Source organism: Pezoporus flaviventris, unplaced genomic scaffold (assembly GCF_033815535.1).
Source record: "Pezoporus flaviventris isolate CSIRO_AGI_PZ_B2104156 unplaced genomic scaffold, CSIRO_AGI_Pfla_v1 ptg000013l, whole genome shotgun sequence".
NCBI lineage: Eukaryota > Metazoa > Chordata > Aves > Psittaciformes > Psittacidae > Pezoporus > Pezoporus flaviventris.
The window spans coordinates 33,389,764-33,675,372 of record NW_026892561.1 but is presented as its reverse complement, the minus strand read 5'-3'; the positions used below and the strand labels follow the sequence as shown (position 1 = coordinate 33,675,372).

The window sequence follows — 285,609 nt, the reverse complement described above, 5'->3', positions numbered from 1 at the left end:
CTTCAGTAATTTAAGCAGACCTTCTGGAACTTACGGTCTTAAGGGGTTTTTTAAAGATACTTTTCAGTGAAGATTTCTTTCATGCTCCTGAAAAACCAAGATCATCTTCCTGAAGGAATAAGGCAGGACTATGTTTGTTAATAGTTCTGTATTTTGAAGAACAATCTATGAAAAATCTATCTGAATTATGCTGAACTTGCTGCTGAAGGGGGGTAGTACACTGACCTGTGATAATTCTTATTGGTGCTTTCTGTGCTCCCTGTGAGAACTGAATGCTATCAGCTCTGAGACTGGTTGATACAAGTCAGTTTATGTTTCCTTGTAGACTTGTGACTGCTGGATCTTTTTTAATAAAAGTCTTAAATGGACCCTGGCACCAGTGTTTTTCTTACCAGACTGGTTAGTGATGTTTTGTTGCCCTTGGTGATTGTTGAGACTTATACATGCCTTTTAATTTTTTTTAAACAAAGGATGATTTCTGATTTACCCTGAGAAATATGTAGAGTTTCTGGGGAAGTGTATATTTGAGGATCCAAAGGCAAAGTTTCCCTCAGTCCCCCCTGCTGATGGGTTGATGCATTTCCCTTACTTGGGAAGGGAGGGAATTAGATTATTATTCATTTCCTTTAGCTTTCCCCCATTAGCTTCATCTCCTGCTTCCCCCTAATTCTGACATGTCATGGTTGTAGATAACTCCTTCGCTATTACCTGTAGATCAGCATTTTGTGTGTGGCATGACAGACAGCAACTGTGAACTTGTGTTTTTGAAACTTTATTTTAACTTGCTAAATTCTCTGTATCCTTAAGCATCTTGCTAAAGTATTGTGGTGGACTTCTGCAAATGGTGTAACTTTCTGCATCAGCTCAACTCCAAATGCCTTTGCTTTTGAGGGGTTTCAGCCCATTGATTCCCTTTTACCTTGCTTTTTTCAGTTGTGGATATGGGGCATGGGAGCTATCTGGCTTTTGTTCCCTTGTAAAGCCTTCCTCTTTCTATCAACAGTCCTTTTGCTTCTAGCCCTACATTAGAAAGTCATGACACTATTTGTCCTTCAGACATCCAATGTGTACTTCATAGTTTCAGGTTGATTATCGAAAGGAAAATGGGGTTTTAAATTCTGAAATGCAGTTTCTTTTTTGATAGAGAAAATTGGATTGTGATTGTTGCAGGAGGGGTAAGGCCAGCAGCTCCAGCAAGTGAGTGGGCTGCTTGTCTTGGCTAGGGCAGGGACTGTCTGAGCATGTGCTGCTGCAGTGTTACTTGACAATGTCTGTGCAAGTCCTGCTGCAGTGAATTTGGAATGGCTCGAGCTGAAAGCTGTTTATCTTTGTAAGACTGCCAGGTATTTTTTGCCCCTGCAAAGCTTCCCTTAATGGCTTCTACCCCCACCAGCCTGAGAAGCTGTTGGTAGAGTACAGAGAATGACTTTCCTGACTTTGATGGGCTTTTTTTGAATACCGACTTTATGGGTTGGGCTCTACTGGTCTGTAATGGTCTGACTAAAATCTGCTGGTGGATATGCACACTCGTCTGGAGATATTTATAGAAGAGTTAGTAAACATGGTAATAAACAGTAGTTCAACGTGGTATTTTGTTAAATTTATCTGAGCACATTTCCAAGGGAGGTGTAACTTATGAAGACTATAAATGGTGTTACCCATCTCTGCTATTACTTCTGCTCTCATGTGAGGTAACCCTGGGCATAGGGGGCTCCCAGAGCTGCTGTGGCTTTTGGGTGATTCTGTTCTTTTCCAGTGGGTGTGGTGTTTGGTTCTGATTTTATTTTTGTTATCTTTTAATGTCTTTTCTCCTTTTGACATGTCTTTTCTTCAGGGGTTATTGTTGGATGTTTCAGTAGGCTTTCTCAGTTAAAAAACTGGTTAATATTTCATTGTGTATCTTACCACTGTAGGTGCTCTTTTGTTGCTTTTCCTGTTGTGCAGATGGTCAAGCAAAGAGGCAAAGCACAGCTATTCAAATGAGCTGAAAGGTCCTGAAAGTTGAATGTTATGAAGAAGTTATGAACAAACAGGACCCAATTTCTTGGGTTTTCTTAAACTTGCTTTCTCCTACCTCTGCTACCTTGTCTCTGCTCCTCAGGTGTAGAAGGGGACTGCTTTTCTGCCTTTTTTTTTTGTTCTGATGCTTGTGGGGGATGTGGTCAGGCAGCGTCCCAGTTGGATCATTTGTTCTCAGCCTCAAGGACAATTCCTCTTATGCTTTTAGTGTGTTTTCTAGGTCTCATGTGGCTGGCAGCTCCTGTTGTCTCACCTTGCTTCCTCTCTGAATAATTGCTGCCCCCAGCTGGCTTGAGCAAAGAAGTGTGACTCAGCCGCTGTGGGCAGAGGTGGGTCTGCAGTTGCCTGTATCCTAAGCAATTGGCACTTCCTGGGAACAACAAATTAGGTTTTTGTTATGGTACCTGCCAAGGTCCTTATCAGGTTTTTGCACATTAAGTTTTGTACATATAGCTTGTTTCTATCCCATAACTGACATTCTAGGAGGGAAGAAATTAGAAGCTCCATGCTCCTCTGAGCACTGGGTTAGCTATTTTATTGAGCTGCATTTGTGGAGAGAACAGAACAGCTTGATCCAGACTGTTACTGCAGTGGCAGTGACTGTGCTGTAGGTGTGGCATTAAAATGTGACCATATGGTCATAGAATCATTTGGGTTCAAAAAGAGTGTTCACATTTCTAATTGCCTTATGTTAGGCAAACCCCTGCTTCTTGGCTACTGAACTCCCTGAAACCTTTGGCACCTGCTGTTGTTATGAACTGCAGGGCAGCCAAGCTGCGTTTGAAGGTACTGTGGAGGTGCTGTTACCTTTTCTGAAATGCACTACGTATAAGGTAAAAAACCACCCCTTTCCACAGTGCATTTAGTGTGAATAGTCCTGGCTAGCATCTGGAGGGGTTGCTACCCTTTAACAAAGGTGCTGATGTGATGGACCCTATCAAGGAGATAGCAGCTAGGTGGTAATCATCCTTGAAGTAGCTTTTTGAAATATGCTCATAGCATTTAAAAAATTCATTATCTAGCTAATGGCTGGAGACAACTGCTTGCCTCTGTTCCGGTGTCTTCCTAAGTTATTCACTATCTTTTTCTTTACAGCCCTCTTAACAACTGGAAGCAGTGTCTGTGCCTTTTGGAAAGGGTGCTTTTCAGCTTTATTTGGTTACAGCTGGCCAAGGAAATGATGACAACTTGCCTTTCAGTCCTTCATAAAAATACGACGTCTTCTCGCAAACTTCTCTTTGCTAGCTTGCCCTCATTCTGGGGGATTTGAAATTACGCTTTTTGGGTGTCTTTTAGTTGTTGTGCAGGTAAGTTTTATGGCTTTTCTCCAAGTATCACATATGGTGAAGTGGAACAGATCTGCATCACTATTAGAGGGCAGCAGGATGTGCTTCCTCAGCAAGGGGTGAGTCTTGCTGGGCATCTGTCCCCTCTGTGTTCACGGGAGGCCTGGCTAGAGGACCTGCTTTGGGCAGTCTCGGCTCCAAAGTGAGCCTGGCTCCATTAGTTTGACTGGAAAGAAAGTAGAGGAGTGGGTCAATGTAGCTGTTGAGGCCCACCAGTGGCCTCCAGATCTTGTAGAGCAAACTCTATGGCTTTAAGAGCTGGCAGTCAGCTACACAATACATGTCAATGAAGAGGTAAATTCTGTGGTTAATGTGAAATGGCAGTAAACAGACAGCAAAAAGCCCACAGGCCAGGAGAATGGTTTGGATCAACTGGGCTCAGGCGGCAGTAAGGTGGGGTTAGTGTCTCCAGAGTGCCATGTGAGACTTCTGATCATCAGACCATAGCAGACTAAAATGATGAGAAAAGGAGAGAGGAAAACAGATGTGATGAGAGCCATGCCATAGGGGAAATAGTTGTGAGGGTCTCAAGGCTCATCATGTAGCAGACAGCATGGTTATTGATAATGCCACTGCGAGCATAGATCAAGATGGGCAGGAGCTGCAGGAACACAAATATGCAGGATGTATCCGTGCCAGTAGCAGCCAAGTGCCAGCTCTGGTAGGGTAGGAAGCAGATGGGATAGGAGATGCCTAGAAAGCAGTGGACACTGATGCAAGTAAGCAGCAGGATGCTGCTGTACAAGTTGTCATAAACCAAGAAATGTTCCTTGTTTGCAGAGCAGCTCTCCAAAAGGCCGCATGTTCTGCAGGATGTAGTTGATGATGAGCAAGGGCAAAGAGAAGAGATAGGGCCAGGTCTGTCACAGCCAGGTTCGCTAGGTGGATGGTGGTGCAGGTCCAGTCCTTGGCATGGCAACAGCTGAGCCACAGTATGGCCCCAGCATGAAGATCTAGCTATAAGGTGCAATAAGATGTATTTATAGCTTTCCACAAGAGGGCACAGAGCCTTTCCTGAGGCACTGTTCTCCATTTCTTTCGGCCCCTTCATTGCTGGGTGCAGCTTTAGGCACCATGTGCTGCTTTTCTGTTGCTTTTTAAAGCTTTCGCTCTACCCGCCAGAAATAGAAACACGAACGCCCGACAAGTCATTTGCCGCTCTTGCCCCTTGCTACCTCAAAGAAATCAGTAAAATCCTAATTAAAGTACACAACAACCTTCTGAAGAGATGAAACTGCAATGGAAATGGTGTGTCACTGTTACTGTTTGAATTAAACCAAAGCGGTGAGTGCTGCAAACACTTGGTGATATGCCCTTGGGCACCAACCAACACTGTATTGCAAGGGCGCTTCAATGAAGTTTATTGCAAATGCAGGCTCTGCCACATACTGAAATTCCTCTGAGTTTCGATTACTTGAGGAGGGCATTTGAGGAAAGGTCTCAAGTGAGCACCCGTTTTGCAAGAGGCAGTGCGTGAGTCTGCTGCTGGTTTGGCATTTCATGCAGGTTGGCTAAAAAGAGGTGAGTTTGCAACTTGCCCATAGCAGCACAAGAAAACAAACTCCATGGCTAGGCACAGGTGGCCTCGCTTGAAGACCCAGGCTGGGCAGGGGTTTGCTCAAAATGTGTGTGTGTTGTTTTTGAAGTTTGTACCCAATATACCCCCTGAATCTCCCAGGAGAGTGAGGAAACCATGAGGGGTTCATTAGCAGGGATCTTGTTCTAAAGAGGGCAGTGATCAAACCAAACCAAGAAATAACTGAATTTCTTTTTGTTCTTCATTCAGGGGAAAGTGTGGTAACTTCTGTGTTGTGGTCACATGAGCCAGACCTGTGGAAAAGCTTTTTCTCCTGGTGGAATGAGGACATGCCTGTTCTGGTGAGCCCCTGTGATCTCACCTACCTGGGTTGCTTGGTTTACATTTTCATGTCTGTCCCTACTTGGGCTTGTCTTCTGCTGTAAATCAATAACATGGCCCCCTCAGAGAATCTCTGACTGAGCTGCAGGCTCCTGGGTCATCACATCACTTCTGAGATCCTTCCTTGCCATGTATCCTGCAGTGGGTCCAGCTGTGGGAGGGTCCTGGCCAGCTCCTCTCTTCACGCTTCTGGCTGGTCCTCATCCTTAGATCAAAACCCTCCAGGCACTGACCCTGGAAAAGGGTTTTAGCCCTCACTAGCTTGTGATGTGAATAATTAAATATCTCAAAAGCAGTAATTTACTGCTTGGCTTTTGAATTATTGCACTAATTTGTTCCTAATCTGCTTTATGTGATTTGAGCTGCAAACTTTCACTTAAGTGAACTTAATATTTTGAACTCTGAAAACTCTGAAAACTGTGCAATAAGGATACTATGTCCGTTGTATTAACTGGGAGCCAGTGCCCAGGGTTGCTGGGGCCAGCTCACTCTCTGAAGGTAGGGGACATACATCTGGATCAAGAGAGAAGAGGTGAGGAGTGAGGTTTACCCTAAGAAATGCTTCTGTTTCCTGGGTTATCTGTCACTAGAGGTCAGCACTGCAACGTTAATGTACAAGAAATGTTTCATGTATTAGGACAAAAAGTCATATTTTAAGTGTGCAACTGTTATCATTAATTTCTATCACTTATTTTTGTTACTTTGGAGGTTCATGTCCAAAGACAAATATTAATACTATCAGTCTTCATCCAGAAGAGGTCACTTTTATTTTTACTCATGCAAATAAAGCAGTGTAGGGTAATGAAGTGACCAAACTTGTGGGGTTTTAAAGCTGAGTTGCAGAATGGCTGTGGTTGGAAGGGACCTCTGGAGTCACCTAGTTCTGCTTGAGCAGTCATAAATGTGTTCTGCTACCCTTGCCTTCGGATCAATTTTTGAAAGAAGTACCTGCTCCTCACTGCTTTGTGGGATAAGCTGGTGGAGATGCTGGTTAACTCCGACCCAGCCCAGGGCGGAACTAACTCCAGTTTCTACCATCCCATCTGGTATGAATGCAGCAAGGCCTGCGGCCACTGTGTCTTCTCTTTGGTGCACATGCAGCAAACTGGCCCTGGCTTACAGGATGGGTGGCACTGCAGTCCCCTCCCCAAACTGGAGCTGTTGACTGACAGCATTGGCATCCTCAGCAAAAAATCCTTTTGATCCCAATTGGATGTGTTTTGTGAAGGCTGAAGTTGCATGAGATAATGTAGGTTTAAATTGTTGCTGGAGTGATCCCTGCTGTCATCCATTGTACAAAAAACCCCAATTTTTTGTATCCATTGTATCAAAAAAATCCAGCCCTCTGGACTGGATGGAAAAGGAAGGTGCGGTCAAAAAAGTCTTTAAATTTTGCAGTTTAAGACCTAAAACATATTCTCCATAAAAAAGCATTACATGTGCTTAGTGGCTTCTTATACAGTGTGTTCAAGGCACAAGGAGCACTGATGACCCTTTTCATAATCAGACCTCTTGTTTTCTGTAATTTCACTTCTGTGAAGAGCTCATTCTGTTGGTACAGTCTTGGCGGGTTGCAGCATGATAGAGAAGTTTCTGCTTCAAGGAGCTTTGGTCCAACCAGGTAGTTACATCCCCACCAAACCCTCACATCTCTTAAATTGAATGTTTCCAAGCTGAGTAAATTCTTTGTCCTCTCCATTTCACTGGGACTGATTTGGTACATGTCATTTGGGCTGCTGGCCTGGGAATAGTTCATGTTGGACATAGCGTGTTGTTCAGCGTGCAATTGAACGGTTTTGGGGTGCATGTTGTGGGGCAGCTTTGAGCGATCTGGCCGGAAAAGTACCACTGGAGAAGTTTCAGCTGGATCCTGTAGCTGGAGCTGACCTTTGGAGAAAAATATATGTATCCATTTTAGGGTATCTTTGGATTTTGGGGGTGACACCTCTTTGTTCTGCAAGGAAAAGGAGGGACCTTCCAGCAAACAGAAGGAAGAAATATTTTCTGTTCTGTTTCCTCTGAACATCCAAATTCTACTCTTTCTGGTATTTTTACATAGCACCTGTGGATCTGTAATTATAAGGCTGTTCCTCAAATTGTTAAAATCTATGTTGTTATATTATCTTAATTAATGAACTTGTTTGCATATTTACAAAGCTCTGTCTGTAGATATAAAACAGCTGTTAATGTCAGTAATTCAGAAAGAGTGGAGTTGGCATCCTGCATTTCTCTTGTCAGGTGAAATGATGATTGAATATAACTGGCCACTTCAAATTAAGGTAAGTGAAGTAACTGCCTTAGAGCAGCTGGGGTGAAATGGCTCACTTACGGCTGCTGCAAATCGACGAAAAAAGTCTCAGATGTCACTTAAATGCTTATGGGAAATTGGTTAACCTACTTCATACTAAAGACTTAACGACTTTTTAAAATTCTACGTTATTCATTACATGTTATTTTATATTTTCATTACTATTATTCTTATTATTTTATGTTTTTAGATGGATACATTTTGGGGTATACTTTATAGCATTGCAGTGGGAATAAGTCAACTTAAATCTGATGGTCAAGGTGAAGTCTATTGGGGAATTGTCTTTTAAAATGTTTTCACAGTGTTCCCCACTGGCCTCGTCCATTCTGGATGGCTTTGTGTGGCTGTTGGGTGATCTGTTACAGTCAGTATTTCTGGGTAAATCAACCCACTAACCCAAGCTGAAAACCATCTTGCTTGGCTTTGCTACTGCTTCAGTGTGAGCAGGCTGACTCGGGGTGACCCCCGTTTACTGTCCTGCATTTCAGACCTACATTGAATAGGTAGCTGAGAGTAAAACTTCGCTTGGTGATGCTTAGGCTATCAGAAACTATATTGTTTATAAGAAGAGCTCCCCAAAGCAGATTTTTCCAGTTTTTTTATGTAAAATTCACTTAAAATAGTTTTTAGTGAGACTAGGGGTGATATCTCAGTGTATGAAAGCTGTCAGAAATGATTGATACACATATGAGAAGCTGAGTGAAAATGGAAGGGAAGATATGGCATTGCCAGGCTTCATTTAAATACAAAAACTATGCATTTAGATTGATTTATTTTTATGCCAATAGTTTCTGACATAAATATAGTGATATATAATGTATTGACTATAATGTCAACATTATTTTAAAGCTGACTCAAGGAAAAATATCTCATTGTTAGTGCTGAAATATAATGCTTTGTTCTGCAGAAGAGGAAAGCCTAAGATCAAATAACCTCTTTAAGACCCTTTGTAATGGCTCTTAAAATGAGTGAGTCACAGCAGAGATGACCTGTCCTGGGGCAGTCTGTTTCCTGAAATTGTTTTGGGACTTTCAGGGCAATAGGAGACTGAACAGGAGAAGCATATCCTGTGGCGCTCTGTGTGTGAATATATGTGAAGCATATCCAGCGCTGGATAGCCCAGCACTGCGGCTCATATCTTTGCTCTCTGTTTAGAGATATCCTAAACTTGCATCCACACTGCCCAGCAGGTTGGTCCTTAGTTTTTAATGCTAATCACACTTTTATACCATGCATTATGTATGTTGCACTATGTTAAACTAATGGCTTTCAAGTCTGTTGGCAATGTGCTGTTGCCTTCAGCCTATGCCAAGATGTCAAATGACCTCATTTGAATTTTGCTTTGAGGTATTTAATTTTTTATTTTGTGTTTTGGAGCTAACCTTGCTAGAGGTGGTGGAACTACTAGGTATTTTGGGATGAAAGGATAGCTGTTCATTGCCTGAACAGTCTAGTGCAAATGGGATTCACCCTTTTTCTTTACTGCCTCTGTTCTTTACCTTCTGTTCTGAATTTTCCAGGTCAAATCTCCAGATGTTCAAGTGAACCAACATGACCTTCAGGACGAGCTTAGCTGCTGTTGGCTGTAAACACCTGAAGTCAGTGGAAACCACAGGTTCATAATAGGTCTACCTCTCTCAATCCACACTCCTGTTGTTCTCCTGGAAGAATCTTCTGGTCTACTTCTGATGTAGATTCACATCTTCCAAATTCTTCTGCATTTGCTTTATTTATTTTGTTTTAAAAATCAAACAACCAATACAAAGCAAAACAAACAAAAAGGTCAGAAAAAACCCTGAAAAGTTTCTTTTCCACTAAAACCACTTTGCAGCATTCAGCTGACTGGTGCCTTTGCATTCACTCAAGGTTAAGTATGAAAGCTTGGCTGTGCAAACAGTGGTGATACTGCACAAGGGTGGCTGCTGCACACTGGTGTGTGGTGTGGTCCTGCTGTAACCTGTGAACCATAATGACAGAGAGAGATTGGGTTAAATGAAGGCTTTTCTACTATTGTGTATATTGTTTCTTAGCTTATGCTTAGTCTGCTTATATTATGGCAAAGTTTAGCTTAGGTCTCCTTTTGCACCCTTTTTACCCTTAACATCTTTCTAGTAACTTATTCTGCACCTGTTTAACATTTGAAGTGGTTGTGGCTCATTGCTTGGTGTTACGGCTAAGAGAGAAGGCACTGCCTGTAGTTTTGCTTGCAGCCTTCTACTGGTGTACTGCTGGCAATGCTGAATATCTCAACTTGCTTGGGTGCAGATGTGCTGAGCACCTGCAGCTTCAGGAGCAGTCAGTAAAAGCTCCACCCGATTATCATCTCTGCAAATCACTGCTAGGTAACTCCATCTCACGCCCCACAACTGATGTCTGTGTTGGCTTTAGGTTGGGTTCAGCCCATTGCACAAAAGGGTGGGTGTCAAGAGTAAGACTAAGCAGACGACTTGTAAGTCCCTGCCTGCATAGGAAGCCCTAGTAGCAGGGCTGGGGTATTGCTGGATGCCTGGGGGAGTGGGGATGCTCAGGAGCAATGCTTCCATCTGGAGCTGGAACTGCCTTAACCACTGAATGACGCATTAATAATTGGACATATATGTTATGGTATATGATCATAATGGCATTATGGTCACTTCTGTAACACTACACCTATAGGTTTTGGCACATCAGGTACTATGACATTTCTATTCACAGATGAATTGTTTGGGAAGTGTCAGATGGAGAGCACTAGGCATAGATGTGAGTCTTTTCCTTTGCATGAATTTATTTTGTTCTTCCTCATTTTGTCCTGCATTATTTTACTTTCACTTTGTACAGGCTGCTGATATAAAGGGTTTATTCATGAGGTTAACCTAATTACTGTCTTCAGAAACAAAGCCTGTTTCTACAGTGAATATCCTTTTGATATCCATCATCTGAAGATTGCCTAATAAAGTTAGCAAATGGCCTCCAAATGAACCAAAATGATTCAGTATCTCATCTAGCAAAGAATGTATTATGGCTTTACCGGTACTGACAGAAATGTTTAAAATTCTCAATGCATTGCCGTGCTGGTGGATTAATATGCATTTTTCTGTCTTGGGATGAAAAACACCGTCTGGATTTAATGCAACACTTACAAAATTGCTGATGTGTGTCTCTGTTAAAGTTATTTTATATACACACTGGAGAGTTTACCAGAGACAACTGGAAAGTTCACTTTGAGTAGCTCCGGTACTTGTAATCAGTAACTAAAATGTATTCATGGAGATGCAAGACTAAAAGTGCCTTCGTATATTTCCCTTGCTTGGAACAAAGGTGATACATTTTTTCACGTAAGCAAAGCTCCTTGTAGTTGAGTATGCTCTGGGGAGATAATTAGGAAAGATCAATATATACTGACTGAGTTTTGCCCTGAGCATGAGTTTTCTGTCCACATATTGTGATAGCCAAGCTTTAGTGTGTGGCTGGTGGCTGGATCCCTGGGTTGGCTCAGCTGCTGCTGGATCTTGTGAGATCTCAATGTTGGGTTGAAATGGGGAATAGTTTACATTTGGTCAGCTATTGTGTGAATGTTGGTTTAAAAACCTGACATAAAAGCCTGTTTCAGCCCTTCCTGGTACTTTTCTCAAGACAAGTATTCATTGCTCTATTCTTGTTTCTGCCTTTTCTTTTTGGGGAGAAAAGACAAAAATGACCCTTTTTTTCCCCTAATGATCATTAGTCTATTAAGTGAATTCTTGAACAGAAAATTTTAGATTTAGCTTGTCTTCTCTGAAGCAGAAACCCAGGTAATCCTGTTAAAAAAAGTGTAACCAGGAGATCACAATGTTCTTGCTGCTGCCTACCAGCTTGATTCTTGCAGGTATTTGTGAAGACAACTGGGACTGTCTTTATATTCTTAATCTTCCATTTTTACTTGCACTGGAACTTTCATAAATAATTTAATGATAATGTATCTTTAGTGGAAAATATTAGTTTACAGGAGAACATTTCAGAAAGCATACTGATGGGCTGCCTTGTTCCACAGAGTGCTAAAATCCAGCATTAAGCGATGATGATGTTCAAAGTGTCCAAAGGGAAATCATTATTTCAGTTCCTACTTAAATAGCTCTCTGGATTGGAAGGAGTATCTGAATTAATGGTAGTTTAGAGTCATTATATATTAATGGGCTCTGTCTGATTTATTTTTCTCTAGCAGTTGTCTACTTTCATGATGACACGTGACCATTCCATTTCCCCTGCTATGGAGTGGTAGGAGGTGGATTAGAACCTTGAACCAACAAGAAGAGTCTGCATGGGAACATGATGGGATCTTGCATAATTTTTAATGGGGAGTTACAGACTCTCACACAGGATATCTGTACACACTTAGCTTTCTGATGACAACTGTAACAGACCTCAAGGTACGTGTCACTGAGCTGCTGGAGAAGCAGGCTCCAGCTTGCCAGATGCTGTTGCACTGCACTGAGTTGCCTTTGTAGATATTTTTGTAATTGCAAACTTTTTCCTAGCTCCAGTAGCGCTTAAATAAAAAAATTGATCCCCTGGAATTATATTGCTGAATATTAGAGTCAGTATTTATTTGCAAGAGTCACTTTGGGGTGCCTAATTTGTCCACAGGAGCAAGGTTTTCTGCTCAGGCTGCAAAATGGTGCAATAAAAATCAGTGATTGATGTTTATTATCAGATTAAATGGTTTAGCTGTGGGGATCAAAGTTATAAATTACAGCACTCCCCAAGCTGTGATTGGCCACCAGAGATCCTTCTAAGTGCCAGCGTTTTTTAATGAGAACATATATTTTCAAGCTTCTAACAGTATCAACTTTTGTAGTTTATTGAAACTCTGTTTAAAATAACAACTTACTGAGTGTCAAAAATATTGGCTATGTTTGTTATTTGCTTGGTCAAACATCCCAGAGGGAAAAAGCAAGAGTTAAAAGCAGAGATTTTCATTCCCAAGCAAAGTTTGAGGGCTGAAGAAGTGAGAAGGATGCCATCCTCTGGCTCTGCACTGGCGTAATTTTTGCTTCTTCTGATTGTTGGTCATTTCAAGGGGCCTCAACGTGCAGCAAATGCAGATGCTCCCTCAGGTTGCTTACCCTCCGTACTGCAAAGGGGAACCATAACCTAGTTAATTCATGGAAATCAAGTATCATGGAGAGACTACACCGTTAGTGTTATATTGGCTGGATTAAAGTCTAATGGTCAGATTTTTCCCTGTTGGGCATGGGTGAATCCAGCATTTTCCCTTCACTGTTCATAAAACTAGAGGAAATGAGGATTTCTTAAAAAGCAGTAAATGTAAACACCCTAATATTTCCTTATAACTGATAGGGCATGCCCTAATTATCAAAAGCATAATATTATAATAATAGAAGTTTGATGAAAGGAATACCGAAATAATTTTGTTAGATAGCTCTTAAGCTCTGTATCTGAAAACTGGCATTCAAATAATAGCTAATTTAGAGAGGACTAAACGATATTTTGTTACTTGCTATGGGAGATTCATAATTGGGGTAAAATCTTAACTGTGAAAGCATTAGTCTCAAGCACAGGACTGTATCATCAAAAGCATGACATTGTCTTCCTGTCCCCAGGACATTCTTTGTTAGAAAATCATTTATTTTACTCAAAAGAGGTCCCTTTTGTTTCTGTATTAAAAAGTTGGTCTTTTTTTTTTTTTTAACCTGCATTTACGCTGAAGAGATTCTGTTTAATCAGTTCAGTTCAAAAGAGTTTGCACCATACAGTCATTTTCTGGGGGAGAAATCATTAGGTGTGCTGTGGGTATTGCAGCCGCTCAGCTGGGGGCAGTTTCAAAGCAGGCTCTCTTCTTCAATTCCTTCTGCATCAGCATATCGGATGCTCTTCCCTGGATATCAGGGTAAATGAGGGGCTTTTTCAAAGGTGAGAAAATATAATTTTGAGTGATATACAAGAATCAACTGATTTGCAGCCAGTCATGGAGGTGTTATTTCCTTCATTACACTGATGTGGAAGGACTTGCCCAAAGCCCAACTTGGGCCTGGGGGAGTGCTAATTCTGCACCTTGCTTGATGTGTGCTCACTTTAGCATCGCAGGAAGGATGTAACTGAATGAAATACTGCTTGCTGTAATTACAGCTGGTTCATACACAGAGTGACTTTGTCCGTTGTTGAGTCAAATTGTTTCATTTTAAATTATTTTTAAAGGCTAAAATGAGCAAAGACAATCTGTGACTACTGCAGCAGAGGCAAGGCCTCTTAATAAGGCAGAGATCTGTGCTCAGTGAGTGGGCACTGGCATGGGGCTGTCAGGGAGGCTGGCCCTCCCTTGGTGCAAGTAGCAGCCCTTGCTGCTGTAATTGCACCTTTACCTCGCAAGCCCTTGTGGAAAATAATTAATTTTCATAGAAGCCTGTCTCATTTTAGGCCCCTGAGGGTATCAATTAAATGCAATAATGGTAACTGCAGCTTTTAAGCAAATATGTAGGTTTTTTTAAAAAATGAGGTGAAATCTTTACACAGCATGGAGCTGAAGACTTTGTTTCACTGTAAGCACCGCTGCTGAAAAGTCACAGAAGCAGCCATTTACACCCAAGAAACAGAGGCAGGAAGGTGTTCCTTTTGCACTGTTTAGCTGGGATATTAACATTAAGGTCTCTGAGCCAGCTATTGGAATTCCCCATCTAACGTTTTAGGAGGAAGTCACCGTAGATTTTTCCAGTGTCTTGCCACAAAGCAGTGCATCCTTCCACATCAAATACCATGCAAGGATTTCTATACCTGCTTAAAAAATGAATTAGTGTGGACTACGCACTTAATCTGGAGTTTGGTCCCTTTGGAGAAGGGGACGCTTGTCACTGCAGTGCTTTATAGGAGCATTTGAAAAGCAGCATACACCTTCTGCAAGGTTTCATCAGGGGGAAATAAACCACCAAAATTATCCTAATAAATTATAGTAATTGTGCCTGGCAGCTTGTGGTAATTTAAAATAGATTAATCTAACAAGCCTTAAATATGAATAAATAATAAACATCTTCATGCATTGGGAATCTGACTTTGCTTAATTCTGAATGAATATTAATTACTCCTCATAAACTCAATGCAAAAATCAATCCATGTGGAGAAGGTACAAGGTATTAAGTATACCAAATTGGGCAGAGCCCAGATGAATATTCTCATCATCAATAAAGTTGGATTACACTGCTGCTCAACTCTGTCTGGTGATGGGAAGCAGGCTCTAAAATGGGGTCGGTGCTGTTGTGGTTTAGATTTGATTTTGTATCCCTTATTTCCCGGCAGGGTTGGATGGCTAGCTTACTGCTGGGTGGTTCAGGAATTATCTGTTGTCCCTGTGAGGAAGAAGGAAACCACAGGTGATGCTTGGCCATCAGAGCGGTGGCTGATGCTGGCAGCCAGTATACCTCCATGCCACAGCACATCCTCCATCCTGCCTGCAGGCAAATCTGTGGAGCTGAGAACTGGGAGTCTCGCCTCCCAACTTCCAAAGGGATAAATACTGGAGAAAAACTTTCTCTCCTGGCAAAATGACCCCTTGGGCCATGGTGACATATTGGGTAGGGCAAGACACCATACTAGGAGGCAGTGCGATGCTCTGGTGCCTTTTGCGCTGTGCCTTATGTTTGCAGGGAGTGGGGATTTCAACCAAAGCAAAACTGAAGACCTGCTTGCTTTTGAGTGGGAGCGTACGGAAGATGGATGAGAGGGAACATCTGCACCATCTGCTGTAGGGGAGCTCTATCCTTCATCTTCTCACCTCTCCACATTGTTGTGTTTGGATGATATCCTTCATTCCCTCCCATTGCCATTCTCCTAAGGCCAAGTCTTTCCTCAGCAGAATGCTTTGCTTAGCAGCAGACTGTTCTGGGAGCTATTAAATGGAAATATCCTTTGCTGCCTTTTTCTGTGGATGGCTTGGGGAAATACATGTTGCCCGTACGCACTGCCTGTGCAAGTGGGCACGGGGATCTTGTTTTCCATGAACATAGGCTGTGTGACAGAATGTGAAATGAGCTGGGAAGGGTAATTGGGGTGTTTGGAGTTGCACTGTCACACTGGGGCCAAGGCAGGGAGCTAGGGGGGATGCTGGCTGTGTCATGGGTCTTGGTATGGCAGACGTAATGCTTCTGCAGGAAGTTGCTGGGAGAAAATAGGTTTGCATATCAGCTTGCTCCCAGGGTTGCAGGGATGGTGTTTTGCATTTTGGTTTAAATCGTAAAACCTGGCAGAAGTAAATGAAGGTCACCAGCTGTAAAACATGACAGGGACATTGTAAGACATATCATAAATAAACTGTAGCCTAGAAAAAGCTTACGATGGTATCTACTGCAGGCTTTGGCCTCCGTTTTAAAGCTGCCTTGATCTTTTAACATGGAAGAGATATGTGAGATCTGCAGATACTGTGCTTTAAAGTGTTTGGAGGCTGCTGGTATCCTTGGGTTTTAAAGATAAGGGGGAAGGCAAGGAGGAAAGGAGAAATGCATCCTTGTGTCTTCCTGAGCTGGCCCCAGGGGCTTGTTTCAGGTGTATATTGAGCAGCTGCCCACAGACTTAAGTGTGTAAGTAAAGGGCAACCAGGAGGGTGTGTGGGAAGGGAATGAAAGAAGAGCACCAGGGGGATATGTGATTTGTCTCCTTGGGGTTTGTTCCCCTGCAGATTTTTCTGTGACCCATGAGTCCAGAATGCTGCTGATTTAGTCCGATACCAAAAATTAAGTGGCTGTCCTGTGCTGCAGGGAGATGCAGTGACACTGTGTATGTGTGCAAGAGGCATGTATGTTCTTGTACAAGATAAAAAATAAGTTGGCTGGGAACTGCACAGAAATCTTTATGCTTTTCCTCTGCCTGTATCGTCACTCTTTTTAGTATGTAGAAAGATCTTCATCATCTACTGCATGTAAGAAGTGTTATGAGCTAATTAAAAAGCCCATCAGCCCCCAAACATAAGCGGTTCCTATTTCCCCAGAAACCAGCAGTTAGCAGATGTCTGTCTTGCTTTCACCTACACCTTGAATACCAAAGGAATATCTTCCCTACTTGCAGCAAAATTTGAGAAGCATTAACAATCAGCTTTCCATGCTGCCTTGAACGCCAGAGGTGAATGGACAAATAGAGCAATATTTGCTCGAGTTTATGAACTGGATCCATGCATACATCTTTTTTGAATACTTAACAAAAGTTTTCAGAGACCCTTTACATGAGGAAAAATATCTTTAAACCCTAACTTCAGCGTGAAGTGAGAACCACCCTGGTGTTAGCAGACCATGAATTAGACTTAATATAAGACTAGCAGGTATTTTTATGAATTTGCAAATATAGTGATTGCTTTAATATTTGTGTGATTTTGAAGGGTATGTATGTTTCTACTTACACATGTTTTCTGTATTTCCTGGCAGGTCTTACTGAGATTACAGATTCTTTGAGCTAGTGCCTATTGTGAGATTTGTGAAGACCGTAGGAAATGCCCTTATGGTAACACAAATGGGCTTGCTAAGTAAAAGTATTGCATGAAAAGATGACAAAGGGAGCAGATGATATATGGACCAGCTTTCCTTCTGCTTAGAGCATGCAATGGTGTCATTTACCATTCGTCACCCTAGGGACAAATTGTAGCAGTGGCAGGTACACATTTTTTGCTCAACCTGAGTATTTTCCATTTCGTTTAATGTGTTTCCCCAGCCAGCAGATATTGCATTTGTGGGGATGGAGGGAAACAGTATTAGCATCTGTGGAATCCAGGCACAGACAAAGGTTCGCTAAGCTCTGGACCTAGACCAGTGGATGCTGTCTTTGCAGATCTCCTCCCCAGGGGAAGGTTTCCCAGCCCTTGCCCTGTGAAGTGGAGGAATAGGGATCCAGGAGAGGAGCAGGCGACAGCTTACAGAACATCCCCCTGGGATAGCTAATTGATATCCGACATCACTGTGGTGTTTCCTTGGCAAACCCAGGTATGCTTTCCAATCCAGAACACCCATGGCAGTGGAATTGCCAGATGGTTGCTGGTTTCCAGCTGGTTCATTTCCATTGCTCCGATTGCAATGTTTTGTGCATATTTTTAAGCACCTGTGGCACAAAAGGCAGTAATGGTGGTAGCCCTCATGCCTCTGTGGCATCTCCACTGCAACTGTGTGTTCTCCAAAGCCACCATTGGTGATTGCCAGTGATACAAAACCAAGGAAGTGTGTGGAATACACCAAAAGGGGTTTTGTAAGACTGGAAGCTTGGAGGTTTACCAGTGGTTTTAGAGGATACTTAATTGTATCTTAAATCATTAAAGGTATGGCATCAAGGCTTTTTTAAGATGGGGAGTGCTGGAGCAAGGGCTGAGCTACAGCAGCTCATGTGGATGTCATAACTTCTGCACTGCTTGGGGACATGAGGCAAACCAACTAAAGCACGTACAGAACACACTGAATTTAAAACATAATCATGATGTAGCTTGATTTCACCCAGGAATTTTTTTTGGAAATACCTTAAATCTGACAGTTCTCATAAAAAAAAAATACATATATGTGTGTGTGTATATATATATATATATATATATATTATTGTCCTCCAAGATAACATCGAGAACACCAGCCATTTTTTACAATATAAGGATATGGCTCGATGTCATGGGGAAAGAAATCCCTCCTGGGCATGTTTTCACCCTGATGTGTGGTGGTGTGAGCAATCACTGCCCACCGGCTTTGACCTCTGCTTGAGTCAGCCTGCTGCGACTGAGGTATGCTTGCAGCAGTGCATTTGGGCTGAGCTTATGGGCTATTTCCCAGGAGAAAGCTGTTGAGCATAGCCAGCAGCGGTTCACCATGGCATCATCGTGAAAGATGTGTGTAACCTCTGTGGTACGGAACTGGGTAGAATTTAAGTAGCAGCCATATAGTCTAGCTGGGAACTTCTTTTAAAAGCATTTTTATACAGATCCATTACCAATGACTTTGAAGAGACTGTGCTTTGGTCTTTGCTGCAAAGGGAACAAAGTGTTATGAGTTTGACCTCTAAGGAGAACCTGTTCCTTTGCCTGCTCCCATGTTGCGTTGATCCCGAATAATTGCCTTAATAGCAGTCCTGGTGTAAACAATGAGTAGTTTTCTGTCACTCGAGTAATGAAGTTACATGTATTTTTGCTGTGAAAGAATTTATCCCACAGCTCAGTGTTGTCTCCCCAGGATGAGGAAGCTCCTTGCTCTGAGCCTGGGCAGTATCAGCTGGCACCTCCCAGGAAAAAATAATTAGGTGAGAAGACGGGAGAGAGCAGAGGTTTGGGGAAATAAATTCCTTATGGTATCAGAGCAGTTACTTCTGTTAGACAAGAAAATAACAGCTTATTGCTTGCATTGCAGGCTGCAATTCCAACAAAATGTCATGTGGTTTCTCTTTGTCTAGGCTCCTTTAGTAACACCCAGTGTGATTTCCCCTTTTACCGACGAGTGGTTCTCTAGCTTAGGATGATTCTCTTCAGTTGATCATATATAAATTGTATGGGTCTTGCTTAGAAAAAGTCAGCAGCATCTTTCTCTTCTCTCCCCATCCCAGGCTATTTTGTGACCAAATACAGACCACTTCTTGCTTCCCCCATGACAATTTTCTATTAATTTACAACGGTTTACATTTCTCAATTTCCAGTGGTACATGAGAAGCTAACAGAATTTGTAAGGTCAGAAAAGAGTAGTTTATGAACCAGAGGTGCAGGTTCAAGAATAAGAAGCACATCATCCCAGCTCAGCAAAATGAGCATTCATGCTACCAGATCCTTAGGAGCCTTTTTTTCCCTTTCTTTGTATTTTTAAATACACATGAAGGGCTTTGAATGACCTGGCATGCAAGCCTGGGCTTCAGCCCTGTCTTTGTGCAAGTGCATTGCTGATGGTGAGAAATGAATTTGTGACACCTGCAAGCTTGTCTGAGAGTTTTATGTAGGTATTTACCCTTTGGCAAAAAGCAAGTAAGAAGATTCTAGTGCAAAAATAAACAGCCCAAACAGGAAACCATTACAAAACTTTTTAGTTGAATGAGTGATTTGAAAGATAGCAGTAAGTGGCAAAATGTGTACATTTGGGTCATAAATTCTCAGTAATGTGGAGCTCTAAACAGTTAGCAAAATTCACCACATCTTTATAAATTGTGGAAAGTATACTTAAAGTATATATATGTATTTTCTACCGTGCAGTAGTTTCATATGGTTCTATCTACTGCATACAGGCAATTTGCATGTGATTTAGTGCGATATTTATGCCAAGAATTTCATCATTTCATGTTGGTCTAAGTAAATGAAGTAGTGCTGGAAATCCTTTTCATTATTAATACCACTAGAAGTAATGATTTTTGCATACTAAGTTGCAGGTTTTCAGCAAGCAGATCCCTAGATAATGTAATACGTTTGACCTTCATGCTTAGCAGGGTGAATTCTGACAGTCTATCTGTTGTGTAATTGCCTTTTGATTATTATTCACAAACCCTGGTATTGTTTAATGGGCAGGTTAGTATCTTGCTTGTGAGCTTTGGTTCATAACCGCAGCTCCGCTAAACATTGCACTATTTTGTCCTTAGTGAAATCACCATAGTAACATTGCAGGGAAAATAGCGTGCCTTGTATTTTTATCCTATGCTGAAATATCAGGGCGGGCTAATATTTTTCTTACTTTTGTCCACCTCTCATCTTTAACACTTGCAGTGGCTGGAGGAGGTTGTGCCTTTGGCTTCAAGATGATTGCATTTTCTCCTGGAGATATGTATACGGCTCGTCTGTGCAAGACCCCGTGATGCTCATGGAGTGTGGGAGCATGTCATGTAACTGTTCTTTACACCACTCTGCTTGTGATCCCTTGTGCTGACAGCTATGAGCAAGATGAAAGATAGTCCTTGCTTCAAACAACTGGTAATCAAATGATACAAACCCAAACCCTGTTTTCTGCAGGTTTTTCAGTAAAGTTATTTCAGTATGAAGTTATTATTTCAGTGTATTGTGTAGAGTATTGGGATGGTGTTGTGCCACCCTGGGTGCTTGCTTCCTGCAGAAGGTCTTTGTTCTTTGAGTCCTGTGTCATCCTTATTAATTAATCTCTGTTAAAGAAGCATTTGTCTGTTTAGATGAGTGTTTTTGAAGGTAAACTTGGTTTACCCCTTTCTTTCAAGAAAACTAAGGCATTTAGTTCCTCAGCAGATCTGTGCGTTTTGGGGGAATATGACCACAATTTTGTTGGCAGTGATGGCTGATCTCTGTCACCTTCAGGTTCAAACGCGTAAACAGCACAAACTATGTTCTTGCACCCAGTGCTGCATATGGTGACCAAGAGTATCCTTGTTCTGGGAAGAGCAAGGTCTGGGATCAGTCAGCCAATCCCAGTAATGTGGTAACTGGTGCACACAGGTGCTGAGTGACTTTCCCCATTTCCCATCTGTGTGGCTTTGACATGGGTTTCCCTGCTTGCTAAAGCATGCTCTGCTGTTATGTGAAATGAGAGCGAGCTCTTGTTCAATAATGCATTGATAAGTTAAACTCTGTGATTCTGAAAATAGTAATTGGGTTGCCAGTATGTGTTTAAACAAGGGATAAATTATACATGGGTTTTGGCATGCAATTTCACCCCTACTGGTCCAGAAAATCCTTACAAAGGTAGGAGTGATTGCTAGCCAAGATTTCCAGCTTCCATTCTTTTTCCAATGAGACTTTATACTATTGCTTTATAATCTTCAGCTGATATCAGCATGTATCATGCCCTAACTGTCATGGGTGATAAAACGTTTGACAGTTTTCCACATCCCTGTTAAATAAAACCCAGTAATGGTAAATCGTCCAGAGCAGCATCCCTTGGCTGGGTACAGAGTGCATTGTTTTTCAGTCTGAACCTCTCTGAGATGCAATAATGTGTGTTTCCCAGCCCCATGCAGTATTGCTGCCTTCCTCAGAAATACTGAGGATGGTTTTGGAAGCCCTTATGGTTGCAGTTATGTCTCCTAAGGGAGGGGGGATACTTCTGCAGTAGTTTTTCCAGGGAAGTCCTCCTGTGTGGGCAATCAGCCCAGCATGTCCGAGCCTCAGTGGGAGGCTCCTCGGACAACCTTAATTGCTTCCCTAGCCCCCAGCAAATAGAAATCATCTGCTTGACTTGAGTTATTTTGCTTTGATATGGAGAATGCATTAAATATGTTCCTTGAAGTATGGCAGAATAGTGGGTCAAAAATGTGATGGCATTTTGGTTTCTGATCTGAAAAAAAATTACTGTCTGGGGTGTATGCTGAGAGGTATTGCACATACAGCTCCAGAAACAAAGCAGAGCTTTGGCAGGGCTTAGAAATCCCTCTTTGTGTGATGATTTGCAACCATTTTGCTGTGTTATTGGGTTGTCAACTTAGAAGAAAAAAATACCCCTCTGTTTTCATTTACTATGCCTAGAAAAAGGGCCCCCGTTTCTCTCCTTGCTCTTGTCTTGATTCATCATGATGTGTAACCCCGAAGCACACAGGGAGGGCTGGTTGCATGCTGAGATCTCTGCTCTCCTCCTAACTGTAAGTTATGGTTTCACTTATAGCAAAATAGAAGGCAAAACCTGGCCTCTTCCAGCTGCTTGCCTGCCATTTTTGAGATACTTATGGGAGCAAACAGAATTCAGATGTTTGAGGAAGGAGGCTAGGATATCAGCTGGGATATTCCTCGCACAAATTCAGAGGGGGAAAGAAAATGGGCCACTCTGGGCCACCTTTGATTTGAATTTTTCCTATTCTGTGCATAAAAAATACTATTGGAAGACATGGGCCCAAAATCATTAACAAAACCATCTGCAGACCGTAAGTTGGCACAGATGGGTGTTTTGCTTCAGTTCTTGATTAATTGAAGACAAAAGCTTGTGTTTCCTTGCTCCTTATGAAGGAAAAACTGTTTCGTGGAGACCAGTAAGGCTTGTTTTGGTGTTTGAAGCAAAATCTCTTCTTCTCCTGGAGCAGCTTTCTTGGTGGTGTGATCAAAGTCAAGAGTGCAAGCATGGGATGGGCTAGAGTAGGGCTGGATGCCACAATGAGGGGAGACAGAGGAGATGCAGTGCCTGTCAAAGAATATCTGTGTGAGGAGTTTGCATTTTGGATTGAAATAGTTTTACATGAATAGTGGAAAAACAGTCAATTCACAAGTGCTTAGCATTGGGAAATTTATGTATCTATGCCATTACAAAAATAGTATTACATATTACTCCCCCTTATTGCCTTTATTTTACTTATTATTCTTTTTATTGCCCTTATGTTCTGGTTTTGGGGAAATGCATGTTTAATAGACCACTTCAGCAAACAGCTGTCAATTTACAAAAGCTCCACTATATACCTATAATATACAGTATAGTAAAGTATATATTTAGTAAAGTGTACCTACTTTTTGTTAGTTCCTTTTGGTTTTTTTTTTGGGTTGCTTGCACAACTCGGTATTAGTGAAATCTGTCCACGGAACACACTGAAAGAGTTTCCCTTAGCATAATTTATTCAAAATGGGGTTTAAACATCCTGCAGAAATAAAAAGCCCTACTGCATGTGATTTCGTTCCCAGGTCACGTTAAGTGCAATTACATTTATGTGGCTCTGAATCAGCTTCCTTAAATATCTGGGCTATATATTTAACTTCCCAATGAAATGGCTTATGCTGTAAATATTGAGGCCATCCAGGGTGATTAAATATTAAAAATGACATTTGAAGAAAGCCCCAGTTGCTCTGTGAGCTGAGCTTTCCCAGGTTTTGGCAAAGTTCAAGCTGATAGCCAAGCTTTGCATCTGGCCACTGGTGCTTGTTTCTGCAGAGAAAAACACCAAGAAATCCCCCAGAAAATCCCAGCTGGGGGTTATGGGTGGGTGTCAGAGCCCTCTGTATCCCCAGGACAAGAGCACTGGGGTCCTGAGCCTTAATGTCTTCTTAGTTCTCCCTTGCTCAGTGAGCATGTGGCCAAAAACTTCCAGCATCACAGAGAAGGAATAAAAAAATCCCAGGTCTTGAGGGCAGTCCTAGTGATGGGAATGGCTTTGGTTTGCTCCAAGAGCCTAATTTTACTGTCAGCTTTCAAAGAGTTTCTCCTGCCTCTGCACCTTGATGTGGGCATGGCATCAGTAGATTTACTACATGAGTTTCCAAAGAGCAAACCAGAACCCCAAACTCATAGCAGAAAATCTTTCCCCTGACACCATGTACTAGCTCCTTGGGCAGTAAGGTGTCTGGCTGTCCATATCTCCTCTCTCACAGGGCTGTAGCATCATTGAGGGCAGTGATAGAGGCAGTCCTCTCACATGAGAGTTGTTATAACAAGTCAGGCAGATGGATCACTATGTTATAAAGCACTTGGTAAATTCAATCTTATTTTGCATAGCATGTCTCCAACAGCTGATGTGAAACTCCTGAAAAAAATAGAACAGTTACAATGGTCTGTTCTAACACTGCGGAAAATGAAGCAGATTTAAGGAGAAACCTTAAAACAGCCTACTTGCTTCAGGTATCACAAGGTAATTCATTCCCCTACAAGGAGCACAGTAATAAAGACTAAAGCTCTCCTGCCCAGGGTTTGACTTCTAGAGGTCAAGACTTTCATGAGGAAAGAAGTTGCAGAGTAATAATTCATGGAGAAGGCACCTTACCTGAATACAAAGTCTTTCTATATGTAATAAAAATCCAGTGCATGTGCAGCCCTTGGCTCTGTTGTAATCAGAATTGAATAGCCTAACAGATACTGTTGATTTTTCAAAATTACATTTGTATGGTACTATTAAGTTCCACATCTGACCTAATTGCAAGGGGGAAGAGAGAGAGAGTGGGGAGGAAGGAGGGGTCTGTGCATAGTGCACACAGGCTGGTACGCAAATGAGGGGGTGTCATGCAGTGGCAGCTGCAGGCAATAGGAAAGGAGGGGTTATGCTCCATCTCAGCTTCATCTCTGACATGGCCATAGAAGTACACCCCAAACGCAGCCAGAGCTTCCTTGGAGACCTGTGCCTTGCAGGGACATGGGCTGAGGCACCAGGGAAGCACTTTTCTGCACTATCCAGTGACACCAAGCATAACTTTCTTAATTACCCTCCCTGACAAGGCTTTATGTTTGCCAGTCTTGAAATAAAGTAGAGTTAAAAGTCAGAAATTTACAGGATCTGCACGCCTGTGGGGAGGCTGTAATTTCAGGCCATTGATTTAAAGGGATATAAATCAGGAGGGAGAAATAAATAGAGTAGCTGTCAACTTAAATATTGCAGAAGACATGTTTTTATTTGGTTGGGATTTTTTTGGAAATGCATATTGCCATAATTTGCTTTAAGTGGAAATGACTGTAATGGGTTGGACACTGATCTCTGTCCAAGTGGGAATGAGCTCCTGACCACATCTCATTTGTTATCCTACAAAATCCCAATGGAAGCTCATCAGTTTGAAGGTAAGTTGCTGCCTCTGCTGTCTCTCATGACCCCAAGGTACTTGTAGTTCACTTTGTTCAGCAAGATATAAACCTGTTGTTAGTGAAATGAGGAAGGCAGTACATAAAAAGACCTGGGATGTCTTTGCACATTGGTCCTGTAACTGTTGCGTTTACCAAAGCAGAGTGTGGAGAAGACAGAAAAATCTGTGACTTCAAGAAAAACCCCAAAGCAACCCCAACTAAAAAAAAACCCAAATGTACAAATGACAGCTGTCACGCTATCACAGAAGTCATGTACCAAATCTGAAAATATCCCAAACAGCGAAGATTCTGAAATAAATTTTACAAATGTTAGGAGAGAATAAAAAAGTTGTTTTCCTTCCATGTGGGTGGTGAAATTCAATACAACTGTGTTCATATTAGTGGCTTAAGTGACATAGAGTGAATACATACTAATATTACTTTCCATCTGGAAACATCATTAGTTAATGGTGAAGTGCCTTCATCATACTTTATTTCAATAGGAAGGTACTTGAGGATTTTGAAAACTTCAGATTTGAAAAGATACTTGTAGAGTGGCTGAAAACCATTTATTAAACTGGTATTTATCATGTATGTGTTAGACTTTTAGGTCCTGTGGACCTATGGAGTTGGAGGTCTGCAAAGCCAGGTGCAAAGGAATGCTCCTCTTCATGTCTGTTAAATCACTTAAGTTATCAGTGACAACCTGGTATGTCTCCAGAGGTCAAGAAACACAAATGCATGTTCCCTTCAATGGAGTCCCATCAAGGACAATAATGAAGAAGGACTTTTCTTGACTGAGCAATTTTTTTTTTCCAGAACTCCTGGTATGTTTTGACTCGGCAGGTGAGTTGCAAGTTAAGTTTGTACAGCAATGGTCCTGAGAGAGACTTTTGTAATAGAAGTCAGTATCTGAGATTAGCGAGAGGTTTTGTTGAGGTTCCTGTTGCGTGCCAGATTGCTTTCCAGCTGAGCTGAACTCAATTTTGGCCCGGATCTTGCACTAGAATATAGGGCTGCCTACAGTTCCTGGTGTTTTCTTTTATTTATCCTCCCCTCTTCCCCCAGTATTTAATTCATTTAACCACTCATGAATATTGTGAACAAAATTTTTCATACATTTTTGTGCCAAACAATCTTTAGATCTGCAAGAGAACTGTGGGCTTGTTATGTTATTGCCGAGGCTGCAATGAACCCTACTCAGTCTGCATCTCCAGTAATGCTTCCCAAAGCTGGAGAAAATATTTCAAAAGCCTGCTCCAAAATTAACCCTTTCTTTTTGTTGCTCTTGCAGATCAACCAGGTCTGCATACAACCCGAAGTTGGGAGTCATTGTAACGTAAGATAAATTAAAGATGATTAAACACTTCCCTGCTTCCCAGGGTGAAGGGCAAGTTGGGACACCACAGCTAACTAATTGGTCATGGGTTATACAGGAAATTTGCAGCATAGTAGGTACTTGAACCCATGCATGAGGCAAGCGTCCTATAATTGCATCTTCAGTAGGCTGTGGATAAATCTGTTGCTCAGCTGTCAATGGGCTAATGGACTTGCTTGTTCCCTACCTTTCTCAGAGAGTGGGATTCAATGTTATGTGTTGTTATGACCACAAAAGCAGTGGAAAATAGTCATTCTTCTTTCCTTTCCCTGTTGCAGCTATGGTGGTTTGAAGGTGGATGTAATCTACTGCACATCCTCCAAACTGTTAATAACATGCAGTAGAGCTGATGTACTGACTGTGGGTTTGGGAAGCCCTAGGGCATAACCTGCTTTTAATGAGAAAGCATCAGTTGAAGAGCCATTAATTTGTTCATATCAAGAGGCTCTGCCACATCTGTTAGCAGCAGCACCATTGTGCATGTGGTTCCCCTGTGCAAGGACTGGAAGTTGATGTAGGCTTGTCATGGCTGTGCTTTCAGAAAGACTGTAATGGAAAAGGGAACAGATGTTGTGACTAATTGTCTTTTTTTGCTCATTTAAGCTTCACATCTCAAATGTCAAAGTATCAAAATCTCAGTCCTGAAAGTTAGAGTAAGAGAATTGAGTTTGTAAGCAAAATTTTTGCCTTGGCTACTGCTGCATGTATTCATGTATTTCTCTGCAAATGATTTTTTTTTTTTTTAATGGGACTTGAATTCTTCTTTTTATCTGTGTGAAAAGAATATCCAAATACAATGTGCCTTTGAATTAACAGGCAACATCGTATTCCCCCAAAGCACATAAGTGGATTGTGATGTACTGAAATCTTGCACTTGTATGAAAATCTCTTTCCCTAAAGACTCCCTCTGCACTCTATCCATGCAGCTCATCAAAAAATATCATAGACTGTTTACTGAGTTGCTGGGTCCTTTCTGCAGTTGGCTGTAGAGATCTTTTTGCAGTTTGTCCCTGAGACGTGGGAGAGATGGTACTAACTCAATTCCGTACCCACCGCCCCATTTTCTCCATCACTGTTAGCAAAGGAGGCATGCTAACAATGGGCAGCTGAGTGATACCTTTTTGGGGACGACTTTCTTCTGTTTGCATGTGTTGTAAAAAGTTATGCTAATAAGTTTGAAATTTCTAGGATTGTAATACAAGACAAACCTGTTGGTTATGGATACGTGGGGAGGTTACATGAAATATGCAAGGTGAATTCTGTAAGAAGCCACTGAAACTTTGGAGTTGGGGATCACTGTGGAGCCCACGAGTTCAAGACAGCACTTGAAAAATGTTTATTTACTTGCTCTTTATTTCTGAGGTTATGTGTTTTTCTGCTCTCTTTAGCCCCTCACTCCCTTCTGAAGCTGCTCATAAGGTTGCCACATGTGAGTTATCCTTGTGCTCAGCATTGCTAGCTGCAAAGGGCACTGACATGTTTCGCTGCAAACTACTGGTGTGGCCTAATTAGCCACAACATAATAAAGTGACATTTTGACACACTGGGAAGCAAGCGCTTGTAGTAAGAAATGTTTATGATAGAAAAAACCTCTTTCTGCTTGGTCTGCATGCTCAGCAGAAGTAAATCTGATCATCAGTTTTAATGGGGGCTTACTTAATGGCAGACTTTCTTCTGCCATTCACTCCTCTTCCACTCCTCGGTACTATAAAGAAAGAGGCTACATAACATTCACTTTTCCCCAGATCTGCTGACATTGTCTGTGCCTCAATGCCACCTCCCGTCAGGCCTGGTGGTGCTACGTCCCTGTCTCCTGCCTGCAGCCAAGAGCTGTCAATTAACTTAACTAAAGCATGCACAAGATGGAAAATGTTAGCATTTATTTTAATAAATGCATTTGAATAAGTGCTTTTGGTAGCACTGGTGTATATATATATATATATATATGTGTGTGTGTATTTTTTTCTTATAAGGGTCTGTGATACTGCAGAATCCCCTGGGGTTGTTAATACAGTTTAAAACCAAAACTGAGCTGGGTAATAATATTTAAAATAATCCAAACACTGCTATTTCACATGTGAAGTTGCCTCTGGCTTTTTTCCAGTATAAATCTACCTGGCTATTAAATCTGCTGTAACTGATGTGGTCCTTATTTCTCAAGGATGCATTAAGGGGACTGTGATTGAAAGATGACATAAAAATTATGTGGTGTTACCGCTGAGATATCTCTGATTATAGTTGCCTTTTACATCTTCTGTAAATTCCTGTTTGCTGTGTTATTTCCCTGCAAGGGTTTGTGAGTATTGAATTAATTTGGCAGCAGGAGGTTCTAAAAAACAGAACATATTTGCATGCCAAGGAAAATTGTAAACACAACCTTATCTGAACTTCATCTCCCGCTCAGAAGCCTTGCTCCTGAGATAGGTGAGTAGCTCAAGGAAAGGACCTAATTCAGGAGGAAGTTATGGTACTGTTTACTGATTATGAGAGGAGGCACTGCAGCAGAAATAATTTTGCTTTAGTTCATTTTTCTTTCTGCGGTTTCCCTGAAAATCTAGGGTTTATCCATAGGGTATTGCATTTTATCCATCTATGTGTTTGTAAGCACACAAGCACCTTGTTTATTAGCTACTTCTGTGGGGTCTGTCTTTCCTCTGGTGGTTAGGACATGGAGCAGCAGCAGCAGGATTTCAGTTTGTTTAAGATGCAAACTGTGGAGGTCGCTCAGGTGTTTATAAATGGTTTTCTGAGTACCTCCAGGACTGTTGCAGACTGTTTCAGAAGGGCAACAACAGGTAACAGTTGAAGGTTGGAAATGTGTAATTGAAAAATAAGGCAAACACAGCATCTGATTTGCCTTGTATCAGCTGACTGCTCAGTTCGTAGCTTTAAAGAAAGAAAGAAAATAAAAAGGAAACCTATAGGTAAAAAAGTAGAAAAAAACAAAACAAAAAACCCCGCCATTTTCAGCACAAAGCTGGAATGATGAAGATCACTGCAGCAATTCCTCCTTTAATGAGTGACCAAGAGGGAGCAGTGGCTGCATCGCCAGTGCTGCCCCCTGCCATGGCTCTGGTTCAACCTCACACCCCTGGGACCCAGCGCAGGAATTGCAGAACTAATTCTTTCTTTCGCGCTGCTGGTATATGTAGGAATATACCCTGCCACAGAAAGCCCTTCCTAGAGCTGGATGCCATGAAAAGGGGCTCTGGCTGGAGCAGGAAGACAGAGCTCCAAGAACTGACAAATGAGTACAGCAAACAGAATACTTTTAATGAGATATAGGACATAGAAACAGAATTATTAACTAGTCTATATTTGAATAACATGCATTTTATTGCCTCTGCAAATTTTATTTAGCCAAATTCTTCTTGCAATTTGGAAACTGATGTATAGACAGTGACTATAAATTTTAACATTGCTGGATCCAGCATCCATACTTAAAACAAGTTAATGAATTATTTTTTTGAATGAGGAGTTATTGTTTGATGAAGAATATGTTTTTTTTTTTCCTGTTCACAATGCCAGAACTTGGGTATTTGGGGTCAGCAATGTTTGCTTTTAAATGTCAAACCTGCTAGCTTTTGAATTTTGTGCCTACAGGAACAAGAATGTTCTTGGTGTGAAAGGCTTTGTAGAGCAATGCTTAGAATGGTTGTGCCTTGTAGGGTTAGACACCAAAGTCACACCTCAGGGTTCTTCTGGCCTGTTGTAGCTAATCGACAAGTGCGAATGGAAAAGTGACTGCTCGCAGACTTATCCATTATAATCCTTGCAGTGATCTCTTGCTGGGGTCTATCCTGTGTCATTGCCTTTCTCCTATTGTTCATGCTCAGTGCTAAAACAGAGGGGGGAAAAAAAAAGGCAGTAAATAGCTGAACAGAACACAGTGGAATACAGTTTTTCTGTATACACATTCACTAAATATTTAAATTAAAAAAATCATCTTTTTAGATACTGCAGATTCTTCCTGTAAGTAATATTTGTTCCAGTCATCTCAATTGAAGAGTATTAAATACTTTCCAATTAGTTACTGTTCTGCATAATAACAGTCTGAAGAAGCTAACGTGTCTGCAACTATTTTTTCTAGCAGAAATAAACCTGAATTTTGTGGATATTGAAAGTTATGAACTTGAAGCGTGCAATGAGGCAGAATGCTATTTCTTTAGGTACTTAGTGGTTTAGGAGATGGAAACAAGAAGTAATGGATGAACAGCACTGCGTTTGAATAAATATTATTCCATTTCTCTCACTAAGTTTTGACCTACTGCAAAATTTCTTATTACAAAGATTGGGTCATTAATTATATTAAAAAAGAAAAAAATAATCCCATTGCATGTCATGTCTTAAAAATAGAAATTTGTGGAAATGTAGAAGCTTGGAAATAATGGCTTTAATTTTCACCCTGGCTTTAATGATTCACAAAAGACTTGCTTTTTGTCACCGTAAGGCAGATCGTGCCCTTTGCTTTAGAGTAGGGCAGCCAACTGTGGCCTCTATTTAAAGTTAGGAGTTGCTGCCATGAAACAGCTCTTTCAAGGTGGTGCCTGCTTTGCACAGATGTGTTACTGGTTTCCGCTTTATCCTGTTTAGTGAGGGAAGGCGCAGCTGCCTGTGTTGGTGAGAGGCATGATCATGGGTTCTGCAGGTTGTGCTGGGGTTTTTGGATCCTGAGAAGTCACTTGAAAAGATGGTGGTTCATCCAAAGCATTGGCTTTAGGAGCGCATGTGAGAAAGGCTTGTCGGTGTGCAAGGAATGATACAGTATGTGGCTCAAGTGTGCCAATCAGGCAATGATTCTCTGTGCACTCAGCCCCATCAATGAACCCAGTACTCATTGAGATGAGAGGTAGACCACAGTTTGCCTGCCATCAACAGTGAAAGACATATTTGAAGACGTGTCTCAGTGCAATGAAGCCATAAATGTCACACAGGCTATAATGCTGGTCAACAGGATGCTCTCATGAAGAACGCTATATGTATTTTGGAATTGATTTCAGGAAGTGTGTCCCTGTGCAGACATGGTCTCCTTCATTTTCTCTTTCACTGTTAAGGACACATATATTCTTTTGAGGCTCCCTAGGACTCCAAAAGCTTTAACATGCATTAAAAATGCACACTTTTTAGCTTCCTGCTTCATCACCTTGTCAGCTGCTATTGAGCTGCCATGGGGAAGGGGAGGGATAGTTTTTCTGCATGTCAAGCAGTCAGTTAAAAATGCCTCAGCTCTACAGGGGGTGCTCTGAATGAAGGCTTTGCAGCACAGTGATAATCTCTTTAGAAGAAAGATTGAATGCTTTTCAGCTGGGAGGGAAAATTATAAATACAGATATCGGAGCAAACACATTTTTGATGACAGAGGCTTTAAGACCCCTGAGAGGCAAGAGATCCAAGTCATGATAGGTGCACCTCATCTCTAAAATTAATTGAAGGGCAAATAAGAGGGAAAGCTAATGTCTGTGGAGTTGTTGGTGTGACATGTTGTTGCTGAACTCCTGGGAGATGCTTCCAAAAAGCCAAAAGGATTAGATCTGGGGAGAAAGAAGAGATAAGAATGATCAGATGGCTGAGAAGCCTGGTGGAGGGGGTAATTGCTCACTATAATTGAGGAGGAAGATAGAAAGAACTTGACACAAATGCTTGACTTAAAACAGTGGGAGGAATTATAAAGAGTCTTCAGGAAAAGTAATTAAAAAGGGAAAATTTCTGTCTCTTTTATAGCTAGAAAAAGTCATTTAGATGTTTAGCTGGTCCTAAGACCACCATCTCTCCAGTCATATGTGAGAATTTGGTATGGGTTGCTATGGCTGCTTGATCTTTGGCTGAGGAGCAAGGTGGGATTCATGGTGCATCAGCTTATGGAAGACTGTATGAAATACATACATGTAAACTACTAAATTATTCTTTATACCCTAATTCTTAATGGACCAAAACTGTAGATTTGGGTAGTTCTGAAGGTTTAAAAACTTACAAGATAAGGGAGAGAAGGTTCTGGAAGAGATGTGCAGGGGAATAAAACCTGTTGTTGACATTTTCAAGCTATGGAACTGCCCCATAAAAGTAGCATATGCTAAATCAAAGACTAGACCCTGACATACTTGCTTATGTTGAGTTAGCACTTTGGTCCTGTTGATTTCACTGTACTGATGCATGCTTATGGCATTTTACTCCTTCAGGTACTTAAAATCCCTGGTTTTGGTGAATCATTGGGAAATAATCCTGCTTAATGTGAGGGGAGATATCAGATAACAGCATTACGTAAATTCAGGTGGTCTTGAAGTATTGGATTTCTGTCCTTTACCAGTGACTTCAGTGTTGCTTATAATGAGGTTTAAGCATTCATTTTCAGTTAGACAGAATTTATCATTGACTCCTTGATGAGAAAATGGATGTTAGTTCCGAAGCTTGCAAAGTAACAGTTTCATGCTACCTGTCCAAATGTTGTAAAAGCCCTCTGACTGGTACGGACTGTGTGACAGGCAGGAAGATCTAATGATTTTCCTTATGACCAGAGGGACACAGACCTGATCTGAAATAAGGGCTGTGAGTAAAAGGCTTTTAGAAAAGCATACAAGGTAATTGAAAAACAAAGATGAGTGATGATTTGTGCGACTTCTCTTGTGCAGGTATGATTTAGTTTCATTCAGAGATGCACCAAGGCGGGAAATGGTGTTGTCCTTTCCTTTCAAGTCAGAAGCTGAGCTAGCAAGAGACTCCTGTGAGCCCCCTGCAGCGTGTCACAGGGCAAGCGTGATGCTCCATGGGGATGGGAAGGTTTTTCCTGAAATTAAAAACATGTCATCAGAAAAACTAAGAAAAATGTCCATTCAGCATCATATAAGTTAGCCCAGGCACTTTCTTCAGCATGCCTGTGGCTTTTGAAGTCTAATTTATGTTACAAGTCCCAAACAGCAAAGATCAGCTAACAGGAAAGAATGAAAAGATGTTTCCATTAGCAGCATCATTTAACAACCTCATTTACAAGGTACGTTGGGATGATCCAGTGGGATAGTCCATGTGTATGTACCTAAGGACAGGCAGCCTGAGCTGCCCCCCAAAACTCAGCAAGACTCTTACACAACTGTGCCCTGCCCAAAACATACACAGTCCCTCCCAATAACTGTGTTTTATTCACATGTTGTCAAGAAATTGGAAACAAATCCAATTGTTGAGAGACTCTGATAATTGTAGATGACTAAATATTTTAAAAGTGCTATGCTCTGTGTCAGAGCTATTCCTTTTCTTTTAGCTGGTGTTGCACTGTAACTCTAGAGGACTCTGATCATGTCATGGCTTGTGTGTGAAGAGTTTCTAGTCTCAGGGGGACTCTTTGAAGGAAATACTTCTTATACAGGGGGAGATTGAAAGTCTTTTTTGGATACTACACATCGAACACTCAGAGTGTAATGCACGTTACACTCACCAGTGTAAGACTACATAATTTTCTAAAACCAAAATGGTAGTTTCTTTGCTGCTTGTGTACCTGGGTATTTCCTAATTTTATTCACTTTCTGGATTTTCAGTTCAGCATTTGAGAGTTTTACAACCTCTAGAAGTCTTCTACAGAACAGGGACACAGCGTTTAATCATTGTAACATTCAGATTCCCATTTTCCCACTTAAAAGTGACAGATCCTGTCACTGAGGCATTACTTGGGAGGATAGATGCTTTCCTTGGTACCAGCAGCTTTTCCCCTAAATGAAGCCAATATGAAGATCTTCCAGTGCTTATTCTCTGTTTCTGGGAAAGTCTAGCTTGAAGGTAGATCAGTAGATATTTTTCCTTTGCAATGTAATAACTTGCTGCTTCTGAACTCTGTCTTGGCCATCTCCTCATGACGGATGGCGCATCTTCCCCTCTGTAGGTTTGGACCACAATGGGCTGCACTCATATTTCTGTGTGCTGAGGAGTGGAGATGGCACCAGAGCACCCAGACTTCTGCTGCTGTCTCCTTCAGTTCTGAACAGAGGGTTTCCTAAACAGTTTTTCAGCAGCGATAGATGAGAATGTCAGAGAGATATGCCCTGCATCCAGCATATGTTTATGTATATATGTATATACATGCATCTATATGCAGAAATGAAGACAAGGTCCTTGTACGTATGTATATGTGTGTTTATATATGTCTATATATACACAGATGAAACAGAATTTATCCTAGAAAATAACTTGTGTTTCCTCTTGGCAGAGATTCTGTTCCCTCTTTTTCTCTGTTCAGTCTTTTTTCCACAGTAGCCACCACTCCGTAAGTGCTTTCAAAGATGAGTGTTGCATTTTGGGCTGGATGGGAGGGTAATGAGGGACTTGTGTAGGACTCCTTCTGGAGGTGAAATCAAAGGAATATGCAGCTTTTTATTTCCCTGGGAAAGAATTTATTCTTTGTGTTGTTTGGAAGAAAAAGCTGGATCAACTGATTGGATATGACGGTGGCATTTGAGACCATAGCTTGAGTTTAGGTGCTTATTTTCTATTTCTTTTTTTTTTAATGTTACAACAGAAGCACTGCCTGTCTTCAGTGCTGGTGCAGAGAGGGGGTTGTGGCTGCATCTGCACCTGCTCACTTCTCCTGAGGATAAAGCACAAGACTAATGGGAAGCTGTGCCACCCACTTTTTGGAGTTCCAACACCCACTTCTCAGAAAGTCTGTACAGCTTAATTACTTATTGCGTGTTTTTACAGATCTCACCTGCATTTCCTCTGCTGCAGCAGAATGGACAATCTGGTGCTCAACCCTCTAGCAATCATGGCTTTGGGCACCTAACATTAGCCACTTCCCAAACTGCCTCCCCAAGACCACCTATCCTGGAGGCGAGGCAACACTTGGAGTAAGGAGCTGCTGCAGCTGTCCTGGCACACCTCAGTGCACACGGGGCACATGTGCCTTCTGTTGGACCTTTGGATTTAATTCCTGTATGGCAGCAAGACCAGGGCTGCATCACAAGCATTTAAAATTATGAAATAGTTTGTCACATGCGTATGTATTTTTAAATGGGCATTGAGTTCTCTTTTCAGGGTGAAAACGTTTCAGTGCTGTGCTTGACACAAGCTGGCCTGGGAACCCCAACCGGCATTTGCAGTTAAAGCATCCTCAGCTGACAGCAGGAGACCATTTGCATGTTTTGCTCTCATTCCTTGCATCTTCGTGTCTGGAAAGTAGATGACTTTCTGGGAATTGGTAAGTGGCACTAAGAGCAGAACAAAAAGACTGGGGGCAGGTCGTTCCCGTCAGGAGAATGTTAATAAATGATGTGACAGGATGGAGTAGTATAAGCATAACTCTCTTTTGATCTTCACTGCTGACTTACAAATCGTGTGAATTTAAACAAATTTGATTATACCTCAGTCTATTAGTGATACATGCTGTCGTTACAAGTCTTTTGCATTTCTGTTTATAAAGCCGTATTTAACATACAACAGTCAACCTGTCATCAGTCAGCCAGAGATTTATTGTTCAAACCACAGTTCATCACATATCTTATTTCTTACTAGACAGTTCTAGGTTTGTATATGAATCTTCACTGCTCACTAATGAGAGTTGTGGGGATTTACAGAAAGTAAGATCTAGTTCACCTTGGCATTGATGAAATGTCAGTAGCAATAAATGCAGCACTTGCTTTGTAGTACAACAGAGGTAGTTTTCTTAATGAGTTAAGATAAAAAGATAATAAACAAGCTATCACAATTTTCCTATCACAATTTTCTTTGATACATGAATTAACTTGTTATTTAAGATTGCTTCTGTACATCATTATCGATGGGGATTTCTGTTCTGAAGCACCCACAAGAATTTTAATGCAACCCAAGCCCCAGCTATCTCTTCCTACACAGTGAAGCATCTGTTTTTTTAAATGTAGTTTTCCATTTGAAATCTATCAATATCTAGTGTAACTACAGGTAGCCCCTTATTTGGTATATAATCTCCAGTCTGTTGTCTATGGTACTTGAATAATGTAGTAAATTTTGAAAACAATTAAGTATTGCCATAGCTGTTAGACTATGTTGATCTTTTGAGCTTGACTTTGGAGAGACTTTGTCGCATTGCGTATGTCTCTCATCCAAACCCTTACAACAGATGATTTCATATGTAATTTTGTGAGGGATTATTCAACAATACAGGCACAGCAGGCTAATCTGATGGTGAAATGATAAGAGTCCTCAGAATGAAAATAATAATAAAAAGAAACAAACAAAAAAAAAATATCCAGTACTCTAAAGAAATTATTGTAAAGAGAAAGGCCAGATTCTTCACTGTAAATATAGGAGCTGGTAGAAAATTAAGAATACAGTGGACAATATGCCAGTTGTTAACGTTAAACAAGACTTTAACTGCCTGGCACTCCATGCTGGCTGCTGCTCAGTGCCTGGGGGTGGTGGATGCTGAAGAAGATGCTGAGGAGCATGACTGGGAGCAGGTCCCTGCCAGGCCAGGGACCTGGGGCAAAGATTATCAGAAGATTACCGTCTGCTCAGAAATTAACTTTCGGGGTAGTCACAGGGGAGTGTAAATTCAAAAGTTAGGTGTGCGCCTTATTCTTTTGACAAAGGGAGAAAAGGAGTGGTTTCAGTCAGGGTGGACAGGAAAGACAATTCGACTGCATCTGAACTCACGTTAGTTTGTGGGTGTGTATTAATTTCTACGGTTCGTGCTGCAGCTTATCTTACTTCATTTCCCCCATTACATCAAGGAGCAAGTGTTGAGTGTGATTCTCTGCCTGCCAGATGCTGGGCAGCGATGTGGGAAGCAAATGCTCCATGTCTCAGTCCAGGCGGGTGCAAGGGCAGCAGTGAGCCTTGTCTGGGGATTTGCCTGCTGAGAGATCCTTGTCATGGTCACTGGTCATGCTGTGTTCAGGGCTTGTTCCTGGCTGATGTCTGTGGAGGTGATATGTCTTCATAAAACACCGTGGGTTTCAGCAACACAGCATTAGACTGTCTGGGAGCACATGCATTTTGCAGCTCACTGCTCTGCTTGGTGGGATCTGCTTAGCAGCAGGTTATAACTTGGGATCTGAATTTTACTTCAAGAAATCAAAAGAGGCGCAGGGGGGATGTTCTAATGTGAGATTATTACATGTTGTTGAACATCGAGCAAGACTTGAATTACAAAAAATGTTACCACAGCTCAAAAACCAGCTCATCAGTATTTTTCTCAGTCAGAGCAGAAATTGCAAATTTTTCCCAGGTGACATTTAATTTGCATAAAAAATAAGAAATTCAAAGTTTACTCATCTATTCCATAAAACAAGGTGCAATGCATTGCTGATGTGTTGTTTTTTTTTTTTGCTCTGATTGTATCAACCCACTTGTTGCCAGTGTAATGTAAATTCATTCATGAGTAGTCAGAAATCTTTCTGCCCCATGTGGAGCTGCAGCTCTGGGGCAGGAGACTTTGCTTGGAATGTTTGTGGCTAAAAGGCTGAATCCCTATATAGAGGTGCCATGTTTTGTATAGGTTTATATGCAAATCAAAATACCCTAGTTTCCCCCAGCTGAAATGATGGTTAATTTTTTTTTTAGCCCGTCACATAGTATGTAGTAACAGATTGCCTCTAGGAAAAACTCGGTGTTGTGATGTGAAAGCGGTCTCTCATGTTAATCCAAACTGATCTATATGGATTGATGTATTGATTTCAGCCTTAGATAACAGGAGAGTTTCTTGCATGGGTGATGGGTATAAAGAGGCATACAGAAGCTGGTGATGCAAAGGTCTTTGTTCAGTTTGCTAAAACTCATTATGGTCTTTCTTGCATAATCTGGTATTATGCAATTTCATTAAAAAGAAAAGTTGAGTATATCTAAGGGTGGTTCCTATAATTACCGAATTTCTTTGAAAACTCAATTAAGAAGCCATCTGGCCCAGGGATTTTATTGACCTGTCACTGGCTAATTATGTTGAAAATTTAATCTTTTATGATTATCATTAGTAACTGCCCAGTGCTTTGAATAAACCTTTTTGTCTCCAAGTGTTGCCATCTTTAAATTTCAGAAGGTAATGAGGGGCATATTTTTATAGCATTAGAGGAAATGTTCTCTTAAGAGTGAAATCCAATATATTAGATTTATAATTGAAATGCAAAGCAGACAGGAAACGTGAAAGCTTGTTTTTAGAGCCCTAATTCAGAAAACATATGAAAAGCCTTGAATATGCATATCTTTCCCCATAAAAATATCCTGAGACTGCTGGATTCAGTGTGGGTACTTTCTATGCTTGGACAGATGGGGAAATCCTGTCTCCTTCTATGTGCTTCGCCTCTTGGTGTCCCTTCTTCACACAGAGGGTATCCAAGGTCATGCAGGTGTCTGCAGGCTAGAAATAAAGCCAAATCTGCAGACCAGTGTTTTGGGGAAGAATACTGTTAGACTGTGGTTGTCATCTTGGTTTTGTTTTGCATCTGTATGCAGTCAGTTTTTCCCCATGGCTGCCAAGCCCCTGGCCCACTGAGCAGCTCTCTGTATGTGAGATCAGATCAGCTTGAAGAAGCCTTGCTTAGGAATAATGAAAATGCATGTGAAGTATGAATGGAAATTCACCGTATTCTGAATTTTAGGTGATGCCTAGGAGATGCCCAGTCTGCCTGGTCTGCTGGAGTAGCAGCCAGGGATCCTGGAGGCATGCACCACCACCCTTTTCCTGCTACCTGGTCTGCATTATGTCCTTGTGAGCTTCAAACACCCCTTGGAGTTGTAGCCTAAGCATGCCTATCAAATCCTGCCCAAGGCAGGGTGAAACCCCACTCCTGTGCTACAGCTGGAAAGCCTGGCATGAATTTTTGCACCCATCTCACCCATACCATCTAGACAGTGTTGCTGAGTCAGTACAGAGGATTACATCTTCAGGCTAGCCGAGTCCAACATGTCCCCATCAGTCATGGGGAAATTTCCTTGCTGGAACACCCCCTGGAAAGCTTCATCCCCCCTTTTGCTCCTTTGGCTCTGATGATTTTCCAGCCTGCTCTCGGATCCCGTGAAGAGTTCCTCCATCATCTTGCTATTAATTATGAATAGTTTGCCAATGTTCTTGTGCTTGAACCAATTAAAATAAATTACATTCAGTGGGCATTCGGGCATATCACTTTTGTTTCCCTGCAGCATCTCACAGCACTTGCCAACAGGCAACAGCTCCCCTTCCTTCCAAGGGATTTTTTCTGCCAGTCTTGCACAGAAAACTTTCCATGGCATCACTTTAAATGGGATATTTACATTATAGTTATTTCTTAGCATATGCGTTCTCACTGCTGCCACCATTTTGGAGGCATATCGATATGAGGCAGGTGATAACCATTGCTGCAGACCCTGGAACCAGTGGGACAGTAGAGGAGGCTTTTATGTTGGGTCCTCCACAAAGAGGTGGGTTGTGGCAAGTTATCAAATATTGTAAGGAAAAAAAGCTTTCCATCCCACTTGCCTTTACCAATACAGATGCTTCTTCTGTATGTAAGCAGTAATTTATCAAAGGTAAGTACTGTGCTAATCTAATATCATTTGGTAAACACGCGTTGCATTTTATCCCATTTTTCCAGGTATTCTTGCCTTTTAAATCTCTTTTGAAGTATCACATATGTTTGAGGTCAGATAAATCAGGTCCCAATCTCTTTCCCTTCATGGCTTAGATATAAATAATGCATTTGGAATTCTTCAATGAAATATGTAAAACCTCTGCTTACCTGGTAACAGAATGAGGTGTTGAGTTTGGGGCTTGTTTCAGGATATATTGTATTAAAACTATGTTTACCTATTAATGATGGCTTATCCACTGGAGTCCTTTAATATGAATTGCTATTACCATTAAGAAGTACTATTTCATCTGGGTTTACACTTGGCCTTCCTCCATTGGCTCCTTAGTGCAGCTAATTTACAAAATTGCATTTAGATGAGTCCCTCATGAGAGACCCAGAGTTCACATTTTTCTTTTAATAGACATGTTAGTCTTCCTGCATGATAAAATCCCATAAATGGCTCTTTACTCTTCACATGCAAGACAGTTATTATATATCAACCAGTGCATTATATTCCCAGCCTCACCTTGGGGAATTACCAAGTAGTCATGGTGCTTCTTTGAGCTGAAAGACAGGCTTTTAAATTGGATAATTTATATTTATATAGTGGTTGGTGTCTTTTATCAGAGAAGCCTTGTAAAAAAGCTTCTTTCAACAAAGTTAACTTCAAAAAATAAATTAATTCAATACAAATAAGATTATGTTTTTTCTTCAGGGTGAAGCCTTTGAAAGTTAAATTGTTTTAATTTTGAACTAGCTGTTGGCAGCTTAGTACATAGTCCTGTGAAATCCCACAGTTGATGTGTGAAATACTTTAGCTGGTGAAAATGTTGGGATGATGTAGGGATTCTCTCCTCCTCAACCTCAGTTTGACTTCTGCGAAAGTGCCTCTCTGTGTAGGGATGGAGAGAACAAGTGAGCATAGTGGGTAAATGTGTCCTTTCTCTTTAGGCAAGGTAGCTGTGGGTAGAAAAGCCAGTTAGAATAAAAGGAATAAAGCCACAAAGTCCTCTGTAGAGTTTTGCATGATTTCATGTGTAAGAGAAGTATCTGCTCTGCAGGCACATTGGCCCATGGCAGCTCTTGTTCTGTTTGAGTAGGAAAAGCTGTAAGTCCAATTAAAATACTCCTATTAGTCCTTCCTGGCAGTGGAACTCTGCAGCTGCTCTTTGGTGCTGGGAAGAAAAAGCCTTGCTGTTCTGTCATGGTTTAAACCCAGTCAGGTAACTCGTTCACTCACTCCGCCCCTTCTTTCCCTCCCCCTACTCCCAGAGGGACGGAGAGGAGAATCGAAAAGAATGCAACTCCCACGGGTTGAGATAAGAACAGTTTAGTAACTAAGGTATAACACAAATCACTACTGCTACCACCAATGATAATAATGATAAAGGGAATAACAAGGGAAGAGAATACAACACCTCACCACCAGCCAACCGATAACTCACCGCCCCCCCCAGCCTGACCAAGCTCCGACCGATACCTCCACCAACCCTGCAGTCTCCCAGCCCTTCCGGCTAACTCCCAGTTCCATCCTGGGCATGACGTGCTGTGGTATGGAATACCTCTTTGGTCAGTTTGGGTCAGGTGTCCTGTCTCTGCTTCCTCCTGGCTTCCCCTCCCCCCTGGCAGTTCTCTAGTAGGTTTCTTCCTATGACAGTTTAATTCTGTGCTTTGCATGGTGCAGTACTTCCTGTGAGTTTTCGTGGACTGATCACAGTATGAACCCAAAGTCAGTCCAGAAATCAGACCTATGTGTGCTGCAAGAACCAGCCTTTACTGAAATATTCTTAATTCTCTGTTCTTTGTATGAACAAGAAGAACATGTTTTGGTATTAACTACTCAGGTGCAGGCTCTGTTACTTGCACCTGGGTGTAGAAATGTGCTGAGGAATTCATCTTTTACATACGAAGAAAAAAATCAGCATGGCAGTTGCCACTCTTTGCAAGAGAAGCAGGGCTTTGCATCCTCACAGGACTTACTTTTTTCAGATGCTCCTTGGCAGACACAAAATGATCTGAAAGTGGCACTTTTTTTTTTTTTTAATTTTCTGTCTGAAGTAGCTTGCATTGAATTCAGTTACAAAGAAAACAAAAATCATGTTAACGAAATATCATTTTCTTACCTGTGACTACATCTGTGCTATTGAGTTTGCAAACCTGTTTGCAAAGTTCTCGTTTAATGCAAGACTCTCTCTAATTTGTAATGCAACTTTAGTTGTTTGTTTGTTCTTTGTTTTCCCTGGAAGCTGTGTGTATCTTTCACATGAGAAGGGTTGGCAGGGAGGATGGCCAAGAGATGCTGATAAGTAACAGTGATGCTTGGGGCTGGGCAGGAGGCAAGCCTGCATCCTTTCCTCACAGCATGGACATGCTTCCCTCAAAATCCAGGCCTTGAAATGGGCTTCTCATGTCAGTGTATCAGTCGTGGGAAGTGGTGCCCAGCTCCTTCCTTACTTGAAAAATGCACGTGAAGGCAAAGCGTGGGTACGAATGGTACATTTCTGTTGAAATTAATTTTATTCACAACATGAATGCTGTATTTCATAGAGGTCAGCATTTTCTAGCCCCCCTCTACCTCAATGTCACCTAGCAGTCTCCTGAGGAGAAAATGCTTAAATTGTCCCTGTAACGTCAAAAACCAAACATTTTGCTATGATTCCTTGCCAAGAGAAAAGGTAGGTGTAGATCAAGGGAAAGGTTTTATGAATTCCTGTGAATTTTGGTTAAATGCTTCTGTTTAGGAAAAATTCTCCATTAAAAGTTTCATTTTGACATTTCAAAGGAAAACATTGATTTATTTTATTTTTCCTTTTCCAAATAGTTTTATTTTTAGTGTAGCCATCCTATATATTAAGTGTGGGTATTGATCACAGTTCTTGTGAACCATGTTAAATTAGATTTGGCAGATGCTAATGTCTATATAAAAAAAAAAAAGAAAAACCGGCAACATTCTGCTGCAAAGGGGACTGGTACTGCTGGCATTGTCTTTCCTGTCTAGTGGATTTCCGTGACAGCCTCTGGTGGCCCTTTATGGTTCAGTTACACATTACCACCAGGAAAATCTATTTACAAATCTGGTGCCTGCTGCTGTGCTGATTTTGAGGTCTTTGCAGCACTGCAAAACAGTGATTCCTGCAGTGCACCCTGTCTCGTTTGCAGGGTACAAGCTCTGCCACTTGGCATGTGCTCCAGGGAATGCAGATAAATCTCCCCTGCTCCTTATTTTGGAGTTTTCCCATATGTCTTGAATACCATGCTGGCAGTGGAGTTCCTTGTAGTGATTCCTTCCGTGCCTTTTGAAGGAGGCCCCCATTGATGCCATCCAGGCTGCAGCAGCAGTGCATTAGCCAGGTCCAGGTGCAATTAGTGATAATCCAAGGTTTTACTTTGTTTAGACTGATGCAATCTTTTAAATTTTATAAGTCAGAAGAGACCATTTATCTTATTCCCCAGGCACCCCTAATGACTAATTAAAAACCATAAATAACTGGAGCAAAACCAGGAGAAATTGCAAGGCAGAAGAAATGCAACTCCCCACCACCTGGAATTGCATCTCCCCATACACTTGCACCCTGAGGGCTGGCCTGAGAAGGGAGCTGACATAGGCAAGGTAATGACTTTTCTTGTAGTCTGATCACCAACATTAAGGTTTAGTTTATAAATAAGATTATTTTTTTCTAGATTAATTTTGGCTAAAAAAATCAGAAAGGATGGTGGACTTCAGTTGGTATTACTAAAGCAGGAGAAGTAATGAGCAGACCTACCTTAAAAAACAATGGATACCTGCACATGTATACAATGATGTATACACTCAGTTATTTAAGGGTTTTGTCGCTCAACAGCAGCCAAACCTCCAAACCATTTTATTAATGCGACACCAGCATTTATCCACACATAAGACTTCATGTTCCCTTGCAAAGCTTTGGTGTTTCAGCTGGCTGTAATTCCCATATTCCTGAAAGTACAGGCTGGAAAGGGCATTATAAAGAACTTGAGTCAGTATGAAACAGGATGTATTTTTGAGGTTTTTCCATTCATTCCTACTTCAGACTGACAGATGAGATGTCTGAATTTGATCTGAGCTCTATAGGATCCAGTTGGGATTGTGCTTTCAACAAGCAAGGGCATCTTGCTGAGTAGCCTATGGGAAGATGAACATCATACTTTTCAAGGGCTTCCACTTGTCTTGCATAGTGCAAGGACATTCAAAAGAAACATTTTTGAGATAAACGAGTTTCTAAAATATATCACTCCAAGTACAGTTGATCATTGCTCTGGGAAGCTTCTTGAATGAAGAAAATAAGCACTGTAAAGCTTTAAATAGAACAGTATTCACAATAAAATCAGAAAGCGGAAGTATAGCTGGAATAGGTCTTGGGCAGGCTAGTTAATTACAAATGACAACAAGTAAAAGGGGTAGGAATGACAGCACCAAAATTAAAGAGAAATTAATTTGAATCTGCATTATTTCTGCCACTTTTTTTTGGGCAGGGTGGGCTTTGCACCATACAGATCTGCTCTGTGGCTTAAAAGGGTTTTTGTGCTACGAATCCGCTGGTTTTAGAGAGGAGATGTCAAAAATATATCATTATTTAAAAAAAAAGTGGAGACTATCGTTGAACTAATAAATATATAGCAGACTGAACCAGGAACAGTATCGGGGGAAATTACTTCTAAATTAGCCATGGTATTAGAATAATAATTAAGCAGTATTTACTTACAATTATATCCAATAACTTTTTTATGCCGTGATTAATTAAATTCTAAAATTTCCTCATAGTCTCCACATATATTAAACATGGAAATTGATTTCCTCCAACAACTCATTAAGGTCCTGAAATGCTGTGGATTAATCAGTTATTCTTTACTTTGCATTGTAATTCTTTACATGCACATCAATCAATCAGAGCTCCCAAACAGCCAGGAGGGAGCTGCAAATCATGGCCAAAGCCACTTGCCTCTGCTTTTATATACTAAATCCTACCTCTTTGTCTATGGAGAAAATAAAACCAGTTTCCACTTAAGCCATTACACATTTTTTAACATTGGGTTTTAGTAATCTTTCTCTCTCTCAAGAGGGGAATTTCACACCACCAAAATGCAGGCACTAAGTGCTGATGTAGATGGGAGCGTCCAAAGTCATCTCCAGTTGCTTTCATGTCTAAATCCAGTATTTGTCAGATGTTTCTATGTGGAATTATTTTATTTTAAGATAATTGTTGAATTATAAAATCTTATTCAAATACACAGTTGCTTCTATCTCATGCACAAAATAGGTGAATGTTTTCATCCAGACAAGGAAATCTGAAGCAAAATCTGAAGTCTAAAACTGGTAAATTCTGGGGGAGCTGGGACTGGGGCTCTGCAGCATAGGAATATTGCATTCGATTAGAAAAGCTCTCTTTTTGTATGTAGTGCTTGGCCCCCTCAAATCCCTTTCTCTGCAAAATGGAAGAAGATACCAGCATCTTCAGAGATGCTAGGAAACTGCATTTTTCAGGCTTAAAATGAAAACAGATGTTTTGAAAGGAGAGTATCATACAGATACCACTGTGTGATAACACATCAGCGAGCCTCATCCAGGATTCATTTTCTGTTGGATAGATGTATTTGGAAGTGACTAAGTGCAGGTGGGATGAGACAACTTTTTCTTAATACAATATTTGAATTAGTTTAATAATTGCATTCTTATATATGTTAAAGTCTGATTCTTGAAATTTGGTGAAGGCTGTTAGAGCTGTCCAGTAGCTTTTGTTTGCCTGTAGTATCTAAGAGCTAAAATTCCAAACAAATACATTGCGAAGAGATTGCTGAAAATTTCCAGCAAGTGTTTCCACACTAATTAGCTCCCAAGAGGGATGAGATCTGAGCAGAGGGAGCTAGCTTTGCTCTTCTTTTCCATTGGCATTCAAGGAGTGTACAGCTTAAAATCTCCAGCCATAGCTGATTGCCATAAATGATTAATATGCTATTTATAGGATACAATGCCTTCAGTATGCAATAGGTGCATTTTAGTCAGCTTTTCAAGGCTCTTAAAACCAGATTACAGTGAAACACTGCTTGTTAAGTCTGGCACTGGTCAAAAGCCTAAAACAATTTATCACGTAGCCTTACAGTCTTGTGAAGATGTATTGCCACAGCATGTATGACACACATCCTGCCTGATGATGTCAAGGACAGACCTTAAAAACCTCTTTTCTGTGGTAGGTGCCAGATTGCCCTGGCTATGGCTCAGGAGGAGTTGCCTGCACCACAGATATGCCCTGATGAAGAGGTGTGAGATGTTCCTGGGAATGCCAAGGAGCTAATCCTGCTTTAGCAGGATCACCCTGCTCCAGCTCTGCCTGGGCAGTGAGGGCCAAAGCACCATGGCTTGTAAAATGTAGCAGAGATATAGTTAACTTCAGCAGATGGGAACTGCTTCCTCATAAAAAGCTGGTTAAACCATACCGTTCCTAGTTAAATTATATGTATATATATGTACGGATAGATACATATTTAGTAGTAGCTCTGCAGACCACATTGCGTATCTCTTAGCTGACTAATTAGTTGGGTGAGGAAAATATGCCTTTAGCTTTGTTAATTCAACTCCTGGTTTAAAGGCTATTTACAAGAGGGTTTACAAGCACAAGAATGCAGGAGCTCCTGGCTTTTGGCTGACTGGCTGTCTTAAAAGCTGCTTGTTGGGCAGAAATCCCTCGTTATTTAAAGAAGCAAACAGGAATTAAGCAGATTGTATACAAGCAACTTGCACAGACCCTCGTTTTCACAGCTATAGTTGTTTGCATCCTTCCTGCTCTACCAGGCACCAAGCAGGAAACAGCTCTTCTTCATTTCCATCTGCTGTCCCAAGTCCATCCATCAAGCTCTCTCACCGTGGTCATGCTGCTGACCTGCCAGGTCTTGGGAATGTGGGGAAGGGCAGCCACGGCTCCTGGGGAGACCAGTGAGTGTTTTCCTGCATGGAGAGGTGAGTAAGAGAGACTGAAGCACAGGAGACCAAACTTCAGGAAAACTGGATTTTTGGAGGCGTGAAGAAGCACTGATGGTTGGTTTTCTCCTCTTGGCATCCGACTTGAGAATGAACTAAGGAACGTACTGCCCAATGTGGGAACTGTCAATCTTTCCAGCTTTATTTTGTGCTCAAAAATCAGGGTTTGTGGCTGAGAACAGAGGCACATGTACCTTTTGTGTGGCATAGTGGGAGGCGACTGCGCAGCCTGCTGGGGAGTATTTCATGGTGTGGCTTGCAAACTTTCTTGAGAAAGGCTTAAAGATGTAATACTAGAGATGGATTTTCGCTCTCTCTCTCTCTTTTTTTTAAATCAGGTTATAATGTGGCAAACTTAACTCTTGCAGGGCATTATCTGTGGCATCTGTACAATGTCTAACTCCTGTGGCGACTGCAAGGTAGAGAAAGGCAGCATGCAGCCATAGGAAAATCCAAATTGCTCAGTAATTCTGTTCATTCCTCCTTTAAACAAACTGGATATTAAAAAAAATTTGCACCTTTGCAGCGGCTGTCAAACAGCAGTGCTCAGGCTTCATTTGCAGGAATAGGTAGATATTTATTTCCTAATTCACACAGTTTATTATGAAATCAAAAAGACTCTTAAAAACTAGGTTTGCTGTAGATAGAAAAGAGAACTTAATTGCACTGCACGGACAGTGGTCACCTTTACATGCAAGGGGCTTAGTGTATGGAAGTCTCCAGGTAGGGCTGGAGGGAGGGCATGGCAAGGGGAAGCAGTTCATTGTGTCTGATGGAGCTGGTATATTCACAGAAAATAGTTCCTCCTTGCCTGAGCTATAATTAGCTGACTTTGAATTATACTAAACCACAGTCAATTTTAATTTCTGATAAAAATTGGATCTTTTTCTAATAGTGCATTATTATCTTACAGATAGAGTAATTTGCTTATTAATTATTCCAAGATACCCAGGTCTTCCTTTCTTTAAGAGGAAAATCCACATTTCTTTTCTTCGATAGACTTGTCTAGGACAGATTGGTACATTTTACCACCATAGGTCTTGTGTAACTATAATTTCGCTGATCCTTCTCTCGAAGGGGGCTGCAGCCTGTGGCCATGGGGTGTGCAAGGTCTGCCAGGAGGGTATGGATGCTGCAATTGGCTCTCCACAGACAGCCCATTGTGGGGACAGGGAGAACCCAGCAGCTCCACTGGTTCCAGCCTTAGGCAGGTGGCAATGCGTGCAGTTCAGGTCCTATGTCTGGAGGAAGAAGCAACAAGCATTATCAGTTGCATAAAAAAATTTAGGGCTGATGTCCAAGCAAAAACTCGCTTCGATGAGGACGCACCTAGTTTTATCACAGCGAGGCCAGAGGAAAGTCTTTTTCCTTCTCTGCACATGGATTTGTGCACAAGATGGCTCATCCGTGGAGGGCAGATGGTTGCAAGATTGCTGTTTACTTTGCTATTTCTTCTTCTAAATTGTTTTTATTTTAGCATGTGAAAAAGTAATTACGAACAAAACCTAGTTAAACCCAAATCCTTCTAACAGAGTGTTTGAAACTCAGCTGACCGTAGTGCGGCAGGCGTGGGGGGTAAGCATACGTGGGTCAGGGCAGCTGCAGCTCTGCCAAAGATCTTGTTTCCTCCCTTTTTTGCATAAGCAAATGACAGAAATGAGATTTGGGATCTTAATAAAGCACTTGGCTCAAAGAGCAGCTTTCTAGCTATCTTGTTATTTGAGGGAAAGAATTGAATTTTTCTCTAACCAGTATTATCCAGATTAGACACACATTTTTTTTTGCGGACAGAACGTTTGTGTTCTTATAAAAAATGAGTGAGCCTGGAAATCAAAGTGTAAACCAAAGTTTGAATTTGGAAATGCTGTCGCTGGTGCTAAGGAAGCTGTGAGGGGTGGGGAGAGGGAGTGGGCAGTGTCCCCAGGCTTCCCAGAGAAAGGGTCTGGTGCTCCCTCATGGTTGTCCAAGCCCCTGGCACTGTAACTTTTTGGCACTGGAACTGGGTTTTGGCATCATGCGAAGAGTGCAAACAACTCATTTTCATTTGCTGTTATGTTATATGTACCTGTATCCGTTGTATCGCTCTCTGCAAAGCTGCTCAAAGAAGGGAGATTTTCCAGTCTATCATCTGCTGTTATAAATTGAAGGGAAATTTGTGAAGTGTCTAAAGGCAGAAATTCAATGCTCCGAGAAAAACACAAACTTGGGTGCACAGAAAGGATGTGTAACAGAGACCTTAAAGCTGTACCAGGACAGGGTGTTTTGAATTCTGCCTTGCTGTGAGTAAAACGACAGCATGGATAAATGAAGAGGTGCTGGAGCTGGGGTTATGGCTGCGCAGTCATGGTTGTTGGGACACACTGAGAGAAGTGATGTGCAGTGGGCTGTCAGACAGCAGATAGAAAATCAACAAAAAACCCCCAACCTCAAATGACATTAGCTCCGAGCAAAATATGCTTCATCAGCTTGGCAACTTTCATTACCTGTTGGGGTGATCTCTCTTCAGTCACAGGGAGACAGAGGACAAATTAAATAATCTACTGAGCATGTTACATGTTTCAGACTTTCAGAGCAATAATTTAGACAGAATCCAGCTTAGGAAAATCCCTTGTCTAGCTAATATTCACACACTGGCTCTCTGCTACTGCTCCTTTCTCTGCCCAGCCCTTTGGACCCTGTAACTCTAACACGTTAAGACAGCTTCAGCATATTCCCAGTCAAAAAAGTGCCTTTCTTTCCACATGCCAAGATATTTGACAGAAATGGGTATTCTAAATGTGCAAATGTAGCAACAAGGAATGCAGCTGAGGGCAAGATACTTTCTAGTATTTACTCACGTTCCTCGTGAGGCCATGTTGGGTCTGCATGGCTGGATCTCAGATGTCAGGGGCTCTGCATGGAAAAGTCTTGTGGTGCAAAGAAGTAAATCTGTGATTCAGTTTTGCAAAATCCGGAGTGGTTTTCCTGGGACACATTTTGTTCCTGGCTCTCCCCTGGGTATGGAGCTGTCATTTTTGAGGGATGCTTTAAAATTGATGGACGCTTTAAACTTGATGGACTCTTACACAAAGCCCAGGAATTACTGCCACACAATTACTCCTCAGGTTAAATCCTGCGTTAGGATATCCTTTTCAGTCTCAGTCCTTAGAAAGGAACATTGATCACCTGGTCTGACCTTTTCTTCATCACAGGCCATTAAGCCTCACCCCAGTGCCTCTGTATTAAGCGCACAGATATTAGTTACAGTGTTACAGTCCTTGAAAAACTAACTGTGTCACAGGAGTGTGAGGCATCTGTACAGTCAGGCAGCTGCTGAAATTAAGATTTATGCTCCTACCTTTCCTGGGTCTCCCAGATTTCACTTCCTCCAAGCAATCAGAGATTCTCTCCATTTTTATAGCCCAGACATGTTTTCTTAATTTTTGGCAGAGTTGCTTGCTAGATGGTGAAACTGGCTACTTCTGTCCTTAGGTCCTTTCCTACCATGGCAACAAGAAGGGCTGGGGGGAGCTGACAGTGCTATGCGAGGAAAATCGGGAGTGCAGCTATCGTATAAGGTTAGGGTGGGAAAATTAAATAGGGTGGCTGGAAGTGTGATGCAAATAAAGACTGCCAATGAAAATATTTCTCAGGTGGTCGGTGGAGGTGAATGAAGATGTGTGGAAAATCAAACTTGAGACAAAAAGTATTCCCGTGAAAGGTTAAATTCAGGGAATTCTAAAAAAAAAAAAAATAACAAAATATTTTGGGAGAAACTTAGGGAAATGTGGAGAAAGAAGTGGGTGTAAATGACAGCATGAGGAATTGTTTGAAAGTCAGCATGGACTCACATTAAAACCACAAAATCAAGTGGGTGTGAGAAGCCACATGCTGTCCCCCACCTGCCTGGCCTCCCTCTGCTGTCCCTGACTCAGGTGTGCTCTCCTGGGGCAGCTCCTGCCAGTTCCTTTACCTTCTTTATTGATTTACTAATAAATAAGGGAGTGCGGTTTTGCTACTGCTTTGTGTGCCAGCCAGAGCAGGCTTGCTCTAAATTCAAGCACTGCAAGCTCAGTCTGGCCTTGGGAACTCAAACTTGGTTCTGCTTCCAACTTGCTGCCAGCAATAACATACCCACTGAGAAGCCAGTGGGTGACTGTACTGTAGGCAAGGCAGGTGAAGAGACAACTAGCTCTGCTGCAGCACCCTGGGCTCTGACCCCAATGCACCCAACCTGGGATTCTGCCAGGAAACGAAGCACAGTTTTTAACCAGATTTCCAGGTTTCAGCCATCCCACTGATGCTCTGTCTGCCTCTGCACCAATCGTCAGTTTCCTACATTTGTGTTGCTAGCCTATGGTTTGCTCAGTAATTTCAGTCCAGCTTGGAGGCAGAAAATGGCATCAGCCCTATAATCAAAGTAGAGTTTGCTGACAGGCTTAGACAAAGTGTCCAGTACCAGCCCGAGTGTGACGGTACAGGCAGTGTTCAAATCATCACCTTTGCCTTCAACAGTAATTGGCTTGGGTCAATTTCTTCATGTCCTGAAATGCCTGATCTTCCCTACTTTGTTAGAGACACCCCCTTTAGCTTGTACTAATGATGCTATTAAAAACCATGTTATCTACCAATATAAATGCCCATCTTCCCTGTTAAGAAATGCAGATTCGCAATGCAAACCAGAGATGAAGTCTTGGAGAGCATTTTTATCTTACATTTTAGGAGATGTTCTGTAGTGGGTTGATTGCTCAGCCACCATCAGGAAACCTCCTTGTCTCAGCCCACCCATGGCATCAGCTTGGCTTCAATGTGCGTGTCTGCGGTGAAAATATAATCTGAGATCCTGAGCAGGACACCCAGCCAGCCTCAGGATCTGCATCCTGCAGCCTAGACCTCACCAATGCTCCCATCCAGCTGCAGCGTGCCACTGCCTTTTGATGTGAGGGGAGATATGTAGAGGAGAGGAGAAATAGGATTATTTGAAAAATGCCTTTGTGTTTATTCAGATGGCAGATGGACTTGGCTGGTGATTACCAGACGCAGCCATGTTCCCAGCACTGGGTCAGTGGGGACAGCCTGGGCTCCAACAGCCATACGGTGCCTTGCTGAACTTGACAACCACACAGCTGGGCACAGCTGGCACCTCTTAGCCGCTCCATCTGCAGGGCTGGAACTGAACACTGGAGATGAACCAAATGTCGTAGCGTCTCTGACATTAAGGATGCTTCTGCTTCTATATATACAAAAATGGGCGGCAAATATTTTGCTCTTTGTCATGGAGCTCTGCTGCCTTCCATGGCATCGCCTTCTGTGTCACTAATGAATTCTTGTTTGTTTGTTACTGTTTGATTTTCTTCCCACAGAGGACTGATTTATTAATAGGAAGAAAACAAGCAATAAAGAATCCCTCCAGTTATTTAGCTTAGCTTGACTTCTTACTCTTCTTTGTTAGCTAAATTAGAAACAATCTAATCTACAGGAACCTTACTTCTAATTTGGAGAGCTGTAATTATTAGGAGCTATATTTACCAAGACACTGTCTGAACTTGTAACCAGATTTTAAATGAGTGCATTATTAAGGTAGGGAATAAAAGAAGATTAATTCAGTTGCACAGTTTAAACCACACTGTATGGAGCCTGTTTTCCCTTTTCATGCCAAGAAAGCGTTTATTTACAATTTTTTTCATGAGTCAACATTCACTTTGAGTACACTACTACAAAATGTCTAAACACAGCAGATAGCACATCCCTGAGATGTGCTGGAGCTGGGGTTCAGTGCACAACACCAAAATTAGCTGTATTTATTACCACCAATTTTTGTGTTTTCTACAAATTCAGATTTAAACACTTTCTTATTGATCATGGTTGCTTATACCTGATGGAGTCTTTTAACCAATAAAAAGTTTGCAGCTAGCAATATTTTTTGTTTATTATTTCAGCTGTGAGTTGTTCATTTTCCTTCTGTTGGCTGAAAATACATAAATGTTTGGACAAGTTTAGTCTCAGTGTGCTGACACTTTTGCCACATGCTTGAGAACATCTGAATTATCTCTGTAAAATGTATTTTAGCTTCCTGGCAATAGTAAAAAAAAACTAAACAAATTTGTTCATGTGACTAAAGAGCATTCTAAAATCCTGTGAATCCACCTTGATACATAACAGGAATTTGAGTACCTCTGTGCTGGGTTTAATAAAATTCACATCAAATAGCTGATGGTATGAGCCATTTGAAGTTTGTGCTGGCACTTTGGCTTATATGTGTGTGTGTATACATACCTACCATGCTATTTAATTCCTGATCCAGCATTGTTCCTAGATGAGCCTTGTGAAATGAGCTGAGCTGCAACCTGCACATCTTTGCAAAACGATTAGAGCAGGATCCGAATCCGCCTGTAAATTCAAGTTTCCCTTCATTTCCATCGCTATACGTCTCTGAATGACAGCAAATTCATTCCTGCGCTGGAGACTTGCCAGAAGTTTCTCATCTCGCTGTCTGTGGGCTGCTCACTCCCTCTCTGGCTCTTTCTTTTTTTTTTTTCTTTGAGGTTTTTCTGATGCCTATAGAGTGAGCTCAACTCAAAGGTTTGCAGCTTTGCTCTCGTCTGCTATTCTGTAAGAGCCAGCCTGGGCGCCGGTACAGTCAGGAGTAGTGTGTGAACATCGGATTTCTGCCTTGTTTCCCTGCAGGTGACTCAGAAACTTCACAATGCGGCTGGTAATGTATTTAATTTTCTAAATAAATACTTAAGCATTCCGCTCGTGCAGCTTTGTCAGCTTTTGGATAGACCGGCATTTCTACAACTAATTAAATGAGGAGATGTCAGGAGGTGGCGGATGCCTACTGGGACATGGATGCTGTTTGTTTTACTCTCCAGCCAGAGATGTAGAGGCAGATTTCCTCAAGGAATCTTAGATCAAGCAGCACTTTTTCCTTTAGATAAAGAAGCTTGAACAAATACAGATTAGCAGATGAAATTTCTAATGTGCACAGAGCTGCAGTAAGTTTATTAGTGAAACTGAAATTTAAGGATGTGTTATGCTGTAGGCTCAGAAAGGAAAGAATCGTCTTCATGTGCTAACAATTTAAAACAGTGTTTGAAAAAGATGCCTGAGGATTCAGAAGGCTCTGCTGAGCAGTGGTCATGCTGCTGTGGCAGAATTTCCCTATGTTTAACTGCCCTTTTCTTTTGCTCTGCAATTATTAGAAAATAACATGGCTATGGGTTCATGGGGTGACCCTACAGGGCTTTTCAGCTTCGGTATTCAGCAGGCATTTCAGCTCCTCTAAATAGAAGCCTCTGAATAGTAAGCAGATCAATGTAGGGCTCCTGTAGCCAGGAGTTCAGCTGTTTGTCAATATGTAAAATTTCACAGCTCTCATCGGGTGCAGTACAGGCAGCTTCCTAGATTCTTATGAAGTCATCCAGGAAATGCTGTGGGGACCAATGCTGGCTCTGACAGTGGTCAAAGGACTGAAGTAATTAATCTCAGATTTATTTTTTAATTATTTTTTTCCATTCTGAGAACAGTAATTTTAATAAGCAGAGATTTAGTTTGGAGGGGCTATTTGTCTGTATTTAGCATCAGAGCTCTTTTAAGAACAAATTCTGCCTGGTTTCCTTCAGCAAGACTTCCCTCAAGACTGGCTTACACAATGTGTTATCTTTACACCTGATGATAAACTGTACATCACCTCAGTACAGTGCTGAAATAGCCCATGAGGCTTTTTCATTTCCTTCTGCTTACAAACAGCTTAAATGTTTTATGCCTCATTACAGAGTTATCCATCAGAAGGCAATGTATGGAAATGACTATATGTAAACACCACAGGGTAAAAAATAAAACTAGGTGCTATTAACTCTGAAGAGATAGAACAGACTAACCTGCTTCTGAGACAACATTTGAAGGTAAAGCTAACTGTGAGTGGTAGCTCATGCATCTCATGGTGAGGGTTCTGATGCAGCAGGTGAGGATACATCCTGCACAGGCAATTCTTCACCACGTAGCATCCGCTGTTTTTCTTAATTCAGTGGGAAAGGAGGAGGAGGTTTAACATGTTGATATTGATATATCTGACATGACATAGAAGATATGGCTCTTAGTTCTAGTGTGGGTGGATGTAAATAAGCAAATATTGAATTATCATTTCTACAAAGCTAAAATTAATCTGAGCTTCTCTGTTTTCCAGGACAACTTGTCAGACAATGTAAACTAATCTGCTATATTGCACAGGAAAAAAGAATGCATTTGAAACATCTAATTTACCTAGAGCTGGATGTATTTTGATCCCTTGCCTGTTTCAAGTTTTTTCAGCTTTCCAATAGGCTAGAGAAACTGTATAGGTAGTCTTACAAACAAAAGAAATACATAAAGGATTTACTTTAGTAGTAGGATGCTAGGATTCACTAAATGTTCACAGTGTAGCACTGTAAAGCCTTGTGCCTTATGGCAAATTATTTTCTCACCTGCTTGCACTATACATTCAAAGTACAGATACTGTATGAGACCTTCACTTGCTTTAAATCTCTGGCCTCTTAAAACTCTGATTTTATTTTACTTGAGGGTCCTTACTTTTGCAGGTTCTTACTTTTGCAGTTTGTGGACTTGTGTAATCTCAATAAAACCAAGAAGGCTATTTATGTGCCTAAGGGCTAGATCATCTGTTTTGTTTAAAAGCTTGAAATATGAAAATTAGATCAAATGCAAGGAAAATGTTTGCATTTACAGTAATTTCCCTGGATTTTCATAAAGAAAGTACAGTAATAAAAGACAGTTTGTTAGTATGCTTTGTGAAGGTGAAATCTTATTATTTCAGAATGCCTGTAACTATTATACAGCCTTGTAGCTGTATGTAAGCTTTACAGTAAAACCAATATTTAACTATTTTTATATCTGAAAAGCTTGCATTGTCACATCTCAGAGCATTAGAAAGGCAGTAATTCAGGTGGATTGAAGTGTAGACTCCAGATTTTGTCCCACGTCACTATGCTGTCCACTGAGCAACAGGGGCAACTGAGTTCAGATACACTCCTCTACAACAGGTTGGATGAGTAAATACAATGTGCAAAACCACCTGCAGCAACACCAGAGATAACATAAAAATTTCTAATGAAACGAAGATGGAGTTTGATCACAAGATAGATGAAGTCACAGCTCTGCTCTCCCTGGATTTGACAGAAGCTAGACGTGGAAACATTTTCATTTAGCAAGGTCATATCCATCCAATAGTATATAATGTGGTTTTTGAGGAAAAACAATGCTGGGAAAATATCTACGAGGCAAGATTAATAATCAAGTCTCCAGTATCTCTATAGGAACAGGAGAGTCAATTGAACTTAGACAATACTTCATTTAAAGGTATGTCAAAGAAGTGAAGATAAACGTGGACTAAAATTGTCCCTAGGAAAACTGTGATGGTGGGTGTTGGTAGAACCAGGCTAACATGGTTTGTAGACACTGAAATTGGCCATTAAAATGAACTAGGCAATCCAGACTGAGCTCTTGGGAGGCAGGTGGAGAGAAACTCCCAGCCGATAAGACTGGGTGCATTCCCCATGCAGTTTGCATGATGGATGAAAAAATACCTTGAAGCAAGAGTCTTCAAAGTGGAGGCAGCCACTTTTGGAGATGACGTTTGACCCCTAGCATTGACTGTAACAATGCACCTCAGTTGTGGTCGGCCCTCCTGCTGGCCATGACATCTCAGAGGAGCTGTTTCCTGGGAAGATGCTAAAAATGAAGTACGTGTCATTTGGCTAAACAGGAAAGGATTTGGAACATAAACCACTCATCAGTCTGAAACTTTGTTGTTCTCAAGGAAGAGGATTGAAAGGAATGATTTATTGTGGTAGGAAGAGACGTAATGAATAAGACGATGAAGGCATAGTTATGCTGAATATAGGAAAATTTTCCTGTTGTATGGTCTTTTTTTATAGTATGCAAAATAACCTCCACAGGGAGCCAAATGAAATTTTACTACTTAAGCACTGAAAAAGAGCTGTGACAAGCTCTGTGCCCAAATGAATAGGGCACATACTGGATCAGGCAACTGGATTCATTTTAAAAAAAATCTCTATTACCATTTTGTGGCAAAAGAAATTTGTAGTAAAACTTGAAGTTATTTTCAGAATTCAATGAGGTGTTTAAATGGGACTATTAAATTGTAAGTGTTTAAAACACCTATAAAATATAGGTGTTCAACAGGACTATTAAATGCAAAGTGTAGCTGAGGTGCATTTCCACATCAGCAGCACTGTTCAACTTTTCTGGCAAGAAATTAGAACAATAAAACTAGAAGAACTTTTCCAATAATTCTTGCACAGGACTGAGCATATTGTATCTGATGCTCTGTGCTAGCCAGCTGGATGTGGAGATTGGTGTAATCAACCCACCATGCCCAATTTTAACTGACATATCTGAAAACAGCTAAGCTACTTCAATGCAAAGGCATTTGCAGGAAAGTGCTCCCAAGCCTTTTGCTTCTCTGAGGGGTGGCAGCACGGTTGCCAGTCACTTTACAGAATTACCCGAAAGTACTTGTAAAACCACTTTGCAATATTCATGGCAGCATGAATCCACTGCTCCCACCACCAGGAGATTTTGCTGAACTTTCTGTGCCCAAAGCTCCCCTTCCTGGGCAAAGAGCACAGGAAAAGGAAGAAATTAAATGTGTCAGTGGTCTCTGAGCACTCCCCTGCTGGGAGGTTTAGTCTGTGCAGTGATTCTGAGGTTTTATGAAATGCTCTCATCTTAATGCATTGAGTACTATCTTAGTGCATCAAGCTGAAACCAAGAGAGGCTTCTGCTACAGTGTTTTGGTTGTAATTACTCTTATTGCTGCACCTGAAATACCTGAGAGTGCAGGAAGCCAATTACCCAGGTGCCAGCATCTCCACATTAGTGGGGTGGGAGTCAGTGCTATTTCTTTTCCTGCTTGGCCTCTTGGGTAAGAGCCAGTATCTTCTGGAACTGGGAGTGGGCAGGTTTGCCTTTCCATTGTCAGATGTTAGAGCTGTCATCTACCTTCTGTTTTACTGTTGTACTTGTGTAGTGGTAGGGAGTAACAGGTAAGAGAGTGTTATTCCTCTTCTTGGTAAGGCTGGAATGTGAGTGCTATGCCTGCTTGCAGGAGAGAGTTCTCCTGTGGTTATTTATCTTTCTTTCACATTTGGACCCTAAAAAACAGAACATTAAAGCATGTCACAGGAGGGAAAATGTGTAACTTGCTATATAGCAATAACCTGTTGTCATGGTTTAAACCACGACACCTGTAGACTCTGGAGAGAGATGGCTGCTTTTTTTTACAGTATTTGTGCAGGTCCCAGCTGGGTCTGGTGTGCTGCTGCATTCATCCTATGTCCCTCTGGAAAGCGGCCTTTCTCCCTAGGCGGTGGTGAGGTGGGAATGGGAAAATCTGTTGCGATACTCTTGGGCAGAGCCTGCTTTTCTGAGCAAGTAGCTTACAACCATGTTGTTTATGCAAAGCTTCTGTGTCTCCAGGCACTGGACTCTGTGACTGTGACCTAAAGCTGAATTACCTCCACAGGCCCTATAGCGAAGCGCCTTTTTTTATTAGATGTCAGTAGGATGTTCCTGACCTGGTCTCAGCTGTGTTACTGCTTCTAAATGTTATGGTTTGTGTTTGATCAAATTTTTACACAAGGGAGTGGACAGTACTTTGTGGTGTTCACATGGTATGTTTGTCTCCATGAAGAACACAATGTAATATTTTCTTTGGAGATAAATATTTGATAAGATCCAAATTTGAGAGGAAGCAGTTTCCCTGATCACAAACAGAATGAGAGGTGGGACATGTGTATGCTGACTATAAAATGCCCTTTGCTATTAATGGTACCAAATGCAAGGAAGTTATTCTGTTGATGTGTGCTGATGTTGGAAATGAAGCTCTGGTCCATGCTCTCTATCCCCTATGTTCTCACAAAGGGGTGCAGCCAGGGATTCTGGGCATAGATGGGATCAAGGAAGACCACTCTTTCAGTCCTTCCCTGTGGAGCAAGACCTGCAAGGAATGGGCTGTGACCAGATCTGGAAGAGACCAGTGGTTTAGTGAAGGAAGTGGCAAAAAACTTCTGTCTCTTTGTCCGGAAGCTATGCGGCATTTTGATACCTGAGAGATCGCAATAACTCTTTGGTACTGTTATAGTGGAACATCTGTGGTACTACTGTTTCCAAACCATGGATGAAGTTAGAAATGTTCTGCTATTTTGACAGAATGCAGTGTTACAGATGGGTGAGATAGCTTGCAGATATGAACCATCACCTATAATCCATAATCCTGACAAATCTTTAATGCGGGATGGGCTCCGGATAGAAAGCTCATGGTAGTTAAAGGTGGCTTCACACATGCATGGGTTGTTGTTGGCCATGACAGACCCTCCAATTGGAGGGAAGGGAATTGGGTGGTGCCAGCATTATGGTGTTCTGCATGTCCTTGTTATACCATCTAGCAGTGTCATGCTCTAAACTGTGGTCATCTTGCTTTGTGTATCTACAGCATGAACTTTATCTCTCATCTTGTGTCTTTCATTGTTGTCTGGTGTTTGCTCTCTTGGCACTGAAAATGGCTCCTGAGTCTGGGAGCTTGGCTAGTGTTTCCAGCAGCATCAGCTGGTGTTAGTGAAAGATTAGATCTGCCCACAAACCTGCTCTCTTCCACAAGAGAGAAAACAACGTTTGGAAGTTGGAACAGGTGATTTTGTTCCATCTGCAGTTTCAGGGCACAATATTTTTAATGTGCTGTACTCAGGACTGGTTGGGCAATGCAATGCCTTGTGGGAGAGTTGGGGTGGTTACCTGCAGCCAGTTTAATTGCAGATAAACTAATATGGTTTGCAAGCTGCCCCACAGTAGCATTTGAGTGAGATGTGATATGGTATAGCATTGTAAACCTTGATATTAATTTTTAATAGTCTTTGGATACCCTTTGGAAGGATGCCCTCCATAGAATATTAGTCCCCGACCTTCAAAGCTCCAGCTTTCCTGGTGGATAAATTGTACAGTAGCAAATATCTATTTCCAAGGGCTTGCAATCAACTTCTACTTGTTTGAAAGTAAGTGGCCATGTGTCTCCTTTGCAAAGGCATGTCTGGTTGCAACTGCTCAGGATAACGGAAGCTTTTGTTTATAGAAAATATAAGCTGTTCCTCGACTGATAGGAGTGTTTTGAGAACCTCCTAGGGAAAAGGTAAATCAATTTGCTAGAAACTAAAAGATACCCTTTCTTTAATCCTTTCTTTTTTTTTTTTTTTTTTTTCAGACCTAACAGACTGCTTTTCTGTAGGCTTTTCTGTACTAGCTTTGTTTAAGGAGCAGAAATATCTTAATACAATGTTAGAAAACATAAAAAAAATGCTGTTCCCTACCCTTTACAACTCTGCTCACTCTGAGAATGATCAGAAATGAGGAAAAACCTTTTGGAGTGACTTTCCCTTCTTCCCCTCCTCCGCCTCCTTGCACAATTCGTATCATACATTCATTCCTGTTAGTGAGTTCTAACTCTGGTGTGTTAATGTAGAGCATCTTGTTTATTTGTGATAAGCATGAAACAAATTAGGGCATGTTAACGTCTTCTGCAGTCCTACCTCAGATTGCCTCTTGGCAGATATCCTCTCATCAATTTCTGCAGTGCCGTAGGTAGCTGAGCTTGATCTTTCTTTTGCCATCCTGGGCATAATCCCAGAAACATTAGGTTTGGAAATCTTTCAGCAAAAATGGCTGGTGATTATGCTTGCTGCCTGCCAACATGTCCCTTGCCAGGAAGCGGTAGGAATAATGGCCACACCTCGACAAATGGCCTAACAAGCTGAATTCACATCCATTTGGAAGCAGGTTATACATGAGTGCAAAGCAAAACCATCAGCTCTTATTTCCTTTTGGACCCTTCTTAATATTCTGTTTTCTTGCTTTTAGTAGACTAGTTTTGAATAAGCAGCTACTTCTGTGTTGATACGTGGGTATCAGTCAGACACTGGTGTTGCAGGAGGAGCTCAAGGGCTGGTGGTGGATGGCATTTGCTAGTTCCCCATCTCTGCTGGTATGATGTGATGTGGCCAACAGCCCATCTTGTGAAATGTAAGATATTGCAGGCTTTCATACTTAATTCAGGAAAGCGCATAGAAAAAAAATACCTTGAATGCAAGCTCAAGGAATATGGAGGTTAACAGGGTATTACAGCCTGTAAAACAGTGGAGGACAGCCAGTGATGTTCTCGGTGTGCTATTCCCATCGCTGACCTATCGGTACCCACTGCTGACAGGAGTGAGTCATGGTGGATGTGCCTTTGTCACCAGCTGTAGAATTCCTCTTCTTTTTGTTTTCATATCCTTCTCCGGAATGAAGCTGCAGCTGCAAAGGTCACCAGACATCAAATGCTTCAAGTCACTGTTGTTATCCTTGGAAGAAAATTGCATCACTTAAGCTAATTACCAAATGGCATTTTTCTTCTGAAAAATTACATACCTGTGCTCTCTAGGAACACAGAGTGCACAGCTTTGAAAGCAAAGTCGTTCCTAAGTCTTTTTGAGTGATGCAATTTAGTTAACCTACTTCCTAAAGCACAATTAAGCGTAGCTAAATAATGGCTATACAGGAATGACCTTTCCTCAAAAAAACTCTAGTGCTTGTGCAAATGGTATTTCACTAAGAAGGTTTGCAGAGCAGCTAGCATCCAGTTGGTGCTTGAAGAGTTACCAGTCCTTCCCTGGGAGGGTGTGCTTGTCTCTGCTCTTGACTTCATCTTGTCTCCAGAAGAGTTAGCAGGTGTGAGCCGCTTGCCAAAGCGTCCTCCCTCTAATTTATCAGCTTCATGGAAAGCAATGGAATTAAAGCCTTTGGGACAGAGTTTGAAGGTGTGGGGAAGCAGAGGTGCTTGGGGGTGTTGCCTGGTCTGTAGCTACGCTGTTGGAAGTGGTGACAAGCAGAGCAGCTTCTAGGTTTTGTGGGTTGTGGTTTTTTTGTTGCTTTTTTCCTCCTTCCCATAAGAGCTGTATTGCTCCCCCTTTGTATGTTCCCAGCAGTTCATATCTTGCTCTGGATAAATTCTTGCTTAAGCCTGGATGTTAACAGCAGTGGTACAACCCAGCAAAGGTTTTGTCTTGTTCCTGAGTACTTTCAAGGTATTTTAAAGCCAGATGCAAATTTTCTTTCCTATGATCCTGCCTGTTAGGACATCCTTTAGTAATAAAATTCATCAGTAGAAATGAACAGGTTTGGAAATGCTGTAGTCAAAAATGTGACCTCAGCTCTTATTTTTCAAGCCAGTAGATGTCTCTGAGTCTGTAGTGTGAATCCCAAAGGCAGGCTTTAGTGTAGCATTATACCACCAAAAAGGTACTGAATGAGTAAAACCTAAAGAGGCAAGATTGGCTAAAATCACACTTTGCAGGTTTGAGGAGCTTTTTGCATCAGATCTGCTGGCAGGTTTGGATAAGATATTGATGCATCAGTGTTAAGAAGAGCTTGCTGTTTGTTTTCCAGCTCCATGTTTCACAGAAATATTCTCACTTCGCTTTTTTAATGAAAAAAAAATGTATTTCTGGTTGTCTGTGTTTGCAGAGGATAGTTTACAAATGTGAAGCCCAAAGGCTCAACAAGCCAGAGGCAAATAAAACACCAGTATTTACAGTTTTTTAGAGTAACTCTTTTTTAATTGAGTTTCATGACATTTGGTGCTTTGGTTTATGGATTTTGAATGATAAAATAGTGGTTTTGAAGTATCTTGCAAATTGCTAACACTATCAGATTCTGTAAGTTAATCATAAACGTTATAAATTGCCATGTGAAAAACATTATTTAAAAAAGAAATAGAACTGTTTTATGAATCCTGTTTTGAGAGGTTTCCTCACATCTCATAAATTACTTGGAAATTATTTAAGCAAAGAAGAAATAAAGTAAAATTGAAATCTTTACTGTTTTATCTTTCTCCTTCCTTTTTATCTCCTTCCCATTCCAAGTCCTTCATATAGTGACCGAGTATAGCATTGTCCTTTTTTATAAAATGTAATAGATGGTAGGCTTATTTTTAACTATATTGTTATAGTCAATACTGGTCAAATGGTCAGACTATATTGTCTGACCATCTAGATCTACCAGCCATTATGTGTATTGTACTGGCAATGTGCAGCCTTGAGGGGGAGGGGGAATCTGCTCTGTTCTTATTTTCCTTTCATTATTTTTAAAAAGAGCCATCTTTTATTGAGGGTATGGGCTCAGGGCACTGCTCTGGCCATCACGCAGAAGTGCTCCAACTGCAGCAGTAGTCTGGATCCCAAGCAGTGGTGACTGGGGCAGTTGACATCCTCTTTGGTGTAATAATCCAGCTCATAGTTCAGAAGTTTAGATGGGCATACATCCTTCTGTGGTAACCTATACGTTGTGTTATCCTTTCTCCCTATACATCTAGACCTGTCTTGCCCTTAGCATACTGCTGAGCTCTATCTTCTCCTGACAAGGAGCTTCTAAACTCAGAGCCTGTTGTGTGAGAACATTTCTTCTTCTCATTTTTTATTTGCTGCTTATTTTCAAAGGAATGTTAATACCCAGTACTGAAAACTGCTGAGCTAAATTCCCAGCAATGAGCTGGAGGGTTTATGGGCGACTGTTTCTGTCCACCCTTTTTCTGATGGGAGAAGCTCCAACATGTTCTCTGGGGATGAACTTTCTTCATAGCCTGGCCAGTCTGGTAACTTGTCTACAGGCTCTTGTTTCTCAGTGAAGGAACATAGGTCTAATACCTTAGTGCCTTTAGGTTTGCACGTAAATCTAGTTATAGACTCCAGTATCTGTTGCATTTCACTCATTAATAGTAAGTTTAATCTACCGTCAATTTTACCAAACTTCAGCATTATTTATGGTCTTTGTTAGGTTTGACTGAATGCTACTGAGTCAATCCTGCGAATCTTTCACCCTTGCTGCTCATCTGGTTTTCTATATCAATAATAAAAGTAATTCTATGAAGCTCTGTTAAGCTCTTTTCAAGCTGTGAAAGTTTTGCTTGCTTATTCCTGAATTCTGCACATATAAATCTTTATACTCAATCAAGGAATTCATTTACATGCTATGTATATCTTGGCTATACCTCAACTACTGCCATTTTGTCCCTGTTTCAGAATATTATGCACATTAATTAAAAAACAGTTAAATAATATTTGTCAAAGTTTGTTTAAAAAACCCAGTGTAAACCAGCTGCTTTCAGAAATACACAGACACTTCAGCTGAGTCTCCTATCAATGCTTTAAACAGCTTTAATTAACCTTTTTAAAGTATTGAAAATGTTTTACATGCTCATAACTGAATAAATAAGCAGTTCTTTAAGAAAGATTTTGTTTAAGACAGCCGTGTGTATCTCCCATAGAAACACACGGTTGAGGTCTAAGAGTCATTTTAGGTGATTCTGCATTTGTGCTTTGTGGCAAATAGTCTTAATTCTGGTAAAAGGTTACTGGATTTTAGGCATATCTGAAAGAATTTATTTTCCTTGAGCAAAGGCTCATTGTAAAAAGGTAATTTGGTACCAGCAGTTCTCCTAGGTGGACAATTTCTGATTTATATGGAAGTGGCAAAGAAATACTATTTTCTATCTTAGGAAGCATTCCCCCTGCTGTTCTCTTGTCATTCTGAATGAGGCTGCTCTTGCTGGTTCTTGCTGCATAAACCGAAATGCTCAAAACCCTTAATATTGTTGACCTTATGGTGTCTGCATCTGTACTGAGCTTAACTGCTTTACTTGCTAGAGTTTAAATACTTTACTTGCTAGGGTTGATGCAGGGCTTTGCTTCACATGGGAAATATGTGTTCTTGCTGTCCAGTCCATACATTGCTCATCTGAATTTCCTGTATGTGCATGTGATGCATAAGATGGTGAACTCACCATCTCTTCACCATGCAAGAGGGAGCATGAAAAAAAAATCCCCAATACTCAGTTGAGCAACAGGAACCCAAAAGTTTGTTCTCTCTGTTCTCACTGAAAGTAATGTTCTCATTACCAGTAGTGCTGATTATTTTTTCTTGTTGACCTTACCAGGAACAGGCTGAGACAAATACTGAGAGCATTTAAAATTCCCTTCTGTATAGTTAAAAAAAAAACACAAAAAACAAAACTAAGAAAAATCTTGACATCATAAAGGAAGTGTATGCTTTTTGGTCTTAGGATTTCAGTTTTACTATGAAAATTATTATAAATCAAACAGCTAAGTTACCTTTTTACATTCTGAGACACATATACGAACATAGGACCAGTCTGGCATGTCCTAACTGTTTTCATACCACCAAGAATTAGAATTAAACTTAGCTAGAGGTATTAAAGATAACAGGAAGGGATTCTACAGGTACATAGCAAATAAAAAACAGGCTAGGGAGAATGTAGGCCCCCTCAGGAAGCTCTCGGGAGAACTGGCTACACAGGATTTGGAGAAGGCTGAGGTTCTGAATGACTTCTTTGCCTTGTTCTTCACTGGCAAAGGCTCTGACCAAACCACCCAAGTCTTGGAAGGCAGATGCAGGGACTGTGAGAATGAGGACCTTAGACCCACTGTAGGAGAGGAACTGGTTCGAGACCATCTTAAAAACCTGAACGTGCACAAGTCCATGGGTCCTGATGAGATCCATCTGCGGGTCCTGAAGGAGCTGGGAAATGAAGTTGCGAAGCCGCTGGCCATCATATTTGAAAAATCATGGCAGTCAGGTGAAGTTCCCGATGACTGGAAAAAGGGAAATATAACCCCCATTTTCAAGAAGGGGAAAATGGATGACCTGGGGAATGACAGACCAGTCAGTCTCACCTCCGTGCCTGGCAAAATCTTGGAGCAGATTCTCCTGGAAGGCATGCTAAAGCACATGAAAATCAACAAGGTGCTTGGTGACAGCCAGCATGGCTTCACTAAGGGGAAATCCTGCCTGACCAATTTGGTGGCCTTCTATGATGGGGCTACAGAACTGATGGACAGGGGTAGAGCAGTTGATGTCATCTACCTGCACTCGTGTAAAGCGTTCGACACTGTCCCACATGACATCCTTGTCTCTAAATTGGAGAGACATCAATTTGATGGATGGACCACTCGGTGGATAAAGACCTGGCTGGATGGCCGCACACAAAGAGTTGTGGTCAATGGCTCCATGTCTGGCTGGAGACCAGTAACGAGTGGTGTCCTTCAGGGATAGGTGTTGGGACCGGTCTTGTTCAACATCTTTGTCGCTGACATGGACAGCGGGATTGAGTGCGCCCTCAGCAGGTTTACTGATGACACCAAGCTGTGTGGTTCGGTTGATTCCCTGCAGGGAAGGAATGCCATCCAGACGGACCTTGACACACTTGTGAGGTGGGCTGATGCTCAACCTCATGAGGTTTAACCATGCCAAGTGCAAGGTCCTACACCTGGGTCGGAGCAATCCCAGGCACAGCTACAGGTTGGGCAAAGAAGAGATTCAGAACAGCCCTGTGGAGAAGGACTTGGGGGTGCTGGTTGATGAGAAAATGAACATGAGCCGGCAGTGTGCACTTGCAGCCCAGAAAGCCAACCGTATCCTGGGCTGCATCAAAAGGAGTGTGACCAGCAGGTCGAAGGAGGTGATCCTGCCCCTCTACTCTGCTCTCGTGAGACCTCACCTGGAGTATTGTGTGCAGTTCTGGTGACCTCAACATAAAAAGGACATGGAACTGTTGGAAAAAGTCCAGAGGAGGGCCACGAGGATGATCAGGGGACTGGAGCACTTCCTGTATGAAGATAGGCTGAGAAGGTTGAGGCTGTTCAGCCTGGAGAAGAGAAGGCTGCATGGAGACCTCATAGCAGCCTTCCAGTATCTGAAGGGGGCCTATAGGGATGCTGGAGAAGGACTCTTCATTAGGGACTGTAGTGATAGGACAAGGGGTAACGGGTTAAAATTTAAACAGGGGAAGTTTAGATTGGATATAAGAAGGAAATTCTTTCCTGTTAGGGTGGTGAGGCACTGGAATGGGTTGCCCAGGGAGGTTGTGAATGCTCCATCCCTGGCAGTGTTAAAGACCAGGCTGGACAAGGCCTTGGGTGATATGATTTAGTGTAAGGTGTCCCTGCTTATGGCAGGGGGGTTGGAACTAGATGATCTTAAGGTCCTTTCCAACCCTAACGATTCTTTGATTCTAAGAAGAGGTAGAAAGTGCTTTGTGAATCTGGGCTTATCTCTCAAATATGAAGCCTTCCTGGTTTTGTAGACTGAGTGGGATTTTGCCCTCTAACTTCTGCAACTGATTTTTGAAATGTAATCTAAATACGTAGTTAAAAATATTCCTTTTCTGTTTTACCCTTTTGGGTGTGGTTTTGCATCTTCGCTTTGTGTGATGGACAAGAAAGCCTGGCTGGGTGACGAATGGACCTTTCTTGCGCTTATGTCTGGAGTTAGTGGGCACCTTTTGGAGCCCTTGAAAGGGGAAAGGCTTTCAGACAGCCCATTTGTGCATCTGTATTTTCTGTGGTCTCCCCACCTTGTTCACCACTTTTGCCTGGGAGAGAGCAGTATGACTCTAATCATTTTGTCAGTTTATTTTTGTTCTCTTGCCTTGGATGAAAATTGCTGGTGAGAGCAAATGCCATCTTCAAGACTCTGTTTCAACTACACAGTGAGGGTGGATGCGCTTTGGCCACTACTGAAACAACTACTTTTTTGTTATCTTTTGCCTTTTTTAATGTTCTATTTTAAATCCACAACAGAAGATCCTTGAGACTGTAACTTCCTACTGTATAGGAACCTAGAAAATGCAGCATTCAGTTTTTCCAAGTTAGTCCTTAGCTAGGTGTCTAAATTTTATGGTAATATTTAGTCTACTTTCTCATTTTTCCTCTCCCCAAAGCAGCCTGAGCTCTAGCCCCTCTTTCCTTCTTTCTACGGGGAATGCAGGACACAACCCAACGAATCCAGCAGTGACTGACAGGGCATTTTCCATCGAACAGCAATAATCACCACAGCTGTTGTAGTGGTTATTGATCTGAAATCTGGGCAGCTGCATGATTGCTTTGAAATTGTGATGGAAAAAGTCCCCTCGCAAAGGAAGAGATGCAAAAGCTGGTTGGAGATGCTGGTGAGTTTAGGCTCAGCAGAGACCCAAGGGGTGTACATGTGTCTGTAAGCCACTTTCAGGTCAATTGTTTGGGAAGCTTTTCAGCGACATACTAAACCTGTATCGATCTCCTCATCACAATGGTCTCACAGAAATGAGATCTACTTATATATAAAGACCTGAACTGGGTAAAATTAATCAGCAATGTTGAAACTGAAATGTGTCTTAAGCAAAATGATAAATCTTATATTATTTTAAAACACTGCTGCTAATTGAAAAAGATTCTCAGTGGAGGTCTTAGTTAAGTGCAGTATCACAGGAAGCATGTGGACTTAAAATGCAACTAATTTTAGAGTGATCATGACTTCGGACAAACCTGTCTTTTTATGCAGTCTGAAAGCAAGGTAACATCATCTCTTCCTTAGTACAAAAACCACCAGCAAATGAATGTCACTGAAGCAAAGAATTTAATGTCTGTTCTGCAAATTAAAAGCTACTTTCTCTTTAGTTTTATGATTTGAAGTAACATTCCTGAATGAAGTGTTGTAATTAAAAGTAAAACTGAGGCCTGGGGATGATAGATGTGACTTGTGGGGCTTGCATGCTGGGAAGTCTCTGTCATTTTTCCCCAGCAGAATGTAGATGGGAGATTCATATCAGGACAGCAAACATATTCAAGCAGGGGTGGGAGAAGCAATTACATAGAGACCTGTCACTATGAGAAGCCTCTGAATATTCTTACGCAAATTTTAATTTAAAATATTGGTTTAATTGTCTGTTGGGGAACTTCATGTTCACTTTATAAGCAAAGCAATGATTTTGGTGATGGATGTGCCCCATCAGACTGGGAGGAGTTCTTCTCAGTGTGAAGATGAAGTGGCCTAAGACACTGAGTACTAGTGGTGCCTGTCACAACCCTAAAAATAAGAGGATTAAGTAATCTAGCATCTTACATTTATAATTGAGTATGACTTATCCAGTGATCTCTGACGGTGTAAATTGTATTGCACTAGGGGAGCTCAAACCAGTGGGCAAGATTAATGATCATATAATGAGAAGCTTGAAAACATTTTCTTCATACAGAAATTGAGGCATTAATTTAGACATAAAAGGCATAAATATTTGAAGACATTGGCTTGCTACAAGTGATAATATATAATAACAGCACTTTTCAAGTTTATCGCTGTTTTCAGTATCACAGATGGCTGTAAATTGTAGGGCTCTCTTCTATTGTGTCTTTCCCCTCTGCCAAATTAACAAAAGAATGTTAAATCTTGGCTAGCCTTAATACGGTGCATATGTTAACGATAGAAATTGCTTCATTGTGCTGCTAAATTGATGGAAGCAAGACAAGATGTGGGGAAATGTGTGTGTTTTAGTTGGTACTGGGTATTATTTTGGGATTCAGACTTATGTTCTGCACATAGTGGGGCTCTCTGGAAGATGAAATTTGCATTTCATGTTTGTTTTGAGTGCTTTCATGTTTCGGTTGCTACTGGGTGTATTTCAGGACAGAAATGTTCAGTATAAACTGGAGCTCTCTAGAAGGTAAGTAATTTCATATTTGGCAGTAGGTTTCTATTTTGAGTGATTGTATCCCAACTGGCCATGCAGATGCGCATTTCTGATCAATGTGTTGCTTTGAATTACAAAGAGGCAATTGCCCTGAACTCAGCCTGGTTTCTGGTGACTAAAAGGCAGACTATGAACAAGTTCTGAAGATAAAGTAAGTCTATAGCATGCAAGAGGTTATAGCTGCCCAAGCCCTATGTCACTTGTTGAATAGTTTGGAAAGTGTGTAGGTGAGAGAAGGGACTGCAGACAGATGAAGAGCATTATCCTAGCTAATGGATTTGAATGTTGGGGAGGGGGAGAGAGGGGGAAGGAGGAGGAGGGAAAGGGGAGTGGAATCTTGTCCTCTGAGCTTTTCTCAATGACAGCATTTGGGGGGGGGGGGGGGGGCATTCAGGTCATGTTTTGGAGATCCTGCTGTGATCTTTGCTCTTCTGTATGCTCAGCTGGTGACCTTAGGGCCTGAGAAGTCACAGGTGCAGCTAAAATCTAGAAGCACATCCAAATATTTGCCAGTTCTCCCTTCCTGCTCCCCACTCCAGACTGTGTACACAAAATGAACGAAAAGCTTTGCTCTTGGTCTCTCTGTGCTCTGATTCACTCTACAAAATGAAAATTGCTTCCATTTCTTTCCCAGACTGGATAATGAAATATCCTGCTGAAACTGTGTTGAGTACACATATAAGACAGGCCAGAAAGAAAAATAGCAATGTAGGCCATGGTTTAAAATGTATGTGCAAAGATGTTGGTTACCTTACCAAACAGGAGAAAGCAAGCTGTATAGAATAGAATACTATTTATAGAATAAAACAGCTTTCTGTGGGATAATTTTAACTTTGATGGACCCATCCTATGGAATAGTTCTGTTGTGTAGTTAGAAAAAGTATCAGGAATGCATGAGGGGGCTGAGTGTTTGGGTTAGTCTACTTTAATTCTGGCATTTAATTTGGCACTTAATTCTGGCAACACAAATGCTGACATTTAGTATGACATCAATTTTTTTGCTGTACATGTAAAATACAAGACTTTTCTGCTCATTCCAGCTTTCCAGGCAGGCATGACAGTGGTATCTTTCAAAGTCCTAATCTACTTTATTGACAAGGTCAAGAAAGCATTGATCTGACAGATTTTTGTGGTTAGCATAACTTTCAGTTTTTGCTCTTAGTAGTATCTCCATCAATTTGCAAAGAAGTTGAGAAATTATTATACATCCATATACAGAATAAATTTTTGTAGGGACCACTGTATGACTTGGAAGTCTTCCCTTGCTAAAACAGTAGAAAAATGGATATTCACATTTTCATATGAATAGACCTGTCTCTGCTATTTTAAAATGTTTCCTACTCTTACCTACCCATGGTTTAATGAAAGCAGACTGATGTGAAAGCAGAGCCGCTTTGCTCTGCACTGGTTTAATATCACTTTGGTGAGACTTAAGTTGCTCTTACTGAAAGTCTTAAATCATGTGTTTAGTGCTTCCTTTCTTCTCATTTTAGGCTCAGTGGGAATAATTGCCTTGCCTTTGTCTGCAATCTCTTGGAGAGTCAGCAACTGGGTTTTCTTGGAGCCAGTTGTCTTTATTGTTCAACAAAGCATAGCTCTGTTTTTATTCTGCTTTTAAGCCATTCCGTATTGCTGTAAGCATTGTGTCACAGGGAAGCATGGGGAGAGATGGAAAGACTCCAGGATCTTCTTGTATTGACCTGCTGATCATATGGACATTTTCATATCCATGACCGTATGTGTAGGTACAGGTACATTGTGCAAGCCTGAATAAATATATTGGTCTTGGTATAAATTCCCCTTCCAACCCCATTTGGAGTGTAAATGTGATGATAACCTGAAGATCCTAGTGTCTCTCTGAGATTTTCCTTAGTGTTTATTTTGAGCTGTAATGATACGGTTTGCCAAATAAAGACCAATGGACTAATCAAAACTTGATATAAATAGGCTTAAATGATAAAATATTTGCAGGGAAGTATGTTACATTTTCTCAGAAGTTAATATTAAATAAATGTTAAAACTAAAAATATTGAAACTCTTTTCATTAAAGAATTGAACACATGCTTTGTGTAGGAATGGTAAGGAAAAAGATATTCTCTGACAGTGTATTGATTTCGGCCTATTTGGAACACAGCCTCCTTTACGTTTTTCTTTGTGAGAAAATCCAAACATGTAACCAGAAGCTCACCTTGACCTTCTCGCTCCAGAGTTGCCGTCCGGCTAAGTATACTAATGGAGTTCACTTTAATACAGTGATGTTGCTGTTTGGAGCTCACTCAGATATGAATTATAGCCATGAAGAAATCTTTTTCTGACTCAGCTTTTCCACCTGCAGAGCTGCCCTGTGCAATCGCTGAGCTCGCAGCCCAGCATGGCCCTCCAGGGCCACCTGCAATCCATCACCATGCACAGGCCCTACTGAGACCTCAGTGCGAGCATCACAGGGAGCTGTAAGAAAAACCCACAGTGTGTTGTGATATAATTTATGCTAGTAAGCAGATTTAAATTATGTAAATTACTGTCTGCACTGAATCTGCCATCTGGAAAAAAGTTATGCATACAAAAATCTGTTCGGGCAATGTGAGGGACAGAGTATCATTGAAAAGGGAGGGGAGTTGATAGAATAAAACCAACCTGCTCTAGGAAAATTTATTCACCTGCTACAGTCCAGTGGTAAAGCTATTCTTCTGTAATAGCCAGTTTAATTTAGTAGGACTGAAACAATTGTTTAAAGCTACTTGGGAGTTTGAAGGCTTCCTTGTTATCTGGACCAAATAAAATGTGGGTTAGGATGCAAAGAAGGAGCAGGAAGGAAAGCTGGTATATCTAGAGCTGCAGGAGTGCAGGGGCCAGTCAGCAGTGTGATGGTAGGAGCAGAAGTGATGAGATCTAGCTGGAAAATTGTTGGGCCGAGGACAGGTTCTGCAGCCATCCTGTATGTAACATTTCTTGCAGTAAATGTGAACTTCCTGTATGTAACATTTCTTGCAGTGAATGTAAAAGGTTACAGCAATTAGTGCCTCCCTAGCATGTTAGCCGTCCCCATGTCTCTTTTGTCAGAGCAGACTTGTCTGGTTTCTTCTTCCCAAAGGAAGAGCTCCCATAAGCTGGAGGAACATATATCTCGGAGTTGTATCACCCAATGGCGAGTGTTTTCTGGGCAATATGTCCCGTTATGAGCAGGTATTGTCTTGCCTTTTGCTCCCAAGAGGTCCCAAGGCAAGACCTCTGCAGAGCATGTTACAGAAATTGATGCTGACAGGGAATAAGGACTCGTAAGACTACCTAGAAAGGCAGAGTTTTGTTCTTCACACGCTCACAAATAGTAAAGCCTCTTGGCTTACAAACACACTTGCATGTTTCAACTCAGCTACTTTTGTGTGCCTCCAGTTTAAGGAAGCAGCAGGCTCTCAGTGATGTGTCATTCATTACAGGAGCAGCACAGTATGCATATTAGTAATATTCTGTAAAGCAGAGCAGTAATTACAGAATGCTTTGTCAAATTTTATTATCTGTTACTACGAAGTATTGTGTGCACTATTACAGGATCTTATAGAGAAACCTTACTGACTTCATGCCTATTAACTCAGAAGGCACCGTATTTAATTTAAAAAAAACCCAAACAGTTGGAGATTGTCAATGATGCTCCCATAAAAAGTACACAAGCTTCTGCTGCAATGTAGAAGGGAAACAAATGGTTTTTGCCATACTGTAACCCTACAGAGCTGGCTTACCATGATAAACTACTGTCACTGGATTGTATTCCCACAAGCCATTACTATAGCCTATTTAAAAAGCGTAACACAATCTCATGTATTTATAATTATTTGTGAGATGAGCAGGTAAACACTTCACAGTGCCTTTTTTTTTTTTGTTGTTCTCTATTCTCCTAACTTGCAAAGCAACAGAGTGCCTTGCCTGTTTCTACTGCTATTTATTAAACTGCTCTTCAATGAAATGGGTCAACAATATTGTAAGACACAGCTTTTACCTTAGACTGAAAAGTCTGTGTTAATAGCTTTATAGAGTGGGTTGCTGGACAGAGGAGGAGCGGCAACATTTTCAGAGACAATGCTGGTTAAATTGAAGATTACAGAGCTCTGAAGAGGAGAGACTCTGCAGCTTGGTGGTTTTGTAGGTTTGTGTTTCACTGTATACTCTCACCTCTTTGAGGATTCAGTTATGCACTACTGAGCTAATGGACTGGCAAAGTTGGTCTTTCTTTTGAGACAAGCTAAGTATGCCAAGCTTTGAAGAGATTATCAGTAAAGCCTGTTGTGGCAGGGATAATGAGTGAAGAAACACATCAGCCCCATACTGCATGCTGCGAGTCACTCCCACCTCCTCAAAGAGCTAGGGCAAAGCATAGCTGGTCAGTGGGAGTTGCGCATGAAAGGACCAAAGGGATAAATCAGTGCTTGCAGTGGAGTCCAAAGTCTGTGCAGAAATTCAGGTTTAGATTCCCTGGTTCATCTTTTGATCCTTTAAAGAGACCAGCAGCAGTCCACACCACTAGTAATTAGTTGCCACTGTAGGTCATGTTCTTACAGAGTAGCGCTTTCTACTGGATCATGTCTTTGGGCTGCCCTTCTGAACCAGGGCTGTTGCGTGCAGCACAAAGGCATGCATTCTGTTTGCCGCTTCCTGGCACTTTGGCATTACTGGGCTTTACAAAAAAAAACAAAATGCCACCACCACAAAAAAAAAAACAACAACAAAAACCCAAAAACAAACAAAAAAAAACCCCACCCCAAAACCAAACACAGAACCCAAAGAAAAAAACAACACACACACACAAAAACAAAACAAAAACACAACAACAAAAAAAGCAACCAACCAAAACCACCCCAAACCCACAAAACCCCAACAACCAAAGCAAAACAAAATCTGTAGTCCTTCTGGACAGTCCTAGAAGAAGGACGACTGTGCCTGTACTTGAAGCCATTAGGCTCCTTTAGGTAGCTTCAGCTGGGGGGAATTGCTGCAGAGCATCCCCTTTCCAGGGTGCATGAGCCTAGCTGACCACTCTGCTTTCAGCACTGCATCTCCATAGGACATAGGTCAGGCTCACCTTGAAAGCCCTTATATCTCAGCTGCCAGAAAGGATGATGCAGGTAGAAAATGAGGTCAAAATAATGACAGCTATAAGGATAAGTAACCAGAGCCACCTGTGGGTGTGGGGAGTCCTCTTTTTCTTGAAGACCCTCCATTAAGGTTCAGGCATCTAGTTTCTATCAGAGGTATCTTTGGTCAGCCAGGGGTTATGGTCTTCAGTGCTGGAATGGATAGGGGAAGTTATGTGTTGTGTCAAATAGCAAATGAGACTGACCAATTAAAACTCCTTTGTCCTTAGATATTCATTATATGAAACTGCTACGCATGAACATCTTGGTGCTTTGGTGTAGGAAAGACCAGCCTGTTCTTCTGTCTGGGTCTGTGTCCAGGTTTTAGCCAGGTGATGGTCTTAAATATGCTTTAAATATATTTTTCAAACCTTATAATATTTAATTAGAAGGATCTGATTTTATAAGAGTAGAAAAGCTTGATCTACCTGTGAGAAGAATTAGGCCCAGAATTCATCCTCCGTCTGCACTGTAGATGAGGCCATCACTCCAGGGTGTTTCGCAAAGCCCATGCTACCTATATTCAGGTTTTGAAAATGTGCAACAACCTAATGTGCAATGGCAAGGCGAATAATTACTGTACTGTAGATACAAAAAGTATTGATTAAATGTATTGTGCTGCTGCTTTGTTTGGTGAAATTAGAAAGAGGAAACATAAGATTTAAATAGAAAACCATTTTCTTTCTCAATAGCTTTTACTGCCTCTGTACTAAATTTAGTGATAAAGTTCTCTGTGCTGCAAGAATGTGCTTCCTTCTAGTACCTCTATCTCCAGTGGTCAGTCCTTCTGCAGAAGCACAAGTATTTCCTGGTATCAAGTAGCCTCGAAACACACAATAGCTCATATTACCCCCACAGTGTGGTGACAAGTCTGAAACAAGTTATCTGAGTAAAACCTGTTTATTAGAGGGTTTGGGTTTCTTGAGTAGACAAGAAAGCCTCCTTGAAAAATATTTTCTTCTGCACACAACAGGAAAAACAGCTGGGCATATTGTTTGCAATAGATATTTAAATGTTTGTGTAGCTCCTTCTATTCTGTTAAGAAAGCAATTTTGAAGAATCCACACCTGCCTGGACAGGATTCTTGACTGATGAGAGCCAGGCTTCTTTTTGGTATTTTGCTCTTAAAATGGTATTTCAACACTAAGCAAATTTCAGAAAAATACTTTATAGAATCATAAAATGGTTAGGGTTAGAAAGGACATTAAGATCCAAACCCCCTGCCATGGGCAGGGACACGTCACACTAGACCATGTCACCCAAGGCTCTGTCCAACCTGGCCTGGAAACTTTCAGGGATTAAGCATTCACATCTTCTTTGGGCAGCCTGCTTCAGTGCCTTGCCACTCTCACAGTAAAGAACTTCTTCCTTATATATAACCTTAATCTGCCCTGTTTAAGTTTAAACCCACCACCCCTTGTCCTATCACTACAGTCCCTGACAAAGAGGCCCTCTCCAGCACCTTCATAGGCACCCTTCAGATACTGGAAGGCTGCTATGAGGTCTCCATGCACCCTTCTCTTCTCCAGGCTGAACAGCCCCAACTTTCTCTGCCTGTCTTCATACGGGAGGTGCTCCAGTCCCCTGATCATCCTCATGGCCCTTCTCTGGACTTGTTCCAACAGTCCATGTCCTTTTTATGTTGAGGTCACCAGAACTGCACACAATACTCCAGGTGAGGTCTCATGAGAGCAGAGTAGAGGGGCAGGATCACCTCCTTCGACCTGCTGGTCACGCTCCTTTTGATGCAGCCCAGGATACGGTTGGCTTTCTGGGCTGCGAGCACACACTGAAGCCGGCTCATGTTCATTTTCTCATCAACCAGCACCCCCAGGTCCTTCTCCACAGGGCTGCTCTGAATCTCTTCTCTGCCCAGCCTGTAGCTGTGCCTGGGATTGCTCAGACCCAGCTGTTCAACGAAGTTCATCACAGTTGTGGTTGGCTTTCTTTTGTATAGTGATGAGCTCGGCTGTGCTCTTAGAGGAGCACAGCAATTTTTACTCACCTCTGAAACTCTAAGTCCCCTTGTAAGGGTACAGCGTAAGATCACTTTGGCCTTGAAGCTATTCCTGACTTCTCAGGAGATGCTGCTGGGCTGCAGGCACATATGCCAATCCCTTTTTCAGCAGGAAAAGGTGTCAGTGAGGCTGGGGCCTCACCAGAAGTTCCTTGGGTTGTGATGGCAGTGCTTTGGGGTCATAATGATTTTGCATTTTGTGTTGGCTGCCTCTGCCTATGAAAATGGACTGCTCAGCAAGGGAGTGCTCAATGAGGCAGAGCAAACTCTTGCATAACCACTTGATACTTCCAGGTTTAAGCTTAGGTTTTATGTTTTGTGGCAATTTGTATTGCTTTACAAAAGAGTCTGATGGAATACTATGTGCTTAAAATTAATCCAGTCAATCCTTCCCTTTCACACTGGAGAGCTCAGCATGGGAGGTGGAAGAGATTGTTTTCCTTTGCATGGCTGGTACCTGCTGATACATCCAGAACCGCCCCAGCAATGAAAGAATCTTTACAATCTTTCAAATGATAAGCGTTTGCTGGCTCTGAGAGATTACATAGCATTATTGATCTGACCTTTCTTTCCCATGGCCAAACTTTATCCACTTGTAAAGAGTTTTCTGTAGAAGCAGTGATTTGACCTTTACAGCAAACCATGATAAATGGAGCAAGTGAACACCCAGTGCCAACATTTGCTTTTTTTAAACCTGAATCTCTAGATTTTGACAGGTATATCCTGTTAATACTGCAGTTTCCAGAGATATAACGATAGCATTAAGGCAGCATCTTCAACTTAACATTTATATAACATTTCACTACAGCTTCCACCCTCACCCCACCATGCGCACACACACAAACTGAATCCGTGGGGATGTGACTCTTTGTGACCATTCGACCTTTTCTTCAGCTTTTCAGTCAATAAAGCTCACTCCTGTGACCTTATTGTAGCTTGGCAGTAGTTCTGTGTTATGATAGTGGTATTTCTTACATTCTTGTACTATTAAACTTAGCAGAAATGGGATGTTTCACTTGTAGGCTCAGCTGTGGAAGATTTTTGGTGTAATGGGCTAACTTTAAATATTGAAGGCACTATAAAAGCACCTTGCAAAGAAGAGAGATAATCAGGCACATCCTTTCATGCACAAAACTAAAGGCTCTATCTTGCTTTTTGATGACAGAACATTTCAAACTTCTCATGAATTGAGGTTTTGTCCTTCCTGCCACTCAGATGGAGGAAAGATGCAGGCATTTAAAAGGAAGGCTTCTTGCTGTGCTGTTTCTGTCATTTCATGCTTGTCATTTCAGTCATATTTGGTTTTGCACTTGGGAGCCCAATGCAGAGGCTAATGCACCTGCCTTCTCGGCAGAGATCTGTGTGGTGACACTGGACAGTGAGGATAGGGGTTTGCTTGTCACTAAGTATTTGGTTTTTTCCTTTACTAGGAGTAATTATTCAGCATTTTTGTTTACTTTGGAGAAAAGGTGGATATGGAGCTCCAGATTATGTCAGTGTTTTCTAATATAGCTAAATAAGAACCAGCACAAGCGATACTGCCAGTGGGAGTTTTCAGGGAGTGAAGAGTGCTGTGGGTTTGCTTTTATTTTGTTGTTGCTTTGTTGTTGGTTGCTGTTGGGTTGGTTTTGTTTGTTTGTGGTTTTGTTTGTTTGTGATTTTGTTTCTGTTTTTTGTTGGGTTTTTATTGGTTTTTTGTTGTGGTTTTTTTTTTTTTCCCCTGAAGCCATCCAAAACCTTAATTACCATTATCACAGTGTGCAAGCCACAGACACATTGCATCTTGCAGAGTGAATGAAATGATGGTTCCAGCTGTGTAGGCTACCTCAAAGCAAGCCCACATAAATGTCCCCTAGACTATCTGGATTTGCACACTATATCAAAAACTTCAGTCTTCCTGCTCGTTGACCAGCCAGGCTTCTCTTAGAGCACAAATTAATAGGCTCATTAGTGGAAATGAGGACTACGTGTTCTGCCTGCCTGATTTACTAATGATCCTCAGATGTCATTCTGCTGATCCCTATTATGCAGTGAAAGAGATGGAAAGTATTTACTAGAATATATTGAACTGGGGGCATGCTTTTTGTCTTTGCCCTGGGCGCTGCTCAGAAAGTACATCCACCATGGTCTTCTGCTTGCCGTAAGGGAAAACATTGCTCATAGTGAAGGTGTAGCTTGGGAAAGGAGGAGGAAAGCCTTGATGTCCAGCAGCAGCTCCAGCAAGTGCATCAAGGCCAGTTTTATTACCATAATGGCTCCCACGCTATGGCTTAGGATCTTAATGGGACCTATGGGTTAGGTCCAAACCCCATCCTTGAAACACTGACAAACATAAATGTTAAAATAAATGGGCTGGTTTTACCTTTCCCAACTGACACAATCTTTCGCTGCATAATATGTGCAGTTCTTTTGTTTGGGAGCACTGTGATTTGATTCTTTTTTTTTTTCTTTCTTTATCTGATCTTATGATGTTTGGGAGATGGGGCCTTAATTTCCTGTCCTATTGGATCTGTCTTTGAAAGGTTCCTAACAATGTGTGTTTTCAGGAAACTGGGAGTATGAAAAGGCTCCTTCTGCACATTTAATCTGCAACAATACAGTTGCACATTTAAAATGAGGAGGGCAGAATTAACAAACCAAATCAAGCCAATATTGTATAATGTGGTCGTTATAGACTGACTGCATCTGACTGAATTAGCTGAAGATACTGCAGTTCATGAAGCTGCCTTCAGATTTTGCAGCAAGAAAATTCAGTGGACCAAGGATGCTACACAAAGGCTGCGCAAATGCAGCAAGTCCGAAGGACAGATGTTTTGCTCTGATTGCAGAGTTAAACTTCCCCTGTTATTTCTCAGCTGGGATTATTTGTTCTTGGTTCTTGGCTGAGTGTCAGCAAGTGCAGTTTTGTCTCTTAGGGCAATCTGTAACTAGTTTAAAAACTTCAAATAGTTACAGTCTTGTCAGACTGGGGACTCCCATAAAGTCAGGGTTTGGGTTTTTTTGGTGTCTTTTTTTTTAATTACTTTATACTGGCATCTCATATACATATGTATATGAGTATGTATACATATATATATGTATACGAGTGGCCCCATAGCAGGCTTTGCTTATGCAGTGCCGTAGAAGTATTGAGGTTGGGAGCTGTGTGTCTGCTTTGAGGAGGAAGAGCTTTTCAAGCTCCAAGGATAGAGCAGCCACAGACATTACAAGCAACAACAATTTTATGAGATGTCAAACAAACATCCCTGTCAACTCTGGGTCAGCTCAGTGAAGTTACACAAAACTGTTCTAAGTGAGGAGCAGGGCTAGGGAGACCTAGACACTTCTGAAGAAAAGATCAATTCTAGTCTGCCTTCGGTGTTTGTGATTAACTTATCCTGACTTTCGCTCTACAGAGCAGTAAGTCTATAAAATCAAAACAAAATTGCTCTGGAGAGGATCCTATTTCCACTGTCCATTAAACATCAGTACATGTATATTTTCTTATTACTTGAAAGCATGTTAACAATTACAGGTTGATGCTAACACTGAATTGCATATGGCTAAGGCTTAGGGATCTACACACTGAGAGGAATCTGTTTTGCACTAATGCCATGACTTGGGGCTTCTTTGAACCCTGTTGATCCACACTACATCTAGTCCCATCACTTCAAACTTTCTGTAAATCCTGCCCAAACAAACAAACAAATGCATCAATGGGAAAGTCTGCAAGAAGGGAGGTGGAGGGAGGAAGCCCTGCAGCAGACTGGGGTACATGGTTAATGGGAGGGGTGTGAGTGGCTGAAAGTGCTGGAGTCCCATGCTGGGTCAGGGCTTCCAAGAAAGTATTCAGTGTCTTAACAGCTCTAGTAAGTCTCCCTTCTTTTCTCTTTGTTTAGACTTGCTCTAAAGGGAAATGCAAAACACTCTGTGTGCAATGTGTGAAACCAAAGTGATTTTTTTCTTTCTTTTGTTTTTTTTTTTTCCCCCCACATAACCCCTCTGTGGGTCTATCTGATTGACATTATTTAAATGTCAATCACAAATATCTACAGGTCCACAACCTGCAGCTTTTTGTTAGGTGCTTTTCAGGCCCCTAGCTGCATTTCAGCACTGCTGAAGTCCTAAGGAATAAGCCAAATGGGGGCTTATGGATTTACTTTGTCCTCAAGGGTTTTTTTCTCTCCCTCCCTCCCTCCCTCCCTCCCTCTCTCCCATTGCTCTCACCTTGAATGAGGTCTTCATGGGTAGATTTACTGTAAGATCACAAAAAAAAAATTTTTTTTCTTTTTTTCTGATACTACTGTATTACAGCATTTCACAATTTGATATGGCATAAACACATGCATAAGCATAAGTAGCATACCATGACTTAGCAGTGCAGGACCTTAGATTATTTAAACCTTGATATCCTCGTCCATGGTGACATGTGGGAATGCACAAAAGATATCTATAGGAACAGGAAAAACCATGTCTGAGTATTTCTATGTGGCCTGTGAACTTGTTCCTCTGAGCCCAGAGGATGACTACATCTGTAGTCCCTTTTGCTCATGATTTATCTTCCAACATGATCATGAAATTAAGCCTTGAGCTCATGCCTAACCTCAGCCTGTTCCCTCCATGTCCAAGGTCTGTCTGTCTGTACCTTCCTCTGCCCCAAGCCTCCCACAGAGCCACGGTGCCTCTTGCCAGTCCCTCTCCAGCTGAGACATAACGAGACCTCCACAGTCATGTGGTCACAGGAAAGTTTGCCTCAGTTTCTCTGGGGGATATTCAGAATATTACAATATTATTACTACACTTTTCTCAGTAAGCACTGTAGTAAACCAGGGTATTAGATTGTGACACAAAAAAAATCATTGTTGATCCAATAAACCAGGATAAAAGATCAAAACCAAAATGAAGATTCACACTGCAAGATACAAAAAATTCCTGATGACGCTTCAGCTGCTGCCTCAAGCAAGCTGCAAGATTGAGCTCTGCATTTGTTTTCAAATATTTGTTTTTATTTTCTTTCTTTGAAGGCTAATCTGTTGGTGCAAATCTGTTTCCTGATGGTAAAACTATAGGAAGAATGCAAATCCTCAGACAGCCTTTTAAGTTTCTGGAACAGTTTATTGCAACATGAGAAAGAATACTTTATTGGGGGCGGGGGGGGGGGGGAAGAAAAGAAAAAAGCCTCAGACCTGAAGAAATATTTTTGTGAGTTTTTTGGTTTGTATGTATAGGTGTGTGGATGGATATATCCATAGTATGTAAACATGCACAGATAAAGTAGATATGAACAAGAGATGGCAGTGTGTGTTTGCAGCCCAGAAACCAACCGTATCCTGGGCTGCATCAAAAGAAGTGTAACCAGCAGGTTGAAGGAGGTGATCCTGCTCCTCTGCTCTGGTCTTGCAAGACCCCACTTGGAGCAATGTGTACAGTTCTGGTGTCCTCAGTATAAGAAGGGCATGGAGCTATTGGAGCAAGTCCAGAGTAGGGCCAGGAGGAAGGTATATGGAAGATGCACAAGCCTCCTTGAAGCTGAGCAGAGAAAGCTGGGGCTATTCAGTCTAGAGAAGGTTGCGTGGAGACCTCATAGCAGCCTTCCAGTACCTGAAGGGGGCCTATGAAGGTTCTGGAGAGGGACTCTTCATCAGGGACTGTAGCAATAAGACAAGGGGCAATGTGTTTAAATTTAAACAGGACAGATTTACGTTAGATATAAGGAAGAAATTCTTTACTGTTCTGGTGTCCTCAACATAAAAAGGACACGGAACTGTTGGAACAAGTCCAGAGGAGGGCCACAAGGATGATCAGGGGACTGGAGCACCTCCTGTATGAAGACAGACTAAGAAAGCTGGACCTGTTCAGCCTGGAGAAGAGAAGGCTGCGTGGAGACCTCATAGCAGCCTTCCAGTATCTGAAGGGTGCCTATGAAGGTGCTGGAGAGGGCCTCTTCGTCAGGGACTGTAGTGATAGGACAAGGGGTGGTGGGTTTAAACTTAAACAGGGCAGATTAAGGTTATATATAAGGAAGAAGTTCTTTACTGTGAGAGTGGCAAGGCACTGAAGCAGGCTGCCCAAGGAAGTTGTGAATGCTTAATCCATGAAAGTTTCCAGGCCAGGCTGGACAGAGCCTTAGGCAACCAGGTCTAGTGTGACGTGTCCCTGCCCATGGCAGGGGTGGAACTAAGTCACCTTAAGGTACTTTCCAACCCTAACCATTTTATGATTCTTAATATAAGTATGTGTTGTGCTTGGACTTCAAACTCCAAGGGGAGAAAAACAGCCTCACACTACTATATGATAATATCAGTAGTTTTGTTGTGACAGTAGATCAACCAGAGAGATACAGATTTAGTGCTAAATAAAAGGCTGCATTTTCCCATTATGCTTAATCTGATCTTGAATCTTGACTTATGACTCTGGGATCTAAGCTCCCTTGTTCTGACTGTACAGAATTTCCATTTTCATAAGCAAAATCAAATTCACTTCACTTTTAAACTGTGAAGGTTGGAATTGTTCTTTTTGTTTGTGTGTTTGTTTGGGTTTTTTTTTGTTCTTTTTATACCAGACTTGATGTGGAATAGAGAAAATTGGAATATGTTTATGATTTGAGGTCTTGATGATTAAGAAATTCTTTTTGCCAGGTGTTTGAAGACTATATTTCTGTAAATATTAAAATCTTTATCTTAAATGCTGAATGTAACAGATAACTCTGCTCAGGTCGATGAATAATGAAGCAAGATGTCCTTTCTCCCTTTGGAGTTCTGAATTAGAACAAATATGACTATCACTATCTAGTTGTAAACTTTCCATTAGAAAATATCAATGTATGAAATGGCAGTAGATGACAAACTAGATAATCTGCTCTCCACGATCATAAAAATGTAGATATCTTACTAGAATGTAATTTCTCTGCAATCCTGTCCTGAAAAATGGACTTTTATGTCCAGATCAGTTCAATAAATACAGTTAATTACCACTGTATCATCCAAGGTGAAATTTCATGGCAGCAGTAAGCTTTGAAAACTAAGTTGCTGTGTGAATACTTATTTACTGGCAAATCACTGGTCAATGTGCTACCTATTTTGTCTGAAATTTTTGTCCCTCCATGTCTTTCTGAAAAAAGGGGTGGCTAGGGCAGTGAAAACATTTCCTGAGGGTGCTGCATTATTCAGGTTAGTGAGGGTAGGTTGGTTTTAAAGAGTGGCTAAATGAGCGTGTGACCAGGCATTACATTTGCAGAAGTAGTTCACTATGGAGAATGTAAATTGCTGTGTATGTGTGGGAAAATCTCTACTTCACATATAAAATGATGAGCTCTGAGCTGATCGTTACCACAGGGGAATGAGACATTAGCACTGTAATAGATATTTTGATGAAAATGTCAACCCTATGCTTGGGAGAAGTAAAGAAAGGAAATAACAATCCTAGTCATTATTAGGAAAATAACAGAGAAGATGACTGTATTGACAGGACAAGGGGTAATGGGTTCAAACTTAAACAGGGGAAATTTAGATTGGATATAAGGAAGAAGTTCTTTACTGTAAGGGTGGTGAGGCACTGGAATGGGTTGCCCAGGGAGGTTGTGAATGCTCCATCCCTGGCAGTGTTCAAGGCCAGGTTGGACGAAGCCTTGGGTGAGATGGTTTAGTGTGAGGTGTCCTTGCCCTAGGCAGGGTGGCTGGAACTGGATGATCTTAAGGTCCTTTCCAACCCTAACTATTCTATGATTCTATGTTATCCTGATGTTACTGATTGCAGTGGTGACCCTGCATCTCAACAAGACACAGGAAAGCAGAGCTGGAAGCACTTTAAAGGAAAGCAGCAAAGTCAGTTGTAGAGGGGTTGTACATGGATGAATAAGCAAGGGCTCTTCAGTCTGCAAAAGAAAGAACAGAGCCTGAACATTGTAGATGGTTTCTAACCATGATTGCAGTGAAAAGGATGAGCAGGATCAAGCCTTTTCCACTAACAAACCCAAGGCACACCCAGTGGAGTTGGCAGGTACTAAGTTGAGAATGAGTACTGAGTGATAGTTCTTCCTTGACTGCATGGGCTAACTGACTGTCTCCTACTCTGTTATAACTGGGCTTGAGCAGCTTCTGGCAGTGTTTCACAACCATTTGATCAGGCCAGCCTCACAGCCCCTTAACTGGGACAGTTTTTTTAACTGTGTATTTTCTGTTCTGAAATCTGTTTGCTACTCAACCATCTCATTCAGGGGAAAGAAAACAGTATGAGTCAAAGTAAATACAAGACACAACATATGCAGCTAGAATTATGTTTAAATTATGAAAGCAAGTACATTAACCTTCCAAATTAAAAAAAAACCCAACAGTTTCAGACCAAAGGTATTGCATGCATGCCAATCACTTCTTTTAAAAGGACAGAAATTTCAAAGATATTAGGAAGTTGAGGCAGTCAGTTCCATAACCAGGGCATGGAGCATCTCTAGGTGTGGAGTCAGGTTCAGATTTTTAAAGATAAGACACTTTGGGTCTGTGTGAAAGTGTTAATTTAAGCAAGTGAAATCCCTCAACAGAGCATCCTAAGAACAAAAACGAGTTTTTCCTGTTGGCAATTATAACTGTAAATATAAAGAATGGAATTGTTTAGATGAGTTGTTCAGTGTCAGTTTGCTCAGCATTAAGACTTAACAGGGAAAGCGATAAGGCAGTTCTGGTAATCCAAATTATTAATTATTAAAATTTCTGTTAAATACATAGAGTTAATATTTGGAGTTATACTTGAGCATGCTGGGAAAACCCCATTAGTAAAATCTCTTTCATTGCAGTGATGCTGTCTAAGGCATATGTTAAGTGAAGTCAACCAAGCTCTAGAAACCGAGGTTCTGCAAGTTCACAAGCCATGGTACAAGCATCTGTCACCTCTGAAGGTGCTTATCCCAGTTAGTGAATTTAACTGCTGGGAGGTATGCAGGTACTTGTGAATATTTTTATTTAATTCTCCTTGTAGTGCAGACATGCCTCCAACAAAAGCTGAAAGGAAGAAGTTGGGTGAGTAGCTGGGCTGAATTCTGGAAAGGACAGCAATGCTTTGAAGAGCTGAAACTATGGAGTGGACATGTTGAGGGTATGGAGCTGTGCAGGAACTGCTGCTCCTATAGAAACTTTTTTTATTGTTGTGGGTTTTGTTGGTTTTTTTGTTTGTTTGTTTTGTTTTTAACAGACCAATTTGTATAAAAACGCAGAAATTCCTATTATGCATCGTGTATGTGTCTGAACGAGAACAGTATCCATAAGATTGTTTTGTCAGCCTCATAAATATTCACCATGACAACCCAGTTTCTAGAGTTACAAGAAACTGTGAATTCATTTTGGGAATCAGTGTTGATTATAATAATTTGAGTATGGGACCCAAATATGTAAATAATTTCTACAGAATTATGATAACTAGAGCTATTTTTTTTCTTGTTCTTACAAAGTACCAATTATGCCACCTAACAGAAATGAAGCATTGCCCAAGTGTCATCTCTAGCAGGGTAAATTGCTATTGCAATTAATAGAAATTTTGCTTGCAAAGGTCTGATCCAACAACCACAAAGCAATTAATTTGGTGACTCTTCCTTTTTCTGTAGCATTAAAGAGAACAAAGCTTGATAACTAATTTCTCTAAAGGTGAAGTTCTATTAAAAAGTTACTTGCGTTTGGGACTCTAGTCCATGAAACAGTCTTTCCCCATTAATTTTCATTAAGATATTGTATTCACACAGGTCCATAATGAAAGCTAGCCTTGTGCAGCCAAACTTATGCTTGAAACTATTTAAATACATTTTTTTTTCCCACTTTGTAATGATGGCTGCCAGATTTTATAAATTACATCTGTCTCCTGAATGTATCTGCTTCCTGGTGAAGAAATCTAAATTAACACAAAACTTAATTTGTATAAAGATATTTCGAGTTAGATGGAAATTCACCTTCCTCATTATCGTGCAAAAAAATAGAAGTGGAGGAAAAACTGTTTTCAGGTCTGCTCTGAAAACCTTTGCAGCCTTAAATGCTCTTTGGATTGTTTTTTTGTGAGAAATCTTTTTTATTTCCATTAAAAGTGTTTTGGAGCTTGATTAGTTTCAAAGATGGGCTATGTTGCAAAGTGCTGCTGGTTTCCAGCTGCAAAGATGTTTCTGGACTTTCTGGCCCACGGCCAAATTGCCCTGACTTTCCTGGATATACAAGCCTGTCAGTGTTTGGCCAAGTGGTTCAGGAGCTGTGGGGCTGTGTGGTGGCTATGTGTAGGTGCACAAACATTCCCAATGGGGTATTTATTTTAGGGAATATCACTGATATAATGAAAATTACTTCCTTCCTCCAAGAACTTGTATGTCAATTATCCTGGCACCAAACCTGTGACAAGTTCGAAAACCTCAAACCTGTGCACAAAAGCACTCGTGTGGAAGTCCTGGTGTATACCTACAGTGGGAGAGGGGTGGAGGTTTGTGGTATTTGGCAGCATCTGCACAGTTCATTGCTCCAGGAGGACAGCACAGTGCTGCAGAGAAGGACCCCATTACTGTGTGGTTGATGTAAATCCCAGTTACTCCACAACAACTTCTTTTCTCATCCCACCAGGATTAAGGACCTGGAGGCAGTACTAGTGTTTCACCTAAATGAGTGATTGTTCAGCAGTTGCTTTTCATACATTACTTCAAATGCTTGGAGTTTCTACATATATACACACTAGCTAACAATTAGGCTTGAAAAAAAAGTGGATATATTTTTTTTAATTCCTCTCTCTTTTCAGTTTATTTAGGATTCAGAGGAGAATTTGCATTTTGTCCTAAAATGCTCTATGTGAAATTCGGGATTTACTTCTGGGCAGAGCCCTCCCAGACTTTGGGGAGAGCATGCCTGAGCAACCCCAGTTTTTAACCCAACAAGGAAGGCTCTGAAGTCCCATGGACAGACATAACTTAAACACTGTGACTCTCTATGTAAAGTGAAGCATAAATCATAGGTTTAAAATCACTCTTGGGTGTTGTTTCTGATGATAATTTAAATCTGCTGTATTTTTGCAAGATGTAGGTCAAAGGAAGAAACTTGTTTTTTAATGACTCACTTCATAAAAATGGCTTTCTGCTTTTCACCATGAAAATTTTAAGAGTTGCAATGTGCTTTGCACTCTTTATATTTATACTTGCTATCCGGCAAAACTAACTCAGATGGACAAAATTTTCTCATAAATAGCCTTAATGTGAGGGACCATGCTTTCACCTTGAAGGAGGGAGTGAATTTTGGCTCCAATGAAGCTCCAAAGATGCACGGAGCCATCTCCTCCCAGGTAACTGTGCCTTCAGGCAGCAGAGGCTATTGAAGCACCTTAGATAATCTTCACTGCTCTTAATTCCTCTAAATCTGGCCTAGCAAATGCAGCCAGAGGAAGGAACATGCTGTATTTCTTCTTTTGAAAAGCAGCAGCAATATTGTTTACCTTGAGGATCCACCCACAGTAATTGGATTAAGATGGATCTTGCACAGACATCAGGTTCAATTCCTAGAAATAATGGAATTAAAGGCTCAGGAAAATGTTTTTAATCAATATTGTTATATGTCACATTCTAATGAAATGCTAGAAATGCTTCTGACATGCATTTCACTTTGTGGTTTGGGCTTTGGCATTTTCTCTTCTTACTTTGTTCTCATCCTAATTCCTTAGGAGAAGCTATCTTGCAAAAGCTATGAGGTTTTGGGTAGAGAAAGACTAACGATATATATGCATTAGGGCTTTCATTTTGTATTTTTTTCTTTTTAATTTGCTGATACCATTAATTGATCTGTAGCCCTCTGTAGCAGTTATAGAGCCTACAGCACTGATTTCTTACACCCAAAGTAATTAGGAATGTGCGTGGGAATGTTTTGGGTTTCTTCTGTAACATAAGGTGACCTTTCAGCTACCAGAATTGCACCATGTTCATGGTTATTCACTTTCCTTGTCAGGCCATATGTGTGAGCATTTTCTGTGCTTGACATTATGTTAAAAACTCACTATGTAGAAAGTAGCAAAGCTGAAGACTGACCATGAAGAATGTGCTCCTTAGTATCCAAAAGTGTCTGGGAACAGGAAGACACAATGTGCTTCGTGCTTCTTCTCTACTGAATGGAAAAGTTGTGTTGCCAACTGCCAGTGGTTTCAATGGAAGAAAGCTCTGTGAGTTGGGTAGGAAGTGTCTGAGCAACAAAGGAGATGGTGAATGAACATGATGAACCTCAGCACACACAAAATGGGCTGTCTTTATCATGAAATCATAGAAAGGTTTGGGTTGTAAGGGGCCTTAAGGACCATGCAGTTCCAAGACCACTGCCATAGAATCATAGAATGGTGAGGGTTGGAAAGGACCTTAAGATCATCTAGTTCCACCCCCCCTGCCATGGGCAGGGACACCTCACACTAAACCATCTCACCCAAAGCCTCATCCAACCTGGCCTTGAACACTGCCGGGGATGGAGCATTCACAGCCTCCCTGGGCAACCTATTCCAGTGCCTCACCACCCTAACAGGAAAGAGTTTCCTCCTTATATCCAATCTAAACTTCCCCTGTTTAAGTTTGAACCCATTAGCCCTTGTCCTATCACTACAGTCTCTAATGAAGAGTCCCTCCCCAGCATCCCTCTAGGCCCCCTTCAGATACTGGAAGGCTGCTATGAGGTCTCCATGCACCCTTCTCTTCTCCAGGCTGAACAGCCCCAACTTTCTCAGCCTATCTTCATACGGGAGGTGCTCCAGTCCCCGATCATCCTCATGGCCCTCCTCTGGACTTGTTCCAACAGTTCCATGTCCTTTTTATGTTGAGGACACCAGAACTGCACACAATACTCCAAGTGAGGTCTCATGAGAGCAGAGTAGAGGGGCAGGATCACCTCCTTCGACCTGCTGGTCATGCTCCTTTTGATGCAGAGCACCTTCCACCATCCAGGTCACTCAAAGCCCTGTCTAACCTGACCTCTAGTTGACGTCTAGGCAAATAACCTGGGCAGGATGAATACACTCTGAGTATATAACATATCATGGAAAAAATTCTTGTGGAGTGTGCATTTAGCTCTCCTCTTGGGATCTGCGGTTGATGGCAAACGCAGCTCAATGGGCTGAATAAACCTGGTTTGTAAGCCAAGTGACTGTGGAATAGGGATGAGTGGAAGAGGGTGAGCAACCTAACTAAGCCCCTTGTCACAATCATACCTGAACCTGAGCAGGGCCAGACCCACAGCTAGCTGCAAAACATCTGCCCTACTGCTCTTGAGTAGAGAGTACACACAGTCCTTGCCTTCTAACAAGAGAGATCTTAAAGAAAACAAAACAAAACCACTCAAACATTAAAAAACCCATAATGGGTGGGTGTTTCTGAATACACAGATGCTGTTGATGTGCACTGCCCAGGAAACACAGAGTAGTTTACCCAGCAGGTTCCCACTATGTGTGCTGTGGTGGCCCCTGGCTTGGATTTTTCTTTATGTAGTTAAATCCATCAACAGACATTAACCTGGAGATGACCCCCTATCTTTGAAACCTTGTATCAAAGTCGAATTGACTGTGTCTTAAATTGGAGGTAAAACTCCCACTGCCTGGAGTTTCCCGGGGGCAGTGGAGGAGATTACCAGTGCTGGCAAGGACTGGAGAGCCCAGCTGAATTCGTGGAGGGTCATGGAAACAATTGTTGACTTCATCTGTAAATAAAGACCCAAAAGCCTATTTTTCAAACTGATGTTGAAAAACATCCAAAGGCAGATTTGCAATTTAGAAATCCAGCATATGCCACAACCTCTCGGCAACAGATCTGGGCAGTGGAGTCATATTTCTATAGACCTTGCATAAAAGTAGCCATAGCAATGCTAATTTGTGTGTTGTCTAGGGAGCAAACGCAGATCGTCAGAACAAGACTAATCTCCCTCCCTGTTTTTTTCTAATAAAAAGGAAGAACACTAAATAATTAACATAAACAAATGAAAACTAATTTGCCAATTTTTAATTTTTACCCGATTGCAGGATCCACGTCAATGAATAATTTACAAGTCAGAAATGAATATAAAATACAAATATTTCTCTGGGGTCTGCTGTACATGTTATTTTAACTGTACATGTTATCTGAGCCACCTATCTGACTGTTCATTTACATATATATATTTATATATATATATAAAGAGTAAAAAATAACCCCAGAGAAAACAGCATTCAGCATGAAGCAGGCTGTAATAAAAAGAGCTGCAGACTCCAGAGGCTTTACTGTTTCCTTATAGACCTGGGATCATTTGTCTGAGGCTGTTTTTGAATTATTCATATAAACTGTAGCTCTTTGCTTTCAGAGATTGAATGTGACCAGCTTCTATCTTATGGTTTCACATGCTCCTTTTTTGTTTGCATTTAAGTTTTTTTACAGGGTGCCCTTTATTCAAAGGCTCTGCTGGATGCTGCAGGATTCTATCAACCACACATTAAACATTAAGAACCTTTATTGTGGTTAATACTGAGGGTTTCACACAGCAAATAAGGCAGCTAGTAGGAGGGTGAGCTAAGGAAACAAGGGAATGTAATAACTGAAGAGCTAAGAAACCTTGGAAATAATGCTGTGGTTCTGCTTTGACTTTGGAGTGCTACCTCCAAGGTAAAAGTATTTATTACTTTAGCTCCAAATAAACGTGTTGATTTTTAAGAATATTCTGCATCCCAGTGCCCCAGACATTGCCATGGGTCCAACCAGGGCATCCACCACCCCTTCAACCTCCCCACAGGAAACCTGGGATGCTACAGGACCGTATTGTGGTTTAACTTTCCTATCCCTGCCCCCAGCTAATCCAGTCTGAAGATGGCAAAGAAGGAAAGGAATGTCTTTCTGGCCCTATTGGAGTTCCTTGGATGCTGCAACACAGGTCTTGATTGCTCTCTTAATAATTAGAAGGACATACTTAGAGTGTACTTGTCTGAGATGAATGACTACACAGAACTTTAAGTTTTGCTTCTGGGCCGCATCTTAGTTGGATGGCTTCCTTCTAGTTTTCTAAATAGAACTCAAAATGTCAGTGTCTGAATATGTTGATAGCAATATTCTGGTCAAAAAAGAAAAAAAAAAACAACCCCCAAAACCCCCAACAAATCAGATCCATAGTATCTTATTTTTGAGAAGAGAAAGAATTTTCTTTCTTTTTATTTTTTCCTGAGTAGCTCAAGAAAAGAGCTTACAAATATTAATTTAACTTTTTTTTTAAACCCCCAAATAGCAACATTCTTATGTGAAGCATTAAAAACTTATTGTCATGACCTGAGCAGCATTCAAAACTGGGAACAAGCTTAAGCTACTCCTCTGTGTTACACTTGCCTAGTGTCATGACCTCTTTCCCAGTAGTTCTGCCATTTGCTGAGATTAGAATGAAGATTTAAATCAAGAAATAATAACAAAGAATGGAGAGTTACCTGAGAGATTACAGAAGATTAAATGGAAAACAAAACAAAATTCTTGCCTATAGCTTAATTGATTTGTGTGGTTTACAGCCAACGATTCAACATGAATCATCCCACAGATAAAGAATACATATGGGACAAATTCTCTATGGTCCAGGCTAATTACTACATTGTCTATATTACAGTAACAGCCCTCCAGAATATGGACTTCAGCAAATAGCTCAGTAACTGTAGCCAAGCTCCGATAAGGATGTTCTTGGCTCAGTACTTCAGTGTGATAATAGAAGACATGACGGATTCCTGCTGTATATGCTTATAGTTGTACTGTGACATGGAGATGCTATGTCAAAGGATACTTCTTATGGTGAAGGCTGAAGCTTGGTGCATGTAATCCTGACAAAGATTTCTAGGGCTGAAGTTCATTTTAGTCCTGTACAGCAAATTAATGTTTTCCCAAGTCCTATTTAAGATGAAAAATCTAAGCAGATGCTCAAGTGCCAACTAGAGTGGAAGGGATTTTTTTGAACTGGCACCTCTGTGGTTGTTAGGTGCTCAAAACCCAGCTGGTTAAGTTAAACTTGCCTTGAAAACCCTCCCAGCATATCCTCTTCTGGTGCTTGCCCAGGGCATAGCTCTGTATCTTTCCAGAAACTATGTACTTTCCTGGGAACCCTTTGGTTTTGTATTTGACATGTTAAGGCTAATTCAGAATGTCTCCTCATCCTCAATCCAGCAAGCTTGCGCTCCCTCCAGCCCCTTTTGCCACCTCTTGGCCCCATTGTCCTAAGCCCGGCTGCTCCCCACCCTGTAAACTGGAATGCTGCTGGTGAACAATTCCTTGGAGGCATCTGAAGCACTGAGAAGTGAGTCTCATGCTCATGTGTCTGAGCACTTGAACACTCAGTTCTCTGGGTACTTGTAGCCTGTTATTCTGCATTTGGTATTAGGGATTTTTGGAACATAAGGCTATTCTTCTTGCCTTTATTTCCTTGGCAGATCCCAATCTGATCATGCAGGGACATGTAGCTTACTTGCAATGAATGGAAAAATGCATAAAATCTTTTCTAAATCATAAATGCTTAATTGGTCACCTTGTATCAGACCCCCACATAGCAGATCATTGCCATGATATAAGTAAGGTATAAATGTTCATGTTTATATTAACCTTATAATTCAAAGATGTTGAAAGTGACCTATTCAAGCACTTAATATTCCTTGTTAGAAATACACCAATAACAAGCTCTTAAACAGCTTGTAAAGGCTAGTATTGTAGCAGTCTTTAAGCAGCAATGCCCAGTTTACAGACGGTATGAATAAATCTTTTTCTCTATGGTCTGGTAATGTGCTTTTTCTGATGCTTTTCAAAGAATCGTAGGCCTGTTCAGAAAAACATCTCTGCATGGCTGCAAGTGCTTTAGTATTTTATCATTATGTGTTCAACTGCAGTGAAATCTTTTGAATAAGAAAAATCCTTTCAATGCTATCTCCCTCCTGATAAGCTCTGGTTGTGAGAATCAGACTGAAATGTTTGCTGGGCAAGAGGAGAAGAGACTCTTCTAACCTGCAAATGAGTTTCACTGGGTTTTCCTTGCTGATGGGTATCAGGTTAGAAGCATAACTTCTGGAAAAGCACTTGCAGCTCGTTGTAGCCAGCTATTTCACTGCTGCTAATCAGATTTGTAAAGTACCATCCTGATGTTTATCTGTTCCAGGTGAAAAGCATTGCTGTGGCACATGGGAGGTAGTTGCTAAGCAACTGCCTTCAATTAAAACATCTTAGATATCTGCAGCGTATGAGAAATTAGGTTTAACTCCTCAGGAGCTCAAACAAGAGCAACCTCTGAACCTAGCAGATAGCACCAGAGATCTCTCCTCCTTTACATCAGTGGTTGCTGTCACTTCACCTATAATATAAAGCTTGAGAATGCCATTTTATTTCTCTCCAAGATAGTGCTGTGACTCCTGCACATGCTTGTCATTAGATGTTTTCAGTTGCAGGCATCTTGTTAACATCAGACAACTCTGAGGTGGAAGAGAATCTTGAACAAACCTCTGACCTCAGGATTTTTTGACTTCTGGCCTGGGAAGCACAGAAATGCAAAAGACTCAATCTTATCCTCCAAACAGATTTCAGATCTAAGTGCTGGAAGAGTCCTCATTTATAGTTCTCATGAATTGATGAACTTCCAAAATTGAATTAAGTCTAGATTTTGAAAGGATTTTGCCACCTCTGTCCATCACCACTGCCTGCCTCTGCAACATCTTCCCTGGTCTGTGATGGTCATAGCTTGTCCCTTCTTTCTACTCCAAAGGACTCCAGCATGGACAGAAGATTGTTATGCTCTGACTATGTGATGCACACCTTCACATAAAAGATTGAAAACACAGCCTTTGCTTCCTACACGCCACAGAGTCCTCAAGTTTCCTTCAAAGAGCAACAGGAAGATGTTTATTAGGAAGCGCTATAACTTTTAGCGTGCTTTTTTTTTAAGTCTCCCTACAGCTGATGTAGAAATATGAAGGGGTTTCTTTTACAAAATAGAAATACGTGCGACCCAATTTTGTAATTTCCTAAATGCCTCTGCTGATTTATTGCTTATGAAAATAAAAAAATCCAGTGCAAACAAACAAATGGAGAGCACTTAGGAAGGTAAAGTGCTGCTGAAGGTTGAGAAGGGACTAGAAACACAAGAATGAGAAGCCTTTTACGTTGGAAAGTTCAGTAATGTTAAACCCTGAAAATCCTATTTTCTGATCTCCAAGGTGCTCAAATGCTTTTGCTGAAAACTAATAGGATCTGAGTGCTTTTTCTTGTATCCTGTGAAAAATCATACCTGAGCTATTTCCAGGCAGGGCCATGGCTCTGATGTAGATGTTTTACAGTATATGTACCTTTGGAATCTATCTCAAATGTTTTGTTTAGGACCTCTGTAGTTTTTGGAGAAGCCCAGACAAAGAGTATTCTACTGCTGTTTTGAAACAATCTCCTGATGACTTCCCTGGATGAAAGGGAGCTTCTTGAAGGTGAGTTTGGAAGCTTGGAAGTATTGGAAGAAGTAGATAGCATTGGGAGCTTCCATATGCTGGATTTTAGAAGTCAATACTAAGAAGCATAAATACAGAAAAGCAGCAAACATCTGTTTCATTATATGTTCACAAGGTTGAGTGCCTTCACTCTTTCCGCTCTGTTGGAACTCCTAATGCTTGGCATCCTCCAGCACCTCAGATTACATAACAGAAATAACTTGAATACTGAATAGCAGCAGAAATTTAGCATAAACTGTGAAGTAACTAAATCCTAGCTTTTTAAATGAAAGATATTTGTATACCTTTTGTGCTCTTGTATTAATTCTTTTTTCCTTGCTATTCACAAAAGAAAAAGGTCTGCATGGTTGCTCAGCTGCTGCACAGTATATCCCACAATTTGCAATTATATTTAACTTTTATGCAGAAAATTAGATAGGTGGGGTTTGATGGGTATGCTTGCTCTGAAATCTGCAATGTTCTGTGATTATTTTTTTCCTTCAGGATTCATATAGCTACAGCTAATGTGCTAAAACCACAACTGAAGGGTTTTGTAATTCGAGACTAATCTGTGGCCATCTTTTTAATGGGATTGTAAATGATATGCACTTTACAAAGTGACTACAGTAGACTGAAAAATTGTGTTAATGGCTTTTATCAAGAGATTAAATAGGAAGGCAGGGTGCAGAAGATTAGATTGTTTCACCTGTGAGATTGCCAGGGGAACATCTTTATGACTTGTCTAATTAGCTTGGTACCATTTTATAGTGATCCCCAGCAGTGCTACAAAAGTTAGAGGAATTTCTGCTGTGATCCCCCTCTTAAGTGATACTGTGGCAGTTTCCAACTGTGTTGGGCTGAAATGCTGGGGTATAAACAACCTCTTTTTGAAGGAATTTAAAAAAATCTCAAGTCAAGGTGCTCTGTGTATATGAAGCCTCATACAAATGGTGACTGTTCTGCCAGCATGGGGTCCCTGCCTTGATATATCTGCTATTCAGTTTGCATACAGTCAGATGGATACTGAAGACAATTAAAAAGAGAAAAAAAAAAGTTTCTGGAAAGTTGAACAGGTGAGTTTTGTGAAAGGTTGCTAGTTGGAGCTGCTGGCTCATGGAAGAACAGTAGCTGATGGGAAGCGCATGTTGGCTCCCTGGCTTACAGCTCAGCTCTGCAAGGTGATGATGAAACATGGACTTTAAAGGTGCTCCTATCTCAACCTGTCCTGGGTTCAGCAGTAGCAGTCATTTTTCCCCTTCTTGGTAGCTGGTGCAGTGCAGTGTTTTGACTTTCGGCCTGGGAACAGAGCTGATAACAATGATGTTTTGGTTTGGCCAAGGACTTTGTGAGTCTCATGCTCTGCCAGGGAGGAGGGGAAGCCGGGAGGAAGCAGAGACAGGACACCTGACCCAAACTGACCAAAGAGCTATTCCATACCACAGCACGTCATGCCCAGGATGTAACTGGGAGTTAGCCAGAAGGGCTGGGAGTCTGCAGGGTTGGAGGAGGTATCGGTTGGAGCTTGGTCAGGCTTGGGGGGCGAGTTATCGGGCAGCTGGTGCTGAGGTGTTGTATTCTCTTCCCTTGTTATTTCCTTTATCATTATTATCATTGGTGGTAGCAGTAGTGATCTGTGTTATACCTTAGTTACTAAACTGTTCTTATCTCAACCCGTGGGAGTTGCATTCTTTTCGATTCTCCTCTCCGTCCCTCCGGGAGCAGGGGGAGGGCAAGAAAGGGGGGAGGAGTGAGTGAACGAATTACCTGACTGGATTTAAACCACGACACAACCCTAAAATGTTTTTGGTGTTGGAATCCAAGTGAGGACCATGGTGTTAGCTTTACCCTAGGAAGCTCTTGTGCTAATATCCCTACTGATTTTATTGGACCGTGAGTGTCTTAATGTAATTATGCCCATCCTTAAAACAGATATGATGCAGATTTACTTCTTGGGAGTGCTCAGAAAGCTTTACAGAAGTTAGGTCTACACAGAAAAATGCAAAACTTTTGTAACTGCCTAACTTCTGGGATATCATGTCTGGGATGGATGACGAGGGACGTTGGCTAGGCTGGATGCAGAGTTCACTCCTGCTGGACGGCTTTGCCTTTGGAGGACTATTTCTCTGTTTCTTCAGCTGTAATGATCTTCATGGATGAGTAGCTGCTGGATGCTAAATATGAAATATTTTCCACTTGTATTAGAAAATACGGCATTGTATGATCAAGAGATGGTGGGGATGGAAAGAAAGGTAGTGCAGGAATGGAGGCTGGCATAATTTGTGTTCAGTGTCTCTAGCAAGCAGAGCTCAGCTGGCACATTAATAAGCAGGTTGCTGGTTTCTTGGTGTGCTTGCCTACTTATAAGCATGAGAATGAGCGAGTAGATTCATTATCATCAGCATAGAAAAGCTATTTGTCATGTTGGAGACAAACACAATAACATTTGGTGGAAATTACAATATACGTAAAGATTAACACCCCAATCAAACTGCTTGGTATGTAGTTCATCATAACAGAGAAAACAGTTTCTGTGAATGCACGTATTCTTCCATGAACCTAAAATCAGTAGATGTGGTGGGACTTCTCTAGGGTCCTCAACCAGAGATTTCCTGTGGCTCCCAGCTGTGCTGGCACCTCTCACTTGTATGCCTTGCAAGAGATGTGACCATGTTGGTGATAGTATCTCAAACCACTGAGAATGGGAGCAAAGCATGGTGGCCTGTGCATTCAGGCTGGCTGAGAACTGGTGGCACGTTTTGAGAGCCAGCTCTGTTCCTTGATGCTGTGGCCAAGGACAAAGCTGCTGTATAAAATTCAGCTACATGGCATTGAAAGGCTTAATAAACCAGGCCATGCTGGGTCTACTTTCCTTGGAAGCCTCCTCCATGCAGTCCCATCTACACTTTATCGTGGCTTGTAGCTGCTTACTGTTTCTGCCTCAACCTCTGTTCTCAGCCCCCTGGTACCTGCCCAGGGATGGGTATTCTCATGTGTGTACTGTTGAAGTCCAACACTGGCATTAAACCCTGTAGGTGCATTGTCCAAGCAAAGGCAGTCCCTGTGAAGTTAATGGCTTGGGAACCATTTTATAAGTACTGTTGCAGTGCAATATAATAGGTAATTTTTCATGCTTTCCAAAAAGCAGCTCCTTTGGTTTGAGACCAGAGACATACTGCTGGCCTAAATGGGCCTTTCAGAAATGCAAGAAGTGTAGAAAAACATTTCTGTAATAGGGGTGTGGTTATTTTTGTTTTTTTTTTTACGGTAAATTTCTGATTCTTAAAATAGCTCATCAGTCTTCTTTTGTAAAAATTAGTAGACAATACCTCATGTTGAAAAGCTGAAAATTAGATTAATATATTTCTTTTCAGTTTTAAAAGAGTCCTCCGTTGTTGTCATTAGAAGTAATAGGCTCATGAGCTATAAAAAGAGCTGCCTACTTTTTTTCTGGGGGTGAAAAATCTCCACTGGGAGTTCAGAAGATGGATCTGTCATGTCAGATTTTCACCCTGTCTGCCCCTTCCTGGCATGTTGAAATTCACACTGGCTTGGTTGCAATCTCATCATATTTTTCTCAAAATTAAACTGGATTCAACTGTAATTTGCAATGAAAACCTTAGAGGGAGATGGAAGATGTGGGTTTCTTCCAGCAGAGTCGGCTGGGTGCAGATTTGTGCTCTTGTGAAAGTAACCATTAGACCAAAACAGGGGTGTCTTTTAGCAGACATAATTCTACAGCCCTTCAGTGGAAGGGTAAAGAAACAGTAAAGATGAAGAAACTTGGACTGTTGGTAACACTGAAGGATGGACTGGTGTCTTCTTCATAAAAACATTCTCCTACCATTCCCCATGAAATTTGACCAATGCTGTTCTCTCTGAAATGCAGCTTTTGTGCCATAAAGTAAAATACTGCAGTAGGGTGGCCTTTTCCTTTCATTTTTTTGAAGATTAAAATACCATTTCACATAACTCAGTACTGAGTTGGAAAGCTTCATTTCTTCTGAAACATACTGTTGTTAGGCTTTGCTGCCCTCTTGGCAGTGCAGTGCTCATGGGTGGTAAGCCCTGGTAGGCTTTGGCCCTAAAGCCTCAATGGCTCTTCCAGCACTGAACATGCCCCATTGTGGCTACCTTTGCTATCCACAGATTTCAGAAAAGGCCAGTTGCTCTCACAGTGTGTGTGGTGGTATTTGGCATGTCGAAGTTGTTGCATTTCATTCCAAATGGAAACTTGCTTTTGAAAGAAAAAGAAATCAGTGTTTCCTACAGCATGCTGCTTGCTGTCTTCAGCAGCTCTAGCTCTCTAGTAGGCTGTCGCTGTAGCGTGTAATGGACAACACGGAACACATTCTCTGCTTTGCTCAATCTGTGATGACTTACACCAGGTTTTGCACTGTTACATCAGGTCCCATACAAATGGTATTAAAATCCTAGATACAGTTATAGCATCTCCTGACACCATGACCCGTTTAGTGCCTGCTGCCACTTATAGGGTAGCTGTCATACCTGACTTCAGAATTTTCTGTATTTCAGTAAGAAATTGGCTTTCTTGCCACAGACTTGAATTCTTCTGGGTTGGGGAGAGGGGGGAAGAGGAAGGGTGTCCCTTGGACTATAATCTATGAAATGCCTCTTTGATAAGTCTCCTATAGCACTTGTGTTCCAGACCTCTCCTGCAGGGTTCAGACTGGCTGTATTTTCAGAAGCACTTCGGCAGCAGCAGCAGAGATGCCAAGATGTCAATAGGCTTCATTCTGTCTAGCTGGTTTCCTTGGCAAAAGTTAAAAGCTTGTGTATTTTGAGGCAGAAGTGGTACTGCTGAAAGCCCTGACCACAGTGACAGCATCAGAAAGAAGAGGCTTTTTAAAAGTAATCCAACTTTTTTTAAATGGTATTTATCCTTGTGCAAGGTTTCCAGAGCTGCTGTAACTATGAAATAATGCTCTGTAGCCATAGTGCGATACTCTTCCTGAGGGCAGTGTTGAAGGAAGGAAAAGAAAACAATTTATTGATGTCACAGAAAGTGGAGAAGATCTCAACAGGTCATCCTGTAAGTGCTCCCGTCCCCTGGGAGATATCACCATTGATATGCATTTCCCTTCTGGCCATTTACACCCACTTATGGAGAAATTAATATATCAGCTGTCCTGGGCATCCTTATGTAGCCAAAACCATAGCAAAGGGATCACGCACAAGTTCAGTTCAAACGTATGAAGGCCAAGACTTTCTGGTTTTGTTCCTCATGCTGGGCTTACACTTAGTCAATGAAATTTTGCGTTGAGTCCTATCTTGATAAAATGATGAGTGAGAAGACAGCAATGTCATGATTTACAAGATTGGGAAGAGAAACAATTAGATATTATGTCCGTAGGGTATAAAAAAGGGAGGAAGGGCTTTACATGAAGAAAATAAAAATATTTCTAATTCATCTATTTAGTGATGAAAGTGTCCTGTGAAATAGGAGGCATATGCATCCCATGGGAATGTCAAACACTAATGAGTAAAATTCTGAGAAATGATGCAGTGAGGAATTTACCTTTGGCAGAACAGTAAACCCGCTGCTCTAATAAAGCTTTTCTTTCTCTGCCTTGTTAGCTTTTCAGTGAAAGACCAAAGGGATATACCTACAACCCAGCAATGGGTTCCAGCTTCTGAAACCCAAGCCAGCCTCAAGTGGGAGGTGGGGCTGTGCTGCTGCTGGATTTGCAGGCAGGACTGGTGTGGGTGACTCAGCTAACAGTTGTGTGGGGCACATCATGTGCTGAATGGCACAGGGTGCAAGAGGCAGGCAGCAATCCAGAAACTATCAGAAGTGCTGGGAAATTCGTGCTTCCCCACCTCCCCTTTTTTTTTTCTGCCCTCTGTCAGACAGTTTGAATGGGGCTTTGAGCAACCTGGTCTAGTGGAAGGTGTCCCTGCCTGTGGCAGGAAGCTTGTAACTTCCAACACAAGCTGTTCTTTGATTCTGTGGCAGTGTTGCAGGAACCGATTCAAATGATCCCAAGAGTGCACCCCTAGCTCCATCTTGAACTCCCATGGAAACCTTAGGAGTTAATCTGAAAACAGTGCAAAGCAGCACAGAATACCTTGTTAAGAAGTTGCTTAGCCTGAAGGGACTTCTGAGTGCTAGTGTTTTAGATGCTGCTGCATTGCTGGGTGTGTGTGGACCTACAGCAGATGCATGCATATAGATATTCACTGCATGTGAAGGATGGGGATTAAAAAAAATGGTACAACTGTAAAAAAGTATAAAATGGTACAACAGATTTCTAAACATTCCAAACTGAGCAAGAAAGAACCAGCAAAAGAACTGTTAACGGAGTTGCACTGTAAGAAGCACCTTAGGGGACTTCTGGAAAATTTGAGCATATTCTGTGAATATGTGAGATATTAGCTAGTAAACTTAAAAGAAACTTGTTTTTGAAAAACAAATCCATGAGGCATGGACTGTGCTGGAGAACAGTGGAAAGTAATGTAGTCCTTCTTGGAGAACAGCCTAAATTGTAGCAATTGGGCTCTACAAGTATAACTTTGATTTTCAATAAACTAAGAAAGTGAGTATTAAATGAAGTATCTTTTAGGTATCCAGAATAATGGAAACATGACCAATAAATTGTGGGAGTTAATTGCCTAATGGCTACTGTGCTCCATTTATCAGCTAGATCCTCTGAAACCTTGCTGCAGCATCAGAGCATGCTTGTTTGTGCTGAACAGCCATGATGTTTAATGCTCACCCCAGTGGCACTCTAATTAATGGTAGCCTTTTTCCACTCTGAAATGTTTTAGAGATGCTTGCCCTTTGTTTCTGCCTCTTGGCCTAATTTTCCGTTCAGTGTGACACACTCTTTCCTTGAGCAGTCCTCGGGTTTTGGTTGACACCTCCTTTGGCATGTTTGGAAAGACAAGTGCATGGACAAAGCCTGCACACACCCTGTGCTCACTAGGAGAAAAGTTTGTAATCAGAGGGTCTGTGGTCCCCCTACAGTGAAGGTGAACCATGGAAGGGAAATAGAGAGTATTTGATGGAAGAGCAATGGAAAAGCCTGTAGCTGTTTGCTATTAATTCGTAGTTAATAACCACATTTTATTATTTTACTTAATCAAGATCAGAGCCCTACTGCAGAAGCAAAAAATAAGAGCTGTTCCCTTCCTTGAAGATATTGTGACTCAAATGGACTACATACAAACAAGAAAGGAGGTGGAAAGACCTATGGTGTTATCAGAGGTCAGTGGCAGGCTAGAATACAGGTTAAAACCTGAATGTCCATGTTGTGTCTCCCTGGTTTAATGAGACTAATTCATATTTTGTTTCTGATTTGTATTTTGTTTCTAAATCTGAATGTGAAACTTGTTTAAGTAGGTTTAGGTAACTCTATGGATGGCATAATTTTTGTAAAGTGATCTGGCAAATTGCTCTGACAGCTGTGGATTGCGAAACCCCTGTAGCTATGTTAATCTTCTGCAGTTAATGTACTTTTCTTGAGCATTCATAGTTGAAGTGTTGAAGGTCCCTTTTGGGTTGCCAGAGCAAATAAAATAGGACCTTTCCCCTCTCAGTATAAAAAATCCACTATCAACCAATGTGTCTTTCTGTTCCAAAATACGAAGCAGTTGTTACGATGAGAGATTTAATTGCCAACTTTATGGAATGCCCAGTGTATTTGAGGCACAGCATTAGCTTTTAAGTTCCAGGCCCTGAAATGAGATGCTGAATGTTCTACACATCACTGCGATGGGAATTAATGCAGATGGTCTCATGTCTGCCCAAAACTGGGCTCCTTGTACCTTTGATGTACCACCATGTCAGGCACACGGATTCACTGGAGATGTTCCTTTGGGGACAGCCCCCACTGTTGACTACTGAGAGAGAATGGGAGCTTTAGAGGGCTGCTTGAATAATCCAGTATGCTTCCCACTGGAGCAGCATCTTCATGCTAGTATGATGGGTGCTCGAAGTAGTAGTGAGTAAAAGCCTTCACTGTAAAGGATCCTGATCTTTCTATTCTCTTTAGACGCATTGTATCTTGTTAAAAGGCTTAATTAACACACTGTTTGACAGGTCTTGTCATACTGAAATGCAGACTCTACCTCATTTAATACAGGGGCCATGGTCTTCCCAGGGAGAACTGGGCAAAACATAAAAGAACATGAATAAAATGAATATGAAAAAATATAAAATTAATAAATCCCAAGATGTTTCCTGGCTACACAAAGAGTGTGTGAGGGAATTATTTGTTAAATGGGAAACAAAGTCTTAAATATATGGGTAACAGCAGACAAGGGCAGAAGCAGCTCAGAATAGCATTTGCAATGGACTGTTTTCAGTAAACACAAGCAGTTGGGATGTTTGGAAAGCAGCTGAGGCTGCTGCTTCTCTGCTGGAATATGAACAACACATGGATCAGAGCTGGTCCTAAAGGTGATTAAGCACTGCATGCGCTGTCCCCAGATGGGCATGGTAGACTGGGTGAGGTGAGCAGCAGCAGGGAGAGCTTCATTATCTCTGATCACCACAGGACTGGAAAATGGCAGGAGGTGAGAAAGTTAAAGTCTATAAACTGGCTTCCTAATAGGTGACAGAAAGAGGCATCAGGTGGCTTTGATCAGAGGATGAATCCTGCACAGCTTCTGGCCTTCATGGCAGAAGGTACTGCAGTGTTTCTGGCTTCAGACTGCCTTCAGCTGTGCTTGTCCTAGCCATGACATCACTTCAGGAATGGTGCTGGGAAAGGAATGATCGGGTTTGCACATGCTTGTGTCAGTGCAACAGAGAAGAACTTGTACATTTGTCTTTAAATGCAGTGGCTCTGGAACGATATGATGGACTAACGTGTTCACTGGCAGGAGCAGCTGCGAAAGCTCCAGTGATCCATATTGATATTCTCATATTAAAGCTTTTGGCTCTAGCTCCCTCCCTGCACAGCACTGGCAGACTGATGAGACATAGTTCTTCTTCAAGGCAGCAGTTGGGCTGTGCTCCTCCCTCCTGCATCTTACCCAGGTGCTGTCAAGCAGTGCTCATGCTCCAGCCCTTTTCCAGTATCCTCCCTGTGCTCACTAGCACCTTGCAGCCAAAAATGAAGGTTGCATCCTGTTCTGATGGCGCAAAAGCAGCCATGCCACTCTAGTGTAGGGTTTCTCTGGTCACTGTGGCCTTTCTGTGTCAGGAAGATCTCAAATTGGCATCATGGTGTTTCATCAAGTGACCTGGAAGTAAGGAGAGGAAAAAATGCACATGATTGGAAGTTTTTCTGCACAAGAGAAAACCATCATTCAAGAAAATTTCATTTGAAATTTGGAAGAGCACCAATGAAAGAGAACTACCCAAAACAGCTGGGGGGGAACCTTTTTTACTACAATCTTTGGGCTGTGGTTCTACTGAAATCAGAGCTTTCTCTTCTCATTTCCATTCTCTGACCTCTTGGGAAGCACTATTGTATATTCAGCAGCAAGAGACAGACTTCTTAGGCAGAGATACTCAAACAATAGCATGCATGTCCAAAAAGGATTTTGAAAATTAATTTTTAATATGTGGCCACTGCCCTGATTTCTCTGTGCTAGTCTAAGCCGATATGTTCAAATAGCTCCACAGACTCGAATGGATTTTTGGGTATAGCAATAAAAAAAGAATCCTTGCCTGGTACTGGAGGTAAATATTTATCTAGGTGTGGTTTAATGTCTGCAGATTTCTTTCCTTAGAATTTCTGTTAATAATTGGTTTTTAAGGCAGACTTCTTCAAATGGAATTTAGAGACTAGTGCGTCTGGTTTGTCTTAGGTTTCTGCTCCTCTGCCTGCCTTGATGACCCTGTATCTGCTGGCATCATCTCTGTGGCTGATCAAACGAGAGGTGACATTTCATTGCAAGCCCAGACATGGACCAAGCAAAGTCTACAGAGATCTCTGGGTCCCTAAATTAAAAAAAAAGACCCTGAAAATTGCTGAAGACAGCTGGGTGAGGTTGCTAAATCTATGCTCTGTGTGTATGCACTGGCCATGCACACATAGAACCTATACTTGGGCTGCATGGAGCCAAACAGCTGATTTGCAGAGGAGAAAGGCAGAGGGACCCAAAATCTTTTTTCTCTAAACACTGACAGCAAAGCCAAGCAGGCTTTTATAATGTGTGGACTGCGCTGGCAGCCAGGTCAGAGCAGCTCAAGACAGATCTTTTAAGCAGGCTTCTCCCTGTCAAGACCCTACAGATTTGAGCCCTTTGGCCTCTTCTGTCCCACAAGGTTACAGGGTTTCCTGACAATAGTAAGGTCATTACAATAGTTTCCTGAAAGTACAGATATACAGGCTGAAAAATAATGCATAAGTAGAATGCAGCTTTTAAAGACTAGAAAAGGATGTTTGCTTTTAACACTGTTCTTGCACTTCAAGCTCTCATTGTTTGTTTTTTTTTCCTTAGGTATCTATATGTGTCTGTAGCTACCTGATTGCTACTAATGTCTGTATTTGAAGTATACGAAGTAGGAAAACAAAAACTGCAGTAAATTTTACAATATGTTTACATTATAACTGGGTTTGTAGAGGCATTGTAATTCATCATGTGTTCCAACGGAAGTATGGATCCCTTCCAATTTAATTTTCTGAAGTTGGAGTTTGCAGCTGGGTCACTCCTGGTGTAGTCTGGGAGATGCATCTCCTAAGGCTGTGGGTTGGAAGAGCAGCATCGGGGCTGTCACTGCCACCCATCAGTTACCGTGCTGGGGGCTGAGGGCTGAGCATTTGAATCACTTTCTGTGGGTACAGCAGCATAGCTAGCTTCATAAATTTTGTTTCAAGGAGCAATAATCAATACTTCATGGTTAATGACTCAAAACTGAAATTAGTATAGATTTTATGTCTACTTCTCTCCTCAGTTATGCAAACATTGCTATGCCCGTTTTGCAGTTGCCTTATATTAGGGCTTTTATAAAACAGTCCAGTGATGTTTAATTGAAAGACTGAATAGTCAAAAATGTCACAACCAATTTTAGTGTGTTTACTTTTTGTTGTTGTTCAGTCTTCACCCTGAGGTTAATAGAAAATGATGTCAAACACAAGAAATGATTTATGTAAGTCATGCAGGTTTTGTCACCCTGAGTTATATATAAAGTCAATTGCAAATTGTTTTCACATTCTAAATTACTGTACACAGCTCTGGAGTGTGCTGAAAAAATGACCAGCCAAATAATGAGAGAAGAAAAAGTTATTTTCTAAAATAAACTGTGCTTCAAAGGAAACAATTTTGGAAGTTGCTTGGTTTTAATATGCAGGAAGAGAATGTTCCCCAGAGCAGGTAATAAAAAAAGGAAAGCAAAAATAAAAAGGACTTTCAGGAGTGGATCATTTCCAATGGCTGATGAGCAGTAGGCAGCAGCCAGGCCTCCCAAATCATCTGCAGTGCTTTATCAGCTGCAGCGTGTCCACAAAATGATGCTGCGATGGAGACCGAGAGGGGCAAAGACTGGGGAAAACTCTAACTTGTCATCTTGACAAATCTAGTTTATACATAAAATATATTTTGCAGTAATAGTCCTTCCAAGGCTGGGAGGAAATGAAAGCTGTATTAGGAATAAATCAGCTACCAACTGTGATCTTGTTTCATGTCAAAAAGGGCTGAATCCTGTACAGGATTAAAAAGCGCCACGTAAAATTTCTCTGTTTCACAAAATCGGCTTTAATTGGGAAAGCAGAAAGGAGAGCTAGCAGAAGGGAGATCTGCTGTGCTCCTGGAGGCAGCAGCAGTTTTATTGGAAACAAAAATCTTTGATTTATCCCCAGGTCAGATAAGATATAGAAGAGGAGAATATCCTTGTTTTGCCTTTCTAATGTTAGCTTTTCTGGAAATCCTGTACCTGTACACAAGGTAGGTATTAAGTAAATTATCCTCCTTCCTTACTCTCAGTAGCTTTTGCTTTTACATTTGATTCCTAACTTAATGAGCTGTAAGAAGTGAGTTAACATCTTTGTGTTTTGCATAGACTTCTCATCTTTCAATGTTGCTTAATTATCAAACAGTTGATGCATAAACACAAACCTGAAGGCACATCCCTGCATCTCGAGGTGGTAATGCTCTTTGTATTGCATCATAGGGATGCACTCTGGAGGATTCAGTGTTTGCTTGTCAGCCCAGCTTTAGGGAGACCGGGCATGTGTGCTCTGCCCATGCATGTCCCACGCATTCCAGGGCACTCTGTGGGACTGTGCACTGCAAGGGAACAGGAAGCTCAGCCCAGGAATTGCATCTCCTGGATCATGCACTTCATTGCACCAGGTTCTCATTCACACATCAGCTCCCACCCCTTCTGAATAGTAAAACTTTGCCAGTCAGATAAAATTTATTTCTTAAAGCCAAATCTCTGTGCTGATTTTTCTCAGAACATTAGCATGGGAACCCCAGCTATGCATCTGCAGTTAAATTTGTGACATCTCTGCTATTGAAACAGGATCTGATGCAAATATCCTGGTAAAGGAATCAGGCTGTAAATCTCAGCCAGTGACTCTCTTAATTATGAGACTGAATGTTGTTTGATTGCAGAACAAAGACAAGTGCCTGAAAGTATGAGCTGATGCTCTCTTCCCTCTTACCAAGACCTTCTTCTATCAAATCAAAGCAGACACACACTTAAGACATGAAAGAATGCTTTCCTGTTTTGCTCTGCCTATTGTTTTTCTTTTAGATCTTATATTTTTTTCAGACTTGTGCAGGACATATTGATAAATATATTGGTTTCTTTGTAATTATTTTGGATATCTACATTTGAAAGCAATCCCATAGACATGAACTGTTTTATTTAGTGGTTGATTCACAATGTTTTGAGGTTGAGATGGAATCTACAATGTCAACCAAGGACTTCCCATAAGCACATTGAAATGTTTTTTCTCTCCTCGTAGGAAGAGCTCAAAAGGCTCCAGCACAGCTTGGGACAGGTCAATGATGGCAAAGACTTGCTTCAAAGGTAAATGTGTGATTTCTGCACATGATAAAGTGAAATGGCTTTTCTAAGGCAACAAGCCCTTTATGAGGGACAGTCTCTTTGTTGCAGAAAATGTTTTTTCACTTAGTAATACACTAAATATTCAAGATTTTGCATCTCTCCCCATAAATAATTCTTATTTTTAGTTACAGGAGGATAATTTCTGAAAACTGCTGCTGATTGAATGGTGTAATTAAGTGCCCAGTAAAGTCTCAAAAACTCCACAGGTTGGGGTCTAATCTTACAAATATTCACGTGAATATTCATGTTGCTAGTCCCATCCAAAGCAGTGTCCCAAGATGTTTGATTTTGATCTTCTAGCATTTTGAAATTGCTTTCTCAAAGCAATTGGTTTGCAGCACCAATTCCTCGATCATGATTTATTACAAAGAATCTTTTCTTCATATTCCTGTATGGCTTTTGCTGATGTAATTCATTTGCTACCAGCATTACCACTGTTACTTTCCATTTGACTCTCCAGCTTTTCAAATGTAGCCCCAGGGATGAAAGTTAATTTGGCACGAATATCTATTATATTTGCCGGTCATTTTTTTATTTGCAGCAGTCTCTTTGCTGGGTGTGTCTGTCTCTGGAGCTATGGCATCCAGGTTTAGTGCAAGGACTTGGGAAGACTGATCTGGAAAATGGATCCAAATTCATACTTTGTGTTAACAGTCAAATGGGGCTGGACACAGGAACCCAAATGCCTTCCTCTGAAGACGCTTTATAATAAGCAGCTCTTATATGCTCTTGTCAAAATTTCAGAATTAATTCATAGTGATTACAAAAATGTCATGCTGAGACAATTCAAACTCCTTTTCTTTTTCATAGCCATCACCTTGCCATGGATGAAGAAAATAATATTGAAAAATATCATATCAACTTACAGCCCTTGGAATCAAAAGTGAAAATGTAAGTAATGAAGAATATCATTTCTGCCTTTGAATACAGCAGAGTTTGTCCAATTCTTGAACTGCAGAATCAAGACTGTACCCATTGTGGATTTCTTCATAACTTTAAGTTTAAAAAAGCCTCAATTTAGCAATTTAACTAAGCTCTTGTCTACCTTTAAGTAAGTGAATATTCTCTTTGAACTGAGTTTCAAATGTTAAACTTCAGAGTTGCACTAATTTTGTGATTTCCTCTGTGAAACTAAAGAATATTTGAGAATCTGCTAGATTTTTCATATATACAGAAAACATCCAAGGGGGGAGAACTATAGCAGAAGTAAATAGGAGTCTTTTCAGTGGTAGTATTCACATCTAACATGAAGCTTGGTTAAAGTTCCCCAGGCAGCTCATGGGACTCCTCTGCAAGAAGCAGTTTTTGGTTTGCGTGGGGATGGAGGTGTAAGTCGTGTAAGTCTGAGGAACCCAGGGTTCCGAGCTGGGGGGGGTGCCTCATAACTATGTCAGTAAGAAATCTGGATGTTTTTGCTGGAAAGTGAGGCATTTGGTAGCCCTCAGCCAAGGCATATGCATGACGCCTAGCTGCATCACCTGGAAGGAAGAGATAAGGTAATGGTTCTGGTAATGAACTCCACAACTTCCAAATGCAATAATTTTAGTCTTTGTAATACATTTCTACATGTTGTATAGTTTACCATGGGGTCAATTATTCTAAAAGGCTTGATTGTGCTGTAACAGAACAGGTAGTAATACTGGGGATGTAACTTAAAACTTACCCATGTCTATCAGAGCAGAGGACTCCTCTTTGTACCTCTTTCAGTGTTGCTTCTCCAGCCCTGGTGCAGGTGCTAGCTCCATTCAGTAAGCACTAACTCTGCAACAATATGTTCCCTATGGACTTCCCAGCAGGCAGAGAAAGCTTAAAATGGCTCCACTTGCATAAAAAAATATGAACATCTTTATGCTGAAGCCCCCAACTACTTGGGAGCTAAAATGGCAAAGTTTTGCTACATCAGGCACAGCTTTACACTGAGTTGTATGCATTGCTACATTACACACTGAATTTCACTTTCATTTGAAAAGCTACAGCTAACTCACTACTGCAGGACATTAAAATATTAATGCTATATTAAAATATTAAAAAGACATGAAGCTTCAAATTAAAATCCAGCCAGTGTCCTTCAGTCATGCAGCCAGACAAAAGAACAAATTTTCAGAGAGCTTTCTAGAAGGGTAGTTATGACTTAACCTCAGTATGATCCCAAGCTTTAAAATAGGAAGTAGATGTAAATATAAATGTGTAAATACTACTTGTATTATGCAGTAAACCTTGAAACAGAAACAATGCAAAGTGTAAATACTTGAGCTGTGAAGATGGGGGGGTTATTAAGCAAAGTTCATTTACTGAAAGCTTCTCCATTGGCACTCACACTTGGGAGCTCTGGTAGATATTTCTGTCCTTTTTGGGGCTGTTGTATGAAAACAACACAGGCCTTAACCTACCTGACTGGCTCTGAAATGCAACCATCCTGGTGAGGTTTTAACAACATAGTTGTGTTTCGAATATGCCATTGTCCTAAAAAAATAACAAAATACATATATGTGACTTCCTTAACCTTGGGATGTTCAAAATATCATGTACATTGGGAGCATTGTTCTCTGACCAGTAAAAATTACATGCCAAGAGGCACTTCCCACTCTCTGGAGTTCCCAGCGCTGCAGTCAATGAGAAGTTGTAGGTGTGCTGGTGCTGAGCCTCCTCCTCCTCCTGCAAAACCAAGAAGTTGGACATGCCAGTGTCAAAAGCCTTTTCAGCAGTGTCTGGATGCTAAACGTTTTTCTGGTTTATGGAGATGGAAGCAGAAATGACAGTTGTTAAAAAGGCAATGGAAAGGGAAAAAAACTCTTCTTAAGGCAAAGTAAATCTGTGCTAAAGGCTTTGGACCCTTTGATTTGAACCATACCGTACTTGGCAAGTTTCCTTCAGGAGTGAGCACTGTTCTGGGTGCAAGAACTGTGGGTGGTAGCAGGGACAGGCTGGTTTTGGGCATGGAACCCCTACCAGGGAACATCGCAGCAGTAAGAATGAGTGCCAAGCCCTTTGGGAGCAGGCAGGATGGAAGAACACTGGCTCCCACCTGCTCCCTGCAGAGCTGCCCAGACAAGAGCTTTGCACCCCCTGCTAGTCTGAGAACAGCTTAAGTGAAGGCCAGGGTACTGTACCTGATTAACAGACATACTGAAGGCTTTACTGACTTGATATCACCCTGAATAAACTCTCAATTACTCAGACATCCTTTCTAGCTCATTGCAGTGCGCTGCTGCTGAGCCTCAGGCCAGATTTTAGCACAGCCTTTCTGCAGAATTCACAGAACACCCACATACTTTGTGTCAATGCCATTACTATTGTAAACGCAGTTTTAGTTCCCAGCATCATTCACTGGTTTCCCTGGCACCTCCAGAAAGGCACGGGTGGTCCAGCACTGCCACCTGGTGAGAGCTACCCCAGTTTCCTCTAAATCACCAGACGCTGGCTGGCACAGAAAACAGAATTTGTTTACGGAACTTCACATCAGATTTTAGAAATCTGGTCAAAGTTTTGAGTTCAGAAGCAGAGATCCTATCACAATTCCCAAATGTTTCTTTGGAGGAGATTTTAAAGGATATTGGTCTGGTTCTGAATTTCCAACCATACCTGCATTTATAAACTGAAAGCTGGTATGTCGAAGGCTGTTAATTCTTTAAAACAGATAAATGCAAAATCGTGTTTGCAAGATGTAAGAGATTTGCTGAGTTATGTGCAGTTTCAAATTTAAATCACTTCTGTAGGTTTAGAGATCTGAAATAAGGAATTGCTTCTACTACCTCAAGTTATACTAGTAGTGACTAATATAAGACCTATGGAGGGTAGTTATATGTGATCATTACACAAATTAAAAACCAAAGTGCAGAAAAAAACAAAGAGAGAAAACCACCCAAGCCCACCTCTTCAGTCAAGAATATTTATTTTACATCCTTTTTTGTGGCTGCACCCCTCTGCCTCGGTGTCTGCCTCAGCATCCAGCGAGCATGGCGTGAGTACCTGCAGCGCCAGGACCTGCCACACCACGAGCAGTTGGACAAGCGCAGTCCCTCCCCACCTTCCCTCTCCTCTGACAAGATGAGCAGGTCCATCAGCATGAACACCTTTTCCGACAGCAGCACACCGGTGAGTACAGCGATTGGGCCCATTTTTCCTATTTGTTGCTTTTCATTGGGCTTCTTTCTAGGACTTTGAACAAATGAAGGTGAAATTATGGGCTAATCATGAAAGAGAGACTTTCACAGGAGTAGTAGTGGCTCAAAAAAATGTGCTAGTAGATGTGCCTCTTGTAAGTACAGTTGAATGTGTGACTGTGCATGTTAGACCTGGATCTCAGCAGATATTAGCAATGTTTTTGATGGGAAATAGGTGTTTCCAAATGGTGGTGTGTTCTTCTGCAGAAAGCAGGGATCTTCACATGTGTTTAGCACTTTGTGTTCTCCAAAAGCCTAAGTTGTGGTGATTTTCCTACAAACAAATGTTGTTTGTTTGTGTTGTTTTTTGTTTGGTTTTGGTTGGGGTTTTTGGTATTTTGTGGTTGGTTGGTTGGGTTTTTTCCCCTAAAAGAGACTTAAAGAAGTTATCTAGAGATTAAAAATTAAAATTGGGTTTGAAATAAATATTCGTTCCACCTTGCAGACTGGGTGACCAGTGAAGTGGCTGGAGGCTGAACTTCTTTTAATGCGACTCAAAACTAGAAACCCAAGTACACAGCCTGTTTTTTGAAAACAAGTGGAGTGGGATCTTTTAGGTCAACAAATCAGCAGACATAGAGTCTATAAATACTGCTTTCAGCTTTGTGACAGAATATATCAGATTTGAGGGAACTGTAGACTAGAGTACATGAAATAGTTCAATATTTTAAAGAAAGTACATGGGATGGAAATTGTCATAGTTAAATAGAAGCAGGACCAAGATGCACAGGGAGAGATACAAACACGTTATTTGGATCCCTGCTACGAGGGTGTATTGCTCAGCTATAGGAAGTTCTGTTGCCAGCCATAGGACAGCTATTTGGTGGTTTCTGAAGTCACCACAAGTATCTAGAAATCATTGATAGTGGGTTTCTTCAAGTAGGTGGAGCTGCTATGCAAGGAAGAGATGTTTGCTAGTTTAAGTGCCTTCAGTTGCGGCATTGGAGCAATGCCACTGAATGTGAAGCACAACACAGGCCCACAGATCAAACAGAGCTTTTTTGTTCAAAGAACCCTGGTCTTGGACTTACGGAGACATTTTGACTCTTTCCTCCATTCAACCACGTTCAATTGAAGCTAGATGAGCTCTTTCCAGCAGCTGTTATTTTTGTGACACTGTGGTTAGGCAGGCTGCATTAGATTGGACAGCATTTAATAAAATATTACTGAGACTGCACTGTGTTATTTTTAGATGCCTTCCTTGTGTTCAGAGCTGGAGACCAGAATGATAGACTGGGTTGTGATATTGGGTTATACACTCATGGTCTCATGTATTAAAAGAATGAGGTTCTTCTAATGAGCGGTATAAATCTGGATATAAATTTTTATCTGCTACTGGCATTTGCCATACGGGAGAGCTAGGCCAGCAGCTTGGCCACCACAAGAGGTCCCTCGTACGCTGCGCAGAGTGTCTCCCGGATTCTCTCAGAGGTTCTCCAGCAGTAACCTGGTTTGGGAAAGGATGCATTTTCAGTATCTTCAAAGTAAAATGAGTAAGCCTCAGAATTATTTGTTTGTGAGAAAAATAAGCTTGGATACTAGAATTGCTACTTAATTTGTATTAATGAAATTTTTCTTCCTACTTGTTTAATGCAAGTATGGGAGTATTTTCTTTCACTTTTCTAGTGCCAAGACTGTCAATAACCTTTGAAAAACCCTGCAGTTTGCTCTGAAGGCAAAGGAACCCCAGTCTATTTAATGTGTCTTTGATTACTGTGATAACCAAGGCTGTGAGGGACCCATACTTTGATGTGCAGGATGGTTCTCAGTTCTGGGATGAGGCATTGTAACTCCAGGCAAATGATGTTTCAAAGACATCACAAACTTCTAAAAATGAGACCTACTGAATTAAAATGTTTTTCTGTCTGCATTAGAGAGGTCTGCAGGGCACCACGAAAGTAGGGAGCAGATGACAGAAGTGAGGAGAAGCCTTCAGTGTGGGGGCTCAGCAGGTGCCCTAAGAGGGAGATGGTTGAAGGTGTGAGATCTGGTGGGGAGGCACTCTGTGGGTAAGGTCTGGGAACAGCTACTGATACAAAGCAAAAAGGCAGCAACACTGTTTGGTATAGTTTGTCTCCTGATTGCTCCTGGTGAAGTAAAATAGTGGTGGCCCTGTGTGAATCATGGTCTTGGTTTTTAGGGTGCATGGCTGAGCGCTCCGTTGTGTGCACAGAAGTGCTATCAGTGCATTTCCTCTTGCAGCTGGGCTGGGTCATCCTTGGTAGCCCTTGGACACATACACTAAGGACAGACTGATCGTATGCAGTAGTGAGTATGTTCCTGTATAATACGTATATGCCTTCCTGATGGCAAAGGTCACATATTTTTAGTTTGGAATTGGTACTGTCATATTCAGAGCAGGGCAGGGATAAGGACAGAGCAAAACAGGGGCAATTAATCTTGAATTGTTGACATATGACCTGCAGAGTAATTGATTGTTGTAATGAAATAAAGACTTCGGCAGAATTAAATGCTCCAATGAGATTAAGCTGCATTTTTGCTCAGGTATGAGGTAAACTAAAGGAAGAAGAAAAGAAAAAGAAAAGAAAAATCTAAGCAGAGAAACCATCTGTAATGACACACTCTCTTGAAGTTCTGTGCTTACAAGACCCCAGATGGAAACTGGGATGGGGGGGGGGGGGGGGGGGGGAGGGTGAAAGGGTGAATTGGGGAATAACCAAGCAGTCAGACACATCCATCTCCCAAGTCCTCAATTTGGCCAGAATTCCAGAACTAAAACTTTTTAAAATGGGCAAATTAGTTGTTATTATATATTTTTTTGCATTAGTAGTGCTCCTGGTGCCCTAATATACCTATTGCTAGTCTTTGCACAAATGTATGTTGTGCTGAGCAACATGGGGTCTCCTAGATTTCTTTTGCTGTCTGGCAGTCTTTCTCTGAAAAGTTGGGAGGAGAGAGGAAGACTGAAACCTGGACTCTTTGGAAGTTTTCCCATTTCTTTTTCAGAGAGGTTTTAAACAACTAGCATGTTGTCCTGGGTTCAGCTGTAACAGTCATTTTTCTCCTTCTCAGTAGCTGGTGAAGCATTGTGTTTTGGCTTTAGTTTGAGAACAATGCTGATAACACACCAATGTTCTAGTTGTTGCTAAGTAATGTTTTCCCCAACCAAGGACTGCTCAGTCTCTCTTTCTCTGCCAGTGAGGAGGGGCACAAGAAGCAGGGAGGGAGCAGAGACAGGGCACCTGACCCAAACTAGCCAAAGAGGTATTCCATACCACAGCACATCATGCCCAGTATATAAACTGGGGGGAGTTACCTGGAAGAGCAGATTGCTGCTCAGGTCAGGCTGGGTATCGGTCAGCAGGTGGTGAGCAGTTGTATTGTGCATCATTTGGGTTTATTGTTTTTTTCCCTTTCCCTTTTTTTATATTCTCTCCCCTTGTTTTTTCCCTTATCGTTAGTAGTAGTAGTGAACCCAGGACACATATCAAAACATGTTAGCAATAAACATTGATGCAGAAGGAAGAGAAAAATTTATGAAGAATTTTGAGAAACCACTGTCACAACACAGCTACTTAATTCAACTGGAATCTAATCCTGGTTTTCAATTTCCTTTCTCATCACAAGCCTTTCAGTGTTTGGGTTTGCTAGATCCTCATCTGTATCTTAAATGTTCCAGGAGGCAAAAATGTAGTTGGTTAATTAAATAATGAAAACCAGAAAGCACCTCATGACCCAAAAATGAGTAAGAACCTGTGGGCTACCAAATGTCACTGTGGCCAGATAGGTATTGAAACCATGTGCACCACGTATCTATTTATACCAGTACATTGGACCAGCAGTTGTGGTGAGGTAGAATTTTGAAATGATGACTTGGATGAATAATACCTAAACCCAAGGTTTATGCAGACTGTTGAAGGACAGCAGAGAGTGTCAGTATCTGCAGATCTGTAGCTGGAGAGTGAAGAACGGCATTTGGTCATTTGTAGTTGAAAGAGGAGATCTTTGAGCTCATTTACACTATTACTACAAAGCTGAGGGACTTGTAGGGCAAGATGGGGAATTATTAGGACTGAGAGATGCCTGAGTTTCAGAAGCATTTTTCCTCTCTCTCCTTTGAAATCTTTCTATTCCTAAAAAAAAAAAAAAAAAAGTAAAAAAGTGAAAACAGGAAGTAGAAAAAGTAATAGGAAACTGAAATCCAGAGAAAATCCTGTACACTCAAAGTAAAAAAGCTAACCAACCAACCAAGAAAAATCCCCAGAATTAAAGGTGAGGCCTTTTGTCAGCTCTTGCACAGCTTGTGTGTGGGCTGGGAAGGCAGGGCACCAGCATGAGCCCTAACCTTGGGAGGAGTTAACAGTGATGGCCTGAGCCCTGCTAGACGTAGTGCAGGGGAGCTGTGCACTCCCAATAATCAGACACTTATTCATTTGTAATCACAAAAACTTTGTGAATTCATCAAATACGACATTTTCCTGTTGTCCTAGCCAAGAAAATAACTGTAACACAAAGCAACAGTTTTAGAGTACCTTTAAAGAAGTGAGCTGGAGGGGAGGTACAAGGAACAGTTCTTATTCAGCTCACCGGTAAAGGGGATGTTTTCTGATCAGCAGTACTATAATTGTCATGGTTAGCAGCTTTCGTATGATTTTTCAAAAGCCATTTGGTTCCCATGAGATGGGTATAGCTACGCAAATGAGCTTTGCCTCTGGCCAGTGTGATACACCGGCCATGTCATCAATCATTTCATCACTGTTGATAGAGGGTGATGGAAGCTTTCATGTATGCCTTTTATGTATTTGGTTTCAAAAAGTGGTAGCTTAGCCCTGCTGGCTGTGGATATCATATTTTGATTCAGAGAGACAACCTAATTGTCTGAGTCTAAAACTCAGAAGTTTGATAAATCATTAATTATTATACCTTTGAATCAAGTTTGAACTTGTTTTAAATCAGCTGGCTACCTTCATAACTGCAGAAAACTGTTGCCCTCAAAATTAAATGCTGGTGAGAAACTTGTCAAACAGAAAAGGAACTACTAGACTAACAAGGTAAAAAAACCCACAGTTGAAGCAATTCCTTATTTTTGCTGTTACCTCCAGGTCTCGATAATTTCCAGAAATTCTCCTGTGTATTTTGTCTCAATTTTATGGCAGAGGAACAGTGTCATCTGGAATGTGAGACCCTGAATGCTTGTGGGTGCTGAAAGGAAAAAAACTCCTCAGGTTTTCTTTATATTCCTCAATAGCATTTTGTTACAGTTATGCATGTCCTTTTGTTAGCTGGCTCAAAGATGCCAGGTAGTAAACAAGGCCACAACTGATTTGTTTGTTTGTTTGTTTTATTTTTGACTGGCACCACCTCTATTTTCCTCTCTCTGGCTTAAGGATTGGTAAGAATCCAACTGAGGAAAATGGCTAATTTATTTCAAACTTACAATGATTGATCAGAAGTAACTTGAATGGTTCTAGGTAGCTGGAAATCAGTTGCTCTGTTATTAAACTTCTAAAACATATTTGCAGATAATATAGTTTAAGGAAAATCAGAACTATTAGTAAGCCTTTTCTGGTGTGCAGTGGCTGAAATAGCAAGAGGAATGATTACTGTTCTGGAAAATTATTTGGGAAGTAACATATGCATCTCTTGGAAAAGTTTTCTCCATTTTAGGCATATTTTTATGCTTAATAAAGTACACTCAATTTGATCTGAATATTTGTCACTAAAAATATCCTTCTTTGAGGTTCACATCCAATCAACATGTATTTGTGTTAAAACAGCCATGGCATTGAGACATAACACAAACCACAAAATAAAATAAGAAACAATGAAAAGAAATAAAATCCCCTATCAGCTATGTATAAGGAAGGAATAAAGCAGTGTACTAAGCAATTTGAAATTCACAACCTGAAAAAAATGATGCTAACCCCGAAATACTATATACATTGTAGAGTTGATGAAGTCTAGAATTTCACTTTTTAGTATTTTGAAGGTAAACTTAAGAGGATAACAAGCTGTGAATATTAGCAATGAGATATCATCTCATGCTTTAAATAAATTGATTTTCATTTAAAGTGTCAGGCCAAACTGTCTAGTCTGCTGCACTGCTCTTATGTGGTTGACTCTGCTGATCTCACCCATAGTTTTTCCAGATACATATTAGTAATGTCCCACCTGAAACAAGAATGGATCCCCTTTCCTTTCGTTTGGCTTTTTTCTTTGTTTTACCCTGGCCAGTCCTAGAAGGACTTTCAAAAAGGCTGCCACTACCCAGGTCATAAGACACGTATGTGTGCTCAGTGAAGGCAGTGTTAGTTCCCCAGGCCGCTGCCAGAGTGCTTATTACCCCTTAATCCAAGAACCTTTCAGGTAGATCAAATTATCAGGTCATAAGTCATGCTTTCTGCTTACAAACAGATAAATCATTCTCAACATTGTTGGAAAAAAGCGATGAGACTACCTCCAAGTGTTTGTGCTACAGTATGCAATGTTTCCTTGGGCCTGCCTCCCAGTAGTAAACTGATATAATGGGCAGAATGACAAAGAAAGGAAATAGCTTGAGTGATGAGATGGGAAACAGACTTTTCTTGGTCAGCTACTGTTTTGTAAGTTAACATAGAAAGGATTTGCTAACAGCATGTGGGTAGTACAGGCAGTTTCCGAACTGTCAGAAAAGATCTGTTGTCAATTTGCAGATTATTGTATTAGGAAGACATAAACAGAATGTGTGCCACCTTTAGTTGCTTTTTTTTCCCTCTTGCATGTTTATTTTTAATCAAAAAATTAGGAGCAAGACACATAATAGACTTGAAAATAATGTTTTTCCTTATAAGTACTTTATTTCTTGTTATTGTGTAGAAAGGTGCCAAAATGTACCTTTCAATGTGATATGTGGCCGAGCTTCTGCTTTTTCCCTGGAGAAGAACAATTGTATCTGTATCTACTGATTAAAAAAAAAAAAAAAAAGACAAAAAAAAAGATGATGATGTCAGTTATGTCCCACTAGCATGTGTTTGTGATTATGACCTGTTTTCATGACTCTTTAAATGGCTCAGTCACAAAGACATAATCAGTGAAAGCTGCATAAAACCTGATAATCCTCAACAGACAAGCAAAAGCTGGTGCAAAACTACCTCCATACACAGTTCTTATAGAACTGAAGTGGGATGCTGATTTTTTATTTCCTTTTTTCTTTACTCTGAAACACTGTCAGGTAAACAAAATTAAGTTGTTCCGCTCTGGGCAGAACAGACTTTTGCTGTGCATGAAATGTTATTTTAAGCCGGGCGTATTTCCCCTGTCAGCCAGCTCCCACATTGCTATAACTTCCGAGGAGAGAAGCCGAAGCCCTCCGCAGACCCCCGGGTTTGCTCTCTGCCAGGGGTGGCGGGGGGCAGCGCTCGCTCCACAGGACCTCTCCCGCGACCGTAGAGCACCGCTGACAGACACTGCGACGTTCAGCACCGCGGACAGTGGCGTCCCGCGTGTTCCAGCAGCCGGGGCTCGGGGCTCTTCGCCTTTTAATGCGGTTCTCTCTCTAATAGCTTCCCTCCTGCCCAGGCACAATGACAAAGCATGTGTTTTTTCTGCTAGTGATATTCATGCAGATGTTCAGGGGGGATGGTAATAACTGATCCTGTAGCACAATAATTTATTTTACTTGAGTGGAGTGCTCGATTAGGCTACTTTCTACTAAGAAACACTCTTGTTACAGCTATAAACACATGAAACTTACTTTTCCAAATGTGACCACATGGTTATCACCCTTTCCTCACTTGTTGATATCACAGTAAGTAATTTCCAAGGTCTTCCACCTCTTCCCATGTTAGATTGGCTGCAGATGCAACATTAACCAAATCCACATTAAAAATTAAATTCCTACTTTGTCTCACAAGAATACTATTGACAATGAAAGAAATGCTACTTCAAGTTAATTACAGTGTCAAGTAAGTGATATTCATTCTCTTGTTCAGGACGAGAGCAATGAGCACAAACTGAAAAACAGGAGGTTATGTCTGAACATTAAGAAATACCTTTTTCTCTGTGATGATGACTGAGTACTGGCCCAGGTTGCCAAGGGAGGCTGTAGAGTCTCCATCTTTGGACATACTCAAAAGCTATCTGAACATGGTCCTCAGCAAACTGCTCCAAGGTGGCCTTGCTTGATCAGAGGGGTTGGGCTAGGTGACCTCTATAGGTGTCTGCCAGCCTCAAACATTCTATGATCCTGTAAAGTAAAAAGTAAGAATTGGAATGAAATAGTTGGACATGAAAGCATAACACTGCTTCAAAGATAATAGACAACTGCAAAGAAACCTAGAAAAGTTGGACCGAATGAACCTTGAGGTCTCTTCCAAGCTGGTATTCTCTGAACGTTTGCAGCTCATTCTGTTCATATTAAGCCTTTTATCTGCTGGATTTCTTGTCTTGTATCTTGGGGCTAGAATAAAAAAAATAAAAAAATCTTAGTATGGATGAACACATTATTTACTAAGTATGCTACTGGTGAGGGAGAGGGTTTTTGTGAAGTAGTAGAGTAAAAGAACGCAAAGTGTTTGATTTCTTTATAAAAGCTTTTCTAATACTTCAATAGTGGTGCACATACAGACTTTCTAGCTTCCACCACTTATCATGTGTGCATATAATTTTTCTCTACTACAAATACAAAATAGGAATCTTTTAATGCAGATTTACTACTAAAATCCATACCTACTTACTGTGGGCAGAATTTAAGTTACTATTTTTCATTAAATCATAAAATTTACAATGTGCAAGTATTCAGAATATGTGGGTGGGTACCTCTACAGAAACTCAGCAGTTCAGAACATTTTCTTCATAACTTGCGAACTTCTGTAGCTGGAACAAAGAAAAAAAATAGCCGTGTTGTTACCGCATGTTGCTCACTAAAACTTATTTAACTCTTTGATAACCATTAGTTTCCTTTTTAGCTGTTACCAACCTTTAACAAATTTTACTTTAAAACTCTGCCTTGTTTGGATTAAATATATTCCATTTGTTTAGCACTGGTTGCCTCTTGTGATCTGGGGCTGCAGTGTGGCCTGAGAGTTCAGAAACGTGGATTTTTCAAAAAGAGTCCTGGACAATGTCACGTGTCAGGGAAGGTTATGGAGCAGTTTGCCTTGAGTGCCGTCATGTGGCATGTAGTAGACAACCAGGTGACCAGGCCCAGTCAGCATGGGCTTATGAAAGCAAGGTCCTGCTTGACTAACCTGACACCCTTCTGTGATAAGGTGACCTGCTTAGTGGGTGAGGGAAAGGTGGTAGCTTTTGTTTATTTTGACTTTAGTAAAGCCAATAGCATCCTGGCTTGTACCAAACTAGTTTGGCCAGCATGACTAGGGAAGCTATTTTCTCCCTGCACTGGTGAGGCCACACCTCAAATACTGTGTTTAGTTTTGGGTCCCTCACTCCAAGAAAGACATTGAGGTGCTGTAGCGTGTCTAAAGGAGGGCAACAAATCTTATGAAGACTCTGGAACACAAGTCTTATGAGTAACAGCTGAGGGAACTGGGGTTGTTTAGCCCAGAGGAAAGGATGACCAGCAGGACCTTCTTGCTCCCTACAGCTACCATAAAGGAGGTTGTAGCAAGGTGGAGGTTGGTATCTTCTCCCAGCTAATAAGAGGGTAAGATGAAACAGCCTCAAGTTGCACCAGGGAGGTTTATATTAGATATTAGGAAAAATTTCTTTCCTGAAAAGGTTGTCAAATATTGGAACAGGCTGCCCAGGGAATGTATTACCACCCCCCACCCCCCACCCCCCACCCCCACCCTGTTATTTAATACTACCACTGTATGTATTTAAAACATGTATAGATGTGGCTTAATAGCATGGTTTAGTGGTGGACTTGGCAGCGCTGGGTTAAGGCTTATACTTGATGCTCTTAAAGGTCTTTTCCAATCTAGATGATTCTATGATTTTATGTGGTTTCATATTTAATTTTCTCTACCAGAAGTTATCACCCTTATGGCTTAAGGAAAAAACGTCTAAAAGCTTCCTAATATTGCCTATTTATAAATCTTGTCACCTTTAGCTAAAGCAATCTTGGCTTTGTATACTGCAATGCAGTGTTATTTAGAAGCAAGAAAAAGGTCTAGGGTAAAACCTAGGCTTCATTATGTCAGGTTTAAAACTTTTCTTGACTTAACGTAAAGCCCAGCCCTCCAGGGCCTGTATCTGAAAATAGGCATTGGGATTTTTTGCAGTATCACCAAAGTTTTATATTAAATATTTATTTTAAATATTTATATAATTAAAAAAAAAAAAAAAGTTAAATTTAACATACAAGATTGAAGAGATTCTTTCCATCCATTAATGCATCCTTTTTTTCTCACGCTGATGAAAAGCCATATGTATTCCTGCCTAACATAATTTTCAGTAATATTTCCAAAAGAAACATGATTTCAATCAAAATGCTGCCTTCAAGATTTGAAAGAAATGACTTGCATTAGTGATATCTCAATCCTAAATGTTCTAATGGGGTGTGGACTCTCTGTTTTGTAGGCGGATTGTCCCCACTTGTAGTAAATTGTGTAAGTGTTCATTTGACTCATTTTGGAGGCAAAAAAAAATTGTGTGTTCTAGCCATTAGAATTTTATGGTCTTGCTATATCTTGTTTCAAAGGATTTGAAAACACTAAAACACTGGTATAAAGAGGGGACATGTTTGAAAAACAAATAGTATTCTTCTGAGAAGCAGAATAGAAAGTATAAGCATGATTTTGTGCTGGTTAGTAGTACTAAGACCTGTAGCTTTGTCCGTGCTCAAGCTAAATATTACTTCCCTTGGTTTTCTCTATGGCTGGCTTTTTAACAAGAACAAATATTAAATTATTAGCAGGAATTGGTCAAACATGCACCAGTAATCCTGTGTTGCTCCAAGAAGACATGTATTAAGGTAGTACAGGGTACAAGTTGGGACTGTAAAATAGTTTTTTACCTCTGTAACCAGGCAGCATTGGTAGGAGGGTGGCAGCTTGTTTAGGTGGGACTTCCACCAGCTAATGTAATTTGTGATTATTGGAAGAATGAGACCTCATGCCAAACAGAAAATGTGCCTTGATTCATTGCTTATGGATCTGTGACTCAATATTACAAAGAATCTCAGAGAGATTCATTGTGATAAATGTATTAATGCTTTTGATGATAATAACATGTAATATATTTGCAAACCAAATCTCCCTTGAGCAAAATACTGATGTCTGTACCAGAAAATCTCATTATTTTGTTCTGGAAGGTCAAATGAAGAATTGTTACTATTATGTCTGATTGCCTGGAATAGATTAGTAGTGTTTCATAGCAAAATTAATCTAAAACTCAGAGTTTTCTGAAATAACAGTATATTTTTAATAATACAAAGGTAGGACAATGGGAAGGAAATATCCAGTTGGGAAAAGACAAAGTGTTGAACCACCTCTGCTACCAAAAGCTCAGTGTCCTTACCTGTCCTTCCTTCCTCATGTGATACCTTCAAAGATGCATTCATTTTGTTTAGTGATGCATTAAGATTTGGTTCTAGAAATAGAACAAAATCTATCTGCAGCTTTTGCATGTTTGTAGGGCCTCACACCTGCCTTTAGTATCTGTGCTTTTGCTGATGTCAGTGACTTTCCTTGAGTATTTACTAAATAAAAGGCATGGTCAGACAGAATTCTCAGGGAGACCCTCTTGTTGAGTCATGAGGTTCAGAAAAGCCCCCTTATATTCTAAACTCTTTCTCAGAGAGAAGTTTAGGTGCAGCTGGATTCAGGCTTAGTCCCAAACTTGTTCAACAGTTCATGTCTAAAGGATTATACATGTACAATCAATTCTTTGTACTGCTTAGCTAAGATTTCAAAGTTGAACATGCTATCAATCACTAAGAATCTGTTGCAGCAAGGAGCCTCTCAACCTTAAGGAGTAACTTTGAGACGTTTCTGTCTAAGGGAGATCTTGGCATGCAGACCACTGCCATGCAAGAAAGCTCCATTGGCCCTGGGCTGTCCACTAGTTATGGAGTGAGATCACTTGTGCAGAGTTATGGGAAATAAAGGTCAGATTGGTGGGGGGAGAGCACACTGCCACATCTTGTATTTAAAAGCTACGCCTAAAAGGAAGCAGACTGTTGGGGAATGCTATATCTTTTCTATAAGGCTGGCTTTATGGATCTGTGAACAGCAAAGGAGAAAGGGAGCCATTTGATAAATATTTATAATATGATTTCTATATAATGTAAAAATGAAAATCTCCACTTGCTCTTGAATAACATAGATGGAAGCATTGTTAAAGTTGAGAGAGAAAAATCCAGCATTGAGATTAAAAGGGTTTAATTAGAAGTCAAATATTTCATGATTTTGAGAGAAACGTGGTGTGTTAACACTGGTGTGGGCTATAAGATAATATTTGAAATTAAGTAAACATGGAAACAAATGTTATTTTCAGTCCCTTTAATTTTCTTCAGATAATTTCAGCTCGAAATGTAATCAGAGAATACACAATGCTTCTGGCTTAATATGACATTCATCTTCTGAATGGAGATTTTATGTAGAAATAGTTCTTGCGGTGAATTTGTGTATTTTGTGGTAAATTTGTGTATATGTGTGTACATACACATAATAATCCGGAATGACTATGCATATTTAACTCTCTTGAAAGTAGTTTCCCATGGGGCTATTTAATGCTGGGATACAAAAGGGCAATCTCAATTTATTTCTTCTGGTGCTAGAAGAATGCCAAGAAATTTCTTTTTCTTTGAGTTGTGTATGTTGAAAGCTGACTATCGATGTGATTAGTCAAATTGACACATTACAGTTTATTAACAGCAAAATTATCCAGTTGAAAGCAAAATGTCTAATGGAATGTTTCTGAACTGTGCTTCTGCAGGAATATTTGGCGGGGAGATGCTGTTCGAGACACTTCAAAATGGTTTGGTTGTACTTCTGGAATGGGGGCTAACTTTGGTGTTATGACTCATAATAGGATTACCCTGTTTGGTACTGATGACAGTCTTAAAAACAGTACATTTGTTTTAGCATAGTGTGTGTCAGTGACAGTTTGAGAGTTGGGCATGGATGAAGAAGGAATACAGCAGAGCACACACTAATCCTGGTTCCTAGGATGTGTTGGGGAAGAACAGGCATTGAAAAATCCAAAATATAGAGAACTGTCGGCATCATCCCTCCCCACGTGTGGGGATGGTGCAGCAGAAGGCAGAGGTCAGAGAGGCAAATATACAGAGACAAATATTTGAGCAGTGTGGAAAATGCGAATGACTTTTGAATAGGCAAGAGAGGAAAAACCAAAAGCTGAGCAGAGGTTGTGTTTTGCTCTGACCTGGCAGCATCTTGCAGGTAACATATCTATCTATCCCTACCACCCCCTTGGCCACAACTGCTTTACTCATCTAATGCACAGCTCCAAGACAGAATCTGTAACAGTATTCCTGCAGTGCTAAATACAAATTACTACAGAGAAGATAAGATTGCAGAATTCTTTTTCCTCCCAGCAACTGCTGTTGCCATTTGATTTTTCCATCTGTCAGTTTTGTGTGAAAGATACATGGAGGTATGTCTCCAACACTAGAATATTTGAGACAGGGAGATTTCCAGCCACAGGTTTTCCTTGACGCAATTAACTTCACTCACCAGAATTAATTATATTCTGATGTTAATAAAATAGAGGAAAAAATGTAAGAAGTTGAAGTAACAGACAATACACTCATGATTAGTAGGACCAGAAGGAATTTAACATATAAAATCCATGCAATAGAAACTCATTAGTATGTAGGGAAAACCCTATGGAAATAGCCAGAGCCAGATCGATTAAATTATATTAGTGGTTATATTGACACTGAAATGTGGCAGCATCACTTTAATGGTGTCTATTACAGAACAGTGTATCTTTCCAAGTATATCCAGTTTATATCCTCCCAAAGTAGAAAGTATTTATTTCTGCTCATAAAATTTTTTTTTTAGATTAAATATACTGGCAAAGTCTATTTTTACCTGAATAAATTCTATTTTAGCTATTTCCCTTACTGCTATGAATTTAAGCAACCAAATAGCAAACATTGTCTTGGTCTTCATGACATTCTAAATCTATTATTTCAGTAACTACATCTTTTTGAGCTTATGCATATGAAATGACTTCTTAGGGTCAGCTAAAGTTCATTATAAAGATGTATATGACATTCAAGGAGAGGAGGGAGAATGCGCTGTTCTTCCAAAGGAACACATTTAAGGTAAAACCCCTTGTTTTCTTAGGCAATTTCTCTCAAAGTAGTGAATTATCTCACGTTGAGGGAAAAAAAAAAACACAAAACCAACAGAACCAAAGGCATTATAATTTTAGAAAAAAGCCCAAAGTGGAGCAGCAGAGAAATACCTCATTGTTATTGATTCATTTCCCACCCTCTCTGCGCATCACAGAGGTGAGCCCAGACTGCACAGGCATTGCTTTTGGAAAGGAAGGTTTGGCAGCTCTGCTGTTGCCCAACAACCTTTGGAGAGGTCTTAAAGCCCAACCTTTTGAAGAGGTCTTAATTTTAACATCAAGTTGATACATTAACTTTCCATACAGGAATTATCAAGTCTTAGTCACAACTTGAATTTGTTAAGTTTAAATTACCTTTTGGTTGGTTGACCTCTAAATCTTATCTGTTCATTTTAACTTTGGTCAAATTCCAAGAACATATTAGTTTATAAAATCGGTTTGATCCAAACTGTCTGTCAGTTTTTCTGTTAAAAATGATCATATATTATTTGTCTGTGCCACTAATGTGCAGGAGAGTATCATTTACAAAATGAGTTCTTCAACAGCTGGGTGCTAATAGTAATAGTTTTGTGAGAGGATCATTACCAGAGGTATTATCTTTTTTACCTAAATAGATTAAGACACAATTTTCTAATGTATTTAGTCATTGTTTTGTTTGAGAAGTGATATTGTGGATATTGGAGATGATATTATCACTTCATTTCCCACATTGGGTAACATTTGTCATTCTTTCACCTCTGTACTATGCATATGATGAAGCTTCCCAATGTGGAAACAGGGGTGGTTCCTAAGGGATGGGGTAGTCCTTTGGGAATTGGCCATGTGGAGGGGAGAGCAGATGGGGGAATTCTCTGTCTTGAAATAATGGAAAGAAATTAACTCTGTGTAACTGAAGAAGTAATGCTCCCAATGATCTCATTTGTTTGGACCATGTAAACTCATGTGTCTTTCTAGTCATGGATTCTTGGGTGGGTTTAACTTAATGTTACAGCCTGGAGTTCATGGGATTTCTTTAAAAGTATGGGTGAGGTGGCAGCCAGCAACATCGCACTATCCAGAGACAGCACTTTTAAAATTTATTAATGGAATTCATTACTGTTTTAGTAAGCTTTTAGGACATTTTTTTGATTTGTTGCATTGGTGTGACTCTTCCAGGACTTCAATAAAAAGAACAACACGGGACATAGAAAATAACCTTTTCTTGTATTTGAAATCTTTCGGAGCATGTCTTTATAACTTTTATCCTAATGGATGGAGATTCATATGTTGTATTTATTTAGGTCTTCATATTTTCTTGAAACTTCTTCTCTGATATAAGTTGTTTTTTTAGCAAGGCCATTCTGCTTTATCAAAGGCCTTCAAGAGATCTAAATACAACAGTGGACCTATAAGGATGTTGGGGAGGGACTCTTCATTAAGGACTGTAGTGATAGGACAAGCGGTAACAGGTTAAAACTTAAACGGGGGGAAGTTTAAATCAGATATAAGGAGGAAGTTCTTTCCTGTGGGGGTGGTGAGGCACTGGAATGGTGTCGTGGTTTAAACCCAGTCAGGTAATTCGTTCACTCACTTCCCCCCCTTTCTTGCCCTCCCCCTGCTCCCGGAGGGACGGAGAGGAGAATCGAAAAGAATGCAACTCCCACGGGTTGAGATAAGAACAGTTTAGTAACTAAGGTATAACACAGATCACTACTGCTACCATCAATGATAATAATGATAAAGGAAATAACAAGGGAAGAGAATACAACACCTCAGCACCAGCTGACCAATAACTCGCCCCCCAAGCCCGACCAAGCTCCGACCCATACCTCCTCCAACCCTGCAGTCTCCCAGCCCTTCCGGCTAACTCCCAGTTACATCCTGGGCATGACGTGCTGTGGTATGGAATACCTCTTCGGTCAGTTTGGGTCAGGTGTCCTGTCTCTGCTTCCTCCCGACTTCCCCTCCTCCCTGGTAGAGCATGAGGCTCACAAAGTCCTTGGCCAAACCAAAACATCATTGTTATCAGCTCTGTTCCCGAGCTGAAAGTCAAAACACTGCACTACACCAGCTACCAAGAAGGAGAAAAATGACTGCTACTGCTGAACCCAGGACAAATGGGTTTCCCAAAGAAGTTGTGAATGCTTCATCCCTGGTGGTGTTTAAGGCCAGGTTGGACAGAGCCTTGGGTGGCATGGTTTAGTGTGAGGTGTCCCTGCCCATGGCAGGGGGGTTGGAACTAGATGATCTTAAGGTCATTTCCAACCCTAACTATTCCATGATTCTATAAACTTCAGGGTTTATTCTTTATTATGAATTACTTCTATTTTTTCTTTGATTGAATGACTTAATATCTGAAAATATTTTCATATCTAGAGGGGGTTTGAGCCTGCCAAAGAACATAATTTCTTATAGTTGTGTGCACGTATATGTATATATTACATTTTACATATTGCATTATATATTATATTCATTTTTGTGTAAACCATGACTGCAGTAGGAACAGGTTCCAGTTGGGTTCTTCTTTTCTTTTTTCACTTTGCAGGGGTAACCACACTTCTTTCACAACTTTGTATGTCCTTGTTGGTTTTTTTCTGCTACCACCAATTGCTTTTCACTGTTTTCCTTTTATGTTTTTTTCTATTGTGAGGCCTCAAACAGATGTTTACTGAGCGAGGAGTGAGAGCAGATTATACTAGAGAGATCAAAAATTTAAAAAAAAAAAATCCCTTCTTTTCCACTTCTGTGACTCCTTCTCCCTTGCCTCCAAAGTATCAGCCATTATAAGTCTCTTCCACTGGATGTCCTGAAACTTCCACTGTCCTACCCATGTAACAGTAAATGTTGAAGGGGTATCCCATTTCTTTGTTCTCATCTTATGCTCCTTTACACAGAAATATTTTGTTTAGTACTGCCAGGCTACCTAAAATCACACTTAGATCGATGGCACAAACTCCAGTTGCTTCCTCCCTGAAGAACTGAGCTGTGCCCAGAGCTTTGCCAGCGTACCAGTTGCGTTTTTATCCCCCCTGACTGTGGCTTGAACTTTTCTTCAGATGCGGTTTCTGAAATTTTTGGAGTTTATTTTGCCCATTCAGGATGGTTCTATCCTGTTTAAAGTCTTACTCTCTTGCTTACTTCCTATCCCATTTGCAGAGAGCTCTCCTGCTTGCTGAGCCAGCTGTGCAGCTCACAGCCCACCTGCTTGTGAGACAGCCTTAGTCAGGGCATGCCTGGCTTTTCCTCATTGTCCCTTCTTTGGGGACATTTAATTAAACATTTTTCCTCCCATTGGACAGGGAATTTTTTGGGTGGAGCAAAAACAAAGAGGGTCTGAGCAGTTAACATCAGGAAATACATAGAGGGTATCAAAAGAGCCATAGGTGAACAGAAGAATATTGATGTAGTATATTCTATTTGACATTTTACTGCTGTGTCTAATAATGGATTCTTCACTCATGTGCAACAGTCATGTTGCTTCATTATTTTGAAATTTGGAAGCTTTTGTTTTTCAAACTAAAACTCATGTTTCCAGTTCCTCATTATGGTGCTGGTTTAATTGCATTACTCGTCTCATTGTGAGATTGAATATGGCCATTCAGCTAGAAAAATGCTGCTAGAATAACGTAAATGGCCAAGTTTTGGTCTTTCCAAGGTATTTAAAATTCTGTTGCTGCTCCCATAAGCCACAGACAGTGGATTATTTTTCATGGACAGACAGCACATCCTTCTCTTGGGGGTTTTACGGACAGACTGTATAAAATGATAACGCAATGAATAGGGCACCTGCCATACTCCATCAGCTGCCTAAATCAGCTGTTTCAGACAGAAATTCAATACAGTAGAATATGTTTCAAATAGATTTTCAGGTACAAAGTATTACAAGGAATTTCAGGAGTATTTTACACCAAGATTGCTTTAAAGATATTTATGTTGGTTCAATAAAGGTGTAGTTAAGATACTTTCAAAATAATAAAATTACTTAGGTACCCTGAGAAGCTAAGAAGAGTGTTATATTATTATTATATTTGATTATGATAGTGTTGAGAATTCTTAGATGTTGTACTGTCTATTGGATAAAATACTACCAGTTTAGTAAGGAACAAAAAAAACTTCTTGTTCTGAAGAACAGTTCAGGGATGGAAAGGAAGAGAATGTTGTGCAGGAACAAAATCCTTCCTGATAACTTTATTTTTATGCAGACTAAGTGCAATGATGAAATATAAATATATCGGCATGTCATAATATTTTACCTGCTAAATTCATGGTACTTATGAACACCACAGTGCTGTTTACCCCAACCTGTAAAAACCTGCTGTACATATTCCTGAGCAGCCCAAGATGCTTGCGATCTATTCTCTTGTGAGACATTTATTATGCCTCTTGTGTTTAATTTTACAAACCTGGAATGAAAACCCCAAGATTAAATCTTGAAGCCTATTTCAGAAACAGACTTCCTGCCTCGAAGGGAATTGAAATGCACTGTGGAAGTGCTATGGAGAACTCAGTGATTCTAAGCTGTATGCATTGTCATGCAAAACAGTTAAAATTATGACCATGGCTTCTCTACCAAAGATTTTCAAAATGCTGTAGATAGCAATACTGGAAATCCTGGTGTGGCTTCTTGCCCATCTGTTGTCCATTTTGATGTTTCTCTTCCTCATGGTAAGATATTTTCTAGATTTTCTTCGAAAATACTTTTGAAATCAACATCATGGGGTGGAGTTACATCAGTTGTTGTTGGGCAGCTCTGGACATCTGCCTGCCCTTTCCCATTTCTGAGCTTTCTGAATCTCTTGATTGAGATTTAAATCTTCTCTAAGCCTGGTAAGAATCAATGAGGCTCAGAAGAGCTTAGATTTTTGCAAGTACAAATCCCAATTTGTGATTTCCATTTCTGTATTTGCATCCAGTAGGTTTAATCCTGATATACTTAGTTGTTAAGTGAATCTGCAGAAACTCCTTTATTCTCTACTAATGAAGCAGATCCTTTGCTGATCCTTAACCGAAATGAAAGGGAACTGGACAACTGGTACTTCATCCATGAATTGTTACCTTTCAGGAGAGACTCTTTCTCCCTCCTGGAGAAGGCTTTATAAGGGTACTGATCTGCAAATATGAGCCTGAATTATCACGCTATACATCCCCAAACCCAACTTGATGCTGTAAAAATAGCCCAAAGTTTGCTAACTCAGTTTTCAGGAGGAAGTTTAGTTTTCCAGAAAATAAAGAATATTCACATTTTTTCAATGAAGAGATATTTCAGTTTTAAGTGTTCTTACTTAGTTTCCCTCCAAGCATAAGCATAGACCTTTGCTCCCAAACACTGCATGTGGTATAGATGTCCTTTCAACTAGCTTGTCTTTGGCTGTATATTTCTGCCATGCCTCTTTTTTAGGCCTGACTCTCCCAAACAGAAAGGCATTATTTTAAGCATTAGAGGGCATGCATTGCATCAGATTCTGTATAATCATGTCAAAGAAATTACGAGGCTGTTACTGAATCCCTCTTACTAAAAGAATGGCAGTGCCTCTGGCTCTCAATGAATATATTTTCCAGCATCACTGAAGGGCATTATTTGGGTCTTCTACAGCACCGCTGTCATTTGTCTGAGGCCTTTGCCATACAGTGTAACTCTTGTGTGCTTGAATGGTTGACGTCAACAATGTAAAAGGCCCTGAGAATTTGTGGAATCTCTTTCTGGACGCAGTCTAAATAATGCTTTATTGGATCAGTGTGAACATAAAGCAGTATTAATGGAGAGGTAGGGTTGTAGAAAGCACTCGCTTAAAACATGCCACAATGAATGACATCTGGACAGGTTTATTTCAGCCTGTGTGTCTCAGTTTATTCTCAAACTGTAGCTCTTCAAAGAGGTTTTTTTTTAATAATTATTTTGTGCAAGTCTAAACTTTGTATGTGGTTGAGTTACAAGTAATGTTTATCATAACCTAATGATGTTCTTTTTTCCTTAGGACTATAAAAGAGCTTGCATATAAGTTTGGAAGTACCTTTGGAAGGTGTACTTCAGTGTGAACCCCTAGCCACTGAGCAGCAAAATTGATATTTCTAATTCCTGCAGTGGTTTTGCTGCAGTGCTGTTGATTGGGTATTCTGGATTGATAATTGTCTAAAAGTGACCCCTTACCATGTTGGCTTTTTTGCTCCTCCTGTATGTTTTGAACATATGCTGTCCCCAGGTGTCCCAGACAGCCATGCAATTGTGAGTTCAGTCACTTGGTGTGAATCAGGGCACCCATCAGGGAGCTGGGGAGGGTGTCACAGGGTGTTTTTTATTTACTTGGTTAAATAACAGCTTGTGCCTCAGGTAAATTTTATTTCTGTTGAAGTTCATTTAAAACATGAAAAGTGCAAAGTTTTTGAGAATTAATTGCATGAACAAAATGTTTGCCTATTCCATATAACCTGCACAGGCATGTAAAGCACAATTTTTTTATTTTTTTATTTGCATTTCCTTCTTCCTTTTCCTCAAAAGTTGACACCTGATCATGGAAAGGATTACAGAAATGTGCATGTTTAAATAAAAAGAATATATGCTTTGCATTAAAATTCCTCATTTCTGCAACTGAAACACACGACCTTTTTGCTGAAATAAGCTCTAAACAGAACTGGTGTGAATAACATTCCCAGATGGTGAACTGAAAAGGAAAAATAACATGCCTAAGTTATTTACCTTGGTTTAATGTAGGTTTCATCTCCATTGTTTCAAACATCATACCCATATCACTATTGGGTTAAAGAGTTATTACAGAGTATAATATGGTAGTATCTTTCACAAATTATTTGAATAGACTATGGTGCAAACAGAGCTATGCAGTCTTCTCCATATGAAGTGTTGGGTCAAGACTTTGACTACTTAAATGCCTGGAGCACCCTCTCCTTTCAGTGATGCCTCTTTATAAACTGATTTATCATGTGTGGAGGAGGATTTCACAGATGTATTTAAATCTGTGTGAAAGCCATGGTGACAAATGGGCATCTAATGCATACTGCTCTCCTCGCCCACTGACTCAGGTAGCCATCTCCCTGTTAGCCTATCATAGTCCAGATGCACAATTTAGCTCAGTATTCAACTTTAATTCTCAGCTTGATTAAAGATCTTATCCTTAGTCCCATTTATTTTCTTTCTCAATTTTACTCTGTTTTCTTGTAACTGCATGGTAACTTTCTTCTCTGTGGCCCAAGATCAGGAAGAATGCTGGAAATACAGTGTTTAAAGTCTAATTCTTTGAGAACAGGTAATGCCAGGTTAAATGTTAACTTGCAAAGATGTAGCTAGGAAAAATTAGGGCTAATTCCATAGATCGAGTACCAGCAGGAAAAATGATGCTGTGCTCCAATTTACTCCAATTATTTGGTGATCCTAAAGCTGCAAATGGAGGTAGAACTGAGCACACAACCTACAGTGAAGAGGAGCACCTTGTTGAAGCTCTGTTCAATGATTTCTTACTGGTTTTAAACCAAAGAATCTTATAAATTTAAAAATCTACCTAGTCATTTCTGTAAAAGACAGAGTAGGTAGTGTTTTTCTGAAACTATTCTGAAATAGCTGCAAAAGAGGGAATTTGTTTGCAATAGCAGGGTTCCTTGGTTTATACAATTGTGAAGAAGTTATCTATTTGGAAATAATGTAAAGTGTTTATGTTCATAATTTTTCTTTATTGCAGAAATATTTTATGCAAATATTCAGGGTAGGAAGATGTTGCCAGATGGAAATGCAATGGTTGTGGAATTTTTTCTGGCACTTTTGACAGAATATAGAATACTGAATGGCTTTATGCTAATGCTTTGCACTGGAATTCGTATTTTACAGCTACTTTGAAATGCAAATTAAAAAAGGGTTTGAAACTGAAAACCTTGCTCTCTAAGAAATACAGTAGCATGCAAAGAGGTATTTAGCTATGTTACCTCCCAAGTATTGCCATGGCTGGTTTGTAAGAGGATGACCTTTACACTATGAAATGGGGGCTGAGAATCTTAAAATGCTGCCTCTCCTGTTGGGACTTCCTGCTTTGTCAGGCAAGTGCCATTGAATCGAATTACTTGAAAAAAAGTAATTTGTTTCCAATGGAGTTGGTGAAATATTAAGGCTGCAAGGGTCATTGTATAAACCATGGAATTAATGTCCTGGGCAGTTAGCAATGACCTGATAATAAAACTACCTCCATGGGTCTACTTGAAGCAACCCAGCAGATAGGATTGGGATCTCAGATACCAACTAAACTTTCATATAATATTGCATTGGCAAATATCAAGATATCAGAGAATCTAATTTCCTCCTACTTACATCTCTCATGAGTTATTGCTAGGGTAAAGTTTTATTGATAGTCATAGAAAGAAAAAAACAACTGCGGGAAAGCTAAAAGGCAGCACCACTTTACCCAATCAGAGTTCACTCCCATTTCTGCATATTTTCATTCTCCTTCACCACTTGTAAAATACTAACGTGTTCAGATCTGGTTTAGGATTATTTACAGCCTACATAAAAAGTTCTTGGGAGTTTCTGCAGTGACTGCAGATGGTTCCCACATAACCTCATGGTCCTTAATCTTGCACAGTTCTCAGGTCCAGGGTTACCAGAGCAGCTAAGGGATTTGTAGCCTCTCCAGCAGTCATGGTATCCTGACCCCCTGCTGTAGCACTACCGCCATCCTTTCTGGCACTAGAATAAGCTTAAAACCCCAGTGTTTTAAAAAAAATAAAATTATTAAATTGAAAAAGTGGAAGTCTACACATAGCACCCTGCAGAGCAGGGTGGAAGTCTGATGGGTGCTAAAGGTTATCCAAGACTTGGTTGTTTTGGATTCACATTCAGCCACTGCAATAAATTGCAATTCATAATCTGTTAATATAGGGAAAAATCATGGGTTGCATTCTTAGTTTAATTTGCAAAACATGTGTTTCACTGGTGTGTGCATGATTTGCTGTTCAGTATGATGCAGTCAATTAATTCACCACCAATAAGCATGCCAAATTAAGAGCTGACAGAAATGAAAGTATATAAAAGTGAAAGGAGCCATCTAATATCCACTCTTATTACAGCAGAGATTTCCCAATTAGGTCTTGAAAATTGTTTTGCTAGAGCTAAAGTTGTGATCTTCATGGGCCAGACACAGAATTGGTACAAATTGCTTAGACGTAGAAACATGATATATGAAAATATATGTTCTGTGTTTTTTTCTTAGGAGTCTTAAGAGTGGAAAAAAGCTGAAGTCACATTTCAGTTGGCTCATTGAAAACAATTTTTTTTGTGGAACATAACTAGCATATTTTTGCCAATCTGGAGGGGGGAGAAGTGAGTGGAAAGGAAGCTGGTTTAAAGACTCAACAGCTACCTGCAGACACAGAACTCGTGGAATACTCACAGCATCCCTAGTTGCTGAATCAGCAGTGGTTATTTTCCACACTCGGTCTTACCACATAGTCATATTTTTTAAGTAGCTCAAATCTAAATGAAGGAAAACACTCATTTGTCATTTCATGAGTCATTTCAACTCATTTTTCATAGCAAAATCGTTATTTTACACATCTGATCAACCTCAGCTAATCAGGGACAACTCATGCTTCACCCAACACATTTGAGGTAAATTAAGAATCACCATCTGGCAGAAAGATTCCCTTAAAATTGTTCTCCCTTTTAAATTGAAATACAGTTTAATTAAAACCTAACATGTCAAGAAGTATTGTGCATCAATTATTTTGGTGACAACAATTCCCAGTTTTGGGGGGACATAGGCACCAGAAAAGGATCTCTGCCTTTTCACTGGGGTAATATTGTGTCAGCTTAGGACAAGCATGGAGATAGCATCTTACACTTCATTAGCATAATACGTAATATAATCAGTGATCATTTACCCAAACTAGGCAGAACATTAGGGATATTATTAATAAGAAATTCTACTTTAACGTTCTCCATATTGACCTCAAGATTGTGTGAGGCTAAAAGTGATGGGAGCAGATTCCCAGTTACTCAAACCAGCTTTCAAAGGGTGTAGCTGAATGGGGGCAAAAAATGTGCTTTGGACACAAATTATACAAAAGATCATACACATTGTGCAATATTTGTAGCAAAAAAAAAAGGTTTTTTTTTACATATTTCATTAATCATCCACATGCAGAGTGGCTGCTGCCCACACAAATAATAACTGTACATGTAAAGTAGGCAGAGATAAATGTGTGTTCTGAAGTGCACAATTTTCAGAAAATTTATTCTCTTAGGTCTGACGCTTTGCAACAAACTGCCCAGCTCAGGCTGGCACAGGATGCTTCCCATCAGTTGCAGGGGAAGCACTGAAGTGTGTGCATCTGTTTTTATATACAGTAGAAATATACCCTCTCACTTACGTATAAATTATTCTTCAACAAGCTATAAAAGACTCATCCATATTTTAATGTGCATATGTTTTGTGACTGACACTCTTAGAGGGTCTAGGACATACCAAGGCTCACGTAATATCATTCTCTGAGCCAGACCAAAGCAGTACAAGTACTTTCAAACATGCCATTGTTCATCTTTACCTCAGCTGGGCAGTTGCTCGTTTCCCAGGTTTGCTGGGTTATGGTCATCGCAGTATTAATTAATGATATACAGCCCAAAAGCCAGGCCGAGGCCAATGGAATAGGGAGACTGCCCACATGCTGTCAGAACAATATACATTTTTAAGGCAAGTTTACAGCTTATTTTAACAGTTCCCTTCGAGAAAATTTTAATATCCTTAGTTGTGAAGTAACAAGTTTATTTATTGGTGGTGGCACCAGAGTAATGAAATAAAATGACCTAGATATCATAGCCTTGAAGCAGATTTTTAACAGCTGGCAGATGGGATTTATTCATTCATAAAATGCTGATTTATAGCTTTTGAGGGAAAAAAAAGTCCGAAAATATGAAAATCCAACTCATCCATGAAGTATCCTAGTGCAAACAACAGGTCTCCTGGTGAGGGAGAGAGGAATTAAGGTTGTTAAAAGCAAAGCTGTTATAGTTTAATGTTCATCACCATAGATGGCAAGGTTTGAATGTGGGGTTATAGGTATTCAAATGACTTTCAAGTCTCAGACACCTTCCCTGTTCTTCTTCTTGTACAAATAGTATTTATTGTTCCCATTTCAGGAGGGAAAGGTTAATAAAAAAACTGAGGAGCAATAATTCTAGAAATATTCTCTGTTTGAAAATACTTTCTATTTAATAACTTTGGACCTTCAAACACTTAACGAGAAATTCAACTTCGTAACTTCTGGTTTGAAGGCATTTTATCGGTGTTAATTAAAAAAAAATAAAATAATTAATCATATCCTGGAAGAGTTATAGCTCTCTTCAGTTGTCCCTGTCCTGCGGTTTAGAAGTATACCCAGCTATACCAGTTTAATCCCAGCTGCTAACTTCAAAAAATTATAGCTGTGACCAATACTGACATAAGGCTGGTTAGGGTTGGAGCTTAGACGCTATGAAAGCCCTGTGATCAGCACTGACTGCATGGTAGCTTTGTGGCTGATGCTAATTGATAATTTTTAATATGGCCAAATGTTGTTTTTTCATGAAACTGTTGGACCACTCCTTTCTCTCATAAAATCCTGTCATCAAGGGCATCAGTCAGTGGTATTACACACCAGTAACATCTCTGTAGTTGAGGAGGCTGGTGAGATGACTCAGACAGCAGGAAATAGTTAGAACAGAGTGAGCAAAAAGCATTTGTCTTGTCATTTTCTACTCAAGAAAGTGATATTATGTGTTATCAGATTGCACTTTCTGAAGAACCTTGAAATTCGTTTGCCAGGTGCCAGCTTTGGAAACTTGGAAACTGCCTTTGGAGACAATTTCTTATGCAAAACCTGCCTCTCTCTTCCCTGCCTCCCTTAGGGCTCATCTTATCCTATACCTTTCCATAGGTATGTCTTCCCTCACCTACTCTCAGTTGCTAGAGAGTCAGTTTAGTAACCAAAATTAAAGTATGTAAGAGAAGCAGACTTCAGGGAGGTTGAGATTCTATTCTCCTCAAATATGCTCTTTATTATGAAGGTTTTAACCTTTTCCTTGGCTTTTATACACAAAATTTTTAATTCTTTTAATTGTAATTTATCATTTCAAAATTGAAAGGTTTTGTGTTGTCTTTGGTACATAAGCATAAATTCATAAAGTCATGGTAGATGAAAAAAGCAAAATGTATGGCTGTGATGTCCTTTCAGTAAAAAGCTGAAATGTGTTCTGTAAATTGCTTCGAAAATTGCAAATCATGAAAACCTTTATAAAAGTGAGATTAAGGGAAATAGCACACAAGCAGAGGAGGTTTGAGTAATTCAGACAATAAAACTCTCTCATTATAGGCCAGGGAGCTGTAGTCAGGAGCATCAGCACTTGTCTGCTGCCCTCTCTCTTAGCACAGGGATGCTCTGGGGTCCAGGTCTCTAAATGAGTTCCTGGAAGTGCTCTCCAGCAGCATCTACCTGGCTCTGTAATCTGGAGATCCTTCAGAGACACCTGATCTTTCCCAGTGACTAATAGCTAAACTTCCTACACTTCAGTAGCTAAAATAAATGATGTGAAAGCCTTGTGCAGTGCAGCTTGGTGGTTAGGACCAAGAAACCAGCATTGAAAATCATTATTAAATATTCCTTAGATGCATAAATCTAAAAAATCTGCATTTTGGAAACCAGCTAGTTTAGGAGATCAGCAGACTGGTGTGAAGATGGAGAAACTGCAGTAAACCTCTCCTGATCCTAGCCAAGAAGCCTAGAAAAATGTTTCCACAGTGGTACTAAAATCTTAATAACCTGTCAAATGTGCTGCTCAGAAGACATTTGGAATGAAAAATAGCTCTAAGATTTCCAGCTGAACAATGCAGAGTTCATTATACATCCATCAAAAGCCAAAGTGAAAGTTAATTTACCTCAAGTCATGCTGCTGATGAAAGCCAGAGCCTAGTTTTTAATTTTAGAAGAGAAAACTGGTTTTCTAACTGCCTGCGGTTGTAAATAGAACAGTAGCGAAATCTGAGCATGGAAAGGTAAATCTGACTGTGAGGGGACGAATACTGGAAGGTGCTATTATACCTAAAGTGTCACCTGAACACAGACAGTGGGAAAAAAGAAAAACTGTCCTGTGGACTACAAGCATGAAAAGCTGAAACCACTGACAGATGTAACTTGATAATTACACCACTCAGGTAAATTTTGTTATTATTTTTTTCAATGATCTGAGAAGGAAAAACCGCTCCTACAAAATACAGAACACCAAGACCACGCAAAAGAGAAACCAACCACCCAGAAGTCTACACTAATAAGAGAGTTCTGTAGCACACCAATAAACCTTGCAGCATCTTCCCAGCAGCACAAGTTCTGCAGAAAGTGGCCAAACTTCACCTTATTTATAACCTGATGAACCAACCCCTGGAGCTGCTGCTAGCATTCAGGAGAGCCTGGGTACCTATGCTGTTCATGCTTTTGGTGTCCTTCAGCCTGTCAGACAAATCTGGGCTGTTCTCAAGGATTTGTCTCCAAAAAATAGGAAATCTCTGCCTTTTCCTAATGTTAAACTGACACAGGTGTTATCTCAAGCTTTGCATATTTACCCATCATCGTGGTGTTTGAAAGGCAACCCCTTATTTGGGGGTGGAAACTGATGTGGTTACAAAAATATTCTTGATTTTCTCTGGGAGTGATGTGTTCATTTGCAACAGGGGCTTTTTAGCAGTTGTGCTCTTGAAGGAAAGATAAATTTTTGATCAAATTCAGTTTTAGTGAGAAAACTCAAGCTACAAGTAAACATGGCACTTTGATTATCCCATTAAGAGCAGCAGCAGATCTTTGAATACTTCACTGCAAGAAGCCACAATGATAACTTTTGTGAAAGAAATCTTTAATAGGGGTGGTACAGACAAATTGATGACTTACTTTTTTTTTTAATTAAAAGCTGCTATTTCTAAAGTCTTTGGCAGACAACAAATTAGATGGGAACCTAGAACAGGAAAGAGTTATTACTCTTGTAACAGGAGCAGAAGCTGTTAATTAGGATGTGGATGCCAATTTAACAAAATGGAAGAAGCTTAAATTAAGGTGTTTCAACCAGATATGAAATGAGGAAATGTGAACTCTTGAGACTGTACAAAAAAACAATAACATCACCAAGGTTGTGCTTTCTCACAAACCCTCAGTTCCCAGGGTTTTTCTCCAGAACAACACAGGGATGGTCACCCCAAGGGGCACAACCGCCAGAGCCTCATTGTACGCATGGGGGCACCCAAAGGAAAAGGGTAAATTCCCAGAGTTGGATTTCTTCCTTTATTTCCACCTTTTACTCCCCAGCATCAGTTTCTCGTCCTGAGACTGTTAGTCTTTATTTGTACACATGGCATACAGAGATAGTTAAACACAAGTTCAGATCTCTTATTATGATTCTTGTAGGAAAAATGCAAATTAAGGGCTTGTGCTATGTATTGCATGTGAATGACAGAGCTTGTCTTTGGCTTGTTTTAATAATAAAGATACTGGAGCAAGTAGCAGATTTAGTTCCAGCTCACACAGTATTAGGTACAGTACATGCTATTTTCCAGAAGATAAACTACAGCTAGTGATGACTCATCCCTACTGTTGCAGTAATTACAGTTCAGCTAGGAAAGATGTAGCAGAATTTATTCAAGAATGTTTAGCCTGAAGGCATCTGACTGTTTAGAAAATGTGTGAAATGTTTTTTTCTTTGGGTAACTTTTTAGAAAGAAAGCTTGTTGTAGCTTGACTAATCTGAGCAGAATACCTAAAAAAGACAACCCCAACAACCAAACCCAGTTCCCAGGGTCCCCCAAACACTGCCCAAGATAGCCCAAGGGAATGGGGCACCATCCAGGTGTGCTTTGCCATGTATTTTGTTGTATGCTGGAGGAAAAGGAGAAGGTTGACCCCACTTGTGCCACATGGTCTACAAGCATTTCCCACCTACCCATCCCAAAACCAGCTATTTTTGTTGATTTTTAGGGGGATTTGCTCTGACTACAAGCATGAGCAGCAGCCTCCGGTGGGCTTTTTGCCTGTGTATTCCTGTTCCAATTAAGTATCTAATAGGTGTGATCAGGTGTCTAATACCTACCCCCATGTCTTACCCCCCCCATGTTGTGTATTTTTGTACTAGATCCTTCCTATATCCTATACAAATTGGTGGACAACTACCCTACCTTTGCTTTTAAATAAAGCAAATTTTTCATTCAAATAATCTTATTTACACAATACATGGAACACAAAGCCTGGTCTCATTGGCCTCCAGACACTGGAAATCAGTGACAAAATGCATTAAAGCCTTCACTGGTATAGTTTACACATTTACAGCAGTGGCTGTGGTCTCCAGCAATAGAAAAGGCAATAAATGAAGTCTGTTAGGATTGTTCTTCTCATTATCATATGATTTTATAGCCTTTGGTATCTTAATCACCCATGCATAAAATTTACTGATACCACTTGTAATAACTAAACTTAATTGTTCTGACTGAGATTTAAAGCTTTATCTGCGATCCCAGTGTGAGATGTGAGACCACTGCTCAGTACAGCACTAACCCAGGCAAGATCCCAGTGAATGTGTGAGAGTGGGTGAGGAGGAAACACATCTCACAGCAGTGAGATCTTGACTGCAGCACTGAGCCCATGCAGCTAGAAGAAGCAGCCAGAAAGAGCCTGCAAAGGTGCAAGGATGCTCATGCTGCTGCAGAAGAGGTGGGAGAGCAGGACTGCAGCAGGGTGCCAGGGCACAGAGTGTGGGAGAAGCAGAGTTTGGGTCACCCGGTGACATGGCAATTGATAGTTATTTATAATGTTGGTGAATGGAATAGAGAACCTGCATTGTAAAATGCAAAGGGAGATGGAGATGGCAGCACTTTGGGCATTACTCACATTCAGAGAAGTGCCTTGGGGAGGAGCGGTTGCATCTCACTGCACACGAGATCTGAAGCTGAGTGCTCAGAATTTACTAGCTGTCCCTGCAAATGGGGTGGAGGAATTGATTTTTAATAAAAAATAGGTTTTCTACCAAGCAAGCTTGCTTCTGTGTATGTTTTCCACTTTCAAGATCTGGTTGTTGGCATTTTAGAGAAAAGTCACAAGTGCAAATAAACCCCCTGTTGTTGTCAGCTTTTCTGTGTCTGTGCACAGTGACTGGGACATCAGCATCCTTACTGCACCAAAGACATAGCACAAGAGAAAGATCTTCTCCCTTCCTTCGTGGAAGAGATGGCAGCAAGCTGGTCCCCTTCCACACAGGCAGGTGCCAGTTTTCCCACCTGCAAGGGTGGTCAAGGACCTCATTCTTCTTTTTCTCCACTGGACAAATCCTTCCATTTCAAATCTTCTCTAGGAAGTCTGCTTGCCTTGTAGTTGAAGTAATTGTATTTGAAATAAAATTTTGAGACGTTTTCAAACTGACAACTTCCCAGTTTCAATCAGGGCCTTCTGTTGGAAGAAAGGTGATGTCGGCATCAGTTCTCCTAGCAGAAAGTAATTTTCTCATTCTTGGATTTGTTATATGGCTGTTGAAGATCTGATCATTCTTATCCATTTATTTGTTTCCAGCCTACCTGTGACTTTGATTTGATCACTCTAGTTTTCCATCCAAGTAAAATTGTAATGCATAAGCCAGATAATAAATTTGCTTAAATATAGGTGTATTTATTTAAGCTTCTTAAAGTGAAATCCAATGAAAAGTACACAGAATTGATTAATTCTGCTATAAATCATTGACTCTGAGCTTGCTAATGACCCTAAGGTGGAAAAGTTCAAGTCACCAAGCTCTGCTCCCCACAAGGGGACATTGCGTTGTGGCAACAGTGACACCAACACATCTGCCATGCTACAGGATCAACCTTGCAGTCCCCAAAGTCTCATCAAGTTGTGTTGTCAGAGTTGCACTTACCATCCAGTCCCTCCTTCCACCAGCCTGGGCTGGCCAAGAAAGGGGTCTTTTATGGGGGACATGTACAATACTGAGGTTTGGTTTACCTTGGTGGGGTTTTTTGGTGATTAGGTTTTTCATTTCTTATTTTGCTTTCTGTTATGCTCCCTGCTGCTTTATTCTTCCCCGCAGTTTATTTCTAGGGAATGCTACATGCACATAAGAAAAACCACAAAGGAGGCTTAAGTCTGCAAAGCTATGTGAAACATATTTTAGTTTTACCTTTCACACAATCAATCATAGCTTTAAGTGTAGAAAATGCTATAGACCAGCTTGAGATAGACAGCATAATTTATTTTTTTTCTGCTTTAAATGTCTCTCAGTTATACAGTATTTTGGGAAAAAGCAGTGTCTCACTAGTCAACATAAGGAATGTGGAGACACACTTTAAGGAGTTTATTTTAACCGTTATGCATTTAAATTGATCCATTAGAGTGGACATATTCTCCCCTCTGCCAATAAAGATCAGTCTTAAGAGAGCAATGGAGGCTCTTCAAGGAATTATTTTTGCTATTTCAAAGTTTAATCAGCTACTCATTTTATGAAAACAATGATTTTATACAGATTAAGCAACCTTCAGTTTAACCTTTTGGACCATATATTTATTTTTGGCAATTGCCATGTGACATTATCTATTATTACACATTTACAGTATAAATGAGCTAGCAGCAACCAGACCAGGTCCTCAACGCACTGTATGGATCCAGACTTCTTGATTATCTGCCTTTCATTGCACTCTACCAGCCAGCAGCAGTCACAGGGATGCCAAGTAACTACTGTGAGCATTGAAGAATAGAGGTGGGGCACGCAACATTTTCCTGCAGTGTGTTTTGTCCATATATGATAATAACAGCTGAAATAGGAAAAGGTAGAACATTTAATTCCTGTAGTATTCAGTCCTCCTTCCACTTGTAAAGGGTTTAAATAAAGGGTGAAATGTTAAGAATCCCTTACAATAAGTTATATGATCTTAAAAAAATATTAATACCTAAAAAATATCTCTAAAGTGTAAAACAAGACTCATTATGAGAGATAATACTTGTGGGACTCTGAAGCACAATTGATGCCAGAGACTGCCCATATTCATCCTGTTCTCCAGAGGAGCTAAAAATCTTCCAGATTGCTTATTAAATGGCAGCTGGGATATAGCTATGGAGTCTCTCTGAACTCAGCATTGCAACACTTATTTTGATAAAAGAGAACAGGAAAGAAAAGCAGTTGATGTTGCCAATTTCCACTTATTAAGATATGAAAACCAATTGAAACAGTTGCTGGCTGAATCCAGTATTTAAAAAAATTCAGACCCACATAAATAGCATTTGCTCAATGATGGCAAGAGACTCTAAGAGCAGTTCAAGTCATTGGACAAATTGTATACAACAGCCTAGAATCCAGGAGCCCTTCTCAGACTTTGATGATCCTAATGCCTTTGCATTGCTCACAACAATTAGTGTGAAAGTGATGTACAAGCTCTGGTGAGATCTTAAAAAAAATTGCTAATGTAAAACTCCATAGAAAGACTTATAAATCGAAGAGGAGATTAAAGTAAAATAAAGGCAAATACATATTGTTGATCGTGTTCTTTCCTTGGAATTTAGCTCAGAAGGCGCTGGGTGGTTAGGACCTCACTTGTTCAACCCACTCTCATATATAACATTGTGGCAGTTTCAGGACACATGCACCTGCATGCGCTGGACATGTATGCACACTAACACTCTCCTTCCCTGCAATCTCCCAAAGGATTTCTTGTATCAGTCAGTTTTCAGATAAATTCTGAAGTCCTTTAAAGCTGTCAATGCACATGAAGTAGCTTGTGCACCAAGCCACCAAGTGTTTAAAAAAATAGGTGTCTGAGGGTATCTGTGCCCTGATGATGCATGTTTCTGAGGAGCCAAGGGAAGCAGTATCCAATTCATTAGTCTTTGGGGCTCTAGCAACTCAGGGAATGCTAATTATTGTGCATCCTTAGGAAATGATCTAATTGTAAGTCCCATTTCAAAGCTCATTTTCCCTCCATGCCTGGTAGTGTTAGCTTTCAGATGGTATTTTGTTAAGCTCACTGCACTTCATGCTTGAGACAGCTTGTCTTAAAAGCCAAGTGAAGGTGAACCTGCGTGCTGCTGGTTTACAGCACTTCCCATGAGGTTTGCTCCAATTTAATGGACTGCTGTAGAAGTTGAAGCAAAGCAGCACTTCCCAGGTAAGGTGGAGGGCATAGAATGATGTCTTCCATCAGGAGCTGGAGGAGAGGGCTGGCCCCTCTGGCCTCCACTGCTGCTCACCTAGCTGAACTCATTTAGAGTATTTTGATCAGCAAGTCAAATATTGCTTTCTTTCTCTTCTGACCATGGCTGGTTTGTTCTGACTGGCATTAGGTAAAAGGCTGCCCCAGCAAAGATGTTCTGCTCTCTTCTGTTTGTCTTCATCTGTATTAAACATAACTTTCATCTTTCCTGTATTCCTCTCTGCAGCTTGCGAGCATTACTACTCTGTAATTTTCTCTTTTTACCTAAGAAGCTCTTTGGAAAATACATTTATTGTTAAGTATCTGTATCTCTTGACTTGTAGTTCTAATTAAAATAATGATTTGATGGGGCAAGTTAGAATAATCATCCTGGTGAGTGACTGGCAAGGTTCAAACAGCCAAGAGCTCTGTCTCACCACCTGCAGCAATTTCAGGAAAAGAAAGTGTAGAATTGCATTAAGTGATTATTTCCATCACTGTAAGATGTAGTAACATCCTCTATGGTCTCCCAGTAAAGATCTTCACAGCAAACAGGGCAAATTTCACTATGGACACTTTCCCCATAATATAATTTTGTCCAGCATCAGCCCAAAGGATTGAATTATTTTTGTTTATTTATTTATCTCCTCGACCATCCTTTTTTTTTTTAATATTTATTTATTTATTTATTTGAAAGGAGTGCAAGAGATGTGGTGCAGGGAGATGTGCTGACCTTTGAATAAGAAGGATTAACACAGGACCAGGACAGCTCTTTGGTTGAATAAGCTGGAAAACAAGATGTGGACTTTTTGTAAGCAATTATACAGATAAGAAGCTGAAAATTTGATCATGTGGCAATAATATAGGAGTATTTGAAAACAAAATTTTATCACCAAAATCTGTCTGCTGTCTGTCTCTGCCAGCATGGAAATCGGACCATTCAAAACCTTCCATGTGTGGGAAGAGGACAGGAGATTGAGATCTATCAGAAAGCCAGAGCAGCCTGAGGCTTGGGACATGTGCACAGGGTGCACAATGCAAAGACATCATTGCAGTATTTGCTGTGCTGTGTTTTGACCAGAGATTTCCTCTTGGCCTTGAGAAACTTCCTCAGTAACAGTTTACAGAGGAACTCTTTGGTTCAATGTAGCAATGTTTAAAAATGAGAGTGAAAATTTCCTTGCTCACCTTGGTTCAATGATATCTCCTCTTAACAAAACCTATTTGATAGCACCCTCTCACTTTTTAGCTTTGGCAGTACATGTCCAGCCAGCCAGGTGAAGCTGAGGTAAAGCAGATGACTCCTGTTTGCATGATAGGGGTGCCTAAGTGAGTTCCCCAAGTGACAGCCAGGAAAACGAGGGAACCCAGCATCACAACCAGTTAAGGAAACTGGGTAATGTTTTTAGAGAGGTTATCCAATATTAACATTGCATTAAGTACTGACATGGCTTAGAATATGTCCCCAAAAAAAACAACAGATCTGGGCATTTACTGCATTTCAGTGCTATCCAATTGTTTCAGCATTTGGACCAATGAACTCTTGCACAATTCAGCAAATAATTCTGCACAGAGGCAGTAAACAGGAGACAAGCATTTCATCAATACTGTTTGTACAGTATTTTGCCAAGGATGGAGCAGAATTTGGCACTGCCTCTGCCAACCTGCTTCTCAAGCAGAAATGAGGGCTGGGGAGCAGCAAGGGCTGACCAGACAAGTTCTACTGTTTCTTCTTGAAAATTGGTCAAAAATGGAAAAGACATCTTCCAGGGAGCCTAAGGCACTGTACAGACATGGAGCATGCATGATTAGTGTTTCTTTCAAAATGGTAAAAAAAAAAACAAAAAACAAAAAAGAGATTGATAGGAAAAGAAAAAGAGTGGGAAGAGGAGAGAGAAAATAAGACATATATGAGGAGTTATGATATTTCCATTGCCATCTACCTTTAATTTTCAGACTATTTTGTTTCCAAGGGTTATGAAATTCACTTAGATGGGGGTATGTATTAAATCAACCTGATGGTTTTGCCAGGATCTTTATTTAAAACCTTACCCCTTAAATTACACAGCAGTTGTCTGACAGAAAAATGATTGAATTAATGAGGGATTATTACAATATTCTTGATTTGAAAAATTAGAAAACAACGCCTCCCTCTGCCCCCAGGAGATCTGTCTGTTTCATTAACAATTAATAGAAAAAATTGACACTGTGAGAGCTGCAAATCATGCTCCCCATGAATAATATAAAGAGTGTTGGACTCAAATATATTTAAAGCATTTTCCCATGAATCTGCCAGCTCTCATTTGAAAAGGCTATATGTCCATATGTCCGCCTGCTAGATTGTCTGACAGTAAAGGGAGAAATGGAAACCACCAAAGTAAATTGTTCTTCCCACTCCCTCCCCAACCTCCCACCCAAATCCCCCCCTTGATAAAAAAGTGATTCATTATACCATGAAGATTGCTTATCTTTCTGAACAGATACGGTATTGTTTGTTAAGTCTCTTTTCCCATAAGTTTCCCAGGTAAGACTGTGGCACTCAGGGATGTCCTCAGATACACTGCTATCTGTTGGGTTGGTTTTTTTTTGTCATTTAAACAATAGCAATCATTTTACTGAAGCTGTTCAGCACAAACCTGAAACTGGTTTCCCCTACTGAAAGCTCAAATAATAAGGTGACACTGGAGCATCACACTTGCCCAGCTGACTTCTGATTTTAATGACAGGGTTCTGCATTAAGAAAAGTTCTGCATTCAGAAAAGTTCTGCTATAAAATCACTATCAAATTGCCAGTTTGTGTGCCGGTCCTGCATGCAGTGGGCAGCTGGGAGGATGCTGCTCTCCAGAGATGGTGGGCTCTAACCTAACAGGAGGAAAAAATAGATCTTATGCGTTGTTTGGCCAGATCCCCTTACATTTTGCATTTGGCCCAGTGAATTGCTTGAATTCTGATTGATAGTAAAGTCTGATGGTGTACTAGGAGCTTCCCTGAGGAGGACAGTTATTTTCAGTAAGGCAACTGAGGCTGGGTTTTGTTAGCATTAGGAAAAACAAAAAGAAAAAAAAGGAAGAAAAATAATTCTGTGGGTGTGAAAAAGATGAGAAGTTGTTGGTCAGGTCCGTAATTATTTTGGAGATATTACGTGGTGTTTCTGATATCTACAATGTGATCTAGCAGTGATCTTGGACATCATTTTAGATGCCTTAGTGCAAGGAACATAGGTAAGCTGTAAGCATGAGTTACAGGAAGCGAAGTCACCAATTGTTAAGCACAGACCTGTTCTGGAAACATGGTCCCACACAGCTAGGGATTCTGGAGAGTTCATGTAATTCAGTTTTACATGGGATCAGTAAATATCTTTTTTTTCTTTTTTTACTTTATTTTTTCTTCCATGCAAATAAATTTACAATCTGTTAAATGCATATTTATTAGCACAGATGTGCTGCTGTCATGGTTTAAACCCTGCTAAACCCAGGACAGCTGCCCATAGGCAGCTGCACTAGAACACGTGGGCAAAGGCTATGGCTGCATCTCTTCACTAAGAAAAATAACTAGATGTGTGGAAAATGGTACTCAGAGAAGATCATGATGGGGTATAGCCTTCCTGGGAAACTTTAAAAGGCATTGGGCTATATTCATATTACTTATTTTTAGTTGATCAATTGCAGTAAGACATGCTTCGGGTAGAGCACAAAAGCATAAGCATCACAAATTGAGAAGACAGTGAATCTTCCTTATCCTTACTATAAGAAAATTTGCAGTAGCTGTTGCAACAGCAGAAGGCAACAGTACCATCAGATTTCCAAAACTATCTCTATTTTGATAGATAAAGCACAAAAGTGACTGAAATTTAACTTCATCTTTGACCCTGCAGAGGGACAGTGCTAGGTGAAGTTTCTGAAGACAGGATGTGGGAATTTGACATATTATCAAACATCTCCAAAGCCCAAGAAGTATCAGTTGAATACTTGTGAAGTAGCTCAAAATCTGTGAACAAGTGTTCTGTAGTTTCAGCAAAGAATTACTTATTTATTTCTAATACTTCTACTTAAGCTCTTAAGAAGAGAGCTTAATTTTAAAAGAATGAAAATTTAATATTATTTTCAACTTTTATGCTTACTGCATATTATAAAATTGCCATGGCCCACAACAATGTTTTCAGTCAACACTTTAAACAGCCGGCCGTAACAATGGCAGTCAAGAATTTTTCCAGGGAATTCCTCATGCAAACAGCTCATACTGATGATCAGGTCTAGCAATACCATTCTCCTGAGATCTTCTCCCCAATCTAAAGAAGAGCTAGAGACATTTCAAGTTCAATATTAACTATCCTTAAGGGAATACGCTATAAATTAACACACTCTGCACATATGCACACCAGCCACATGCCATGCCTGGAATAGAAAAGGCTCCTGATCAATATAAAATATTTATTATATTGAGCTTCCAGGTGTTCACAGGTGGGGAGGGAGTGTGGAGCCAGTGGTAGGTAGGGCCTTCTCATGAGCATCTCTTGAGCTGGGAGGAAGAGGGGGAAGGAGGAGGTAATGGTGGGCTGATGTGTTCACCCTGCAGTGCTAGTCCTCTCTGCCACATCCAGACAACCACATGTCAGTCTGTCAGTATTTATTCTGCCATTTTACGTTCGACAGAGCCGGCAGGTCAATTAAAAAGTTATAGACTGCTTTACTGTAATTTACATTAACTAAAATTTGACTGCTCCATTCCTATGGTATTAATCACTTAAAAAGTAAATCAATACCATATTTTATTTCAGTGCAATGGCTGGTAGGTTTAACTTTTCAGTGGCATTTCTCAGAGGTTTCCTTTCCCATCAGAGTCCCTTCATGACTAGAAATGCCACTTTTTTTTAGAGCTGCTACTTTCCTGTTAAGCATTTTAGCAGCTTCAGAGAGGCAACACATGTGTCCCTACCAGCCTTCCCTGGGGAAGGGCTGCATGTCAAAACAACACACAGCCAATTCAAAACTGCTCCTTTCCTTACTCCTCAAAACTCTCCCATTTCAAATTAAATGAAGCAGCTGCTGAGTTCTCAGGCTGCCTCATCACAATGCTGCAGGACCGAGACCCTGCCTGGGAGCTGACAGCTGAGTTTTGCCAGGATTTTTACTGTACCGGTGGTAATGCCTTCAGAAATCTTCCTTTTGGGTACATATTTAACAGAATCCCACCCCCCCCGGGAAGAGACTACTGCATTCAAGGTTTGCAGTATTTCACTTTCATCTTCTTGGATGAAGAATTACCCTCACAGAAGTGGAGGATAAAGGCAGTGGATGAGGGTGCTGGCTGGATTCTTGGGAAACATGGTTGGTGGAGAAGCTCTGTTCCAAAGAGCAAATATTAGATTTTTCTGAAATGTTGAAGAAAGACTGTTCACCAGATGCACATGTCCTAGCTACAGTAAGGGCAGAGCAGGGCATAGAGGGAGAGGAAATACTATCCCCTAGCAGCAATCCCCCTGCAGGGCTGGTTTTGCTGCTCAAGTGCTGGTCTTTTATGCAATACATGTAGCTTTTAATCAGAAGATGTGTAATTGCATCTAATTAAGACCACTACCTTCAGTAATAGATAGTATGAAAATAGTAAATAGAGAAGTCAAGTGCAGATTGAACCTTGAGCTATTAAGTGGTGAAATGATTTAGTGGGGAAGCTTTAATAGGGAAGCCTGTTGGATTTTATAAGGTATTTAAAGGCAATTGTTTTCTGGTGGGGTCGTGATGAGGGTTTAATGAGCTGCTTCTCAGCTGGAGCAGAAACATCTCCACCTGGTTAGTGGTGTTGGTGATAGAAGTGCTGATTGGGGCTGTGATGCTAAAAGTGCAGCAGTAGGAGCTCATGGGCTCAATGAAAGCCCCTCTTGTGAGGAGCTGTGATGTTGCAGCTTGTAGTGGAGAGGCCATCTCCAACTGCTGGTATGGCTGGGGGAGCTTGCAGGCTTCACCTTGTGGAATAAGAGCATGTCTCTGGAGATCCCAGGTATGGCTTTATGTTTGTCTATAAATTAATCTTCCTGTTAAGGGCTGTGTTTTCTGTGCCTGGAAGCAAATGGAGGAAGGTCTCTGCTTCTGTAGCAAAGGGTGGGAGCTGCTGGTAATGCAGCAGCTGAGGAAATTCCCCAGCCTCTAAGAAAGGGACCTAACTTGGGAAAATAAATGCTGAATGATCTGGATGGTGCTGGTAGCAGGGGATGCACCAGTTTGTGTGCTGCCCTTGCCAAACCTTGCCTATGGTTGGAGATGAGATGCTGGGAAAGGAGTGAGGGGGAGAGGGGGTATCTGTAACCCCTGCAGAGCTTTCCTTGTGAAAAAGTTCCAGAAAAACCTTTGGAAAGGAATGCCACCTTGTGTGTGCCTTTCCCCTGCAGTAAAGACCCAACTGGTCTGTGACAATGGTTGTTCAACTCACTTTCCCTTTGGGCTCCTGGCAAAAGGGATGACGTGTGACGCTCAGGTAGGGCATCTGCAGGGCCACCCTGCTTGGGGTCCCAGCTCTGGAGTGTGTTGGCATGTAGGCAGGACCCTGCCTGTCCAGCCTTGTCTAAAGCACTCCACTGAAGCAGCCTGCAACTTTGCAGGCTACACATCTTGTGAGAGATTAAATGTGATGAAAGTGCTTTTGAAATCTGCATGTGTAACCCAAATACAATGGGGCTGAACTGTACAATTGGTCTCCAGCATGAGCACACACATGCTCTTTGGGGATCTGATGTGCTGGGGGTACATGCAGAAGTGATAACTTGAATGATTTTTTTGTTTGTTTGTTTGTTTGTTTTGTGTGTACAACACTGATGTTAAATGAACACTTTCCTAGGAGCAATTCAGGTGCTTTCTGAGGAACCCCTAAAGTACTGTCTGGTGCAACAGAGCATGTCTTTATTGCTCTTTTTTAGAGGACCTTTCTGAAAGACTTTAAAACTTCTAGTATAGTTCCTGATTTCACATAGTTTGGAGATGAAAGAAGTAGTGATGAGTACCTAACCTGATTTTAACATGAAAGATGGTCTTCTTTGGGAAGAGGTTTTACTGGGGCAATTGGAATTGATAATACAGATTATATTTGCCAGAGGCACAAAATAACTTTTATACCCAGTTCCCCCTTTGTCTATACTCTGAAAATGCCTTTTCTCACCGTGACAACTAGAAACCAAAGCAGGACAAGTTTCAGCATTTCAGTGAGGTCTTGGGTGATGTGAGCCTGCATGCTGCTTTCCCAAATAGCTTGTCTTTCTGATAGGCGTAATGAAGACAATTAAGCCTGTTTTCTCCTTTTTTGTTGTTGCTCACAGTATGGCAAGAGCATTTGAGCAGTTCCTTCAAACAAGCTCTTCAATCATGTTTATTGTTCCTTGACATCCTTTACAACATCTTGAAACTTGCAGCTGCATAGCAATGTGGCTGCCCTGCATGTTGAGTCTCCAGTGTGCATCAGGGACTTTATGGCGTCTGTATTAGAATTCAGTGAGTTAATTACTGCCATTAGAGGTTATGGCTCAGGAACTGCTAATCAAAAAAATGATAATGAAATGCATGTTCAGTTTTGTCCTTTTTACCATTTTTGGCTCCTTATTGTGTGGGAACAGTGTAATGTGTATCTCTTCGCTCTTTCCACATTATTTTGGAAAAAGACTTTTCCTACAAATAATCATTGCCCTTTTAAGAGGCACAGGAGCTAGGGAATCAAATTTGTACAACCTCTCAGACCCTTAAGAAGGCATTTTTTAGGAAGAGAAGGATGCAAGTCAGCAATATTTTGCAATAGAAATCACTATATTTTGGAAGTGAGACAAGGCCCCACACACATCTGGGCCTGACATGGAGATGAGAACATTAACTGTTCATTCTTGAAAGTTCAGTTGCAGAGAAAAGGGTGTTTGTATATTCACTGCCACAGACAACTGCAAATTTTCACTGGCAAATTGGCTCTCCTTTGTAGCACAGCAGGTTATGCTCCAAACTGGTGTGACCAAGTGCTGGGGATTTAAGGCAGGCAAATACTGTGGGGAAAGGTGGGGCATAAAATAGCTTATGTGGGGCTTTGGCAGGGCTAAAGATGGAGATCTGTAGCCAGGCCTTCTAATTTGACCTAGCACTGTGTCCCACCAGTCTGTATACTGTCCCTGTGCCTTCCTTTGAGGTCTATGGGACTCTGGGCCATGGTGACTAAGCACTTGGGGCAAAGGGGTCAGCCTGCACCCAGCACTTGAGCAGGTTCCTCTGCAACTATTAACAGATAGCTGGAAAACATGACTGCAGGAAGTTTTCTTTAACCTTTTGTCAACATTTGCCTCCAAGTAGAACTCCAAGGAATCAACCTGTAATGCTTTTTTTTGTCTGAGTTTATCAGGGCTTTGAGCTTATGTTCCTCTGTAGCAATTGTTTCTTCCAGGGATGCAAATGAAAACTTCAGCGAACTTTTGAAAACCTTGTCATTGGCTGTGATGTGCTGCTGTAAATTTTCTAACACATTAAGTTTTTAGTGCTTTTACTGTGTATACCTTGAAGATGTGTTTTAACAACCATTGTAAATCTCTGGAGCAGATCAATGTTATTTTGAAGGCTGGTATCTTTGATTCATTGCTATGTGATGGCATGGGTGTTGCTCTTACTGAAATCAATGAAAAATGAACCACTGGTTTCAGTGGCAGAAAGGTACAGTCCCTATTTAAAATGCAGATAGATATACACAAACACACACACATTTTTGGCGGAAATATCCTTTTTTCTGTTTTACAGTAGATATCTAATATTTTATGTTTATGAAAGAAACCTTGAATAGTTATTTACCCATATGTGGCAACTGTGGGCAAGTATGTGGAGGTTAACTCGGCACAAATTCATCACTGGTGTCCTAACCTGAAGAACTCTCACATGCTATGCAAGCTACTTCTTGTATTCCTTCTTGGCCCCCACTTCAGAGAACCAACTTCCCAAGTCCCCCAGGCTTCTAAAACTGGAGATAGAGTATGCATTCTTACCTATGGATCATCAGTTTTAGACCACAACAGGCGTTGTTTAGGGGACTTTTCAATGACAACGTATGTGGAAGTGACTGTGCAGTATTATGTTTGCTGTGTGGTAAAAAGTTCTAGCAATACATCTAGTGGGGGAAATTATGAAAAAACTTTATTAGTAAACTACTATAAGAATGCATAAGCCTAAATGCAGTTTGTAGACCAGTGTTTAAACCATGGTTGTTATGTACATGCTGAACAAGCTGTACAGCGTTGTGCAGTTTTGAATGGTACAGAGATAAAATAAGCAATGCTAAACAGGCTGCTGTTGCTCTTAAAATATCTTTACTGTTCATTAAGTTATCTGATGCTATCACCTAATAGTTTTGGGATCAATGCTATTCTGGACTGCATTTGTGTTGCTATTAGTTTTTGTTGCTGTATTTCCTGTGAGTGAAATTTATACTTGTGCTATGTTAACGCCATTTTGCATGCTGCTGTGCCTGCTTCCCAGGGGCCTGAATCAATTGAATGAGAGATGCCTTTGCTAGCTCATTGATTTTCATTTATCCAAGCCCATCTGTTTATGCTGTGCCCAGGTATGGACTAGCGAGTGTTTGAGGTGTCTGTGGTATAGGCTTGTTATTGTCACTAGGCATTAGCAATTGTATGTGATGGAAAATAAAACCCAATAGAGGATTGAGTTGTTAGTTTTTTTGTTTTGGGATTGTTTCTTTTTTTTACTGTTTTTTGGGGGGGTTGATTTTTTTGGTGTGGTTTTGTTTTTGTTTTTTAATGAAGTAAAAATTGTACATTTCAACCCAGTAAAGAGCTTGTGGATTCAGTTGGGAGAACTTAATACTGTGGGTTTGCCTTGTTCTGTTGGCATCAAAGCTGTGTGCTTGGAAACCCTGGTCCAAGTTGTTCAGCTCTTCAACTCGCTGACCTGAAATACAGACAATAACCCAAGTAGTTTTTGTTCCTTTAAAAAAAAAAAAAAATCGAAGCAAGGTGTTGCTTTCTCCCAGCAGGATTGCATCTGTCCTTAGGCAGAAGCACTTTGAGATCAGAACTAGTCCTTTGTCATAGAGCAAAGTGAGTTTTTGTGTGCTGCTGTCATGTCCTTCAGGAAATGTAAGACAGCTGCTCCAGCACAAGACTTTGGATCTTTTCTGGGGGGATGATAGCACTAGGAACTCCCTGGTGTGCAAGCAGTTGCTCTCCATCTAGTTTGAAAGCTACTTTAGAGGGGAGCAGGAATGATGCTGAATCTGGAGTTTGGAATCATGGCCTGGGGAGGTGGGAAACCTCCAGCTGGCCGTGTGGTTTGTCTGTCTGACTACTTGCATTTTGGCTGTGTGTAAAACCAAGACCAACCTCTTCTCCCATCAGGTGGTATTGTCCTGATTATCTGGTTCAGCTTCACACAAACTCCCAACCCTCCACACCCCCTAATTTATTTTGTAAATGTGGCTTTTTTGTCTAGGTTTCCTATCATTGAAAAGCAAACGGTACATATCTCTGGTCGTAATACTCAGACTCTATGAAAGCCTCTGGCATCCCTGCAAGGCAGGAAATGGCACACCATGAAAACAGGTCCTCCTGAAGGCAGAGAGAGCGCTTGGTGGCCTCCAGCCCCAGCCATTGCTACACGGAGATCAAAACACTAGAACTAGTTGTGGCCTCCTGATGTTTTCCAACTGCTCAGTATTTATTTGCAGTATCTGTTCTGCTAAAGTCTGTTGCTAATACTCAGTTGATTTGGTTAGGGACCTTAAAGGGAACCAGATTGTGTTAGGCTGTCTGGGGAAGCTGAATGGGTTTGTAGCAGTATGGGTTCTTTATCCTTTTAAATGCACCACATTGTTTTTTTCCTCCAAATACTGAATTTCGTTTGACTTTCAGGGGCACCAACCTGGATTTCCAAGGTCTAAATTACTCTAGATTCAAACCACTGATGGGGACTAGAGCCTCTGCAGCGCTGGGCAAGCTCTCCCTCCCCAAACTGACTTTCCTGATGCTAGGAGTTAGTGGCCATACATGCAGATAACATACCATGCAAATTGTCCTCAAGCAAGTGGAGGACAGACAGGAAAAATTCTCCATCAAATTTTTTTCATAAGTAAGTTCTGCCCACTTCTGCAGGGTGAGGTGGTCCCATGGGATCCTACTGGGCAGATGTCATGTTGCTTCTGCCCTTCATCTTGGGGTCAGGATGAAGTGGCTTTCAGCAAATGCCAGACCCTGGCAAGTAAGTTTGAATGGTTTGAAAAACAGCTGGCAGCACAGTCTGGCCTGTTCTGGGGTGGTCCTTGGTAGGGACAGCCCTGTTTATGCTGAACCTGGGGCTCATTTGGTGTCACCCTTTGAACCTGGAAGAAGATGTCCTAGTGCATCATGCCCCAATATTCTACTGGGAATGGAAAGGTGGGTGCAGAAGCTGGAAAAAGACCCTTGGACAAGTCATTGAAAAAACACTTACTGGGTAGTTTTAACAAAGAACTGTCCCACGTAATGTGGGCAGCAGGGAACATGTGAACTGTAAACTTCATAAAATGCTTTACTGCCAAGTCTGTCTGTATGTGCCAGAGAGTGGTGGTGAACTGCTGGCATCAAAATCATCAATTTGAGCTGGGCTGGCATGACCAGGAATGGGCAAAGTGGAGCCAAAATACACTTGGCAGAAGGTACTGGAAAAATGGGGCTTTCCTGCTCTGTGCTCTTATTTTGGGGTATATTTACAGAAAAATGTATGATTCTGGTATTATATTCCCCTGCAATAAATAGATGTCAAAAGGCAGAAATTCGGCAGGGGATGAGAAAGAAGAAGTCATAGTCACACTGAGATGCAACTGCTTTTTCTACAAAGCAGTTTTGGTTTGGGGCTTTTCCTGGATTCTTTGGAAAGTCTTATCCATAATTTGTACATGTGTATTGAGCCTAGATACCATATGTTTTCTCTTTTGATGTCTGTAGAAGTCCACATTTTGACTCTGCCTGTACTCGGTATTAGCTCGCCTAGCCTTTTTTAACCCCAGGAATAGGGGAACATTTGGTACCTCCCAGGGATTTTAGCTTGTGTGCTGTCATTCTTCAAAGCCTTTGGTGTTCAGGAGAAGCATGCATGAGAAATGGTTTCACTGATTGCCAGCAAGTTCCCATGCTGGCCAGAACTGGTAACTCAAGCCAGTGCTAAAATCTCTTTACAGGTGTCCAAAACTATTAATGGCATACTTCAATTGTTTTGTTTTTTTTTTCCTCTTTATTTTTGCTCTGAAGGTATTAGGAGTAATGATTGCAGCAATTTTTGTTTTATATACCTCAGTTGCAGTGGGATTTTGTTACGGCAAAGCCTGGTCCCACACCTTTCATGGGGCTGTGTAACATAGGCAGTCCTCAAAGCTCTTGTTGAGGATTGCCAAGCAAAGGACAAACGTTGCCACAAGGTCTGGGTGTAGAACCTGCTTTTTGTAGGATTGTTTTTTTGTTTTGGGTTTTTTTTTTTAATTCTAAGCAGAGCAGGTCTTGCTAAAGTAATTAGCCGCCTGTGATAGCTCTGCTGCTGTTCTTGGTGTTCCCATGATGCTAGGGCTCATCACGAATAAAAAAGCAATTTGGGGCTCAACTGCATGTCTTGAGGGTCCCTTTCCATACACACTTACTACATTAGCTCAACAATTATGAATTTGGGGAATGTTCTGGTCATATTCAGTTCTCTGTAAGAAGCAGTGTAAAATAAACTATGCTACTGATTAATTTTACAGTTTGATTAAACTGTGAAAATGCAGCATTTCTATTTTAATCATGTTGTACATATATTTGCATAGATTCACATGGACTTTGCAGTAGGATTTCAGTAAAACCCCAATGTGAGAATGGCTTTTAAGGCTTCATATTTGTGATTCAGGTGGTTTAAAAGGGGCAGGGAGGGGGCACATGTAAAAACATAGCTAAAAATCAGAGGTGTAGTAAGATCATCATTATTGATTGTCCACTGAAAAATATATGCTACAATTCATACCATGGGAACTGTGTATTGTGCATTGAGGCCAGGTGTGTACCATGGGATGTAGCTAGCTAGCTCCCTGCATCTGCCTCCTGGATGGTGCCAGTTTTTAGTTCAAACATTTGAGGATCTGGGCTCCTGGTTGGGAGCAGGCATAGCTCCCTTGGGTGAGAAACCCCAGGCTGAGGAACTGGGGGTCTGCGCATTAGGTTTGCAGAACCCACCCCAACAAACCTACTTGAAAAGTGCTATTTTCCTCTTTCTTTTAAAACTTAGCTATGGTTGTGGTACATGATGCTCTGCTATGGGGAGCAGCAAGGTGGTAGAGCAATTGCTCCCAGCTCCGGGGGCCCTGTGGTGTCACACAACAGTTTCAATCAGGCTTTTAATATCTCTGAAAAATAAAATCTCAACAAAGCATTTTTGCAGTGGGGAAAGGCATACTCTAAGTTTACTTACCATTTGGGTGCAGTCTCTCTGGCATGCCCAGAGGCACCCGCTTACTACCCACGTTAACAGAATTATGCCTACGGAGATGGGTAAAAATGTCTCTACGCTTTGAAATCACTCATCACACTGATAGATATGCCTCTGAGGAAATAAGCAGGGTTCCAGAAGTTCAACTCCTGTTTTAACTTGCATCTACATAAGCATATCAGGCAATTAGCTTTGCCAGCAGCTTCTCTGATGCTGGCATTTTCTCACTTGCTTCTTAAAATTTTGTTCAGATAATTATTCCAAAATAAGAGGGAAAGCAAACTGAGGCAATTACTTTGCTCTCTGTTATATTGTGGGGGATAGCACATGGAAAGGACAAAATGCTGTCATAGGACTGGGAACAGGAAACTGAGATAAATGGCCAGTTCAATGGGCTATATCAAAAGCAGAGGGTTATCTCAAAGGGTTATATCAGAAGTAGATTATGTGGGCTGAAAGGACTGAAATCTTGATGGACTGTTTAGTATTACTCCTAAAAACAAAACACACACAAAACCAGGCTGCCTGCATAACACTGCTACAGTAATTTGTAGAGTCACATTTCCCCTGGCTTTGCCAGTAATATTCAACAAAATCTGTCTGGTTTTATTTATTGATGCAGTCCATTTGCAGTTCCACCATGAGTTTTATTGGGATCTCCACTGAAAAGAATTATTTTTTTTCTCCCAAGTATGTTCCCTGGTTAACAGCCTCTCCCCACCATGGTGGGTGTCATGGTGCACTGTCCCCTTTGGGACTGGGGGTGCAGCAGGATGCCTCACCGGCATCCTCCTGTTCCTCAGGTAAATGACAGGGCACACTTCTGCCCTCACCTCCCCTGCAGAGCCAGCAGTGGCATAGCAGAGGGCAGATCCTCATGTGCAGCATGAGGTCGGGGCAATTAACTTGGGATGTGTTTATTTTGCACAACAGATTTTTGCCTTTGAAATCAGCTCAATGGCAGCTGTGGTACACAGCTACCTTCCTGCACAACACCTTGCAGTTGATTCTGCTTTCTACCATTACGAGAAATTCCAGCTGGGGCAGACTCGAAGCTTCCCATTTGCCCCAGGGTGTTTCAGATGTACCCATCATCATTCCCATCCTGCTCCTGTACATCACAGCAGTTACACAAGAATGCACTCCAGTCAATACAGACAGCACCCTCCATACCCAAGCACAGTACTACAGCTTGCAATTAATAGTTATCCAAGTTTTATTAATAAACCATAGGTTTGTTCTGTCAGTGCTGCTGAGTGATGTTACCTTAAAAATGCAAATTAATGTATCTGCTGACTCTGCATTTTATAGTTGAATTGAGCTCACTGATTAGCTGTTTGCCAGCAAATTAAACTTATCTATTTGACTAAACCTAAGAATAGATTGCTGTAACATTAGGATGGAGGGAATCCGCATTTATAGTAGGCATTTCTTTTGTCTCTTACAATGTGATAATTTTATTATACTAGATAATAACTTCCTTGATTAGACTTGCATCATCTAAAAGCAGTTGTATCTTTCTGATAGGTTGTAGAATAAATTAGTTTTAAGATCAGATATTTATTGCTTTTAAATATTCAGTACTCCTCTGGGCTCAAGCTGAACATACTTTCTCTATACAAAGTCTACGCCTATATGAAGTCACTCTGCAGTTCAACATACTTTTGTTGTTAACTGATTATTGTGAAGCAGGTTTTTTAAAAATGGCTCTGTTTTTGTCACTAAGGGAAAAGGAAGAGAGCTGTGGTTTTAAAATTATGTGAGAGGATTAATGAGAAAAACCTACATCAGTAGCAGAAAAATTGCATAGATATATGCTGCTTAGATAATTTAGGGGGTTTGAGATGTTAATAACCTAGAAACTCCACAAATAATTTTCTTTTGCCACATGGATCTTGCCTGAGCATCTGTAGCCAGGTCCTGCTCAACAGGGATATAGGTTATTACCAGCATAAATGGCCTTTTCATGACTTGAATGGTTTTTCATGTACCCATTAGCTGCAAGCTAGAAATAATACAAGTCTCGGAGGCTCTTGCTTTGCCAGTGTGCTGTTCTTCAGGCACTGCCCAGAGCTTGCCCAGGAGATTGGATGTGGGTGGAAGGGAGCAGTGGTGATGTCTCCCACAGGAGATATTGACTGCCTCCCTTCAGCAAGAAAGTGAGAACTGTGGTACAGTAAAGGCACCTTCTGCATCCCATTAATGTATAACTAAGACAGTCTTACGCTCACATTATTTTTCCTTGTGAAGTCAGTTGTGTGCATTTCTCAGGCAGACAGGTCAAAGCTGTGTGGTTCAGTTGATACACTGGAGGGAAGGAATGCCATCCAGAGGGACCTTGACACGCTTGTGAGGTGGGCTGATGCCAACCTCATGAAGTTTAACCATGACAAGTGTAAGGTCCTACACCTGGGTTGGAGCAATCCCAGGCACAGCTACAGGTTGGGTGGAGAAGAGATTCAGAGCAGCCCTGTGGAGAAGGAGCTGGGAGTGCTGGTTGATGAGAAAATGAATATGAGCCGGCTTCAGTGTGTGCTCGCAGCCCAGAAAGCCAATCTTATCCTGGGCTGCATCAAAAGGAGTGTGACCAGCAGGTCAAAGGAGGTGATCCTGCCCCTCTACTCTGCTCCTGTGAGACGTCACCTGGAGTATTGTGTGCAGTTCTGGTGTCCTCAACATAAAAAGGACATGGAAGTGTTGGAACAAGTCCAGAGGAGGGCCACGAGGATGATCAGGGGACTGGAGCACCTCCTGTAGGCTGAGAAAGTTGGGGCTGTTCAGCCTGGAGAAGAGAAAGCTGCATGGAGGCCTCATAGCAGCCTTCCAGTATCTGAAGGGGGGCTATAGGGATGTTGAGGAGGGACTCTTCATTAAGGACTGTAGTGGTAGGACAAGGGGTAACGGGTTAAAACTTAAACGGGGGGAAGCTTAAATTGGATATAAGGAGGAAATTCTTTCCTGTGGGGGTGGTGAGGCACTGGAATGGGTTTCCCAAAGAAGTTGTGAATGCTCCATCCCTGGTGGTGTTTAAGGCCAGGTTGGACGGAGCCTTGGGTGGCATGGTTTGGTGTGAGGTGTCCCTGCCCATGGCAGGGGGGTTGGAACTAGATGATCTTGAGGTCCTTTCCAACTCTAATTATTCTATGATCTGTCTTGTTCTCTGCTGGCCACCACTGTCCTGGGACTGGCCATGGGTTGCTGCTGCCTGGGACCTGTGAATTCCCCAAGACTGGAGGTGTTGCTGACAAGCAGCACAAGGGAGGCATGGTGTAGAATTTTGCAGGACTGGGCAGATGTATTTTGTAACTTTCTTCCCTTTCAAGAGTTCTTCAGGGCAGCCCTTTTAGAAAGGCAATGACAGTTAGCTCTGTGGTTTAGTTTTGGTTGGTTGGTTGGATTTTTTTACCTGTTTCCTAAGCAGGCAACTAGGCAGGTTAAGGGAAGGTCATAAAGCAAGAGGACCAGCCAAAGAGCTCCACATGAAGCTTTGGCCTTTCTGAGGCTGGCTGCACTAGTTTATGGAGCACTGGACCCAAATCTTCTTGACTGTCTGGGGAGACCAGTAAAAAGTGTTCCTCTATACCCATTACTCTGAAGGCATGACACATTTTTCTTATATTCCTTGCTCCTTGCCTTGTGCTATACTCTTGCCCAGGTGCTTTGTGCTCCACACACATTCCCATGTAGCCCCTGGGACTGCTGAGTACTAGGGGATAGTCTGAACCTGCAAGCCTTGAGCTCCCAAAGCTATAAAAAAAAAACAATGTGCAAATCAGGTCACTGGTGCCTCTGAAAAGTTGGTCCTGAGGACTTGAATTAGCTACTTGCAATGTAAAATCATGTCCTTATAACATCATCTTGCCATGAGTTTTGCTAACGGGGATAAGAGTTTCAGAAATCCTAATGCAATCAAGCTCTTTTCTTTCTTCATCCTATGGGTGCTGCAAATAAGGGAGGAGAAAATAAAGGCAATGCCCTACATGTTCAGACCCACGAACCCATTAATTTTGAAGTACATCAAGCTGAGGAAAGGGCAAAATGACACCATGGAAGAAGCAATTGAGAAAATGAACTGTGGTCTTAGCAGAACTACTTGAGATGTCTCCTTAACAGCCACGCCACTGGAGTTGTTGGCTGTTCTCAAAACTTCAGCAAATAAAATTAGTCCAGTAATTTCTTGCAAACAGATCTAATTACATTGACCTACTTTGTAGCAGCAGTAAGAATAAATGTCATAAAGAAGGTGAATTCAGACTGTCTTCCTCATAGGCATAGCTTAAAATAGATTCTTTCCCTACCCTACAACTTTAATATGTGTTAATTATCTTATGAGAAAAAGTTTCTTAGTCAGTGAAGTTGCAGTTTTAATTAAACATTCTGCTGGTCCTAGTCAATAGAATATACATCTCATATGAGGGGATTAATGGAAAACTTTATAGTGATCTATGTGCAAAAATGTTAAGTTTTGTATGTAAGAGGCTTTCTCTTATATTTTACAACTTCTTAAGGAAAACTGAGGTGTGGGTTTTTTTTTTTGTTGTCTGCTTTTCTTTCTTCAATTACATTGCAAGCTCTATGCATGCTTAGTAATGTACATTTTTAAAGAAACATAGGCAAATTGCAAAGGAGATACACTAGGCTTAATTGTCTGTTGAAGGAGTAGTGTGAAAGCCATGAGGAAGGAAAGGATTTAGCATATGGAAATACCTGCACATTGCAATAGGATCTTGCCCAGAGGCAGCAGGCATACGGCTTTATAAGATGAAAAATGACCTGTACTGCTTTCTAGAACTGAGGCAGCTTCCTATAATGCACATTAAAAAATCATATATAGGAAAAAATCATAGGTTCCAAGAAAGTTTGACAGGAGGGCACCCTGTTATCTCCTCACATCTGTATTGACTCATGTATTAAGGAAAGGAAAATGTAGTTTAAATGACCAGTTATATTTAAATGAGCTTCTAAATACTGAACTGAAATGTCAGTCTTTCAAATTTTATTTCATATTCTTAGTGATTTTTCAGACAACAAAGCAGAGTTATACACCCAATGGCCAACACACTGCTGTTTCCCTCTTGACCTCCCTGGAAATATGGTAAGAGAGCTACACCAAAACCTAAGTGGTTGAGGTCAGTCTTGATTCTCTGCTGACCAAACTAGAAAGTCGGATGGGAATTGTCATTTGAAGGGATATCTTGGTTCATGAAGATAAAAGCTGAAATGGAGAAAGCATGAGCAAGCTGTGTGTGATGGGAACAGCTTCTGTACAAACACAAGACAAGCAACGAGACTTCCACCTTGGTGTTAGTAGGGAGAGAGAGGAGAAAGACATGGGCTTTGGTTTGGGTGGGTTTTAAGAGATCTGATGATTATTGTCACACCCCTTACTGCCACATTCCTCTCTGGCACCCTATTAGCTAGAACTGGTGACAAAGACTGTGCAATGTTCTCTGTCAAGTACTGCTGCGACAATCTTGAGTTTAAATGGGGTTTGCAGCTTCCCAAGGACTGCAAAGACCTCAGAAGATATTGTCTGCAAACTCTGTCTTGAAAAAGTAAAGCTGTAGTGCATGGGAATAAGCATTTTATAAGACATATTGACTGGGGAGCACCACAGCAGGCTGTTGGGCAATCCCAGGCATCTCTGAAGAAAAATGCCTGGTAATTTGCCTCACCTGTTACTGAGTGGAGGAGAAAAAAAATGTGCTTGCTCATGTCTGTGTTTCAAATGTGAAATATGAATCTTCTAAGGACTTTCATATATGTTTGTTTTTTCACTTGTGTGTGTTCAGCAATAGAAATCTATGTCTACTTGCTCTGAATGCATTTTAGTTTGACCACCAGGAAAGAAGTTTAGAAAGACTTTGACTTGTGTTTGTGAATAGAAAGTGAATTGTGCTCATTAAAAATCCAGCTGGTGGTTTTCTCTATGCATATCCATCTTGCAGTCACCCTTGCAGTAGAGGCAGTGTTTTAGTGCTTGGATTGGGCATCCCCTGCATGGCATCCCAGGTAATGCTGCCCTTGCAGGCAAGCTCTTTGCCTGTCCCGCACCAGTCTCTGTGGGTGGGAAACTTAGAAGTAGTAAACACCATCACGAAGAGGATGTTTGATGCTGTGGCTAGAGTAGATGCTTTATGGAAGTGATGCAGGTTAGTACAGGGCTGCAACAGGGTACATTGGTAAATGAATAGTTCCTCAGGTAATCTGAGCTTTTGAGCAAAAGCAAGCAGCACACACCAGTGCTGTGGGATGCTGGACGTGAAGTGGCTGTGAAATGGAATGGGGACAGGAGGCAGCTGACAATCCTCCCGCTGCAGAGCCCTCATGCACATTCCAAAAATTTGGGAAGAGGAACTGGCAGAAGCCATCCACAGTGGACAGTGAGGTTCACCCAGAAAGAAGATTCTCCTTACCAGAGGGTGAATTCAGAGAAGATTTAGACAGAATTAGCAACTATCAGCTCTAAATATCAAAGCTTAGTAGCAGGAACTGTGTGCTACAGCAATTCATGCTGCATTCAAATGATGCAGAGTAGGAAAAAAACCAAATAATTTACCTCTTGAGACAAATTATTAAATGTTATCATTTTAGTGACCTACTCACATGCTGCTGTGGATCAAGGGAGATTATCCATGTTGCTGTGCATACAAATTAGGGATTCCTCTTCAGAATAAAACGTATGAAAGCATAACACAACTTGTATATAATCAGGAATATTAATACTAAAAGCTCTCTTCAATTCTAAAAAATGGAAAAATCTGTTGTATCAGAGCAACTGATTTACCAAGACAAATTCAGGCTAGGCCCCAGTTTTGCTGGCAGTGAAATTTCAGTATTTTTTCATCTGTGTAATCACTGACATGTGTGACCACAGCCCTGTACAGGCAGAGCTGCTGATGGCTCACCTGGTGCTGCTGTGCATGGGTATGTGTTGACCACAGCTTTTCACAGCTCTTGGTTTATTCTACCTTCCATTAAGGGACTCCTTTTATCGGCTCTCACTCAGTAGTGTAGAAAATGGGCCTGTTTGGAAACTGTACCTGAGTTACTGTAACACAAGCCAATGCTGTTTCATGTGTGGAAGCCACAACTTTAACAACTCCACACTTGATAATATCAGGAATTACTGTGGGAACATAGAGTATGGCACTGTGCTGCCACTTTCCTGTATATACTGTTGGGGTCTTGTATGAACATACCAGTGGAGCAACCTCTGTTCGTGGGTAGTGGTATAGTTCTGGTCTAGACAAATTGGTCTGCCAGTATTAGTTTAAAATATCAGATTTTATCTCAATTAGAGAATTAAGGTGTTTGCATTATCCATTTCAGATGCTTTCTTTTTACTAAAAGTGAGATGGGTCCAAACAGTCTCTGCCCTGGGACATGCTTGCATGCCCAGATGAACCTCTTTGCCCTGTTTTATAGCTGTGCTAGCAAAACAAAAATAAAAAACTTAACATTGGCAAGCAAATGCAAGCACAAACAGAAGCAAATCCTTAGTTGAAGCTTATGCATTTGAACAAATGCTCATGGAAAATTTCTCATGATTCCCTGGGACCTGGTGGTTTGGAGAGTGTCCATCAGATTGTGGAAACAGCTCCTTAAAAAAAAAACGCCTCCTCTCTTTCCATTTGGGTTAATATTCCCAGAGGCAGTGATGATAATTGCAGTAACAGAGCAGATCTCCAGGAACCAGATTCCTGTCCCTTATTTAACATGGACTGAATGCTACTTTATTCTTCAAATAATTCTGCAAGGTTAAGTGGTCTTAAGTGCTGTAGGACTGAAGACATCTGTGGCTGGGTGCCCCTAGGCCCAAATTTTACCTCTGGTTTTTCCAGAGACCCTTAGATTTCCCTGTCTGGGATGGGCTTTTCCCAAGATTTATTCCTGACTCACCTGCGTATCAAGCAGGCTCAAGCTGATGTGATTGGTGTAGATTTAATGAAGGAGCTATCTGCACCAAGATGACTGGAGCATAATTTCTTTTAATTGAATGAATCTATTATGTATTTCACCTATTGTTTTGCTTGTTAATTGGGGGCAACCCATTTCAGCCCTCTCTGCTGTGCCCAAGCACTGAGCCACTAGCTCCTGCCATAACAGTGCTGGGACAAGCAACACCCTTGCCATAAAGAGTACCACCTTGTTACAGCTGGGCAGTTAATTGCAAACAGAGCAATGGTCCAGTAGAGCCATACAGCTGTCCCTTTATCTCCCATCCACTGTGCCCAACCATCAGCTGGTGGCATGACCATGATGCTCTAAGCTGTAGTTTATCATAGGAGCAGCTGTCTTATTCACCTGCATTGCAGGTGTGAGTGTTTTTTAAAAGAGGGGAGTAGAGGGGAGGTGAATATATCTTGTATAAACATTTGCATTTTAATTTTCTTTTAATTTCATGAGGCCCGTTATGTGTTTATCAAGGCATGTAACAGCTTTGTGTTAACAACTCAACAATGCACATTAAACGTGCACCAGCTGTTCCTACCCCAGTTCCCATTGCCAACAGCCCTCAGTGGCTCCTGTCAAGGGGAAAAATAAAATACATGCTTTGCTTTAGTAACTAACGCTAATGCTGCAAAATAAGAAGCAATAACAGAAAGGCCCTGACATGTTTCCTTGATAAAATACTGCCTGGGAACTCCTTAGCTGAGTGTGGGGAGAGTGCAGAGCAACAGAGGAATGCTCAGTCCTGAAAGAGACATGCAGCAATTTATAAATGAAGGTTAATTCCAGGGATCTAATTGTTGATGTTATTTCTGGTGATAAGTTTATAGATGTCTTACAAATTCCAGCTTCTAAACAAATACTTTAAGTTATTGTGAATGCTTTCTGCAAAAAAAGTTTTTCAAACCTGTGCTAGGTGGTGGAGAGATCCATGGGATACCATCCAGGAGATGGGAGAGGCTGTGGGGCAGCTGGAGGGAAAAGATGCAGCACCCTGTGTGTTCCAACATTGCCTTGGGTGGGAACCCAGGTCTTGACTGCAGTTAGTTGGACCTCAGTCGTGGCCCAGATCTCAGAGGTGGCCTCAGGACCATTTCTGTAAAACGTCTGCTTTGTGACTCTAGGCTCTGATGCCACATGAAAGTTCATTCCTGCCTAGGTTTGTTTTCTTTTTTTATGCTGAAAAGAAAATTTGCCTATTTTAATGGTATACCTTTGCACTTGTTAAAGAGCACAAAACCATCATTTTATTGAACATCTGTTTGACACTTTGTGCATACCAATACTGGAAAGAAGTCCACAGGTGCAGGAGTGGAAATCTGTCTTCCCAGGGTGCTCTCAAAGCCCAGACAAGGAAGGCTGTGCCCTGGCACACCACCTGTACCCACCTGTGGACCGGGGGGAAGACTGGCTGCCCACCCCAAGGTGACCACTAGGTGAAGGACTATCTGCTGCTGCAGAATGCACCAGGAAGGCACAGCCCAAGCCCTTGAGCTCCCCCCTGGGTGGCAGCCCTGTGCCAGAGGCTGGCTGGGGCACTGAAGGGATCCCTGCTCCTCCTGGGGCTTCCTTACACCAGATGCTGAACCTCTGCCTCTTCCACATAAGCTGTCCAGTATGGTTTAAGAGCTAAGACGGGCTTGAACTCTTGCAAGAAGCTCACATAGAAGGTTTTGCTGGAGGGTACGTTAGGGAGCCTTAGCTTTGTTTGATGCCAGTCTCTGCTGACAGATGCTCAAACCCATTCATTTAAAAAGGCATCAAGCAACCAGACGACGCTAAATTAACAGGTAGGAAAAATTACCTTGGTGTCATGGGCCCTTAAGGGATTGTCTTGTGTATCACTGACAAGAGTATCATGAGCTGCCTAAGCTTCTACGAGTCATGCACCCTGATTTTTGGTTGCAACTTTTGCACTGCTTAGCTTGCTGATGTATCCCCAGGGTGATGGCAGGTGCCAAGCTCCGGCCCTGCCAGCAGCACTGCTGGCTGCTGTAAACCCAGAAACTTCGTGAAACCAGCTCTGACACGTTTACACGGTTTTCTTGCATACTGTGAGTGCAAGACATCATTATTATAAGAGGTTCAAGCAGTCTTTTCTGTATTTTGGTGTTGATGACTTGGTACTTCATGGATGACAGCCAATTTCACTTGCCCAAATCACAAGAACATAACGTATTTACTCTAATATACAATAATGGTTTCCCATACACCAGCACCTGCTTTTTATTGGGGCAGACACTAACAAATCACTGAGGGCAGTGTAAAATGTTACGTTTTGCCTGTGATTAGGCTCAACAAATGAGCAAAGGGTTTAAATTTATACTCAAGGACAAATTATAATAGGCATAGTTCAAGGTTCATAACTTTCTGATATATTAACACATGTATTGTTCTGCAATTCAAGGTTATCATGTGAAGTTAGGAACTTTGCTGTGAAATCCACCTCAGAAGACTGCTCTGGATCTTTTCCTCTGATGGATGGGAAATGGCTGGTTTGACCCTGAGCCAGCAAACCGGCTGTTTTCCCTGATGTGCCCATTGGCCATGAGGAGCTCCCAGCCCTTGGTGTATTGGCTCAGAGAGACTCCGTGGGTGGACTGCCAGCATAGGAAACATCATTCTGAAGGCATCAGCTTAGGCTTTTACAGTAGTGATTCTCTACCTTGTTCTGTTATAAACCAATCATGGGATGTTTTACAGAAGCAGCCTTTGCTCCAGAAACTCTTGATACTTGTGATCACCCAACATCTGTAATTTAGTAGTTGGTATTTGTTTATCATAAAGCAAATAAAAGATCTGCAAAACTGTAATGTAATCTACAAAAAACATTTTAATTAAGCTTAAACATCTTTTAAAATAGAGCATTAATCACAGACAAGGTAAAAATTGGTATTGCTGGAAGTAATTACACAGCATTACTGGGCTTGTGCAACAATTCCTGCAAAACTCCAGTCACCTTTCCCTTAAATTCCCCATTGATGTAAAGAACTTCCTTTATTACCTGACAAGCTTCCTCATTCTCTGCATTTATTTTGATTTTGTAGAGCTTTCAGTCATGCCTTTATTGCTGCTGAGGAGTAAAATATCTGTTATAGCCACAGCCATAAATCTCCCCTCTACCCAGGGACTATATTCTCATGACTATAGATCATTTTAACTATTTCCAAAAAGTGCCATCATATCACATTGCATATTAGGGGGCCAAAAGATAGGGCTTTGCTGATTATGCCGATTATGTGTGCTTGAGGAAAATACTTTACTCCCCAAACTCAGTTTAGACAGTTGGACAAAGTTCAGGGAGAAAATCAGAAATTAATGGTGGTTGTCAGCTTTTTCCTTTGTTTTGTCTGAAGATAAATCCTGGGAGGTGAAAAGTAGCTGCCAGCACATCCCCTTGGGTGTGGGAGCAGGAGGTCAGGACCATGTGCCACCCCTGGCTTTTTGTCCCTCATTGCAGGGGTTTTGATGCCCTGCCTGACAAACGCTTGCAGAGACCACGTGTGGAGGCTGCAGGGCATGAGAGATCCTCAAATAATGGGCAAATAATACCCGAGGCTAATTGACACCCTGTTCATTACTAAAGTAAGGAGAAGTGCCTGGCCAGTGTCCTTGGTATAACAGTACTCACCAGCAGCAGCAGCACTGTGGATGCCTAATCCCCAGTCTGGGCACCTGCTTATATCCTGCTGTGCTTCCATATCCCCTCTGAAACAGCAAGAGCCTGGAACTCTTCGTAATACTTCTCTCTATGATGATATAGACTGGAGAGCCCAATGCAGGGCTGCGGTAATACTTCCTCTTCATGCTGAAGACATGGGGAAGGACACATCTGTCTGCTTTTGAAAAAGGAATAGCTTAATTAATGATGGCTTTTAACGGGGCTGAATTTTAGATACCTCTTTGATATAAATGGAGATCAAAGTACAGCTTTAATGTAAAAACTGTCGTGAAATATGTTGTAATGCTGGAAGTGCAGGAGAGAAAAAGCAGCTGTGTTGCTGGTGGTCAGAGGTTTGCTGGGTTCTCCTGGGTTCCCTGCATTTCCTCCCCTCTCCTTGCAACTACAGTTACACAGTCCCATACTTTAAGCCCTTCTTTTCTCTCTGGAACATTAGTAAAGTAAAGATATATGAATAAATTAAATGCAATATTAATTATTTACTAATCTGAAGTGTCTCTTCCTGCTTTTTCAGAATGCAGTGTCCCCCTTTGCAGCACAGCTCTATTTTATTTTTTAAATTATCTAACATTTCTTTCAATTTTTAATTCTCCCTACTATTTAATAATTAATGGTTAACATTCTCTTTAATATCTTTTTCCAAACAGTGCTGCAGGGCCTAGAGATAGGCCTCGGAGACAGGCAGAGTAGGTGAGATGGTAGCACAGCATCCCATAGCTCTTGGTCTGATCCCACCTCTGGTTCTTCACTCTCTCTCCCACCCCTTCTTCCCCCTGTTAGTATGTGGGATTTTTCTGGTCACTCTGCTACAGCATGGAGCTTTCCCAGTCCTTTCTTCTGTCAATCCAATTTCTTCCCTTTATTTTTATCTTCTTTTATTCTGGGGGGCTTCTCTCTCGTATTCTTTTTCTGTGCTGCCACCACCCACACACACTGATTTTTCCTGGTTGGTTTTGTGGGGGTTTTGAGTTTTTTATGTTTTTAAGGTTCTTTTACCCATTTTTTACTGTTGACTCTATCAGTATGGTTTTTATTCTTGTTTTGCTCAGTGGTGTTTCCCATTGCTGGCTGTGCTGTACATACTTTGAAGCCAGTATGTTTTTGTGATATTTCCATATTTTCAACAGCAGATGGACCTAGAATGCCAAATTCTCAGATTTGTTTTCTTCAGTGTAGCTTATTTGTGTTTGATCAGGGTGTAATCTGATCATTGAAAATGAAAATTTTACTCTTGAATGATATTCCCCTTTTCTTAAAATCTGTAAGGAATTTCTTGCCCCATATCTTTTCCCAGAGGGAATCCCCTGAGGCTTTAGTCCATCCCTCAGCAACTGCAATGGCAAAAGATAATGCAGAGCAAATATCTGTAAATACATTTCCTTTTCCTAAAGGAGGCTTGCAGGTAGTGGCTTGTACACAGTTCTCATATGCTCATCTAACACTGTATTTTACATATACTTACAAGAAAGACTTGAAGGAGGGCACCAAGGATACCTCTCCTGGAATCCTCTCTCCAAGTGTCAGCCTGAATTTCCTGTAAGGAAGCAGAGGATGCCATCATCTGTAGTTGAAATTGAACAGCTTCCTTTTAGTCCATTAAGAAAGAGAATTTAAGCATTCAAAATAGGCCTTACCATTATCTGAGAGAATATTTCCCCATGATGGGGGTAAGCTTTCCAAGCTTCATTAAGGAAGAAGTGGATCATGATAACTAGGAATGTAAAAAGACAGCAGGCAACACAGTGTTAGGGGTTGGAAGCAAATTAGTCCATGAATGCTTTGGTAGTGGATTGGCTTGGAAAAAGGGAGTCCCTTTTCTGCCCCTCACATCTGCAGTCTACAGAGCCTATAGAGATAAGGGGAGAGATTTATGTACAAACTCTGCCCAGTACAGGTGCTTTTAAATTAATTCCCATTTCTGAATTTTCTGCAACTTGCCCTTGCTACAAACATTTCACTACTTTTTTCTTGGATGGCTTATCGTGCCGGAGGCATTGCAGTCCAGAGGATGACCAGTGCCATGGGTGTGAGGATGCCATCTGGCTGCGTCTGGGCTGTGTGGGAAGGGGTTAGAGAAGGGCTGGGGTGTTGCTGGCCACCAGTGAACTACATGGGTTTGAGGGATTTGTTGGGTTTGTTTGGTTTGGGTTTTCTTTTTTCACTTGGCCAAATTGTAGCATAACAGAGAAGTATCTTGGTGTCAACAAGATGTGAACACAAATCATTCAAACCCCATACAGGCTGTAGAAACTGAAAGCTGTGGTGCTAGAAAGCTCCTTAGAAATTTTGACTGCAATATATTAAAAGGTTGATTTTTTTTTTTTTTTTTTTTTTTTTTTTTTTTTTTTTTTTTTCCCTTTGGAAGCCAGTTTTCCCATTTGTTTTTTATAGTACAGCGCTGCCAGGGCATATTGCAGGGGAGCATCAGCCTCATCCATACCCTGGGAGCCCTCCGGGCTTCTGCAAAACGTAACTCATGAAGGCAGTCCCTGTTGTAATGCAAACATTTAAACTGACTGATAAATCCTACATGAGCCCGAGTGTTCTGTAATACCTGCACAATTGAGTGGGCTGTGCACTTCAGCCATATACTTCATTCATAAATTCAGATTATAGCCATTTACATACCAGATAACATGTAATAGCTGCTTAATACTTTTACATCCTAATACTGTTACAAAGGACAAAGAATTATTAGTATCTTTCTCCAATGACCTCTTTTGACAAAGAAAATACTAGCTGGGAGTTCTTGGCATTAATTCTGAATGACTGATATTGATGGCTTACTGTAAGCTCAGCTTTAGCCAGCAAAGAAGATATTTTGAAGCCCAAAGCAATACAAAGATGTGAAAATGAAGCGATGCATTCATTTTGAAACCAGCTTGAGAATAGCTATGAGAAATAAAACACAGCTTTATACATTAAATCTCCTAAGGGCTGGAAATGCTTCACCCCAGTCCATTTGTGTTCAGCATCCCTAGATGCTTTTGGCACTTCACTTGCCATCAGATAGGCAGGTGGGTTTTTGTTAGTAGAGAATTACATTGGTTTGAGATTGTTCTTCATTATTTTTTTAGCAGAAAGCTGAACTTCACCTTTATAAGTGAACAGAAGTAGTGATTTAGTCTCAAAGTCCCTTTGACTGCAGAAGTTCTCTCTCAGGAGGCAATGCTGCTGCCCTATGCATCAGGCATATTTACTGTGTCATAGTCTTCTACTCACTGTCAGAGGTTGAAATGAAAATAATATAAAAGTAAATAGGATGAGTATAAGTCAGGGTTTCCTGCCATAGCAGCAGCACCACTCTTTGACCTGTGTTTTCCGCTCCTCCTGCTAACTTAGCCTGTCATCTTCTGATGCATGCTGCAGTCCATGCCACCCCTGCTCTGAAGGTATGTGTTGTGGTTTAAACCCAGTCAGGCAACTCATTCACTCACTCCCCCCCCTTCTTTCCCTCCCCCCTACTCCTGGAGGGACGGAGAGGAGAATCAAAAAGAATGCAACTCCCACGGGTTGAGATAAGAACAGTTTAGTAACTAAGGTATAACACAAATCACTACTGCTACCACCAATAATAATAATGATAAAGGAAATAACAAGGGAAGAGAATATGACATCTCACCACCAGCCCACCGATAACTCGCCCCGCCAGCCCGACCAAGCTCCGACCCATACCTCCTGCACTACACCAGCTACCAAGAAGGAGAAAAATGACTGCTACTGCTGAACCCAGGACATTATCCACCCCTTATTCCATACCATTCACGTCATGCTCAGATCCCACATTTTCAATATACCATCACTCTTATCTTAGTGCATGGACCAGTCCCTATAAAGCTGCTGAGTCCATCTGGTCCATGATGGCAGGCTCCATCTCTTGTAACAGTCTTTCAGAGCAGGAGAGACTGTGTGCAGTGTTCACACTCGTGAATAACCTGGGCAATAGTGTCCATTGCTAAGTCCACCCCTCAATCATGAGTCCACCTCTATGTTGCATCTCTGCTCTGATGGCCTGAAGTGCCATGGGCCCACCAGGCTCAAAATAATTCACTGTCCCCTTCAGCAGTTTCTGCAGCTTGTTGCTGGGGACTCCATACAGCTGCCTTCCATCTCCGATGCTTCCAAAGCACTGGAAGGGCCAAGTGGACTAGATAGTTGCCCATACTGTCCCACACACCCTGCCACTCATGACTGTCCAGCCTTGGAGAAAACCTCTTGGTCCCCCTGCATCGTCGTCTAACCCCAGACAAGACCCAAACCTGACTCTGCTTAACTTTTGAGATCAGACAAAATGGTTGTGGGTAGAACACACTCTGTGTGTGTGCCAACATGCTGATCCCCATCACAATCAGCAGGCAGGTACCAAGGATACCCAAAGGCCATTCAAAACCTTCAGAACTCTCAGTTGATGCTGCTGTACTTGTCACTGGGGCTGGTGCTGCTGCTGTGCTTGCCGGCTCTCCCACCACCGGCTTCTCTTTTCCCGAGTCCAGCTCTTCCTCCTCTGCCCTGCGGGGAAATGCTGCGTGGTCTCCTGCATCCTCCTGGGGCTCGGCGGGCGGCTTCCGGGGAATGCTCTCGGCCGTCGCGGGGCTCGGCTCCTCCGCCGCCTTCTCCCGCTGCTCGGCAGCCGCCTCCTTCCGCTCCTCGACCGCCCCGGCCTCCCTCACCGGCAGCTGTCCCTTCGCGGAATCCCGGCCCGCTCCCGCCACCGCTTGGTCCCCGGGGCCGCTCCCCCTCGGCTCCCCGCAGCCTCACGAAGATGGAGAGTAGGGCGAGGGCCAGGACGGTGAAGAGCAGCCGGACGGCCAGGTACAAGTCCACGGCCACGTCCGTCCCGCCCTGCTGCTGGAGCCCACCCGTATTACAAGTCATTGCCATAAGGTACAGTAAGACAAGAACCTTAGCCCAGGCCCCACACTTGATAAACACTAACACAGCAAATACCGGCTCTAAGTAAGTTACAACATTCTGAAACTGTGAGATCAACAAGAACAACTCTGAGAGCCAATAAATCAGCATTGTGACGAGTGACTATTAATCCGGTAAGATCTGTCGTTATCTCAACCCTTTGTGCCCCACGTTGGGTGCCAAAAAAGAACTGTCGTGGTTTAAACCCAGTCAGGCAACTCATTCACTCAGTCCGCCCCTTCTTTCCCTCCCCCTACTCCTGGAGGGACGGAGAGGAGAATCAAAAAGAATGCAACTCCCACGGGTTGAGATAAGAACAGTTTAGTAACTAAGGTATAACACAAATCACTACTGCTACCACCAATAATAATAATGATAAAGGAAATAACAAGGGAAGAGAATATGACATCTCACCACCAGCCCACCGATAACTCGCCCCGCCAGCCCGACCAAGCTCCGACCCATACCTCCTCCAACCACGCAGTCTACCTGTCCTTCCAGCTAACTCCCAGTTACATCCTGGGCATGACGTGCTGTGGTATGGAATACCTCTTTGGCTAGCTTGGGTCAGGTGTCCTGTCTCTGCTTCCTCCCAGCTTCCCCTCCTCCCTGGTAGAGCATGAGGCTCACAAAGTCCTTGGCCAAACCAAAACATCATTGTTGTCAGCTCTGTTCCCGAGCTGAAAGTCAAAACACAGCACTGCACCAGCTACCAAGAAGGGGAAAAATGACTGCTACTGCTGAACCCAGGACATTATGTTACAGGCAGGCAGCAGCATGGCAGTGAGCAACCCTGAAGCACAGAGATTCTGACCTAAAATATTTATTATTGTCCAGCAAGGCTTTCAGAGACTCCCCATTTGCTCCAGATGGCCAGGCAGGGTGAGGACGTGTATCCTTGCTATAGATTACACCCTATGAAACATGTTTGCATGTGTATATTTGCACATATACCTTCACTTCTTGGCTTTACTGATGAGCAGTACTAAACTGTGGCACAAATTTTAAAGCTAGCAATTAAGCTGATTCAAGAGTAGCTAATTCATCAACACCAAGTAGAGGTGTTCATGGGTTTCATTTACTCCAGCTTCACTTTCCACCCAAAGTCCCTTTAGGGCTGGTATTTTACCAGGAGCTACTCTGTCTTCTCTGTCATTCATTGATATGGCATGGTCAAGACAAACAAAAACTCTGCTGCCTCCTGCATAGACTGATTAAAATACTGCGGTTTTGGTGCTCCAGCCTAGATGCTGTCCTCTTGCTCCAGCCCAGGGTGGGCTCGGGGCTCCTCCAGCCTACAGCTCTGGTCTGGGGTCTGCCACATTATCACTTGGCTTTTTCACTTTCTTAGAAGAGGAAATGCTGTTTCATACAATTGTACATCTCTCTGAGAAGACGTTTAGAATTAAATTTCTGATTAATCACAGCCTGGCATGTCAAGGTTTGAATAATTACTGAAATATTTTATGCTTGAGGAATTAGACTGATATTTTTGAGTGTAGCCTCAGAGAAGGCAATTTTAAAGCAGAGTTCTGAAGTGATAACCATCTTCTGGAGGTGACTGCTGTCTATCAACCTCTTAGAGTTTAATTAAAATGAATGATTGAGTTGTTATTGCCTGAAAAGTCATGCTGTTGCTCAACAATTTTGGAAGAGCTTTATCCTGGTCTCTGATGTTTCATTGACTTGGGGCCAGTGAATGCGAAAAGCACTGAAAGGTACCAGGGGTCATGCCCAGTACTGGCCAGCAAAGGTAGCCCTGGCAAAGGGGGAGGAAGAGGCAGTATGAGAGGCTCTGTAGGCTGAGCAGACCACTTCAAACAGCGTACAATTTTGCATGCATAGCAACTGGCACTATCTATCAGGTTAATGAACCACAGAGAGGATTTATAAAGGAGACATTACTTTATCAGGTCAAAGCATTTTTTAAAAGTGCCTCAATATTAGTTTTCATAACAAGCCATTATTGCCAGCTAATAATGTGAGGATATAATTGATCTGTCTTTTGAGGAGCTTTTCTCCAGGCATCCTGGGATGTAGTGTTAAACTGAAGCTAGAAACCTCAAACAGGGTCCATCGCCACAGGAAAACCATCTTACAATAGTGGAAGAAATGAGGCAGAGGAAGGGTGTGAGTGATGGGTACCCTGGGTGTGAGCTAGTGATGGGCGCCCTGGAGCAGCATAGCCTTGGACAGAGGGCAGATGTGGATGGAGGCACTGCCTAGCACTGTAGTAGTGCTTACACCTTTTTTACTACTGGCACCTGTGTCCTGTTTGTGCAGTTTTGCCTTTGCATAAACACAGATGTGCAGAGGAATAGCAGACTGCATATTGTATGATATCCCTGGTGTATTGCTGATTTCTGTTCTGTGTGGACATCAGATCCTGAGAGTATGTCTCGAAGGGCAGGAGCTGGGATGGTAGTTCCTTCCTGGCCAGCCCTTCCAGCAGATTTTTGATTAGAAACATGCTGCTCCTCTCCCTTCTTGTTCCTTCTGCTGGTTCCTACCTGCAGGTTGCAGAGCATGATAGATGGGCTTTTCTGTGAATGCTTGTTTGCCACAGTCTGTGTTGCTGTTGAATTTCTCAGGAATGGGAGCTGCTCCCACGCAGTGTTACAGGAATGGGATAGATGTGGACAGTCTCAAGTGCCTTGCAGCTATGTCTGATACATGTTTGCATAACCTCACCTTAAAACTGCAAACCTGTACATAAAGCTACTCACATCTCTGAATTCAGCAGGTTCTATTTTAAATCAGACCTTGTTAAGTAAGTCTTTTTCCAATATGCATCAAGGGAATAAACAAAGAGCAGTTACAGTGGTATACGTAAACGGCTGCCGTGCTAAAAGCAACATGCTACTGTGAACCACAGTCAACCAGTAATAAATGAAAGCATATAACCAGAGCTTTGCAATAAATGTTAATGCATTTTAATCTGCTGTACTATATACCTGCCAATTAAACTTCACAATACACTCATAATAATGAAATAAAGCATGCTAATAAAAGTATATAGCAGTTAACCCTTGAATGTCTGCCATTGGTGTGAGAAGAACATGTATTCCACCACTGGTCTGGAAAATGCTTAACAGGATTGAGCCCATGGCTCAACAGCCATGCTGAACTAAACTTTCTAGCAAATTGGGTATTTTTAATTACACAAAATTATTATTGATAGATTCTAAAGGCCTAAAATGGATAAAAAATGTCTGCCAATTTTGAAAACTCTAGGGAGTTGCATAATGACTGGTGCTAATTATATAGTTACAACATGAGCTGAGCGAGCAGGCTGAGAAAGCAAAGTTTTAAGTAAATAAAAATGACAGTGGGATTTAATTAAAACAGAAGGAATGGTGTGAAACCCATGGACTTCATGTAGCTGCTTGCTCTTGCCAAAACTATGTGACAGAGAGGCTGAAAAGGCAGCAATAACAAAAGATTACGGTTTGTCTGTCTTCTATCTCCCCTTCCCTTAAATGTAAGCAGCAAAGGCTGAGAAGCAATTTCATATGGCACGTAATGGGCAGAACAGCAGGGTGTGCTCTGCCTCATAGCACCTGGAGAGGCTTGGTTTGGAGGAGCTGCCCTGGAGCTGCTGCACAGACATGCTGATACTAGGTCCTTTGTGGCAGGACGGGAGCAGATGTTGCTACTGGAGATACTGTGGCTTTGCCCACTTCGCCTTTAACTTGGTTGTGCTGTGGGAAGGGGAAAACAGCTAGTGTCCTGTCATTCAGGTGGGATCAACGGTGATCTGAATGTTTTTTAGCAAGAATCATTACTTATGTCTGGGTGACTTAATATCACAAATATGGCCAAAATTTAATTCTCTAACAGAAGGTTTCTGTAGCTCTGGGATAATGCCATAAAACGCCCCTGAGTTAAATGTAATACCAGCAGCTGGACTTCCTCATGGCTATCGTCCCCTTGACACACAAGCAATGTCCCCTGCGATGAGCCTGGGCCATGCTGCCTTTCTCCTGTGGCTCAGGGGATGCTATGTGTGCTGGCCTCCATGGCAAAGAAGTCCGAAACACAGGTGCCCCCTTCCAGCTCTCAGTCAGGCCAGCACTGCCAGCTCAGCAGTTTTAAAGGTAACTCGGTGAAATATATGCAGATCACTTCAGGGCAAGTCCTCCAAGCTACCAATTTATGCCAGGTCAACTTAGCCCAGACCTTTGACTAAATAAAATTGAAATATGACACAGGTTTCCTTTGGCAATCATGCCTTGAACAATATTGTGAGGTTTGGGTTTCTGTTGTCAAAGGTGCCTGCACTCATGTGTTGGTAGGTGTGGGCATACATGGTCCTGGACCGTGTATGTGCCTGACAATGGCTCAGCAGCCCACACCTTTCTGCTGCTGCCTGCCATCCTTTTTTCCCTTTTCTGCATGTGGAAGGTGGGAGATGGATGGTATGGGAGATAGCAAGGCTCTGTGCAGTGGGTGGTCTGTGTGTCTCCATGTCCTTTAATCTAACCCCAGGAAACCCATCTCCTCTTTGGTGAAGAGCAGCAAACACCCAAACGCCATGCTGCTGAGATAAGCAGTTTCTTGCACAGGCCAGGCAAAATGTATTGCCCAGGTGCCTTCTAGATATGACAGCCAGACCTTCCCCCTGTCCCTACCTCTGAGGCCTTTGTGATGGGTGAGAGTGAGGACCATATCATGAAGTCCTGGGGCCACAGAGTGTGGGGAGATGCAGGAGGTTTGGGTTGTGTTTATATTGGCACGAAGAAGGAAAAGAAAGAGGAAGATCCAGCAGTCTGGGGCCTGAGCATGAGTATTTCCCACCTGAGATGGCAAGGACCACCGCAGGGAGAGGCGACCATGGAGAGGTGAAACAGCACTTCCCTGTGCAGCATCCCAGCATCTAACCCACCCTGCCGGCTTTAACACAGGATCCTTGGGATGAAAAGACTGCATTAGCACTGCAGAAGCGAACAAACATCACCTCATTGCGGCCTCTAGCTCTCTGAAGAGATTTCCACCTCTCCCATGGCCTGTTTCCCATGGCCTTGTGCCTATCCAGTCCCAGGCACATGCTGGTATTCAGGCAAAGGATGCTGTTAGCTATTCCCTGTTGCGTCTTGCCAGAGTTGCAGCTCTCCCAGCCCTAAAATATCTCCATGCCAGAACATTTTGCTGATGGGGAATTGTGTTGGTACAGCACTGCCTCGCTCCTGGGAAGCAGCACCAGCTTCGAACAACGCTTCCCAGCCAGGAGTAATCAGCACATTCATAGCCTTTCTTTGGGTTACTTTCATCCTCTTTTGCCATTCCGAATTCTGCAGCCTCCTCGTTTCCCTGGTGGTTAATAGCAACTTCAAATGCAAATCCAACTACACAAGGGTGAAATTGCGGTACACAAAGGAACTAGGCTCCTGCGCCTTCCTCAAGTGCCTTGTCCCGACTGTAACAGCAGGAGCAGCCTCGCTAAACACAAGCACAGCCCTGCAGCTGCTGTGAAGGGAAGACACAGAAAGTCTCTCCGTGGAGAAGCTGCATCTCAGAGATGCACTGAAGGTTTCCTTGCTTTCTTAGGAAGCTTAACAAGAGTAGAAATGTTTACCTGTTTGGGGTTTTTGTTTAGTTTGGTTTGGGTTTTTTAAGTTATTGCCTAAAATAGGTTTATAGCTGAGGGGCTCCTGAGCACAGCAGCGTTTGCATCTGCAGGCCCTGCTACGAGGACCCTGGCAGACACAGGAGCTTCCATGGCACCCAAGGGGGGCAACAAGGGGTCCAAGGGGCTTCACACTGCTGAATCCATGCCGTTATCATGCCATTAGTACTTGATTATTTTTTATTATTATTATTCATTACTTTGAGTGTCCCTTCACCCCCCAGTCCACAGGACATCCTGCTAACCCTGGGCTGCTTCACTCCACAGAACCACAGGGTTGCAGGACGGAACTGACTATGTGTGGTAGCTTCTTCAGGACTCAGGCTATGAAAATAATTTGTGGTCTCCCACAAGACAATTGTGTGTTATTTGCACTATGAGATTAGCCTCGGGGCCCGCAGCATCCGAGGGAGGAGGATACAGTATTTTGCACCTAACAAGGAGTGCCACACTCAGCATCAGGCTGGGACGGATGTTGGGTGTTCATCCTTCCTGATGGAAGTCACATAACCCTATGGGAAGAAGCATACTAGAGCTGAGATGGACTTTTGTACAGCCTCTTCCTCCAGCCACAGCCCTACTGTCAGCAACCCATGCCCAGCCCCTCACTCCCTTCTTGCTTTAGGTGCTGCAATGTGCTCACAGGTAGCACAGGTTTTCTGGTCTGTGCAGGCAGTAGGGAAGGCAATGCGCTTGTAAACTACTTCAGAGCAATTATTTTGGGGAATGTGAGTGCTTGCTGAGATGTATTCAAAGGATGGGCATGGGAAGAGGATGGCAGCACCAAGAAAAACTTCTTAGCTGCGGAGATATATTTGTTTGTGCTTCACTCACTTAAGGAATTAGCAGAAACCCATTATAGAAAGTCCTAATCCCATATTGGAAAGGGGGATTAAGTGACCCAAAGGATTACTGCAGTTTGGGGTGGTGGTGCCCACTGCCCATGTAGGACCATGGGTGCTGAGGCCCCTGTGTGGGACGAGGCAGCTCCAGCAGCTCTGCACCTCAGCTGTGGGCATGGTGCCTCTGGTTTGTACCCCAGTTCTCCCTCTCCCCACCACCATGGCAGCTGCCAGCACAGGAAAGGACTTTGTTACTATGCTGTGTGTAGGTCACTGCAACATGTTGAGAGTATTTGGTGAAACTGAACTGCATGCTAGAAAATACTGAAATATGCGATACCTGATGCCAGAGAGAAACGAGCCAGCACAACCACCACTCAAATTTAGATGCAGGATTCAAGTTTAAAACCCTTTATCAGGGGAGCTTTGCAATTTGTATATGCCCAGCAGTTGGAGCTCTATGTCATTTCTACCTTGAGCCCAAATACAGTAGTTTATGCATCAAAATGCTTTGCATTTTATAGTCTTTTTTGTTTCAAACCTTATGGCACATTATAAGCAGTTCATTAATTATCTCTCACAGCACTGAATTGGTCCTGTCAAAAGAGATGGAAGATCTGAAGCAAATGAAAGATTTTTATAAACACACGTAGGCAGCCAACATAAAACAGGGTCTTCCTCCCCACATCCCACCTTTAATCACTTTCAGTAAAATTAGGATGCTGCTCTCAGCCATGCTGGTTAGAAATGACCTCTTGGTTCACAAGCAGTGGTTTCAAAAATCCCACTAAACTCTTACAAATAGTTTCCAGGAGTTTTGGATCCCAGAGGTGCTTCCTGCTCAAGCCAAAGACAGCCTGTTCTAAAATGCGGCTTCACACTTTCAGCCATTGCAGAAGTAAGTGTAAATATTTACAATGCTCACGTCTCTGAGGGAACGAGGGGGAAAATTACCTGTTGGGAAATGTGCAGTGATTTGCCATGTAATTATGGGCTGGATCAGGCAGCCAGTGCCTGCATAGCATAAGTGAAAGGTGAAATGCTAGCACTGGCATGATGAAAAGCAATCCTGAATAGAGGTCAGGCATGCTGCCATGGTTGATTGGATGGACCCAGCCACCCACCTGGCTTCCACCACACTGCTGCCTCCGGCTGCACAGAATCAGCTAGTTGGCTGGTTATTAGCTAGAAAATAAGACATGGTTGCAATAACTTGGGAGTGTAGAAAAGCTTCACAAACCTGTCTGTGGATCAAGATGCTGCAAGGGTACAACTGTCCATCTGTCCTGGATGTTGAATAGTTCAGGTTCCAGCTACATTTCTTGTGTTGGTTCCTATGTAAAATCCATAAACAAGGGAATTTTGTTGAAATTGGTGGGTTATATCTATTTCTATTTCAGCTAGATCATAGCTGCAGCAGGCCCTGCATCTCACACGTGTGGGGGGGGGGGGGGGCTGGGGGAGCAGCCAGGTGCCCTTCACCCTTCTCCTTTCATATATACAACCCAGACTTAGCAATAAATCCACCTCAAGTACAGAAAATAATTTAAAGGATAATGGAAGCAATGAGTTCAGGCTGCGATTTTATTGGCAGGAGTTCCCTGCTGCTGAAATGTCATTTCACTCTTCAGATAACAGGACAGAAATTTCAGCTCTTCCAGCCCAGTTGAGCAGTGGGAGCTGAGAGAAGCATTAGCCTCCTGGTGATGAGCTAATTGCTCCATCCCACTTTCAATTAATAAGTATTGTTTGTGGGAGAGAGCGCACCTGTCAGATCTGAGGGGAGAGGGAGGCTTGGCTGCTGAGGTGAACCTTCAGACACCAGCATCCTAACTGGGCTCCATGTGGATGGGGTAAGGATCCTCTGTGCAGTTTAATTCACTTCCAGACTTCAGGTTTGTTGCCACAAACTGTATCACTGGGCAAAGCTTCAGGGACAGATCCTGGTGTGAGGTGGAGGGATGCACCCACCAGGCAGCGCTGCAGGGAGCAGAGCCTGGCCTGGCCACCACCATCAAGAATGCCACAGTTTGCCACCATCATGAATGCCACAATCAGCTTTACTTAAAAACGATGAAAACAAGCTCTTTCTTAGAGTTCACAGCATGATTACCTTCCTCAGGATGTTTTGTTTCTTATGATGCTGGAAGCCTACTCTGTCTTCCATCACAAGGCAGGCTTGTAAGCTGGGAAACGCTGCCAAAAGCATGATCTCCAAACATGGTTTGTACTGCTTTAGCCAGTTCCCGGAGCTGTTCAGTGGTATTTCCCATCAGGAAGAGCATGCATTAGGATGGAGACATTTTTTTTAATTTGGTAAATCAGATGAATACTAATTAAGATAGCTACAATTACGTTATTTTGAAAGTGTCACATAGGAGAAAAGATAGAATTCCAAAAGGATAAAAAGTCATGACATATCAATGATTGAAAATGTATGCTGGAGCTGGCAGAACAGAAAGTATTATGAATAATTCAAATGAGACAGGATTTCCCTTGCAAGGTCGAGGCATGTAAAAGGGAAGGCTTTTGGAAAGAGCAGCATCATATTCTCCCGGCATTGCGGAGAGTTCTTCATCCATCTGGAGGGTTAAGATGAGTTCAAGCATCGTCTAGTCGTTCAGAGAGGAGATTATATTGGAAGCAATTGGCACTGCAGCTCCTTCGGCAGGACATGACAGCTGCTGGGAAGAGTTAAGCTGGAATCTTTGATGCCAAATGAATTAAAAGTCTATTTTTCAACTCAGCTGGCAAGTCCCGGAGGAATGGCTACCAGCGGGCAGGGGAAGGAGGGAGCGGAGCCGTAGGCAGCCAGCGTGGGGCTCTGCCTGGCCTGACAAGTGCCTGGGATCTCTCACAAAATGGCTTGAAAGAGGAATCCGGAGTAGAAGATGAATGTGAGTACACTGCAAATCAGATGCTTTTAGCCTGCACTCTGCTTTCATGATGGCCAGTCTCTTTTTTTCTTTAGCCACCTCTAGAAATGCAGTATGAGAGACAGATCTCTTAAATAACATCCAGTCTGACTGACAGAGAGTGCGACTGCCCATCTGGCTCACTACCTTACAGATAGTATTGCAAACTGTATTGCAGTGGGAAAGTCCAGACTTGAGCTCTTTTGGTATCATGTGGGTACGATTAAAAATAGTCCTTACATTGTCTGAACAGCAGGATTTCTATAGGAACCGGGAAGAAAGCTGAAAGATAGTAAACAACTTCAGTCTTTCTGATTCCAGATCCTCAGCTCAGCCTGAGCCTATTTCTTGCTGCTTTTCAGCACCTTGCAAAGACATTAGGGGATGTGCAGTAAAATTAGTTAGTGATTTGTGTAATCAAATGTATTGCAACTGCCAGTCTGCCATTCAGCAGCCCAAAGTGTTTGTGGGTGCACCTTATATTAATCTGCAATAGCAACAGCTACACACAGCAAATCTCCTGGATCCTTGAGAGAGATCCTAATTAATCCTAAGTCAACACTCTAAACCTTCACTTGATCCTATTTTTTTTCTGAAAGAGTGTATCAAGGGCACGTGACAGATTTCTTGGTGTGACCTTAAGCTAGCTTGTGTGCCTGGAAATATTAAAGGAAATCATTCCAGCACCATTTCTAAGCTGTGGGTGCAAGTGAGAACCTGCAAGCATCTCATTGCCTCGCAGGAGCCTTTGGGGACCTGGGTAGCTCCTTACAATGCATCCTGCTCAGACAGGCAAAACTCTACCTACAGTTTCTAAGTGTGAGGGGCTACAGATATTAGTTAGTTTTGGTGTTTGGCTACCTTTGTGACTCAGCATCTTGAAACAAGCAGCTGCCCCACTGGAAGGTGTGCAGGGAGGAGCAAGAGGCAGGTGGGAGCTCACAGACAGGGTCCATGGGGCTCTCTGGGGGCTGGTAAAGTGTGCAGCCCCACCTCTGTGTCTCTTGCATCGATCTCTGGCTTCAGATGCTGCTCTGCACCAGGGGAAAACCCCGTTTCCCCACCACAGGAGGGAAGGAGCTGTTCAGTGCACGTGCTATATCTTTCAGATACTTTCCATCCATGCTGTACGGATGACAACGGGATGGCATCAGAAAAATCACCTGGGGATGGGTAATGAGCCCTGCCCAGGAGAGGGAATGTCTATGTCAGTCTTGGGGGTTGTGGGGCTGGCAGCCCCCTGCCGGCTCTCTTCTGGGTCTGTTTTAATCGGGTTTTAACAAGGTGCACATTCGGCTCCTCTCAGCATGGTATTAACGCTCAGGGCTCCAAAAAGTAAAAAGTGGATGTTTAGTGTCTCACAGAGGCCAGAGCTTCAGAGTGGCTGCAATTCTGTGGGGAAATCCAATGTATGGGTATTGCTGGTCACTGCCAGAAGCCATAGGAGTAGTATTTAATTTGTTTTAATGACTCAGACAAGACATATTCACATAACCACGTTCCTGGTAACAGCTGGACCATTTTGAGCAAAATTCGTGGTTGGAAATCAGGCTCCAATCTCACTCACAGCAAAAATGATTCTGCCTGTGCTATGAGCCACTGGCTTCTCCAGCCTGGGAAACCCCGTGGGAGCCACCAGCATGGGCAGCCCTCCATGACCAGGGAAAATTAAAGTGATTCTTGAGGGGAGAGGAGGACACATCCCTGTAAGACTGAGCCCTGCCAAGACTGAGCACTGAGGAGAAAGACTGCTGGAGCTGTGCATGGAGGAAAAGTGATACTGTACTTACCTACTACCTGGAAATATCACGTATACCCTCAGGAAGCAGACTGCATGAGTGTGTGATCCTTGGAAAGCTGCACACACATGGGAACTCCTGGGCTGTGTTTGGGCAAAAGCCTGAAGCGTGGAGGCTGCAAAGCCAAGCTCTCATCCTGAGTCTCTGCGTAGCTGCTGCATACACTGGGGAAATGGCATTTCTCTGGCTCCTGACAGCACAACTTGGCCCTGCTCCTGCTTTGTCCCCTTTTCCAGAGATAAGGGCACTGAGGAACCAATGTTTGTGAAATGTTTTCTAGAGCAGGATAGCTACAGCAAGGGCCAGTAGTTGCTCCTCAGCTGTGGTTAGCATCCCTCTGGTGTGCTGGAGGTCCTCCAGGGCAGAACATCCATGCCACTGCTGAGGATATCATGCCTAGGGTGGAGAGGGAGAAACTGTGCTCCTCCCTCTGCCCAAGCCGAGAGCTGGCCCCAAGGGAGCAGTTACCTCTGGCTCAGTGTGGCTCCAGCCCCAAGAGAGCCATGTCCAGCGCAGGAGGTGGGCAATGCTCCCATCTATCTCAGCCCTGCAAACCAGGTCTAGCCGGAGGCATTAATAACCACGGCAGAAATGAAAAGGAGCCTGTTGTGAAAGTCATTCCTAATTGGATCTGTAGGCTGCTATCACTGTTCACCTCTGCCTCTGACCTCCTTAAATGGGATCCCAAGGAGCACTGAGCACACAACTGTACTAATAAGCTTATGCTCTTGAAATGGGAAGAGCCCAGTGTCGTGTGCTGTCTGTCTGTCAGTCTTAAAAGGGTTTTTCATCCCAACCCAGCAAGAGTTATTTTAATTTTCTCCAGCACCCAGCATCCAGGAGCTGCACATTTAATTAATTCCCAGTCACTGAATAGCTCCCCTAATCTCATTCTGAGGCTAATCTCTTTCCAATTGTGTTTCATGTAAGAATTACATGCTTTTTGTTTTGATGAATTCGATAAGGGGAGGAAAGCTCCTGCACAAGGACCTCCAGGCAGACCTGCTCTGGACATGTGTACCAGCAGCACTCCTGTGTTGGTCCAATTTTTCTCACAAAGCATCCAAGCATGGCAAATACGGGAAAAGCAGCTCCTGGAAAGAAGTGCTTTCTTCAGCCATTCTCATAAGGCATCTGTGTCATCAGAGCTGGGCAGCCTAGAGTGATCCTCTTCACCATGGCAAACCCTGGGCTGTCAGTATTGTACTTTCTTGCTACCAGCAGTATTCACATTTACCTCTTCTCAAAGAGCTGCAAAATATCCAGAGCAGAAGAGGAAAAGGTCTTCTCCTATGGTGTGTAACAACCTTGAGCTCTCTCAAAAAGCATCTGGGACAAAGCAGCCTATTTTTAAGCACTGCATCCCTTCAGAGATGTACACCACTTTATCTAGCAGTCCAGTGGAATGCACTGGTTTGTGCTTACTGAAGCAGCTCCCCATTTAATGCAGCCTGTTTCTTTTAATCTTAAGTACACTCTCATTTCTTACAGGTTTTCACTGTTAAATGGGAAAGGTATCAGGTATGCTAAAACTTATAAATCAGTTATTCAGGAAGCATGATGACAAGAGTGCCCAGGACAAGGGCCAGGTGAGACCAGCTGGCAGCTGGGATTGGGTGTGATGGGTCCTTCTCCCTGGCTGGGCTGGAGGGAGGGAGAAGAGGATGCTACAGCTCCAGTCCCATCTTGTCCTGTGCATGCTTGGAGGGCCTTCTTGTGTTTTTTTCCTCAGGAGGAAAATAATTGAAAACTATTGAATTCTGTGTTTAGAATGGGGAAACAAGATTTTTCCTTTGAGAGCAGTGTAATTTTGACACCCCAGAAATCACACTGACACAAACCAGGGTACTCTGCAACCCTGTGTTTGAAAAAAAAATAACTGTAGATCAAATGTCAAATTGGAAAAAAATGATAAGGGTGAGCTTCCAATTTAAAAAGCTTGTTGACACAAAAGTAACACTTGGGCTGGATTTTGTGGAGAGTTTGACCCTCTGGATGCGAAAGGGATTTGGTTGGCAAAGCACAGCAAAAGCTAAGCTCCAGTCACACTGCTGGCTCTTGAGGCAGAGGCAACACCTCAAGCCCATTTCCAGATCTACCAGTCCCAGGGGAAAGCAGCTCTGGTCTTTCAGGAGTGTGCTCCTGGCCCTGGTTTTCAGGGGTGTCTGGTTAGCCCTGGCACGAGAAATAGGAACCAGTCCTTACTACAGGGGGGTGGCTGGATGGGTCTGCCCTCCATCGCAGGGACAGTGATGATTCAGTGCTGCTTTCAAGGCATCGGGGTTTTTTTCCCTGTGAGTAATTTTAGGGCATTTCTCCCAGCCCAAGCAGTCGTGTGCTAAGCATGATCAATTCTTCCTCCCTCCCGTAATTAATAACAAAACCCCTGGTGAGGCTTAGCCACTGGTGCTAATTGGAGCACAGCACAGGCAATGGCAGCCAGCTCCAGCCGCACTAAGAGGATTATTCACTTTCTGTTTCACTGACTTCCAGTTCCAGTGGGAAAACTGGCAGCACAAGGCCATTGCCAAAGCCCAGGCTGCAGTACAGGCCATGGGGATACGCGCCAGTGATGTGCCACACTGCCCTGCCCTTTTTACAGTCTGGGTCAGTCTTGAGAATTAACCTCAGGTTTTTTTGTTCCAAGTAATGTAGACTCAGGCTTTATACTGCTGAAAGGTACTTCTGTGCCTTAGCTCTGCTACCTGGCTTTCTTGCAGAGGAATGCAAATGCTGGTCCCACGCTTTCTTGCAGCACAGTCAGAAATACCCAGCCCACCCACTTTTCAGTTTAGGAATAGCTGAAGATGGAGCTTCTGTCTGTAAAATAAACAGATAAAGCTCTCAAAAACTGGATTAAATCTACCACCTCTGAACTCCTGCACTCGGTGTGTTGATTATTAAGGCATTTAAATAGATACAGTTGGTTTGTTCAAGACATTATCCTGGAATGACTGTAGGAAACCGAATGTGCCATCTGCCTGGGAGCCAGCCTCTTCTATTAGACACAGTGTAACCCTAATGCTGAGCCAAAATACCAGCATCTTTATCTCAGTTTTCAGTCTATACCTTAAAGCCTCACTGAGAATAGGACTGGAGGAGATGCTTTCAGCAATAACATCTCTCTCCATCTCACTGAGTGCTTGTCATCTTTGCTGCACCACAGGGCTCAGGCCGGGGAATATAGAGAGCTTATGTCAGTAATAATCCTTCTCATGGCCATGGGCAGGAGACCTCTTGCCCTGAAGACTCAGATGAAGTTGAAGGACTATATTGCCTGTCACTGTACCTTATGCAGAAGGCAGCATGCTGCTGAGTGCATATAGCATGTGTTGGCTGTGGCAGTGTTCCCTGCCCATCTTCTTGCAGCCTCTGTCTGGACAGACAGGAGAGAATTTCTTTCCCCATCCCAGTGGAGGTGAGCTCTGAGCTCACATCAACTGCCCATAGCAGAACTATAGCCTAAAGACCTGGAAATTATCCCTGTGCACCAATAATCTAGTCTTTTAATATGTACCATGCTGTTCCCTCTGTGATAATGTAGATAAGTCTACTTTTGCCCTGCTGTGTCGTGCTGGTGTGTCACTGGTGAATAAGCTGCCAGGAGCTGGAGATGACATTGCTTTATGCCTGAAGATTTGCCTAAATGGGTTACAGCCTGAGACTAGCTAGCAATACCTCTGTTTAAATAGTGCATGTATCAGAAATAGATCTCTTCTCTAGGGTAATAGGTCATGGCAATCCTGGCTGTCCTACCCCAGCATTTGTGTGCTAAGTTCAGCAGCATCCCTCTGACCTGCTGCTCCAAAGTGAGAGCTTTCAGAAACAGAGCTTTTTGGGTTTCAATTTTTCATAGGAAAAAAAAAAAGGCATGTTTGTCTGTTCCTGCAAACAGTGAGGTCTTTAAATCCCATAGCCTTCAGCTCCTCCTGTGAGAGCTCACCATTATTTAACTTTATTTAAACCCACTTTGGCAAGAGTTTCTGCATCTGTCATCTGCAATGGAAAATGGTTTTACAGCACCAGGGGGAGGGAGTAATGCTGATACCCATGCCCTCTTTTATTGTTGCCGGTGCCTGAGACTTCCCTACATGCCTTCCTATGCCCTGTAGCTGCTTGCAGGCAATGCTTTCACCCTGCAAAAGGAGCAGAGGTTTGTTTTAGTTGTTAAACTTGGCCACAAAGGCATCCCTCATTTCACCTGGCTTTTACTTGAGCACCCACCGAGCAAGCCCTTGGCTGGAGCTGCCTTCCCTTCCACCAGCACCAGTAAAAGAGATTATCACTGAGCCTTCCTGGGGACAGCAGGAGCTGCTTAAACTGGCAAGTCCAGATAGGGTCCTGGCAAGGAGCAAAACAAGGCTCTTGCCTATGAGGGTAAGGATGTTCACTGTGGCTGTAGGACAAGGCTGTTCCCATTAACGATACACTGCAGTAATTGTTTACTTGCTTTGTCGCTTCAATTTCCAGCGTATGGATATTAAATAAGACTCCTTAGAGGAGAGGAAAATAAATTCTCTCAGAGAACTATGTTCCAGGAGACCCTATAGAGAAAACCATAAAATCATCAGATACATTTTGTAAAAACAATTAAAAATAATGTAGCTTGACACCAACAGCTTTAAATGAGATTAAGAAAAGCTGGAAAAAATGGGCTCAGCATTTAATAAGATAATTGCATTCGGTACCTATCCTTTTCACCTTTTCTGACTGAGATTACAAAACATTCCTCCCACCCCCTGCATCCCATGCATGCTCTCACTTCTACCTTTTCTTAGGTAACAAGGCTCCTGGGGCAAAGCCATTGCCCATCCGTGCTGGGGTTTTGCTGCAGCCATGCTGCACACCAACAGCCATCCTCACTGGTCAGCCCAGCTCCAGGGAAGCCTATCCAGTTGGCATCATGCAATAATCATAGATGATATAAAGCAAACTGTAGAACAAGCCCAAGAACAGCACCCACCCCAGGTTGTCCCTCCACATTTCTTGGGTTCTATAAGCACCAGGACTCTGTCCATCATTCAGGGCTGGGGAGGAGACATCCCCATTGGCCAGGGACTGATGGCCAACAGAAGAAGAAAGATCACAGGCTCCATCCACCATGCATGCAGCAAAGTCATATGTGGTCCATATCCACCCACTCCCTCCTTGTGATTTTGGGACTGGAAAAGCCACAAAATGGGGATGTTTGCTGGAGGGAAGCTGCACTTGGAGGCCCCAGCCTGCACTTGAAGGCAATCAGCTGAAAAGAGCAGTGAGTGATGAAACCAAGGCAAGACAAAGCACATAGAGTTGCTTTCAGGCTAATATGTAGATTTATGCAGAAAACAAATATAAAGAGCTGCATCTGTTGCAAGCAAAGTATAATTCACCATCAGGGAAGAGGGCTTTTTTTCCTCACAGCTACATTTGCTGTAGCTATGTATTTTATTTTCCCTGGTTTTGCGTGTCATGGGGGGGGGGGGGGTTGAAGTTACATATCTTGCTTTGAATACAGATGAGTACCAAAATACTTCCCAGTGCCAGGTGACCAGATTCCTAATGTGGTACATTAGAAATTGATGGTCATCAGCTTTGCAGTATGTTGCAAAACCAAGTGGATAAAAAGCCTGCAATCAGCCTTTGAATGAGCACAGAGCTGTTTAGGTGTGATAACAGATAAGGCTTTCCTAGCCTTTCCGTGTTTGCAATCTGTTTAGTCTTATGCAACACAAGGGATGATGGAGGGAAGGCTTTTTAACTAAAATTTGCCCTCTAAGAGGCGGCTGTCATTCATACACATATATTTTGGAAAGCAGTTCTATTTGGTGCTTGAAAGGGATCTACAACCATGCAGCTGCAGATTCCAACACCCCTTGGTGCTTCTTTGGGCTTCTGTGCTGCTCCTGCTGCCATGTGGTTGCCCCACAGGTGCAGTAGGTTTTGGGGATAACTGCAGGGAGATGCTTGGGGAGGCTGCTAGCTCTGCCCCAGACCACAACAAATGTGCTTGTGGTCCAGGTCATACCTTCTGCACAGACAGGTCTCAGCAGCCAAAGCAGAAAAGGAGAGCAAAGGAGAAGAGACAAGGAAACTCACCTTCACAGTGTGCACTGTAGGCATCCTGCAGACCAGCATATGCCACCCAGTACTAAGCTGCCCCCAATGAAATAAATAATAGGAAAAGCTGTGGAGGAGAAGGCAGTGCAGTGACTTCAGCCTCGTCCCTGAAATCCAGAAGTAATTAAAAAGAACCCAAACTAAGAACAGTTCGTTCTTAGTATGTTTATTGAGCTGTTATGTTAATACTGCATTGCTGTGAATGACTGTATTAAGGATACCATAAATCATTAGAGAAAAGCAAAGAAGCAGCATGTACTCCTGTAAACCTGAACTGCATCTAAATGTATATGGGCTCATAAAGATGCAGAGACAAAGAAATAACAAAAGATAATTGCCCTTGACTGGAAACCAGGAATCAGCAATAGTTGTAGACTCAAAATTAAATGGTAATTGAGCAGATTGATGGAACCTGATCCCACCCTTTGAAGGGCACCTGCAGCAATATCTCTTTCAGCAGTAATTGCACCTTCCCCTCTCCTGGTGCAGAGGTCTCATCTGCATCCCAGGCTCTGGATGCTTTAGAGTGGACCCATTTATGTTTAACTGAATCCACCCTGAGCTAAGCTGAATAGTGGTGAAAGGATGGTAAAACTTCTTGGTAACAATGATGCTTGGGAAGAGATTACATGACTTTGTAGGACTATTCTGACTTTGTTTTTCAAACCATTTTCTGTGAGTCCCATTTAAGAGGTTTGAGCAAGAAATTATTCACTGTCAGATAATTATGATCCCAGCAGAAAAGTCTCAGCCCTAAATCAGGGCCCACTGGATGGCCTGGGGTGCAACAAAAAGTTGGAAGAAATTCCTGAAGGTTGGTTTTTGCTCTAAATGTTACCAGCATCAGCTCAGCTAGCTGGCATGAAATCTGCTGCAATACTGATGGAGCTGAGTGCTGTCCTCCCTGGCTTTGTTAATAGCTACATTCAAAAGCGAGCTATGACAGGAGACCCCTGAGGCAGATATTGCTCTGTGGTTAAAACTTAATTAAGGTGTTGATTTTTCTCTCTTCCCATTCCAGCAGCCCTTGATCCCACACTGGGACCCACAGCCCTCACCCCACACATCTGCTTTTACCTGGCTTTTCCTTATGCCCCAAGGATCACGGGCAGGATGGGTTTCTCTGCAAGAACACTACAACGCTCTCCACACATGTTGAAATTCATGAGTTAATGCACTTACCAACATAAATATTAAGATGCAGCAGTGCTGTTACAGACTCAAGCATTTGAAGTATTTCAGCTATTTCCTTATTTGCATTCCTTACCCATGTGTCTGTGAAACCAGTTTATAAAAGGGCATTTTTTTTCCCCACAGACTTGATGATTACACCAAATTCCAGAGGCCTTTTGACAGATAAGGAGGATCCCTACCGACCTTGCCTTTTGTTTACCCTAAGTGTTTTACTGGCCCTCCTGTACCTGTCAGATAGGAACTGGCACAGGGAAAGCAGTCCTGGCAGGATGGAGAACAGAAGAAAAACTGAATTCACAACTTCACCAAGCGTCAACCAACCCCAGCAATGTGTCATTGCTGGAAAAATATGGGATAGCAGTCATATTTCTGGCTTGGTTGAGAGGAGGAGAAGGGGTGATGGTCAGGTTTCTAAGGTACCAAGCACATCTGCATCAACCCATCTGAGCTTCCCAGTCCCTGAGATGACACGTGTTCCCAGAGATCAGTGGGACAGTTGGGTGCATGGGGTGGTGTTGTGCTGGAGGTGCAGGGTGTTGGAGGGTATGGACATCCACACCAGGAGGGGTCAAAGGAGAAGGGATAAGCAGAAATCTTCATCTGGAAATAACTGCTCTCTGAGCAGTCCTTGGGGACTGCTGGCACCAGACTGGTAATAACTTAATTGCAACCCATTTATCCTTGAAGGGTATTTTTGGTAATTGCCTTTAATGCACCTTTGTTAAAGCAATGAAGCAGTATTCACTCCCTTCTGATTTCAGCATAATTTTGGTTTAAATATATTCAGGTGGTAATTTTTGCCTTGCTCTGAAGCATTGATAAACCCTCTGGTGTCTCAGCACATTTCACAGTGTTTGGGAATAAAATTAGTTATACTGGCTGTCCGCTTTGGTCTCCTGAACGACAGATCTCAAGAGATTTCAGCCCTTTTCTGTTCTACCTTATTAAAATCATCAAGAAATAATTTTACTTTCAGGTGATTTTTTTTCCCTTGCTTGTTTTCTCCTTCATAACACACTGAGAAGCAGAAAGGTATGGTGAGTGCTTCTGAAAATAGAGGTGTGCTCTTTCTTCTTTCTTCCCCACCATTACCTTTCCAAGTGTTCCCCAGATGTTAGAATGTTAATTTTTCATTGAGCTTGGTCAGAGATGCCTATCAAATGGGTTAAATAAAACAAGTACAAGAGGTTGTTTAAAAAGCTTGCCCTTTTCGTCCACTTAGTTTATTCATCCTCCATCCCACAGCAAATTATTTAGAGGAAAACCAGTCTTGGCAGGACCATCTCTTTTATTCTCCAATTTGTACAAAGGATAGGAGACAAGGTGGTCTTCACAGGTGCATCAGGGCACAACTAATGGCCATTTTTATAGCTTTCATATCCTCTGAGCCTCAGTGAGGGAGTTTGGGAAAGAATGGGAGAGAATGAGCCATCCCAGCAGCTTTTCTTGCTGTAAAAATCAAATCTCTGTACGGGGAACTGGATCCTGTCAGAGCCAAAAAAAGATGAACCAAACCTAGGAGGGGATTAGTTTTGAGATGCTGCCGTTTCCCTCTCCTCCACCTCTGTTACCTATCCTACCAGCAGAAAAGCTTTAATGAGAGCGTAATCACTCAGACTCTTGCTGCCTCATGTGACTTCCCCTCCTCCTTATCCCCCCTCTAAACTAAGGAAAGGATTAATTTGCTAAATTTAAATAGTTAAACCTGCAAATCCAAATGGCAAGGTACAAAACCAATTCCTGCAAAGGTTTTGCTTACAGCCATGTGAGCTGCCCTGTGCTGTCCCTCCAGCTCCCTAGGGAGGGATGCAGACAGGCAGACTGCATGTCTGTGCTCCACCAGGCTGCAGGTGACTGCCCCATGCTGTCAGTTTTTAAATGAAATGGTGCTATTTTGTGTGTTTCAGGGGCAGCTTTTGTTGTTTGTTGCTGGAGTCTCAGTTGTGGGGATGCACAGGGCTGGCTGGGAAACATGGAGCAGTTCAGCATCCTTGTGCTGCTAACTTCTGATGCCAAACCATCAGGGTTGTGGCCCATGATAGGGATAATCTGAGTGTGCAGGGACTGCAGGATGTTAATTGTGATTTACAGACAGGAGACAACCTTTTATGTATGAGTAAGCAGTAGTAAATCAGTAAAAAAATGTTTGAAATACCAGATGCAATGCAAATTTATACCAAATGCGGCGAGTCAGTAGCACACAAGGGCAATTGGTTGCTTGAGCTTTGAAAAGTTTGTGAGGGACCACACTCACAGGGCTGGAGCCAGAGCTGCAGAAGTGGTCTGGACATGCACCCGCTCTTCCAAAACATTTATCTCTCTGAAGGGTTCACAGAATTTCTGCTCTGATCTGTAGACTGTTTTAAAATATTTTTATCCCAAGGCTCTCCCCCTGCTACTCTCAAGCCAAAGCAACTTCATTTTCTTCCTTTTCTGGTTTTATTTACTGGGTGGAGATGCACGCTGCTGGCCCCAGGGGTCATGCAGTACTTAAAAGTGGCTGGAACACCACCCGTAACCAAAGTGGTGAGCAAATTCCCATCCTAGCACCCAGGCAGGGAAGAGTGCTGCATCTTCTTCTCTTTCACTTGGAACAATGCAAGAAGCCCCAGTTAGGTTTGAGCATGCCTTTTCCCAAATCAGCAGAAATCCCATGGGTGGGAAGATCTTATAGGTAAGACCTTGTGGTCAGTATCATGACAGATAGGGCAGGTAAAAAATAAAACAAAGCATCAGTGCCCAGGCTGCACATATGAGCAGGAGGTGGTAGAGGTGTGGGTACTGTCTGCAGCAGGCAGCACCAAGGACCACTGATGAAGGGAATAGCACCTCTTAAATGGGTGTATTTATAAATGCATTGTAGTCATCACTTCTGCATGAAGTGACTTTTTAATTCCCTTCCTACTCTGAGGTCTGTGGAAATTATTTTAGAGGAACTGATATGCCTGCTCAGTAGTATCTGGGACTCTCAGCATCACCTTGGAAAATAGCTAAATAACACCAACTGCAGCTGAACACTACAAGAATACTCCAATGCCCTTAAATTGTGGGTCCATCCTCCCGCAGTCATCCCTGACCCTTCTGGTAGCTGGTGGCAGGATCTTGAAGAGGCTTGTCCTGCTCCCTTCGATGCATTGTAAGACATGGGTGGGAGGCTGGCACTGCTCAGCATGGCTCAGCACAGTTCAGCACAGCTTGGACAGGCAGCAGACCAGGGCTGACTTGCACAAGAGTTAAATCTCTCCAACAGAGCCTAGAAAGCGTGAGCTAACTGGGGGCTAGGCTGCCTGCAGGGGATTAATCAAGCAAAGAGTACTAATAGGAAACAGCGACAGATGTCAAGTGTGTGTTGCTCCTATATATAATTTGGCCTTAAAACACAAATTCATGAGTTCCTGTTTGCTTTCGTAATCTTGGAAGGTGTCTGTCACCATGGTATCTGCATGCTGCAGCAGGACAGAAACAGGCTCCTCTCCAACCAAAAAGAAGGGGTTTATTTCCTTTTCCGGAGCTGTGGGGAGAAGCTGGGGGGTGTGCATGGGATGGTGTTGCTGAGGGACACCCTGGATGGAGGCAGCTTGTGGACTCTCCTCCCTCCTTCTCCTCCCCAGATGGGGCACGCCACATTGTGGACAGCTTTGGTTCCTTCAACATGGAATATTTACCAGGGCAGATATTTTAAAGATGCCTCAGAATTAAGGCGGTGACATGAGTGAAGCCAGGGACCCTTCCAGCTTCTGCAGGCTTAGTAAGAAGAAACCACAGCTATTGCACTTGGCTTAGACTTTATACAAAAGCTGGCAGATGCATTATTTGTAACAAAATATTAGAATACCTCCACAGTGAGCTCAGCAAGGATGGACCCACAAAATGCGTAGCAAAAAACTTTTATAGAAGAGGAGGAATGGGAAAAAGAAAAAAGATCCATAACAAAAATGGCCAGTTTAGAGTTCTGGAAATACTTCCACGCTGGTGTGTGTGTTGGGATCCAACACAGACTCCTGGCAAAGGCTGACAACCTTTCTGCCACCCGTGGGATGAAAAAAACATGGAAACACAGAGAGGTTGTATCAGGAAAAGGAAATGTGCATTGAGCTCAGTGCAGTCTTCTTCCTTTTTAGGAGTGGTGGGAAGCATAAATTCTTTGTGTTCAGAGGAAACTTATGCTTTCCTGTACTATCTTGGGGCAGGTCAGCATCATTTCCCTGGCAAGTCCCCACCTGCATGATAAGAGTGGTCAGCTCTGTGTGGAAGTCAGTTAAAGAGAAATGCCCCCAAAACCCCAGCCAGACTTTTAGAGTAAGCACACAGTTTCCTTGCAACAATTATGGGTCTAATCTGGGGTTCTCAGTTGTCTATAGGCTGCACAGGTACAAGGATCAAGTCCATTCACTATGAGGAACACAATCCAGTTTCAACTGAAAGTACCCATAGGACAGTTTCACCCCTCTTCCCTTAAGATGCAGCCCAAACTGAATTAGCCCACTTAGAGATCCTATGGTTGGGGATCCTCTAGGACAGCGGAGACTAAATCAGCAAGCCAGGTGGGAAAGACAGACTTTCAAAGCTGGGAAACAATCAAACTTATTAAACAGTCACAATCGAAAAGTATTTGGATAAAAAATATCAGATCAAATGGCAGCATTCGCTACTGACTGTGCTCAAAGCCATCATGAGCTGCTGCATTGAGTCATTATCCAAGGACTAAGTGATGCCAGGAATTCACTGGTTTTCTGGTGAGGCAGATGGTCCTACATTGTCTATCTCAACATCTGCACTGGACAGCACGTCCTGTGTAGGGCTGCTGAAGGTTTGGGAACTCCAGGTGGAGATGAGAGTGCTGAATGGCAGGTGAGATGAAGACCCAGCTGGCAAGAGATGTGTTCATACTTACAGATTCAGATGATGTCTGTGAAGGCCAGGAGAAGGAAGCAGCTTAAGGGTGGTTATGACTTCCCTGCTTTCCTCCTCCCCGACGCACAATTTTCTGCAATTTAGCAGGAGAGAAACAGAGGGAGAGAGAGAGAGACAGCACACAAAATGCATTTTAGAATGGGGTTAGAGTAGTGCCAAAATGGTAAAATGAAATAAATTTAATAGCTTATGATAATAAAGAAACTGGGTTTTAAAATGGCCCTGCATTCATCCAGTGAAAGTCATAAGTACCTTATTTTTATGATATATTTCTGTTTCAGAGTAAACTCAACATGTCTTGTTTGTATTAAAACCTCCTTTGCACTGAATAAAATAACTGTAAAGCATATTCTTTCATCTACAAGGGCTTGTGTTCACACTCTTCACCCTTTAAAATTCATATGAATTTCAAGTTTTTCATTGCATTGGAGAAGCGACCTATTTGATGTAGGCTTGTAGAAGAGATAAATTACGTATGTGTTTTGAATAACAATATCTGATTTCTTCTTGTGAATGGTCAAGTGGAAATATACTTTCCATATGTAATTAGAAATGTAGAAGGCTCACTACAAGATTAAAGAGAAAGAGAGAAACTTAGAAAATCATCAGACATGTGCATTCTTGTTAAGCTCATGAAAGAACGCCATCGTTTGAAGGCAGGGCAGCAGGCAGGCATTTGCAAGGTCTGGCAGTATGGAAAAGCAGTGCTGTGGAGCCAACCGAGTCAACTGTGTTGGTTGAACAATGGTCACAATGCCTGAAACCACCTCATTCTACATGAACATGCAAATTTGCAATGGGAGGTGGCTGCCGCCTACATCGCGCCCCTCTGAGCATCACCGCGCCCCTCTGAGCATCACCGCTGCAGTGGGGAATTCAGTGTGCCACGCAGGAGGGAGAGAAGCTCATTCATCTTCCACAAGATGTTGTCAATGCAAGCGTTGCATTGAAGACAAGAAACCTTCCTAATCAATCAGGCACACCACGAGATCCTATAAATAAATCCGCAGACTGTGACTGCCAGACTGGAACCAGTGAGGAAGCTCCTCCACTTTGCTCAGCAGATACTCACTTCTTAGGGTGGTGGCCATATTAAATAAGACTCAAATACAGAATTACGCCCTGCAATGTCAAATGCAATCTCCCTCCTAACCCTACAGATGTGCAACTGGTAAAAATCTTGCCAATATAATCAATTTCCAGGATTGCGGCTCAACCCTTGTTCCCATTTGCTGGATTTATTTTTAAAACTGCATTTGCACAGTTACTAATTCTATGAGTCCCAACCACAAGTGCCAGCAGGCTGGGAGGCAAGCAGAGAGGAGGGATGCAGCCTTAAATGTGGCTGCTCTCAGTTAACATGAGAGTAACTTGGGTTAGCTGCAGGGAGTAACTGCAGGTAACCTGGAGGAGCAGCTGGTAGAAGACACTTAACCAGAGAGGTTAATGTTACCTTGGTGAAATAAACCATGTTACTCTTTGCTGTGCATCATAGTCCCGTTTTATCTTTCCCAAGCTGTGGCTGGAGCCAGGGTCTCCTGCCCCAAGGGGCATGTTTAGATAGGGGAAAAAGCAGGCTCTCTCCATGACACTTAAAACTTTTCAGGCCAAGTCTCTGCCCTAGCTTCAAGCAGGTTACACCTCTCTCTTCTCTCTGCCTCATGGTGTTGGGTTTTCTGTATGAGTTCCTGGAACTGAAATCCTGTCTTTTCATGGCACTCGGTCACTGCTGGCAAAGAGGTTAATGTTGAGTAAGACTTGTGAGTCAGCAGAGTAGGTATGTCATCTGCCCAGTGCAGGTCTGTCCTCTCCTCTGGACAAACAGACACTTAGCAACAAGTTCAAATTCCCAGGAGTTGGAGTTGACCAGATGCAGATGTCTCCTTTCTTCCCCCGTCTTCCCTTTGGAAGAACTGACATACCCAGGCTGGACCCCCTGTGTGCACACAGGGTGGTGGCACTGCTGGGGCAGGGAACTGCAGAGGACAGATTCCCACCAGCGTTGCCACACCAGACCTGCACACACTCCCTGGGTGTACACAATGTACACTGGCATGCATTGGTGCTTGGCATCACCCTCACCATCCTATGCAATGGGACATTTTTAAACCCCATCAATGTTTTTCTTATATAGTTTTCCCTATTTCTGAGAAAAAAAAAGCAAACAAACCACAAAACAGCAAAACAAACAAAAAACCCCCAAACCTCTCGATCCAATTAAATGCTTGAATTTAATTATAATTAAGACTAGTTGCTAGCTCTCCCTCTTTCAGACTGCAAGAAGTTTACCATCCCCTGTATTCTCCTCACTGTATGTGCTGGGTTGAGTCTGGAAGTACCTGCCACCCAAAGCTCAGAGGGCAAGTGAGTGCTGCAGCATCTCCCAAATACCACGGTAAAGGTGCTCTTCTGTGTGATTAACGCTCTCCATTTCGGCGACGCATTCTTAAAAGGTCTTCTTTAAATGAATTTGGGAATGCGAACATTTGCATGTTAAACTTGGCTTCAGCGACCCAGAATATTTAAAGTAGATTAGGTTTTTCAGCAGTTATTTATAGGCTACTCTTAACTAGTTACTACCAAAAAAAAAATCGGAGAAATGGAGAGTGTGAGAAGCGGTGATTTGTAGCGTGAGCCATGGTACATCCCTCGGGTATGAGCTGGAGGATGCCACTCTCATTGTAATGAACAACCGAAGCCTTTCCACAAACCCGGGCACCCCAAGCCTGACGCGATGGCGAAAGGTGCCACATGCCACCCTCTTTCCAAAACTACTTTTTGCCCCCGAGAGCTGGATTTGTGGAGTAGACAAGTGGCTTTTCCCACCGCTCCGGAGGAGGCGGAGACCCAGCTCTGCCCAGCCCGGGGGCCGGCAGTGCCCGCCCCGCCGCCGGCCCTGCCTGCAGGCAGCGGGGCGGAGGGCCCGGGCGCCACCGCGGCGGCTACCCCAGCCCGGCCCCGGCTCCCCCCGCGGCGGCGGCGGGCAGCACCGCCCCATGCCACCCCGCCCCGCTCCCCTGCGCTCCCGCCCGCGGGGGGCGCTGCCAGCGCGGGGCCGCCACCGGCTCCCGCCTGCCCGCCCGGGGCCGCCCCGCGGCGGCAGCGGAGGCTCCGGTGCGCGGGGGCGGCCCCCGCAAGGCGGCCGGCCCGCCCCGGGCCGGCGGTTCCCGTGCCCGGCAGGCAGGGCCGGTCCCGGTTTCTCTGACGCGGCGCCTTTCGCTTCTCTCCGGCAGGACTCCCGGGAGGATGGGATGGATTTAGGGAGCGACGCCGGCAGCAGCCGCTCCAGCTCGGAGTCCAACTCCAGCAAAGCCACGCCGTGCTCGGAGGGCAAGTCCTCGCCATCCCCCAGCAGCCTGGACCTGGCGGCTCTGGAGGACTCGGAGGAGGAAGAGGAGGAGGAGGAGGAAGGGGGCTACCTGCCCTCCCCGCCGACGCGCCGGGACCCGCTGCGCTGCCCCGCCGGCGATGCCCGCTGCCATGCCTCGCCCGCCCGCCGTAGCGGCTCGCCCGCCGCCTCCGCGCCCCGCCGCCCTGCCACCGCCCGCCCGCGGCCGCACCAGCGCCCCCCGCCGCTGCCCCCGCAGGAGCGGCGGCGCGGCGGGGCGGTGGGGCCGGGCGGGCGGCGGGGCGGTGGGGCGCAGCCCCCGCGGGAGCCGCAGCCGCCGGCCATGGACTGGGCAGCCCTGGAGAGGCACCTGGCGGGGCTGCAGTGCAGGGAGCAGGAGCGCGGCCGCCGAGCCAACCCCGCCTCGGTGAGTTGGGCCGGGAGGCGGAGGAGCGGGCGGGCGCGCCCCGGGGCGGTGACTCGCAGCTCTGCCGCGGCCGTGGGGTCTCCGCCGGGGAAGCCGGGCCTCGCAAGGAGCGGGACGGGGAGAGGACACACGGGGCTGGGGGTTGTCCTCCTCCGGGACCGGCAGCCGGTGGCGCCGGCGCGGCGTGGGGTCGCGCTTCGGTGGGTACGTGCCCCCCAACCCCGGTGCTGTCGTGCCCCTGGGGAGGCGGGAGGCCGGAGGAGGCAACTTTCCGAGAGCATCCTCGGACCAAGGCGGGGGCGCTGCTGCCCCGCGGCCCCGGGGATGGGGCAGCCGGTGCCTGCAGAAGCGAGGCGCCTCCGCTACCGCCCGAGCCGCCTTGAGAGGTGGCTTTGCGTTGAAGGGGCTGGGGAGCAGTAGCCTTTCTCGTGGCCTGGGGAGCGGCAGCCGGGTGGTGTGTGTTCTCCTTTGTAAAGGTTGATGAGGACCTGGTGTCAGCCGCGATGACGCCTCCAACCGTGTTTTTTACCGAAAACCCGGTAAATTAAGTGGTCGCGTTATTTACAGAATGTTTTAAAAGATTGTATGTAACTTCTGAGATGCAAGCCGCAGCAGTGTTTAGATGAGCAAGCAGAGCACACGCGCCTGTGACACCGCGCCGGCTGAGACTCTTCCATAATGTATGAATGAAAAGCAATTTACAGAATCTCCTGAAACCGCTGCGGGAGCCCTGGGCGGTGGTGACACGCTGATGGCAGATGTGCGCTTCGACACCCGTGCCCTGCAGCCCCGCTGCTGGCGAGCCTTTTTTTTTTTTTTTTTTAAAGGCATTCCATCCCCTTACTTCCTGTGAAGTCATGCAGCTCAGGGAGGTGGGGATTTCCCCCGAAATCCTTGAATTACAACTCTTTGATGAGACATCTGGGTGGGTGAAGGATATGATAAATGAGAGACGAGTGGGACAGCTGCTGTGTAGGATGCTTTTTCAAAGGCTGAACATTGTAGCCTCGGTGCCCTGGGTAACTGACAGGTAACATCCTTAATTATAGTCATTTGTGCAGAAATTCAGCTTCAGGGGAGAAAAAAAAACCCGAACCAACCTACTTCATTTTTGTGGTTTGGGAGGTTATTTCTATAGCATTATCTGATAAACTCCTGCTGCCTGAGCTGCTGGAAACTCTTTGCCTCCGGGTGTGTGCTCAGACAAGTGAGGTGTCACCTAAGGAATTTTGTCTGTTCATCTCCATCCTTCCGTTCCCTCCTGCAAGCACAAAGGCACTGGAAGGCATTCATGGCTGCCTCTTGCCCTGACTTGTCCTGCTGAGAGTGAGGGTTCACAACTTGTGCCCTGCAGCCCAAGCGCTCAGCCGCATGTAGAGCTGGTCTGAACTGTGATGGGCACCCGGGTTTGGGCATTGAGGAGCCCAGCACCTTGAGAGCATCTCCCATGGGTTGAGCTGTACTGTCAGTCCTCTGACACTCGTAAGCAGCTGGAGTTTTCCACTCTGCAGACAAGTTTTTCAGTGTCTGTTGGCCCTGGAAAGACATTCCTCAGCCCTCCATCCAACCAGTGGTCCTGGAGACATCTGAACAAGAAAGCTTTTGGTTTACTTTTTCAGCCTTGTATTGCTGGGATTCCCCTTCACCTGGCTCACAGAGAGGAGAAGATACTCCAGCTCTGCTCTTTCCATGCCACCTGGGGCAAAGGGAAAGGGCTGTTGCCAGCAGCCCAGACCCTGCTGGGAAACAGCATTTTGCCCCCTGGCCAGCCCAGAGAGGAGGTTTTTGATGCCTCTATGGTACCCCCTGTCTCCTCTCACATGGCTGGGCTACGTCTGTAGCAGCCAGACATATGCCCCATGATTTGCTGGAACTCAGTACCTTCAAGGCTAACTGAAACCATATTGAAGACAAAATCTCTATTCTTTTTTTTTTCTCCTGCCCTTGACTTTTTCCTGCAGTTCAGTATCTTGCTATTTATAACAAAACCTTGCCTTGCCCTGCTGGAATTCCAGGTGTTTGTAAACATGAAAATCATGAAGTGAAACCATCAAGGAAGCGGCTACAGAGAAGATGGACTAGCTTGCTCCAACTGCTAGCAGAATATATTAGAAAAAGGGAATTTTCAGTATTATAGGCCTTGGCTGGTGTAGTCTAAAATGATTTTGTCACCAGGGATGTGATGAGAAAGCAGCTGTTGCTTTGGATAGAAGTGTTTCTTGGGCTGGTTTATGTTAACAGGAATCCAGTGAAGCTGTTCTGTTAAGGAAAATAAAATCCTGAGATCTTATATGAAATTAGAGGAGTTCTGTCTGCTGTTAGGACCTTTATTTAATTGCTTTATATTGTGCCTCAGGAGAAGGCAGGGCAGAAGGCCACCTCAGTGGGATAGGGGTGGACCCACCATGGCTTGGTCTGGCTTCAGCTTTGCTGCCCAGCTCGTGCTGCACTCCTTGCTATTGGGTCAGGTATGGTGCTGGGAGAGGAACCCTGCCTGCTCTGTCCCTGCCTCCTGTCCTTGGCTGGCAACATTCAAAGCTGATTTCAGGAATTTCTGGTGATCAACAAGCCTGCAGTGACCTACGCTAAGTCCTTGCTGAGGAATATTGGTAGGGCTGGAGTCACAGGAAAAGAAAATTCATAGTTCTAGGAAAACACTAACAGGGTTTTAGGAAGTTTTCTAGGCAAGGAAGATCTGAGCTAAAATTGCAAGGAGGGGTCAGAAGGCCTGCAGGTGAAATAAATAAAACATTAAAGCTGAAGAGGGACGTTCAGTCATATCTGTATGTGCCCCAAGTTGATGGGAAGGTTGGAGAGAGTGAATATTAATTACATGGTTGTGACTGTTGTTTAGCTTCCAGATGCAATTACAGAACACAAATGAGATGTGAGGACCAAAGTTGGTTCCTCAGGTTATAAACAGGGTAATGGTGGCTAAGAAGCTCTGACCAGAAGCATTCAGAAAGAGGATGGCAACTTCTGCCTGGTGTTAGCAGCACCATTAAATGATGCTGGTGAGAGAAGCACAGGACCAACCCAGCTGGATGGTGCCGAGCTGCTGGTCTGTCCATCCTGGCTATGCCATGTCTGTGGGCAGGTTGTTCTCAAGATGTGGGCTTGCTGTAAATGCTACCCTAATGCCACATCAGTCTGGTGGCTCTGGGAAGGTTCATGTGAGCCAGGTACCCCTGGGAAGATGATGGCTGGAAATGGAGGATGTCTCCTTCTTTCTCCCCATGTGAGGGTGAAATGACTGTTTCTGGAGCTGCAGTTGGGCAGCCAAGCTCCCTGCAAGTCTGCTCTGACACGCACAAGCCCAATGGGTTGCATTAGATGGCTCTTGAGTCTGCTGGGCATCTACCTAAGAAAAGAAATGACATCTTTCCTGAAAACAGTCAGTGCTTAGAAGGCTCATTAGGAAGATGCTTGGACCAGTCTCATCACCCAGCTGCATGAAGTCAGCCTCTCCATTTTCCCTTTGCTCAACTCCTGGCTTTATCCAAAGCGGTAACAAATGCACCATGAAATGATTTATGGTGCTTAGGAGCTGTTGAGGTGCTCAGAAAACAACAGCGCTCTGCTTGCTGTTTCACTAATGGCTTTAATAAAATCCAAATCAACTTTAGTGGTTTTAATATTCTTTCCATTGCATCTCCGAGGATGGTAATTACAATCAATAGGATGTATTTTCTGAAAATAATATCTGCAAATTCCATAGTCAATTAAAAAAAACACTTGCAGGAGAGGAAATGGCTCAGCCAGCCAGCCAGCTTACCCTCTCAAAGAGACTTGGGTGCTTCTGACAGTTTGTACATGTATGACACTGCTGAACGAATTTTGCTGTCCACAAAGCAGGCTTATTGCAGGCAATGGCAGTAAAAGCTCATCTCTGCAGCCTCCAGGACTTCTGCAGAAATCTGCTGTATGAATAAGTGTGTGCTGGTGTCTATATTTTAACTTTTCATCACTAAAATATTTCCATATGCATTGTCAAGATGGATAGGTGCCCATTATCTGGTACCTTTGGCAGTGCAAACAACAGATCGAGCATCCTCACTGTCTGGCCAGACACACACCTTAGCCTCAGGCCTGTGGGCTCATGTACTTACAGCATGTTAGGAAGTTAAAATTGTTTCCTTTTGGCTTATTTGGTCTTCAAGACTGTCTTGAGTTAGTTGAGGCAGGCGTAGTGCTCCTGCTTTACCAAGAGCTGTGTTTGGTTGGTGTCCAACTGCCCATTGAGTCTGTGGACTGCTTTGTGGGGGGACCCCAAAAGGCAGTGAAGAAGAGCCAGAGACAGTGGTGGCAGCCCTAAATTCACTATGTGTATGTTGGAAGAGCTCCAGGTCTGCATTTGAAAACAGTTGGGAACCTCTGCAAAAGCCTTTAAGGGCTAGCACAGTAGATGCCAAAAGCTAGTAGGATGGGAGTTATCATGGACCATGTAAATATCTGTTTTGTCTGCCTGTGGCTCTTTATTGGTTTCTCCTCTCATGGCCACTGAAGATTTGAAATGAATCTGAAGTATGTATTACAGTACAGGATGAAATCTTCCAAAAATTTCTTAATTGGCCATGGGCAAGGTTCTAGTTTTGATGGAGTGGAAGGTCAGCTCTGAAGAGAGGGCTGGGTTGGAGCACCCATTGTGGAAGGAGAGATGTGTAGACCAAGTTAGTAAGAGGGAATAGAGAAATGGAGCAAGCAGTGGTGTTTCTGCGCCCAGTGGGCGCTTGTTAAAGCCCTACAGGAGTACCAGTGTAGCAGGGGTGCCCAGACCTTAAGGCTGTGATCAAGCACAGACCCTTGATGTCATGTGTTGCAAAGCTTTGTTCTGCCTCAGTCAGTGCATTGTCCCTGGCATTTAGGAAGCAAATATTTGCTTAAAGATTGGAGGTGAGTTTGTTCTTGCTTAAAGTAAGTAATAATTGTTTGATTGAGTTTGCTCTAAGTGTTAGGTTCTTCATCGCTAGATGATGTTCGGTATTGTATTGTCCACAAGAGTTGAGAGCAGGGAGTAACAGCTAGGGGTTTAATGCCTGGAAGCAATTTTCCCCAGACAAGAACTGTCAGTGCATTAACTTCTGGCACTGATTTTCAAAATCAGACTTCTGACTTGCAGGAAATTGCATTTCTGTCATTGCTACACCACAGAGGCCTGGCAAGATCTTCTCTTTCCACCTGATGGCTGTTTTACCTATTCGATTTGACCATTTAACTCTTCATCAGGCCACTGAAGAAAGTCAAAGTTGTGATGAGAGGTTCATCAGGGCAGTTCATTTGTTTTAAGGCTTAGCTGATATGAAAAACAAACCTTTTAGCTTTGGAAAATACTGTTATTTCAGTCAAACCAGGGAGTTGTGTTTGCTTTGTAACAGCATCCCTGGATGTTGTGGGACCTGCAGAGGTGTATTGCAGGGGAAGATGCATTGGTGCCATGTTCTACTGAGGGTGAATCAAAGCAGCACTGTACTTTGTCCACTTTCCACCCAGCTCAAAGGTTAGATGAGGTTGGCAAGATATTAATGATTCTGCCAAAGTGTGTGATGTCATTACGCTAAGAAGACATCTATAGGTACTCTGAAGTGCTTGTTGCTTGAAGAGCTTTTGTAATGACATAGATTGGAAAGATGTATGTTTTCTAATTCTGAAACTGGGTCAGGCAACATGCCCATGATTAATAAACTTGAGCAAAAACTTTATCTCCATTCCTGCTGCAGAGCCTTTCATTAAAGAAAGTGCTAAATACATGGGGTGACAGCATACCAATTCTTTTTTGATGAATGATTCTCCAAGTATTACTATTATGTGAATTCCTCTGTGTGATGGACCCCAGCAAGATGGCAGTGCTTCCCAGTCGATTGGTAAGTGAATGTTTCATATGGGCTACAGAAATCACTAAGAAAAGCTGAGAAAGTTGGACTGTTATAATGCTAATTGTATTGGGGGCAACAGTAAATCTCTCTTTCGTGTATTTGTATGTGATACTGAAGAGTGCTCTTTATGTTGCTGGCTGTATAAGGCCAGTGAGTATATTTTAAAATAATATTTTTCCTATTTGGTATCATAAACAGCAAATGCCAAGGATTTCAAAAGAGAGAAGTGAGTTGTAGGCAATTCAAATTTTTTGTTGTCTCAGAACATCGCTATGTTGATATAATCTTGAAATTGAGGCATTCTGCAGTCAGGAGCTATATTCCCTTCCCCTGCTGCACCTTCACTAATACTTTCAAATTCCCACTTAAACCTAAGTGAGTTGAAATCTCAGTAGGCAGCAAGAACACTTATTTTTATATATGTTTTTATATATATATAATTATGTACTTATAATAATTATGTACTTATGCCTCCATTTCTTGGGTATTGGTGTGATAAACATAAGGTAGTAGGGGTTTTAATTCTCAGAATTGACCTGTGCTGTGTAAAACCTGTTATTTTTGCTACAGACAGCAGTGACTGTGGTTGCACGCTGCTTGGCAGTCAGATGGGGTGTCTGTAACACCTGGCACTATGGAAATAATGTTTTAAGTGGAGAGAGAGATTATAGGCAGAGGGAATTTAAAAAAACATATGAAAAGTGTTTATTCAGTGCAACTCAGACCACATTAGAGATCTACCAAGGAGCATTCGAAAGCCAGGATAGCTCCATCCCATTAGTGACTGTCAGCTGCTGCTGACAGAGCCTTTCAGGAACAAGTATTAAACTCACCATGCCCTCAAACTCTTGCAGGCACTTAGAAAAGGTAATAAAATAAATGTAGCAAGCAGAAAGCAAGAGGGTTGAAGTCTAACCAGGTGGAGATTGCTGGAGGAGCTGGAATGGCAAGAAATGATTTGCTAAACATGGAGCAGCCCTTCCTGCATGGAGCAGGCAGGCAGGCAGGAAGACAAGTGGCTCTGGGTCTGTTGTGGAGAATGTCTGCCTTTTTCATGGTCCTGCATCTGCATGACAGTACCGTCCTCAACGCCAGAACTAATGGTCACAGTTGTTGCACAGACCCCTCAGGCATGCCTGCTGAAACGCCTTATTTAAGTATTCTAAATAATATTCCAAATTCCCCAAAACCTTACCAAGTGTGTTTATATTAACAGCAGAATTGGCTTAGCAGTGATACAGACAGCAAGAATTGTTGTGATTTATTTCCTTATTTCTTTCTGCCTGGATCTGAGGCGGTTTTGCATTAACTGGCTGCTGGTAGGAAAATCAAGTGCAACACTTGGTTATTTTTTAAAGTTTGTGTAGAAACTGGAAAGAAATACTGCATTCAGTGTTTCATTTCTCCTAACAGCAAAAAAAAATCAGTAAAAGTAGTGTCAGTGGAGTAAAGTTGGGTCCCCGTCTCTTGCAGAGGCAGATGGGCTTGGAGCACCTTAGCCAAGCAATGCTCCTGCAATAACCTGGTATTGTAGACAGCACCTAGAGAGAGATTTTTGAGGCAAAGCCAATCTGTACTGCTTCATGGTGTGCTTTAAATAACTCCTCAGGGTGCTCACATAGCATCGACAATGAGTTGCTTCAGAGCAGAGATGCTGCTTAAAGCTTGCGTGCACTGGAGCCCAGTTCCCTACACTTTGAGTGCCTCTGACACAGCAGCATCTTCTGCTGTAGTGAAAATGTGCATCCTCCAGTATCACTTTTGTTACTGGGGAAAGGAGCACCTAGCTTTTCGGTGCCTGTAGTACAGGAGGCAGTTGGAGCAAGTGTGCACTGCCCATGTGTGGGCAGGGTGCATGGTTAACACAGGACTGTGATACGCTCTCACACCACATTCACTCTGCTGGCACCCAGGCAGGCGGCTCAGTATTTATCTGTGCACAAACATGTGGAACCCAAAGCGAGTGGAAGTGTTCAAGGCCGGTTGGATGAGGCTTTGAGGAACCTGAGCTAGTGGAAGATGTCTTTGCCCATGGGAGGCAGTTTGGAACTAGATGGTCTTTAAGGTCCCTTCCAACCCAAATCATTCTATGTTTCTGTGATACTTGAGATTTCCTCTCTTATCTTCAGAAAAAAGAGGATAAACAGAAAGCCCAAGTGAGTCTCCCTGCTCTGTGTGATCTGGTTTGTAAATGCTTACATGTGAAATCAACCATTTAGGAATATTTTGGCTAAGTTGCCTTTGATTAGGTAAAATAAGCTTTATGAACTCCAAACCAGTTTGTGTTTGGATACCCTATGACTTCCCCTACTGAAATAAAAGCATTTCCTTTCTTGTGTCAGGAAACTTCTGTTTGGTAACTGTCTTAACAAATAAGCTTATACACTTAGCTGTGCAATTTGCTGTATTTATAGATGGCCAGGATGTGGTGGTGCAGCCAAAAGGGGGTTTACAGGGAGCACCATTTTATCTTTGGTGGCAAAAATAGACTTTTTGATGCTTTTTGAGGGAAAAGCCTATTGTGACGGTATAAAAAATTCCCACGTTAAACAGTTAGGCATAGTCACCACTGGCAGGAAATCTGGTTTCCCAGTTCCTCCCAATGTCTCAGGATAGGTATTTATTTTCTAAAACAAATAGCTGTTTGAAATGATCACGTCACCTGATCAGTTTAGTGTTTTCCAAGGCTGGCCACTGTGGACTGTGAGTTACTGTGGCTGGGGCTGCTCCCCCAAAAATGTATCCTTAGCCGAGCATCACAGGTGCAGTGCAGAATGACACTGCTGAGGAATGGGTGCAGCTTCTCCCACAGGGTTTGGTCTGTTTTGGCTGTTAAATCTGCAGATAATTCCACTTTTTTTTTGTGTGTGAGAAGTTTCCTTAGCTATAACTAAAATGATTTGAAAATATTTCTTCCAGCTTTCATGCTAACCTAGATCTGAAATCAGTCCTGCTTTTGTAAGCAAAGCACTGATGGCTTCTGTGGAAAATGAGTTTCCTTCTTGCAGTTACCTGCAGTTGTTGCTTTAGACATGGGGTGCTACATAATCACTCTTCCCCTCAAGGGTTTTCAGCTTTTTCAAGTGCTTCTATCATTTTGGGGTGCTTTGTCTTTCCCTGTCGTGCCTATGGAGTCATTTGTGTCACAGAAGTGGTAGATCTTATTTATATCACCAATCTGCGTTTCCTGCTTAGTGATCTATAGATCTCCTTTAAATAAGAAAATTGCACTAAGGCCATTTATTTTAGCTTGTCTGTGCTTTGTTAAAATGAAATCCGAGTGTTTGGCTGGGCTGGAGGAAATAGCTGCAATTCAGAGGGGTTGCGGAGGAAAGGGAAGTGCCGGGCTGAGATTTAATCCTCTCCCAGCTGGTAGATAGCAATGCTAAAAAAAGAGAACTATATTAAAGTGCTTAATTCTTTATGCATACAAAAGCTGCAAGTGTGTATGGCCTGTAGGGAATTGAAGTGCTTTTAGTGAGTTATTAAAAATATAATCTAAACTTTTTATTTAATGTAATCCTATATTGAATTTATTAAAGAGGGACTTGGGGAAATATCAGAATTCTGTACCTGAGTCAGGTGTGGCCATCCTCTTCTGTCTCTCCTTTGCCTGATAGTTTGATGATAAACTGCTTGTAGTAGTTTAAAAATAATAAGAATAATAATAATCTGTGAGTCATTTTACCTCACTGAATTCTCTGTGCTGTGCATTTGCATTAATGCATAATATCAAGTGGCTTAGCATATATCCTGGCACAATCCAGCTGGCCTGTCGTTTCTTCTTCTGCTTTCTCATCTATTATTTCTCAGGTTGAAAATCGTAAAGCCAGATTCTAGCTGTGCCTTGCAAAGATGAAAGAGGCTTTTTCCTGGGAGGAAGACTCCCAGCTTGTTACTTTTGTAGGCTGACCTGGGAGCTGTTTTGAGCAGCGGGAAACATCCTGTAGCCTTGAAAAAACAACTCAGGAATCTTTTCTGGTTATCTGCTTCTGGGAGGGGCAAAGCAGGTGAAAATCAGGGCATGCACCTGCAAACCAGACCTCTGTACAGCTTGTCCCCCTTTTCTCATGGAAATCTTTTAAAATGCATCCTCAAATGAACAAAATGGGTGATATTTTTATGCCTTAATAATATTTAAATTGCACCCAAAAGGTGCTCAGGAGTTTATCCAGTCCTCCTCTCTGCACAAAGGCTGGATGAATTCTATACTAATTTCCCAAGAATTGTTAGCCCAGGCTGTCCGTAAGACATGGATGAGGGCTTCCCACATTTTCCTCTCTGTCTCTATAGGCCATACTTCCATATAAACATACATATTTTGCTTGATGCAAAGATGTGAGATGAGTTTTTGTGGTGCTGGTCTAGGGCCGTTCCCCATCCCAGCCCTCTGCACAACTTGGTACAACGCGAAGGAGAAAGCTGTGTTACCCTTAAGGAGATGCACTGCCATTTCAGAATGCATCTGAACTGCCATCCTCTCTGGCACTTTGCTTGCAGTCCCTCCTGCCTTGTTATCTATACCCTTTTGTACTCATGAAATTATTTGAACATAGCATTAGCTAAAGGTTAATATAATTGAAATTGCTGATACTAATAATAGAGGCTGAAGAGCTTCTGCAGTGTCCAAAATCTCTTTCGAGGGCTTCAGCAGCCAGGCGCAGCTAAGCTTTTAGGAAGCCACGAAGCTTGCAGCCATAGTTGTCTGTAGACTATAACACACTGCTTAATGCATGCCTGTTAATTACTCTTATTTTCATGTTTTGCACTGGACCAAACAAAACTGGAGTCAAGGCTGAAGTAGTTTGTGGTCTGGATGCAATCCTGCAGATGCCTCTGCTTTGATCCCAAGGGACAGCATTTCATCCCAGAGATGAAGGGCCAGCTAACTTGACGTAGTAACTGTAGCTTTATGAAAAGGTTTTTTGCTTGTTAATGTGTTTGGAGGAAAACTAGTAAACATGTAACATAGCACATGTCTGGTGGAGAATTAACATCTTCTGGTAAAATAAACTTTCCACAGTAAAGGCCACCAGAAGTATTTCCGTGCCTTTTGACATGCTGCTGCTGTTTCCAGTGTGGTGATGAGTATTCCTTGGAGTAAAGCCCACTGCAGCAAAGCAAAGCACTCCTCTGCTCCCCAAACCAGCGCCTGAACAGCCGAGCTAATTTATGTTGTAACTTAGGCAGTAATTACTTTGCTGTAGCAGCTAGCATTCTCATCTCCATCTCTTTTGCCTCCCATAACTCAGGTATTTGGTATCCCCCATAACTTTCTCTCCTGTCCCCTGAAAATCAAGCTGTGCCAGGGGCTTCAGGTCAGACCAAAGCTCTGCTCCCTAGATGTGTTGATGCAAGCTCCAGCACAGCCCATGCACACCAGATGACTTCTTAGAGCCCGCAGAAATGTGGCCCCAAGCAAGGACAAACAAAATGCCAAATAAATGCATTTACTATAAAGAGCTTTGCTTTGCTCTGTCTGGGCTGGCTCTGAGCAAACAGTGACCTATCAGGTGCCAAAGCCACCTTCCCTGGAGCAGCCAACCACCATGAAGAGCAAGGACAGATCACACAGTTTTCTCTGATCTCCAGCAGTAGCTCTTTGGGCCAAAAGACATTTTACCTGTGCTTAGTAGAGAACTGATGGAGAAGAGAACCACAGCCAGACCAGGGGAAGGTGCAGGGGCACAGAGAGGCTGTGCAGGTGCGTGAGCTGCCTTCTGTAGAGATGCTGCTCAGTGTGAAGGTGCCAGTGAAAGGGTGATTATGATTCCTTGGTTTAAAAACACAGGCTTCTGTCTGGCTGTTGCTCTGCTTTCATGTTAAAATGTCATTTATTATCCTTCTGCTCCAGGCTTGCAGCTCCCAGTGGAGGTGACGGAGAGATAAGCTGTGCAGCAGAAATAAAACACCTTCTCTGAGCATTTTGCTTCTGTGAGCAGCTTTCCCCCACTCCTTTTGCACTGGTAGTCTGGTAAACTCCAAAAATCTAAACTGCAGTTTCTCTGTAGAGGGAGTCTGAGGCCCAGAAACAGCTTCTCTTTAATGGCATATTAAGAGGTTGTCCCTATACCCGATTGCTGTGGAGTTCCTAAAGCTTTGCAAAAACATCACTGTGCTTGTTTGCAGAAGGTAGGGCTTAGACCTAGAACCTCAGTGATGCAAAGGTGTAATGGTGGGCTTAATGTCCCTGACATTAAATGCAGAAATCCAGTATGCCATTAAACACAGAGGCTGTGGTAGGGCACGAGACAGGGTGAGTACTCCTATTCCCCTGGCCAGCTGCAAGGGCTGAAATTGGGCCAGGGCAGTGGTTTTATTTGCAGCACTGCTCTCTTCTTTATATTTGACTTTTCATTTGTCTTTACAAGTGTTGAAGTACCAAAGCCTTATTTCACTGCTTAGTTATTGTTATTCCGTTTAAACTTGAAAGTTATAAGTGTGTGAAGCCTAAAGGCATTGTGTGCGCATTAGTTCAGCTGGAAAAGGGGCTTGGAGAGATGAATGCTGTTTTGGATGAATGTGATGCTTAGAGAAGCTCAGAAGACAGCCCCTATCATGAGAACAAATGGTAATTCTGTGTGTTTTGGCCTCAGGAACAAGGAGCCACTGTGTGCAAATGCAGCCTCACTGTGCAGGGATGACGTCCTGCTCCCCACTCACGCTCACAGGTATTTTGAGCACGCCCAAGGACTTTCATATCTGAGGTGCTGGAAAGCTGCAGGGAGCTGCTTTGGTGGGTGTCCAGGTGGTCACGCCATGAAGAGGCATGAATTTGGGTGGGGTGGCCCTGAGGCATACCTTCAGCACCCGCCAGCTTCCAAGCAGATCCTGGGCACAGGGCTGCTCCACATCTGGTGGGCTGAGGGACTGGACCGTGTTGCTTGTGTTCCCTTGGCAAGGTGATGGCCCTGCTTGTTTTGGTGCTGGCTGGGTGGAGCATGGCAGAACTGATGTGATGCTCTAATTACAATTAGCACCAAGGAGAAGATGGGAGAATGGGGCTTGTGTGGCCAAGTGCTACTGGAGCAGCCTGGGAGGAAGTTCCCTGTGGAGTGAGGCTAAGCTGTGTTTGATTATTGATCCCTCCATCTTGTGGCTTCATCCCAAGGTAAAACACTGCAAGTTGCATGTTACCTTTTCTGTTCATCCAAATTAATCTCCAGGAGCAAGCACTGCCTTTGCTGGGCACTGCTGCCATCAGTAACTCAAAACATCATTCAACTCAAAGGCTCAATTAGACACAAAGATGGTGTAAGTAAGAAAAAAAACAAAAAAACCAAAAAAACAACTAAAAAACCTCCACTATAATAAACCCCTCGCATGCTTGTCTGTCAATACTGGTCCAATTCCAGCAGACATCCTAAAATGAATCAACCATGATCTCTTTATTCCCTTTAAAGAGTCACAGAAAACAATACACCGTATTATTAGTAGAAGCTGGAGGCTGACAGAGCAAGTCTGCTTGGAGGAAAAGAGTGCCTGAGGCAGAACAGGAGAGGGGAAAAATCTGATTTCAGAGACAAGAGTGGTTCTCTTGCTCTTATATGGTGCTGCTCTGCCACCAGGCAGCAGCCCCGCGTGGCTCCCTCACTCCATGACTAATAAGGCTCAGCTGGGATCCACCCTTGCTTATCCTGTTATTTTTAACTTTTTCCAGCCTCATGCTTAGTGTGCCTGCCCTACCAAGGGGGATAACTTTACTTCTTACTTCAAATACTGGTTTTGCAACCTAACAGTCTCCTATGGAAGGGCTGTGGTGTCAGGAACAGGCAGGGATGGGTTTTTTATTGCTAATGCTATTGTTCTTGGACCTTGTAACCAATATCTATTGCAAAATGTGCTGTGTCCATTAGGTATAATCAGCTTCTTGACCTACACGCTGCTGCGGCCCAAGAGGATTATTTTTTTCTTTCTCAAGTGACAGTGGGATTGGGAGTCAAACTCAGAAAATCATCTTTACATCCCTTTTCTAAAAAGCTGACAAAGTAAAAGAAACCTAAAGGGAGAGCCAGGCTTTACTCGCATGGACCTGGGTTTGCTCCCACACAGTAATCGCATCCTTCCAGTAATCCGTGATCTTAACAGTGTAGGGGGTTGAACCTCTCTGAAGGCTTATTGATTTTGGGGGAGTTGTGTGCATAGCGTAAGTAGACACATGCACCCCAAAAGAGTGAAAGAATGGCTTTCTGCCAGGCTGTGTCATTAAGCTTGTAGTTATGGACATCACACTTCAGAGATGTGTGAAAAATCCCCTTCCGTCTATTTTTATCCCAGCCATGACTCAGAGGGAGGTTTGTCTCTGTAAGCTCACACTTTTATTGAGGAAGCACTTAACGGACACTACTGCTACCTGTTTCTGTTAGTATACTCATATTATGGTATTTGGCTGTTTGAAAAAGAAACTTTTAATTTCAGAGTAAGCTAGTAGTATGGTTTGTTTACTTCTTCAGCCTGCAGGTCCCTGTTCTGTGCTTTTACCATTCAGTTTGCAATTAAAATGAGTTTCAAAATAAAACCAGCCCATAAATAAGCCCCACCAGCCCATAAATAAGCCCCAGAAAGCATGAGGGGAATGGAAGCAAATAGGTGAGCTCAAGGTGACTAAGTAGCAGGATAATCCCATCCCTGTCCACAGATGTTCCCCTCTGACTCCCATGGGGTCAGAGGCTTAATTTATAATTGGTAACTCAGCACCTAATTTTTGTTGTTGGATGAACATAAGTGCAGCCTGTTGGTACACGCCACACTGAAGATTAATTAATTGCCAGTATTTAGGTGCAGGTTATACTGTGGTCTGCCTGCCTGCATGGCCAGACTGGAGTTTCGGGGATTTTGCCACAACTAAAAGGGCTTAATATTTGATCCAGAATGTGCTTTTGGCCCCAGACCAGTATCTTAATGGTTGCTAAGTGTTGAGCATAACACGTGGGATGTCTGTACGTGCTTCCAACTCATCAACATTTCCATGTAATTCCTGCTGTGCCCAGTCTGGAAGCTGAAGGCCACCTTGTCCTTCATCCTCTCAGGGAAATTCTCTCTATTTTTTTCCCTCTTCCCATGTCATTTTTTAACCCTCTTCTCTCTTCATCATCAGAAAATACGTTAATTCCTCTCGCTACCTGCTTTTAAAATGCATGGGTGTGTAGTGGGGGCCCAATGCAGTTTGGGTTTATAGAAAAAAAATTACATTTGGAAAATAAAAAAAACAATAAAGTGGGGGCAATGGGGTAGGAAAGCCTGCCTGCAAGCTGCATGCAGTGAGCCCAAACGTAGTGCACAGCAAAGGGAATTTGACAACATGTAACTGGGTTATTAGCCCCGCTAAAAACTTCTACCAAATTTGTTATCAAAGAGATCTGCCATTACTTGGAGCTCATGGTTTAATGATTTTCAGTTACTCTGTATCAGTATTTATACAGCTGCAGCTCTGATTATCTTTTATGTGACATTGCAGATGTTTTGAGGAGCTGCTGGGTGCCTCCCTCTAGTGCCAGCATCCCCTCACCCCAGCACGGTTCAGAACAGAAAATAGGCTTTTGAGCCTAAGTTGGGGGGCTCGGGCTGTTGGCAGGTCACAGCCAGTAGTGTGGTCATGCCAGGTGCAGATGCCCTGGCTGTCAGTACATGGCTGCTCCTGGCAAAGACAGGAAGATGAGCTTGGGCACAGCTGGTCCAGGCAGCACTGGGCAGGGGCACATCCTGGTCCATCAGCCAGCCGGGGCTGCTGCTGGCCTGAGCTGGTTTGGACATCGGCTGCAGGGAGAGCCGGTGGGTGAAATTTGCTTTTGGTTCGGTTGAGGCAATGTAAAAATAATAGGCTGTGGCTGAGTGATGTGTGGTTTATGCCAGATAACCGAAACCCTCTGCTTTCACTGAGTGTCGGGTCCCCTGCATGGCACTGTGTGTACAGGCCAAAAGTGCTATAAAAACTGTTGTAGCTGATGGGATTTGCTACAGATCCTCCCCCAGATGGGACAGAGATAGTGCTGAAGAGTTAGGTGGATTGTAACATTTTAGTTTATTGAGTAGCTAATACAAAAACTTAGAGGTTTACCTTGCCAAGCTCATGTTCTTCATAGCAATTTATATACCATGAATATTGCATTTCCAAAACAATAGTTTATTTTTAACAATAGTAATAAAATTGCAGAGAGGAAGATGTAGCTTTTGTGTTGCTATCCCCTCACGATCCTTAGGAGCTGGTAGGTGAAATGGTTCTCTTTTCATCAACAGTTGATTCTTGGTGGGCTGTCATACCTGCTCATCATGAGCCCACTTGTAAATTCTCTATTAAGCATCTGTGATCCAGCTTATGAATTGGATAATCGAAAATGAATCCTGTGCAATGGTATCATCAAGTCTTTCTAGATGGGTTTCTTGGAAAAGTCTGGTTGTTTACCATATATTTTGTCATTTTTGTATCACCAGAAAGTTATAAATACTTGGGTTACTTAAATTATTCACTCCAATTCTCTGTGAAGCGTTTGACATCCTGTGCATCAGAGGTATCAGAATGCGAAATTACTGTAACCTTATGTTCCTTGTTTTGAGGGAAGAGAAAAATCATGGTTTGATTATGTAAAGGCAAGGATGCCGTCTGTGGGACGTGTAGAAAATTGACATTTTGGGATGAATCTCTTACCGCTAAAAATAGAGCATGAGACTGTTAAAAGTGCAAGATGTGCGCTTCTGCATCAAACTGAAAACGCAACGGGTACCCTTCCTGGTGCTCCTTAATTCCCTGGTCACACAGGAATTCCAAAATAATAGCAACTCCCTATAAGGTTTTCCCCATGTGTTTCTGATAATGTCATATTTGGTCCTCAGAGGACCAAGAAGGGTTTTATTCTAACATGTCAGCACACAAGTTTCTATCGTAAATGAAAGATCAGTTGCTTTAGGAAGGGTTTGTAAAGTTGCTGCTTGTAAAGGATTCCAGAATCCTCCATGGAAGTAAAAGGGGCATGGAAGAGGGAAGAGCACTGTTTGGGTTCATAAACCATCAGAGGTTTATCCCCACACAGAGAATAGTAACACAGCCAAAATGATGAAAAATGGCTCAGCATCATCTTCCTTAAATAAAAAAGTATATATGAGCGAAATCCAAACAAATACTCCCCTTTGAAGCAGATGTCTAGTATTAACTGATTAAAAAATAATTTTTTTTTTTTCTTGCTAGATTTAAACTGTGGAAAAGCTTTAGCTTGGCTTAAAGAAGAGCTAAATCCATCACTCCCAGTAAATTGTCAGCAAATAAAGCTGAAATCCCATGACGCTGCATATAATTCCTGGTTCCCTGCAAGCTGGCTGTGCTTGGGCAAGCCTTTGGGCTCTGGGTCAGTGGCAGCATCACAGAGAGGCTGGGATGGGCTCACTCAGGGCAGATTCTCTGCCTCTCCCTCTGCTATTGATGTAGTGTTCAACTCCTCCCTCATTTTTACCTGTTGCATGATCTAGGTACATATTTATTTTGAGATGTGAAGAAAGTTTGTTAATTTAGACTAGCTTTTTGTGTCAACCAAATAGGTTGGGCAACAAACCTGAAAATAAACTTTCCCAGTGGTCACCCTGATAAGGCCCCTTGAGGAATGACGGGGCAGGAAAATGTTTCTGGTGTTTTCATCATAGATGAGGAAGCACATCACTAGTTTGCCTTGTCAAACAAACATTGCTCCTACTCTTTCCCCTTACAAAGCTTTTGGGCTGAAGGGCTGCGCAAGTCCTTGCGTCTGGCAGGGTTCAGGCACACACAGCGCAGGACACGTGTGTGTAAAAATATATGTGTGGGACAGCAAGAAATGACAAACACATAGGAAAAAGGGCTGTCTGTGGCTTTCATGTGAGTAATGCATCCGGGCTCCTTCCCTTTGACAGTGGTGAGAACATGCCCTGCTTGGCTGCCCCCTGCTCCCAGGCAGGGTGAACAGGAGGTTTTGGCTCCACTGCACAGCTTTATTAGTTTATTGTTTTTTAAGGGATGTTTTCCCCAAAGTAGCAATGATGATGGGAGAGACAATAGCCTCCATGTATTACCCCGATTCCCCTGTTAATGATTTCCTTGGTCCTGAGGCAGAGGCACAGCAGCCAGGGAAAAAAACGTGAGGCTGCAATGTGGGCGGGCGGGACAGCCTGCCTGGAGGAACTGCTCTGTCTGCCTTTACCACCTTGTGTTGCGAATACAGCTGCTAGAGAGGGCCAGGGTTGGGGTGTACCGTGGGACCCAGTCAGGGCACTTTCTGTAAGTTTAAAAAAGAAAAAAAAAAGCCACAGAAAAGATGTGCACAGAATCAGAAATTACGCATTTTCCCCTAGGACAGAGGATGCCAGGTGTTTTTTCCTTCTGTAGATGGGTAATTAATGAAATCCTGTTATTTCACTACATGAATTTGAATGTGCCTGCGCAAGCTGCACTTCATTCTCTGTGAGCAACTGCCCTGGTGGTGTGTCTGCAGGGAGTGAGTGGAGGGATGCTGCTCCCTGCATCATGGGATTGAGTATCTTCTGTCTTTACCCCTAAAGCCCTGCAAGCACCCAGCGTGTCAGGCCGGGACCCTTCCTGGTGGCCCACATTAACAGCAGTGCAGGTACAGGCTGGAGGGCTGCTCAGCCAAGACTGACTCTGCCCTGAGCAGTGTCTTTCCAGACTCTTTGGAGGAGAGGTTTTGAAGAGAAGTGTTTCATGCTAGTGTCTTCAGCTTGCCCCGGGGCTTTCTGAACCACACATTTCTAGTAGAGATGGTTTCAGGGAAAGCTTCAGGAAAACTTGTCTAGATCATCTTGTAAGTGGTACAAGACACCCTAAGTTAGAGGGTGCCTTGATAAGAAAGGGAAAAGAAGGCAGTGCAGGTATCACCCAAGTTTCTCTTCACACCTGAGAGGGGCTTTTGTGAGTCCCTGGGGGTTACCTGGGGCTCTGCAGAAAGTAGCAGTGCTTGTTCACTGGTTTTATCCAGGAGCATCGTTTCTGATCGACCCACCTGGACAACTGCCAGAAGCTTTTCACTCAATTTAATCACTCATTGCTTTAATTATTACCTACCTGCCCACATCACTTCTGAATGGATAATTGCAAATGGGTATAAAACAGAGAAGCAAATCCAGAGGTTGAGGATGATGTCTGGCCTTTTCCACCTGCATTTGCAATGTTCGGTGAGACTCCCTGCCCTGGAGGGAAGAGCCTTGCTGCAAATGGGTGGTGTTTCTGCAGCCAAACATAGTGCTTTCTTGGGTGATTTTGAAAAAGCAATAACCTATTAAATAGGTTGGGGGGGGGGGTCACCCTTTGCCACACCAAACCTAGGTGCAGAGAGGTTGGTGCAGTCCCTGCCGGGGATCTGCTGCACGCAGAGCAGCTCTGAGTCACAGCCGTTATAGATAGACCTGCACGTGGGAAGCAGGGACTAATTTCAGGAGTTCTTGTGATGCACATAATAAATGGCATTAGGGATTATGTAATACCTGGAGCTGCTTTTAGTTTGCCACAGATACTCTTCCTAAGCAAGCCCAAGATTTATGCAATGTATTGAAAAGTGAGGATTTTTTATTTTGATGTCTGGAATGAGCTGCCTACTTGAATGGGATTCTGCGCAGAACCAGTAAAAACCAGGCATGACTTCATCCCCTCTTAAAAATTTATGCAGATTTTTTTTTTCTTTTTAAACGAAAGCTGTATTTTTTCCAGAGCTCTGCTCCTGTAGGGGAGAGGGCACTAGGGAGGAGGTTGGAGCTGAGAGGGGTTCTCTCTATCTGTGCTGCCCTGCTGTGCAGGGACTCCAGGGACTCTCCGTCCACCCACAGCAGCTCCCTCTGGCCTGTTTGTGAGGTGGGAAGTTGGGAAAGCTGGGGCAGTGATGAGTCTACAAAGGCTTTTCTTCTATTTTTTTTCTTTCTTTCAGAGGCACATCTGGTGCAGGGACTCAAATCCGAGATGTGTTGTGAGGAAGTGCTTCTGGCTTTCACAGTCATGTGCATTTCTGAACTCAGCCACAGCTGGCTGTGACTAGAAGCAGAATAAAGAATCATAGAGTCATAGAATGGTTAGGCTTGGAAAGGACCTTAAGATCATGAAGTTCCAATCCCCCTGCCATGGGCAGGGACACCTCACACTAGACCATGTTGCCCAAGGCTGTGTCCAACCTGGCCTTGAACATTGCCAGGGATGGACCATTCACCACTTCTTTGGGCAACCTGTTCCTGTAACTCACCACCTTTACAGTAAAGCCCTATTTGCCTAACAAAGGTCAGGCACAGAGTTTCTTCTAGTTGCAAGCCAAAGTGCTATTGCCTCCCTGGGTAAGAGTGCTCAATGCAGGATGCAAGCCAAGCACTTTCTGGGCATTTTGGTGCACCTCGAATAGGCCATGTCCAGCCAAAATTAGGGCTTATGCTGTCCCCTTACCCCCAGCTGGGGCCACAGCCAGCCTAGTCCCAAGCCAGATGAGGCTCTTGGGGTATGTGTTACCCCCTGGAAAATGAGTCGAACTGAACTAACCTGAGTTACCTGACAAACCGGTGCTCAGCAGATTGAGGTTGCAAATGCAGAGAATTATGAACTATCCACTTGTCCCACCATTCATTCATTCCAGTCTCTCCTATTAAAGACTTCTACAATAGAAAGCAAAATTAGCATTTGGTTCCCTCCGCATGCCAGGCCTCGAGCCTGAGCTTGCAAGCAGAGAAGAAAGTTTGATAATCTTACACTGCTGTTTTGGAATGGCAGTGAAGTATTCTGCATATAGGCATGTAATGATGGACAAGCTACAGAGGGGCTTCGTTGTCCCCAGGCTGCAACCACTGGTTCAGCCCACCCATCGCCCTGCAGAAAGCATCTGCAGAGCCAGGATATTTACTCAGTCTTCAGATTTTTTCCAGTTTCTCCCCAATTTTCTTTGGGGAGATTTGTTTAGAGAAGGGCCTGTTGGTGTTGGGAGAAGGGTACTGTGGTGAGCATAGGTGTTTTCTCTGCCCAGCCCCAGGATTGCATCTCCCTGCGTCTGAAATGGGGTCGCACCTGAGGTGAGAGCCCAGCCCAAGCGGGTGCCATGGGAGGAGCTCCACGCTCACCCTCACTGCACCGGGGAGGTATGGAAATGCTGTAAATGTAGGGCAGAGCGTTTTCCAGAAAAGGCTGCGCTATATTTCTGTAGCAGAGTGTAGAATAAAGGTATCTGACAGCTATTTATTTAGCGGCCTGGTGTCTCGCCGCGTTTCGGGGAGGCGAGGCAGGCGGCTGCGATTCACTAGCGTCCCGCAGGGGCCGGTTCTGCAGCTGAGGGGACTGGAACTGCGGCCGCCGCAGCATCGCCCCCGGGCAGAAGAAGCTGCCCCGGCACAGGGCAGGGCCTGGAGGAGGCATTTGGAGTGTTTTTCCCTTCCCCCGGAGGAGTGCGGCTGACACCCGCCCTGCGCGGAGCCCCCGCTCTTTGTGCCGGCAGTGCGGGCGGGGCGGGACCGGGACCGGCGCCCACACACACACCCCCCCTCGCGCTCCGCCGGGGCTGCCGCTGCGCAGGCGGAGCAGCGCGGCAGCATCCATCTTACCGGCGGGCGGCTGGCCCGGGATCACGTTCTCGTCCTCCTGTCCGTTCTTCTCTCTCTTCCCATCCTCCTCATCCTTCTCCTTCCCGCCGGGGCCGGAGACCCCGCGGGGCGGCGCGGCGGCTGCGGGAGCTGCCGGCTGGGCGGCCGCGGCGGATGATGCACGGAGATGGTCCACCAGGAAAACTGCTCCTACCAGGTAAGGAGCTAGAGCGGCCTGACCCCCTTCCCGGAGCCGAGCGCGGGTCCGCCGGCTCGGGTTTGCACGGTGGGCTCCTGCTCCCGAGGCATCCCAGGGCTCGTAGTGCAGAGGACTCGAAGCTGCCGTGTTGCGGAGAACCTTCCGCCTGCGGGGCTTTGCGACGGTGCGCTCGCCCGGAGGAGCTGCCTGCACCCCGCTGCCTGCGTCCTCCTCACTGCCCACACCCTGCTGCCTGCGCCTCGCACCCAGCAGCCCGCTTACTGCCTGCCTGGGTGAAACTCCTCCGTGTGAGTGAGCAAGCTGCGATTTTTGTGCTTCTGGCATTGCTGTAGAAGAGCGATGGAAATTTTAGATTGGAATAAACTGAGTGTTTCTCTGTGCTTTCCAGCTTAATTGAAGCTCAAGAGCTGACCCACAAGATAAATTGTTTTCTAATACAGCCTCGTCATGGTTCTTGCTGTGCTAAATAATCAGTGAGAGAACTGGTGATGGTTTGGGGGCGAGATAAGCATCCATCTGGGCTGCCCCCATCGCAGGGGGCCCTGGGGCCTGGCAGCAGTGCTGCAGGCAGCAGCACTGACAGCCGTGTTTGCTGGGCAGCATCAGGCTTATTTTAATGGGGCAAGTGAGGACCTGGAGTGGCTATTACTGTGGCTTCATTTCTCTCTGGAGAGAAGGTCGGTGCCATAGGGTGCACCTGCATGAGAAATGGCATGTTTAGGGCTCGATGGTACAGGCAGGTTAGTAAATGCACAAACTCCTGTCCATCTGCTATGGCGATGCTGAGAAATGTGTTTGCGTATGTGCAGTGGAGTGTGTTTTGCAAAATACCCAACAGGCATTCCCAGCTGCAGAGCTGTACCCTCAGGAGATGGGGCTTTGCCTGAAACAGCGGCTCCTCCTTGTTTTCCCCCAGCACCATGTTTAATTCAAACTTCAATCTGTGTTTTAAGACAAAATATCTCATATTGCAAAATATATCATGAAGGGATAAGATACCAAAGCATACATATGTACAGAGAGAGGAGAGTTGAAGAGATTTTTCACTGAATGTTTTCAATCTATAAAATGCTTCTGGAAATGAGTTTCCATTTTTAACTCCTTTAAAAAAAAAAAAAAAAGAAAAGAAAACCCTAGGGATTTTTCAGTCTCTATTTCAGGGGATCTGATTTTTCTGCAGCTCTGAGCCTGTTGCTCTCCACTTAATAAATGGTGCCATTGTTTTGGTGCAGCGGGTGTTTTCCCAGCATACTCGTAGGAACGCAAGGGTTAAAGGTTGCGCATTGTTTCCCGGGTGGAAGCTGGTCCGTGGTGGTGGGCGAGCGATGGCGAGCTGCTGCGGCGGCTGCGGCACAGGCCTGGCCGGCATCCCTGCGTGTTAATGCCCTGGGCTTGCTGTGATGGCAGCGCTGCTGCCTTTCATCTGCTTTAATCTACTTGCTTGTTTATGATTTGGTTCCTCTCTTCCAAACTGATAAATATTAGAGCGAAAGCAGACGGAAAGCATGCAAACCGTAGAAAAAAAAAAGTCCAGAGAAACATTTGTTTGTTTTGGGTTGTATTTTTTTCAAATGATACCTGTTTAAAAATGTTCCTGTGATACTGCAAAGATTAGGAGCAACCCCAGCCCCCTCCCAAACCATTAACCTTAAGGCCAAGTTTTAATCCTTTCATGGCTGGCAGTCCCAGGTTTTGGATCAGGCTAGAAGCCAGCAATGACAGGATTTTGGTGGCTGCCTGGAGTGCCCTCAGGGCGGAGGGTGGCAGCATGAAACTGCTTCCCTCCCTCCTTGCACCCCTTTTTCAAAGCTGCTAAATAAAAATAAATGAAATAGAGGAGCAAGTCAGGGAAAAACTTGAAAACCTGTTTGTTTTGGAGTAATTCAGCAGAAATGCTCTGACATGACCACATCATGGCTAGGACTTAAGCTCCACGGCAGGCAGGGTGCTGAGGACGGGGTGCAGCGATGGTGGGTGCTGAGGAAGAGGAGGGTATTTCTGTGGAATGCTGTCTCTGGCCTTGAAAATCCTGTTTCACACCGTAAATGAGCTGTCACTGCTGCTTTCTTGACGTGCAGGTGCCATAGGGCCTCCTGGAGTTCTGGATGTGGCTAAATCAGGCTTTGAATTTAGGCCAGGCCCTCCACAGTCAGGGGGTCCCAGCATCTGACATCTTTCCCATGGCTTCATCCTGGAGTCATGCAGATTGCTGCTGCTCTTCATGACATATATTTTTTCCTTAGTTATTTCTCTTTTCCTGTTTTATCCTGGTTAATTTTCCTATGCCAAACATTTTGTTTAGGGCTCCGTATTACTCCTGCCATTTGACAAGAAAAATGTCAGCTCATGTGCGTTGGTTAATGTTTTGTAAGGTCCCGAGCTCACACAGGGTAAAAGGCCAGCATGCAAATCCAGGCCTTAATACAGAAATAAAGGTTTTATTCTGACGTGTACTAGCAGTGCTTTATTGCCTGCACCCTCAGCCAGTGTTTCAGTTTCCTTTGTAAATACATATTTTCAGCATTGTCCGACAGGTCCACCTTTGCATGGAGCAAAAACAGGACTTGGCAGCCTGCTGCTGGCATCATCTGTGTTTCTTTGCCACAGCTGTACAAATGGGTGATATATCTAGATTTACATCATCTTCTTGGGTTGATTCCTATTATGCCTTTAAAAGCAGAGAAACCCCTCCCTTCAGCACCCAGTGTCCCTGCATAAGCAGGAGTCTCCAAACAGGCAGTTGCCCATGGGAACCGGATTTGGCTCCATGCACTGGCATCAGTCACGGTCTGAGGTATCTGCTGGCAGGAGAGTGGGTCTAGAGATGTTACTGGGCTTTATGCATGCAAAGAAAATGAAAAAAAACTCCCATAGGAAAAATGAGATTTTATTTGCTTAGAAATGATTTCTTAGGTGGGTTGGAGTGTGCAGTGCATCCTGCCTGGCCTTGGGGTTCTTCTGGGACCTGGTCTGCGTGCTTGCAGCAGGTTTGACTCTGGTGATGCTAAGTTTGTGCATGTTTCTTAAGAAGAGTGTTAGAAAGACCCCTGTAGTGTGGAGGTGCAGGTGTTGCTGTGAGTTTAGGAGGTGCTGATGTCAGTGTGGGTCAGGCTGGCTGCCCCATGGATAGACCAGGCAAGGATGACTGGCACCTGCCCCTCCAGGATCTCAGCAAGCACTGAACCATAGAATTAATCCATTATATTTACAAGGTTAAAATGCAAAGTGCTCATTTAAAAATAAATTAATAAATAATAAAAATTGAGATTTTATTAAGTTTCTTTTGTTTGATATCTTAAGGGTTTTGTAGGCTTTTCGTGGCAGTATAGAAATACCAGACTATCATCTTTTTCATCAAAGGGAATACGTATTCTCATGGCAGAATATAATCCCAAGGATGGGCACTGGAGAAAGCCTCAAATGACACAAAACCCACCGTGGAGTGCTGGCAGACTTGGAGAGCTGCTAGCCTGGCCTCTCACTTGTGACTGCCACGCTGGAGGGATGCTGTGTCGTGGTACAGCAGAGGCACCTCCGTTTGTGTGGCTGAGCGCACTGACCCTGCATTCCAAACCAATTACAATAAAACAAAATAAAGCCTGCATTATACAGAACTGAGGCTGGAGGCCGCCTTGTTTAGACAGATGGAAAAAAGAAACCTCTGCAAAGTAGGTGGAAGGCATTTGGTGTGCTAGAGCTCAGGGAAACATCATCAGAGGCAGGGCATGGCCATAGAATCATAGAATGATTTGGGTTCAAAGGGACCTTGAAGATCGTCTCATTCCACCACCTCTGCCATGGGCAGAGACATCCTCTACTAGACCAGGTTGCTCAAAGCCTTGTCTAACCTGGCCTTACACACTTCAAGGGATGGGGCAGCCACAGCTTCTCTGGGAAACTTGTTTCAGTGCCTCGCCACCCTCACAGTAAAGAATTTCTTTCTAATATTTAATCTAAATCTACCCTCTGTCAATGTAAAGTCCATTTCATCCCAAAATTTGCAGGGACCTGTAAGTGCCTTGGGTTGGCTGTTCTGCTCTGGAATGATGCTGTGCTGTGAAGGACCTCTCTGAAGAGATTTATTCGAACCTCTACAATAAAATGTTTTGTGAAATAGTTCTGGTGACTTGAGATTTCTATGCATCTGGAAGCCAGCTCCATACCTCAGCCCAGGTGCCCCATGGTTATGCACTGGTTTGGCAGGGAGGATGCTTGGAGCACTTTCACTGAAGTTCGCAGAGAATTGAGGGGTTTTATCCATTAGCTTGGTAACTGGTGATATGGGAGTTAATCCCCAACAGAAAGGCGGGGAAGCTGTTTTCTTCCCCAGTGGAGTATACCCCAACAGCATTGAGGGGTGTTTTCATTGGCTCAAGCAAGCATTACGAATGCATGGTGGAGTTAAATTTAGCTGCCTCTTGTCCATAAACAATCAGTGCACTTTTAAAGCACATAAAACTTGATGTGTCCTATTTCCATGCCTTGCTTAAGGACGCCTTTCCTAGCCTGTGTGTTCCCTGCAGTTCTGGGTCCATGTGCTCCTGTGCACTCCCAGATGACGTGCTCCAGATATGCTCTTTCTGAGCTTTCCCTTCATGCTATGAAAACAAAAACAACCTCTCTCTAACTCCACCAGCATCACCGTTGGCTGCTGGAGAGGCTGTTTCTGCAGCTATGGCCATAGAGGCCAGTTGCCTTCTGATGCAAGCTGGCATACGAGGAGTCCTTGGCTAGCGACACCAACCTGAAACCTACCTGACATTTTAGCCCCCATCATTGCTTTTTCTGGTTATTTAAACCTTCTACATAAAATAGATGGGGGGGGGGGGTAGGGTGCTTCTCAGGCGAAGGTGCAGCTTTGGGTCTGGTCCTGGCTACCAAGGAGGGCAGCCAAATATATCTCCAGCAATGGTTACAGGGACGCAGGGACTCGCTGACGTGCTTCTTAACCAGGTTCCTTTTTCTGCTGTTGCCTTGAATGAGGTGGCTGCTGGAAGCTGGGTTTTCACTGGAGACTCAGACCAGCTGTGTGGGATCTGCGCAGGGGGTGGGCGAGGCTCCTCTGCGAGGCTGGTCCTGGAACATCCCAGCTCAGAGGGCAGGGAAAAGGCAAACTGGCCTGACCTGGGATGGGGGATAAAACATTGTTTAAAATGTGAATGAGAAATGTTAAATGTATTTTCAATAGGCTGCATTGCTTCGTCTCCTTGGCGGGGAGGGGGGGGGGGGGCTTTGATATCAGTTTTCAGAGAGGGTGGCCTAACACATAGCGTGTGCCCACCCAGCATCCCCCACTGTGTGTTGGGTACCACAGGCACAGTGGGACCTGCGTGGGACTCACCTCAGCAGCCAGGGAGGAGACACAGGACATCAGGTATGTTCCCGTCCAACGAATGAGGGCAGGTTGATACGGGGACTTGTCCCAGATTGCAGGGTAAGCATATGGCAAGTTTCAGGCTCAGCCCCTAGCCCAGTGCTCCTGGCCAAAACGTCCTTCTTCTAGGGCTATGCGATGTTTTGGTTTGTTTTTTTATGTTGAGGGGTTTTTTTTTGCCAGATTTATTGTGTCAGGATCCAATCCCACAGCCAGGAGAGGAAGTTAATTTAGCAACAGCAGGAAAGAACACAATGAGTCAGTGGTGGAAGGGAACTAAAAATAATGAAGTATCCAGAGAACAACTTTGTTTCATTTGGGAATTATAGTTACAAAGCACTTGTCCTGGGACAAGAATGGAATTTAAAAAGTCCTGTTTATTATTTTTCCTGAAACTTCAGAGTAGAGTAATGCCATGGTGCATAATTTGTATGTTGGTAGAGCTGGTTAATCTAACTAGAATAATCATTTGGGGTGAAACAATGTCAGCACGATTTGGATATATCATCAAAACATGTAAACTTTATCACTCTTAAAATTCATCTAGCATGCAGGATAGATGTGTCACACCAGAAATCAGTATTTTGTGGCTGTTGTGCTGTATTTTGAGGATCACTAAGGAATTGCTCAAATTCCATTTTTCTTATGATTCTTTATAGAAATAGCTGCACCAAGCATGTGATCTCTGCCTCTCACTGCCTATCTAGAGCAAACGTTTCCCACTGTGATGGATGCAACACAGATGGGATCTCAGCAAGGACCAGGCAGGATTTGTTCAGGGTTGGGGCTGTGTTGTGAAGGGCAGGTCTCCAGGCAGGACTGCTGGGGGCACAAGCTGGAGCTATAAGCGGTGCAGTTTTGGGGGCTGCTGAGCCTGCAGAGCTCCCAGGAGCCAGGGCTAGAGTGCTCGGCCACCCTGATCGCGGGCCAGACAGTGCAGGGGTCCCCAGGCTCTGGGAGCCCACAAGACCAGTGGCAGGTTAAGGCTGGATGCCTTTGTGAGTTCTGTTGGTTAATTCCTAGAAACTCTTTTTTTTTTTTTTTTTTTTTCACCTGAAAAAGCTGGTTTAGCCAAGAAATAGTTCCCTGGGGTCCTTTCTGGTGTGTTTCATGTAGAGTGAAAATTTCAGCCTGTGGTTGACATTGCTGTGACTGCCTATCCTTGAGCACCCATGCGAGGGCTGAGGACTGCCCTGGCTCTGCTGGATTTATAGCCCCAGCCGCAGGCAGTTTCCTCCAGCCGCTGGGAATTCATTAGGATAACTTTCATGGTGAATGCCCCAGGAAAAAGTCCCTTCCTCCTGACCCTTCTGGCCATGACTACGCTGTCGGACTTGGATTTTGACATCAGACACCGGGATTTTTCCTGCCCATGTGTAGCTGCCGAGGGCTATTTTTATCTGAAGCTGGCAGTGGCTGGAGAAGGACACGGCTTCCCTGGCCTGCACAGCCCTAGCCTTCCTCTCATTAGCTGGCTGGGGCTCTAGCACTGCTGTTGACTTTATTAGGGAAAAGCAAGGTGCTCTGGAGCAGCTGGGAGGCGAGAGGAGCCGGGGAAGCAGCCCGGACGGGGAACGGTGGGCTGCTGCAGGTCTTGGCTCTGGGAGCGAGCACTTGATCCCATGGTGCTAACTGAGGAGCGGAGGAAGGACTGAGATGCCCTGGCGGGAGCATTTCACTGGCCACGTGAGGACCAGGGAGCGAAGGAGATGAGTCGGGAGGGTGATGGCATGGGTGACGTCATCAGGAAAGCAGCCGTGCCGGCCGGGGAGGGGAGTTATAAAAAGGTAAGAGACAAAAAGGAGTCTTTTGTCTGCCCACAGCTGCCGCCTTGGCAAGAGGAGGCCCGCCAAAACTGTGCCCGGCACCCTCCCAGGGCTCTGGGTTTCAGGTGCTGAAGCAGGGAAATGCTCGGTGGTGTTAAACACACCAGCAGCAAACCTTCTCCCTGTGTTTATATATAACTTTATGATAAAATATAAAGACATGTTTCCAAACGCGTTCTCGTAGCTCGAAACCCCTGGGTTTTAAGGCACTTTGCCACATGGCTTGAGATACGCAAGTTTGACTTGGTTTTGCATTTACCCGCAAATCCACCTAGAAGAAAAGGAGATAAAAGCAAATATTCTGTGGTTACAATTTTTGTTTGTAAATCCAGTGACAGCACTTGTACTTTACAGACATAAATAAGGTGCTGCCTGTGGAGCAGCCTCTGGAACTTTAAATATAGTAATTGTCCATGGCTGGTAATGACAGACCTTGGCAAAAATAGCCTCGGTGGCCTGGCTGTGTCATGGCTGGGGCCAGGCACCGGCTGTACACCCTGTTTGGTGCATCCAGCCTCTGCTGGCCTTGCTGCATTTTAACTCTTGCATCACAATGGCACTGGCAGGATGGGACAGGGCCCTGCTGAAGTGTTGCTGGCACCCCTTAATCTGTAATTCACTGTGTAATTAGACTTCTCCCTCTCCAACAGGTAGCACCTTAGCAAAGCACTCTTGGTATTTGGTCTAGGTTTGGTGCCGATTGGTGCAACTCCAGAAGTGCCATCTCCAGCAGTTATTAGGAGCTGGCTGCTCTACCCAAAGTGGGGTGTCACAGAGCATGACAAGGAGCCTGGCAAATCACTGCTGCACCTCAATACCAAATAAATCTTCCATGTGCAATTTTGCGTGCTGTTTTGGGTGAAGTCTGTAGTGAGTAAAGGCTGCTAGTAGAGGTGCCTGCGTGCTAAATAGCGTGGAGTGGTATGTGGTGAAAGGAGCAGTCTGGCTGCTACTTCTTAAGTGACATGAACAGCACGGACTTTGCTTAGTTTCCCAGAAAACTGCAGAAACCTCCTGCGCATCGCTGTGGGCAGTGCTCTCCATCCAGCATGAAGGCTGGTCAGGGACAGCCTCCAGCATCAACTGTATCATCGTGTGCCCCAGGAATGGGATTGTTCTGGAAGAAGGCATATATGGGATAAATTCAGGCTTTTCACCAAAAATGTTGGAGTTTTTTTTGTGTTGAGGTGCTGCAGAGCATTGGAGATGGGCTGGGTACCGTCATGTGTTGGAGGCGGGTGGTAAAGAGCACAAATGGTTCTGTATAATCTGCAAATGCCAAAGAGGTGATTGCAATAGTTTTATAAACAGCAATAATTACAGCAGGTGACAGCCTGGAAAACAGTGTGCTGAGTCCACTACAGGGAAAGGCTGAACCTCTCCTGGAAATTTGCCTTTACTGGAATGGTTGTGTAAAGCATTGACATGTAGGCAGTCATGGCCATAGTCTGACATTGTGTTTTATTCATATACTTAAACAAAGGTAGCTACTGACCTTCTGAACTGGAAGGCTAACAGTAAGAGGGAAAACATCCGTTCAAAACTGTTTTGCCTTAAAAATAAAAAGCAGCCTTTTGTTTAAAATAATTGTCGGAAACAAATGTCAGCTCTACACCAGATGCCTTTTTCAGAAATGCGTAAGTTTTTGATTCAGTGTCAAAATACATAAATAACATGGGTTTATATATTTCTTCCTAGTACCATTGCATTTTGCATATTTAATCCATTATTTTTTATATACCAAGTAAGTATATTTGATAGTCAAAAAAACAGTTGCAATTTTCCTTCTCAATTTATAGTTTTCACTACCCAACTCAGGATGTATGTTGCAGCTGTTTGGTAATTTATCTAAAGCCTCAAATCTAGTTCCCTTAGGTATATTGTCTTTCTTAGCAACTGTTCCCTATTCTATAATAACAAATAAGACTCTTGATTTCTTTATGGTCATTAGCCTGTGTCTGGTTTATAAAATGGGATATTCAGAATTCAGTCCTGGGAGCAGTGCTATTTAGTATCCTCAGTAATGACCTGGTGGAGAAAACAAATTGCACATTGATTAAACGTACAGATGTCATACAGGGAGCAGTTGTATCTCGGTGGGAAATGGAGCAAAATTAAAAAGATCTGAAGAGACAGCCCCATCTGAAAGGGCAAATATGTAAAAGTGTGCCTGTATTTGTGTGTATTATAATGCAAGGAAGAGTGGTTTTCAGCACACACAGAGTAGATGGGTATACTGCCGAGAGAGGGAGTGGTCCCAGCTGGCGTGGAGGCTGGGATGTGCTGTCCCAGCTGGGTAAGAGGAGGTGGAGATGTGCATTGGGCTCCTGATTTCTTTTGGAGTACAAGGAAAATGAGATGTAGTTGGGAAGATGTGGGAGAGGCTCATCTGAGTTGGAAAAAAGGGGAAGCTGAGTATCTGTGTCTTCATGAAATATTGATGCACTGAGGGTGCAGCTGGCACTCATGGGAGAGAGGCCCACATGCATTGTATGTGAGATGGGATGCATGAAGAATCAACACAGGCAACCCTGTCTCTGCTTTCAGCCAATTAAAAAAATATTTCTCACTCATTTTTACTTGTTTGGGTTTTTTTCACTGTGCTACCTTCACCAGCAGGGATGGCTATTTTTAACGCTAAATCTAACTGTCTCCATGTGACTGAGGCTTCAGTTAATGGAAGCTGGGAAAAAAAAAATTAGGAAAAGATACCTGGGCAGTCTGGGTAGAACTTTGGAAGCTGGGAGCTGAACCTGGGAATATTACATCACTTGATGCCATGTGGGTTATTTTTAATATTTTAAATAAAAGGAGTTAGGTTGCAAACAAAGCATATATTTTGGCAAGGGATTGAGAATAATAATGTGCAGTGTGATAACGTACGTAGTCAGCGCTGGAGCTGGAATGAAATCATTAGCTATTTTAAGTTAATAATTTGCATTTTGTTATAGCTCACTTCCTTGTGTGAAAAAGAGGTGTTTTACGTTTACTTAGGTGAAATATGGGAAGCACAGTTATATTAATTAACCCTGTGGAAGAAGCTTATGCTTGGCTGCTATGTTTTCTTTTGTTGGGTATCCTTGACTGGATATTATGTGTTATTTTAAAATTAAATGTTTTTGAGGGCTTCAGAATGTTCCTTCTATCAATAACTTGCTGCCTTGTATGAATTTGTTGTTGGTTTTGGCACATAATCCATTAGTGACAGACACTGGGATAGTACTGGTACTAATTTTGAATCTAGATCTGTGATTTTCATTTATTGCACATTGATTACAGAGTCCTCTCCATAACCATTGATAGGTGATTAATTTCAGATAAAAAATATGCATAAAAATACATTTTAAAAAACGGGATAATTTGATGATGATTAAAACTGCATCTCTAAGCACCTTGGCAGAAGGATTGTGTGGTCTTGGAGGCTGCTCAGGGAGGTGGAGGATGCTAATGGTGCAAGTGTTTCGAGGCCTTGGGTGATATGGTTTAGTGTGAGATGTCCCTGCCCATGCAAGGGGGTTGGAACTTGATGATCTTAAGGTCCTTTCCAACCCTAACTATTCTGTGATTCTAAGTGTGGCCTCAGTGGCTGTATATGTCTATGGGTACAGATATCAGTGTATATATTATCTTAAGGTCCTTTCCAACCCTAACCATTCTGTGATATATTAGGTATATAGCAGATGTGTGTGCATATATAGATATAGATCTGTCAGTATGTGGAGAGATGCAGATGGGCTTCCCTGTTGAGATGGGCTGTGTGGTCCACCCAAGCATGGGAGATAGTGTGGGGGACTCTTGGCATCATGAGCGTAGCAATGGGGCAGGTGAGACAGCTCTGCTTTGTGCACACTGGCATGATCCACAGCTTCATCCTTTGTGTCGCACTTCCCTTTCAGGCCCAGAAGAATGAGCGGGAGTCAATCAGACAGAAGTTGGCTCTGGGCAGTTTCTTTGATGATGGCCCGGGACTTTACACCAGCTGCAGTAAGAGCGGCAAGCCAAGCCTCTCCTCTCGGTAAGCCAGGTGGCCTCACAACCCAAAACCTCTTTGGAGGCCAAAAACTGAGAGATGCCTCCAGTGGGACATCCTGCAATCTCTCCTTCAGAGAATCCCTCAGGTTTTGCTTGCAGACATATTCTTGAATTTTCCTTGGTTTAGAACATCTTATGCTCCAAATTCAATAGTTGTACATTATGTAAATAATTGTAAATAATGTGCTATTAGTTTATTGTTTAGTTTTATAAGTTTAAAACTGTGTAGAAGAGATAATTGGATGCTCGGGGAATAAAGCAAATGAACTAAGTTTCCTGAGTTAGGTTTCCCTCAGGTTTTCATTCAGAATCTCTGCCCTGAACTGGGCGTTGCCTTTGGGAGTGGGAAGACCAAGAATGGTGGTGGAAGTGGCTGAATGCCTGGTTTCATGCCAGATGTGCATGTCCAAAGCAGGGCAGGTTTTGAGAATGGTCCTGTCATCCCAGCAGTCCTGGATCAGGCAGCATGGTGTTGCTTGGTGAAAACCCATGAGTTTATGAAAGCTCACCTTCCTTCAGTAGCTCAGGAGGTGGCAGCCCGTTGGAAACAGATCTGATGATGATAGTTAGCCCTGGTTCAGCAGGGTTCAGCAAGTAATCTCATGCACAGAAAGCATCAGAGAATGGAAAAAATGAGTTTAGACGTGGCTTCCTGCCTCCCCTCCATGTCCTCATGTTCTGTGCAGGCTCTGCTCACTGGACACTGCTCCATCCATGGGGCTGGCACATTGCATAGCATGGGTACCTCACTTATTCTGATTTTGAAAATTCCTACATCAAATACACTCCAGAAAGGCTTGTTTATATTCAGCTGCTGAGGAATAACACGTGGCACTGGGAAAGCATCAAACACCTCCCACACTGGGAGAGAAGATCTACCTGTTGCCATGGTGCGGGAGAAGAAGTCTTAGAGAGGCATAAAGCCAAGAGGAATACTGTTATTACACCAGAGAGGTACAATTGTGAAATTAAATTGAACTGCAAGTCATTTGAAAGGGAAAACAGTTTTGCTGTGTGTAGTTACAGCTAAACCAGGAGCTGCTATCTTGTAATTATAGCACGGCTCTAATTAACACTGTGTGGCAGGGTTTGGCAGCTGTGCCACAAGAAATTGCCAGCTGTACCTGAACACTTTGGTGTTTTGTTAATATTCATAGTCCAGGCAAAGCATTAGTATTGCATGCTGACTTTGTAGGACCATTGCTCTCATGCTTGCATACAAAATAAAAGAACTTAAGTTGCTTAAATTGCTGGGTGTGGGGGTCATGCTCTTGAAAGGCGCATGAATCGCAGACCCTTTTACAGTTTCTCTGCCCTTTCCATGCAATGCAATTTGAAGCCAAGCCAAGGGTGTATCCTGCTCCCCAGCCTGGGTGCCGGTGTTTGAGCACCATGGCTTAAAAGTTTGTGCAGAATTATACAATAGAATCATTCAGTGGTTTGTGATAGAAGGGACCTTTCAAGGCTATCTATGTAATCCAACCCCCATGCAATAAGCAGGGATGTCTTCAACTAGATCAGGTTGTTCAGAGCCCCATCCAAGCCTGGCCTTGAATGTTTCCAGTGGTGGGGCATCTACCACCTTTCAGGGTGCTAGTGTTTCGTAAACAATTTTAATTATTAATGCTATTTATTTTATGGTAACAGTGACTAAGAAATTCCACTGAAACCAGTGGAAAATAAAAGTTTGCTGCCTGTAAGTACCAATATAAGCCCCTCTGTCAGGAACGAGGAGTAACAGAACATGTGGGGAGTTTGCCCCATCTTCAGCAGGCAGTGATAGAGTATGATCCACCAAGAAGTCTGATAGGGTTTACCCCAAAATCTCTAGTTCTGGGGTTAATATTTAATGAATTTTGAAGATGTGCAAAGTCTCAGCAGAGAGGAAGGGAGGCAAACGGGCCTGACCCTGGTGTCAGATGGGTGAATTGTTGTGGAGAGCCTGTGGTGCATGGGCTTGGCTTGTGGCTGCAGAGCTGCTCCACAATGTGAGCATTATCGTGGGCTTTCACAGATACCCTCTTGTCCAAAAAATCTGTTCCCTTGTTTGCTTCCTGAGGCTGATCTGAGCAGAGGGAGCCCTGGGGTCCATCTGCAGTTTGGTGTGCCAAGCTCTTCAGCATCCCTAAAATGTGTGTTACATGGCTGATGACCTGCTCTGCAGTGGCTCAGGGGGGATAACTACTGTGTGAGCCAAAGCCAGAATGCTCTCAGCCTTAAAAGTGCTTTTCCCTTCTCTCAGCATGAACTGGGAATCCCTTACCCTGAGAAAATAATTCCCACGGAGGTGAATTTGGGTGGTCTTAACCTGTCCAAACCAGGTGATGGAGCAGAAGGTCCAGAAAACAGTCATAATCGCTTGTGATACAGTAGTGCCTCTTTGCTGTAAACAGGCTTATTACCCTTCTGAATAAATACTTTCAATTGCTAGTACATTATTTTATATAATAATATTTTATATTTCTATTAAAATATATTTCTTTGTTAATATATTCATTTTATATAAACTTTATATATATTTTACTTCATGTAATAATATAGCCACCCATGATGACAATAGCTCTGCAGTATCTTAGTAATTCTGAAGTTCATCAATAGATGGTGGTAGAAGCATTGTTGTTACCATGCCACCGAGTTTCCAGTCCCATGTTAACTGCTGTTCAGAAATGGCAGCCCTGGGCAGCAGCAGGAACTTGCCTGTGCCCTGCTGCCATGGAATCGTGGTCCTAGTGCTGCTTTGGAATGACCATCTTCTTGAAAATTAAAAACAGGGAAAATGGTAATATTTTCCTGAGGCCAATACAAAATCAGGACAACAGCATCCTTTCAAAACACAAACAACTCGCTGCTGATGGTGCTGCGGCATCTTGTCCATGTAATCCATCAGTGTGGTGGGTAGAGCTGCAGTTTGCCGGCGGCAGCCCTGGCATGGGCGGGCTGTGGTGTTACCTCTCTCATTTCCCCCACAGATTACAAAGTGGGATGAACTTGCAGATTTGCTTTGTGAATGACAGCGGCAGTGACAAGGACAGTGATGCTGATGACAGCAAGACAGAAACCAGCCTGGATACGCCATTGTCTCCCATGGTAGGTTTGGGAACCCCTCCTGCAGAGGCTCCAGAGCATGGAAACCATAGGGCATCCAAAATGGAAGCTGGTAAAGAACTGATCGTATTAAAATAGCAACGTTAAACTCCAGAGCAGCATCTTCAGCCACCACTTAAAGAAATGTGAGGTGCTGAGGGCAGATAGTGAACTGCCCATAGCTAGCACAGAGCTGCTGTGGAGTAGATGCCTTCATGTGAAGGTGTTCCTTCTTCCTTCCTTCCTCCCTTTCTTTTTGGCTCTGATAATTATCAGGGCAGTAATGGATATGAAGTGGTATCAGCTCCCATCAGCTTTCCTCTCTTCACTTTTCCTTTGTAAATATGACATTGTGGCCCCAGATTTTTAATTCCAGCTTAACCAGCCTGTCCCTTCAACACGTATTGATCTGGTTGGCTCTTTCCATTCAAAGTGCTCAAATTGCTATCAGTAGTCAGGGGGATCTATCTGGGAATTACTCTGTTTTCTAAAGATAATCTTAAGGATTAAAATTTAAAAAAAAATAATCTGTGCTTTTCACTGTTTCTGTAGAAATTATACCACTTTAAGTGCACAAAAATATGTTAAGCCTATGGCAAACTTTGCTGGTGCAATGGGGTTGTAACAGCTGCATGTCTGCTTCCCCAGAGCAAGCAGAGTTCGTCCTACTCTGACAGAGACACGACGGAAGAAGAGTCAGAGTCCCTTGATGACATGGATTTCCTCACCAGGCAAAAGAAACTTCAAGCTGAAGCCAAAATGGCCTTGGCTATGGCAAAACCCATGGCCAAAATGCAGGTTGAGGTGGAAAAACAGAACAGGAAGAAATCACCGGTAGCGGATCTTGTAAGTGGGGGCTATGGGACGGTGCGTGGGGGTAATGCCAGCCCTTTTGCTGTTTGCTTTCGCTTGTCGAGACATGCACACCAACCATGGTGCTTGCTCACAGTGCTTGTAGACATGCAGAGGAGCAGTGGAGATAGGGACTGCTGTCAGGAGTTGAAGGGTTGACATGGGTTGTCTTATCGGGTGTTATAGGAGCAGGATGGGTGCAGGGAATGAGATAATGAAGCATGAAGATTGTTAATGCCTTGAGGCCAGCACATGATGCTGCTTACCCTCCAAGTCATAGTCTGCTCCCATCCTATCCTGGACAGGCCATAGCCTGTGCCTCACTTTACATCAGTATATTGCTGATGCTGGTAGATTTGAAGACTTGGGTCAAATGTGTAGATGTTTCAGCTTGGTGTGGTAGTCCTGGTGGAGTCATCAATTGCATGCTTTGAGAGTGGGATACAGGCAATGTAAACTGCTGCTGCATAGAAATGCAAATAGTTGGAAGAAAACAGTAAAAAGCTAAAAATGTCTTTTCAGCTGCCACATATGCCTCATATAAGTGAATGCCTGATGAAGAGAAGTTTAAAACCCACTGATCTAAGAGACATGACTATCGGGCAGCTACAAGTGATAGTCAATGATCTCCACTCACAGATAGAAAGTAAGTGATACTTATTTAATTATTCTTCAGTATGTTCCATTTAATTAAAAACAATTCTCCAGGATACACACAGAAGTATTGTCAAATGTGTAATAATAACATGAGTATATGGAAGAGGTGCACAAAGGAGTTCTCTCCAGTTTTGGCTGCTTTGGCTTTCTTTCCTGTTTTCAGTTTCTCTTAAAGCTCTTGCTTGGCTTCAGGGTTTTCCAAGAGCGGATCTAGGGTTTTCTTTCCCCAAGGGATCCCCATTTTGGGGTAGACTGGTGGCTGTAGGTAAAAAAATCCACATTGGTTGGGGGCTGCTGTGCTGCTCCTTCCCCGTGTTAGTTAATTGGCATCCCTTCTGGAAGCAGCCCACTGAGGATGAAGAGCTGTGCTATTGAGTTGTGATCTGTTATTTTGTGCCTCAAAGGCAAAAAAATATTTAGGTTCACTTTACAAAGCACCCGAGTATGGGATCATAACTGTTAATGTCTGTTCAGCCTGCTTCCCAGACTGAAGAGGTGTTAAACCAGTACAGCTGTATTTAAACAGTCTAAACCGCAGCTCTGTCAGCAAGTGTTGGGCAGGTACAGCCTTCATGGGAGCCAATGCCCACAGATTAATTTTTCACATGGTCCTTTTTGTATTCTTCCTCCTCACTGTTTGACACAACCCTAAGAAGGAATCCAATGTCACAAACTTTCCTCTTGAGTAGAGGGACCAGCTTGGACAGTAACCCCAAACCGGGACAAGTAGGCAGCATGTTCTGCATTGCCACAGGGAATTCAAAAGCTAAACCCGAGGCTGCCTGGGTGAGCAGCTCACATGCTTTCTGCAGCCTGTTTCTTGCTCAGGGTTATTGCCCACAAGTGAGAGAAAGCTGAACCAGCAGACTGTAAGCACTGAGAAATTCCTCTTTATTTTTCTTGCTGCATTAAGCTATTTCAAGCAAGGAAGTGCATGCAGCGTCAAGGGGCTTACACTAGAAAACATGCATCCTTTAGTGAGGTCCCTCCTGGTTCTCGGTACCAGCTTGCGTAATGTGGTGGGGAAAGATGATGTATGGGACCCAAACCAGCGTTCCCTGGGACATCACAAACTCATCCCCTTTCTCCCCATCCCCAGGCTTGAACGAGGAGCTGGTGCAGCTGCTTCTCATTCGGGACGAGTTGCACACGGAGCAGGACGCCATGCTGGTGGACATTGAGGATCTGACCAGGTGAAGGAGGCTCCACGGGGTATTTCTTTTCAGGTCCCAGCTTGCTATTGGCAGTGTGTAGGGTTTTTCTTCTAGCAGAATTTCAGTACTAAAGCTTTTGCTATCAAAGGGCTAAGAAAGACACTGCTCTCTATTCTTAAAGCAAGAAATCAGGGCACTCGAGTTCTGGAAGCTGTCAGCAGTTTTCAAGAGCTCCCCAAATATAGGTGTTGGTGCATGCTTTTGTATTGGTGTTTCCTTTTCAGAAGCCTGGAAAGGACTGATGCTGCAACCTCCCCTTTCCCCACCCCAAAAAAACAATCCAAGTGGCCTCCCATGCCAACCCATACCTCTTGCTGGGGTAAGCAAGAGCCGCTCTGCCTCTCCTGCCAGGAGGACTTGACTGACAGGAGAATTTCTGAATTCATATTAATGTTCTATAGCTGGTAAAATAGAAAGCCTTGCAGAATATAGGGGGGTTTCCTAAAGGACTTCATCTCCTGGGCAGTCAAGGCTTAAGACACATTTTTCTTTTAGATAATTAGTGATGCGCTGCAGAAACTTTAATACTGAAAGCTTTAGGGGAAAAAGAAGGTGACAAATAAGGTGCACTGGCTACTGTCAGCACACCAGGACTATGGTTTCAAAACTGAAGCATTAAGATTGCAAAAAATGTGGCCTAAATTTGTTTCTATTTAAAAACATTGTGGTGCTGCATAGCAGCTGTTTGATATTTGTCAGTGTTCAGTCTGAGTAAAGTATCTGCCAGCTGAGGGATTTGGGAGCATTTCTCATGCTGCCTGGGGGCTGGTGGCTCCCTGGGACAAGCAGGCAGGTTGTCATTTCTGAGTCTTGTGACACACTGTCACTGCTTTCCTTACGGAGCAAGCGATGAAAAGGGGAGGTTTGGGATGGAGGAAGCAGCTGGGTCAGCAGGCAAACGCCAACACCACCTTGCATCTGTTTCTCCTTCTGTACTTCAGGAAATGCCTTGCTTCCTAAATGCAGTTAATGACAGTTTAGTAATTGATATTTGGAAGCTGGTCAGCATGGTGGGGGCTTTGGTGCATGGTGGGAGGCACCGGCTCCCCTCATTCTGGCATTGTTTGGGGGGCAAACACCCTGGCCATCCCTGCAGGAGGAGAGGAAATGATCCCAGCTGACTAAAACTACTCTGGGGAAGGGTTTCCTCTCCCTTTTACCCATCTCCTGATCCCCTCCTGCCAGGAAGGAGCCTGGGCAGAAACCACACATCCCATGCTCGGTGCTTGTTTTTTCCTCAGGAAAACGTTTTTTGTGGTTGGCTGCCAGGGCAGTGGGGATGCTGGCTTGGAGCACAGCCCAGCCTGTGGTTTGTGTTTCCACCTCTCCTCAGCATGCTGAAAAACAGAGCTTCTTTCCTCCCCACAGACACGCCGAAAGTCAGCAGAAGCACATGGCAGAGAAGATGCCGGCAAAATGAACCCCGGAGTCCCGGGAGCAGAGCTCGAGCGATATTTCATTTTGCTTCTGTGTGTCCAAGCTCTGATGTCCACAGTGGCGCACAGGAAAACCAGTGTTAGTCATTGACCATGTCCGAAGCTTTATGTCCGGTGATTGGCCTCTGCTTCTTAATTTATTTTAATTTTTTTACTCGTGCCACTAAATATCAGGCATTTTAATAATATTATTACAGAAAATGTACAGTACTTATAACATTATAAATCATGGGTGAGAAGAAAGGGTAGTTTAACTTTATTTTTGTTTGTTTAGAGATTTTCATTTGAATGATATTTTACCATTGACTACTTTTTTATTCTTCACTGTAGTTTTAAAATAAAGAAACTGTACTTGACGGTGCTATAAAAGTCAAAAAATACATGCCTGCCTCGTAGTGAAGTTGTAGCTTTCAGTAATATGTATATTTTAATCAGTTTTCAACATTTTGTGAATGTTGACTACCTGACATGCATTTTTAGATGTACTATTAACATTCGGTTGGATTCAGAGAGTTACCTTGAAAGTTTTATGTATAAATATGTAAAATAAAAGTTTAAAAAATTGTTTCATATGATACGTCTTTTTGTTGCCTAGTGGTTGACTTCAGTGATGCACCAGTGATGTATTCCTTGAAGCAAATGTGCAATTCCTAATTTGTCATCACCAGAAAAAAAACAAAAAAAAATTATTTTTTTTTTTAGTCAATCACATGAAATCATGGAAAGAAGACAGAATTTTTGTAGAGTTATTTGTAAGTTCATAATGTATGTATGACATGGACTTAAGAGATTCTTCTATAATCACATTCACTGGGCCGTAATGTCGTGACTATTGTTAGAATAATTAGGCACATACTGTAGATGGTTTCTTTTTCTATTTTATTGTCTAGGCTGAATATTTAAATGACTCACCAATGTCAGAAATAAAAAAGAAAATCCATGTTAACAATCAAAGCAGCATATTAAATGTATTATATATGGTAATTGCTCACCTCTCTGCCTTTGGGTTGGGCTCTCCATTAGCAGCTGTGTTCATCACCTGAGTGCTGGATGTGTCCTACCCTGCACGTACAGGAAGAGGGACACGGGGAGACTAATAGGTCTGTCTCCATCCCTCATTTATTTGATTTAATGATGCAATAGCTCGGCCAGCCCCTTCCTAAGGCTGCCCAGCCATAGCCAGCAGCAGACATGCATCTCACACATTTTCATTCTTTTTATTTTGGGGGCAAATTCATCTTAGCAAAGGGTCTGGCTAATGACTTATTCAGGGTGTTTTCAGAAAAGCATGAGCTGCATTAAAATTTCATCCCCTGCCAAGAATGTATTTTATAAAATGATGATTTCCCTCCCTTTTTGCAGGTTATAGAAGTGCCGGCCCTTAGTGGGGCAGTGAGGGAGAGGGTTGGTTTAACTTAGGGCTGTTTTTCCTTTCTCAGGAGTTGCTCTGGGGGCATTCCAGTGGACTGTCCCCTGTCTGCAGCCCCTGTGGGGGACCAAGTTCTGTTGCCTGCTGGGCAGTGTCCCCTGAGCAGGGGGCTGTGCTTGCCCCAGGGGTGTGGCTTTAACAGAAAGATGCTGGGATGGGTTCAGCTGCAGACCAGCAATGATGTAAACTCCTTGGTTTGGTTTTTCTTGTTTTCTTTTAACTATGCAGAAAAAAATATGTCTATTGGGGGTGTTAGTTTCCCTGTAGCTCTTGGTTGGCTTGATGCTGTTGCCTGCATGTGAAGAGACTTGCTGGGGTTTATGTTTCTGCTCTGTAATAGGCTGTCTTTGCAATGCTCTGAGGCCAAAATCATCACCGCGGAGCCCAGAGCTGGTGCCTCCATCAGAAGCGGCTATTCAGGTATTGGTGAGGAGGTGCGTGCCACTGGATTTAAAGCATGAACAGCAAAATCCCCAAATACAAAAAGGTTGCTCTCAGCTTTCAAAAAGAAAAAAAAGCCGGAAAGCCCCAGGTGCTCCCAGGGGACCACCCGCAGCCCTCAGCATCATCATCCCTGGCATCGCACCCACCAGGGCCCAGTTGTGGGGCACCAGGGTGAGGCAGCCTGATCAGGCTGGAGTTTTGTTCCCTTGCTAAGTGCCTTTAACTTGCTGAAGAGAACTAGTTATTCCAGTCACCTATTGCTGGTTTTCCCCCTTACGCCCTTTGGGGGTTGGGGTGGTTTTTTTAAGAAAAAGTGTGTTTCTGGGTAACTGCATCTCCTTGGCTCTGTGTCCCGTGTACTGAGGTGTCATGCTGGTGTGTATGATGGCAATGCTGTGGAATTAATGGATTAAATGACGTTTTTAAAACAGAAAGGTGTTGCGTGGTTTCTGAGTTGCTGCCCTGTCATGGTCTGTCTGTATTTTGTCACCTGTTTCTTTCAGGGTATCGGTCCCATTTTCAGAATCTCCTGTATCCTCCTGGGTGGGTTTTTGGTTCTTTCTCCCCTTGTCCCCACCAAATACAAATTATGTTGAATGAGATGCCAAACTTGGCAGTGTTTGCCTTCTGCAGGCTGCGTGCACTGTGTGCAACAGGAAAAGTACCTCCTGAGACTAGAAGTCACCAAAAATAGCTGATACAGTAAGCAAAAACACCTACCACTCTGCATATGGATGGGGCTATGGGGTTGAGGGTCCCACAAGCTCCCCATCACACAGACTGCTACCCTTGATGCACCAGCTGCACTTGCCTGTAACTAATTCTGCATATTCACAGGGAGTAGCTCCTCACAGTGGGATTTTTGAGAGCTGCATCCTTGAGGAGAACTTGGGGTTCTTGTTCTGCCTCGATTTTTTTCTTTCTTTTTTGATGCTTTTCTTCCATGAATGGGGCATTTACACAGTTCCACTTGGGACTCCCAGTATCAGTGCAGTAACCCCGGAGCCGAATTCCCCAAAGGAGACTCGGAGAGCTCTCAGTCAGAAGGTTGCTTTCAAGGGGTGAGCTCAGCAGGAACAGTAATACACAGCTTCTGTTATGACAGAGTGCCTGAAGCAGCCCCCCTGCCCTATGCCCCTTGCAAATAATGGCGGGGGGGAAGGGGAGGAATGAATACGTGTTCATTTGGAGAAAACATTCAAATGACTAAAAGGCTGAAGGAAAGCTCGGGGTAGGTTGGACGTGCTAGTGAAGGAAAACGTCCACCAGTGTCAGCTGCAGCCGGAAGTGATGCAGACTCCAGAGATCAGTGACTCCCCAGCAAACACATATATAATTCATAGCACTGGGAGAGAAAAAAAGAAGGCTGCAGAGCTGTAATATACGGCTGCAAATGCACCATCTCCTCTGTCTGGTGTGGCCGGCTGAGGGCAGGGGAACACAGGGCAACATGTGCATGAAATCTGTATGACCCCCTTCTCCCTGACAGGCATAGCATGGCCTTGGGACTTGCATGGCCCCGGGACTTGCATGGCCCCATCACACCCAGCCTGTGCCATGGGCACGGCACTGCACCAGGCTCTGGGCAGGGATGCAGAAGCCACAGGGTGCTGCCAGCCGCATCAGGCATGAAAGGTCGTTGCCCAGCAGAGACCTGGGCATTGCTGTCCCCTACTGGGGCAAGGGACAGGCACAGGGCTTTGTGCAGCTTGGAAGCGATTTCGGAGTTTGTTTCTTAGCTGTTGCAATAATTATTTGCATGCTGCCTGACTAGCTGCGCAGAAAAGGACCTGCTCCTCAGCGTGCCATGTCCTGCCCCCATCACGCTCCCCTCCAACACCCTTCCCCTCAGCCAGTTTTGGCCATCCAAGGGAAATTCTGCTTGCTTTTGCTTGCCTGCCTCCAGCTGGTCTCAAAACATGAGGTTTCTTTATTTTTTAAATCTGCTTCTTGGTCCTAAACTCCCCTGTGCTTGATAAAGTATGAAATGCTGCATTTGAAAAAGAAAAAATCCATCCTGATGTCTGAGATAAGGTCCTGCTGATGTTAAATCAGACTTCAGGATCAGAGATGTGCCTTATAAGCCAGACATTTCCTCACAAGCAAACCTTGCGGTTTGGGTTCCCCTCCTATCTCCTTTTTTTTTTTTTTTTTTTAGAGAAGGCAATTATCATGAAGGAGCTGCTTTTTACCTCTTTAAAGCTTTGCAGAGGGCATCCCCCAGGAAAAGCCATTGTGGGGGGTCTTACGGTCGGCACTCGCTTCCCTGCAGAAGCCTACACCAATTCCTGGGAAGTTTCTCTTCCTTCTTATTGTAAAGCGAAGTGAAACCCATGTGTGCAGGACCCTTTGTTCTCTGCCAGCTGCTCCAGATGTGACTGGTGACATCCTGCATGCAGGGCAGGACCACTGGCAACAAAGCTGTTGGTTGCATTGCCAGTGAGTACCAAGTCTTGTGCTAAAGCAGCATTCCTTGGTCATTTGATAGGGTTAGACCTTCCCTCTTCTCTTATATCAACCATCAGCTCCTTCTTAGTGGTAAAATACTATTTTTAAAAGTCTCAGCTTTGGAGAGGAAAAAAGGATGGATGAAAAATAAATTGTCCCACTTCTCAGTGGTGCAAGTCTCTGACCCAGCACAGCCTATTCTAGCTCATGACTTTTAATCTGTGACACCAAAACTGGGATGCTGGCTCTATTGCCAGTGGAGCAATTGCCATGAATGACTGGCAGCAGAGCCCAGGCACCATGCTGGTCATTGCCACCTACCCCTTAGCTCCCTAATGACAGCATGTCTGGGGAAGAAACATGCCTTCAAATGAAAAGTGAAATAGCTACAGCCATATGAAAAAAGGGAATTGCAGAGTTTCGGGCGCATCTCCTGAGCTGACGGCCTGCGGGGAGCAGCCATTTCCAGGCAGCCAGCTCAGCACTCCTTCACTGCCTGTCAGGGAAACTGCCAGCAGAGCTGTGGGAAGAGGAATTTTCCCAGGTGCTGGCCTCAGCCCACCGTGGAGGTAGCACTTGACACCCCCAGCCAGGCACTAGCTTGGAAAAATTCCCATCGGACACTCCGGGAGTTTTGCTGGAGTAACCAGCACTCCTGGCCGCAGAGAACTGACACCCCTTCAAAGCAGTAAGAGCTGGCAAGGAGCTATGCAGAACTCTGCAGCTCCAAAACCATTTAGAGATCTATTTTTGGGAGTGGGGGAGGGACCCACATCACAGTATCAGACCACTCATCCTGCACCATCCCACTGCGCTGCATCATGAGGTAGGGGAAGGGACAGCAGACCTCATGTCTGTGCACAGATCAAGAGCCTGCAGCACAAGTTTGGGGCTGGAAGATGTGACTAGAGGCTGTGCCATCGTATTTGGGCTGCCTTTGAATTCAACATTACACCAGCAGCTTAGCACAGACCACTTGGAAATGATTTGGCTCTCCTGCAAAGCCCTCACAGGCCAGCAGCTGGATGTAGCCACGAGCAAGAACAAAGCTCCCGGTGCCTTCACCAAGGGAAAAACATCATTGGTTGTGGCTGGGTGACTGACCCCTGCATTGCCCTAGAGGTGCCTATGGCTCCACAAGTATGTGAATAGCAGCTTCTTTGCGTTAGCTGCAAACTCTTTTACTCCCTGCCACTTAGGGGTTCATAGCTCATCTTGTCTAACCAGCACAGGTGACACACACACAACAGGCTATGGTGAGAGGTAACAGAGGTCCAAACACCCACAAGACAACCACAAGGGAAGAATCATTACACACCTAAGGGAAAAATAAAAATCCCTTAAATTAAATAACTGGCACAGACATTAAAAGCTTTCACATGACATTTGCTAGGATTCAAACCTGTTTAATGCTTCCCAGTCTTTCCATATGGGCATGGCAAAGCCCCACTGCCACCCAATGACCTTGAATCCCTGATTCATGCACCTCTGCTATCTTTCCCCTTTTCATTTCTGAGGATGAGGCAGCTGCAAGCCAGAGCTGCAATAAGAGCAGCTGCTGCAAATACCTTCAATGTTCTCATTCAGGATTTTAAGAGTCACAGGCTGTTTTGCCTGTGAGGTGGATGCCTTCCCCAGGGATTCAGCAAACAGAGCAAGCAAGTTTGTCCATGTATTTCCATAATGTTTCTTTACAAATTACTGCTCACACAAAGCATCATTTACCCTGAGAACCCACAGAGAACATAATTTACCCTGAGAAGCACACATGAGCTAGGTGATCTCTCTTCCTCAAGCAATTGGACAAAAAGCTTCTGTTTTCCAGTACCTGTTACCAGCTGTGCTTGCCCTTATCTGACCTGATGGGAGCAGCTAAAATACGAATAATCTTTAGCCTAAGAAGGCTAAAACATGTTCTATTAATTTGTTGTACTAAATATTGGAAGTTGAATGGCACTTGCTCACACATGTAATCTGTACTTTACTCACACATGTAATCCTTACTCCTGCAAGCATGTCAGCTGCTCCAGTCCCTCCTAGTAACCTTTGCAGGGTCCAGGCCATCCCTGCCCATCCACCCAGCACATTGACTGAGCCTGTCAGACAAAACACCACCTGTGATGCCAGAAGTGCTGGGTTTTGCTCATGGAAAGACTGTATTTTCTTCTAATAATGGCTTTAAGGCCACTTTCCCACCATTCCTAGAGCCCTAGGGACTATAACCTCCTTTTGGCCAGGGCTTCAGTTCACTGAGACTGCATTTTTTATTTTTAATGCTCACCAAAAGTATTTAAAAAAATATTAAATGTGTCCCTGTATGGAAACTATCTGCCAGGAGAGGGCTCAACCCATCACAGCATGCTTCTCCTGGGTGTGAAATCCTGGGCAGAGCATTCCCCAGGGGAATGGGTGCTGGAATAACTCCTATCAAATGTGTGTTCTTGGATGGGCGATCGGTTCCCACTCTCACCAGGGAATGCTCTAACCAATGCTGTAACCTTGAGTCATGCCGTCAATTATATGAGTATCCCCAGGCACTTGAGACTCTGACCTGTGCATCTCGGTAAGTATTCTCAGGTGTCGTATCATCGACTGGCTCAGCACCAAAAGCGTGAACACTTTTCCCATCCTGCTTCTTCAGGATGGGGTGAAGGCTTGAATACATCATTAATGTGATGCAGTCAGTCATGTTGCATGAAAGAAATGCAAAAAAAAAACTGATGCCTCTTCTGGTCAACCAAAATCAATGCTCCTTTTCTTCCCTGGGTGCAAGACCACTGCCAGTTGAAACAGCAAATACTAAACCAGAAAGAAGATAACAAAATTAGTCACCCCTTTCTTCCATCACAGGTGCCCATCAGGTCAGCAAACAGCATCTGAGCCTGCGAGAGCTTTTGCGGGCAGGAGATAAATTGGGCAGATGAAAGAACAGAAAAAAGGCACCCAGAGATGAGAGAAATGCTGCAGAGAATGGAAACAGAAACTAAGAGGGAAAGAGGGACTATTGAGAGTGCTGACAGTGCTGTGCTCACCAGAGGCCAGTGCTTCCTCCCCACACATGAAACCACGGGCACCACATGAAACCACGGGTCCCACACGAAACCACGGGCACCACTGGCACCAGGACATTACTCACCCGGGTGTTTTCAGGGCCAAGGCTGGGGGCAGAGAAGACAACGAGACAAAGGAGGATCTCATGTAGTCCTGAGGTCCCAGAATGTTGGGCAGGGGAGACACCCCTGCTCTATGCTCTGATGGAGGGGCCATGGGATAAACGCAGTGCCCCAACCCACAGCAGCCACTCCTCCCTGCCCCTCTGTGCTGCAGCATCATCCAGCCTCGTGAGCTTTTTATTTCTATTTACATCATAAAACTTCAGAACAAAACCCACAGGACTGATGCAGGATTTCACCCACGTCACCAACCCTGTTTCTGTGGGTTGGGTAATGGTTCCTGGAGCTTGCCCACATCTTTTATTTTCTGTAAAGCATCATGAGCTAAGTATGGTGATCCCTTAGAGTGACAATGCCGAGATTGGTGTTAATGTTACTTTCATAGAGAGCTTTGCCTTTACCTTGCTGTAAATGCAGCCAGCTGATTATGGGGAAAGAAAATCAGCTCCTAGACCCAATTATAAAAGGATGCTGGTAAAAGTTAGGGTATAAAAAAATCATAACTCCCAGCTTACATCAGGCAAAAATTGATTCAGAAAAAGAATACTTCCTTTCCCCAATTCTAGAATGCTCTTCAAGCAATCCTCTGTTTCAGTGTGAGAACTTACTTACCCAAAATGTAACCATTCAAAATCCCTGTGTGCTCTTTAGGGAGCCACAGCACCTATTCAGCGGTCACCACCAGCTCCATCCCTTTCACAGAAATGGCTGTAACCTGGCATGTGGATCCAAGCTTTGTAATGAAGACTGCAAATAACACCCGCTGAATTTGGGGGTCCCCAGTCCAGCTGGGGACAATCCACCTAAAGAAACAAAGCTGCCAGGCAGTCACCAGAAACCCTCAGTGAAGAGCAGGGATGCTGCAGAACATGGCAGGGTCATGGGGAAAATAGCACCAACTCCAGCCATGGCTGGAAGAAAGAAAAGCCAAGAGACACAGGTGCTTGACATAAGATTTTATGAGGTTTGGTGCCCTAACTGCCAGTGCAGGAAAGCCACTTCAACTCAGATATCATATTTAATTATGTATCAGTGAAATAGCAGCCTGAACACATGCCTAAGGTTACGTGTTTCAGGGGATTCCTCAATAAATAAACACCACAAATAACAGCCAAAAGACACTAGGAAAGTTTCTTTTGAATCTTCACTTTCCCATTTTATGGAGCCATCAGGTCCCAACATAAATCAGAAACAATGCTTCTGTCAATGAGGCTATTTTGGTGAGATATCTGGTCCCAGATCTTAAAAAAAAAAATTATCCAGGAGCAAAACAATGATCCTAGATCAATCCTTCATATGTTCTGAGTAGTAAATAGTAGAAAAACTAGTTTTGTTTACTGATGCATCCAAAAATCTTATTCCACACAACATTTTGCAGTTCTTCTTATGTAGTAACTACCTACAATTAACTGTCAGCCTAGCTGTGATATAATAATTCTGCAGCTTTCATTTCTATATGTATATAATTATTTCATAATTATATATAATTATAATTACAGGAAATAGGACTCTCCTACAAATAACCCATCTCTTCCCATTGAAGATAGAGTTGCAAGTTGCTACATGACCTTCATGAAAGGCTACACGACCTTCATATCACCTTCTAGTGAAGAAAATTCACGTGATTTTACATGTTACAGGAGAAATAATATTTAATTTTACATGTTACAGGAGAAATAACACCACACAGCTAGAGACCCCATTAGGAAACATCCTTCATGGCCATTTTGCCACAGCACACAGCTTACAATGCAGAGGACAGCGTGTGGTGTTCATGGGTCTTCACAGGCAGCTTACCCAGAAAGCAACATGGTCTTCGTTTGGCTTGGACTCTGAGAGCAACCATGAAGACAAAAATTAGATTGCTATTTGTAAGAGGGGAGAGAAGGCAAGCCAAGACTGAAACAAAATGTTAGCACTGCAGTACCTTATGTCAGCACACATTTCCAGGAACTTCCCAGTTTTTTAGAACAGTGTGGCTGCAGAATATCCTATTTCTCATCACTCGCATACACAGTCCTCAAAACTAAACTGAACTGAGGTGTTTGGGGGTTGGGGTTTTTCTAATTGGTTTCTTTATTATTATAGGTTTTTCTTTCTTTTTCAAATAGGGTTTTTAAGTATTGTTTTGGTTGAGTGCAGCATATCCAAGAAAAGAGTTTTGTCTAGTTTTGACTACAATATAGTCGAAATACATTTTTATAGCTAGATCCAGAATGGTTCTTATTTTTCTCTGGAGGTTAATTTCAGCAAGAGCAATTTATAGCTGAAATAAAGCCAGAGGAATTACATTTTCTCATGTAAAAATCATACATCTTCTAACAGTTTTAATAGACCATGGTATGCAATTACTGCACTGTACCTCTAAATGTGTACATGATATATCCCTATTTCTGTTGCTTTAATAACAAATGCATCACTCCACCTTTATAATCCTTTATTTGCCTGCTGAGATTGGTACCTGAGATCAAGACACCATATGCCATAAAAAGGACACTGATTTTTTCAATTTCAAAAGAGTTTGCTTTCCACTTTTGGATGCTGCCAACATAGGAAATGTTATTATGTTTAAGTCCCCAGAATAATATTAGATGTCAGACTATATATAACAACTAAGGAGCATCAAAGCCCAGCCCATGCATGGATCTACAATAATTTCCATTTTGAAGCTAAGGCAGAAAGATCATTAGTGCCTGGGACTGGACCAGCCCTGACGCAGAGCTGCATTGCTTCCTCCTCAGCATGGGGCCACAAGACCACACTTGCCCCAAGCCAAGCAGACAGGCAAAGAGCAGACCACACACAGTGATTATAGAGGTGCTCCATTCAGACTCAAGACTGGTCAGAGATAGAACCAGAGAATCATAGAATGGTTTGGGTTGGAAGGGACCTTAAAGATCATCTGGCTCCAACCCCTGCCATGGGCAGGGACACCTTCCACTAGACCAGGTTGCTCCAAGTGCCATCCAGCCTGGCCTTGAACACTGCCAGGGATGGGGCAGCCACAGCTTCTCTGGGCAGCCTGTGCCAGGGCCTCACCACCCTCACAGTAAAGAACTTCTTCCTAATACCTAATCCAAATCTACTCTCTTTTACTTTAAAGTCATCCCTCTTTATTCTGTCACTATGTGCACTTGTAAAAAGTTCCTTTATATACATAATATAGGAGTCTGAGATGGAGGCAGATGCATAGATGAGACTATGAATGAAAACCAGATATAACATCTTCCCCCCCCCCAAAAAAAAGAAAAAGGCATTAAGACTCTATTACCTCATTGGTAGCATCCAGCAGTTAATATCTTAGACATTACTTTGAGACAAATCTCAACAAAATAATCGCCTTAAACAGGAGTGCACTTGCATTCAGTCCATAGCTGAAACAGGCATAGAATACAGATATGGTACAAATCAGGCAAAAGAAGCAAAAACTGGCCAAGCTCAACTCACCACCCATCCAAACTAGCACAACCACTACGTTAACATCATGTTTAGCATCTGCCCTGGAGACCCTCGGCACAATACCTGTTTGATTGCCGTTCTGGAGAGATTTGTGCCTGCAGTGTGTGATGCTGGGGCTTCAGTAGATCTCTGGATTTATTGCCTCTGATCCTGCAATACATGTACAAGGATCTTCAGCAGCCCGGCATGGCAAGGACTTCAGTTTCAGATGCTATCAGAAAAATAAATGACTGCTGACAGTGATATCATTTGGGCATGGTTCTTTATAGATAATCGAGAAAAACCTTCCTACTTGTAAACCAGCAAATGTATCAACATTCAATTTTTTTTTCTTCTACCAGGAAAATCAGAAATACTCACAAGTATTAGGATATATTGCACTTTATCAGTAAATTAAACCCACTCCATGTTTCAGTAATACATTTTCTAACTGTGAGGGAGCACTTGCCAAGAAAGCATTTCTGCTTTGGAAACACCTGTGCGACAACAGAACATGGCTTGCAAATTATCTGTGGTCCCATGTATCATTAGAGATAGCTATTACATGAAGAAAGCAAAATATAGCTCAAGGTTTTGCATCAAAGGGAATCAGTAGTGTCCTACTTGCGTGGTTGTTCTACTTGTGTAGCCTGTGTTTTTCAGTCCCCAGTGGCTGGGGGCTGCTGGGGGGCCTCTGGAGATGAAGTTCTCTGGGAAGATGCTCTTGCTATCCCAGCCAACTTTCAGCATTCAGAGACTTCTGAAGGTATCGGGACTAAATGTTCCTCCTTTCTGATGAAGAACTCTAACTAATATCCCAATACATGCCTAAGTGCAGTACAGGAATGCCATGAACAAGAGGCTGTTGTTCAGATTGTGCATCAGCACCCCATCTGAAGAGAAACCTCATGCCCTGCTGTTGAGGCAGTGAGCATTGAGTGACTGAGCATTGGGCAAAGAAACCTGGAAAGCTGAACACGCACACAAGCATATCCCAAAGGTCTCTTCCACTTCTGTGTCAGAAAAAAACATAAGTCTCCTACACAGATTAAAACCACAGCCCACAGCCCAATGACTAGTGTAGAAGTGGAAAACACACAGCGAAATTGGAAAATTATGCAGTGCTGGTATTCTAGCAAAGTCACCCTCTAGACACAGCACAACCTTCTTATGGGGAAAAAAGGTGTTAATGAAAGGAATCTGAAAATGCAATATAAAACTCTTGCTTCATCCTGCTCCTTTCCAAGTCAATAGTAAAACTCCAATCTACTTCGCAGCAGACTCAACAGATAGTAAAGTCTTATGCTGCCTTTCACACAGGCTAAGAATGGCCACGTGCAAGTGAAGTAATACTGACATAGTTGGTGATTATACCAAGTATATCATCAAAAAGCAATTTTCCATGCAGGTTTTCACTAATATTCATCACTGACATCTCACTGTTATAGCCTTTAAGAGTAAAGAATGCAAATGAAAAAGCTTATGTGTGTGTCACACACGTGGTTTAAGTTAATTCTTATTTGCAGGCTCGCTGCAGGCTGCGTGCAAAGGGACTAGTCCTGAAGAAAGTGCTTCCAGCCTCTACAAGTGCCACCCTCTCGGCCAGGCTGAGGGGCTGGCAGCCACCCCGGGACCAAGCATCCTGGTGCCCCCGCCCAGGGACGCTGCGCACATCCCCCCGCCCCGCGGTGCCGGGATTCCCGGCGGACGGCTGCCCCGCCGCTCTCGGGATGAGTGCTGGCTGCCCCCAGTCCGCTTAGCGACCCGCTGCTGCAACGGGAAGGGAAGGATGAGATGGGGAACTCCTGCGCTCGCCACCCCTATAAGAGCTGTCGCTGTCGCGCCGGCCCCAGCAGCACTTCTCCGGCATCAGGATGGAGCAGCGCCGCAGCGCGGGCAGCGGCGGGCAGGCAGCGCCGCGTAGCGCCGCGGTGCGGGGCTGCAGGCAGCGGCCAGGGCTCTGGGCGCTGCTGCCCGCCGTCTGCCTGGCGCTGGCCCTGCCAGGCCGCGCTTGGGCGCTGCCGACGCCGCCGGCCCCCCGGCACCGCCTCGCCGATGAGCTGATCCGCTCCCGGGAGCTGCTGGCGGCAGCCAACGCCTCTCTCCACCGCGTGAAGGTCTGCGAGGGGCCTGGCGGGCGGGCGAGAGGACGGGAAGGCGGTGACGGGGCAGTGGTGGTGTTGAGGCAGGTGGTAATAGGGTGGTGAGGGTACCAAGCCAGGGTGTGATGGAGCAGCAGCGGTATGCAGGCAGGGATGGGGCAGTGAGGGGAAGTGGTGGTGAGTTATTGAAAGTACTGTCACATGCATTTCAGCCCCTTAGTCTCTCTGCTGCCTCTTGTATTTAACCACAGTCCTTACACAGTCTCATTCCTAGGATTCAGCAAGACAGCTGTGATGCATCATGTAAATTGTGTGTATTTATATATATATGTATATATATGTATATATATATACACACAGGACGGTGAAGCTGAATCAGTGACCCCTTTTTAACACAGGATCTCGGCACCCTGGGATTTGAATGTACCCTTGAAGAAGTTGATCTTGAGGATATCACTAAGAATCAAATGAATACAATAACAGCCTGCACATCTGAGGATCCAGAGGTAAAAAAATGTATCAAGTTCCAGAATCATATTTTCATGGAACAGCTATATAATTCACACTTCCACAAAATCACCATGTCTCATTTCTTTAATTTGCAGACTGGAAACTGTCCAGTGCTGGAAAGATCTACTTTTGATATGGTAAATCGCAAGTTTCCCAAAAGAACCCTTTTGTTGACTCGTTGTATGTTTAAAGCATTTAACAATGGATTCACACATTTCCTAATAATTCTGATTATTGCAGAGTAAATGCCTGCAGGGCATCCATAAGGATCTGAATGCCTACAGGGCAGAGCTGAAGAACTTCAATGATCAGGAGGTGCTGGCAACTATTGATGAAATGATGAAAGTAAGTCTTTCTGTCTCCTTCCTTTCTAGTATTTCTGTTTTAAACCAGGGGTTTTAATCCAGTTTGCTCTATTCTGAAGTCAGTCAAAAAGTGACTTTTCTTTAATCTGGTAATTAAAAAAAAATGTCTGTTGCTGTTTTTCCTAGAAGGGACTTGATTCTTACGAGTTGTGTGTCACAATTCATGTTTTTCCTTTGCTGCTATGTCCTCTCTATGGCTCCTTTGTTTACACTGCTCTGCTCTCACAGTGAGACACAGTACAGGATTTTCTGCCACTTCCACAGAGAACTCAAAAATAGAGTAAAAGATAGAGTAAAAGGGACACAGCTCTGTTTCTCTTCCAAATACTGAAATATAATACATCTGGTATACCAAATACGACATCGCATGTACTGAACTTTGACAAATATTATTAGTGGTTAGAGGGAATAAAAGTTAAAAGTTTGTTTGTTTGTTTGTTTCACAAAAGCTAATTAAAACAAAAGTTAATTGTGTTTGTATCGGCACAGCATCTCCCAATAGCCTGGAGATTCTGGTTATGGGCAGATGAACCCAGTCTAAAGGGTCGCTAGACAAAGCCAGCCATAGGCATATTATTTAAAAAGCATCTTTATTCCTGGACTGAAAGAGCATTTGTGCACAAATGGACATTTTTGTCTCAAGGAAAGTACAAGTGTGCATCCTAAGTCCATTAATTATATCATTAAATATTTCAAATTTTATCCTAGGTCTATTAATTATATCATTAAATATTTCAAAACTTATCCAAGGTCTATTAATTACATTAAATATTTCAAATTTTTCATTTTGGAGAATACATTCTTATTCCTAAATCCTGTAATTTATCACTTCGGGTGAAAAAAACTAAAGAGGTTTTTGGTTTAGCCACTTTCTGGCCATAGCTTGTAACACCCTGACCTCTTTGCAGGCCCTGAAGACCAGTAGCGGGAGTGCACCGCAGCCATTAGCAGGCACAGGGCTCACTTCCTTCAAAGGGAGGATGAGGCTGTGCAGCATCCTTCATGCCTTCCAAATCCGCACGATCACCATTGACAGGATGATAAACTACCTGACCTCTCTGGAGAGCGTGCTGTAAGTGCCCAGCCCTCCAGCACTCTGGGTAGAAATTTGACCTAAGGATGCTTTGGAGAAGAAATTGTAGGCTCAATACCCTGAGAGGCAGATGGGGACTTTTAAGGAATCTAGCGCATAATTTTTCTGTTTCTTATAAATCATGTTTTAATGAGGTGTTGTGAGTGCCTTTTAAGCTATCATGTTAAACCTCTGGATTTCTAGAATATAAGCTACATTGTGGTACCAAAATGTTCTCAAATCACCAAACACTCAACTAGAATTTCTCTTATTTATTCAGCTGCGATTTTCAGAAATTGAAACATATTTATAATAATCAATTTATTTATTATATTCTTTATTTATTGCCTAATAAAAGTATGCATAAAAATTGTAGTGGTTTTTTTCCTTGAGATATAACACAAATACTTTTAAAATACTTTGAATATACCCCATAGCAACTTTCAGCACTGATACCGTATTTTAAAATCCTGTTTCTACCTTCTTACTTACATCAGACATGGGTTTTGTGGATTTCCTCTCAGACTATGCACTCTAAGCAACCCACTTGATTTAATCCTCATTTACTGTGATTTTCCAGGCAGTTCATAGATTCTGGGGTGAAATCCCAGCCCCACTGAAATCAGTAGTGAAATTGTTTCAGGAAGCCAAGGATTTATCCATAGCTTTGAAGGCCAGAAGGGATGCTGGAATGATTATTTTCCCAATTCTTGCCTGCAGCATGTAAGCTAGCCTGGACAACAGCATCTATCCCCTATTTGGTGGGTGTGTCCTCAGCTGCACACTGACTTTGGCTACAACCCAGCCGACTCCTATACTGCCTTCACTGCCCATCGTCACCGGCACCTTGGTCTTCAGCTCTTTTTCCAGGCTCTGCTCTCCCAGCTCTTTAGGAACCCCTAAGTAGTCCCCTCTGGATGCTGAGGGGCTGATGGGACCCTCAGATCTTCCAAATGCTGAGGTGACAGTTGCTATCCTCATCCTCTCACCTCTGCCCCAAGCGCTGGTGTTACCTGCACACCACACTAGCCCTTAAAATGTAATCTTATAAACTCCCACTGCTTGAACTAGGGCCATGGTCCCTACTCCCATGGAACACCCACAGTGTAGATCAAGTTGTAAGGTAAGAACAACCTCACACTTTGGTGCTGTGATGCAATTGCAATATTTCAATTCCTCTGCATGCAAGAAGCATACAAAGCCAAACTGAAGGCCACAGAAATACTTTTTTTTTAAAAAAAAAAAGCCTCTTGATTTTGATGTAAAGATCCTGAATGTTGAAGACCTCATCTCTTCTGACCAGCTGCTATGCTAGCCAGTTACCCTCATTATTACAAATAACCGTCTTATTTCCAGCTCAGATCTACTGATTTTTGCTTTTGACCAGAGAGTCCTATTAGAGCTCTGTTTTTTAGTGGGTATCTTAAAGGTCCCCAGTGGCAATGTCCACCCACTTGCCCCAGAGAGAAGAGCTAAAGGCAGTTCCACCCAGGGATGAAGAGACTCACATCAACCTCCCTGCCCCACAAAGGTTTTTTTTTTCCTCCTAAATACTCCACTGGTAGAAGAGCCTGCCAGGTCCTGGGCACCAACACAGCCCTTTCCTGCAGCCACCCTGTTGGATGTATGCACCAGTGGAGCCTCAAGGGTTGGAAAGATGTCGGAAACATACAACAGCCTTGCAACATTCCATCCAAGAGCTAAAATTAAAATATATATATATATATATATATAAATAAAAAATCATATGTAAATAGTGTAAATGTCTCCTTTTTAATCCTTACTTTGTAAAAGTATGTCTCTTCTTTCATAAACATACGCAGAGGAAGATGATCAAAAGAATCCATGTCTTAGAAACAAGACAATATGCTGCATCAGGTTGCTGCTCTCTTCTGCAAATAAGATTCATTCCAAACATTTTCCAATTCTGCAGTACGTGCATTGCCAACAGAGTAACAGCCTTCACAGACATTTTAGCTTCTCCTATTTTAGTTTAAGCACCTAATTCTATTCAAGTTAAAATTAACCAAGTAAAAAAAAAGTATAAAAAGTTTATAATACTAAAAAAATTATACAACATAAAAAATTATCTCATAAAAATTGAGACAGACTATACAGAAAAGAGTGAAGAGGAAATTCCCAGAGAAAATTCAAAGCTGCCTAGAGTTAATAGTGGTGCTCCCATGAAACCACACTTCAGGTTTTTAGAAAACAGAACCACAGCTTAACAAGGAGTGAATGTACACGAGTATATACAGTAATTATGTATATATACAGTGATTATGCAAAGGAATTTATCTGCAAGTTTAGGATTATTCTTCCCTGATCTTGGGTATCTGTAAGAAGTACAATGTACCACATGATTTTGGCAGTTCAATATTTTTTTAAGGGGACAAAAGTTTCTGTATAACTTTTCTCCCTGTCTTCCCTGATTTAAATAAAAATGTTTCCAGATAATAACCATATACCTGAACAAGGTAAGCTGGTTTCTTCCAGTGTTCATGTCTTTTAGGACTAGCTTAAATGAGACAAAGCAGGGTGGCAGTGTTGGGTTTCCCTGTATGTGAAGCCCGGCACTGCCAGCTGCAATGCTGGGATTCACTACATGAGTAATTGCTCATGCAAGTCTTAAGTGTGCTTACATCCATGCAAAAATTCATTCACATTTCTTGCGAATATTCTGCCTAAACTTTCCGCTCAGTAGTGATGCCTCGCATCTTCCTTCCCAAATCCAAGCAAGATGCAGGGGAAGTGGCCAGAGAAGTATAATGGTCGGCTGGGGAAGCTCCCATCGTTCTACTCCTAGATGCAGCTTCACCAGCTCAGCACTGAGCCGAGAAACCTGAAGAAAGGCAATGGACAAACATACATGGATTATCTGATCTCTTGAAGTTACTGCAATGTTCAGTTGAATAATAAATGCATTAAAACCCTATGAGACAGCACAAGGCTATTGCACAGACAGGTTTGCGAAGGCAAGATGAGCGAGGGAGCACAAGCAGCTCTCCACCCTTTGCAGCCAGGCTGCTTTTAAGGAGAATTAAGAACAGAGTTTTGTCTATTCCAGAAAATAAAAATATATTTAGATTTTAAGTGAGGTTCCCCTTGGCTGGCTGAGTTCTCAGCTCAATGAACAACTTTGGTTTGCAGAAGGTGAAGCAAATGCAAGAAGTCCCACAGAAATGAGTGGGAGCACCCATGGACAGTGAGGAAAAACATACACACACACACAGATCTGCAGGACCAAACCACTAAGTCATCCCTTGGGGGAAAGTGTTAATTTTTGTTCCTAAAATATATACAAGTAAAGACCCAAACATCTCTTCTTAGGACTTCCAGAGAAGACCAAGAATTGGACTAGGTATATAACACTGACCACGACAGCCAGGTCATGCTGAGTACTCTCAACTCAATCAGTGCAAAAATAGTATTTATACCAGTTTCTGAAGGGAAGCATAAAAATGTCAGAAGGAACAAAGTAACTGCTAATATGAGAAGGGAGGTAATTTTTACCTACGTAGTAAAATGTGTACAAGGTATGTGGTAAACTCTATGATGAGAATTCAAAAAATACATCTGAAACAAGCTCATGTAATTAAATAAATGTAATGGGAAGGCAATACCTTGTAGTGCTTGCAGTATCTCATAGGATGCTTTTTCATGGAGACTTTTGTACAAAGCTTCAGCAGTTCCATTGCCTTGTTCTCTGTCTCTCCACTTAGTTAACAGCAGAAATTTTTGCATATTAACTTCATCCTCTGTTGCCTGAATCTGCTCAATGTCTTTCATTTCCATCTGAAGACACTCAATGGCAATTTCTCTCCACTGCCTACCAAACAATTTTGCAATCACCATCAGCTGTTGGTCAGTTAAGGTTCTTGTTTCAATTCCACCTGAAAAGACATAGAACAAAAATCAGATTTAACATTTAGCTTCTTGTTAAACTTGTGAACAAATTACACTGTAGTTCCGTGCATGGCCAGGGGACATACAATGAAGGTAATCTTATTATTTGGATCAGCTGGCAACATCAGACCCCAGCACTGGAGAAAAGAGCCTGAAGGACTGGGAAGCCTAGCTCATGAAGATGACAGCATCTGCTTGCGTGCTGGCTGCTGTAAAGGGTTGGGTTTTTTTTCCCCATCTATAAGCAGCTATTCATCCAGCATATGAACTTCCCTTGGTACATTAGGTTACCAAGCACCCAGAGATTTTAAAACACATAACATTAAGGTTATCCTAAGCGCTTGCTGTCTCACGGCAAGTTCAGATGTCTGCTGCTTTTGAACCCTACAGCTGCCCCAGAAAGGGGATGTTTGTTTTTAATTTCAATGGCTCCGAAACCTCAGCCCGTGCTGTTACACAGACAGAGCCGCCTTCCTTCTCCGTGTCACCACTTACACATAAAACTGAAGGTTTGAGGGATGGAAGCTCTCCCTCTGCTGGCTGCACGTACCCATAAACAAACATGTACCTGGCTACTTCTGATAATTTTTTTCATTTACTTATTGAACTAACATGATTTCTTCTGTATTTTTTTCAAGTAACTACTAGTAAATGAGTAACTTCTGAGTGGGAGCTCCCAGACACCCAGCACTTCTGACCATCAGGACATTACCTATCAACCAACAGTAAATGGGAGCCGATTTTTTCTCAGACAAACTCAGCCTGTTACAGCTCAGGAGATACTCCAAATGCAAAATCTGAGCCATGTAGTGGAAACCCCTTTCAAAAACAGGCACTATTTCCCAGTCTTACAAGACAACTACATTTTAGCTGACCCTTACAAAGGAAACTTCCTAGCTGCTTCTTACCATTTACTTCCTGAGTGAATGACAAGTGTAGCAAAGCATACAAATGAGGCATGAATTCTGCACCTATAAAAGGAGCACTTTCCTCTCCTATATTTCATGCTCAGATTTGTGGAAGTCTTTTAAAAAGTAAGCTCAGGTTCAATTCCAGGGATACAAAAAAAAACAACCAACTAACCAACGAACCAAATAAAAACATTATTACAAATGACACAGAAACACTCCACCTGCTTTATTGCCGGTCCTCTGCTTTTTGCTACATAGCGCATCGTCATCCAAAATGCTGAGGGATGGTTTCCGTTTTTTGACACCTGAGAAGCAAGCAAGAAGTGATGTAACTTCTTTCACATCACTTGGGCAAGCGAGGTACACAAAGAATAGGTAACCCCAACTGATCTTGAAATCAACTTACTGACTGTACTTCTTTTCTGCTCATTTTTGTTCTGATCGTAATGTATCCAGTCACCTGGGAAACAGTTTTCAGAGGAAACAAAAGGTGAGGCAGGAATTCCCATTGCTATGCTCTACATCAAACAATTCTCAGGCACAAAACCAAGCTATTGGGTGGATTCTGGCTGTTGAGCTAAGATTTTGTATAATGAGGTGATTTTTTCCCTCTTATCCAACATGCTGCAGGATGCCATCCATAATATGCAATAGAAACTGCAATCTAATTGTACATTATTCTCCATAAGTAAAACCAAAGCAGAGGAACCTCCTGTAGCCTTCACTTGCTCGTGAGGGATTCTGCAGGTTCCTGCAACATCCCCTACATAACCTCCCATAGCACTTTGGTATTTTATTATTTTGAGCTCCAAACCTCATGATTTTTACAGCAGAAATTTAGACATATCTAAAGGCTGAATTATACCCTAACTCCTGCATCTTTTCAGCAGGAACAAACTAGTCATGGGAAGACCAAAGACTCACTCTCTCTGAGTTTTGCTTTCCATACAGTCGCATCAGACTCCAGCTCAATCAAAGACAAGGTGAAGTCATCAGGTTTCTCCAAGTAGACTTCAATGTAACTTTTTAGTTTCAAGAGAGATCCATCAACAAATTCAATTTCCTATACAATGTAAATATGTTAAAAATAAATATTTAACCAAAACATAAAGAGGAAATATTTGGCTGTTGTCACAGGTCTGAGCCCAACTCCAGTCTCCCCAGAGAGATGCTGTTGAACTTAGCATCAGGATTTCTTCCCAAAATTTTACAGCTCTAAGGAGCAAATGCTTTCTACAGTGATAGCAAATGAATGTGAAATATGCTCTTAGTGCCAGTGCAGGAACATACAAGAAAGGTGATTTTGTGCCATGTTTCTAATGAAGCTGCAATGCATGAAATGAGGGCTGTGTAAAGGACTTACCTCTGGAGTTACTTCAGCTTCTGGCTCACAAACTAATCTATACCTCTTTCCCTTCTGTAGTAATTTTTGGCACACAGGGGGCTTGTCAATTTTAATGAATTTCTTATTTGAATGTTTTACAGTTCTTGAGATATCCTAAAATTTAAAAAGATGATTTAAAGGTTACTTCAGTAAAGGAATTAACATTTAAGGCCTGTGTTAATGTGGTTCCTTGGGCTTTTCTGTGGCCTCAGCTCTATAGAACAGCTGTGACCTGTTCCACAGGGCAAACTTTACAGAAAACTGTGCACTAAACACCATGCTTACAAAACATCACATAAACCTCTTCAGCTATTGTGCTCTATAGGTGAAATTAGACAAAAGAGATCACAATCCAAATAAAAGGAAAGTTATTTGTTGCTGTCCTCTTCTAGCGGTTGACTATGTATTGTAAGGGGGAAAGGATGGGAGGACAAGAAGCTCTTTCAGGTATAAATCCTGAGCTCTGTGGATTCTGGTGGCAAACAGGTTTCTTTTTATAGCAGCTCATGAATGAACGTGTTGGCCAGTATAATTACTTAAACACCATTTCCTAACTTGGCAGACCTTTTTGGTATGGAAATCTCATAGAGATAGATATAGCTTTGCATGCAAACACTGGGGAAGGAGAAGAACATCTCTTCGCCATACCCCATCCTCCATGTAGCACCCCTATAACCAGCCCTGACAGCATTTCTGCATCACATCATGCTACACAAGGTATACCTTTATAAAGGAGTCGTTGTTTGTAGCCACGTAGACACGAAAGGATAAGGAGGGATGCTCGTCAACAACTTTGTAGAGGATGACAGCGCCGTGGTACTGCACCGGCTCCTGGCTCTGAATGAGAGGTCCCACCGGTGAGAGCGAGCTCACCAGCCACTTCACGTGCGAGGCTGAGTAGTCAGCTGAGGGCTCAATAGCTGCACCCTTGCCTTTGATGTGCAAAACCTTGAAGGCCATGCCAGCGCCATGATCTGCAGGGACACATGGATTCCTAAGCACCTCCTGCACCGGAGGGCTGGCAGCCTTCCGCACCCACCGGGCCAGTGGCCAGTACTCACCACCAAGGCAGAGGGAGTGAGGAAACTGGATGGAGGTAAGAGCAGGGGCCAAGTCACAGCGCACATCGAAGAGGGGGCCGCCCACAATCCATGGCTTTTCCACGAGGTTGGCATATTTGCTCCAGGATAAGAGGGAGTATGTGATTTTGACGGCTTTCGTTACCTCAAAAATCAAGCCTGTGAGGCTGCACTGGTAAGTCCCCTCTGTGTCCAGATGCATTCTGACATGGGGAAGAGCAACCCAGTTAGTTTGGTTTCCACTGCCTAGTAAATACCACAGAAATACGTTTGCAAGGGATAACCGAGAAACTCCCTTCACAACAAGCACAGAGAACTTTATCTGAATAGCACAGAGGCCACTGCTTTTTTTCCTCTTGTCTCCACATTTAAACTGTCACTGAACCGTTAAAAACTACCCAGGAGCACCCAGTGCATGCAAAATAGCTGTAATGAACATTCTGCATAGCATTTCCTGCAAATAAGGCAGCTGCTTCTACACAAACGCTCAGCCCAGCTCCCACCAATGTCAGAGCCAACATCGTACACTGACAACATCTACATCATACATGGACAACACCAGCCACACAGTGTCAACATCAAGGTCACACACTGATGACAACTTCCAAGCCAGAGAGGAGAAAAAGGCTGGGATCCAAAACGCAGGATCAGTGCAAAGGGAGAAGACAACTATTCTTGTGAAGCAGGGCAAGACCCCTCATGCGATCCAGACTAAAACAAGCACATAAAAATGCACCTGATTTTAATTACTGCCGCAAGACAAGGCAGGAGCTTTCTTGGACCAAGATTTGGAGGCAGCACAGGCAGCTGCTCTACATTGTTTTTCTTTAAGAATTTGAGGGCATCTTCCAGCATACCTGCAATTGCATTTGTGCAGCAAATAAACTGTTTTCCCACTTAAAGCAAAGACAGAAGTATCTTGATATGTACATGTATACCCATTATATTAAAGAAATCCATACATATATTGTCCTCCAGCAAGTCTCCTAGGGGTCACTTGCTCCTTCTGTCCCTATAAATAGATTAAAAAAGAAAAAAAATATAACTAAAAAGGTGATGGAAGAGCAGAATTACAATTTGCAAATTACCCCATGCAAAGTGTGCGCACTGGGGGTTTTTATAAACGTACATTTTCATTTCTGCAGTGCTCACAGGGTGGCAGGCAGTTCACTTCTAGTGAGAAAAGAGGAAGATCATTAAAAGCAAAGTAATTAAACACTCGGGGGAGGGGGGGGGGGGGAACAAAAAAACACAAACAAAAGCCAGCCCTCAAGAGATCCATCACTACCTGAGTCATTGCAGCAAGGTAGTGATTCCCTCTCCTGTTCTTCATCTACAAAAAAGAAGTTTGCAGCAATTACCTCAGCCTCCAGCAGATTTTGCTCCCATGTTCAGAAAGGACAACCCACCAATTTCATTATCTTACATTCACAAAAACCTAAGGAGAATATTCCTAGGACTACGTTCTTGAACACACACTTGCACACCTGCAAGTGCAGGCTTGGCACAGGGATGAAGATGAATACCAGGATATAATTTCTGTCAAAAGCTCATCACTTGCCCAAATGACTGAGAATTTTCACAAGGGTTAAAAAGATTCACCCCCAGGATAAGTCTCATTGTGCCAAGTGCAAAGTTCAACCACCTGGCACGGAAGTTGGCAGCAGCACTCCTAGTGAGCAGGTAATCACACTATTTACAGTGTATTCGTCTCCAAAGTGCTTGAATTCTCTTTAACCCCCAACAAAATCAAAAGCAAGCACAGACACATCGAGTGGAAGCTTTTAGCCTGAAGGGTGGATTTTGCAGGAGCCGAGCGGCAGAGCTGCTGTGACAAGGTGTAAGGCAGGGCTGGCTGCTGGTGTGCTGCTTGCCTCTGCTCCCTGTCCCACTAACACTCCCCTGCAAAGCCAGGACGCCAGGCAGGCTGTCACAAAGTCATCCTGGGACATCAACACCCCCCGGAGCAGGCAGATGTGGGAGAGGCAGAAAATGTATTGCTGCAGCGAACAGCCTGGAAAACATCAGGCAAACACCACCCAGTGTTTTGGCTCCCTTCCTGCAGCCATGCTATTTCAGGCCCTGAGCTGCAGAGGGGTTGCAGTGACGCGGGGCCACTTGGGATGAGTGGAAGCTCACTTCAGCTCCTTCCAGCATTGCCCTGCACCCACAGCCCTCCATTTGCAGAGGCAGAAAGCGTGCAGCTCACATGCACCCTGTGCCCCTCCTTCCTGGGTATGCTCTCTAGCAAGTTGTTGTAACAAAAGACATGGAGGTGACAGCCAGGCCAGCTCTAAGTCACTTTCCTGCCATCACGTACCATTACCCTCGTGCATCGCTTATCTGTGCTGGCCTTGTAAGACAGATAAAAGGAACAGAATAAAAGCACACTCACCTGACTTTCTTCCATCTGACTCCTCCGCATCTGATGAGAAAAAGCTTTGTAATTATTTCATTAAAGACTACCAATCTTGTATGAAACCAGAATAAACTGCCAGTGGTGTAACCCATATAAGCAAAAACCCGCAGGCTTTTCATCAACAGCAAACACTTCCTTTAATTGTTTTCCTGTCCATCCTGTTTTGCCACTTTTACTGTCAAATTTTAAGCAGATTTATAGCCTCTTGGTGTTTGGACAACTACTGTGTTGTAAAAACATCTGCGTGTATTGTGTCTCTGAGGCTAAAGCAACATTAGCTGCTGCTCTTCTATTATTGCTTTGCTCAAAACTGAATGGTTAGAAAATCATTTCCTCACAAAAATATCATTCTGCTTTTCAGCATGCAATCACTGAATTGTTAGACAGTAACCTTGAGGCTATTCTCATAAAAAACAGCTGGTTTAAAGCAAGCATACATCTTCAAAAGAGATAATACATAAGTCACAATGCAATGCTCACCTGATTCCTCTTCTGAGGTACTGCTAGAGCTGTGTTCTGAACTGTCCTCTCCTTAACAAAATTACATCCCATTAGTCACAGGCAGAATGAAATAAAGCAATGCCACAGGTAACTAAAAGGATACAACTAAAAGTTTAAATACAACAGGCTGGTCAGCAAGTTAGATAATGTAACAGAATAGAAAAAATACTGAGGTGGAGGAGCATCAGCGCATCAAACCCCAGCATGAGAGGGGACTTAGGGGCCACCCGCTCCCTTCTAAGGGGTACATGTCATGTTCAAGATGCTTAATGTTAATGTTTTATACAATGTGGGTCTATTTTGGACCTCCACTTGTGGCACATCCCAGTTCACCCACTTAAATTATGGTTTTCTGTGGCACACATGTGAAGAGGGAGAAGCACTGCTGGGAGGTGGTGTGTCCCATCAGTGACATGACTCATGTGGATGCGCCATAGGTGGCTTTAATAATTATTCTGACAAAGTTGAAGAGAAACCAGTATTGCAAAGGAAGTGGCTTGAGGAGCTGCAGCAATGCATATGCTGTGTTTTTATCATGTTGTAGGGAAATGGTGGAGCAAGGCTGGCCACACCACCCCACATGCAGGGAAAGCCCTCAGCCACTTGTGTGCTCACCTGCTGGGTGCTCCTCAGTGGAGCTTTCTCCCTCTGCACCACCAGCCACCATCTCTGCAAAAGAAAAGTCACTGGGAGTTATAGGCTTGAAAAAGATTTAACTCCTCTTGACACTTTTGCATTATGCAGATCAGAGGAAGGGAATATATAGTAGGAATGGTGAATTTTAAAAATTGGTATAAAAAAATCAGAGCTCTTACCCATTCACTTAAGGCATTACACCGTGGTTTTTAAAGTGTTTTTAAAGCAATTTTTAAAGCCAGCAGTTACTGTCATTTCCATCCTAAAGGACAGGCATTTCTCATAACAATTCCCTTTCGAAGTGCTGTATTTCACAAAGTTACTGTACCTTTTTCGTCTGAAGAGACAGACTCGGCTCCGCTGAAAGACAAAATGGGAAATACATGAGCAGATCTGTCAGATCTGTCCTGCACTTCCACACAAGTGGGCATTCACCTGCCAGCATTGCTCCCTGGCTTTGACCTGGGGAGGTCACCTTGTAAGGTAACTTAAGGTGAGGGGCTGGTGATTAAAAATTCTCTATTATCATGCTCTTTACCCATGTCCCTGGCTCTTGCCCTGACCCTACAAGGGGCAAGTGACTCTGCTACACAGGTTTCCCACTGGCACAAGCCCTTGCCCCTGGCCCGGCCTGGCCCCCTCTGCAAAGTGCCTGGACTTTGGTCAGTTTTGGTAGCAATCCAAACAATCTTCCTCAGCAAGGCACAAAGCTCTGCTAAACACTGTGGCCCAGATGTGACAGATGACTCGAACAGACCCCATCAAACATTTGTGGCCCATGGTAAATTCAGACTGACCTTCAGTCTCCATTCGCCCCTGGAAAGGGGAAGTGTGCCGGTTTTATCATTTGTGGTCAAAGATCGGGTCTGGAAACCTTTCCATGGAGCTCCACAAAGGTCCACAATGTCCTTCCTGCAGCCCCACTGAATAACCACCATAAAAGCTGCTGCTGAGGAAGACAGTTACTATAAACCAGCAGGTGACATCCAGCTCTCCTTTGTTTCAGTGGCACAAGCAACGTCTCAGCCCCTCTGCCCTGCCAGTGGGCAGCTGAGGCAGCAGCTGTACGCCAGAGTACCTTTCCCCTGCCTTTCTGAAGGCAGGAGAGGGATTTCCCTGCTACCCTGGAAATGCTGAGGGATACTGATGATGGCAAAGCAGCAGTCGGGTGCCGCTGGGGTGAGTGGGCATCACTGCAGGGGTCAGAGCCTTGTCCACTGCACTGGACTGAGACAAATGGACTGGGACAGTTCAACCACAAAATTAAAACATAAAAAATTAATAGTGGTAAATGGAAGAGGCAGGACAATAAACCCCGTAATGTATGGTCGAGGCACCAGGCAAAGCGATGCAAGCAAGGGAAGTCCTTGGACAAAGCACAGCAAAAGAGGTGGCTGCATGGGAATGCTCCCACACAGCTCAGAGCTGTAGGAGTTTGTCGGTCAAGGGCAGCGAAAGCGGTGCTGTGGCCAGTTAGATATGCAAGAAAAGCTGGGTAAGGGTTTCATCGCTGGCATAAATGGGAAATTACACAACAGGGATTGTGCTTCCAAACTGTATCTTAAAAAATATATATAAATAAATAAATAAATAATCACATAGTATCTACAAGATCTGGAAAAATCCTGCAAATACCCAAGAACTGCACCTTAGCAGTTGCCGTTTGCGCAACCCTTCCACCAGGTGCTGGCTTACTAAATACCGTTTGCCTGCAGCAGGCTTCACACCCCCTCACAGCTGCATTTCCCTCCTCCTAAGCTAAAAAACACACTCCAGAGGAGAAAAGCATGAAGAAAAAAATCAAACAGCCCTATTCAGTGTAAGAAATTGCCCGCAATTAGTTACCACAGGGAAGAAAGGCATTGCCCCCACAACCCCTGCTCTGCAAGAGCTGCAGGGTCACAGGGTTATTTCCCATCCCCACTGAAGCAAAACAGCGGGCACAGCTTTAAGGGGCTAGAGATAAATAGGTTCGTTTCTCCACGGCCCCAGCTGCCGCCTGTTGCGGCAACAGCCAAGGGCAGCACAGCCGAGGGAGCAGAGCCGGGGAGGAGGGCAGCCGGGGCGGGGCGGGGCGGAGCGCAGCGCTAACGGCGCTGACTCGCCTAGCGCCTTTGTTTGCTGAAGGAGAGGATGCCGAGCGGGACCGGGACCTGGCCTAGCAGCGGGGGTGCTCGGAGAACCCCGCTGCAGGTGCAAGGGTGGGTCTGATGACCCAAATCCGCTAAGGATGTTTTTCTGGGGGGTGGAGTGGGGGAAGACCCTCTGGCTTTGTGCCAGCGCGGGGCAGAAAACCTTCGCTGGGGTACGGCAAGGTGGGGGAAATGGGGGGACGGGTACCAATGGGGAGGGGGTGTGATGCTGGGGGGACGAAGGAAGGGGTGGAAGGGAAGGCTGGGGACTGAAGGAAACAGGAGGATGCTGGGGGAGGTGAAAGGGGGGTCCTGGGGCTGCAGGAAACAGGAGGATGTTGGGGGAGGTGGAAGGGGGGGCTGGGGTTTGGAGAACACGGGAGGATGCTGAGGAATGCAGATGGTGCGGGGGGATGGGGACGGTGCCGGAGGGATGCTGGGGGGATACAGGGAGAATGCTGGGGGACATCGGGAGAGGCTGGGGGTGCAGGTGGGGCTTCGAGAGAGGCTGGGGGGGGCAGGTGGGGTTTCGGGAGAGGCTGGGGGTGCAGGTGGGGCTTCGGGAAGGGCAGCGGATACGGTGGGGGCACCAGGAGGATGGTGGGGGAGGATGCAGGTAGGGGGATGCCGGGGAGAACCGCGGTGGGAGGCAGCCAGGACCCCCGCTCACCTGCCAGGCTCCTGCCCGCGGCGGGACATTGCGTCGGGAGGCGGGAACCGCGAGCCGCGCGGGCTTGGAGCGCGCCTGACGCGACACACAGGCTCCGCCCCCCCGTGCAGAGGTCTTCCTCTCCCCCAGCCCGGCCGCGGAGAGCGCGTCCGGCCCCGCGCGTGGTTGTGGTGCCGCAAGGACGGGGCCCGCTCGCGGAGGTTTGGAGGTGAGGGCGGGGGTGCGCTGCTGTCTGTCTGTCTGTGTGTGTGTGTGTGTGTGTGTGTGTGTGTGTGTGTGTGTGTGCGTGTGCCATACCCATGCCCCTATACATCTGGCGCGTACACGCACGTGTGCACCAGGTGCTGCACAGGCACGCTGGCTATGCATGTGCTGTATAGGTGTTGTCTGTAAACACACTATGTATGTGTACTATGTACGCTACTAATGTACTAGACATATGCTATACAGACCTATACACACATACGCATATGTGTCGCTTATATGCACACCTTCTTGTCAGTATAGATACAGATATATATGGTATACCTATACCTTCGTAAATATATATACAGAACATATTAGTTATTATATGGAGAATAAAATAGAAGGCATTGTGTGCACGGCTTACCTATTTAACAGCTATAGGTATATGATATTATATGCAGTAAAACACCCCACCGCAGCGCACACAGGGTGTTTGGCCCCGCCCTCACACCGAGCTGCTGGGCCAGGCACCAGAGCCCGTCCATGCTGCTGGGAGATGGCAGTTCGTGCCCCAGCTCGGGCACACAGGCTGGCACAGCAACCAGGTCCCTGGCTGGTGCTGTTAGGGAACCCAGGCAACAAACACAGGGCAGGAAGGCGCTGCCTTTGACGGCGGCTGTGCCACTCCCGTTTCCCCATGCTAACCCTGCGGGCAGGCTGGGCATGAGGAATGCCAGTGCCCAGGGCGGCCTTGGCAGCACCTGCCATCTTCTGCTGGGGGGAAACACCGTCGCCAGCTCCACACGCTGCTGGGACGTTCAGGGTGAGAAAATGCCAGTTGGTTTGTCAGGATCTGCCTCTGAGATGCAGAGTTGCGTGTGAAAAACAAAACCAAAAGAAAAACAAAAACAAAAGAGAGACAAAACCCAACCCAAACCTGCAGCAGAACGTAAGTAATTTTGTATTCTTTCAAGAAAGGGAATATAAGCTTCTCCACCAGAAGCACTTTGGTAGTGGAATGCTCCTGGAGCATCACAGGTGCTGCACTGTTTCAAGCCACAAGCTCATCCAGCCCCAGCCGTATCTCAGCACCATCTTTGTGCCAAACCCAAAGCAGGTCCTGGGCACAGGTGAGGTACCGGTGCACCCCTTTTGTGTCTGCCCAGGGCACACACCAAAAAAAAAATATAAGCTCTATAAACAAGCATAAGTGTATAAGTAAACAGTCTCCAATTGGTGTTCCAGATACCTTTGAAGGGCGCAGTTCCCACCTCCTCCAGTGCTGGGTATACACGAGCTGGATGTGGCCCTGCCCCTCTCCTCCAAGCACCCAGCCACAGTCCTTGCCTGCCACTGCATCCTGCCAGTCCCATGCTGCCAAACAATTCTGGAACATCCATATCCTCAGAAAAAATGTGCAGGAACAAGCTATGATGCTCAGGCTGCAAAGGGCACTCGTAGAACAGTGACTGAGACCCAACCAAATAACAAAACCATTTAATGTTACTGGAAAAGCGACATAAAAGGTCAGTTTGGGCAGAGGTGCACAGGACAGAGAAGTCACTGAAGGAAATCCCCTTGCAAGCAACACCATACTGCTGGGCCAGGCACTGGCAAATCCAGCCTGGAACAAACTAAAGGAGGCAGAAAAAGTTTGTGAAACAATGGCAGGAGTTTGAAAGTGAAAATAAGTGCCCACAGTAGGACACAATGAAGAGTAAATAAGAAGAAAAACAAAAAAAGCAAGATGGAAGAGAAACAAGAAATGGAAGATGGCTGTGGAATGCAGAGGGTTTGGGCTGGCGATTTTGTCTGTCCTGGCCCCATCCACCCAGTGCTTGCTAAGGGTGCCTGTCCTGAACCATTATTTTCCTGACTTTTTCCAGACATTCTCAGAATTAAATTTAAAAAAATATATTCATGTAATCAACATCCTGATAACTGTGCCAACAAATTATTCATAAATTACCCCATGGCAGGCTCAGCCCAGCATGCATTGTTTGTAGAGTCGCACAGCAGCTGCATCGCCTGGTCCAAAACACTCAAATTAAGTCTTTTCCTATGGGGGCCTGATTTACCACCGGCAAATTCCAGTCCAGTTTTGCAGCACCAACCCTTTACCAGTTCAAACTGGAGTCATGCAGTGGTGGTGGTGAAGAGAGGTTTTGAATTCAACTTCCCAAAGCATAAATTGTTTTTCTTTCAAGGACAGGGATAGTGATCACTGATAGTGATTTCTGGGTAGCATGAATGGTATTTGATAATCTAGTTCTTCCCACAGAAGGAGAAAGTTGATCTCTTTATTGCAACTCAGACAAGTACTCACAGGCAGCACCATGGGGTTTTCCTGCCTCACCTCTCCAAGAGGAAGCACGATTTCCCTATTGCTGAGGTCTGCTGAGGGAACCCTTTCCAAGACTCCACAGAGGGTTCAGGTTGCAGATTCTGAGATGCTGTCAGATTTTTCTGAGGGTGTCAGACACTTTTCACCTCAAAATCAGGCTCTGTTTGAGCTGTTCGGGCAAGTACCACGAACACAGCCACCCAGAGCTAACCAGAGCATCCTGACCCTCTTACAACCCCTCCTCGATTGCAGATATATCCCCCGAACCCTGTCTCTGTCCCAGCCATCAATGCCACTTCCACTGGAGACTACCCGATTTTATAAATGGAGACAAGTCACATAAACACAGTAATATGTGCCAAATACATGGCAGGTAGCAGTTTGTCTGAGGGGTGAGATTTGACCAGGGTTTTCAGAAGCGGGTTTTTCAGCATTGACGTTGAGAATGACACTTTTAATTATTGTTATTATAATAATTATTATTAAAGGTCATTATAAATTATATTCTTCTTGTTATTATTTAGAACACTCTCCACATTTACTTTTGGGTACTACTTGAGCAACTACTGTATTTACCAGAGTACTTACAGAAAACAAGAAGGAGGTATAAACAAAAGTGATGTAAATGCTCCTGAGTCATCCACTTCATGGTCCCAGGTATTTTTCTGCCCAAGCCAGCCATGACACACTGAGTCACAAGGCTGAAGGATTTTCAGTGCTCGAGTTGATTCTCACCTCCTCAGTGGTCCCATAATTTTTAAGAAAAGCTTAATCAGCAATCTTGCTTTTTTCGGCTCACCATGCACCATCCCAGTACAACAGTACATGTGTTCCAGCCATGTATAGGATCATTAAAATGTGTGCAAAGCAAGAGAATTTGTTTGAATATGTTCAGAGAACAGCTATTCACATATTCATACATTAATTTGTGAGAGTACCCTGTGCCAAAATTCAGATGTGGGCTGTGATTGTTAGCTCAGGACAAGACATTATACTCCATGGTTAAATCCCCTTTGTCAGGAAATGAGATCTTTTCATTCAAATGACAAAGGAGTCACATACTTCGCATGCAATTCCTTTGCAATTAGCTTAAGTGTGGAATTAGCCATGTTCAAATTAGAGGGGCAGCATCTGGTCAGTCTTCCAAAGCCTGGAACTTTTCCTCATTCCTACATGTCCCCTGTGCCCCTAATAAACTGCTTGCCTTGAAACCCCATCGCCAGCTTTGCCTAAGCGCTGACCAGGTCATTATTCATTATTACGAAATTAGATTTTTGCTCTCCAGCTCTTGCTCCATATTCAAGTTAAACATGCTCTTCCTGCAGCTGTGGGACCATTACTTATTGATAGCAGAAGAATTATGTCCTGCCCCTAAAAGGCAGGAATCAATTTTAATACTGTAAGTTCCCAATAGCTACATCTTCCTCCTCAGTACTGTCATGTATCACAGCAAGACATCTTGATTCAAGGTGAAACCATCCCCTAAATATTTTCCAATAGCTTTCTGCTGGTACATTTACTTATCTGGCACCTACAGCTGCATTTCTGCAGGCGATAGGGTCATGGGTTGTTGTACGGCTCCAGCGTTTGGCAAGTGGTCAGGGGTGAAGAAGGGAAACGGAGCCCACCAGTACTGGAACCAGGGCTGGTGGTCCCAGGCAATGGGATGGAGGCCTCACGCCCACCACTGAAAAAATGCTGTGGTGCTGCTGTTCCCTATGGCAGCTCTGGTGGCCCAGTGCAGCTGGAGCCCATGCCCCAGACAGAGTCCTGTGCCTGCACCCCTCTGAGAGAGAGTAAATAACATGAATTGTGTTTCAGGATCCCCATACTATCATACCCAGACTCTTACACCAGCTCCTGTCCATTGCAGAAGAGGCTGACCAGCCATCTCATTTCTGCAGAGATGAGGAAAACAGCACCGGGGAAAGGGGGAGATGATGAAGGGGAGGACGAAGAGGGAGCTCCAGCCTTGTTAAGCCATTGAGATAAGAGGATTTATCAGCAGAGGTGCTTTGCTTGGCAGATTTGAGACTGAGGATGTGTGCCCCTGGTCCCCAAACCCCTTTAAGCTGCCTCAGCATCGTTTTTGGCTGCCGCTGAACCGAGCCTTACCAGCACCAGCACGCATCCGTCTGCAGATGGCAACAGCTCCCCGGCCCCAGCAGCAAGAACAGCAGCTCACTGGGGAGGAAAAGGGCTCATTTCGTTGAATAAATAAATAAACAGATAGATAGATAAATGCTTCATTGCGGGGATGAGAGCGTCACGGAGGAGGCAGCACTCAGTTAATGGTAGGAAAGGGCTCACTGGAAAGCTCCTGAGCTCCTACTTCATTGCTCAGTTCCCAACATGTTATCTTGTAAAGCAGAAATATGTGAGATTTGTAGATACAGTTTTTATTCAGTTTCCAGCACTTAATTTTTCTATTACAGAAGCTTCTCTGGCCACATCCCATACCCTGTGCATCAGACGTACAGACACGGCCCCATGTATACCCTAGCATATGACAAATCAATCTCACACTCGCTTTTTTGACAGCTGAAGCTTCAGGAAGCTTTATTCATATTTTAATTAAAAATATTTAAGTTAAAAAGCACAATTCCCGGTGACATGACTCTGAAAGTGCTGTGGTGCTGTGTCACTCCAGCATTACTGCTGATGTGGGCTTGGGTCTCTACTCCGTCTCCCAGTGAAGCAGATGCTGACTGGTACTTCCCACTTGGAAATAAACCCAGTTGCTTTAAGAGGCTTTTTTTTGCTACTTTTGTTATTTGGAATTTGATTTTTGCTGAAATAAAAGGCTGCTGTTTGCAGTGAGAGCATGCAAGGAGAAAGGAGGACTTCGAGCCAGTAAAGAAGAGGAAGGAAACCAGAGGAACTTGCTGGATGCAGCAGAAAGGACAGACAAAACCTCTGGCTGAGGCTCTAGGGAGACGGGAAGCACGGTTGAAAGGAAGGTCAGCTGAGCACAGGAGGGAAATGAAAACGAAAAGAGGAGGGAGAAATGGAGTTTTAGCCTCAGACATGTGTCAGCCTCCTCAGTAAAATATGTATAAAGGGGCATCAAAATATTTGAGAAGGTGGTGGCCAGAAAGTCGGTGTTTCTCCTCAAAATGATATCCAGGGACCCCCAGGAGAGGTCACACACCACAGCCACAGCAAATATTCCTGGATTTTAGCTAAAAGAAATACAGCCGTCATCAGCAGGGGACGGATCCCAACGCCTCCATCTGCATCCTGCTTTATTTCTGATTTCATAATTGCATACAGGCCTTTGTATAATATACAGGCATTGGCTGGTTTTCATTTCCACTAACTTCTCTGCAGACAGGCTTTTGTCTGGAAGCTGTAAATGAAAACATCACACATATATAACCATTTGTGACACCGTGTCATCACTTGGAGAAGTAATTACAAACAGCCATCTTCTTGTAGCTGAAAAAGCCATAAATATGTTGCTGGAGTTCCTACTACACAGAAATTGGTGAACACCTGTGTCTCATAATTATGCCACCTGTATTTACTGGATATTCATTGTATTTACTCCATTCTGCTCCACATCATGTGCTCGTCCTGGATCCCCAAGAGATGACGAAAACTGCAGGATGCTTCATGCCTTCATTTGCACTGAAGCACTTGCTGAGATGCCGTGCATGGCACAGGAAGGGATGAGGATGCTCTGGGCTCAGACTCACACATTTTTAATCTCTTCTTTAATCGTATTTAACTGGTAAAAAGCCCCACACTGATAGACGGGCACTGCACGTGAACTGTGCACTTTGAGCTTTCCATCTCCATTGAAAAAAACCTATCTGGAGGTGGTGCATGAAAATCTCCATATCCCGAATGATACTCCAGTGCTCCTGAGTACTCTCTTCTCCTCTACCACTAAATTACCATGCAGCTTATTTTGTTAAAATTATATAATTTCCATTTAATTGTCAGAAATGCTTTGAATTGCTGCTGTTTCAGAATGTTGCCTAGTGTGGTCAGAATTAAGGGCTTTCCATGTGCCATCGCCTGAGCAGATGACAATTCAGGTCTCAGTGATGCAAAACTGTTGTCACGGGAGGAATCTAAAAAGAGTGGCTTCGCTAAGTGAGGACCAGACCTACAAAGCAGGGCCAGAAAAACCTCTTCCTCCACGCCAAAATAATTACAGTTATTCCAGCCTGTACTGATGCCATCAAACCCATTTTATGCTAATCTCTATTTCTCACTGAAAATCTTGTTTCTTACATCAGTTTGTGTCCATTTATGAAAAAGTAGATGCGTGGTGCTGTCTGAGGGTGAGGTGATGTGGGAGCATGCTCGCTGCCTGTTCCCAGGGCCAGTTTTCCACTCCAAACCCTTAGCAGGAAAACCTGAGATACAAATAATTTACCTGTGTGTATTTTCTTAAACCACAACCCAAACCAGAAACAGAACAGGAAGCCCTTGGGAATTCCCTGAGCAGGTCCCACACTAACAGGGCCTCAGCTGGCCAGCTGCTGGGCACAGCAATAGCTTGAGCTGCCTTGGAAATCATATACTCATATAATAAGAGAACAGTTTGGGTTGGAAGCGACCTTAAAGCTCATTCAGTTCATCATCATCCCCCCCCCCCCGGCCACGGGCAGGGACACCTTCCACTAGACCATGTTGCTCAAAGCCCCATCCAACTTGGCATGGAACACTGCCAAGGATGGGGACGTTTTGACAAATGGGAACTGGGGTTACCAATGCCATTCAGCACATCCAAACTGGTGAGGCACCCATTAGCATCTCCAAGTAAGACAGCACTGAAAGGTGTTAGGAATTTAGCAGTATTACCAGTTAGATAGCAAATCAACAGGAGAGACATTAAACAATGGCTCTAAAAAGGCAATGAATTAATTATACAGCAAGTAGATGGGGGGGTGACAATGCCTGTAATACACTAAAATATGTGTTTCCATTTAAAACACTGGCTTTAGTGGTAAGTGCCAGGCTTTGCAAAAGGCATTGTGACACCTATGGCAATGGCAGTCCTTTTCCTATGCCATCAGATTTAGACATTTGGCTCAGCAGGACCAGAGGTTAACTACCAGCAGATGGATATATAGTAAATTCACAGAGTTGTTCTGCATGGCACTATGGGGGGATCAGAAGAGGTAGTGATGCAGCCTTCCAGTGGAGGACAAGTTGCAGCAAGAGCCAGAGCAGTGGTGCCAGGCTGATGATGGCAGGGATGGGACATCCCCTCTCCTGGGAGGTCCTTCATGCACAGGGACATCCTTCTGACCTGTCTGGTAGATGGGAGGACCCCACTGACACCAGAGGGTATGACTAGTAGATCCTATCACATAGAGGCTGACAAGGTGCACCTGGACCCACAGCTCTGGGCAGTAGAGGATAGGTTGACACTAGAGATGGTAAAAACCATCCCAGACTTTTATCCATAGCAACCCAACTGCTTCTGAGTGTAATACACTTTGCTGGTTTATTATTCTGGAAGCAATGAAAGAAGAAAAAGAAATTTAACCCAGTCCTCAGAGAATTATTGAGCAATGTAATCTCTTTGGTATCAGCTAGCTCTGGTGTCTCTTCACAGAGGCGCCAGTACCCACAGCCTTGGGCTCCACGAGGAGTCACTTCAGTTGTTTTTACTTCTTTTGTTTGTGTGTTTTGGTTGATTTCTGTGGAACAGGAGGGCCCAAGGCCATCTCCCACCCCCAGCCCTGCTCCGCAGCCCCTGCTTCATCCATGCCTGGGATCAGCATCCCACACGTTGTTCCCTTCCTGTGCTCCTCAACCTTGGTAGGGTTGAGCTTCACAGTAGCAACCTCAGTACGCAGCGTGGAGGGGTTTTCTTCTCTCAACAGCAAAACCATGATACATTTTTCCCATTTTTATCCTGACTTTCAGAAGTTAAACATCAGCTCACCCAAATGCACCCTGGCTAATAAACCCAGTCTGTACAGAAAGCCAGGGCTGGATCTGCGTTGGGGAGGAAACAGCAAATGTGCTATTTCGGCTTGACAGGACCCACGCACCACATTTCCCAGCTCTGAATATTTGCTCTTTTGCATCCAGACCCACCAGTATGTGGGTTGCCCAAAAGGGACCCACTGAAGCCCAGCTGCATGGTGACCAGCAGGCCTGAGAAGTGAATGCAGGGAGGATTACCGGAGACTTTCCTGTTTGTTGTGCCACCTCCAAGGCCAGCAGGGTTATTTACAGCACATAAATGCTGCAGTTAAATATAGCAGGGTCAAACCTCCCCCGTTTCTTCATCCTTCCCCTGTGGCTGCTACCCCCACACTGCCCCCCTCATCCTCAGCATCCTCATACCTCCCTCTTATGCTTTTCCTAAGAGATGCTCACAGGGATGCGTTGCTTCATGTGGGCAGCACTGGCAGGATGCTACCCTGATGAGCACACAGCCCCTCATCTGCCCCACTGCTATCGCACACCCACCCCTGGCAAAACAGCCATCAGCTTTTGTTCTTTTTATTTAATTTTTAACAACCTACTGATCTGCTGATCAGGCAATGCCCTGACCGGCCTTATTTGGGGTGGCTGTTGGATTTACCCCAGCAAAAACCCTCTGCATGCAACATGTCGCCTGTGCACAGGGCCTCTGAGGAGTCTGGGCAACTGCTGACAAAACCGGGGAGGTAAGTTTTTAATTTAGTAGAAGCACAGCATCTTCAGACAGAGGGGAAGACAGAAGGGAAGGGTAGAGGGTCTTCAGCAGGTCAGTGCTCCCTCCCCACCCCCTGGGGCATTGCCTCAGTCTTAGTGACCCCTACATCCTCCATGGCAGTGGGTTACACAAAAACTGGGGCTGCCTAAAATTCCAGTGTGGGATGACAGAAAAGCAGCCAGGATGCAGCCAGGGTGACCCTGCTCAGGATGAGGGAGCTGATGGAGGTGAGGAAGATCCCTGTGCATCCCTGGGGTGTGGGGTGAGCGCCTCTGGCTGCACCCCAGTTGCAAGCAGACAGACATTATTTCACCTCCTGATGCTCAGGGTGAGCCTAGGATACACAAAGGAAGCCGGCAAGGGCCCGGCAAGCTGGGACCCGCTCCTTCGTGTGCCTCCTGACTCATGCGATTTGTGTGGGTGGCAGAAAAACCGCTCTGAGAGAAAAAGGAATGGGAAAGAATCCGTTGCTATATTTAACCACAAATAATAGGAAGAGGCTGAGCTTTTGGGCTAAGTTGTAAATATCAGTGAGATGAAATCATCTCAGAAATTCATGACTGGATCATGGCAGCCTCCTGAGGAACGGCATGACTAACGCGGAGCACGGCTTGGAAAAACGTTGCCCCCTGTAAAAAAAAAGATTTAAGAAATAGTTTTCTGGTTATTCCAGACCACTGCAGTGATCCTTCCAGCTGTGACAAATTGTCCTTTATTGCCTTTTGGTTGTTACTGCTTTTTAATACATTTCAGCATTTATGTGTTCAGCTGCTCATATATCCAGCCACCGCACTCTGCCAGTCACCGGCCGGCCTCCCAGGAGCCTTACTGCCATCAGGGGGCTTGAAATTAAATGTGTGCTTAAGGATGATGCTGGATCAAGGTTAAAATCCTGGAATAGTTTTTAGAAAGTAATATAATTCTATTCAGAAGGAAAACTGGATCAAATCATCCTCATTATGTGAGCATTATAGGAAGAGATGCTCATTATTTGTAGCACTAAAAGCCTCAGCCAAAACTCACTGCATGAATGGGAGTCTTTCCACAGAGTCAAAGGCTTCAAGTCCTATTTGGAAGGAATTATTGCAAGGGCAGAAGTAGTACAATTCAGTCTTTCTTATGTTTATTTTTCGTAGAAGGAATAAAATAGGATATGTTAACTGTGACGGGCTGGGAAACCTGACAACACACTTGATACCAATATCATCGCCCTGCAATATTTCCACCTTCTGTTTAATTGGAAAAATACATTTCATTTTGGAAGAACAACCAAACGTGTTAAAAGAAGAACTGACCTAGCCTGGGAAGGCATCAGAGTCAGGCAGGAGTGTTTCAGCCTTTCTCACTCACTTTCTCTGTTTCTCAATAGTCTAACAGCAAATATTTGCTGGCAGTAGAGATTTCTGAGCTGTGAGGTAATGCCTTTATATATGTATATATATATTACACACACACACACACACACACAGAGACATGCAGAGTCATCTTCTTGGTTTTTAAGCCTTATTGCAGCTGCATATGTGCTTGAAAAATGTGAAGCCACAGATCTCAGTTGTGTGTGTTTAACTCAAGCAATGTAGAACTTACCCTGAGCAGTGCTCTGAGATTGCTGCCAATGGGCCTTTGTAAGAGCTTCTTTAGCAGTTGCTACAGAAATGGTAAGTACATGATCTTGATTTCAGCAGCCTGCTGTGAAGACAGCCACAGGGATGGTGTGACTGCTGCTGGTGCCCCACCTACAGCATCACTACCCAGCACCCTGAAACACCACCCTCACAATTTAGGGACCAGGGAGAGGAATACTTGCAGAAGGGCCGCAACAGAGACCAAAACACAACATGAAGCCTTTGCACATCCTCTAACACATCAGTAATTTGCTCCATAATTCCTATAAAAGACTCAACTATTGCAAGGTTTGAGTCTACTAGATATTATAATGTTACTGAAGCTGCAGGGGCTGAGCTTGTTTCTATCTACAGTCGAGATTGCCATCCAAAACCATGCTTCCTGCCATGGATCCATGGGATTATTCCTGCTACCAGATGCTGCTCACCACATGTAAGGCTTTCAGAGTCTTGCCCAGAAAGACAAACCTCACTTTGTTATGTTTTTCCCACTTAGTTTTCCCGTATAAGAGAAAAGGAAATGCATATGGGCAGCATCATTATACAAAAAGCATTTCAAGTAGCAGGCTCCTGTGAAGACAAGTTCAGAGCTACTGCTAATGGTCACAGGGACAATCACAGGCACTACAAAATAATTCTTTTGCCGGGTCAGCTCCTTGGCACCATTTGAAAGACCTGGAAGTCAAATATTTAATGATCTTCTGCCCCAATTAGATCAATGTATTTCTGCAGGATCAATGATTGTGCATCCCCTGTAAAACTGGAGAAAATCAACTTCTACAGCAACCCAGTGGCCCCACAGTTTACCCAAGACTCCAGGCAGCCACCAAGCTTAAAACTAATAATCTTATTAAAAAGAGCAGATTTTGGGGATGGGGCAGGCACAATGGGTGCAGCTGTTAAGGATGATTTTTTCATGGTCAGTGACTCCCAGTGCTGCCCTGGTGCTCTGTTGTTCTTGGGAGACAGAATAAAGCTCTTCACAGGCCTGGGAATGACCAGAACTAGACCAGGCTGCCACGAAGATCCACACCAGTATCCAGAGGAGGAGGAGGAAGCATGAAATAGGAGAGCATTTTGGATGGGCAAGATTGTCCCATCTTCACCTGTGTTTGGGCTGGCTGCACAGGGAGAAATGCTTCTCCTTTACACATATTCTGCTTTATCATTTACAAATAAATAAATGAAATATTTGTAGCTATACTTATATATGTAACATATATGTAAAATAAAATGAAATCCATGCAGTTCTCACAACCAAACTTATGCCAACCTTTCTTTCTGGGAAACTAATAGCTGTGACAATGTGTCCTGGCTTTTCAGCTCTCCAACTTTGGGTAGTTACCCAGAAAACTGTTTCTCTGCTTTCCCCATTGCCCATGGGGTTTTACCCCCCCACCATCACCCTTCCAGCTGCAGACAAATGCTTGAGGCTGCACCTGGCTTTGGCCAGGGACGTGATGAGGGTTGGAAAACCATGATGCAGAGAGGGGTGGAGGGGAGCACGGAGGTGCTGTGCCACAGTGCCTGGGCCTGGTTTGTAGGTCTCACTCCCAAGCACAGTAACCAGTGTCTTACTTGGTGGTTTTGATATCTAAATGGGCCACAGTTGCAAACAGGTAAGTGGTAACAGCACACTGTGGATGTGCAATTAAAGAAAAATTGTATGTTATAGCAACCTTACAATTTTCAAGACTTCTGACAAACATCTGGGCCATCTCACCTGTAACTTCATTTCTTTTTTGCCAGTGAGAAAGGTCATAATGATTTGGAAAGCATCTTGAATTGCCTATGAGTGATGCTTCTGCTAATAGAAACAATGCTTTGCTTTACTATTGCACTCCCTGTCAAAAACACTTTCAGGATGACACACCAGCCTGGCATTCAGAGTCACCTGGAATAAAGGCAACTCCATTTGGATCTAACCAGAAGAAACTTCTTAGAGCACATGGGGACTCCTTCGGCATACGGGGCCACTTGCCACACTTCAGTAGCTGATGGCATTGTTTTCCAGAAGCTTTCAGAGGTACGGATCAGTATGAAGGTTCAAACTGTTGGAGTTTTAATGTAAATACAATTTATAAATATAAATGTAATTAACTGGTTGCATGCTTGTTTATGACAATTACAAGGTGAAGGATGAGATTTAAACCCCAGAGTCTCCCAGCTGCCTTGATGTGTCAAGCCTGAGCATCAGCTCTGAAACACTTGCTCCGTGTAGCAGGCAGAGAGCTGCCTTTGCAACAGACTGTACCGGGGGGACCCCGGCACATCACCACACCACCAGCACTGCCCAGCCCATAGCCTCTTCCTCCAGATGTGGCAAAGCATCACATCTGACCCCACACTCGGCACATCTCACAGGAGCCTCTGCTGCCTCCATCCTTGTCTCAAGTGAGTCAGTAAACTCCTCAAGCTCCCCAGCTGGACCATCACCTGCAGGTGAGTGCTTACTATCCTGTGTCGAAGTCCTGCATGTGGAGGAGCAGAGGCGAGGCCACCCCACAGGTGCTGAGCAAGGGGGCTGCTGCATCCCAGTGTTCACTGCCCCAGTGCTGCTGCTGCTTCCCCAGCAAGGCCAGCTCAGTGGTTCAGCTCCCTGACTGGTGCCAGGGCTCCTGGGGATCCCAGAGTGGCTGCAGCCCTCCACTCTCTCTCACCGTTTACCATCCCAGGGAGCTAACAAGCAGTCCCCCACACCATGCTGACCCACAGCAGAGCAGCCACACCTCCAAAAATCCCCTTTCCTTCATCTCCACTTAGCAGCTGCAGCTGCCTATGGCTTCATTACTCATGGAGTTGACACCAGTTACTCTCGATGGAATCAATTACCCCTGCCTGCCCACTATCCTCACACAGCTGGGCAGAGGACACTGTCCATATGTTTCCAAAAGCTGAACCAGCAGCTGACACAGTTCCACTGATGCACCACCCCAATTCTCCCAAACCCAATTCCTTCTTCTTCCTATTGCAGCACCCTTTTCCCTCTGGCCCCAGTTTTCCTCATCTGACAGGGCACAGAACTGATCCTCAGCCGCCTCTGCAGACTGAGCAACAAAGTCCAGTGCATGCTGGAGTGCCAGCCAAAACGTTCACTTTAATGAGCTATCAACAGGCTTTAATATTTCATAGTGCTCCGATTGCAGAGTTACAGCTTATCAGAAATGTTTAAACGCTACGCTTTCCTGATGGATAGGTAGGCTTTGCTAGGTGCTCTGCTATTTATTCACTATCTTATTTGTCTTTAAAAAAATCTCATCAGTTGTTATCAAGAGCCTGGAGTGAATGTGGGCCCAGGCACAGCAGGGAGCTGCTGCTGGAGCTGCTGCTCAGCATCTCCCATCCTCCTGGCTGCAGGCCAGGATGCATCCCAGAGGCAAAGGGCCAAGGTCCCTACAGGCAGTCCCTTATGTGGGGCAG

General features: G+C 43.1%; 3 protein-coding genes and 2 long non-coding RNA genes across 8 annotated transcripts; 4 read left to right on the top strand and 1 right to left on the bottom strand.

The window, feature by feature from the left end:
• The first annotated feature begins 18,389 nt into the window (after nt 1-18,389).
• On the top strand, nt 18,390-21,074 carry LOC133268860 (uncharacterized). The gene is made up of 2 exons (XR_009743195.1): nt 18,390-20,453; nt 20,808-21,074. It is a non-coding gene; the product is annotated as an uncharacterized LOC133268860 (long non-coding RNA).
• Nucleotides 21,075-53,438: 32,364 nt separating this feature from the next.
• On the top strand, nt 53,439-243,315 carry SCHIP1 (schwannomin interacting protein 1). 4 transcript variants are annotated; one of them, XM_061452636.1, is made up of 11 exons: nt 53,439-53,528; nt 107,867-107,931; nt 108,781-108,861; nt 111,915-112,065; nt 202,134-202,655; nt 235,367-235,485; nt 238,472-238,589; nt 239,235-239,432; nt 239,961-240,084; nt 241,195-241,288; nt 242,678-243,315. In XM_061452636.1, the coding sequence occupies exons 1-11, from the start codon at nt 53,520-53,522 to the stop codon at nt 242,727-242,729; spliced, it is 1,533 nt and encodes a 510-aa protein (XP_061308620.1). In that variant the 5' UTR covers nt 53,439-53,519; the 3' UTR covers nt 242,730-243,315. The 4 variants fall into 4 exon arrangements, with proteins under 4 accessions (XP_061308620.1, XP_061308622.1, XP_061308621.1 ...); XM_061452638.1 differs by lacking the exons at nt 53,439-53,528; nt 107,867-107,931; nt 108,781-108,861; nt 111,915-112,065; nt 202,134-202,655 and adding an exon at nt 224,082-224,267; XM_061452637.1 differs by lacking the exons at nt 53,439-53,528; nt 107,867-107,931; nt 108,781-108,861; nt 111,915-112,065; nt 202,134-202,655 and adding an exon at nt 231,068-231,431.
• LOC133268217 (uncharacterized) lies at nt 192,611-195,415 on the top strand. Its single transcript, XR_009743004.1, has 3 exons — nt 192,611-193,380; nt 193,486-193,606; nt 194,110-195,415. It is a non-coding gene; the product is annotated as an uncharacterized LOC133268217 (long non-coding RNA).
• Nucleotides 243,316-255,533: 12,218 nt separating the features above from the next.
• On the top strand, nt 255,534-258,080 carry IL12A (interleukin 12A). The gene is made up of 5 exons (XM_061451074.1): nt 255,534-255,794; nt 256,178-256,285; nt 256,385-256,426; nt 256,530-256,634; nt 257,563-258,080. Exons 1-5 carry the CDS (start codon nt 255,552-255,554, stop codon nt 257,728-257,730), a joined length of 666 nt encoding a protein of 221 aa, XP_061307058.1. The 5' UTR covers nt 255,534-255,551; the 3' UTR covers nt 257,731-258,080.
• Nucleotides 258,081-259,480: 1,400 nt separating this feature from the next.
• On the bottom strand, nt 259,481-269,008 carry LOC133268858 (uncharacterized). Its single transcript, XM_061452626.1, has 15 exons — nt 268,891-269,008; nt 268,542-268,595; nt 267,906-267,956; nt 267,402-267,431; nt 266,274-266,339; nt 266,136-266,179; nt 265,969-266,018; nt 264,989-265,209; nt 264,651-264,901; nt 263,907-264,041; nt 263,468-263,606; nt 262,950-263,003; nt 262,765-262,848; nt 261,350-261,619; nt 259,481-260,568 (listed from the first exon to the last, which is right to left on the bottom strand). Exons 1-15 carry the CDS (start codon nt 268,991-268,993, stop codon nt 260,549-260,551), a joined length of 1,572 nt encoding a protein of 523 aa, XP_061308610.1. The 5' UTR covers nt 268,994-269,008; the 3' UTR covers nt 259,481-260,548.
• Between the last annotated feature and the right edge of the window lie 16,601 nt (nt 269,009-285,609).

Bases quoted from the DNA above. Each gene is read 5' to 3' on its own strand.
- SCHIP1 (XM_061452636.1), top strand. The intron at 202,656-235,366 runs GTGAGTTGGGCC...CTTCCCTTTCAG, and splicing joins GCCGAGCCAACCCCGCCTCG to GCCCAGAAGAATGAGCGGGA. The intron at 240,085-241,194 runs GTAAGTGATACT...CCCCATCCCCAG, and splicing joins TCTCCACTCACAGATAGAAA to GCTTGAACGAGGAGCTGGTG.
- LOC133268858 (XM_061452626.1), bottom strand. From the start codon at position 268,993: ATGCCCACTTGTGTGGAAGTGCAGGACAGATCTGACAGATCTGCTCAT. The intron at 268,596-268,890 runs GTACAGTAACTT...TTTCTTTTGCAG, and splicing joins TGTCTCTTCAGACGAAAAAG to AGATGGTGGCTGGTGGTGCA. The intron at 262,849-262,949 runs GTAAGTTGATTT...CTTGCTTCTCAG, and splicing joins GCAGAAAAGAAGTACAGTCA to GTGTCAAAAAACGGAAACCA.
- IL12A (XM_061451074.1), top strand. From the start codon at position 255,552: ATGGAGCAGCGCCGCAGCGCGGGCAGCGGCGGGCAGGCAGCGCCGCGT. The intron at 256,286-256,384 runs GTAAAAAAATGT...TTTAATTTGCAG, and splicing joins GCACATCTGAGGATCCAGAG to ACTGGAAACTGTCCAGTGCT. The intron at 256,427-256,529 runs GTAAATCGCAAG...TGATTATTGCAG, and splicing joins AAAGATCTACTTTTGATATG to AGTAAATGCCTGCAGGGCAT.